Source organism: Phyllostomus hastatus, unplaced genomic scaffold, assembly GCF_019186645.2.
Source record: "Phyllostomus hastatus isolate PE091 unplaced genomic scaffold, TTU_PhHast_1.1 phas_scaffold_78, whole genome shotgun sequence".
NCBI classification, from domain to species: domain Eukaryota; kingdom Metazoa; phylum Chordata; class Mammalia; order Chiroptera; family Phyllostomidae; genus Phyllostomus; species Phyllostomus hastatus.
In genome coordinates this window covers 19,584,663-19,873,020 of record NW_025334041.1, presented here as the reverse complement: position 1 = coordinate 19,873,020, position 288,358 = coordinate 19,584,663, and the positions used below count along the sequence as shown (strand labels likewise).

The 288,358-nt window shown below is 39.1% G+C and overlaps 6 protein-coding genes and 1 pseudogene across 10 annotated transcripts; 4 read left to right on the top strand and 3 right to left on the bottom strand.

Moving 5' to 3' along the window:
* Positions 1 to 12,344: 12,344 nt before the first annotated feature.
* On the bottom strand, positions 12,345 to 17,564 carry SOSTDC1 (sclerostin domain containing 1). The gene is made up of 2 exons (XM_045828146.1): positions 17,230 to 17,564; positions 12,345 to 14,789 (listed from the first exon to the last, which is right to left on the bottom strand). Exons 1-2 carry the CDS (start codon positions 17,432 to 17,434, stop codon positions 14,374 to 14,376), a joined length of 621 nt encoding a protein of 206 aa, XP_045684102.1. The 5' UTR covers positions 17,435 to 17,564; the 3' UTR covers positions 12,345 to 14,373.
* A 44,204-nt stretch (positions 17,565 to 61,768) lies between these two features.
* LRRC72 (leucine rich repeat containing 72) lies at positions 61,769 to 98,693 on the top strand. Its single transcript, XM_045827251.1, has 9 exons — positions 61,769 to 61,991; positions 66,905 to 67,028; positions 70,723 to 70,792; positions 83,669 to 83,750; positions 85,279 to 85,389; positions 93,497 to 93,586; positions 94,500 to 94,652; positions 97,601 to 97,628; positions 98,528 to 98,693. The coding sequence occupies exons 1-9, from the start codon at positions 61,769 to 61,771 to the stop codon at positions 98,691 to 98,693; spliced, it is 1,047 nt and encodes a 348-aa protein (XP_045683207.1).
* A 5,618-nt stretch (positions 98,694 to 104,311) lies between these two features.
* On the bottom strand, positions 104,312 to 137,713 carry ANKMY2 (ankyrin repeat and MYND domain containing 2). Its single transcript, XM_045828344.1, has 10 exons — positions 137,150 to 137,713; positions 129,635 to 129,699; positions 126,554 to 126,692; positions 124,597 to 124,695; positions 118,385 to 118,545; positions 113,521 to 113,735; positions 112,622 to 112,757; positions 108,732 to 108,860; positions 106,885 to 107,014; positions 104,312 to 105,449 (listed from the first exon to the last, which is right to left on the bottom strand). The coding sequence occupies exons 1-10, from the start codon at positions 137,214 to 137,216 to the stop codon at positions 105,265 to 105,267; spliced, it is 1,326 nt and encodes a 441-aa protein (XP_045684300.1). The 5' UTR covers positions 137,217 to 137,713; the 3' UTR covers positions 104,312 to 105,264.
* A 53-nt stretch (positions 137,714 to 137,766) lies between these two features.
* On the top strand, positions 137,767 to 196,891 carry BZW2 (basic leucine zipper and W2 domains 2). 3 transcript variants are annotated; one of them, XM_045827707.1, is made up of 13 exons: positions 137,796 to 137,912; positions 142,411 to 142,505; positions 158,433 to 158,497; positions 166,497 to 166,673; positions 169,894 to 169,997; positions 173,074 to 173,139; positions 176,337 to 176,472; positions 179,644 to 179,753; positions 183,962 to 184,132; positions 186,043 to 186,189; positions 187,273 to 187,411; positions 195,639 to 195,761; positions 196,444 to 196,891. In XM_045827707.1, exons 3-13 carry the CDS (start codon positions 158,440 to 158,442, stop codon positions 196,470 to 196,472), a joined length of 1,260 nt encoding a protein of 419 aa, XP_045683663.1. In that variant the 5' UTR covers positions 137,796 to 137,912; positions 142,411 to 142,505; positions 158,433 to 158,439; the 3' UTR covers positions 196,473 to 196,891. The 3 variants fall into 3 exon arrangements, with proteins under 3 accessions (XP_045683664.1, XP_045683663.1, XP_045683661.1); XM_045827708.1 differs by lacking the exon at positions 142,411 to 142,505 and having other exon boundaries at positions 137,767 to 137,912; XM_045827705.1 differs by lacking the exons at positions 137,796 to 137,912; positions 142,411 to 142,505 and adding an exon at positions 155,776 to 155,887.
* A 28,323-nt stretch (positions 196,892 to 225,214) lies between these two features.
* Positions 225,215 to 225,597, top strand: LOC123811853 (annotated as a pseudogene).
* An 11,104-nt stretch (positions 225,598 to 236,701) lies between these two features.
* On the top strand, positions 236,702 to 269,388 carry TSPAN13 (tetraspanin 13). The gene is made up of 6 exons (XM_045827715.1): positions 236,702 to 236,980; positions 260,711 to 260,878; positions 261,520 to 261,600; positions 262,252 to 262,365; positions 263,666 to 263,779; positions 268,323 to 269,388. Exons 1-6 carry the CDS (start codon positions 236,918 to 236,920, stop codon positions 268,395 to 268,397), a joined length of 615 nt encoding a protein of 204 aa, XP_045683671.1. The 5' UTR covers positions 236,702 to 236,917; the 3' UTR covers positions 268,398 to 269,388.
* Positions 269,389 to 275,460: 6,072 nt separating this feature from the next.
* AGR2 (anterior gradient 2, protein disulphide isomerase family member) lies at positions 275,461 to 286,354 on the bottom strand. Of its 3 annotated transcripts, none has more exons than XM_045828912.1 (8): positions 286,244 to 286,354; positions 283,481 to 283,626; positions 283,171 to 283,234; positions 283,001 to 283,053; positions 281,579 to 281,652; positions 279,534 to 279,597; positions 276,993 to 277,076; positions 275,461 to 275,758 (listed from the first exon to the last, which is right to left on the bottom strand). In XM_045828912.1, exons 2-8 carry the CDS (start codon positions 283,617 to 283,619, stop codon positions 275,709 to 275,711), a joined length of 528 nt encoding a protein of 175 aa, XP_045684868.1. In that variant the 5' UTR covers positions 283,620 to 283,626; positions 286,244 to 286,354; the 3' UTR covers positions 275,461 to 275,708. The 3 variants fall into 3 exon arrangements, with proteins under 3 accessions (XP_045684868.1, XP_045684869.1, XP_045684867.1); XM_045828913.1 differs by having other exon boundaries at positions 286,262 to 286,349; XM_045828911.1 differs by lacking the exon at positions 286,244 to 286,354 and adding an exon at positions 286,049 to 286,073.
* Between the last annotated feature and the right edge of the window lie 2,004 nt (positions 286,355 to 288,358).

Below are 288,358 nucleotides of genomic sequence, written 5' to 3'. Positions count from 1 at the left end.
TGACACAGTAAAGAGAAAGGGAGAAGGAGAAACAGATCTCTCTTTGAAACCTACCATAATGCCAAAGCTTTGTATTTTTATTTAAAATTAAATAATCTCAAGCCAGAGTATCTTCCAAAGATGCTTCTGTTCTCCACATTGCATTCTCTTACCTTGCTAACTCTTCCTTCTTTCCTCTGCTTCTCTCTGTCTCACTCGTAGTCTGCTTTCTGGACCAAGGGCTTGGAGAAGGTGAAGTCCCTATCCAAGCCTACATTCTTTACCACTCAACTGTCTTGTCTCAGTGTAACAAATACAATAATAACAACAACAATAACAGTAACAACTAACACTGTGAGCACTTACATTGGGGAGCTCTTCTAAAGTAAATATAATTACCCCATTTTACAGATGAGGAAACTGAGGCATGTATTGCTCAAAGTAGTTAACTATTTAGGTCAAGTCCAGGATTCAAACCCAGGTATTCCAGCTCCAGTACCTGTAATTGACTAGTATGCAATACTGTCTAACAGTATGCCAAATAAAATACAGTGGATCCCCCATTTAATCTTTTCTTTGTATCCCTATTCATAGCATCTCAATATTCTAGAATGTTTGTTTGGATCAATGAACATTATATTACCATTACTGGAATAAGGCCAACACATGGCCTTTCAAGTATAAAAGAATAGAATAAGAGGAAAAGGGAACTAGCCAATTACAAATGTTATTTCTATGTATTTGGATATAGGTGAAGAAGAAATTGCAAAACTGGCAGTGCTTCTTATCCTTTGCACATCTAAAGGCTGTGCTCAGCAGTGAGCAAAGCCTGGCACAGCTGTTCATTCTTTCTCATCGTCTTTTATCTATGCAGTGCTTTCCCCTCAAAGTGAGTCTTTGAAATTCTGAAAGCCAAGTGCTTCCACACCTAAGCCAAGTTTCAAAATTGACTTTGATGTGTATTTAAAGTGTCTTGGCATTCTGCTGCCATCATTCCCTGGATCTGTCCCACTCCGTGAAACTATGATATGGTCATCAGTGCCCCGAGTGAAGAGACCAGCTGCCTACGGAACCGTGTTTATGCCCTCCTACAACTGTGTGTAGTTCATGGGTTATACTGAGGACTGCTGGAGGGTACAACGTGAATGGGTAAGCGTTACATGTTTTGAAATCATGTAGGAGTCATGTAGCTATCCTCCTTTTAATCCATAGACCTTGAATCTCAGGATTTAGTTGTGAAGTTTCATTCTTATCATAAAATACAGTGGCAGTCAAGCTTAAACGCTGCCAGATACAAATGCTTTCTTTTCTAAGACTGAGGAATAAGCTTAACATAGTATATATTATTTGTGTTCTAGATAATGTTCTTTGCTGAGCATTATCACATCTGGGGAGTCATTCTCAGTTAATTTGTAACAGATTTATGGAATAGGTGATTTCTTCTTCCAAGTCACTGGTTCAAAGGTTGAATGGCTTTCATGAAACAGACTCCCAATAGAAACCGATTTGTAGTTAATTCACCTATAACTGCATGTTCTACTGGTGTGGTTGTTATTAAAACACGTAACAACAGTAATAGCAAAAACAAACACCCAATCTCTATCCTCCACTCTAACCATAGAATGTAAATAAGAGGACATGTCTTGGAGTCTATAGAAATCTATGGTAAACATGCTCCTGTTTTTTTTTTTTTTTATGAGCTACATGAGATATAGCTGAAAAACTGTTATCTCAGGTTTTGTATCATTTTTGCTGCAAATAGGTTGCAGCAAAATGGGTTGATTTGTTTCTTTTTTATAATCATTCTTATCGTATTTTTTCCATTACCATTTATCCCCCTTACACTCTCTCCTGTCTCCACCTACACCCTCCCCCACCACCAATCACCACACTGTTGTTTGTGTCCTGAGTCCTTTTTCTTTTTGCTCAATTCCTCTACCCCCAACCTCCTCCCTCCCAGAGCTGTCAGCTTGCTCTCTATCTATAAATCTATCCCTATTTTACTTATTAGTTCAGTTTGTTCATCAGATTCCACATATGAGTAAAATCCTATAGTACTTGTCTTTCTCTGACTGGCTTATTTCACTTATCATAATGTTCTCCAGGTCCATCCATGCTGTCGCAAAGGGTAAAATTTTCTTCTTTTTTATGGCTGAGTAGTATTCCATGATATAGCAGTAGAGTAAAAAACCCTGAACTTGACAAAATATACAAAGCAAGCTATCCGTTTACCAAGATAGTTTAAGATGGTTTACAGCTCCTGTGGGTTACTTAAAGAATCTTCCAGTCAGAAGTCAGGAGACGTTGACTCTAATTTCAAAGCTGCTACTTCTACACAGCCTTGGGAAATTCAGCCAAATTGTAAACTTCCTGAGATCTGAATTGACATCTATGTATTAGTTAGCATCCCCAAAAAAAACAGACAACACACTCAGAATAAGTTAAGTAGGATTTACTCACTAGTGGACTACCATATTTTGCCATGTATAATGCGCACTTCTTTGCCCAAATTTTTGAGAGAAAAATAAGGATACATATGATACATGGGTAGTACCTGAAATACCTTGTATCTCTCCTTGTGTTTTGTAATTATTTGATACATATACTTTCTTGTACCATAATATGTTCAAAAATGCATGCTAAAATTCCTTATAACACAAAAAACAAGTATCTAAATATAAATAAAGAATTGAATTTAAAATAATTAAAATAAAAGATCTTTTTCCTGAAAGCCTGCACCCAAAATGTGGGCACACATTATACACAGCAAAATATGGTAATTATAAAAGTCTGGGTGGGGTAGAGGGAAAGCACCAGTCATCATCATGCAGGAGTCCAGGGACAGCAGCCCCAGTTGCTGGCACAACCACAGACCCTGAGAAAATAGGCAAGGATGAGGTTATCTGAGCCTGGATGGCAGGAGCACCCACTGAAAGAAGTGTCTGCGGTCAGTCTGAGGAGTTAGAGGAACCAGCAAAGCCAGAGAACCAGGGGAATAATACCCTTGTCACTCTCCTCCCTCCTTCCTCCTCTGACTGATGTCTTGCCAGGGATTCCCACTGGCTAACTCTACTGGAGTCCATGGGATTGGGAACTGGTGAATGTAATCCATATTGGTCAGCTTGGGGCAAAGGGCAGGGTGAAGAGCAGAGGCTGGATACAAAGAGCCAGACATAAGCTGCCAGACATAATCTCCTTTGGCATACATTTCTTTGCAACATTTGGAACAGTGTACTGCATTGAATAGGCACTGAATTATTACACAAGCTCTCTCTTTTTTAGTTTCTAAAGTGTAGATATTTAAGTTACTCTCCAAGGTCCCTTTCAACATTAATCTTCCAATTTCCTTATTTTGTCCTTGAGATGAGAATCTGATGGAAATATCTGGGAGAAATTCTGAGAGCTTTGGATGTCCTACCTTGAGGTTAGATATCATGTACCTCAAGAAACAAATCATTGTGTAAACGTACCATAGTTGTGCAATGGAATTGTGCCACTCTGTGTGAGCAGATTGGAAGCTGCCCCATTGTATGCGGGGATTTTCCCTATAGTTTCCACCATTTTCCCTCACTTTACTCTCAACCTATTGGTCCTAGTGGGCCATGAGGTTGCAATCTTTATTTTGATATGTTTTCTCTTCCAGAGATGTTTATATATGAGAGAAATTAAAAATGTTATATAATGGTGGAATATTAGGTATGGGTGGCTACAAAAAGAGCTGGAGAGAGGTTTTTGGTTTTTTTGTTTTTGGGGGTTTTCTACTTATTTGTTTGCTGTTTTCACCAAGAAAGGAGGGCAGTAGGGCTTCTCATAGTCTGGAAATTACACAGTGTTTGAAGTTTCCTATTCTGGGCAGCAGTCTCCAGAGACTGTGGCGTCTCAGAACTCCTTCCAGAGCTATGCTATGGTGCTGACAGTGTGTCCTTACAAGCCTTTTCTCCCTGTCATCAGCCTTTTCCAGCTCTTCATCTCAGCTCAACATACAGCTGTTCTGATATTGTGGTCATCTTCCCATTGAACATGCTTATCGTTACTACTGGTAATAAAAGGGATAATAAAACACAACAGAAAATCTTTAACCTGAAATGTCCAGGAACCACACCTGTTTCAGTTTAATAATATTACTGAATCATAAATGTCTTAATTCCAAAAGAACACAATGGTCAAAAGGGGGCCTTTTTCCAGCTCTAACATCTGCTGGTGGCATTCTCTTGGGTTTTTCCCATGTTGTGTGGGTTAAGAAGTAGGGCTATAACATACACTTACACAAATGCAATTAAGTCTTTTAAAAAATTATTAGCCTCAAATATATGGTTATGACTGAGAACCAATTTAAGTTATGCAATAGTAGCATGGGTTGCATGATATCACTGCAATCATCTGGTGTAATCCATAAAATTCTCCATATTTCTGGCAAATGCTTTGCTGGAACATGAGCCTACACAGCCAGGAGATCATCCAATCATATGCCCTTCTCCAGAGCAAGTTAATTGCAATGACATTTTTCGAAAGTGTATAATTATTTTAAAATGTCTATATAAATACCAGATACAAGCAATATTTAGAGTCCTAGATGAACAAATCTCCCCGTATCTTGTTTGCTGAAGTTGTCTACAGCTATTTATTTACTCATACTATCATCAATAACGTTTTTACCTAATATGTGGAAACTCAGGAAATGAATTTTTATGTTAAAAATCAATGTTTAGAAGAAGATGGACTGCAAAAAGCAACTACTAAGACAAGAATATTTAAATAAGCAGAAAAATATATATAAAATTTCTAATAACTTTATATAAGAAAGTAGGTTCACTTGAGGAATGTAATGCTAAGGTTTTATCCTCTTAAAAATAAAGCTCATTTTGGCAGGCCTACCAATCATAAAAATAAGTTTTCCAGTATATTTTTATTTAATTTTTTTAATTAAGTTGACATATAATATTATATTAGCTTTAGGTATACAACAAGAGATTCAGTGTTTGTGTACCTTATGATGTGATGACTATGTTAAGTCTGGTAACTCTTTCATCAAAGTTATTACAATATTATTCACTGTATTTCCTATGCTGTATATTATATCCCTGTGACTTATTTATTTTGTAACTGGAAGTTTGCACCTCTTATTTCCCTCTACCTTTTCCACCCATTCCTCTAACCTCTACTCCCCCTGGCAACCCTCTTGGTCTACCCTTGGATACCCTCTTGGTCTATCCATGGATACCCTCTTGGTCTATCCATGCTGTTGCAATTAGAAAGATTTCATTCTTTTTATTCTTAATATTCCATTGTGTATCAAGTTCTCTATCCATTCACCTATCGATATCAATGGACCCCCAGGTTGTTCCCATATCTTGGCTATTGTAAATAATTGTGCACTGAACAGAGAGGTCTATATGTTTTCAAATTAATGTTTTGGATTTTTTATATAAATACCCAGAAGTGGAATTGCTGGATTTAATTGATAGTTTCATTTTTAATTTTTTGAGAAACCTCCATACTGTTTTTCAGAGTGGCTCCACCAATTTACAATCCCACCAAAAGTGCTGAAGGGTTCCCTTTTCTTCATATCCTTGCCAACATGTATTATTCATTGACTTTTTGATAATAGCCATTGAGACATGGGTGAGGTGACATCTCATTGTGGTTTGGGTTTGCATTCCCCTGATGATTAGTGGTGTCGAGCATCTTTTCTTATGTCTCTTAGCTATCTGTGTGTATGCTTTGGAGAAATGTCTTCTCAGGTCCTCTGCCCATTTTTTAAAATGTATTATTTATTTATTTTTACTGTTTCCATTTCTTTTTTATTATTATTCAGTTACAGTTGTCCCCATTTCTCCCCACATTGCTCTCCCCTGCCCCATCTAACCCCCTATTTTTTCTTACTGAATTGTATGAGTTCTTTATATAGTTTGGATATCAACCCTTATTGGATGTATCATTTGTGAATATCTCTCATTAGTAGGTTGTCTTTTTGTTTTTTTGATGGCTTCCTTTGCTGTGCAAAAGTGTTTTCATTTGATGTAGACCCACTTATTTATTTTTACTTTTATTGCTGTTGCCTCGGAAGACATATCCAAAAAAATGTTGCTAAGATTAATGTTAAAGAGTTTACTGCCTATGTTTTATTTCCAGGAGTTTACTGATTTCAGGTCCAGGTCCTGGGCAGTGACACAGACCTCGCAACCCAGGGACCCAGCGCCGGGAAACAAAGCCTGAAGGCACCGACTAAAAACACCTGTGGAAGTTGAGGCCGAGAGATTCTCTCAGCCTCACAGGAGGCTCCCTGGGGAAACCCACAGAGTCCGAGAGAGTGCACAAGCCCACCCTCCCGGGAGCCAACACCAGAAGGGCCCAATTTGCTTGTGGAAAGCAGCAAAGGGGACTGAAGTCCTAGAGAGGGCGAGCGGGCGCCATTGTTCCCTCTCGGACCCCACCCCCACATACAACATCACAACCCAGTGACTGGGGTGCCCCACCCTGGTAAACACCTAAGGCTCCACCCCATACATATGTTATGTACAGGTGCGACCAGACCAAAGGAAAAAAATAAAATAAAATAAAAAAGATGGCTCAAACAGAGTTTAAAGCCCCAGAGCCAGTTTTTTTAAGCAACCGAGAAATAGCCAACCTATCAGATGCACAGTTCAAAGCACTGGTGATCAGGATGCTCACAGAATTGGTTGACTTTGGTCATAAATAAGATGAACAAATGCAGACCACAATAAGAGAAATGAAGGAAAATGCACAGGGAACCAAGAGTGATAGGAAAAAAAAACTGGGTTTCAAATCAATGGAAGGGACCCCAAGGAGGAAAGGAACAACCAAACAGAAAAGAATGAAGAAACAGGAATTCAAAAAAATGAGGAGAGGCTTAGGGACCTCCAGGACATCTTTAAATGTTCCAACATCCAAATTATGGGGGTATGAGAAGGGGAAGAGGAAAAACAACAAGTGGAAAAGTTGTTTGAACAAATAATAAAGGAGAACTTCCCCAATATGGCAAAGGAAATAGATCTTCAGGAAGTCCAGGAAGCTCAGAGAGTCCCAAAGAGGTTGGACCCAAGGAGGAACACACCAAGGCACATCATAATTACATTAGCCAAGGTAAAAATGAAGGAGAGAATCCTAGAAGCAGCAAGAGATAAGGGGACAGTTACCTACAAAGGAATTCCCATCAGAATGTCAGCTGATTTCTCAAAAGAGACCTTGCAGGCAAGAAAGGGCTGGAAAGAAGTATTCCAAGTCATGAAAGGCAAGGACCTACATCCAAGATTGCTCTATCCAGCAAAGCTTTCATTTAGAATGGAAGGGGAGATAAAGTGCTTCTCAGATAAGGCCATGTTAAAGGAGTTCATCACCACCAAGCCCTTATATGAAATGTTAAAGGGACTTATCTAAGAAAAAGAAAATAAAAAATATGAACAGCAAAAAAAGACATCAAACTCACAGGTAGTAACAACCATACCTAAAACAAAAGCAAACTAAGCAAACAAATAGAACAGGAGCAGAACCACAGAAATGGAGATCACATGGAGGGTTAGCAACAGGGGAGTGGGAGGAGGAGAGAGGGGGAAAAGGTACAGAGAATAAGTAGCATAGATGGTAGGTAGAAAATAGACAGGGGGATGGGCAAGAATAGTATGGGAAATGTAGAAGCTAAAGAACTTATGACACATGGACATGAACTAAAGGGGGGGATGTGGGTGGGAGAGGGTGTACAGGGTGGAGGGGAGTGAAGGGGAAAAAATGGGACAACTGTAATAGCATAATGAATAAAATATATTTCTTAAAAAAGTGGTCCAGTTTTATTTTTTTTGCATGTATCTGTCCAGCTTCCAGTATGCTTTTATTGTTTGTAACAGTCTACTTCAAATTTTTATGTCAATGTTAGCATGCCCTTCTGAAATATATTTTTCTTGTTTTATGCCCATATAGTACAATTTATGTAACATATCATAACAATGATGTTCTTGTTCAAAAGTTAGATTATATGTGGTTACTTTTATATTTAGCAGCAGGGCATTTATTTTCTTAATTGGACCGCCATTTGTCCACTATGTGCGCTTAAAACCTAACAGACACAAACTAGATTTTCAACATTACTAAAACAGTGAATATTAAATATCATAAAATATTTTGACTAGAAAATCACTATCCCACTTATATGACAATATATCTGATTATGATTTTCAAAATGAAAACTTTCAACAAAAACATTATATCATTACAATAAAATCCAATTCTTATTATAAATCACAGCTGGTTTTTCATATTATTTTCTGTAGAAATAGAGTAGCAATGATGTTTTTATGGGGAAAAATTCTAATACCTTTATCCTGGTCCTTAACATCTTCCTGGTATTTGCTAAAGTTTGAACAAAATATAGGAAATGCCCCCAAAACAGGGTACTTTCTCAGCTCTCCTGGAGCTGGATTTCTGATTTCATCTTATATTGTTTGCTTTACCACGTATTTGTTATGATGGAATATTTCTATTCCATAATATGCCTGACCAAAATCCTATTCTGAAATTTCACGATTGAGTGAACTGGAAACATCAGAAGCAGACAGTAGCGTTATTCAAATGTGCCTTTAGGGGCATCAGTGTGACTGAAAATACGGCCATATTGCTTGAGATAAAAGAACATGAGTATTTTAGTCTGGAAGATACTTTAAACAATATCTAGTTCAACTCTCTTATTTTATAAATAAAGTAATTGAGCCCTAGGAAGCTTTAGACACAAGCATAAATTCAGCCAAATAATTAGTAGCAGCACAGTCTTCCCTAAACCGTATCTCAGTTCTTGTTTTCAAGTTCAGGTTTTGAAGTCCCTTATATATAATTGCTACATAAAATATTGCAGATGAGCCCTGGCTCCATGGGTCATTTGGTTGGGGTGTCATCCCGTACACCAAGGGTTGTGGGTTCAATTTCCTCTCAGGGCACATATTTCAGTTGCGGGTTCACTCCCTGGTCAGGGCACACACTTGGATTGTGGGTTAGGTCACGGGTTCTGGTGCATTCGGGAGGCAACCAATCCATGTTTCTCTGTCACATCAATGTTTCTCTTTCTCTCCCTTCCTCTCTCAAATCGATAAGCATATCCTCAAGTGAGGATTTTTTAAAAATTGCAAATGAGTCAAACTGAAAATTTTATTATGACTTCTAAAAAGTCAAACTAAGTCACAGATTAAATGTAAAAAGTTTATTAATTAGTAGTCAAAATAGACAAAATGAATCAACTCTTAGGAAAGATAGTGTCAACAAACAGGCACATTATTAAGTACATTTGGCAATTATTGTCTTTGTTTTGTGATAAGGAAACTTGTGTCAAGAAAGAGTTGGGTATTCTTTGTTGTTGTTATTTAAGTTCTTTAAACTTGAGAAATACCTTAAGCTTAAGCTTTAATAAGCTTATTTAAAAAATACCACAAACACAAAAGGAAATATTTTATCACAACCTATAAAAAGTAAGAAAGAAAACAAATGCACAGAAAGCTCCACAAAGTGAAAATTTCCAACTATTTATTATATGGTGTTGATTAAAGATTGTAAAGGATTGTTAAAACATCCCAGTTCCTGAGCTGCTGAGTTCAGTGCTTTAGGCTGTCTTTAATAGCAAATATAGGTTAACACCTCAGTGAATGAAGTATTTAAATGATGTTTTTGTGAAAATTTGCCAATGTCATAATGTAAAAGATTTTTAAATTTGTGTGAATGTAAGGATAAATTTCAAAAAAGGGCTTCATTGCTACTGAAAAAAAATGATGCTTGTATTTTTATAATAAATTATGTGTAAGACTCTTGTTTGGCTTTAATAATGATGAACTTCGGCTGAGTATGGCTTTGTCACTGATTCTGTCAATTTAGACATTCTGTCTCAGATTCCAGCACCTAATCCTACCTCTGAAAAATAAAATCAATGATGCAAGGTAACTGTTAGTTTGCGGTTACTAAAATTCAAAGGAAAATATTTAAGTTCCTTTATAAATCTTACCAACCGATTCAGTCTTTATTTGTAACAGAAAATAAATCATTCAGTGGGTCTGCCAATACAGATGATAAACTATCACTCAGTCTAATTTGCACTGGAAATAATGATGCAGTCAACTTGGTATTAATTCATTTTAATCAATTCTTGAACCTGGAAGTCAAAACATCTTCCCACTGGGATTTCTACAATAGTTGTTACCCTGCAGCTCATCCAGATAATTTACTAAATATGCAGGCAAAAGGACCGATTGCCATGTTAGCTCAGGAGTCAGGAATGAAGGACATATCAATAAAATTTAAAATGATAATTGGCTTGAACTCACCCAGGGACACCAAAAAAAAAAAAAAGTGGTACTGACAAGAAGAATGATTTGGGGGATATCTATTCTTGTAGGTCTTTCCTGTGGCTGTAACAAAAATTTCTAGTGGCCAAATGTCTGCTTAATTCACAAATCTGGACTCATTCAGTTCAACATAGAGCCGTATTTTAATAGGTTCCAATGAAACCAAGATGGATGTCATCTCTGTCTGCGGTTGATGGAAGGAAACATTCAAACAAGAGAATGCAGTCCAACACTGAGGATATTCAGTCATTTCATCCTGAAATCCTTCTGGGTTTCTATAAGGATTCCATAAAACGCTTGACATGCGTTTCATCTTTATTAGATTTATACGACTATACTCATAAATGCTGAATTTAGGGTATGCAGTGAATTTCCACTTTAGTGCCAAAAACATTTTCAAGAATTAAGTCTAATCCAAATGATGCTTTAATTCCAAGCCTAAAAAATTAGATGTTGATACCTAAATTTCATGATGATTGCAAAAAAAACACACAAAAGAAAACTATTGCAACATACTAAATTTAAACTTTCAATGGCTTTAATTTTAGTCAGCAATTTGGAAGTTTCCTGGTTTTGCTTCAGCAAAGTATTATTCTTTCTGCTCATAATTGCCTAATGTAACCAGTCTACTGAGTGTCTATTAAAATAAATATCATGTTAACTAGATAGATCATGCTATGTAATAAAAAGAAATACTTCTAGTTGCATTGGATGAATAAAACACCTAGATCTCCTGGTAAAACCTTATTAATTTGATGCAGACCCAGATGGATTAAGATTGTTTTAATTAAAGAAAACTGAATATAACTTTAAAAAAAAACTAATTTTCATTGCCTTTCAATAATGTACAGTAAAATAAACATGGCTAACAGAGTATTGCCAATTAGTGGTTATTTGTAACTATAGTAAATGAATAAATATAAATACTTTGTAAATAAAATATTATTTTTTGCAAAGAGATATTTCTATAAGCCTCATGTTCATATTTAGCTTATATATAGCACACTATATACACTATGTATTTGTATACATGCTATTAACTTTTTTATTCTTGTTATTAATATATACATTTATCTATATACCTAATATATCTAATATAGCTATACATCACAGTATCTATCTATCTATCCCTACCAATCTAACTGCCTTCTATCTATCAAGCCACTTGAAAAAGTCCTTTATCCACAGAGGCCAAAATAAATTTAATAAACAAATTCTTTATAGATAAACATTATGAATGTGAACTAGAGGTAACTGCTAAAATTATCACAATTCGCCATTTTGAAATAATGGTTACTAAGGTGAGAACAAAGTTACACAGAGTTTAAACAATTGGAACACATGAGTTAAACTAAAAAAAATGGAAATATTAACAATTCAGATGCAAGTGCTTTTTAGTATTTTTAAATAGTAACCACAAAGTTACCCATTCTGTTGATTTTTAAGTTTTACTTCACTGAGAGCCTGATTTTATTCTAGCCTTTTCTCATTAATTGCTGACCTTTCCCTTTCATTTAATGTTAATTACCACGCAATAAATACATCAACAATGCAACATGGCCTGAAATAGATTAGTACCCTGAATGTGACCATGAGAAAAAGATCCAATTCTTGACTTAACAGAGACTAAACATGTCTTATTTATAAGCTCCCTTTCTCCTTTTTCATTTTTCCAGTACATTCCTTTATTAAAACACTGTTAGCAATCAAATCAGTGATGATTTTAACATTTTATTATCACTAAAAACTTTGTTTCAATGTTTTATAAGTAAAAGGCAACAACGTAGTCTCCTTGATTGTGAAAAGCCTTTTCAGGTCAAATCCTTTTTATGCCTCAGATCTTAGGACACACTAATTTTTGAGATCATGTCTTAACGCTTTCTATGGAAGGTGATCTCTTATTGAGAAGGAATAAATAGCTACACTGTTTTTAGTTTTCTATGTTACATTAAATACACCTATACTGTATTGAGCAATAATAAACAAAAAAAATAGACATATGGAATAATATATTTGGGGTATATTCAACTTATGCTATTTATTATCATGAATATTCGATGTATTAATATGATGACAAAATATGAAATAGTTTAAAATCTTAGTTATTGAGATTGAAAGATAAATCAATAGTAGACTATGAATCATTATTTTATTTGATGATACAAATAGTATTACCATAAATTCTAGAGATGTTTGCTTGTCCTTCAGTGTGTTCCTACCTCTCATAGGGAAGAGAAAACATTAATGTCCTTATTTAGCTTAGTATGCTATAGGTAATATATACGTGACTTTTAGACTAGTATTTACAAAAACAATAATCTACTGCAAAAATGTACTAAGGACTTCTTCATGGTCAGAATCCAAAATCAGAAAACCCAGGAGATCTTATCATCATATAACAAGCCTCTTTGGTTTTATTTATTTGGAGTGATGGGACCAATCATTTGACTGAATTGATACATGTCATTTACCTGTACAATCTGGTTCAAGATTAGGATTATGATGCTTAATATAATAATATGTCAAACTTGAAAAATTAGTTGTTGTTTTCTTTGTTGTTTTTATTTTATATTTTGGTTTGTGGGCTGTGCAGTAGTATTCAAAGTTCCCCAACATACGATAGTGATTTCTTCACAATTTCTTTCTCAAACTTAGATGCACAGTGGAATCACGTGGAAAACTTTAAAAACTGCCAGTACTCAAGTTCTACCCCCAGAAATTATGATGCATTTTGGATAGCAACCTGGGCATTGGGTCTCATAATGTCTTCCCCAGGTGATCATAATGGGCAGCAGACTTGGCATCTCTGAGTGTATATAGCCATGGTATTCTTATGACAACTCATTGCTGGGTTGCCTCCCAACTTTTTCAACTATTCTACTTACTGGGCAGATGGTCTGCCTTTCCCACTCTCCTCTCTTACTACAGAACTTTCCATCAAAGCTTGAATGTGCCTTACCAAAAACATCAATTACTTTGACACATTTATTTTTGTAATTTTTGTAAACATGTATATTTTATATATGTTAGAGACAAGGACAGTAACTTTTAGCAGTGTTTATTTTTGTTAAAAGAAACTGATGGAATTGAAGGTCAAATTGCCTTCTAATTGCACAGATTAAATGAGAAGGTATTTCATATTTTAGCTTAACAAAGCTTCTTATTGATTTGAAAACATCCATACTATTGATAAGTTCAAGATGAAACCTATATATAATAAGAAGACTAAAATATTTATTTTACATATCTACAATGTGTATTCTCAAATTTCTAGATCAACCACAAATCATTCAGAAAAATATTTAGGTACAGGAAAAAGCTTCATAACATAAAAAAATTACATTTTGAAAAAAATCACGTGAAAGCTCATTAAATAATAACAATGACAAATAAATAATTAACTTTACTTATTAGCGGCTGCCATGCATTTCTGGCATTCCATTCCAAGCGAGGGTCAGCATGCAGGGTACAATTTCATACTATGAGACTGTAAAAAGCTACAGGGCTTATTTTTGAAGTGAAATGTCACAAGGTCTCTCATTCTTTCAAAGGATGATCATTCATGGCTGCTAAACTGTTCCATGAAGATTACAAAAAACAGAAAGCACCCTTCTGAGGTGTTATTGTCAAGATTCAAGGCAACAATTTTTTCTTTTGACTTTTCAGTTTTGGAGGAGTTTTATGTGAGGAGGGGGGATGGGTTAAGGAGTGCAGGGTAACTGAGAAGCCCTTTTCTGTTTTAAAAAGTAATTATTCAATATATTGTATGTATATAGTATCCCCAGTCTTTTAGGAACCACAGAGAATTCAAACTACAGGATGTGTGGAATTTAAATACAAATTGCACTCATGGATGTGTGTACATTTTGAAAAACTTGTAAAGAAAAAGCTATTCCCAAAGACTGCCCTGATACTTAGGACAGATTGCTGAGTTTGATCAAAGCCGAAAGCATGTATTTTCAAATAAGAAAATAGCAATGGCAGGCTTGAGTCTTCCAAGCAATCAAATCTGTAAAGCAGATGGTTACCAGTCAGTCCAGTTTTGAGAGTCTGAGTTCTAACTCATGCTGTGCTTGCTGGGTTTGCTGGCTCTTTTCCGCTCTCTGTGATGCTGGGCTGGCTCGGCAGGCGACATGCTCTCGAAGTTATGACTGGACTCATTGTGCTGCCGAGTGTACCTCTTGCACTTGCAGGCGGTGACCACGGTGATTTTGTAGGTGCGCGTGCTGCCATCTTGGCACTGCAGCTGGATTCTCTGGGTACGCGTTTTGTCATTGACACACCTCCACTCCTGGGAGCTCCTCCTGCTCCAGTACTTTGTTCCATAGCCTCCTCCGATCCAGTTGGGGAGCAGCGGCAAGGGCAAGCACTCACCCGCGCACACCAGCTCCTTCAGAGGACTGATGCTGGTGCACTGGCCATCAGAGATGTATTTGGTGGAACGCAGTTCCCGGCAACCCACTTGAACCCGAGCTGCAGGAAGCAGAAAAGAAAGTATATCAGAAGCATAAGCAAGTGGACTTTTATTTTACAAGGAATCTGCTATGACAAAAATATTATGCAAATGATAGCGAGTTGCCGAATAGAAAGGGAACATCTATTTTATTTCCACAATGCAAAAATCTGGTTATAGAGATACTTTGATGAAAATGATCAGTTTACGTGTCTATAATTTTTTGGAATACAGTAAAACTAGGCCTGATTTTTTTCATATATAACATTAGCTAATTGTTTATTGAGGTATTTGAAAATCCCATTTTCTTAGTCTCACTCCCCAATATGGCTTAAGTAACTCTTACACTTACGTGTAAAAAAGAGTATATTTTTAATGTTCTTTTTCTCACAGGTCATATTTGTTTACATCTACAATTGCTTTTAATTAGTCATTTTAATCTATTGACAAAATATTGGAAGTATTTAAGTATTGTATACAATGTATATTATCTCTGTAACATTTTGTTTCATTATCAAATTAAGCTGCAAAGAATCATCCAAGCATATGTGTACAAAGTCTGACACTTGGCATATTAAACTTAATAACTACACTTGAAACATAAATTCCCAAGCTATCTTTTAAAAACACAAATATTAAAATGTTTTTAATGCAAAATGTCACTACAACTGAAAATTTAAAGGATATAAAAGCCCCTAAATCAGGAACGTATGGTTGCCATAACAACTTGGCTACATTTCCATAAATTTTATGGCAGAAAAATGCCTAACATGTCTGATTTACAACTGCAAAAGGAACCATGGTGTTCATTTCCTGAATATTGGTCATGGCAAACTTTTTGTTTAGTTATTTGAATTTAATAAGTGTGTTTTCTAATTGGCTGTTTCTTGTTACTTGCTTTATGTAATTAAAGCAAAAATTAATCTTTAAATATTTATTTTCCTTTCCATTGCTTTGTTATCTAAATTTGAGGAAAATTGCCTGTAATAAGCTTGAAAAGAAAGCAAGGCTTGTGAACCAGGAAAAAATGTTTAAAAGTATAACTGCTGAAATTTAAAACATTAAAAATTATCAAAGACATTGAAGTGGACTTGCACAGACAAGTGAAAGCTGATTAGAAGTAGCTATTGAATTAGGAGCTTTGCTTCCTCTCCGTGCCCCTGTACTGAGGTGGGAGATGTAGCCCAAAGGGCTGTGATAGTGGTGATAAATGGATCTCTATATACACACATTTGTATCACCTTAGAGTGGGAGATTAAAACTAAAAGGTAAACTGGCTGGCTGGTCAGTGTGCTCTCCTGTCTGACTCATTCCAGGTCACCTTCCTGCAGCTGCCTTAGGAATGCATCTGGAAACAGCCGGAGATGATTTTGACTTGTCCAGCTTTTTGTTCCTGTATACATAGAGATTCAGCATTTTTTTCATTGACAGTTCATTGACAATGAATACCTACCACATTGCTCAGTAATCTAATAATAATCAGATATTTCCTGCGTACGCGAAAGCAACCATCTTCATGAAAGCTAAAACATCTTGGTTTTCTTAGACATTTACAGTCATATGTGCTTTGACTTTCCAAAGGTCAAAACTACTTTTCACAGTTGAATGGAGTTGAGGAGGAGGAGCAACAGATCTGTAAGACTTCCTGTGCACTGTTTCTCTGGGTCTCTCCTAAAACCTGATTATTAGCATGTGAACTCTTCTAAAGGAAAGCAATGAAGCAAAAGTTAGGAAAAGAAATTTAAACCCCTCCAACTAAGCACACAGAAAAGGGAAGCATGCTGCCTGTATAATATATGATTGCACTGTTATTATTTTAAACCTCTAAAGTTATAAGAGCTTCCCCGGTCTCTCACAGAAATATGCAGTTACCTAAATTTTGATCTGGTTAATAAGAAATTATCTGTGAAAAATATGGTTCTCCAACATTTTTAGTTTTATCCTTCTTTTACATTGATCATCGTCAAAACTTTCTACTATTTCTCTAGGCATATTTTTGAAATTCATGGTGAGCAATTTTTTTTCCCAGAAAGTGTCTTTTTTTTCCTTGCAATTTCTTTTGCATTCTTTAGTTAGTTACCTTTATGCACTTTACCAGAATTGTACATGTCCTGAAATAAACAGAAAACAACCTGAATTTAAACTATCTAGAAAAACACTTTTAAAAAAAAATTCTCATTGTGCATGACATGAAGAAGCAACAGTTTAATTCCTGGAAACATTTTCTCTTTGGGTGTTTGATAAAACTTAAGTCTGTGCTTGCATTATCAAATTACTGTTTCAGTTATGTTAACTTTATAGGAAAGAATGCCAGTCTACACATGCAGCAGATTACTCCCAGATTATGTAGCAAAATATATATGGTTCAGGTTAGTTAGCAAAGAAACAATTCTACAAGAGTGTGAGCTAAAGGCTACCAAAACAGAAAAGACAAAATCCACATAAGTAAAACACACTTACTGTTCCGATCCAGTCCAGTGTTACTGAAATGCCTGCCTCCATTTCTGGCTTGATTCATCGTGCTGTTGCTGCTGGGGTGTGCTGGAACAGGTTTAACCACATGTGAATAAAGGATTTCTGTGGCATCATTTTTAAAAGCCAAACAGCTTTTCATGAGGATGCATGCAAGGGGAATAAGATAGAAATGAATGGCAGGAGGAAGCATGGTGAGTAGAGGATTTGCTTGGCTGGAGAGCTAGTTAATTCCTTTCCTTCTGCTTCTGCTCTGTAACTGTGAAATTCTTCCTCAAGGTTCCCTTTATATATCCTGAGGTTTGGCGTTCATTCAGGTGTAAAGTTGTGTAGAGCTTCAGAGTGAAAACACAGAGAAGGGGTGGGATCCCTACATGACCTGCAAAAGAATTTTACCAATGGAAGAGAAGACTACAGAAAAGGAGGAGCTTGATATACAAATTGCCTGAAATTTCAGAGTTGCACTTCATCAGTTGTCTGTGAGCTGAAGCAGCCAGGCACATTCTATAGCAACGACAGACTTTCTCTCTCTGCCATTTCCCTTCCTGAATCTAGTTCACATTAGGGTTTAACTTCAATAAAAATATACTGCTGTTCATTTGAAAAGATTTACATTTCCAGAGTAGTTCTGTACTCCCTTAAGATTTTAGAGTATTTTGGTGGGAGGGGTGTTGTCCCAGAAAATAGGAGGAATTAAAATGAGTTTAAATATTGTGGGACTTGCATGAAGCACCCATTTTAGTTAACCATATTTTGTTTCTCCAGAAGCAAAGCAATATATATTATTCTTTCTTTAAAGTAGAAGGCATGGAGCTAGAATCTGCCCCCTGGACACATTTAAATAATGCAGCTTTGATCTGCATGGACTACTGCATGGCTAGGTAAATTATTGCCAGGGGTCTGTGCAGAGAATAATGAGCATAGCTCTGTCTGCATTAAAGTAATTAATATCAATTTTCATCTTAAAAATGTCACAAGCATTAACATTCATGGCATCATTTTACATGAAAAAAAGCCATTTCTGACAGATTATTGTTTAGCAAATTCAAAATAATTTTTCCTAGTGTTCTACCTGTACTTACTAAACATTTCTTAGACTCTGCTGACCATGCAAGAAACATTGTACTTTTATTACCCAGCCCTGAAACAGTGCACCATTAATTAATACTAAACCATTTTTCTCCATCTTTAAAAAAATCATGAAATTCCATCTGATTTATGGGACACTTCAGTTGTAATAATTACATATTATTGTTCATCTTTCTGATGATTCCAGTTTATGGAATCATCTTTCCGATGATAAATCCATTTTACCCTTTGCATGGCTACACTAAAGTGACCTTATAGCATGGGTATATTGTATCTCTCTTCTTTCTAAACTTTTGCCCATTTTAATGACTGACTATTCATGTCTGTCTGTCTGTATATCCATCTATCTATCTTCCTATCTCCAGTATCTTTGTTTCTCCACAACGACACTGTTGAGATTTTGAAGTAGATAATTCTTTGTTACGAGGAGGCACCGTGTGTACTGCAGCATACCTGGCTTCTACCCACTAGGTGCCAGTAGCACCCGCCAGCTATAGCCAAAAATGTCTTTAGACACAGACAATTGTCCCCCTGGGTGAAAATCACCCCCAGTTTAAAACTACTAACTATCTCTCCACCTATCTATCTCCCTATATAAAAAAAAAGTTAAATTAAGAATAAAAGACTATTTAATAATACTAAGAAATTATTGTTCTTTTATTTAGGAGTAAAATGGTACTGTAGTTATGTTTAAAAGCAAAGACTACTTCTCATTTAGAGTTATACACTAAAATATTCCTAAATGAAATGATATGATGTCTGAAATAAACTTCAAAAATAACATGGGAGTGGATGGGTACAGGTAGGCATGGGGCAAGATTGCTAATGGGCTAGATGATGACTATTCTATTCTGTTTACTTTTGGTTATGTTCAAAATCATACATAGTCAAAAATTTAAAAACTAGAATAAAAATTTAATTTAATGTGTACATACAGCCTAACAATCATATCCCTACCTGAAGGTTGTAGATAGTCATTTATGCTGATATAATCCCTGGGAAATAATACATCTGTTTATTTGGTACACATGGAGGTTGTATGTCAGGCATCCTTCTAAAGTACTAATTATTAAAAATTATTTATCCTGCTTATTAGGGAACTTGACATTAATTACATGAAGTATGTTAATATTAACCATGGACCAGTAGACCCAATGCCTAAAGGAAGTAACAGTGTCAAAATAATCTAATTTCTTTCCCATAACTATTTCATTTTTGTGCCAGAAGGGGGAGAGATTTTAATGTGAAGTTTCATTATTAGGTTGGAGTAATCACATTGATCAAAATAACTCATAACTGATAAATCTGCCCTACACCTAGTATTCTGTAGGCCACACCTCAGGATATTACCTTAGGCAGAAGCAAAGTCAGGAATGAAGGCAATGTAGTTGGTGCATGTGCACAGGAACAATGCTGAGTTCTTGAGCCAAATAAATCCAGCAGGACCAAATTGGAAAACTACTTTGATAAATTAGAAGCAATCATAAATTTGATATTTAACAGCTATTCTGATCAGTTTAAAACTACTTCATTAAGAATAATCACAAGCTGTAATGCTCTGATGAGATTATGGGTATAAATGTTTAATATCATAACCAACTTAGAACATATTCCCCTGAGCAAGCTATGTTCTTTTGCATCTCTAGTCTCTGTATATACATGTTCCTCCTTCTGCTTGGAACATTCTTCTCTCACCCTTTTCTCATTCCCTTCTTCATGGGCTATACCTTTTTCTCCTTTAAGTCGCATTTTCTGATGGCACTAAGACTAAGAAAACTTCCCTGGCCCTCTGCCTCCTCAGGTCAGCAGCCCTCCACATGTACCAGAGTAAGTAGCTGCTGATGGCTTTGAAAGTCCTATGATGGAACTGTTTTTAGTCAGAGGAAGACAAGGAACATATGATTTCACTCATATGTAGAATCTAATGAACAAACTGAACTAACAAGCAAAATAGACACAGATTCATAGATAGAGAGTAGGCTGACAGGTCTGGGGGAGTGGTGCAGGGGGTGGGATTGAGCAAAAAAGAAAAAGTAGAACTATTTTTATTTTATGAATATTGATGAAGTGAATAAATTAATTTTAAAAATATAGAAAGAATCAGAGTACAGATGGTAAATACAAACAAAATATATTTATAGATGCAATGACAACCTGGCTCTCTATGGATTTAAACTATTTTCAAATGATCCAGTTAATAGAATAAAAATCATAACAAGAAAAGTAATTAACCATCATTATTTTAGATGAAAAAATACTATATAGTATCTTCATGCATAACACTACAGAATCTTCATGCATCAAAATCCTTAAAAAGAGGATAAACTAACATCTTTAATTCACTTTATTTTTTTCCCTTTCATCTATTTTATATCAACATATGTTGAGCCCAGTATTTGTCAAAGCTGTAGTCCAGAAACTGAAAAGTTGAATAAGGCATGGGGCCTGCCTTCTTCCCTTTTCCAAATGCTCCTGTTTACAATGCCACTAAAGGAACTCCTTTAACCTGACTTCCTTCACGATTGTCTTCCTCCCTCAACACATTTATCAGTTGTCCTTGTTGTTGTCGTTTAAATGCTTTTTAGTTTTATTTGTAGAATAAAAGCTCCTTCTAATGCCCTGTGTATCCTAATGTAAAACCCAAATGGAAATTCCAAATCCATTTGAAATAGTTCTAGATGGAGCTTCTCCATCTCAGCACTATTGACATTTGGGGCTGGATAATTCTTTGTTATGAACGCCATCATGTCTGTTGTAGAACCTGTAGCAGCATCCCTGGGCTCCCCCACTAGAAGTGGCCCCTAGTGTGCAAAATCATCCCAGGTTATAAATTACTAGTTTAGGAAAATTCCCCAGTGAACTTCCTAAAAAATATGAGCAAACTACCATTAAGGAAAACCTCACATGCAAGCTCTAGGGAGCAGGTTAGGACAGTAGGGACAAGGCTTTCATCCAATTGCGTGAACTAGGCAGAGTAGTACAGTGTCCTTTTCACTGTCATTTGCTACCTTGTGAGGCAGGGAATTGATATCCTCACTCTGTGTATTCAGCCCACACAAGTTCCTAAACTAAATTTGACCAAGGCTGGCAGCACATTAAATATCCTGTCTCAGTGGTGGGTGGGAGCTGGAATTAGTTTTGTTCCACAAATCTGATAGTTGTTCTAAACCCTGTTTTACTTGGGAGTTTGTTCTATCTGCACATTCTGGCCCTGCTATCAGATCTGCCATCAGACCTGAGTCAGGATCTCTCAGGGTAGAACCCAGGAACCTATGTTTTAACAAGCTTCCCACATCATCCCTGTGTTCACTGATGTTTGAGATGCACTGCTGTAGCATACACACGTGCCCACCTGTGGCCTGTCCCACAGTGTCCATTACAGTTGCCTAATCTACCTAACTGGGCCTCTGTTCCACATTCTCCCAGTTTGAACAATCAGATGGAAGCTCTGCCCTAAAGCTCAGCCCCACTGGCCAAAATCCAAACCAATTTCCTTTCTTCTCTAAGTATTTCTCCCCAGGGACTGGATACTCTCGGTGTCCCCCAGTGACTGATTAATGCTTTGTGCCACAGAAATGGCCATAACAATACCTACAGTGACATTGTCACTCATTGGGATTTTAGGCAGCCATGTCTGGTTTTCTCAGATATCAGTGCTGACCCAGATTTAGGCAAAATACTTTGATCACGGTGGTTTTGATTGTTGTCCACCAGCCTCAGGGGCATCTCACAGCTAAGTCAGCAGGCTCCTAGCCCTGGGGACACTCAGGCTTGCTTCATGATTTCCTGAAGAGTCTCTTACTTAAGTACTGGTGGGTTTCATCACCAAGACTAAATTGGCTATGAACTTACTTCACCAGCAGAGTCTTAACAGTTCGTAATTCCCTGGTATGTCAGAAAACTGGAGAGCAAAAGTATTTAGCAGAGGATTTTGCCCAACAATGCCACAGTGTTTTATGGGAAATAAAGCTGTTGCAGAAATTTCTAATTACATTTCTGATATTTTTAGTGAAGTAGTTTGCTTCTAAGTTATATACAGATGGAAGCTGAAGAGAAGGGAATATGACAGGGAACATGAGGAATAAGTTCGGCTACATTGATTGGATAGGTACATTGGAGCGGGTCATTGATTACAATCCTGCTTTGTAGGCTTAGAAATTTGCACATAATTTGGTGGACAATGAAAAGCCATTGAAGGATCTACATGTGTGCATTTGGGTGTTTATTTTTATTTTCCCAAAATGAAAACACCATGTAACTTATACTTAGGTAAAGGGATAGAAAATTTCCAGTGTCCAAAAGTTCCCCTCCTGTCCTTTCATGGTAACTACTTCCTTCCTCCTCCCTAAAATAAACTAGTATTCTGATTTCTGATGCCAGCTGTTTTGCCTATTTTAGAATTTGATATAAAAATGACTTTTTCATTGTTATGTACTATTGCATTGCATGGCCACCCACAACTTACTTACCCAGCCTAGATAAGGTTGATTTCAGCTTTTGGCTATTATGAATAATGCTGCTATAAACATTCTTGTACCTGTATTCTGATGTGCATGGCATACATTTTTCTTGGCTATATACATAGTTGTGAGATGAACAGGATATAGGATGTGTATATGCTCAACTTTAGTAGATAATACCAAATAGTTTTCCAAAGTGATTTTATGAAATCAAATTTCCACCAGCCCTGAGAGATTTTAAACAGGGGAAGGACGAGATCAACACTATATTTCAGAACACTAGATCTAGCTGCAATGTATGAGACAATTTAGGTGGAGTTATAGTGGAACACAGAGAGGGGACATTATTGCAAGAGCTCAGATCCTGAACTTCAAGGAGAAAGACTAGACTACGACGCAGATTAGACATACAGTGGAGGTAGGTTGGCAGGTGATTGGAAATGAAGGCAAAGGTGAAAATAAAGTTTTAAAATTGGGTGACTATGGAGATGGAGCTGCCAGGAGAACCACGGCTGGCAGAGTGTGTAGTTCAGTAATGAGTTTAGACTGTTTTAGGGTGAGGTTAGGGCACTGTTAGGACTCTAAAGAGATAATTGGATTCAGAGCTCAAGAAATTTGTCCAGTGACTAACAGTAATTTCACTAGCATGCTTTCTTATGACATTATAATGATAAAACTTGCTTTAGAAACCTTTTGTCGAATAACACTGTCAAGACTTTCATTTATATATCTCTGTCATCTAATTGTGCCCCTAGATTTTCAAAAAATGTAACTCCCTACTGTAAGTAATTCCCAAGTAGTATGAACTATTGTATAGATACATTTGAACCATCTTGTAAAGTGTATGCCCTGTGTTTTATGTGGAACCATAAATAATAAATATCTCTCCACATCTCTTCTTCTTTTATTATCTATATAGCCACTAGCTTGGTTCGAGTTTTCTTCATTGTTTGCCTGAAATGCTGTCATAACATTCTTAACTGATCTCTTGCTTTCCATCTCATCACTCTAAAATGTACTCTCTGCAATTAGATACAGAATGATCTTTTTTAAAATGCTTATCCAAACATCTCATTTTAAAATGTCAGTTGTTCCTTTTACTTGCAGAACGAATATCTTCATGAGTGAGCCGCCCTCATTTCCTGCCCCTTTCCCAGTCATGTCGTGATTCTAGAGCACTTCTTCATGCTCATTTGACTGAATTGCTTTTATGCCTTTTATTCCTGTGAATGTTCTTTTCATAATTCAAAATTCTGCTCTTTGAAGTCTTTCTTTAATATTTAGACATAATTAAGCAAACTATGAGAAATAAGGAAAAGGACAGCTGGGACAAAAGGCAGCTTTTCTGAACACGTGGGAGATGGATCTCTGAGAATTATGTATGATGATTTGAAATAATGTAAATATATTTAATGGAATCTCAGTATTTATGATTTATATCTCCAGCCCTTATATAAAACAAAATACATTCAGGATCAGTAAAATAATTTAATGTATAATAAAATGAAGCATAAAATAATAGAAGAAAGAATATGCACACATTTTCAAGACAGAATGTTTACTCAATTGATGAAGCATAAAAAGAATATCGCTTTAAATTTTCAAATTCTCTAAACAAGTATCATCTTAATTTAATGCTCTTGTGGTATTAAGAAAATTAAAATGATAACTTAGTAGTACTTAAATTTATTTAAATATGTATGAACAAATACAAAAATGGTTGTATTATGGAAAAGATTTACATCATCAGATATTTTCAAAAACTGAGGTTATCAGGAAACAACAGAAAAACAAATGGACTACATCAAACAAAAAAGTTTTGCACAACAAAGGAAACCAACAACAAAATAAAAAGACAACCCACAGAATGGGAGAACATATTTGCCAATGATACATCTGATAAAGGGTTAATATCCAAAATTTATAAAGAACTTATAAAACTCAACATCAAAAGAAAATAATCCAATTAAAAAATGGGCAAAGGACTTGAATAGACACTTCTCCGGAGAGGACATACAGGTGGCCAATAGAGATATGAACAGATACTCAATGTCACTAATCATCAGAGAAATGCAAATTAAAACCACAGCGAGATATCACTCCACACCTGTCAGAATGACTATCATCAGTAAATCAACAAACAAGTGTTGGTGTGAATGTGGAGAAAAGGGAACCCTCATGCACTGTTGGCAGGAATGCAGATTGGTGCAGCCCCTATGGGTAAGCAGTACAGACTTACCTCAAAAAATAAAAAATGGAACTGCCTTATGACCCAGTGATTCCACTTCTAGGAATTTATCTGAAGAAACCCAAAACACTAACTTGAAAGAATATAGGTACCCCTGTGTTCATTACAGTGTTGTTTACAATCACCAAGATTTGGAAGCAGCCAAAGTGTCCATCAGCAGATGAGTGGGTAAAACAAATATAGTACCCTTACACAATGGAATTCTACTCAGCTGCAAAAGAACAAGAAAATTTTACCCTTTGCGACAGCATGGATGGACCTGGATAACGTTATGCTAAGTGAAATAAGCCAGTCAGAAAAAAATAAATACTACATGATTTCACTCGTATGTGGAATCTAACTAACAAACTGAACTAACAAGCAAAACAGAGACAGATAGAGAGCAGGCTGACAGCTCTGAGCCAGGTGGTTGAGGGGTGAAGGAGGGGTTGAGCAAAAAAGAAAAAAGAACCCATGGACACGGACAACAGTGTGGTAATTGAGGCAGGGATGGGGGTGGGTAGAGGTTGAAGAGAGTATCAGGGGAATAAATGGTAATGGAAAAAATACAATAAAAAGAAAAAATAGGTTATTAAATTATGAAAGTGCAATATATATATTGTAAAAATTGTCAATAGTTTATTAAATCTAAGGATAAAAGCCACCTCTTCCAGTCCCTCCTCCAACCTCATTCTCCAGAAATAATCACAGTTAAGTGTTTCTTGGGATGTTTTTCGACATTGTCTGCTTTAACAAGCACATTTAGGTATATGTGAATGTGTGTTTATGAACACATGTATATTTTTAAAATTTTTATGCAAACTGGATCATGCTATACATATGATTTATCAAATTACATTTTATACTTAACAACCTATCTCGGATTTTTTTGTATCAAATTGGACAGATTTACCTCATTGACTTCAATTTTTTTGCATTGGTTAGATGAGTTGTATGGATGTGACATAAACTATTCTGTTTCTCTATTGATGGATACTTAGATTGTTTTTAGATTCTTTCCTTTATACATGTTGCAGGATATTTGTTTTGAACAATTGTTTTTAGCCCCCTGGTTTCCCCTTTTCTCCTTCATCCAGGTAGTTGTGGAGGAGATAGAACTGGAAGTAGAAGAGTGAGTTTGTGTATACATGCCTCCTGGAAGTCCAGAAGCCAAGCCCTACTCCCTTGATGGTGCCCTAGACAGGTAACCAGGCTTCAGAAAGGCATGATAACCACATCCATTAAAGATTCCAGTGAGACATATAATTCCAGGGTCTTTGGACCTGAAGAGACTATGTAGGTTAGAAATGGACAGCTCAGTACTAACTGGTGGGGAATGGTTACTGATGACCATCAGTGCCTGGAGAAACCTCCTCCAGGACCTAGGAAAGAAAGTTTGCAAAGTCTTTGATGAGGAGCAAGAGAAGGAGAGAAAAGGAAATGAAGGTCAGGGTACTAAATTAAATTGATTAAAAACATAAAGAAATGCAATATATATTTTGTGCTCATCTAAGTTTCTAGATTAGAATTCATTTCATCTCCACAAATGTGAAGTTTCTAAGACATTGAGATATTTTATGTATCTTGATATGTTTAAAGTTTCACCTTGATTTTAGAGCCTTTTTATACAGAAGAGGATAATTCTTTTTCACTGATTAAAGAGAAAATTTTCATTTGAAATAGTGTTATCTTGACATACTTACATGTGGAATTTTGTGGTATCCATTGGTTCTTTTAAAATATAGTTCAAACAAAAATAAATCATGCCATCACTACAGATTTAAGTTGTTAAGAATTTATTATATCACTTTGATTTTATACTGACATCAAGCATAGCTTGAAACATAATATGAAGAGACAAGATTTAATATTTTATTTTGAAGAGAAAAAATAAAAAGCCATGCCTCCATTATGACCATTAGTTTTTATTTGCCATTGTCTTTACCTTTAATTGCTACTTTTGCCATCTTTATTGAACACTTTAGCCTGGTTTAAGGTTGGCATGAAGATTAAGTTAATTAAAAGTCCCATGGAAACAATTTAAACATTATTCTCTGATTAAGAAGCATTGATTAAAATTGCTTTCAACAAGGAAAGACAGAGTGGATCCTTAAAATGTCTTATGGCTTGGAATTTTATGTCAACTAACAGTTTAGACTGTCTTCAGGCCTAATTCTCTAGCATGTTTATGTAGCAGTTTGGGGCTGCTGGCCCCACAAGTGCTTGGGGAGGCAAGACTCCACTGACAAACAGCCAGAGAAGAACTTAAAACAGACTGAGGAAAGTTCACTTCTGCCAGGACATTGCAAGCTGTTCAGTGACCATCTAAATGTTCTGCTAGTTTTGTTGCCATACTTGGTAGTCCCAGGAATCTGGCTAGCCTCAGAAGTTAAGCAAAACAAAATACAACTGTGCACTGCCACGCCCTAGGGTGACTGTCTCCAAATACCGTACAAGTCCGAGGCTGAAGCACTTGAAAGGCTCGTATCCCTGAAGATCAAATCTTTATAAGATTGAGCCTTTAAAGACAACCCTTAAGCACATAAATGTTGTCATTTACAGCACTGTTTCAGCACTGTTTTACCTTTCCAATTATATAGGTGGCTAATGCACATGATAATTATAGTTCCTTAAAATTTATTCACTCTCAAGCAGATCAGCTCAGAAATGTTGGCACAGTTTCAGGGTTCCTTAACAACTGCTTGCCAAACCACTCTTTGATCCAGTGAAATTGTCATGTGATTCAAAACAAGGCCTACAGCCTTTCAAGAATTCACATCTTTAAATCCTCATCCTCATTGCCCAACTTCCTTATGTTCGACCTAAAAACTGATTTTTCCTTATCAAGGCTAAAGGAATGATTTTTTTTCTCTGTGGGATTTATATTATGCTTTCTTTGTTCCCTTTTTTTTTAGTCACCATTTTTAACTAACATATCTCGAGTATTTACTATATACTAGAGATTGTGGCTTGCCCTGCAGTGATAGAAGTAAACTACCTTCCCTAAATTCACTGCATAAGGTGGAGACAGTCAGCTAAAAAGATAATTACAATATAGGGTTGTAGGTCAGGGCAGGGTAGACCAGGAGAAAATAGGGGCTCAAGGCCACTGGTTGGTGGACGCCAGAAAGATTCCCAGTGAAAGTGAAGCTGAGCTATTAAGGATAAATAGAAGTAGACAGATGATAAGAGTGAGAGGGTTGGGGTACTCTAGACAGTAAAAATAGCATGTGCACTAAGGTCTGGCCGTGAGAGAAAGCATGGCAAATTTTAGGAGCTAAAGATGTTATGCTAGCCTTGCAATGACTCTCATGGAATAGCGAGAAAGAAGTGGGAGAAATAAGCACGTGAGGGTGTGAATGACCAGATTTTGCCCTCCTAAGGAGTTTCCATTTTATTCTAACGCCTCAAGAGGCTAGAAAAATTCTGAGCAAGGAAATGACATGACCAACTTGGGATATGGGGCAGATAACTCTGCAGGATTGTAAAGTTAAACTCAGAAATATTTAGCACAACTCATAGAGTGAGCATATTTCAAATTGAATGGAGGACTGAGGAAGAATCTGGAACCAAAAACAGTGCTGCCCAAGAAGCTAAGGGCTGAACCCTCACTTTTGTGGGTCAGAACTATTAGTAAGAAAGAAAAAACAAAGAGGAAAAACTAGAAAAGACAGGGAAGAAAAAAAAATATAGGGGACTGGAAAGCCAGAGGGAGAAGAGAAAAAGAGAGAAAAAAGGAGAGTAGATGATTTGGAAGCAACCTCTGCTGTTTAAATAATAGCTCTCCCATCAGGGATAAAAGCAGGGCCAGGAGGATAGAGTAGGAATATTTCCAGAGCATTCTATTCCTTCAGAAAGAGAGGCAAATAATCTTCTTTCTTTGAAAAAACACTCTATTAAAGTATGACGGACATACACACAGCAGTATGTATGTAATGTACACAACTCGATGAGTTTGAATATGCATGCACCCCCATGGACCGTCACCACCATCAAGGCCATCGACTTATCCATCACCTTCAAACATTTTTTTAAGCTTTTGACAAATTACCTTCTTATTCACCTTAATATTCTAATAGTATTGCCTCAGTTACTTGTGTTCTGAAGATAATACAAAGAAATTTATAGAATTTTATAAAAAAAATCTTTCATTATTATGAATTGAACATCATGTCCAATTGATTTGGTCAAAAACTCCTTAATGGCACTTTTTCTATCACATGTTTCCAATCTACTAACAAATATTATCATTTCTTCTCTCAAATTATATCCAGAATCCAGACACCATCTCAGCTACAACTTCCTTGATCCAAGCCACCATCCCCTCTCCTACCAGGACAATTATAAAGCTTCCTATCTCTTGTCTGCTAACAAACAGCCTGTGGTCAACACTCCTTTACTCATAACCATCTAGTGGCTTTCCGTCACCTTATAATGATCTAGAGACTGAGAAATCTGGTCCCTTGCTGTCTGTTTAGCCCCACCTCCTCCTACTCTTCCCTCTTCTCACTCTGATCCAGCTACATGGAGCTCCTTTAGGTCTCAAATGCACTGTCCCATGGCCTTTGCATTAGCATTGTCTCTCTGCCCAGAATATTCCTCCTTCAGATCTCTTTTCGCAAATGTCACCCTAACTGCAAGGTTTATGCAATCATCTTAAATTAACATAGCACACACCACCACTCACATTTTACTTTCCTTACTCTGTTTTGTCTCCCCACCCCACTACCAGATGGTAAGCTCCAGGAGAGGAGGGACTTTATTTTTTTCTGCTATTGGCTCTCACATGCTTAGACTATATCTGGGACAAAACTGATATTCAATACTTCTTGACTAAATTGATAAACAGATTAGTGTATAATTGTCCCCTAAATAGGACTTCTTTTTGCTTGATGTTCCAGCAAGTAAACATTATTATTTACAATGGAGTTACCACAGAGCTCAGTCCCTTCTCTTTGCAAATAGGCATTCCAGCTTTGCCAGGATCCTAGAGGGTAAACATTTTTGGTGTGGGTATGAAAATGGCAGTTATGCAATACTAGTTTTAAGCTAAAGGTTAGTAAATTAAAACAGAATTTGGAATCTTTTCAGAATTCCCAAGTAATCTAGGAATGGGCCAAAGTTCTCATCCACTGAAAATAGAAATTTTCAAAGGAAATGACATCTTTGTGATGCGGTAACTCAAAAATATTTTTTAAAAAAGGAAATTTAAAAGTCATCCTTACACACTGAGAGATAACCACTGTTATCCTGTAGGTGTTTCATTGATAATTTTATTGATATGATATTGAATTGATAGAGTAATTAGGAAAAGAGTGTTTAAATGAAACCTTTACAATGTTTACTATCTATCCAATATTTTCCCATGTATTTCATTTAATTTTGTCTTTTAGTCAAGTTTTGTGGTTTTCTTTACATTTCTCTGTATTTCTTAACTATGATAATAGGTATTTTACATTTTAGACTGCTGTTGAATTGGGGTTTTCCTACATCATATTTTCTAAGTGTTTATTTAAAAGCTATAGAATTTGATCATTGATCTTGTAACTGACCACAGTACTAATACTGTTTAATACTTTTTTAGTTGATTATCTCAGTATTTCCTGGTAATTAGATCATCTGCCAAAAATGATAATTTGTTCCTCTCTTTTCAATGTTTAATATTCTGTTTCCATCATATATTGTTAATTTTCTGACTTAAACTGCGCATCAGTGTTAGTTTATAGCAACAATAATGAGAAATCTTGTATTGTTCTTGTTCCTGACTTCAATTGGAATGATTCTAGTACTTCTTTTTAAGCTTTGATGTTTGAACTTGTGTCTCAGGTAGACACTTTTTAGTTGTTTCTAATTCTGTGATAATTTAATATACCTGAGCAAGCATATTTGTGTACAAATATTTGTGCTTTTCATTATTTCCTTTAAAAAGGATCCTATCATGTTTGATACATGATGCCAAATTGTTTCTAGAGGTTCATGTATGAACCCCCTAGTGTGTAAGTCCCACTCTTATCAGCATTTAGTATTGCCAGTTTATAAAATTTTCTCTTCTCATATTTCAGAGTTTCAGGAGAATTATAGATTACACAAGAGACTAATGCTCTTATTCTCATCTTTTCACACTTACTGTGATTCTATCCACAGGCAGAAGTCAATGCATTATAGGCAGATGCTCTTTGCTGGTTTTCTCACTGGATGCACAGGTGCTGGTGACACTCCACACAGAGGCTGCCACAGCAGAGTAAACAGCCCGACTCCAGCTTTACCAGAAGTCTTAAATATTAGGGGGTCTGTAGCCTCATTTTGGAACAACTTACATCAACAGTCTGTTTTCACTTATAGACAGTTTTATTAATATAAAATTGTCCAGTTTTTTTAATAAGCCTAATTATCAGCAAGGCCACAGCCACATGAGGGTGAGCTGTAAGAACAGACAGTTCCCTAGTATTGTCTTAATCTTCTGAATGTCTTTTAAAAAAACTGGGGACACACAATCATGCACTAAATATTTACTTATGTATGCAGGGGGTTATTTTTGGAGTTCGGATCTGTGTCACTGAGCTTTCAGTCTATTCCTGTGACCACCCTAACGGTCAGTAATGAGGCATTTTAAATATGTTTTAATACCTGGCAGAGCACATTCTTTCCCATTATTCTTTTTTCAAAAATTTATTGGCTCTTCTTGTTTGCTTATTTTTCCAATTGAACTTTAACAGTTACTTTGTTGAGTTCTTCCAGAAATGTGGCAGATACAGGAATACGTCACCCAGATGCCCTTGCAAAGAATGGCTTGCTGCTCAGCTGCGAGGACTGCGTAGACACATTCCAGCTGTCAGATCCTCCCGGGTCTCACTCTTCCAGAGGCCATTTCCATCTGGTAACTGGGAGAAATGGTAATGCAAACACCCATCATCTCAGCTGGCCTGGGCTGACTCCATGGGGCAGCCAGCTCCCAGATGGTTGGCCGAGGCCTTGCAGCATCTCCGTCCCAGTTCTTTTTCTCTTAGCCCTGCTACTTTCCCCTTCTTTTCTCTGTCATCAGCCCCTAACGAATGTCGTATTCTTACCTCCTTCTCTGAGATACTCAAGCTTTGAAAAAGTTTATTGGATTGCAGTGCCAAACCTGTCAATTAATTGGAAAAGTCAATTTCTTTTAACACTCACTTTTCCATCTGGGAACATAAAATGTCTCCAAATTTATTCAAGTCCTATATATTTTTTACAAATCTCTTTTCATATAGGGTATACAGGTTTCTTTTTAAGGTTTTTCCTTGTTCTCTATTTCTATACATTATGAATAGAACTCTTCCATTATTATCTTCCCTGTGATCCACAAGGTTATAAATTAATTTGTAAATAATGTTATAAATGTTATAAAACATTTTAATTGAAATTTACTAAACTCACTTATGAAGTATGCTTATTTAAAACATTGTCTATATTTGTCCCGCCCAGTTTTCTCCTTCCATCTATTATAATTTTTACCTGGCTTGATGAAATTATAAGCATATAGTCAAAAGGATTTCATTTCAGTTTTCCACATTTTAAGAGTAATGTCAATAGTAATAGTGTCTGCCAAAAGCCTCTACTGTATCTGGTAATGCTACATGAATGATGTGGTGCTATTACCTACAGTCTTCACAGCCACCCTACAAGTTTACCTTATAACTGACGCTTTTCAAAGCCTGCATGTAACTTACTCATTAACTACTGCTAGTGAGTTATTGAGCCAGCAGTCAAACCTAGGGTGATTTGCCTCTAAAGTAAAAAAAAAATCTGGAGACTTTTTCCCCTAGACCACATTGCCAAATCAAGCCTTCCTGAGTTTGCTTTTACCTTTGTCATATGTAAATAGTTAACTATTTAATAAATATATAATATATATTCCAATTTCAATAATATATGTATATTTAAATTTTAACATATACACCATAGTATATATATATAGGATTTCCTAACTTACAGTAGTTTGGCATGATTTTCAACTTGATGATGGTATAAAAGTCATACATATAAATAATAAATTGCATGAAATATTTAACACTTTATTCTAAAATAGGCTTTGTGTTGGGTGATATTGCCCCACTCCAAGCTAATGTATGTGTTCTGAACATGATGTTCTGTAGTTTAGATGTATTAAATGCATTTTTGACTTACAGTATTTTAAACTTTTGATGGGTTTATGAGGACATAACCCATCATAAGTCCAGAAGCATCTACATATATAAAACTTCATGAGTAGTTTCCAAATGCATATTCTTTATATAGCATTTGAACAAAAAGAAACATACGCACTAAAAAGTTAAATTTCACCTTTACCTTGCTCCCTTCCGAATGCTACCCTACCCCAGAGGTAACTGCTATTAACAATTTTTAATATATCCTTACAGAAATTTTCTCTGAATTTATACATTTACATGCACACACATAACCCTCACATGAGTTTGCATATACGGATACCAAGATATATATAAATGTATTTTTTTATGCTGGTTAATAGAATGGGTTTATAGTGTATGCATTATTTTGGAATTTGCTTTCCTTAACAATGTCTTTAAATGTATTTCCATGTCAGTGTAAAAAATCAATTTTATTCTCTTCAAGCCCCTCAGGACTTCCTGCTTGGCCCTCACGTTCCTAAAAGGCCACAGCTGGACTAGGCAAGGGCTTAATGCCTGAGAAAATTGGAGCTCCAAAACCAAGTATAGAATTAAGGCAAATTATTTCTTAAGATAGATCTTTGAATATTATAATTAATATATACATACATATACATACATGCCTACACATATGCATATGTATGTGTGTGTGTGTGTGTGTGTATATGTGTATATATATATATATATATATATATGAGACAAATATTTCCTCCTCATATTAGTTTGCTTCACTGGAAAATTAATGGATTCTTACCAAATTTTTTTCTCCGAAAACTTTCTATCCTGGGCATTGTTTTATTAGAATAAAGATATGACTCTATAAACTATAAATCTAAAGTCACAGTGACTTGTATAACATTGATTTTCATTCTCCTACCCTTAACAATGCAATCTGAATAGTATACATCACTTCTGCTCATATTTCATTGTTCTAAAAATCTATTCATGTGGCCACATCTAGTTTCAAGAGTGTTTGGGAAATTTAATCTGGGCCATCACAAGCCCATCTGAATTTTCTTCCTGAGGATGAAGGGGAGAACTAGTAGACCGTGAGTGGCTGCACTCAGTAACCTCGTGATCTAGTTTTAGAAAGCACCCAATTGTTTTTCCAGAGAAGCTACTTCTTTTTTCTTTTAATACTTGATCTAATCCCTATAAAAAACACTTTTAAAAACTTAATTGTAAATACTAGTAATGCAAAACAAGAAATCTAATTTTGTGAAGTTTCTTTACCTAAATCGATCAGCTATTATAAGATGGGCCAACATCTTCATTAGAAAGGTTATAATAAGTTACTCATAAAGTCATTCATCCTAATAAATATTTATTGAGCAACAAATATTTACATCAGTTCTGAAAAACACACCAGAATTAAAGTAATAAAGTCAACTCCCAGTAGTGTTTATCTATCAATTTCATATTAATTATAAGTATCATATCATTTCATCCAAATCATCTGAACTGATAAATATTAATGAAGAAATAGAAGCCAGTTTACCAATTTTATTTCTGTCCTGAACTTAACATTTTATTGTAGAATTTAGAATATAAGGTTTTTACTTTTATAATAATAAAGTGAAACAAAAAAGAAGAGTTAATATTCCAACAATCTTGTAGCCAACAAATTCTTCACTTAATATATTTGAGTAATGCGTCTGATGGAAATGTGTTAAACACCAAAACTAACCTGTCTTAAAAGTTAAAGAACAAATTTTACTTGAAAGAATAATATAAGGCTAAAATAAAATGAACAATGATTTTGGAAATGAACTTCAAGAATACAGGACACCCTATTTATCATGATGAATTTCCACATTCAACCCCAACTATTTAAGGGGGGCACATTTCTGATACTAGTTCAGCCCACACATGTTGAGCGTGTATATTGATGAAAGGTCACAGAGATAGTCCTGGGGAACTGAGTGACAAAGTATAGCTCTCTATCAAGTTGATTTTGCAGCATTAACACAGATAGATAGCTTAGGCTCCTGAAAATGTTTCCAACAGAGATTTTTTTCTTGTTGTTCTGGGTCATCATGATGCAAAATACCATATCATATGACTTCTGTCCTTGGCTCTTTACACCTAGGAGGTCAACGATGAATTTATACACAAGTTTCTTCTGCTCAGTCTCATGCAGCCTGTGAGTATGTTTCTTTGTGCAGTTGCATTTTCTGATACTAGCATATACTTCCTTGGAAAAGAATATCCAAACAGTCGAGTATATGCCTTTCTTAGTTAAAAATAAAATCTTCCACCACGTACCCCAACCAGATTATGCTAATTATAATAATTTGCACAATATGCATGTCTGCCCTATGTTCTCTCCTCCCGCTTGCACATAGCATGTACCGACCCATGAACACAGCATTCCAGTAGACCCATGATGTGTGGGAGTTCAGTAAGGCTCCAAGGGAGTACAAAGTAAACACGTTAATCGTTAATATCTACTGCAAAGTAACAGGGGTGGGGGGCACTGACAACCCTCAGAGGCCACACTTCCCCATCTAAACCAGAACTTGCTTCTAACACATAAAAAAAGACAATGTCACTCTAAGAAACACAATCATACCATAAGTTTCCCTTACTCCTGTTACTCCTCTGTAGTAGCCCATCTCTTACACTGAAAACGATGACACAGAAGGAAAGTTAAGGGCAACCACATCTTTTCTCAGTTTTCCCCTGCTCATCAGTATACCAAAGGTAGAGAGTGTTGGTAGAATGCCCATGTATCAAGGAGTAAAATTAAAACAGTTGAGTTAGTTTTGTGCAGCGTTTCTACTCTCTGGTAAGAACAAAGTGCATAACACATGTACAATCTACGATACATAAATTGTGTGACTTTGATAATTCTGCATGTATGTTAAGTGGTCTTACATTTATTTTTAGATGGACATTGTACAATATAGAGGTGAATGAAGAATTCATACTAAAGTATTTAAATTTTAGTTTTCTTAGAATAACATGAAATAGAAAATAAAAAACACCATTTCAAGTTGTGAAAGAGACTGCAAAATAAGGAAAGAACTCTATATTTTAATTTATTAGTGGAAATTTCTCCAGTTTTTTAACAAGTAGCCCCATAGTTTCATTTGCATCAGGACCCACAGTTTTTATAGCTCCCGGGTGAGATCCAGTTTCTGTGTGCCTCAGCAGTCTCTACAACAGTCATGTGTAGTCACTTTCAAATGTAATTCTCTGTCCCTTCTCCCTCCAGATCTATGAGCCTCTTCGTCTCCTTTAACCAGTATCTTTTCTGTTCAATCTAGCTTAGACAGATGTGTGGGTTCTATTCTTTGCAGCTAAGCACACCAACTAATACTCATATTACTAATAAATAATAGTAATAGTAAAATCAATAAATTCATTCATACTCTATGCCTAGCACATATTCTTATAATAGTGAAAAATACTATTATCTATATTTACAGATGAGAAAATCTAAAGTTAAAAATCCAAATAAATTGGCTGAGTTTTACCAGCTATCATGGCCAAGGGCCAGGATTCAGACCAAAACAGTCTGATTCCAACCCTGTATAGAGCCACATTTACATTACCATTTGTCCTTTTAAATATTGTTGATCCCTATGGCAAGAAGTTGACTAAGATCTAAATAGGCATTGTGCCACCTAAACAAATAGCCACTGTTAGACTCCAAGACAGAGAATGCTTGACTCAAGTCTTGTTACTGAAAACATTACTCTTAGAGAAAATCCAATAGACAGTCTTTTCTGAGAACCACGTTGGTGGTGATCAAGGATATTCAATAGCTTTTATGTCAATGAGATTTATTGTCTCTGTGTTTTATTTCCCTGATTTTATAATATTTTTCCAGCATATAATTATACTAATCAAGAAAGGCAGACAAAGGGAGAAATTTAGGTGACTTTAAATATAAATATTCACATTTTTCCTGTTTATCAAAGGTGTTAAAAATCACTTTCTCAGCAAGTTGTCGTCGCCCTGCTTGTGCTGTTGTTGTTCCCATTGAAGTTCACATAGACAGCCTAGAACAGTACAAAATCTGGAAATCACAACTGATGCTTGGAAAGTTCTGCACAAATCAATGAAGGGCTGAAAAGGTTAGGATTGATGGAATTTGGGAGCTTGGACAATATCTATCTGTATGAAAGCTGTCATTCTTCCAAGAGTCCCTCAGTCTATGAAAATTAAAGCGCTCTAACTTACTTAGGACACATGTCATTTCAGTTTTTATATGTCTCCAGTTTTTGCTGGTGGGAGGTAACATAGACATGGTGCTTTAAAAAAAGTTACAACTTACTATAAAAAAATAACGTAATGTGATCTGCACTGTGCAAGTTAAAACACTGCAAACCACAAAGGTGAGGATCATAGGACAAATATTTCTTTACCAACTATGGGTAGGATGGTGTCTTTATGATTTATTCTAAAATAACAAAACAATATGAAACAATGAGGTGTTTCTCTGTGCCTCATGAATATATATGAATTCAGTTCATGATAGGACAAGTCATTGGCTGTTTCTGCCAAACAGTCAAAAGGGGATGATTGATTGTTTTATGCAGAACCTCTCACAGTCTAAAGGTACTTGAAATCTGTGGTTGATGAAATGCAGAACACTGCCAAAAATGGATGTAACTCTTAAACAGTATCACAGTATTTGTACTGATGGCCAGAAGTACTTGAGAACTAATAATCTGCAGATATCCTTATATAAACTATGTTGTTATTGCTTCTTTGAACAAAACTCTTACTACCTTTAAATCACATAGACTAGAAAATAAATTTGATTGGCTTTGATTGTTCCCTTCATACATATTGATGGATTACTGTTTCATGACAAAAAAAAGTTTTTACTGTAAGTTAATTAATATAAGCAAGTGGTTTCTTTTGTTCACAGCCAAACAAGTAAAATGTCCCTTCCTGAAATGTAAATGATCTACTTTTTTATTTACTTAGAATCTAAAATTATATCTTCTTGTAATTAAGGACCCATGTATGACTTAAAACTAATTCTTAAAATGTCTGGCTATCTGTAATTATTTAGGGGAAAGGGATTGTGTATACTTTTCTCTATCCATGAAAATGTCACCTTCATTTAGATTCCCCCAAATGTAGATACTAAGACACAAAACCAGATTTATTTGCAGGGCAATGACAGGAAGCAGGAGTGAAGGAGCAGGCAGACGGAGAAGGGGAAAAGGAGAGGCATTCGTTAATGAGATTGCTTCTGTAGGAAATAGACTCCACACTGCAGGGACCTCCGAGAAGCAGAATGCCCACACTGTCCATTGGAAGGGCAGACATGTGCTGGGTGTTGATGCTCAGCTACGGTCCTCCACTGATTGAGAGTTCTTCTTTCTAAATCTGGCAACCCTACTGCTTGCATGAGCTTCAGGTGGGATGTTGTTGGCATGAGGCATGAGTCTGAGCTCATGCAGGATGTCCCCTCCCCCCATGCTGCAGCTAAAATCAGGGGTGGGCTGAGGGCGGTAATGCAGGGCACCTAAAGTGCATGCTACATATCAGTATTCTTTGTTTTGGTCAGGAATATATCTACCTAACTTCACCAGTCAGAACAAATAGTCTCCACTTAACCTCCCCACAAATAATACTTTATTTGATTCTGTACAGCACCAGCTTTTGCTTAACCAAAATTATGTAAAAGGTCGCGTATCTTTTCAATCCTCTCAGGTCCTCTTAGCCTTGCTCGAGCCACATTCTTATCATACAGATACTCCATGTGCTACCAGTAAATGTTAGTCCAGGCCTTCTGAGAGGCATGTCCCAAGGCAGGACTGGCTATGCAAAACATTTATTAGGGGTAGCAACACCTGTGAGTGGAACATGGGAAGGGACAGGTAGACAAGGATGCTGATTAGACCATATGGTAGGTCAGACCTCTGGTAAATAAGAAAGGCAAGGAAAAAGGATGGTAGAAGTGTCTTAGATTGAGGTGCAGTTCTAAGAAATTTCAGCAGGGCCATTAGGGAGTCATCCTTCATGAGAGTCCTGTGACCTGCATGAGTGACCCTGCCACACTCAGTCACCGTAGTCACTGACCAGGAACATGTCATGGGAAGTATGGTCCCAGTGCAGGCAGGTATGGCTGTTAGGCAATAGCAGTTGGAGCCCTTGGTCAGCCCTCCATCTAGCTCTTTGGAAGGCTAAGTCTTGGAGATCATGTCTCATGGGCCATTGCCACACTGTAGCTGTCACAGGGAGGGGTTACAAACCATGCCTGATAAACATGTACTCATTAATTGACTGAGTACTCTGTTTACAAGTAACTTTGAGAAATATTTAAGCTGCACAGTCATGAAATTAAAGTAGCTGTAATATCTTATTTGTAGAAATATTTGGGATCAGGGGGATTTTGTGGCATTTTTTCAATCACCACTCTTTGGACATCAGCTTCATCAGCTCCTTAAGAATTTTCTCGCAGTAAGCAGGAAAAATATAATAACAGTAGATACTTCTTAGGGTTATTGTGAGAATTATATGATGATAACTCAGATGGAGCTATTAACATAGTGCTGCCACACAGTAAAAGTTCAATGAATATTAGCTGTTGTCAAATGATCAGTAAAAGTCAATGTGGCATGCAAAAACTATGGCACGTGTGTCCATGTAAAATCGCCCAGCTTTCAACATTATTCCCAACTCCACATTCCTGATGAAGAACTCAGTATCGCCCTGCCCACTGCCACAGAAACTGAGAGGAGGTGATGGGTACATTAACTGACATTACTGGGGTGGGTAATTATTTCACAGTGTACATATGTATATCAAATCATGTGTTTTATAATATTAATGTTCTACACCTTAATATTATACTTTGTTCTATGTTAACTGTGTCCCAACAAAGCTGGAAAAATTTTTAAAGAAACTGGGAGGAAAGGGTGACCAGTGTCAATTGTTCTACTCGCTCTAAGTGATGTACGACTCTGAAGCTACCTACTCTACTTGTCGTGTCATCCGTGCTGCCTAACAAATCGACTCTAAAACTTGATGGCTTAAAACAATCACAAGTGGTTATTACATCTCAAGTTTCTGTTGGTCCATAACTCAGGGAGGGCTTTGGAGGGCAGTTCTCAAGGTCTCTCCTTTATTTGCAGCCAGATACTGGCTGGTCCAAGGGCGCCTGAAGACTTGACTGGGTCTGGAGAATCCATTTCCAAGGTGGCTCACTCATGAGACTAGCAAATTGGGGCTGGCTGCTGGCCGCAGGCCTCAGGTCCCCTGCACGGGGTTGTTTGCGTGTCCTCCCAGCATGACACTGGCTCTCTCCAGTGCAAGTGAAACAAGAGACAGGTGAATGCTGCAGTGATCTGGGTGACAGCAACGGATGTCACACACAATCACTTCACACTGCTGTTCACACAGGGCTAACACACAGGGCATGAATGCCAGGAAACAAGAACCATTAGGGGCCTTGTTGGAGCTAATGCATACATTAAAACCTCCTGCAGAATGTATGTGTCCAGCAGAAATTATTTTATCATAAGAGTTCTTATTGTACTAGAGAATACAGACAAGAAGCATCTTTTTAATCACAGCTCAACTAAGCTTTGGGTTTTCATTTGTAGATACTGGCAAGTGCAACCTGGCTATCACACCCTACCCTGTTAGGAAGGGCCTAAAGTGAGAAGGCAAGTAGGCCCATAAGTCATATTTGGCTTGGCCTAATCAGTACATTTAATGAATATATAATTAAATGCCTTCAGAGTAGCATTGGTTCTCCACTTTGCCACCTCTCCCTACAGTCCTAAATCCTACAAGGTATACAGGGTTGGGCAAAAGTAGGTTTACAGTTGTTCTTACGGAAAAGAATACAGTAATTAATGAATAGTAATACAAGAATAAACTGTGTGTTGCATACTCACAACTGTAAGCCTCCTTTTACCCCAACCTATGTATTATCTGCTTGATCCCAAAAAGCCCATGCAATTCCTACCTTAAAGGCGTGGAAATTGTAAGTGTGGACTAGAGAGTGCCAAGGGGGAGTGAAGGACAGACAGAGTTCCCAAAGCAAGCCCATTCAGCTATGCCCCTGCTCTACAGAGGATATTATAAGAATAAATAAAAGACTTGGCAGTATTATCAAAGATTTAACATAGGCAAGAGAGCACTGTGCTTGAAAAGGAAGTCTGTTAAACACTAAAGTAAGGAAATGGAAACTCCTTCTCAGGAGGTCTTTAGAAATAGGAAAGATTCTAATCTGTCTGGAAGAATTTAGGTGTGGTTTTTCTTGGGGGTAAGTAGGTTGGTTTATGTAACTCACAAGGTTTCTTCTATGATTTTTTGACCCCCTTCTATGACTTTTTAAAAAGTTATTTCCCGTCCCTCCACCCGCCCCACACACAAAGGCCCCTTAGGTGCAGAGTGCTCCTGACTCTATTTACGAAGCCCAGCAATTCCCTCTTCTGGGAAGTGGGAGACCACCCAGGCGAGCAGCGATAGGCTGCTGCCGAGAATCTACATATTTGGCTGGCTGTAAATTGCCTGTCATTTCATTCTTCCATTTATAGGATTATTTTCAAAGTCTAGTCATTAGTATTATTAATTAAAAAGTTTCTTTTTTCTTTTTTCTACAAAATATCTTATGCCAAAATATTCTGATTTTTAGTATATTTAATGATACATGCATATTTTTAAAGTTCAACACTTTTAAGTAAAGGAAAAAACAGTCTGTAATATAGGCTTTATCCAAGCCTCATCATTTTCAATGTGTGTGTTCTTATGTGAAGAAATCCAATGCTTCCAACGTATTCTTTGAATGTTATGTTTTCTTTTCTAAACAAACAATGTGATGATCAATTTCAACCTTATGCCCAGGCTTCTATACAAGTGTGTTTCCCATTAAAGTTCATCATAACTTTTTCAAATGTGTTTCTCAAACAAATCAAGATTCTTTTATCCCTATATAACTAAATAATCTTGATTTAATTTGAGAACAATGTCACATATCAGAGGTCAACAGAAATTGTAGATGTCTGAGTGCCACTGTTAAAAATGGTATTACTAGGGAAAGATACAATATCTATCACCTTTTTTGCTCAAAATCTAGAAACTCCTTAACTCCTTCTTTCCCTGTGTGATGCTGTAACTTTGAATGTGTTCGCTCAGTGAGTCTCTTTTTAGCTTTATTGAGGTATGATTGACATAAAATTGTACAACATTTAAAGTATACATCATGATGATTTGATATAAGTAGACATTTTGAAAGGATCCTTCTCACCGAGTTAATTAACATATACATTACCTCACATGTTTATCTTTTTTTCCCTTGGTGAGAATACTTAAGCTCTACTCTCTCAGCAAGTTTCAATTACACAATACAATATTATCAACTATAGTCATCATGTTATACATTAAATCCTCAGACCTCATTCATCTTATATCTAAAAGCTTATACCCTTTCACCAACCTCTTCCTATTTCCCTAACCCCTTCCCTACCCCTGTCCCCGGCTCATGGTAACTATTTTCCTGCTCTCTGTTTCTATGAGCCTGACTCTTTTCATAGATTCCAAATATAAGTGATACTATGCAGTATTTCTCTTTCTCTGTCTGGCTTATTTCACTTAGCATAATGTCCTCAGGGTACACCCATGCTGTCACAAATGGCAAGTTTCCTTCTTTCTCAGGGTTGAATAGTACTTCATTGTGTGTGTGTATGGATGGATGGATATATGTATATATCACATCTTTATTCATCTGCTGACCAACACTTAGATTGTTTCTATACCTTGGCCTTTGTGAATATAAAAGTACACATATGCCTTCAATATTGTTTTCATTTCTTTTAGATAATATGCCCAGAAGTAAGATTGCTGAATAAGATCATTCTATTTTTAATTTTTTGAGGCATCTCCATAATGTTTTATATGGTGGCTATACCAATGTATATTTCCCCAAAATTGCACAAGGGCCCTTTTTCTCCACATCCTTGCCAGCATCTGTTTTCTCTTGTCTTTTTGATGATAGCCATTCCATCAGATGTAAGGTGCTCATTGTGGTTTTGATTTGCATTCCCCCGATGATTAGTGAAATTGAGCATCTTTTCATGTTGGCTTTGTCTGTCTTCTTTGAAAAATGCCTGTTTAGTTCCTCTGCCCACATTTTATTTAAGTTGTTGGGAGGTTTGTTGATGCTGTTGTTGTTGTTGTTGTTGTTGTTGTTGTTGTTTGCTATTGAGTTAGGTGACTTCTTTATATATTTTGAAAATTGACCCCTTATTGCAGATATAATTTGCAAATATTTTCTCAGTATCCTTACTATCACCAAGATAGGACAGATGTCACTGTGGATCCCCTGAATGATGTAATTAAGTATTTCTTTATAGTGTCACCTATAAAATATTTCACCGTAAAAATATAAATGCACTGGAATCTAAATCAAGCCTCTGATCAGCTCTATCTCCCAGCTGGTGGGAGAATACAGATGAGAGAAGCACATGATAGCAACTAGTACCATGAGGGAGCGAGCAAACCAGTGCAGAGGAGAGGATATTAAACAGGGCTAATGAGCTGGTTTATTCACCGCCAAAGGGATGTTAACATGGGGGAGGGAGGGGGTAAGTGGAAATAGATTAAATAGACTTAAGAAACTAATTGTGGACTTTGCTTGGATTCCACTTGAAACAAATTAATGGTAAAAAGTCATTTTTAAGGCAGTTGAGGAAATTTGACATGGAATGAATTTTAGATGATATTAAGCAATTATTAAAATTATTTGGTTTAAATAGCTTTGTGGTTATGTTTAAACTTTTAAAAATTGCCCTGACTGGTGTAGTTCAGTGGTTGAGTGCCAGCCCATGAACCAAAGGGTCACCGGTTTGACTCCCAGTCTGGGCACAGGCCTGGGTTGCAGGCCAGGTCCCCAGTAGGGGGTGTGTGAGAGGCAACCACACATTGATGTTTCTCTCCCTCTCTTTCTCCCTCCCTTCCCCTCTGTCTAAAAATAAATAAATAAAATCTTTAAAAAATAAATTTTAGAAAAACTTTCTCTCTTACAATTGCATACCAAAGATGAAATGATATATTTGAGATTTGTTGTAGAGCTGTAGGAAAAATACAGAGAGAGATAAAATAGGATTAGCAAGATATTCTTTCTACATATACATGTATTTCATTTGCTATTAAAAGACATTAAGAAGAGAAAATGTCATTGAAAATGGTGGTGACAAAAGGAGGCACACACAGAGGATAATTGGAGTGAGGAAAGGTTCATTGGCTTTAAAATGTTATACTTAACAAAATTAAGTCAGTATATAGGAATATGTTGAAAATTATATTGAAGTCATATTGTGTGGTGGTGTCTTTTAATAGCACAGTAAGGATTATCTATTTTGCAATAAATGTAAACCCAGTCAAGAAGTTTATACTTGACAGAAACATAATTAGCCTTGTTTTGAGAAAAAAGTTATCTTTAAATAATTGTGCAGTTAATCGACATGACAAAATGACATCACTTGAGCATACCTTTTAAAAAGAGAAAAACCTTTCATTGTTTTTCTTAAAATATACAGTTATCTTATAATAGTCAGAATGTGTTTTTAAGTTCTTTCCCACCTTCAGAGACTCTGAGATATTCTGTACTCCCCCCACCCACCCATCCCCCAGCTTAAGGCTGAGAGTCTGTGTTTAATGGGGGTTTGGAGGAAAATAGCAGACAGGGGGCAGAGAAGCATAAGGTCCCAGAGCATCAAAGGGTGAGAAACAGAATAAACGTGGGAGCCACCACTAGCCTCCACTACTCAAAACCTTGCCATTTCCCCCCCTGCAAGATATAGCAACACAGCATCAAGGGAATCGTGCCCAGACAGATTTCTGGCAGACTCTGCCTTCAGCTGGAACAGATAGAACAAGGAGATGGTCTATTGGATCCAAAGCAAAAGGATCAAGGAGAGGAAACAATGAAAGTCTCAGTTGGGGTTTGCAGACTTCAATTCAGAGCAGGAGCTTTCCCTAAACAGAGAGAGTTCAAGTGACTCATTTCTCGGGAACCCTAAACAAAGCTTCACTGGGTAAGTCACTGAGAGGAGTCCTGGAGAGATTTGGCAGGAGCTGCTGGCTTCACAGGGGGTCTTGTGGAGGCAGCAGGGAAATGAGGTCACGCAATTTAGGAAAAGCCTCCTCCTGATAGAGGCAAGGATTCCAGATTAGAGAACAGGCACAAGTGGCAAGAAAGAGTGTTGTTGATGAAATGGAATAAATGAGCAAGGGCTAGGGGACAGCCCCGCGCCGATCTGGTGGTGGAAGCAGCCATGGCAGGCAGGGGATCTGCAGAAAAGAAGGGAGGAAATGAGAGAGAGAGACAGAGAGAGAGAGAGAGAGAGAGAGAGAGAGAGAGAGAGAGAGAGAGAGAGAGAGACACTATGGGGATGATGTTAGGGGAGAAAGGAAAAGCAAGCAAGCATGGAAGTGCATGCTGAACCAGCCTGCAAAGTACCTTGGTAAAACCTTTCTTTCAAAGGTTTTGTTATTTAATTTTAGAGAGAGAGGAAAGGAGGGAGAAAGGGAAAGAATACTGAACTGGCAACCCAGGCATGTGCCCTAACCAGGAGTCAAATGGATGACCTTTTGCTTTGCAGGATGAGACCCAACCAACCCAGCCACACTGGTCAGAACTGCCTTTACACAACTTTCATGTATAACACATTCACACCTAACACACCTGGAAGAATGATATTGAGGTACAATAACATGATGAACTCAGGTTACTTTATCCCTAAGATGTGCCATTTTTATGAGACATTGAACTACTTAGATTTTTTCCTCATAAATGAGCAATATTCTTTGCCTAAAGAAATTATAATGGAGCCATCATCTATTGTTCAAGAAGAATAAATATAAAAAATAAGTTTGCTAGAAGTTTGTTTTTAATCACCAAGTAAAAAAAAAATTCCATGGTTAAAGGATTCACCAACTATATTGGAATGATGTGCCACCACTTCCTCAAATTGCCCCAGAAACCTTACCCTAATAAGATCAAGTACAAATCCAGCCACAGACTATGCCCAATGTTACATACTTAATCACAAATAGCCAAGTCAGCCTTAATTTTTATAAAAGGGGGAGGGGGACAAAGAAAATGGACTTGCCCTCTGAGATATTGATCTTAACAAAAAGACTAACATTTCCTGTTCCTGCACCTGGATGGGAAGACTTCATCATTTATATTGATCAGAATATTTCCTAAATTAATCTATAAACTTAAAGCAACCCCAATCAAAATTCCAGTTGACTTCCTTCTCCATAAAATTATTTCCATTTTAATTGTATTAAGTTTCTAACTTCCATAAGTCTCCAAATTTTACCCAAAAAGTCTTTGGCATTTGCTTAATAACCAGATTAGTTTAGGAAAATGCTCAAGACCACTGAAACCCAATGGTGAATTTGCTAAGAAATAAAACCATGTGAGCATAACCACCATGCCATTTTGGGAGAAGACCTGGGGCCCTGTCCTGTCCCAGGCTGGAATCCCCCTGAGAGGATAGCTACAGAGACTCCAAGCTATAGAGGACCTCCGCCTCTGCCCAAGCCCAAGGGCACTCCCAACCACTGTCTGGATGGTGTGACCCCTGAGGGCCAGGCTGAACCTTCCCTCTGACCCTGGGCTCAGGGTCTGGGCTGCTTGGCATCAGGTGTGGCCATTGTGCAGTTCGAGTCTAGCAGGGAGACCAATAATGCCATAGGGTAGCAAGGAACGTCATACGGTGACTGGTATGAAAAACAGAGGAAGCCATTCTGACAGAAGGGGTTCAGTCTCCTGGCTTACCCAGTGAGCTCTGCATTCTGGATGTCGGTCCTCACTCAAGAGCAGAGGAAAACGATGGCATCTCAAATACAGTGATGCAAGGTTCACAGACAGCAGACCAGCACAGCCATTTTAACCTTTTTTATCTCGTGGCACACATAAACTAATTACACTAAAATTTTGTGGCACTCCCAAAAATTACACATTATATTTTTCACCAGTCTGCCAAAAAAATAGGTATAATTTTTATTCATTCACATCAGACAGCTATTATTGGATTGGCTATCATCATGTTTGAACATCACTGGACTAGCAGATTAACCCTGGCCACATCTCCCCAGCCCAAGGGCTGAGTCTCACTCCTGTGTGCAACCCCAGCAGCAGCTACCCTCATAGAATGTGGTGGAGATTTCTGAGCTGCTTCTGAAGGCAGTTAAACAGAAACCAGATCAGGATGTTCTGAGAGACCCATTCATGACTGGGAGGATGGACAATGCCTAACTGAAGCTCCAAAAGGGATGTCTGAATCTCTCGGACCCCCTCGAGATTTTTCATCTAGTCAAGGATGCTCCAGGTACCTGAGTTCTGTCTAGCATGTACCTTGTGCGAAGTGGTCGGCAGAGGGTGTCTGTTAAACCTGAAAAGATCAGGGATCCAAGTAGACATACTTGGCCCAAGTATGCCTGACATCACCCTGGAGCTGGCCTGGGCAGCTGACTTTCCTGCATGGGGCTGAGACAAGACAGCCCCGGGCGTCTGGTCTTCGGGACCCACCCCCATCCTCTGGGCAGCACAGACTTCCTGGGCTCTGCTCTCACTCGGCTGTCCTATCTGACCTCCCTCCCCTTCTTGTCTGTGTAGACTCTCCCTGCTGTCCCTCCATTCCCTGATGTCCCTCTCCTCAAGCACCAAATTCTGCTTTCCTCGCCAGACTGACACTGGGGTCAGTTTGCCTGGGCTCTTTCCAGTCCTGCTTTGGGCATTTATAGTTTTGTACCCACATTCTCTTTATAACTTTTCTGTGGTCCTGACTCAGTTTTTACAGCACACATTGTGTGATAAATTAAATGTCTTTCCTCATCAGTAAATGTTGCTCAGTTGCATCATTCTTTAACAACTGTTTAATTTCCACAGGACAGATGATTCATAAATCCATTCTCCTTTATGTTTACCTCCCAGTTGTCTCCTCCAATGCCGCCATCATGCGTTTGTTTCTCCCAGACCAATACGTACTACGAGTATAGTACATACTAGGGAGTGTAAGGGGGTGGGTCCTGCCTGTCCCTCTTATTAACTGACCAGTTACTTAACTCTTCATGCCTCCGTCGTGAAATCTGTAAAGTGACCAGCTGTGCAAAATCCTGTAGCAAATACAGCAAATAAAGGGTTTATGCCACTCTATGTTGCCCCTAAGTAGGGGTAAGAATGATGCATTGTGGTAAGAACTGGTCAGAAGTACCATGACATTAACTCTTAAAAAGCAACTATTCTACTTTAAATTAATTTCTGGCTAAACAAAGCCGGATTCTTCTTTTTATGTTTTCGATTTTTCACAGGTTTAAAAATTAAAATGTCATTTAAACTTGCTATTTTCTGTGTCTTTAACTTGACATACTCTTGATGGGGTGGGGGAATAGTTATAGATAGATTTTTTTAAATTTATGAAGCCACACTTACTAGCCGTGCACACTGTAGCAATAGTGTGCATGCACCATCACAGCTTTCTATTCAGACAATTCCTTCTCTGTGTCAATGGGGAAAAATTTTACAGCTTTAAAAAAATTTTGTACACACCTATGTGCATATCAATGTTCTCCTTTAAATAGACTGCTATAAAAATGTGAGCAAATTTTTAACTCTGGACGGAACAGACTGTTGCTGGGTAAGCAGTCTGTCTCTGGTGTTGAGGAAGGCATGAGTGTCCCAGCCCAAGTGGGTGGAGGAGATGTTCATGCATAGAGGGGGCCCACATTGGGGGTTCAGGGTCTCTGGCACACTTCCAGAGCATCCCAAAGCTCATTGTGGGTGGGAGGACAACTGGGTGCAATACCAGATTTCAAGCCAGGTGAGGAGCCTGTCCTAGTGGAAAGAGAGCAGCCTGGTGGGTGGTGTAGGAGCTTTAGCCAAGGGACCATGAGGGGGTACTGGCAGACACGTGTGGACTCTCAGCCTCCTTGCCGAGAGAGTGAGGCAGCATCCACCTAGCAGGACAACCTGGTATAGCACATCTGAGTAGATCTGGATTGTCTACAAAGCATAGCAATACCACTCCCTTGCCAGTGATTCGTTACAGGTGGGCATGTGACTTCATTCAGGCCAAGAACACATGAAGGGAAGCATTCAGGGAAAGGTCTCAGGAAAGGTTTCCCCTGTGGTCGGAAGGTGACAGTGGAAAGTAGGCCCTTCTTCCTCTCAATAGTGACGTGTCAGAATGTGAAATCTGGAACTGCTACCACCATCTTGTGATGATGAGGAAAGGCAACCTGGAAAGAAAGCCAACTTAGAGGAGTGTAGGATTCAAAACTAACAGAGATCTAAGCTCTGGCACTGACTATGTGGAGACTAGAACTGCTCTCCCTTGGGACTTCTTCTTAATGGAGGCAAGACATTTCTTTACTGTTTAAGCCAGTAGAGCTTAATATCCTGATAACAATATTTTTACTCCAAAGTTAGCACCTATCATTGCCAATGAGTCTGCTAGTAGTTCTGCACATGATAAATCAGAGGGACTTACACTCTGGGTTATTGGGAACAACGACCAGTATCATTCATAGGTAAATAATATATGATCCAGGGCTTAGAAGCTGCGCTGGAAAAAAGAAACAGACTTTATGATTTCCCAAAGGGTGTCTCTTCTGCAGAACGCCAGTCAAGAGCCGCAGGGCCATTCCACCAGTTAAATGAAGTTTCTTAAATGTTCTCAATAAAAGTATGAACTTGTTATGTTACCATAGCTATACAGTTTAGGTGTGATCCATATCTAAGTAACAAAATGAAGTTAATAAAAAATAGTTTATTCAAATAGGAATAGTACATGAAAAAAATGAGGTGAGAGGGAAAAATTGCTGTAGGGGAAGAAGTTAATCTAGGGAAGCTATAATTCCTTTGCAAGGAAATGTCAAGTTTGCCAATCCAATAATGTTTTTGGTAAATTTTCTTGTCGAGGGACTTCCGACAGGCAATTCCTGAATTTTTAGAGAAACGGAAACAAAAACAAAAAAAAATACCAAGAGATCATGTCAAAGAACAGAATAACTTTGATAGTAGAAATCATTTTCAGTATGGGCCACACCAAGATAAACAATTATGGGAGTGCACATGTAGTACTTTGAGTCATTAATTTGTAAATGGCAAAGATCGGAAATAAGGGATTTTCTTCACCCAAGAGACATCCCAGTTACTAAAGCTATGATACAAAATAGATCAAAAGTCAACAAAAGAAAATTGAAAAGGAATGTATGTAATTACTCCAAAGACAGGATGCATGACATTTTTCACCACCTAATATTACAATAGGTAGATGGATTAACTATTAGAGCACTATACAAACTGACTTAGAAAATACAGAAAAGATTATTTAAAGTAATGTCATATAAAAGGCTTAGTTGATTTCCTTTTGTCAAGTGATACTCACACTTTAGTGACAGTATTTTAAAAGTTTATGAGCAAAAGTGGGAATGCAGTAAAAATAGTTTTAGACCACCTACATTTATCATACATTAAATTACACAACACATTCCTTTTAGTAAATGTTCTTTTTGTAACATTCATTCCAGTAACAGAAAATGCAAACAGGGTTATGATGTTTAAATTAATTCACAAAATGCAGCTGTACCTCAAGCTCTTGGCAGCTCTCCAATAGTTTTAATGTAAATTTTTAGATAGAAAACAATTCTACAAAAAATAATTTCAAATTTTCCTATTGGTTCTTAGTTTGGGTGTTGAGGGTCAGGCAGGGAGGTCAGTAGACACAAGCTCTAGGTAAGTGTTACAGTAAAAATCAGGGTCAGTGTGGGCAGGATGTAGACCCAAGAAATGACGTGTATATTTCAATATGGCTGGTGGCAACTTCTAGGCTCATACACTAAGGGCTTAGTGATAAGATAATGGAGAGGTTCTAGGGAAGGATGCTGATTGGCCTGGCTTATGTGGTGGACCAACAGTTGTGGCTAGGGCTGTGAGGTGCACTTAAGTTTAGATACCTATCTTTAGACCAAAAACTGTCACCAGGAAGATGGTTCATGCAGACCCTGCTCTAACTCACTGGCTCTTTAATCAACACTCTCATTATATAAATAAGGTAGACAAAATAATACTCAAATAATAATTCTTGTAGGATAAATTCTAGTTAGCACAAACTAGAGAAGGGGTAAAAACAACCTGTGAAAAATCATCAGGTTATAAAGACAACCTATAGGATGGGAGAAAGTACTTGCAATTCACATATCTGACAACCATCTAGCATTCAGGATATATAAAGAACTCTTACAATCCAACAACCAAAAAACAAACAAAATAATTTTAAAATGAGCAAAGGTCTTAAACAGGCATTTCTCTAAAAAAGGTACCCAATAGTTAACAAGCACATAAAAAGACGCTCAACTATTTGTCATTAAGCAAATTGAAATCATAATGGGTTGTTGGCAAGAAGTAGAGAAATTCAAACCCTCACACAATGCTGGTAGAAGTAAAATGGTGTGGCCACTATAGAGAACAGCTTGGGGGCTCCCCAAAAAGTTACACATAGAATTACCATATGACCCACTAATTCAACTCTTAGTTGTATACCTAAAAGTATTGAAAACAAGTGTCCAAAAAACAGTTGTAAATTAATGCATGTAGCAGCACTATTCTCACTAGCCAAAAGGTAGAAACAGCCCAAGTGTTCATCAATGGGTGAATGGGTGAACAAAATGTGGTCTGTCCATGCAATGGAATATTATTCAGCCCTAAAAAGGAACAAATTACTGATACATACTAAAACATATCAGAACCTCAAAAACATTCTATGTAAATAAACAGGTAAATCCATAGACATGCACAGCAGATTAGTAATTGCCAGGGTCGGGAGAAGGGAGGAATGGAGAACAATCTCGCAATGGGTAAAGGGTCTTTTTTGAAGCGATGAAAGTGCTTTAGAGCTAGACAGAGGTACTAGTTGCACAACATTGTTAATGTACTAAATGCCACTGAATTGTACAACTGTGCAATTTAAAATGGTTAATTTCCATGTCATGCAAATTTATCCTCAATAAAAAAAACATTTTAAAGATCACCAGCATATGAACTTTAAAACCCTCTCATTTTCTAGACAGAATAACTGTAGGTCTTCAAGAATAATTTTAGTGCTTTTAAATATAAATACTACTTGATAGGTAATATTGAATTTCTTAATACTTGATTTTCTTAATAGGGGTGATTTTTAGGAAGTTAATGTCTTCCTGTCCCACGACGGAACATGCCTTTTGTATCTTGAAAATTTTTTTTTCAAATTACAAGAGAAAGTTTACTTAGAAAGTCACAGAGGTAGCAGAAGTGAGCCAGCAGGGCTGTGTAGGCTCCAGAAACAAGTTCCAGAAGTAGAAGAAGGGTCTTTGGAGCTCCTTGGAGGAGAGAGAAAGGCAAAGGTAACTTGCTTGAGGGGAAAGGAGAAGGGACAGGGAAAGGCGCAGGCAAGCTCCCGACAAAGAGCGCCTCGAAATGTGTTCCCCTCGTTCCTGGTATTAGACTACCACTAACTAGTCTTCCATGCCTGTTCCACACTCTCTCCTCCTAAACAGGATGTGTAGGTCACATAATTATATACTTAATAAATAAAAAGGCTATTAGTTTCAATTCAAATAAAGACCACCAAATATGATTGGTTTCACAGAGTAACACCGAGGTGACTGTTAGTGGTGGAAAGAAACTCGACTCAAACTAGTAAGCAAAAGGGCAGAATGTGAGCAAAATCTGTGGGAAAGGCAGAACCTCAGGGGTGGTTGGAGCCAGGAACTAAGTCCTAAGGTCCCCCTCTCTGTGTCTCCTCAGTCTGTGACTGTGCACCAGCTTTGTACACTCAGCCCAGCTCCTTTGCGAGGCTGGAAGCGTGCCTGGCAGCTCTCATTTTAAATCCTAGGTTTTTTTCTAAATCATCTCCTCTTCACTTCTTGGTAAAGGAGGAATTCCCACCATAGGCTTGTGGGGATGAGCAAATGCATGAGACCCGACACTGGGGAGATGAGATATTGGCAGCAGTTTATCAGTCACCAGTGCTCACAACCCAGCCAAGGAGGACACTGCGTACCAGGCAGGACCACACAGGAGTTGCACTCTGGAACAAAGTGAACAATCAGAGGCTTTTGGAGGCAATAGCCAGCAGCTGTGGGAGGCAGGCTTTGTAGTAATAAGAGGGTGGGGTGCCTTGGTTCCCACAGAGGGATGTGCTTGAATAATTCTGTGGGCTGGCAGGGAACTTAAACCTACTACTCAGGGATAAGCATCAATTGTATTTAGTCTGTTTGATAAGGAGGGGTGCTTGTCTAGGGGACCCTGTCTGTGGGAGCAGAGTTGGGTGGGGGGACTTTGCAGTCAGGTCATTTGAGGCCCTCCCAGTAGATATTAAGGCAGCACATAGCAAGAATTTTAGGCCCTAAACCGCACAGCTTTACCACAAGGAACAGACCCCCTCCTTGCCTCTTAGTTCAAATTTGAAACATCTAGGAGAAATTATTCCACTTACTGTGGCATGGATCTAATGCCCACACTTAATGCCAGGAGTCTAGAGAGTGATTATCAGTGATTATCAGCCTCACTGGGCCACGGGGTCAGGAATAAAGCAGTGCCCCCAAAGAACCACATCTGTTTTCAAAAGCTGGGGTTGATCAAAAGGCCACATAGCCCCTAATCACAATGTGTCCCTTCTCTTGGCTTCTCTCCTTCCTTTCTCTCTCACCTGTTTCTCAATTTTTTTCACTTCACTCTTTTCTTCACTCTCTGTCTTGTCTCTTCTTTCTACTCTCCTCCTCTTTCTCTTCCCGGTTCCTCTTTCTCCTCCTACTTTTATTCTTTTCTCTCTCACTCTCCCTTATCTCCCCCCTGTTTTTAAATAGTTCCTGCTTTCCAGAGCCACCCACGGCCATCACCCACTCAAGTGGTAGGGATTCGGTGGCCTTCAGCTTGATTTCTGCTTCTTAACTGCATTCTCCATAACATTAGGTAAAGGGTAAATGATTGGGCAGAGCCTAAATTACCTGTTATGCTATCTTTTCTACCCAAATTTGTGGAAAATTTCCAAGCTTAGAAAGTGTACTCTAATTGAGGAAACAAATTTTCTTTCTTTGTTATAATCTAAAATAGATTTGTGGAACAAAACTTGATGTTTTAAAACTCCAGATGCAATTAAACTTGCAATGGAAAACCTCTCAATGCCTTTGTATTTTTCTGAAAATGATTTCTTCTGAACTACTTTTCAACATGTAGCACCTCTAATTAAAATGATTATTGAATCTTTCTCTCCTATTTGCTTTGTGTGAGAAAGTGGTATTGAAAACATCATTAATAAAAACCTCCTAGCTGAATAAAGGCTGTAAAGAGCACAGTTAATGTGGTCAATAAGATGGCTTAGAATTATGTGCGAAGGTAATTGAAACACTTCAGGCTCTAAGCAAATTAAAGTGAAGAAAAATAAAAGGAAGGAAATAAAAGGAGCATCCTTAATGAGCCATTTGAATGACAGCCAATATCAAGCAGAACCAAATACAATTAAATGACACTTAAAGCAATGAGAACCCATACTGTTTGCTTTCTAATTCTCATTCCTTGAAGAGTGTCTTGTTCATATGCCCCAGTCCCTGGAGGAGTGTGTGGTTTGTGGTAGGAACTCTGTGAATTTCAGTGCCTGAAAGAATGAGTGAATAAATAAGTGAAGGCTGTCAGGTCATCTAAAACAGCTCTGTCATGCACGGAACAGAGCACTTTAAAGGGCCTGATGGCTCAAGACAGCCACGCGTGGAAACACAGGCTTCCCGGAGCATGTTTGGAAGTCTCTCCCTCCCTGCCACTACACTATGCAGATAAGAGCAGCAGGGAATCTGTCCCCAAGAATCCTGGATGCCACCTGTAACGGTGACTGTCTGCAAAACTAACCAAAGCCCAAAAGAAAAAAACCTTCAAGGCTTAGTCTTCATTCTCAAATGTACCTACCTAAAAATGTATGAGCAGTAGGAATAAGAAAACCTCAGCAGTTTCAGATGCTTGGGTTAGAAAGAGTCTCAGAGGTCAAAGAGAGCCCTGAGATAACTCAAATTTGACAAAATAATAGTGCTCTATTGTTTCTGTTATATATTTTTTCAATATATAGCACAATTGGAAAGGTTTTCAAAAGAAGATGAGAAAAATATATATTGACTTAGTAATAGTATTCTTCTGACAAATGATTTTTTTACATCAAAACTCAGATTAAGTAGTAGTTTAGTAAAAATCTTTTAAAAGTTATTCTCCAACTAAATTCTTGTGTATTATGATAAAAGAGTTGAACTTACTTTTACATTTAAACGTGCTGACTCACGTGGCTATTGGCTGGCTTCAGTCCCTCTCTGGCTGTTGGCCAGAGACGTCAACGCCTTGCCATACGGGCTTCCTGTAGGTCAGCTCACAACACCATCACTGGTTGAGCTCAGAGTGGACCAGAGTACAAGAGAGAAGGTGTCCAAGGCAGAAACCACAGTGATTTTGTAACCTACTCTCGAGTGATATCACATCCTCCTGCCATTTTCTATTCATTGGCAGTGAGTTCATAGGTCCAGCCCACATACAAGAGGAGAAGATTGATTACACAATTACATGAAAATCAGGAGATTGGGATCTCTGGGGCCATTGTAGAGTTTGCCTACTATGTGTGCACATGGGCATACATGTATGTGAATATATGCACATATGCATGCACACACATTTGTGTATACGTGCACATATATACACACATACCCACATATATGTACCCACACATTATTGAGAGAAAGAATTTATGCTTCAAATGCCCGATTGTCATAACATATGTGTGATAAAATGAAGCATTCCTGTAGCATAATCAGACTTCTCTGCCAGCTTAGGATAAACTTGTCTTTATCAGTAACTCATCAAGTCTAAATTGAGCAATGTGAGGGAAGGGTTAATAATTTCAATGACATTATTCAGTGAAATTCTATAATAAAAATTGATTTTTATAACATATGACTTTTCTACCCAGGACCATCTCTAATTTCAGGTAATGGGTCTTCTCTCCTAGGCTCCATGACTTAGAGGTCCCTGTTGAGGCCTTTCTCTGGACTTCCTCCCCCTACCACCACTACCACCCATCCCATGGGACAAGTGGATGGACCCACCTGGAGTTCTTGCCCCCCTCGTCTTTTTCACACTCTTTTACCTAGGATTCTGATGGTCCAAGGGATAGTCAAAGAATGGCTGTTTGGGTTGATGGGCAGAGCTTAGACATGGGGACCCATTATTCTTAGGAGAAAATGTAAAGGAAACATAAGTTTGGAATTGAGAATTATATTATTTGGTTAAGCTGGGGTTCTGTCTAGAGTTTTCTAGCTATGCCAGACAGTATAGCAACGTTTCCAAACCTGAACCACTTCCTTTTCTTATACAGGTAGTTGTTTGGGGGGTTGTGCATGAATTTTGAGAGAAAACAAAGTAAAGAAGAAGTGGAAATGGCTGCTTTCCTGAGAGAATTTAATACTACCTGTGGGCAATGTTCCTTCCGAATCCTGATGACAATGCATGCCATGGGGCTGGGGAGAGACTGGTGCTTCCCCTGTTACCTCAGAACACACCACCACTCTAATAACTCAAAAAAATGGCAAGACTTAGAGCATCAGGTGATGGCATCCTGGGCATGGACACGAGAGATCCATGAAAGGGTACTGTGGAGATAGAGAAATGAAGTTTATTTTAAGTCTGAAGGGCAACAGACATTAGCCAAGGAGAAGAGAGCAAAGGAAGAGAGCTTTGCAAGATTCTACAAGACTACTTGAAGCAATCCATTTGTGACCCCCCAGAAATTCTGGGAAACTCTTTACTGATCTAGCTTATAGGGCTTCAGTTATAGATATTTGCATATTAAAACTTATAAATTTTTATAAGGCAATAATTTGCAAAAAATACAACCAGTAAGCACCTGAAAAGATACTCAACTTCATTAAATCAATACAACAAAAATTAAGATAAAGATATTTCTCCAAGATATTCCCCAATGATACATCTGATGAGAAGTTAATATCCAAAATTTTTAAAGAACTCACACAACTTAACACCAAAACAATAAGCAATCCAATTAAAATAAAGGCAGAAGACCTGAATAGACATTTCTCCAAAGAAGACATACGGGTGGCCAATAGACATATGAAAAGATGCTCAATGCCTCTAGTCATCAAAAAAATGCAAATTAAAACCACATGAGATATCTCCTCACACCTGTCAGAATCGCTATCTGTCATCAATAAATCAACAAACAACACATGTTGGCAAGGATGTGGAGAAGAAAGTGCCCTTGTGCACTGTCAGTGGGATTGCAAATCGGTGCAGCCACCATGGGAAACAGTATAGAGGTTCCTCAAAAAATTAAAAATGGAACTACCTTATGACCCAGCAATTCCACTTCTGGGTGTATATCTGAAGAAATCCAAGACACTGATTTGAAAAGATATATGCACCCCCATGTTCATTACAGCATTATTTACAATAGCCAAGGTGTGGAAGCAACCCAGGAATCCACCAATAGACAATTGAATTAAGAAGATGTGGTAAATATTGAAATTTATACAATGGAGTATTATTGGCCATAAAAAATGAAATCCTGACATTTTATGAAATCTTGCCATATTTCACACCTAGAGGGTATTATGCTCAGTGAAATAAGTCAAAGAGAGAAAGACAAATACCATGTGATTTCACTTATATGTGGAATCTAAAGAACAAAATATATGAATACACAAAACAGAAATAGACTAGATACAGAAAATTAACTAAGTGTTGCCAGATGGGGGGGTGTTAGGGGGATGAGTGAATTGGTGAAGGGAGTAATTAAGTACAAATTGGCAGTTATAAAATAGCCATGGGGATGTAAAGTACAACATAGAGAATATAGTCAATAATATTGTAATAACTATATATGATATTGAATGAGTATAAGAATTATTGAGGGGATTGCTTTGTATACTATTTGTCTATTTTGTATTGTATCTGAAACTAATACAAAAGAATACTGAATGTCAACTATAATTGAAAAATAAATAAAAAATAATCATTGTTTATTGATTCAGACTGGCAAAATTCAACAACATTGATATCATCCTATAGACAAAGGGAAACAGATATGACTCTTTAATATCATCAAGAAATTTCAGGACCACAGAAAAACAAAGACATTTATTATAGCATTGTTTATCATATCAAAAAACTGGACCACATAAATGTCCATCAATAGAGTAATGAGTAAACAAACCATAAGATACATTACACTGGAACATGATGCAACAATTCAGCTTCATAGGGGGATTTATAAGATGGAGGTGAAGAAATATGAAAGCTGAATGACAAATTATATGGATGCATTCTGTTAAAAAAAAAGCCTACACAAGCAGAAACAAAAGTTAGTCAGTGTTTCATAGATGCTGGCTGGAGATATGAGAATTCTGGGTCAGAAACTAAAGATCGTTTATTACAGTAACAGTATAACCAGAGTATCAATCAATATTTACACCAGTTCCCTTAGCCCCAGTTCCCAGAGGGAAATGCAAAGTAGTCCAGGTGATGAGACCACATACAGTGAGTTTTGTATAGGATAGCAACCCTGAGCTTAGGGAACCCTAATATTTTATATTGAGCAGTAAGCCTACCTGACCTTATCTTTATTATAAAGGAGAAAGGCATTATCTTTATTATGCTGCACAATAAAAAGCAAAACACAAAAAACGTCTGCCCTTTGCTCTGGAGGTAGACACTGCCTCTGCCTTCCAAGCCCATTCACTGCACTAATACCCTAAAATATAGTCCTGAAAAAGGCCGTCAGTGCCTCTTCTCATAAAATGTGCAGTCACATGAAAGGCTCCTGGAGAATTCCTTGAATTCCCAACATTCTATCATTATTTTCATTTTGTGTAAACAGACAAAAAACGATAGCTGTCAATTAAAGTGTTATTTTATTTAAACTTATAACAATGAAAATGTTGATGCTCTGGTCATCAAATCATAAAAAAATATACTTTTTATGCTTATAAGAAGAGTTTATTGTGGCTGATATATTGCTCATTCTGTGCTCAGTCTACATGGTAGAAAATGACTGATAATGATTATTTTATCTAATAAATATTTCTTACTCACTTAAAAAAATTCCAGACTGATCACTGGAATTGTTGACAAAATTAGGAAGAGAATTTTTAGAATTATACAGCTTTAATGGCAGATACATCATTAAAGCATAACTATTTTCCCTCACCTATTTTTCACTGGGAAACTATTCTTCAAAACAATTACACGTCAACATCTCAACAAGAATCTTTTACTCTGTGAACAATACATGCTACCTTTCTAGGACATTATAACTAAATAATAGATTTTTTGAGCGAAACGTCCAACTTCTTCATTTTTCTATTGAAGAAACTGAGGACCAGAGACACTAAGTGACTCAACGGTGGCCAACAACTAGTTAATGTCATAGCTGAGGCTAAACCCCACATGCCCTGACTTGGAGCACAGGCTCTTTCTTCTTATCCAAATCCACACACATGATACGATAGGGCTTTCAAACTGGGGTATGCATTCCGCTGCAGGCGATGGCAGCATGCCAGAGAGGCAGAGCCACAGGATAAACACAGGGTGTCTTGCTTCAATGTAAATATCACTCAAAGATGTGAGGGGAGTTAAGGGGGACCGCTTTATTTTTATATTAAAACAAGATTGATTGTAAAGGAGAATGTACATTTCACATACATTTTTTAAATTTCAGGCGGGATTCCTCAGGCCATAATCCCACCACATGCAGGTAAAAAATTCTCTCTGCCCCCTCTGCCAGGGATGCTTCTTTTGTAAAAATTTTGTACCATCAGTGTGAGGATGTCTAGGAAGGACCTTCCATCCAAAAGGTGCCTTTATTTACCTCCAACTTTCACATCCCATAATTTGCATTATTTTAGTCCTCATGAGCATTTAAATTGAAATTTTTTTCTTGAAGAAGGAACATAGTAAGACCTTATAGCAAATGAGTTCTTTTCCTAGGAACAGAGCTGGGTGTTTATTTTTTATTTATTTTTTTCTCTTCTTAATCAGTGTAAGTTTAAAGATTTAAATAAAAAAGTCAAGGATAAAAATTTTAATGTGATTTTAGTAGAAATTAGCTGGTTAGTAGTTTACTTCTCCAAAATACTCTCTAAAAGCATTTTGCTTATGATTCTAAAACTCACGTCTGGGTAATGTACAAAATTGACCAAGTATTATACGTTTACATGTTTCTATGTAGCATATTTATGAATGATATCTAAAATGAGAGAACACGTATTAACAGCAAAAGTGGAAGACAGAAGGTCTTGTAAACTACTTTGTACATTTTCTAAGTGGACCATTCCTTTCATCTGATTTTTATTTATGAGATAAAAACCATTTAAATAATAGTTATCAGATGATTACTCTCTCCACAGTAACTTGGAGGACTTTTACCCACCCAGGCCCCCCCAGGCCCAAATACTTTTTAGAAAGTACTAAAATAGTATGTTTAATTTCTCCAGTGACATATTTTTTAATGTTCTATTCCACCACTGGAATTTTTATATGCAAATAGCCTGACCCATTTTTAAAAACTGTATTTAATTCTTAGATTTCAAGTTCAAATTTGGAGCCAAGAAACCAACTCATTCTATTAAATCAACATTTATCGAATGCAGTGTGTTAGTCCCTGACAGAAGACGGTGATGCACAGACAGAATCCTGCCTCCGAGGTTTCCCAAGCTAGCAGGGAGCCAAATCCATCGAAGTGTTATAAGACCATGAGACAGTTTTGATAGAGGCACCAACAGAACTTGGGGAAACATCAAGAGTCCTAGCCAAATAATGGCTTGTCTTACCCATTTTCTGCCAGAGGAAGGACTTCAAGCTGCTGAGCCAATATCCACTTACTCCTGGCCAATAAAGTCAGCAGAGCGTTCCTTTTTTTCTGTGCACCTGGGTCCTGGGGTGCCTCGATACTGCCACCCCTACCTGCATTCCAGGACTGGGTCTAAAGTGGGGCAAGTGAGGCACTGGCCTTGTGCAAAAATGTAAGGTGGCACCAAAAACTCGGCAAAATAAAGCTTAAAGGAATATTTGTGTAATACTTCCGCGATGAACAAAACTTTAAAATTTTAAATAAACAGAACTGATTTTTTTCTCTTTGTCCCGGGCTCTACTAGGATTCCACAGGGCACTGCTTCACCGCTTTCCTCCACACATGGCCAGTGGTCCCCAGCCACGTCTAACTTTAAGAAACCTAAATTTTCTGATATCTGATCTCAGATCAATAAAATTGTTATTATTGGGTGACTACCGTTGGGGTCCTCTGACCCACTCTGGCATAGCTGACAGATCACCCACTGTACCGCCTTCACAGAAGCACCGCGCGCAGGCGAACACTAGTGTGTCCTAGGTACTGCGTGGTGGGTGCTGCGAGGACCCCAAGCGCACACGTCATAGAAGTCAAGATTTGGCTTCAAATCTTCCCTGGTTTGGATTGGCTTTTAGTCGGGGAGATTGCGGTAACTCTTGGTAACAGTGAGAACACTGAACCGTGGGGCGAAGCTAGGTCAATCATAGATGCTTCTGGCGGAGTGGTGTCCTGATGACTGAGGACCCGAAACGTCTGTCCCACGCCTTCCGACACTCTCTGAGCCTATTGAGGCCTCCGGGGCCTGCCGTGGAGATCAGCCGCAGGGTAAGGGCACCCAGTTCTCCTGACCCAGGGCCCCTGGGGTCTCTGCGAGAAAGCCCCTGCCAGGTGCCCCTGGGACCTGTGGCAGCGAGGGTGGAGCAACGGGGACCCCCGACTTCCACTGGAGCTAGAGGTCTGTAATCTCTTCATTAGGGTTTGGAGGCTGCCCCTGATCCACACTAATAGACTTACCACCTTTTCCTACCCTGTACTTACCATCGGCTGCATATATAACAATGGCAGTTTAGAGATTAGGTAACAAAGCCATACATTTGGGCCTTGGCTCTCCAACATTATATATAAATAATAAATATATCTTTATCTACATAAATATATATATATATATATTAACCCCCTGAAATGTTGTTCCCTTAAAGTGCAAATTGAGTGATGTTTTTGTCGAATAATACAGACAATTGAAGGCAGCTAAGATAATGACTTAAGGAATACTTGAGTGGGAAACATTTCAAAAATATGCAACATAGGAGCTAGCAAAGTGCTCTAGAGTTCTGGGACTTGTCTGGAAAACCGTGTGACTGCCATGGTTAGTCAAAGCTGAGATTTCTGACATGAATCAAAAGCCAAGTCCTGACTAACCTGTGGTGCGCTTGTGTTGCATGAAAGTAGGGAAGTGTATCTGTTATTACAGTACATACATAGAGAGGATGTTTTCTTCCGGAGAGTTGAATACAGGCATCCTTATCCTTGGATTGAATGAGCCCACAATTTTCAGACTTTTTTTCCTGCTTTCTCTAGATCCGAAGTCATCCGGCAGTGGAGGACGCTGCTGCTGTCCTCCCTGCTCTGGCACTGTCCACACCCCAGTTTTGTGGTGGATTCTTTGTTTTTAATTTTCCTGGTTTATTAACTAGTTCATTTGAAATAATGACTTTCCCTCCTCACCAGATTACTGAAATTCCTCCCCAGATTCAATATCTTTTCTGGGTAATAATATCCTCTCCCATCCTACGCAACTACAGATTTGAATTCTGCCTTCTTGAAATTCACCCTCTCTGTTCCTGCTGTCTTTTTCTTTCTCCTGCTAACCCTATAACCGCCCCTCTTCCTTCCCCTTACCCAGCCTGGTTCCCTCCTCCTCTTTCTAAAGGAAGTATGTCACCATGATCTTACCTCTGTCCCACTCTCTCCTCTGGGCTGGCCTGACTTGCAAGGCCGTGCATACCCACCCTGACATCTCTGAGGAGGTCCTCTTGTCCGCTTGCAGCTTTCTGCTGGACACCCTGGCCTCTCTGTTCCACCAGCACCTCAAGGTCAGCATCTCTAGGCTGAATTCATCCTCCCTAACAGTCAGTTTCTCGTCATCATGTCATCACGTTATCTTCATCACCTGTGACTTCCCTTGCCCTTGTGCTCTGCCTCCAGTTACTTGCCCATTCCCGTCAGTTCTCCCTGCACGCCCACATGACATATCTGCTCACTGCTCATTCCCACTTGCCGCTATCCTAGGGCAGGCGCATCGGCTCTCGCTTTGATTTTCCGGAGGCAGCCTCGCTTCCTGTCTGCATTTTCTCAGCACCCCAGGCCCTCAAACATGTCACTGCAAGTCACCTTCCTGAAGCCCAGCTTTTTTTCTCATCTTTTCTCCAGTTTAAAAATCCTGTCCTACTTCCCTGCTGCCCCAGAATTTAGTCCAACAAAGGACTAAATTCTGATTTTAAAATAACTTAATAGTGGATATGATTTAAAAGCACTGATGTAATTGTCATGGGAAAAATCAGAACTTTGTTGGACTTAACAATGATTTTGCTATGCAGTTAGTATATATATTTCCTAGACATGTGCATATGTCTTACATATCATAAAACTAATTAATTTTAAATTATAAATTACATTAATTATGTGATTTTACGTTAGAGTTCTTGGGCCTATAAACGTTTTGTTTATGTACTGAGCATACTCTTTGAGCCTAAATTTCAAAGTTAGAGCAAACAGTCTGACTCCAAACCACCGTTCTTAATTTATTTCTCACATTTGCCCTCCATGTGCCCTTCACTATAGCCGAAGGCTGCACCGCCCTGCACTCCTCGCATTTTCTTCCCCTGTGTCTTCTCTTTTCTGTGGTTACTCCCCTCTGGCCAGAACACCCACCCACCGGTGTTCTATTTCCAATTTCTCTCACCTTTCAAGTCCACCCCATTGTCAGTCCCACCCCGAAATCTCAGAGCTCCCAGGCTGACTGTCATTTCTTCTTCCTCTGAACTCACCAGAGCATATTTTCTTTTTGTCATAGCCCTTAACATGGACAGCCTTCCTTTACAGAATTGTTTGTCCTTTCCTTCTCCTACTAAGAGGTCTGCTCCTGAAGAGTGGTCCCCTTACCCAGTTCACTGCTACATTTACCAGCTGGTCACAGGCTAATCACAGCCTGAACTAAGCTAAGAGCTCCATAGTTTGTCGCTCAGTATCTGTTAGGATATGCTATTTTCAAAATGTTCATCTGAAAAAAATGCTATTATGTGCAGCTGCTGTAGAAAATGACATGGCAACTCCTCAATAAATTAAACAGAGAATTACCTACCATATGATCCAGCAATTTTACTTCTGAGTCCATATGCAAACAAAGCAAAAACAGGGACCCAAACAGATGTTCATACAGCCGTGTTCATAGCATTGTTCACAAAAGGTGAAAGCGGCCCAAGTGTCCATCAATGGATAAGTGGACAAACAAGGTGTGGTATACACATACAGTGGAATATAACTCAGCCTTAAAAAAGGAAGGAAATTCTGACACACACTGAAACAGATGATTCCTGAAGACATTATGCTAAGTGAAATAAGCCAGTCACAAAAATACAAAAACTTATCATCCCACTTATATGAGGCACCCAGAGTAGTCAAATTTATAGAGACGGAGAATAGAAGGATGGTGTCCAGTGGATGAGGGCCAGAGGGAAACGGGGAATCAATGTTTAATAGGTGCAGAGTTTCATTTGAGGTCGATGAAGAACTTCAGGAAATGAATGATGGCAATGGCTGTGCACCAGTGTGAATATGCTTAATGCCACAGAACTGTCCAGTTAGAGTGGTAAATTCTATTTTACATATATTTTACCACAAATAAACAAAAATACTTCAGGGAAGGAATGCTTGTTGTGCTTCTTTAGACGAAAGAATATTCTGCTAGTGAGGTTGTGTGCTGATTGCAAACTGGAACTGCTCCACCTGGGGTTCTCTGAAACCTGAAACTTCTTGGCGAGTCTTTGTGTTCTTTGGCACTTTGGCACTTTGCTACCAGATTTAGTTGAAATTTTAGGTTGGAAAGAAACATACTGTGATAAAAATCTGTATCAACAAACAATTGATTGCACCAATGGTTGACAAATAATGCTGATAGTTTCAATTTACCTTTTCATCTCTTAATTTTCAAAATTTGATTTAAACCTTTAGTCATTCCTTGGCTAAAATGTTCAAATTGTGTATTCATTTCTGATTACTTAATATGTGCTAATTGTGAAATATTCAAACACTATTAAAAAGTTTATTTTTTAGAAAGTGAAAGTTCCCCAGTGATAACTGTTGTTAACAATTTGGAGTATGTGTGTTTTGGGTACATATAAATGTCATTGATAACAAAAATATTATTACTGTAACACATATATTGCCAATGGCATTTTTACTTAAAAATAGATTTCTGATATCAGTATATGTCTAGATATCCATCTCGCTATATTTTTAAGCTACTACACAGTATTCTGTTGTGAAGCTATATTTTAATTTAACCCATATACCAATTAATGGGGCATATTACACAATTCCAATACTATATGCTAAAGTGAGCAGTAATATTCATATTTTGTGTTTGTGTGTATGTACCACTGTTTTTCTGAGTGTTAGGCATGGAATGGCATATCAAGTTAAATGTACATTTACAATTTTAATAGATAGCTGCAAAATTTTAATTCTACTTTGGCTGGACTTTAACATCCCAGTAATTTGGCAAAGTTGCAATTGACCATGTGTTTCTACTATACCATAGAAGTTCAGACGTTTCCATTGAAATACCCAGATGAAGATGTATAAGCCCGATGTATGGGGTTTTCCAAGCCCCAGATCCAGCTTGCGTGTCAGGGTAACAAAATACCTTCATGGAAATGCCTATACCTGAGCCAGTGAATTCTCCAAGCCTCAAGATTCAGCTTATGTAACAGGGTAACGAGGAAAGTTTTTAGGACTATCAATTAGCAGCTGCTACCCATCCCCAGGATATCTGCTTTCATCACTTCTTTAGATATTTGCTCATGTCATTAAATCTAACTCTTCTGAAAGTCCTCTACTAAAGAACAAAACCATTGTCCAAGTTTCATAAATCACTTACTGGCATCACAGCCTCACCACCCACAACAAATCCCAGCTGAAATTCTGTGATTTTTTTTGACTCTGATAATTACAATGTTTGTCAGATTCCAGAAGTACAACGATTATACTATCCACTTTTGTTGTGTCTTGTGAGGTTTAGCCCTTCATGGAAAATTATGATTTACATTTTCAAAACAAAACCTATGGGAATAAAAAGTGCTGCTTCTTCACCAAAAATTCCCACGGTTCAAGCATGTTAGTAATTCATGAAAATTGAAGACATGATTCCTTTGCAAAGAAAGGGAAGTGGTGTTTATTCACTCTTTTATTCATTTGTCTGACATTCATTGAGAATTTACAGGATGATAATGTACATTATATTCTACTTCCTTTACCTCCAATCTTGATACTGAGTACCCTCTGTACCAAATATGAATTCCTTGTGTTTGAAGGAGCATTTAAGAATATTTAAATACTAAATTACTCTACCTTGTAGAGAATCAAAAACTTGTTTTTTGAGTATATGTACAAACACACATTTATTCTCTTTGATTAAAATTTATTTACACATCTGTTCCCAGGATTTAGGATAATGAAATTCAACCACAAAATGATTAAATAATATATAATTGTAGTATTGGAATTTATCAGTTTAGAGTGGTTGCCTCCATATTCACCTTTCCTTTGATCTTCTGTAGACGTTATTGTTATTGACTGCAAATGTCTCAGTATTTTTGCTCCGTGGAATGTGCCTTGACAGATTAATTATATGTTATCAGGCAGTTGAAGATCAGCTAAGGATATGTGGCCACAAGAGGGATGCTGATGTCTTTGAGCTGTTCCTTTCTCAACAGTAAGTGTATTCTATTTATGTAAGAAATAAAAGAGCGTTGATTACAATGTTTCACAGATTTGAATGTTCTTTTCCAGTCCACCCCCCCCCCACACCAAGGACTGAATGGGCGAGTACCACACTCCATTACTTTACCATTGGCCTCACAGTCTCTGTTGGAGAGCATATTGGAACGGATGTGCTAAGTTTGAATCCCAACTCTATCTCTTCCAGCCAGATGATCCTTGTCAGGTTCAGCAAATAAAAATATGGAATGTCCAGTTACATGTGACTTTCAGAGAAACAAATGTATAATTTAGTATAAGTATGTTCCACACTGCATTTGTTGTCTCTCTGAAATTCACATACTGGGCATCATGTATTTTACCTGGAAATCCTATTGCCTGCATATGTATAACAATACCACCTACTTCACAAGGTTGTCGTAAGGATTAGACAGGTTAGTAGAAGGTAGCTGAGGGACCAGTACACAGTAAGCACCCAATGAACATTAGAACACTTAATATTATTACTTTCATTAGAGAATAATGACTCATTACCTCCATACTATAAAAATAACCCATAGCTAATAACCCCTATACTAATTTTACTGGTAAGCAGGACAATACTGTCCTTTTTGTAACAACCTCCTTTGATTCTACTGCAACTCCCCGGGTGGCACAGTTAAGTCACCGTGCTGGACAGAGCAGCCGTCGTGCTTGCGAGAACTTAAGTGAAAGAGGAGGAGGAAGTTACAGGCTGGACTGGACTGGACTCTGACTGCATTTATTGGCCAACAGGTGTCACCCGTGCAGTCACAGTTGGCAATTTAATAACAATGACCCTATTCCTGCTCTTGTTTTCCTCCCTTCCGGTTGTTTATCTCCGTGAATTCTATGTATTATTTTTAAATAAACTTATACCTTCCTACTCATCTTTAATCTGTAGAACTCAGTTATTCTTTAAAGAACATGTTCTACTTTATCAATGAAGTTAATAACTTTACCTCTGATAATTGGAGGAAATCCTTTGTTAATAAACATGTGTCTTTTGCTGTATATAAATATTTGTTAGTTTATTACTGAAGAGAAAAACATTTATCTTTGTAGTGGCCCCAAATATCTTGGGAGCAAGGGAATAAAGAGCTGGCCAGTTTAATATTTTTTTAAAGTATACATTTTAGAATGGAACAGGTGCTTTGAACCTTTCTATAGATCACTTAGTTTTACAATAACAAATATTTTGTGTGGTCAAAAGATTGTACCTCAGCCTTTCCTGACTGACCTAAAGGGTAAGTAGATTACAAAAAGATTTAAAACACTAGAAAAAATTAAAAATATTGATCTTCTGATAATGGGTAATTAGTGTCTTCTCAGCTAAAGGACAACACATTTTATACCCCAAGAATAATAAGTTATTTAATCCATCTGGGTCCAGAAAAGAATATTTCACAGTCTGGACACCAGTAAACTGGGGTCTTTGCCTGTCCCTGTTGCCTTTAGGAAATGGAAAGCATCTTACCAGTGACGTCTTGAGTGGTCCCTGAGAGCATGTCCTGTGGCAGATGCTCTTTACAGAATACCAGGCAATAAATATAAAAAGGAAAGTATTAGAAGTGGCTATTTTATAAAACTAAATCTACCGATTCAGGTGAAGGTCATCCACAGAAGCTCCAGCCACTGACTGTATAGTTATTAGGTAATGAGATACACACAGAGTGTGTCAGTTTTGCCCCACATATTACATCTCAGTGATAACATTCGTACTTCTTATAATGGAGAAGTGGCAGATACAGCCTTAACTATGTAACTAAACTCAGCTTCACCAAGAGTGGGACAAAATAGCATCATTTGTCTCCTGATGTGATGCATTAGTTACCACCTCTGTAATTGAAAAATGATCTACCTTGAATTTAATCATGAGAAAGCAATCAGACAAATCAATAATGTGAGACATTCTATTGTACAACTGTCCTGGACTCTTCAAAAAGTGTTAAGTGGAAAAAAGGGGAGACAGTGACTGTTCTAAACTTAACACTAAGGGATTCTGCCAGCTGAAAAAGCAATGCATGAATATTGATGGAATTATGAGTTTAAACAAACTATAAAATATAAGGGCAACAGGGACAGTTTGAATATGAATAATATATTAGATAGTGTTAATTTATTCAATTTAATTTTCTTAGATGTGATGGTGGTATCGTGGTTATGCAGGAGAATGTCCTTATTAAGGGATGTGCAGGAAATGTTTAGGAGAGAGAACCCTGCAATAATAAGCTTGCAACTTATTTTCAAGTGATTCCCCCAGGAAATTATCAGCTAATAAATAGGTATCAGCTAATAAATAGGTATCAGCTAATAAATAGGTAAAAGAAAGTGAATGTGTGGCAAAACATTAAAAATTATAAGTGCTATACAAGCATTCATTGTATTATTCTTCAACTTTTCTTAGATTTAAATTTTTTTAATATAAAAATTTGGTGAAATAGCTTTCTTTTGTTTAGAAATGTTTGCATGATTTTAAAAAATATATTTGTTTAAAAAGGTAGGAAAATAATTAGTCCCTTAGTGTCTCAGGTTAAATAAATATAAATATGAAAGGATGTTGCCACAAATGTGTTAATATAGGTAATATTATTTAACATTAATATTTTAAAATTGCTTACGAAAGCACTGGCACACAGGATGTACCCTGTAAGTATTTGGTAAATAGAGACACATATGTATGCATAATGAGCCTGGGCCCACAAGTTCTGCCCTGAGACGTAAAAGACGTTTGAATACTCCAGCCCACAGCAGTGACCCAGAGGCTTTGCCCTCTTTGCTGGTGGCTCCCCTTCCCCACCCATGCCTGTCCCTTTGCTGAATGAGCTGCATCAGCACAAGGCTCAGGACCACTTAGACAGCTCGAGTCCTGCACACTGAAAGAAGGTTGGGCAGCCCTGGCTGATGCGGCTCAGTGGATTGAGTACTGCCTGTGAGCCAAAGGGTCGCCAGATCGATTCCTAGTCAGGGCTCATGCCTGGGTTTCAGGCCAGATCCCCAGTAGGGGGTGTGCAAGAGGAAACCACATATTGATGTTTCTCTCCCTCTCTTTCTCCCTCTCTCTGTCTGTCTAAAAATAAGTAAATAAAATCTTTAAAAAAAAAGAAGAAGGATGGGCAATATTTTGATGCTTTATTTAATAAACAGCCAAAGGAGAATAAAAAACTTTATTCGGTCTCTATCTCTTGGTGCACTGCAATCTTCATGTCTTAAACCCAGTCTGGCCAAGATCTGGACAACCCCAGAGTAACAAGCCTGCAGACACTGCTGAAGCAGGAACTAATAGCAGTTCCCACATTTACTTGTCTTCTGCACTTATTTACTTGTCAGTGTCTTCTGCACTTATTTTTTCCCCTCTTTTTTTTCTCTAGCCTCTCCCAGTGAAATCTTTTTATGTGATCCCAATAAATTCAGTCATAATGAGGTAGAAATTTCCACTAATGTGATAAAGTATTCCCCTTAAGTATTTGTTTTAACTGGCTAACAAAACCTTAATCCAAATGAATGAAGTTTTAAGGATGGAATTTCATAAATAAGCATGTAAGTGTGCCAGCAATTTTGAAAGGACAAAAAGAAAGTTTCTTCAGTTGCTCCGAAGTCATGCTATATATCCTGCCTGACCCACAAGTGAACTAATCACTGCTAATGTTTATTTTCTTTTTCTTTTTCAGGGAACTGACAGATGTCATTGATCTTTCTAGGTTTAAAAATTTAAAATACTTATGGCTACATCATAACAAGGTAAAATTATATTTAATCTTTAAATGGCTCTATAATTAAGTTACTATCTTAATATCATGTTTTTAATAGAGCTAATCTTTTTTAATTATATCGTATTGATTATGCTGTTACAGTTGTCTGATTTTTTCCCCCTTTAACTCTCTCCACCCAGCACCGCTTCCTCTCTCAGGCAGTGCCCCCGCATTGGTCCTGTCCACGGGTCATGGGTATTAGTGCTTTGGCTACTCCATTTCCTGTATCGTACTTTACATCCCCATGGCTATTCTGTAAACACCTATTTGTACTTCTTAATCCCCCTCACCTCTTCACCCATTCTCCCCCTTCCCCCGCCCATCTGGCAACCTTCCAAAAACTAATTTTTTTTCTTGCTTTTAAGAGTCTTTATCTTTAACCTGTGGCCTTTTAATAATGAAGTGTCTTGGAGTGGGCCTCTTTGCATCCATCATAATCTGGACTCTGCTTTTCCTGGATGGCATGTCTATTCCCTTCACCAAATTAGAAAAGTTTTCTTTCACTATTTTTTCAGATAGATTTCCAATTTCTTGCTCTTTCTCTTTTCACTCTGGCAACCCTATGAGGTGAATTTTGGATCTCTTGAAGTTGTCCCAGAAGCTGCTTATTCTATCCTCATTTTTTTGGATTCTTTTTTCTTCTTGTTGTTCTTATTCATTATTTTTTGCTTCCTTATGTTCCATATCATTGATTTGATTCTTAGCTTCATCCATTCTACTGTTGTTTCCCTGGAAATTGTTCTTTATTTCAATTAGCAAATCCTTCATTTCTGACTGGATCTTTTTTATGCTGCTAAGGTCCTCACTAAGTTCCTTGAGCATCCCTATAAACAGTGTTTTGAACTATGTATCTGATAGATTGCTTGTCTTCATTTTGTTTAGCTCTTTTTCTGGAGTTTTGATCTGTTCTTTCATTTGGGCCGCATTTCTTTGTCTCCTTGTTTTGGCAGCCTCTTTGTGTTTCTTTCTATGTATTAGGTAGACCTGCTTTAACTCTGTTATTTGGTAGTGTGGCCTGATGTAGTAGGTATCATATGGGTTCTGGTGGCATAGTCTACCCTATCACCCAAGTGGGGTACTCAAGGTGCACCCTTTGTATGGGCTGCGTACCCCCTCCTCTTGTAGTTGAGCCATGGTTGCTGTTAGCAGATCAGTGGGAGGTATTTACCCAGGCCAGTCAGGCACAAGGACTGGCTATGACCACTGACCACCAACCTCTGCCCTCCCCCCGACAGAGGATCAGATGTGCAGGGGCAGGGAGGTAGTGCTCGGAAATGATCTGTAGTTGTCCACTGGGTAGGTGGGCCCTGGGGTTTCCAAGTGGTGCAGGCCAAGGTCACCTTCTACCTGTGTTTTGCCTGGGACTACCCTGCCTGAGCCGTAAAGCAATCTGAGATGGCTGCCACTTTGCTGGACTTGGAGATTCCCAGGTGAAGTCAAACTGCGACTCTAATCTGGCTGCTACTAGGCCTCACTGAAGCTAGCTGTTGCTTGTTTGATAAGATTTAGGAGCCAAGATCAGCCATTCTTATGGAAAAGCAGCTTGGGTGGGCCCATAAATTGGGTGGGGTAAAGCCTCTGGGGATCTCCCGGGGGGTCAAACAGTGTTAGCCAGGTCAGTGGAGTCTCAGATGTGGCACCAACCTACTGGCTCTGTGTAGGGACAGCCCAGCAAAGGAACAATGGCCTCTGCTTACCTGGATGCCATTCTCTTCCTAATACTACTGGTGCCCTTCAAGCTGCCACACCAGTGCTGGATCTCAGAGGGAGTGAGTCTGAGTAGGTGAGTCTGTGTTTGGGTTTCCCAAGGTGAACTTCTTAGGGCTTCAGCAGCAGCCTCCTCCTTGACTCAACCCCCGCTGGTTTTCACAGTCGGAAGTTTTGGGGACTTATTTTCCCAGCACTGGCACCCTGGGCTAGGGGGGCTGGTGTGGGTCTGGGTTTCCTCACTCCTGAGATATCTCTCCTGAATTTTTATCTATCTGGGTGTGGGGTCAGCCCGTTCCATGTCCACACCCCTCCTACCAGTTTGGATGGATGTGGTTTCTTCAATTCCGTGGTTGTCAGACTTCCATTTAACTCAATTTCTGACATTCCTGAGTGATGGTTGTTCTATATTTTAGTTGTAATTTTGATGTGGTTGTGTGAAGAGGTGAGCCATGTCTGCCTTCATTGCCATCTTGACCGGAAGCCTCAACAGAGCTAATCTTTAAAGTATTATTTTATATACTTAATTTAAACTTCAGTAAGAAAGTTCATCTGAAGATACATACGTATATGTATATTGAATAGAACAGTTGGTGAGATGTATTATACTGCAGTTACTTTTGTCTCCCATGTCCTGTCAGAGCTCCTCAGATGAGGCTCCTGTTTCCCAGCCTCCTGGAAGAAAACTTGAAGAGTCTCAGAATTGTTCTCACTTCTCCTATGTCAATCAAAATCTTACAGTTCATTCGAGTTATAGTCATAGTTCAGAAATGACAATTTCTAAGGGAATATATTAGTCAACTTTCAATTTTCATTTATAAATGAGATCCCCTGCCTTTCCTCCCATATCCAGCGAGGCCTGATGGCAGATGGCTGCCTGCCTTCTTTATTTCTAGGGAGGAGTGGTGGGTTTTCCTTCCTTCTCACCTTCACCCCAACCTTCTCCATGATTACTATGAACTGGGAGATGTGCAGGTAGGGGAAAGACAAGGGGGAAACAGTTATTTGATTTGTACCCTCTGGTACTAACAGATGTTCAAAATTGATTTTTTTTTTCTCTTAATGGGTTATTTGGAAGCTCCCCTACTAGGTTACTTCAACTCTTAGTTCCTCTTTGCCAGCTACTTCTGACCACCCCTTGCCTTTTATCCCATCGTTACTTATACCTGAGTATCTCCTGGTCCTGGCAAAATACACTCCTGGGTAGGATTCCTTGTAAAGCACCCCAGATCACCATTCCAACAGTGGTCCCTCATGCAGTTCCCATGACTCATACGCCTTTGTCCTGCTATCAGAGGTAGAGGGGGTTGGTTACCTTCCAGTTGCTACCCAAGCTCATCTAGCTTCCCCAAGAAGGACCAGGCACTAAACCATCATGTTACCAACTGCAGGGAACACCCTTCAAAGTCACTAAGTGTGGCCCTTGAAGTCTCTCTTAGAGGCCAGTGTTCAGGAGGCCACTGCCGCCCCCACAGTGGGAGCCTGAGTGTGGCGCCACTCTCTCTCCAAGCCAAAGAGCAGGACTGAACTACATACAATATAAGCCCAAACAGTCACCGTTACAGTTAGCTAGTCAGTAACTTATTCCCAACTTGCAAAATTTGCCTTTTCAACAACTTTCATTTTGCACACTATAAATCCAAGCTTAACATTTTGAATTTAGATTTCTAAACACCAGCTGAGTAAAAAATTTATTTTTTGAGTTTTCAGCAGTAGTATGCTTATCCAGCAGTAGTCCAGATTCACAGCACTGAATCTTTAAGCAGCCATGCTTATGAAAGGATTTTAATATCATATTGCATTTTCGGTCTTTTTTTAACCAACTAAATCAACAATGAAAGTGCTGCTAGTATTAAGTGTTTGCATACGTTTCATAAGCTTGAAATAATTTCTGGGAGAACAAACACAAATATCTGTGAGACCCAGCCAGCTAACGACTGAAATGGAAAGTACATGCATCACTTAAGGGCATGCAAATTGAAAACTCTTTTAAACACTCTGCCAAAAATTATCCTGGGTCACAGTGTGCAACCTCTGATTAGAAAAAGATGGGAATCAGAAGGCATGGCAAAAGTGACTAATCTTTGTTGTTCATTTGTGCTCCGTGTAGTGTTCAGTGGTCAGTTTCGAAGGAAAGAACATGTACAAATGTCGGTGGTAGGTCTAAAGGAAGAGGAATAAATAAGGGTTTGATTGTTGGGGTTTTGGGGTTCTGGGTTTTTTTTTTCTTTTTTGCATTCTGGTAGTGGACACCATCCCACATCCAACCAGTCATTGAATGTTCACATAGTTGATTGACAGATAATCAATTTAGAAGGGGGGTTGGTGGGAAAGGGATGCAACAGGCAGAATTCACTTCTTGTACTTGGTTCTTTGTGTCCAATGAACTATTATTATCTCCAAAATCACCACCACTTAACTTTGTTCTTTAAAAAAAGACTTATTTAGTCCATATAACACTGGAAGGATAGCATACCCAAAACAAGTTTTAAGTGGTCATGACCTAAGTGAATACACTGTTGTGAGTTTTCCTGTTGATCAGTAATTGACTGGTGGCTAAGTTACCTCACTAGTCACACTCCATGAAAAATTAAAATTCTTATTCAAGATCCCAAACTAATGGGCATGTGAGCCATGATAGTATTTCCTCAGATGTCCCTTATTTCCTCTGGATATTTTCTTGCCTGGATAGGAAGCCAAGAAGCATCCTACCAACTTAAGAATGGGTCCAGCATTTAGAGAAAAGCATAACCCAGAGAATCCTCCACACACTAAGACTGAGGCTCTCACGTTCTTGGGACTCCTTGGTGTGTGATATAATAAATGTTCTAATGTGTGTACCAGCTTGAGTTGAGCTTCGAGGTTACTGGGAGCCAGTAGCATCCTATCTGATATGGCTTATTTGGTACTTGCATTTAGGCTACTGATAGAATATAACAATAAATATGATAGTGCCTCCTCTAGTGCTAAAAATAGGAAGTGCAGAGGGAGTGGGTGTGCTCCTGGCGAGGACATTGCATTTGCAAACTGCCTGGAATGGAATGAGAGAAAGCAGTCGTCTTGGGAGGCAATGATGTAGCCTGGTGTGTTTACAGCCCTGCATGCTAGGAGGGTGAGGACTTCTCCCTTTTCTTATTTAGTGGTTAATAACACGGAACCTTCCAGTCTAGACCCTGGAATAGCAAATGAAATAGGTACAGGTTGTTTCTAAGGACCTTCAATGCCCCAGGTTTCCTAGGTTTACTCAAGTAACTCTGTTTCCTTCATTATGCTCTCTGAGGGCTGGTTTCGTCCTTATACTGCACAGATATTCACTAGTCCTACTCCTCCTCCCTTTATGGATCACCTTTTCTCTAATCTCGCCTGATATAATTAGTGGGAGGCAGCTGCACTTGGGCGCATATTAACTGGGGCCTTCTAAGGACTCCCTTCCATGTCTTATCTTCCAGCAAGCCTGAGGGAGAGAATTTGCAGTTCACAGTTTCTCTCTTTCAGTGTTTCATGAGAAATAGAATCTGCTTAGACAAGAGATCTATGTGCTTTGTCTTTTAAACTACAATTAATTTGTGTTTTGGCTGGTTACCTCAAAACATATTTTTTAAAGATTTTATTTATTTTTAGGGAGGGAAAGGAGGGAGAAAGAGAGAGAGAAACATCAATGTGCAGTTGCTGGGGGCCATGGCCTGCAATCCAAGCATGTGCCCTGACTGGGAATTGAACCTGTAACACTTTGGTTCGCAGCCCACGCTCAATCCACTGAGCTACACCAGCCAGGTCAAAACATATTTTTACAGATATTTTTACAGATATTTAATAATAAGCCTGTAATATTGGTACCCCAATGCTAATACTCTTTTATTTCTGGAGGAACTAACAGTGCTTTGGTAGTCTAATTTGTCTCAGATTAGAATAAGCATTTGATAAAAAAAAAAAAAACAAGCAGCTGCCCAAAATGGAATCTGAGTTTCTTCTATGTAGCAAAATTTTACAACTTTTATAAACTAAATTTAAATGAAAATACCTCTTTTGGCAAAGTCATTGTTTATAAACTTCATCATCTAAAAAATAATTGAAATACTTATTTATAATAACATTACGCACAAGCTGACTAGAGGAGGGTTAGATTAAAACAAACAGAATTGATCTAAGAAGGTCCTGAGCTCAGTCTTCTGTGATGTCGTTTCTTCTCTCCCAGACCTTTAGCACAAACTGAAAATTTGATAAATAGCAGAACTTTCTATGTTTGAGAAAGGACTATTGGTGTGCAAGATTAGCAAACCACAATTTGAAAATGGAAATACTTATTTGTAACACGCTGTTTCAAATATTTGTAAAGAATTCTTTGATTGGCAATACTTGTTTTCCGTAGTTTCACAAGCTTTGTGTCATGGACTTTTAATTGGTTCCTTCAATCAGGTGTGGATGGAATGAATCTTATTTATTCATTTGTACATACTCTACCCTTTTCCGAAAAACAATTGAGAGCAGCATAAGCCTTGTGGTAGAGCGTAAGGGCTGTTAGAGAATAAAACGAAGCAGCATGCATTCCGTACAATTTGAGTTCTTGCGTGTTCCCGTTACCTTGGGGCCACATTAATTATATCCCTCGTGTCAACTTGGTTGAGGAAACCATATTTTGTCAAATATTTAAAACCTCCTCAAAACAATAAGTCAACATAAATAACCTAAATAAGACTTCAGTGTATGGTTGTGAAATTCATAGGTATGTATGCTATATATTTGGTTATGCTTTAAAATGACTTATCCCAGAAATGTAACCTATTTTTGGAAAAGAACATATGCAAAAAATTTAGTAGTATGGAATAAAGAGGGGAAAACATGAGAATAAAAGTCTGTTTACACTAGCTAAAATGGCATTTTTCATATTTTAAAGTATCGATTATATTTTAAGTACTGTACATATTTTAAACTAAGCTACACATGAATGCATTTTTTTCATTTATTGGATAGGTACCCCATAAAAATAAATTTAGGGATCTTGGAAGTATATTGCAATTTTTCATTTTTTCTCCTGTATAATTCAGTGTATATTATTAAAATTTTCCCCAATTAATACTTAGTTTTCTGTAAATTTAGGAAATACTATGATCTCAATATCCAAACATACAATAATATGCCCTTTTTTGTGAAATTTTTAAACTTTACTTTTATTGTTGACACACTGCAAATGACCCCATTCCCCACCCCCTATTCCCACCCCCACCAAGCCCCTGCCCCCTTCCCTCTGGCTCTCCCCACACTGTTGTCTGTGTCTACGGGTTATGTGTGTATGTTCTCTAGCTAATATACCCTTTTGTACAACACATAATTATAGATTTTTCCAGAATTTCATCGTGTTGTTTAATCATTTATCTATAGGTCTTTGCCCCTAGGTGTTTAACCTTGGTACTACTGACTTTTTGAAATGAATGATTCTTAGTTGCGGGGCTGTCGTGTGCATTTTTCTATATTCAGTCGCATCCCTGGCCTCTACCCACTACATACCAGAAGATTTCCAGATATGACAATGTAAAATATTTCTAGACATTGTCAAATGCCTTCTGGGGGAAAAGTGCCCCCCACTGAGAATCACTCAATTCAATAGCCATAATGATCTAAAGAAACCTAAGTCAAAGCATGTTCCTTTGCTCAAAACCAACAACTTACTGTTCATCTCAGCCAGCTTCTCATACCAACCCCTCCAGGCCTTGCACAGTGGGCCTCTGATGACCTGTCTGACCTCATCCCCCACCTTCACTCTCTGGCTCACTGTGATCCAGCCACTCCAGGCACTGTCATGTCCCTGTCCTATGCACAGATGAGTCCCCAGGTGCTCTTCCTACACATCCCAGTGACCCACCCCCACCCCTTCATCAACAGTTAGTTCAGTTAACCTCCTCTGTGAGGCCTACTCTGACCAATCCACTTAAAATATAACAGTGTCTCCCTACTGGCACTCCCAATACCCATGCTCCCTTCCCCATATCACTTCTCAACTGATGCCATATGTAATTTTATTGTACATATCATTTATTTTCTCTTTCCCTGCTAGAAAAAAAAAAGGTAGGGATTTTTGTCTATTTTGTTCATAGCTATCCCCTCAGACCTTAGCATAGTGTCTGCCACACAAATATTTCAACAAATATTTGTTCATGGAAAAATGAGTAAATAAAAATTCTAATATTTTGAGCCAAGTTGAACTTTTCTTTGCATATGCAGTACTAAGGTAATGGAAGTTCACTTAACGGAAGCATGCTTTGGCTGAGTTATGCAGAAAAATAATACATTGAAAAGCCATTGGGTAGATCTTAGGTAGCTTAAGAATCAGGTGTAACATACTCTCAGGGTCAAAGTGAGCCATGGCCACAACCAGTCCAGAACTGGTTTCCACACTGTTGACTTGCCAGGCAACACCAGAATCACTTCCATGTGCCAAGCCTCAAGCTACGAAGATAGATTTGTAAAATGTCACATTAAATATAAATCCTATGGCAATCCTTAGAATTGCAGTGTAGATTATTTTAAGGGGTAATTATAATAACATCTTATTTTAACTATGGCTGGAGTATCATGACAATCGGCTTGTCCTCCAAATCCTATCCCTAGATCTTTTTTTGTTTTACTTAACTTTATTGTGGTGGCATTAGTTAATGGGGTCATAGAGGTTTTATGTGGATTCTAGCTAAGTTGAAATGTCTATTATGTCCTGTAAATTTACCTTGGAGCTGTGTCTTACTCTTCTGCCACTGCCATCACTCCACTCTGGGCCAGCGTATATTCTTCTGAATCAGCATTTAACACCCTTCTTGTCCATCCCCTACCATTAAACTTATTATCCCTTCTAAATGATCTTCTTCCCTGCCATTGTCTTTCTAAAACAAAATTAGGCAATAACACTCTTCTGCACAAAAAATTTTAATAGCACCCAAGATCCTTATGATCTGGCTTGCTTTCTTTCCACTTCACTCCCTCCACCGCAACAAACAGTGCAATATTAAAATACCAATACCCATGGTCCAAGGATGTTAATGTTCTTGGGAAAATTGTGATTCTTTAACCAAGATGAAACTGTTGACTTCATTAGTGTTCTTCTTAAGTTAATGAGTAATGCAAGATAAATTAAACACTCAGCTAATTAGTAATGATCTGTTAATGTGTGTTCAGGTAGGCAACTGGAAAAGGAGAGGGAAAAAAATCAGGGTTTCTACTGATATCCTTTTTCTATGATGATGTCAGATGTGGCTATATTTATTTTATGTTATTTTTTTTTGTATTTTTTCCATTACAAGTTAACCTCCTTACATCCCTCTTCCTCCTACAATCACCACACTGTTGTTCATGTCCATGAATCTTTTTTTCCTTTTTGCTCAATCCCTCCACCCGCATTCTCCCCCTACTCACTAGCTGTCATCTTTTCTCCATCTCTGAGTCTGTCTCTATTTTGCTTGTTAGTTCAGTTTGTACATTAGCCTCCACATATGAGTGAAATCATATGGTATTTGTCTTTCTCTGATTGGCTTATTTCACTTAGCATAATGTTCTCCAGGTTGATCCATGCAGTTGCAAAGAGTAAAATTTTTCTTTTTTTATAGCTGAGTAGTATTCCATTGTGTAAATGTTCCATAGTTGCTCTATCTACTCATCTACCAGTGGACACTTGGGCTGCTTCCATATCTTGGCAATTGTAAAGAGCACTGCAATGAACATAGGGTGCTTATATTCTTTAAAATTAGGGTTTCAGGCTTCTTCAGATACATTCCCAGCAGTGGGATCACTGGGTCAAAAGGCAGATCCATTTTTAAGTTTTTGAGATATCTCCACCCTGCTTTCCACAGTGACTGAATCAGTCTGCATTTCTACCAACAGCGCAGAAGGGTCCCATTTTCTCCACATCCTTGCTGGCTCTTGTTGTTTGTTGGCTTGTTAACGATGGCCATTCTGACAGCTGTGAGGTGATATCTCATTGTGGTTTTACTTCGCATTTCTCTGATGATTAGTGATATTGAGCATCTTTTCATATGTCTATTGGCCATCTGTATGTCCTCTTTGGAGAAGTGTCTGTTCAGGTCCTTTGCCCATTATTTAATTAGATTGGGGGGCTTTTGGTGTCAGATTTTCTAATTTCTTTACAAATTTTGGATATTAACCCCTTATCAGATGTATTGGCAAATATGTCCTCATATTCCATGAGTTGTCTATTATTTTGTTAATGTTTTCTTTTGCTTTGTGAAAATTTTTTAGTTTGTAGTCCCATCTGTTTATTTTTTTTCTTTTGTTTCCCTTCCTGGGGAGATATATCAGATAAAATATTGCTATGAACACTGTCTGAGATTTTACTGCCTGTGGTTTCTTCTAGGATTTTTATGGTTTTGGGTCCAATATTTAAGTCTTTAATCTATTTTGAACTTATTCTTGTGTGGGGTGAAAGAAGGCAGTCTAGTTTCATTTTTCTGCATGTATCTAATTTTCCCAACACCATTTATTGAATAAACTATCTATATTCCATTGCATGTGCTTGCTTCCTCTGTCAAATATTAATTGACCATCAAGGTATGGGTTTATTTCTGGGGTCTCTATTCTGTTCCATTGATTTACATGTCTGTTTTAATGCCAGTACGATGCTGTTTTGATTACTCTGCCCTTACAGTATTGTTTGATATCAGGTAGTGTGATTTTTCCAACTGTGTTCTTTTTTCTCAGGATTGCTGTTGCTATGCGAGGCCTTTTATGGTTCCATATAAATTCTTAAAATATTTGTTCTAGTTCTGTGAAATATGACATTGGAATCTTGATAGGAATTGTGTTGAATCTATAGATTGCTTTGGGTAGTATGAACATTTTAATGATGTTAATTCTTCCTACCCATGAACACAGTACGTGCTTCCACTTGGGTGTTATTTTTTCTTTTTCAATCTTGTCTCCAAATTGTTTATTTGATCTTCTGCTTCATCTAAGCTACTCTTTATTCTTTCCATTGTATTATTTATTTCCAATATTATATTCTTTATTTCTGACTGTTCCTTTTTTATGGTTTCTATGTCTTTTTTCATACTGTTGAATATCCTTATAATCACTACTCTTTATTTCTGACTGTTCCTTTTTTATGGTTTCTATATCTTTTTTCATACTGTTGAATATCCTTATAATCACTACTCTAAACTCTCTATCTGATAAATTGCTTACCTCCCATTTAGTTCTTCTGCAGGATTCTCTTGTTCTTTCATTTGGAGCCTGTTCTTTGTCTTCTCATTAAGGCTTCCTCTTTGTGATTGTTTCTATGTATCAGGTAGATCTGCAAAGACTCTGGTGCAAGCCTATGTAAGACGCTGCCTGTGACTGGCCCTGGGCACCCTGTTTGGAGCTGCCAGTGATCCACAGCTTGTGGGTCCCTCTTCTGAGCCTGTCTGTGTGCAGAAAGAACCAGGCTGTGCACCAAAGGCAGCTTTTACCAGCACCGGACCAGGGGAGTGTCAGCTGAAGTCTCAGAGCTCCCAGAGATGTGCCCTAGTTGTTAAATTTAGTCACTTACATAGCCTGAAGCTGTACTCAGCAGCCCGGCTTAAGCTCTATAGTGTGGGGCAGAGTGATTCCTGAGGGTGGGGCTATTGCTTTCCCTCAGGCTGATGGGGAGTGCTGTGCCTGAGAAGGATAGACCATGCAGTATGGGGAATGACTCAGCACAGGGATCCTGGCAGCTGTTCCTTCAGTTCTCTCCCCAGGGCCACCAGCCCCAGACTGCTCACACCACTCTAGTCCACTCTGCCCTCCCTCTGCAGGAGCCTAGGATAAGTGGCTGCAAATGGAATTTTGTGCATTGGCCCTTTAAGAGGCTTTCTGCATCTCCAGCTGTCCCCTGCTGCTTTTCACAGCTGGATGTTGTTATCTGAGTTCCTTTCCCAGCTCTGGTGCTATAGACTGGGGAGCTCAGCTTGGGGTTTAGACCCCACACTTCTCAGGGGGAATCCCCAGTTGCTGAAATGTCCCTCTGGAACTCCAGCTGCTTCCTGTGGGAGCCCAGCCAGCCCTCTTGTGCCTCCTTTGCACTCCCTACCATTCACATTGTGATGAAGTGGTTTCTTTTGTCTGCCCTTGGTTATAAGGCTTCTCTCCAGCTAACACTCAGTTGGTTATTCAGGATGATTTCTCTACACTTTAGTTATAATTCCAGTTTGGTCCAGGGAGGAGGTTTGTGCAGCTTCCACTGACTCCTCTGCTGTCTTGTATCTCTAGGTGCAGCTGCATTTAGAACAGAGAGTGGCAAGGAGGACAGAAGGTAGTGAGTGCTGTCAGGAAACTGGTAGGAAAAATAGAAAGGATTAGGAAATCAACTGGGAACCGCTCCTCGTTGCCCTGAATGGTTTCTCTTGGCTGGGGGAATATGGTTCCTCTCGCGACTTCACCGTGCGGCGGTAAAGTGGCCAGTGTCCCTCCTGCACGGGTGCTGACGCAGTGTGAGGCGGATGGATTGTGAAGTGATGAAATGAGCAGCACATGTGCCTTTGCAGCTTCATAATTTGTAAATGGTGTAAACACTTAAGAAAGTAAAGAAAATTCATTTAAAAAGTTTTCCAGTATAAGTCTTTTTGAGATATGAGAGGATACAGTAAAATGCCAATAAATACTCCCTCACTAAGTCAGATAGGTTGGTGTCTTTCTGTCTGGATCAGTCCCACAAAGGCCAAAACAGTTCCATTTAATTGTTAATAATAGTTCCCATGGTAAGCTTTAATAAACGCAACATTAGTTTATAATCTTGAGCATATATTTCTATAGAGAGAGAGTACTAAGTGCTTGATTAAGAATAGTGATGGTGAACAAGTTGATATGTGGAAGTCAGATCTAATGAGCCTACAGGGAGAACATCTGTGTGAAATGTTAGAGCAAAAGGTGAAGGCCCTTTTACAGATGCTTGGTAAACCATGCAAGGGAGTTTGGTCACCGTATGGTAAGATGAGTTTATATTAAGTTAGCTAGAAACATCCTTTTTACCACACTGTCCTCAAAGACAATCCAGATGTAAATTCATAGCCTAGACCAAAAGGTTACAAATAATTAAAAATAAAAACAAACATCAAACTCTTCTGGTCTTACTAGAATTTTATATAGGTATGTATATGTAATTGTAGAAAGAAAATTATTCTCCCACTCTCATTTTCAGCTACATGGAATAATATTTCTAACTAGAAACTATTGTCTGACAGAACTGTATCTAAACAACAATGCAATAATTGAAATAGAAGGTATGTCTAAATTTTTTTGTTGATTGAATTTTCAATTAAGTAATAACAGTTAACTATGTAATTAATAATGACATGCAAAAATCTGTTTTAACATCTCTGTTTAAAATATGTGATGGAATTCATTATTTTTTAATGTTCTTATATAAATTTCATTTTAAGAAATGTGCTTTTGATACAGTTTTAATGCAATCTCAACTTATGTCATGATATTCAAAAATAAATGAATCAAAGGAGACCATAATCATCAAACACTTATATAAAATGTTAAAGGGACTTATCTAACAAAAAGAAGATGATCAAAAATATGAACAGTAAAATGACAACAAACTCACACCTATAAACAACTGAACCTAAGACAAAAACAAAAACAAACTAAGCAAACAACTAGAACAGGAACAGAATCACAGAAATGGAGATCACAGGCAGGGTTATCAGCGGGGAGGAGGAAGCGGGGGAATGGGGGAAAGGTACAGGAGATTAGAAGTATAAATGGTAGGTACAAAATAGACAGAGGAAGGTTAAGAATGGTATAAGAAATGGAGGAACCAAAGAATTTATATGTATGACCCATGGACATGAACTAAGGGACAGGGGGCTGGTAGTGTAGGGCAGAAGGGAATAAAGGGGAGAAATAAAAAGTAAGTGAATCTTCTTTTAACAGCAATTTTGCCATTTTACTGCATAGTTGCACATAAACTAGATACTGTGGAAGCAAATTTATCAGTACTAGGGAACATTCATAAGTGTAACAACTTTATAAGTAGTCTTAATGCTTTTACTGGCTATAGTTTTTGCCAGCCAAATTCTTTCACTCTGAATTAATTTTACATATGCAAAAATCTCTAAACTGACAATTTCAAACCATGTATAAAAGTACATGATACACTATGATCATGAAATTTGAAGAGGTTTAACACAAAACATTTTTCTTTAATATTATGTATCATAGGATCAAGGTGTCATAATTTTAAGATCTACCATAATTTCATGTACCATGAAGAAAGAAATTTTTGCCAGTTAAACTGCAATGTGGCTATTACAAATATGCAACCCACTTTCACTTATGTTAAAAATGTGGGAAAATTTTCAATTTAGAATCAACAAAAATGATATTAATATTTGGCTTTGTATGGTGTAAAGAAAATATTTAGTTGAGCAATTTGAGGGGTGGTATTGAATTCAGTGAGTAATTGTTCCCTTTAATTGGCATTATAAGTCTAAGTAACATTGACCGAACAGAACAAAACAAAAAAGAATGAATAAAGTAACCCTTCTAAAATCCAACAAAAAATCATTGCTACAGGAAAAAATCCATAAAACAATAACACTGAAAAGAAATTGACTCTATATTCCCACATTATACTCAATTAATTGAATTCTTATGCTTTCTTCTCTTCTTAATGATAGTTCACAATATTATTGATAATTCTTTCTTTCACCAGCTGTAATATATTCTTGACTTTTGTCTAGTTAGTGTGTTTAGTCAGCATTAAAAAAACATTTAAAATCTTGTGGAAACTTTCTTTAGGGCTGCACTGCTTGCCTTCGTTGCACATTCTGCTGCTGCACCACAACGAGTTGACAAACATCGACGCGACTGTGAAGGAGTTGAAGGGGATGCTGAATCTGAAGACCCTAAGTATTCATTACACTTTTACGTGGCCATAGGTTAAAATAGTAAAATACAGGGATTTATTTTTTAAATTTAAAGTAGATCAATAACTAAAACTTAGATATTTCTGGAAACAAGACTAGATCGATTCCTTTTGAAAATGTTTTGAAAAGAACAACAGGTAGAACATATTTTGTGGACTGATATAACATGCCAAATGAAAATGACAGAAGTGACAAAGGTGATTGATTCATATGTTTAAATCTGTGGTTTTAGTTTAATCTCAGAAGTGAGTTTCAGCACCTATGATATGATTCCATTTATATGACACATCCAAGACAGGCACATCTGTCAAGAGAGCGACGCTGGGAGGTGACTGTGTTAAATAGATCCGTCTTACCCCAGAGCCAGGGGGACGAGGGCCTGGGGAGTACAGCTGAAGAACAAGGGTTACTCCTCAGTGTGATGAAAATACTATGAAACTGACTGCAGTGATGGTTGTCCAACTCTGCGAGTATACTAAAAACCATGAATTGTACACTTGAAGTGGATGAATCCTGTGGTATGTGATGTATAATAATGAAGCTGACACCAAAAAAAAGTAAATTTTATTTATGTTTTTAATTGGATGAACTACAAACTTTATTCATGAATACTGAACCACACCCAACAGAGAACTGGCCTCAGTATTGGAAGAAAGTATGCGATAGATTAGAAAAATAAATAGTGCATGGTTCCTACTCTCATTAAGCTTATAGTATTGAAGGGTGGATAAACTCATATACGGTCTCAGTGCAGGACAAATGGCTCTAGGTATGCTAAAGAAAAAGATATGAGTAGATCAATGAGTGGGTTATCAGTAGAGTTTGGAAACTTCTTTATATAATGTCATGAAGTGGAATTTTTTTCCTACTTATTTTGTATTCATTTCTCAGAATTGCCTGAGACAGTGTTTTTATATGTGTAAACTGGTGTTGATGGTGGAGGTTCTAATCAGATCAATACATTGATAGTGATTACAGTTTTCATATATCGTCAATGTTAATCTGTTATATCTACTGAATTTTTTAAAATTACTTTATTGTTGTTCGATTACAGTTGCCTACATTACCCCCCACCGCTCCCCGCCACCACAGCCAATCCCACCTCCCTCCCTTGCTTCCACCCTCCCCCTTGGTTTTGTCCATGTGTCCTTTATAGTAATTCCTGAAAACCCTTTTCCCCTCTGCTCCCTCCCCCCTCCCCTCTGGCTATTGTTACATTGTTTTTAATTTCAATGTCTCTGGTTATATTTTGTTTACTTTTTTCTTTTGTTGATTATATTCCAGTTAAAGGTGAGATCATATGGTATTTGTCCCTCACCCCCTGGGTTATTTCACTTAGCGTAATGCTCTCCAGTTCCATCCATGTTGTCGCAAAGGGTAGGAGCTCCTTCCTTCTCTCTGCATACTTTTTTGATCCTTTCATTTACTGATGGGCACTTAGGTTTCTTCCCGCACTTACTATTATAAATTGTGCTGCTATGAACATTGGGGTGCATAAGTTCTTTTGAATTGGTGTTTCAGGATTGTTAGGGTATAATCCCAGCAGTGGGATCATTGGATCAAAAGGCAGTTTCATCTTTAGTTTTCTTAGGAAATTCCATACTGTTTTCCACAATGGCTGCACCAGTCTGCATTCCCACCAACAGTGTATAGGGTTCCCTTTTCCCCACAACCTCTCCAGCACTCATTGTTTGTTGATTTGTTAATGATGGACATTCTCACCAGTGTGAAGGGACAAACTGACAGTGACCAGAGGGGAGGGAGGAGAGGGGAAACAGGGGAAAGAAGGAGAAGGGCCTAGTCAAGGAACAGCATAAAGGACCATGGTAACAGGCAACAGGGTGGGGACTGACTGAGGCAGGGTGGGTGGGGCAGAGAAGAGCAACAGGTGAAAATTGGGACAACTGTAGTTGAACAATATAAATAAATAAATAAATATTATAGAAAAATGTTTGCATTTACTAAACTACTAATTGCATTTGTGCAGTATAGCAAATACAAATGGGGTTCTCTGAGCCTCATTTGCAATCACACATTAGATTCTGCTCATTAACTAAAATGAGAAATTCATGCATTTTAAAATGTTAAAGTGTCTGTTCAAGTTGTAAAACCATATACCATGCTGAAGTGTTATTATTATTCCACTTCAATTGCAAGTTCTTCAGAGGGTGAGAAAATTGCCTGGAGGTAAACCTCTAACCCACTTCAGCATGCACCCTCCACTGGCGTGGCATGTATGAGAACTGCCAAGAGATTGCCCAGGAGACTGGGAGCTTCAGGGAGGCCTAATACCAGCCGCGGAGTGTGAGGTTCTGGAAACTGGAATTCCTGACTCCCAGGCTGCGTCAGGAGGGCCCCGTCTCTCCTCTCCAAGCGGTCTACCTTCCTTCCACACCCTCCTTCTCCAGCTTCATTTTCCTCTTGCCTTCACATCTCCAAACTCTTTCTGTATCAGGACCTACGCTTGTCAAACACGGCCTTCCTGGCTGATGACATCCACTGACCTTCTGCCCCCTGCCTTTTTCCCCAGCACAGAGGGGAAAAAACACCACCAACAGTAACAAAATACTTAACACTTTCCTGCTTCTAAACTGCTGGCCTCCACATTTCAAATTTTCTGCTTCATTAGCTTTACTATTGGAAAGTATACTTGGACTCCTACATTCCATAATTTTTAAGACTTGCTTCTTAGCAGAGCTATACAGATTACCATTGGAGATGGTGGGTGCCCTTTTCAATAGAGGGTCTTCATTTTCTACAGGTTCTGCTCTTAAACATTTCTAACGTCCCTCATTGGACCGTAGTCCATGGCTGAGGGCAAACAGCCAAAGAGTGAAGGGGGATGCTGAGAGATCAGGGTGGGACCCCGATCTCAGTGGTCTCTTCGTTTGGGCCCCTTTACCTGAAATGCCCCTCAAGGAGGAACCACAAAACAGAACAATCCCCCAGTCAAAAGAACCAGCTGGGTCTTTCACTGCTGTTTGTTCTGAAGAGAATATTCTGACCCCTCGTCTCTGTTCATGCCCTGCTTTAGTGGTATGCAGCAGCCCACAAATTTTGATTAAAATAAGATAGTGAGATTTCTGGAGGTGCTGACCTTATTAAGTAACCTTGAACCAGAACCTTAAAATCTTAATGTCTGATCATTGACATCCACACTTCCTTCCACAGGCTGTTCTGTGTAGATAGTCACACAATATAATGGCTTGTAGCTTCTCTGTATAATTTTTCCATGTATCAGAATGGATATATTGGCCCCTTACTAATTACATCAACTTTCTTCAATGGTGGTCTTAAAACCATTCAGGTTCATTTAAATTATGACTTTAAATATTGCTTTAAAAGTTTAAACAAATTAACTGAAGCCAATTTAGATGACTGATGCCAATTTAGATGACTGTAATTTTTTTCTCTTCTATTTCAATAATAAGTAGATTCACGCATGTGACTCATGTAACTCAAGTGTGTTCAGTAAAGTAGTAGAGACATTTTGATATATTATTTGGTGAATGTAAATTGCTTAGACTCAGAATCCCAAATTAAGATAAGCAAGACAGTGCTGGCGCCACTGAGGTGTACTCTGTGAGTAGCCTAGAGGGAAGGTGGATTAAATAGTATTAACCTATTAAAAGTGAAAGTGTAAGCAATTGTGCTTCATAGTTTCTAAAGGAATGTACCCCATACATCATGGAAGGCTTTCAGAACTTTCAGACACAGGAAACCGGTTTCATATCTTAAAAACTTAATTTATGGTAATTTTAGTAGCATCAATCCAAAACTCATAAATCTCAAATGTAAAATGCTTAATAGTATAGGAGAAAAAAAAAGAGAGTTAAAAATAAAATTGCTTCCTTCTAAATGTTTTTTTCTTTCTTTAAGTAAATTGTATTGGTTATACTATTACAGTTGTCCCGTTTTTTCCTCCCCTTTATTCCCCTCTGTCCTGCACTCTCCCTTTCACTAGCATTCCCCCCATAGGTTCATGTCCATGGGCCTAAATATAAGTTCTTTGGCTTCTACATTTCCTTAACCTCCCCCTGTCTATTTTGTACCTACCATTTATGCTTCTTATTCCCTGTACCCTTTCCTCTATTCTCCCCTCTCCCCCTCCCCACTGATAACCTTCTATGTGATCTTCATTTCTGTGATTCTGTTCCTATTAGAACAGGATTTGAGTTTGTTTTTCCTTTTGTTTTTTTTAGGTTCAGTTGTTCAATTGTTTCAGTTAGGTTTCATAGTTGTGAGTTTGCTGTCATATTACTGTTCATATTTTTTATCTTTTTCTTAGATAAGTCACTTCAACATTTCATATAATAAGGACTGGGTGATGATGAACTCCTTATACTTTATCTTATCTGGGAAGCACTTTATCTGTCCTTCCATTCTAATTGATAGCTTTGCTGGATAGAGTCATCTTGGTTGTAGGTCCTTGCCTTTCATGACTTGAAATACTTCCTTCCAGCCCCTTCTTGCCTGTAAGGTTTCTTTTGAGAATTCAGCTGATAATTTTAAGGGTACTCCTTTAGAGGTAACAGTCTCCTTTTCTCCTGCTGCTTCTAAGATTCTCTCCTTACCTTTCATCTTGGGTAATATAATTAGGATGTGCTTTAGTGTGCACTTCCTTGGGTCCAACTTCTTTGGGACTATCTGAGCTTCCTGGACTTCCTGGAAGTCTATTTCCTTTGCCAGGTTGGGGAAGTTCTCCTTCAATATTTTTTCAAATAAGTTTTCCATTTCTTGGTCTTCCTCTTCTCCTGCTGGCACTCCTATGATTCGGATGTTGGAACATTTTAAAGATGTCCTGGAGCTTCCCAAGCCTCTCCTCATTTTTTGGAATTCTTTTTTCTTCATTCTGTTCTGGTTGACTGTTTATTTCTTCCTTCTGGTCCAAATTGTTGATTTGAGTCCCCGTTTCCTTCCCATCACTGATGGTTCCCTGTGCATTTTCCTTTATTTCACTTTGCATAGCCTTCACTTTTTCCTGTTTTGTGACCATATTCAACCAATTCTGTGAGCATGCCAATTACCAGTGTTTTGAACTCTGCGTCTGATAGGTTGGCTATTTCTTCATTGTTTAGTTCTATTTTTTTTAGCTTTGATCTATTTTTAGGCCATATTTTTTGTCTCAGTGCACCTGTTACATAGTAAGGGGCAGAGCCTTAGGTATTCTCCAGGGTGGGGCAACCCACTTGGCTTGCATTATGGTGCTGTATGTGGGGGAGTGGTCAGAGAGGGAACAATGCTGCTTCCTTGGCTCTCTGCCACTTTTAGTCACTTCCCCCCTACCCAAAAACAAATTTGGCCTTTCTGGTGCTGATCCTGGGTGGGTGGATTTGTGTATGTTCTAGGACCCCTTGGGTCTCTCCAACAAACTCTCCTTTGAAACTGGGAGTTTCTCCTGCTGCCACAACCCCACAGGTTTTTACAGTCAGAGGTTTTGAGGCTTTATTTCCCGCACTGGAACCCTGGATTTTGTGGTCTGTCTTAGTCCCCAGTTGTTCCTCCCGGCTTATCCACATGCAAATGTGGGTCCACGAGCAGCTGCCTCGCTCGCCCAGTCCCCCAGGTGCCACCTTGCCTTGAGTCCTGCTCACCCCAGCTGCCCATCTTTGCCCCTCCTACAGGTCTGGATGAATGTTTCTTCTTTAACTCTTTGGTTGTTGAACTTCCATACAGTTTGATTTTATGGCAATTCTGGTTGTTTTTTCTTTTTAAGTTTGTGGTTGCCTTTCTTTTAGTTGTGCAAAGAGGCAAAGTGTATCTCCCTACACTTCCATCTTGGCTGGGCTGCTTCCTTCTAAAATTTAAGAGCTAAGGAAAAAGTGAAGAATAATAAAAATTAAATGCCTTTCAAATTATTTAATTCTGTTTATTTTTTAAGTTAATTTAGGCAGGGGTGTAGGCACAGTCTTCAGACTTGCTATCACTTAGATTTTACTTTACAATGAGATGAATATTGAACCATAAGAAGCACAATGGGTTTTTAGTATTGAGACATCTTCTTAATAACTAATGTAATAGCAGTAAACCCAAATCTGAAGCTAGACTTTATTTTTTACTTACATAAAGATATTACTTAACTAAACACTAGTAGAAAAAGCCAAGGAAAGAAATGAAATGGTGATGTTCTGAGAGGGAAAAGAGACTGTGATGAGTGTGCTGAGAAGTATCACTGAAAGCTGTTGGCGCATTGTCCATTAACATCGTATGCAAAGGCAAACTCTGGTCTCACCTGCTGTAATGAATGATAGGGTTGTGACGTTTCAGCTGTGATTCTCCAAGATAGGAACCAGAGCAGATTTCAGCACGAAAGAACTTTTTCTCCCTCCCAAACTCTCATTAAAAAACAATTGTGTTTTTCTTTTATATCCTTGAAAGTTGTCCGTCTCTCTCTGGTTCAAACTACAATGCATGATCCCTGTGGATCTTTTTAAATCTGTCCTTACTACTGGTTTAATAAACATCCTTCTATTCCCTATCCTGTAGTCACAATTTACCATTTCAGATGCCTCCTCTTTTAAGATGAAAATCCAAACCAGCTTTGACCTCACTTAAGAAATCTTGAAAACTGTCCATTTCTTTTTTCCTCTCATTAACCCCAAATGCATACATATTTTCTTCCTTTTAGCTTTTTTTGTTGCTCCTGGCTCTACATTTTCTTTTATCCCTTTCCTCAGTCAAAACTTTTATTTATGATGCACCAGACATCTCCCATTGCCTACTTTAAATCCCTCTAAAACTCATATTTTCCACAAAGAATAGCTACATATAACAATTTTATTAGCCAGAAAAGTTTGCATTTATACAGGAAATATTAGAACATTTTATTAACTACAGAGAAAACAACCAGATGATTAACTTTTTCAGTTTTTACCTAAATAGTTTGTTGTTTTAGCATGTTCTCCATCTCTAGGTTGCAAGCTGTTTATTATAAATGTTAATCAGTTTTTGGGTGGCTTCTAATGCTTAATATTTTCATGATTTTATCAAGCCTACTTGTATTTTATACATTGTCAAATGCTATAGCAGTACTGTTAAATTTGACATGTACATCGAGAGAACCTCATTGTTGCAAGAGTAATGTAGTTGTACAATAGCTGGAGCTCTTTCTGCTACTGCCATCTAGTGGTCCTCACCAGATGTATTTTCCAGAAGTATTTTCAAGAAATTGCGTGTAGGCCAAGTCCAAAAGCTAAAGATACCTAAATAGAAATCCTGAAAGTTTTATTTCACATTGTATTGAAAAACAAAACCCGGTTTAATATTACCTAAAGAATACTAGAGAAAATACTTAACATTTTCCATGAAAATAAAACCCTCACAACTTCTAGTTGAAGACTAAAAATTGTCCCACGTGCTGATGCCCAAGGGATACGACGCAAGAAGTGTCAGGACCTCTTCTACACCCGCATGCCTCTCCCCTCGGCCACCGTGTTAGCCAGCACGGTGCCTTAGGTATCCCAGCACCTGTGCACAGAAAATCTGAGCCTCATGCACCTGGCCACAGGTAGGCAAGATGCCACATCCATTCCTGCGCAAGCTCTGCTCCTGCTGAGTTCTGAAGGTGCTGTTGCCATTTACACATTCTGAACCAGGTACAGTGGTACAAAGTGGAGAAAGAAACCTGTATTAGGACAGTGCATCGCCTCTCTGCCCATCTCTACATGGACATCTTGCAATGTTCGAGACAGGAGAAGAGAATCAAATGGACACATACTTTGATAAAGAGCTGCATCAAGACCCCCGGAGAGCTGATATCTATTCTTCCTTGCTAATTAACTTGCAGACATGTTAAATTTTCCTCATTTGTGGCAGATTTTGGTCAATGATATGTCGCTAGCATGTAGCACAGGTCCTAGTAGACTGCAAGCACTTAAAATATTTGTGGAATGAATGAATTTGACAGGCAAGAAGAGTGAGTGCTGCTCTGAATAAGTACGGGTTTGCTGAGGCTGTTGGTTTGATCTGTGAAGCAGAGCTTTCCCTGTCCTCATGTTTCCCAGTCATCCTGCAGTTTTCCATATTTTATCAAGTGATAAATGAAACTAATTTTGAAATCTGACTTCTTAGTTTGGATTCTTTCTTTGCAGGTCTCTACCAAAACCCTTTTTGCCAGTATAACCTCTATCGTTTGTATATAATCTACCATCTTCCGGGAGTGGAGTTGCTTGACCGAATCCGTAAGGACACTTTTTCTTGCAGAGAAATATTTGAGAGGCAGTCTTATGATTCAGTGGTTTAAAATGGTTCAATATCTTTGAAAAGAATTTTTGTGTAAATGAAAGTTTTAAAATTGTTATTGAAATGTTTGTTCTCTGAAATTTGCCCTACTTTAGGAATGTATGTCTCTTGATCACTGTCTTGAAAGGTCTTCTAATTGAGTGGGAGACAGTCTCCAGCTTCTGATTTAGACACTAATGTGTTGAATGCCAAAATCATTTACCCCCTGGTGCCTTAGTTTCTTACTTCAAAAATGTGAGAATTGGACTAAATCTCTTAAGGCCTATTTAAGTTCTAAAAAGCATAGTCTTTGACATTATGTAAATACATATTAAAATATGTATAGTCAATGATAACTTCTTTATGAATATATATCTTTAGATGTAGATAAACTAGTATGTCTGATTCATGTAAGCTACAAAAATAGTGCATTATAGTTTATATTTTCGAGGTCTGTTTTATTATCCATCTATCTACTTACCTTTCTATATCTAGGTTTGAACATTCTTAATAATTATTGAGTGCCTTCTTAATGAGGATATATCAAAATCTTATGTGCATCCCACCTCTTCCTCATAGCATTGAGGGCATGAGAGGTGTACCGTAGCTGTGATTTCAGTCACCCATGGTGATGTGTTAGAAAGGGCCTGGGAGACATTAGGATGTCCCATGCCTATGACCTGAGGGGCACATATTGGGCACTTGGAAGATTATGGGAATAACTGTGATAGCCCTTCACAAACTAGTTTGGACAGGATGTTCACATATACCATAAATCAGATAAGTATATTTTTTAACATGTTCAATTCTCTTGAATTACTCTGCATATCTATATATAATGCTATGTAATAACATTACTTTTTGATTTATCAGAAGTTACAGAAAAAGAAAGAAGATCAATGATTACCATTTTTAACCATAAAAAGGCTCATATTGTTCAATCAATAGCATTCAGAGGAAAAATAGATGCTTCATGGGATCCTAAATCACCATTTAAGCAAAAACCAGCCCAGAGAGTACCTTCAGGTATTTTGAAAAGAGAAAAAAATGAAATTACAATTTCTTAAACTTTTGGGTAATTTAATAATAATAACTGCAATTTATAATAAACTAAGTACTTATATAGTGAAATTAATATCTTCTATTTGTATTAGTCAAGTTAAAGTGATATGCAATTCTCGTCTCTATTTACATATATTAAATTAAATGAGGTAATTGATAATAATGAGATATTACATTGAAGTCCTTACCCCAGTATCTAGCACAGTGTAAAGGGATCAGTAAGTAAGCTACAGTTGTTATTATACCACTAACACTGAACAATTTCACTAACTAAAACTATAAGTTTTTGATAATATGGAAAACATATTCAGAAGAAATAAAGATTGTCTACAATTTCTCCACCCAGAAATAAGCACTGTTAACATTTTGGACATTATATGCAAGTATAAGTTTAACATATTCACATGTCTCATTAATTGAAATTAATTTCTTTTATGACATATAAATCCAACCTCAGTGGCTTATAAAAATAGAGGTTTATGTTTCTCACATAGTAAAGAAGTACAAAGGTAGGGTTCCAGGGTTAGTGTAAAGTCCGTTGATGTCATTACTGTTGAAGAATACATGTCTCTTGTTCCACTGTTCTTCATGTGTTTTATGGCTGTAAGATGGCTGCTACACCATCAGACATCACAGAGAGGGATTTAAAAAGATACAAAGACAAAAGCCTTTTCCTGGTGACACTTTGCAAGCATACATTTGAAAATGAAAATACATCCTAGAACAGATTTTCTGGAAATGAAAGGAAGAATATGAAATTGGAAAATACTTTTGAAGAAATTACCCAGAGTGCAAAATAGGGAAAGCAAGATACAGAAAATATTAATTAGTTATTGAGATAAGGAGATATTAGAACAATAAAGTTCAGTGCAAATTTAGTAATCCCAAAAGGAAAAAAAAAGTAGAGAAATCGGGCAACAGATGATGTTTGAACTAGTAACAGCTGGGAATTTTCAAAATTTGGTAAATGATATAAATCCCTTTGTCACCAGACAAAATTAATCCAAAGACATAAAAGACTGGTGATAACAAAAATCCACACCAAAGGCAAAATGGTCTTAAAATAACCAGGAAATTTAAATTTACCTACAAAAGAATAATTTATAGACTCACAACAAACTTTCTAAGTGCAATTATGGAAGTCAGAAAACAGTGATCTAATATCTTTAAAATGCTAAGGAAAAGGAAAAGTCAACCAAGAATTTTACAACCAGCTAAACTATTATGCAAGACAGAGCAAGAGAAAAAAAATTAGGGCAAAATCAGGACTTTTCTCTTAACTTTTAATTGTAAAATTTTTCTGACATTGAAAAAGTTGAAAGAATATTAAACACCTCTATATGCCTGTGTATATTTGATAATAATACTCTGTCATATTCACCACCCTTCACTGAGATGTTGCCTTATTTAAACTGGAAAACATGAAAGTATTGCTGAACCATTTAACATTTCAATAGCAGACATCATGAAACTTCACTCCTAAATAAACTGACCTGTAAATTTAAAAATGATGTTCTCCTATAGAGCCACAGTGCCATTATCACACCTGAGAAAAATAACATTTATATTACTGAATATGCAATTCATGCTCAAATTTTCCCAGTTACTCCAAGATGGCTTCCATAGCTACTTCTTAAAACCAGAATCCCGTCAACATTCATCATTGCATTTGGCTGTTATGGCTCTTTAATCTCTTTTAATTTAGAATAGATTCTCAAACTGTTCCCATGACTTTCTAAAGAGCCCAGGCCAGGTATAATAATGTAAAATTCGTATGATCGTCCCACAGAGTGTCATACAACTTGTTCCTTATTCCGGTGTGTCCCATGGAAGAGAAGTAATGCCTGGAGGGCTTGCTCTGGATGCAGAAGAGCACAGTGAAGAGCAGTGGTCCTCAGAGTGCGACCCCCAAACCAGCAGCAGCAGCACTTAATAATTTGTCATGAATACAAGTTCTTGCCCCAAAGGAGATCTACTAAATTAGACACTCGAGGGCCAAATCCAGAAAGCTGTGTTTTAGCAAGCCTTTCAAGTGACCTGTGCATGTTTCAATTAGAAAACAACCAGTGTAGAGGCAAGAGCACAAGCTTGGAGATCAGATTGCTCTGGGTTTGAACACTATCTCTGCTAGTAAGTAAAAGTTTTATTTTGGAAATCAATTTGCTTCAACTTTCCAATTTTTGGGAGACTTGAGTCGGCCACTTGTGAAGAGAAGGATGCCATCAGCTCCTCTCTTAAGACAGAGGCTGTGTGCTCCCTGCTGCTTTCGGATTAGCAAGAGCTCGCACTCTGGGCTTTGGTGGCCCAACAGGTGCTTCTACATTCCTTCTCTAGTCTGGCACCAGCCTTCTGAAGAGGAGTAAACACGGCAGTGACGGTCTCTGCAAGATATCTTAAGAAATCCAAGCTTTGAGGACTAGCCTTTGAGCTCCGAAGCTAGGGAAGATGTAGATTCTTGTGATCTCGGATTTGTTTATTTCAGTGCTTTGAAGCTAATGCCAAGAATCCACATGGTTTAAACTACTTTATGTATTTCTCCTCATTTGGTCTATGATTCCACTTGGTCAGTTTCTGCACATGAGACTCAGTATCTCAACTATAAAAATTCCCACTTGGATTCCATCGGTAAGTAAATTGATCAAGCATTCTTTTCTGAGAGTTTTCAGATGTGCATTGTATTTAAAGATCTGTCTCAAAAATCTAAGACAGACCAAAGGTACTACATCTAAGAGAAAATTTCAATTTGGGGTTTGGTATCAAGACTTTTTTCATGGATTGAGCTATTCATTTAAACGTGTGCTCAAAAACCAGAAAGCTATGATCCAGACTTTTCCTTCACAGCATTGTCCCATTGTTTTAAAATGCTACATAAACATTTGAAAGATACTAATTTAGAAATGTGTTTTTTTTAGATTTTGCATTTGCGAATAATGTAGACAAGTAAGTGATTTTAACTTTACTTTTATTATTGAATTATTTCATAATTGTACTGACCCCCTAAATTATTCCCATTTCCCAAAGTGGACTGTAATGTCTTAAAAAAATGACTAACTCTTCAATACATAGAAAAAAATTGCTAAGTCTTTCTGTGATAAATGAGTTCAAGTTATTTATTCATTTTTGACATATTTAAATTTTAATATTATTATAACCTAAAAAAGTAAAAGTGTGATTTGATGCATTAAAAAATTAAGAGTTATTAGCTATCACAAATGAGAGTCTTTGTCTTTCTTGTTTACTATTCCTGTAAATATGCCCAGTGAGAGCAATTATTAACATTTTATATGCACTGGAATTTACATTTTCAAAAGCAAATACTTCATTAAACTATGAAAAACATTTCAAGTTCATGAATATTGATGAATTTAAAAACCATTACTCTCTTTTAATTTTGAACTTAGGAATGTTTTTTAGATTCAGTGTTGAAAAATGTCATCCCCAAGCACATTTACAGAAAATATGAGCACGAGCCTTGAGATCTTGGTGCGATGTAGAAAATAACTTCCCAGTCAGTGTATGTGAGATACTAATGTGAATATGAGATCTAGAAATATTTTAATCATTCCATTTAACACTGGTTTAAAACATGAATGTATAAATATGTGAGGCCTAAACTCTAATAGCTGATCCCAAATTTGATCAAGAACTCTATCATCAAAATAAACACTCTATACAATGAAAATAGTATTACTTTTCCTGAAAGTCATTTGTCAGTAGAGCCCAAAGTTTGTTAGTGGTACTGTACTACCAATATCATAGAAAAATATGGCCTTGCTACATCTAAATTAAAATTTCATCTTGGTCTAATTTATTTTTTTGACATAATTGCCCTTTTGCAGAACTGTGTTTGCCAACCCAGAAGATGCTGTATTTGTAAGGTCCATGAAGAGATCAAAGATGGCTTTTACCTCTCTGAACTGGGACACAGTTCCAACACGAGAGGAAAGATACCTTGAAGAGAAAGGCACAGAACCTGCTCAGATGCTCACAATTACACTGAGATAACCCCTGATATTTCCAGGAATCCTAGTGGTTTTCAGTTGTATATTAAACTTCTCTGTGATTTAGCATATTGTATATTTCTTATATTATTTGAAACATTTAAATATAAACAGAAACATCAATAATGAAAAATAATTCCTACTTTTTTTTATCTTCACCCGAGGACATTTTTTAAATTGATTTTATAGAGGGGAGGGCAGGGAGAAAGAGAGAGAAACATCAATGTGAGAAACATTGACCAGTTGCCTCCCATACGGGCACTGACCAGGAATTGAACCCCCATTCCTTGGTGTACGGGGTGACACTCCAACTGAGCCACCCAGCCAGGGCAATAATCCCTAAGTTTTATGTTAGGTTTTTGTTGAAGTAAAACATGTATATAGAAATGATCAGTACACAAATGATCAGTGCTCAGCTCAACAATTTTTAAATGATGAACATTCATGTAACTGGCATTCTGGATCAAGAAACAGAACATGTAGCCCGCACTCTGAAAATTTCATTCTTGTCACCAGTCCTATTACTTGTTACTACCCACACTTCAAAAGTAATCACTCTTCCTGATTTCTAAACTGTACATCACTTATGTCTGTTTTGAAAGGCATATAAATGGAATCATAGAAGTTGAATTGTTTTTACTCAATTCACCCATGTTGTTGCTAATAGCAGTAATCCTGTTGTTCTCATTGCTGTATAGTATCCCATTGTATGACTATATGCCATTTATTAGTCTAGTCTACTATTCTGGAGACATTTGTCATTTGTATGTGGGCCAATATCTGAGCTTAGTCTGGCCAGAAGGGTACAGCTAGAGGAAAGAGAAGCCAGAAAAGCTTCCAGCAGTAGCTTGGTACTGAGACACGAAACTGGACAGTTATGGCAATGCAAACACATTGCTGCTTTCCTGCAGCTAAGCTAAAGAGCTAGATCACAAGCTTATAAAAAGCAGGGTGACATCCCCCTCTCTGGTGGTGCTCAGAACCACCACACTGTTACATAGACATACAGGGTGTGACAAAAGCAGCTTTACAGTTGTTCGTATGGAAAATCACACAATAATTTGTAAATAATAATACAAGAATAAACCCTGTGTTTTGTGTACTCAGAACTGCAAACCTACTTTTGTCCACCATGTACTGTAGACGTGGGGCTGAAATCAAAACAGGAGAGAGATGAAAGCTCTAGAGGGAGTGGTGGACTGTCACTGAGAATCTGTGATCAACTTTTGCTGGTGTGCACAGCCAGCATCTGAAGTTCAGGTATGGTCCCTGGCAGAAAGTTATACCTGAGAGGGGTGGGGGGGGGAGGAGAGAGAGAGAAGAGTTTGGTATTGATGTGGGTGCATGGCAGGTATTGAGGTGAAAATGATGATGTGTGGCTTCCAAGGTTAGGTCATAGAGTCAAAATGTTCTCTTGCTCTCTCTCCTGGATCACTTACTCTGCAGGGAGCCAGCTGCCATGATGTGAGGATACTTTAGCAGTCCTCTATAGAGGTCCACGTGGCGAGGAACTGAGGTCTCCTTCCCAAAGCCAGTGAGGGACTGAGGCCTTCTGCCCACAACCATGTGAGTTGCAGGTCATCCTCCAGACCCAGCTGAAGACTCAGATGACTTGCAGCCCTGGCTGAAAGCTTCATGCATCCTGTTGAGAAACCCTAAGCCAGAACCACCCAGTTAAACTGCTTCTGTATTTCTGGCCTGCAGAAGCTGTCTGAGGTAATGCTTATTCACGCTTCAAGCTCGTAAGTTTTGGGGATAACTGGTTACACAGTAATAGGTAAGCAAAACAGTAAGCCAGCATAATCCGTGATGCTAGAAATATTTCTTGAAGGTAAGGTTGCCTTGTGAAGTCTCTGGCAAGCTCTGAGAGTCATAATCCAGTCATTGGGTTTTTGAATAAGGCCATACCATCAGCAGCAGAGAACTAAGTAGTGACGGTTCAATTAGTTCTTGGCACGCTACTGCATTCATTCTGGAACTGAGAGCCTGACAGTGGGCCATCAGGTAATAGTTTGATCAAAGCTACTTATCGTGAGCTGAGTATATCAGACCCACCGAACAATCGTATTCACTGGGTTAGCAACAATCCATTTCACACGGAAGTGTATATTCAAATTAGAGCAGGTTTAAGATGCCCATGAGTTGCATAAAAAGTATTAATTTTTAATTGGATTGTAATAAGGATGGGATATTGTAATCTCCAGGTTAATCACTAAAAGCGTAGTAAAAGATCATGTAGCCTGGTATTTTTAAGCCTACAATCACTGAAAATGTTGAAAAATTTATCTCAATTACAAAAATATGGCTAGGAAATTTTACTTAATCTCCCTTTTAGAAAACTAATGGAACTGTTTCATTTTATGAAAAAGATTTGCTTTAAACTGCACTCAATACTAAATGTTTTTACTCAATAATGAGGGGCTACTAAGTGAGACTGAAAAAACACAGTAGTAAATACCATTTGGGGAGAAACAAAATAGAGAAGAGGTAATCCTTCCCATGTAACCTAAAACTCTACCAAAATGGAACACACCATTGAGAGGGTGCTTTCAATTATTTGTTTTAAACAACAGAGACCCATTGACGCCGGCTTACATGAAAGCATCTTTATTTCAGGGTGCACCAGATTTCATGACTAGGAAACAAGAGCGCTGATGTAAAGATCTCCCGGGGTGGTGGCTCCGAGCTGGGGCTCTCGGGTCAGAGAGACCCGACTGAGCTCTTCCACTCACTGGCCACATTTCTCAGAAAAGTTAGTTAGCTTCTCTAGGCTTTGATTTCCTATTCCTTAAAATAATAATTGTGGCTATCCTATGGACCCTCAAGGATTAAGTTAGATAATGTATGTAAAGCATTAGGTAGAGTGGCTCTGTCAAAGTAAACGCTTAATACTTAATACTGTATTTTAGCTAATACTGTTATTCTCATCCCAAGAGCAATGATGCCACTTAGGGGTTATACCTGTCTGTTGTCATAGACTGAATGTTTGTGTCCACCCCCACCCCCAAATTTATTTGTTGCAATCTAATTCCCAGTGAGACGGCACTTGGGGGTAAGGCCTTTGGTCATGAGGGTGAAACCCTCAGGAATGGGATTAGCACCCTCGTAAGACAGCAAGGCAGCCCTCTGCAAACCAGGAAGAGGGCACTCACCAAGAATGGGACGTGCTGGCACCCAGCCTCTGACTTCCGGCCTGCATGACTGTGAGACATGCATGTTTGCTTTACAGGCCACCTTAGCCTGTAGTAATTTGTTAACACCAGCCCAAACCTGGACACTGATCTCTGTCAGGGCTCTTCAGAGAAACAGAACCAGCCAGGTGTGTGATGTGCACACAGGGAACTGATGCCATTGGTTCATGCCATTGTGGAGGCTGGCAAGTCCAGAATTTGTCAGAGGGCAGGCTGGGGCAGACCAGAAATTCAGGCATCAGTTGATGGTTCAGCCTTGAGTCTGAAATGCACAGGGCAGGACAGCAGAGTGGCAGGGGTTTGTCAGGGCTTATTTCTGTCTGTAGCTGTTCGATGTTACGAGCTTCTTCAGCACCAAGACGGGGACATCGGAGGCAAAAGAAAACCCAGAGAACAAACCAATGCCACTGCCTAGACAGCGAGGTCTCCAGCAGGTCTGCCCTTTCGTTTGTCTTACATAGAATGTCCAGGGTTTCCAGTTTTACCTAGTGGGAGAAATAGGGGGAAAAACACATCTACCCCATCTTTGTAGAAGCAGAAATGTTATTTTTTAAATGTAGTTAAATGTTTCCTTTTGTGGCTTTTGGGCTTAGTATCATTTTGCTAGTCAACAATTCTGATGGTTTCTTCTACGATTGATAATTTTTCTGCACTTAAGTCTAACCAATTAGGAATCATCCTGTGATTATATAGTTTTAGGAATGTATGAATTACCATATTTTTTGGACTTAAGACACACCTTTCCCCCCAAACATGGGAGGAAAGGGGGAGTGATTCTTACAGTCTGAATGTAGCTTACCTGGCTTGCTGGGGCGGGGGTGGGGTGGGGGGGGGGAGTGGGGCAATGGTGGAGCAGGGTCACATGAGGCAACAACAGGGTCCCCCCTGCATTTTCCTCCCAAATTTGTGTGTGGTATAGGGGCTGGAGAGAGGAAGTACATCTTATACTCCAAAAAATACAGTAGCTGGCAACAATGCCCTGAATTTGCCAATTCTGCACCTACCTAAAGTACAGTCAGGGTGTCAAACTCCTTTTTACTAGGGGCCACATCAGCCTCGCAGTTGCTTTCAAAGGGCCAAATGTAGTCTGAGGACTGTAACTACTCTTTAACAAGGGGCAATGAGTTTGGCATTGCCTCCGGGTAGAAACAAGGTGCCAGGATGGATAAAACAAGGTGGGGGGCCAGATCGGACCACGGGCCTTGTGTTTGCCACCTGTGCGAGTCTAGACAAGTTTTCACCATTTAAAAAGACACCTTCATCTATTTATAAAACTAGAACTTTGTCCTTATAGGATATAGAAACTATGCCAGAGCAGTTAGGGGGGAAAAGAATCTCCTATTTATCGACTGAAATAATTCTTGGAAGAAGAAATTTGCTTTTTATGAAATTAAGATTTTACTTTTTATCTATGCAAATGATGTTTTAATAGTACAAGATGTATTAGAATAGTAAGACTATGTAACCCTTTAGGTCCTATTTTTGAGAAGTTTCTTAATAGCATATTGAATAATTCAACATGGTAAGAAAAATAACTGGATGACCACCAGTTTTGATGGTGTTATAATGGAAACATCTATTTTTGGTTACTTACGACAAAGGGAAAAATTATAACCAGAACCAACCTCATTTTCTCTTACATACCATTTCCTGACCACCCTTTCCCTGAAATACATTCATGGAAAATTTTGATGCTGACAGTTTATATGAAGTCCTCTTTGTCCAATGTAAAAGTTCCTATTTATGTCAGTTACAGCTGTGTTACGGTTCCGATTCATATCAACATTCATTTCAATGAAGCGGAAAATCACCTCTACATGGCCACATCCCTTAATTTTCCTATTTCCTTTGCTTTTTTTTTTTTAAATAACTCTCCATGGTATCCAAAGACAGAGACCATAATATTATAGAATGATGCTAACACAAATGCAAAAGAGAGAGAGAGAATAATCAAGGAACTCAGGTAAAAAACATATTTCTGTGCAAGGGAAGCCTGGGAGGACTACTGTACTGTGTACAACCCCAAAAAAACGTTTATGTTGGTGTGCAGATGAGGCACTTTGATGAATGAAGGGTGGCTTGTCACGACTGACAAGTTCAGACAAAAATCGGCCTGAGCATTCCTGAACAGTCATCAAATTTACTCCCATGCAGTCTTCCAAAGCAGCATGGTATAGGGTGTTCAGAGGATGGAATTGTTTAGGACTGGGAAAAAGTATCTTTCTCTCCTTTTAAAGAAAAAGAGAGCCAGCAAGACAGAATAATTGATCAGTGAAGTGAGGTGAGAATTCCAGTTATTTTGATTTACAACTGTACATATTAAAATAATTACTACTTTGTTCCCCAATATTTGCCAAGTTTCCTAAAATTTGTTAATTCCTTTAATACTTGCCACCCCAGACATCAATAAACTATGAAACACGACATGAGCTTGTTATATTAATAGGCATACTTTATTTTACAATCAACACAAGAAACTATAAAACAGAATCTTATCTTCAGCTATCACAGTTTAAATACTGCACAGTCTGAAAACCGATGCCAGAACATTCTATAAATGACAGCTATAAATCAGTTTCTGAACCGGAAGGGTCACATGAAAAGCACGTAGGCAGGTAAAAGCCAGCTTTTCAAGTGGAATATGGCACATGAACTAATCCACTCACCATGGAAACGGTACGCTCAGACATACTTAATCAAAAACATCGTGACACATTTCTTTTAATGCACATGCTGAGATAACTCTGGCAATGCCTTCGTTCTTTCTGGGGGATGTGTCATCTCTGAAGGCACAAATACTACATGTAGATAAAACATCACTGCAGGAAGTACGTCAAGTTCAGACTGCTTGAGACCATTTCTATACAAAACTATAATTAGCTGGACTATGGCCAAGATCCTTAAACACACAGCCTTACTTCATTTCGTGACATCCTAATAAGTAGACCTTCACTACTATAAATGCTATTTATATGCATTTTATTCACACATAAGTTATGATATTTTTAAATACCTATGTCTGTAACTATAACATTTTTCTTTCTTGAAATCTCCTCTTTCCTACACCTGTTCCACTTGACCCTTTGTTCCCTTCAGCCCACGTGTCTTCTTTCAGGGGATTTCTTTTTCCCTTTGGAAAGCTGGCCTCAGAAAGGAAATAGAAATGTTTCTCCTGTTTTGTGAAAAATATTTTTCCCATAGGAATATCTGTCCACACATAGAACAGAAATCAGGGCATGGTAGACACAACTTTGCTGGAAAGCATCTATTCTATGAAGTCCTGCCACAGTGCCATGCGGGTGTCACAAGGCAATGGGGGCACAGTCACAAGTTTTCCAGCCACTGCCAGGGGAGGACCATCCTCGCTGGCATGTGCTCTGGCTTTTACTCCTCGGATGCCAGTGGTCCTGCGGTAGCATCCTGTGAGCATTCCGACCCAGCATCACACTGGAGAGATTCTTTCTCCCCTTCCACAGACTCTTGAGGGTCACATTCCTCTTGGGAGACGGCCGTTTCGGCCTCTGGCTGCTCTTCATTAACACAATTAGAGTTGACATCGAGTTTGCCATCTGATAATGAAAAGAAAAACAAAGTCATCTTGTTTTTATCACATGCCAGACACTTCTAAGTGCCTTCCGTTGTTATTTCATGTCCGTAACCATCACGTGAAGTAAATTACCTCTGTCATCATTATTTTATAGACGGGGACACTGAGAAGACAGGGCTTTGCTAACTCGCTCAAAGCTTCCAGCTAGTGAAGCACCAGAACTGGCATTTGAACTCAGGGCTCGGGCTCCGAAGTCAGGCCTTGAAACCAGGACTGTGGTCTGGGATCTGAGAGTTAGCATGCAAATACAGCTGCACCCTGAACTAGCTTGATGACCGTGGGTTAACTGTCCGTACAGAGTTGTTTCCTCACCTGAAGAGTAGGGGATAATAAAACCTATTCCACATTTGTAGCAGACAAAGGTGTTTACAACACTTAGAATAGTGTGTGGCACATGCTGGTGTTTAACAAACGGGAGTGAGTTCCCACTCTACCAACAATCCTATTCTCTCTTACTTGACTTGTACAGAACATGACCAGCTATTATTCATTGCCCCCGATACACAGGATACAAGTTTTGTCCAGAAAACACGGCTGTCAGAAAGCCTGACCTGTTTTCTGAGCAGTTTACTTACACAAATTAGATTTGATTTCGAAGAAATTATCCAATCCCACTAATAGTGTTTCTCAACCAAGTGGTGAAGGAGACATGGTCCTTTGAGGGGTGAGGGTGTAAGTGCTCAGCATCAAAGTCATCTGGGCAACTTTTCCAAACTACAAGCACTCCACAGAACGTAGGATATACTCTGGGGTGCAGCACAGGAGTGGGGGTGGTTTATCCTCCCCAAGACACAAATCGCTGCTGAAGCCACTCATTCTTTCTGACCAAAATGAGTCATGGACTTCATGAGGAAGGGAGAGGAAAATACTGTGGAATTCACTGCTCTGACACTTGTAGAAATGTCATCTGTGCATCAGTAGATCTGCAATTTAAATGAAATTCATAAACCTGCTCTAATTTCACCTGAAGTGTTTTAGTTAAGAAATTTTAAAAGCTTTACAACCTTAAAATCTTTGGGTGGCGATTAGAGGAAATTTAATTATTCCCTTATTCAAAGCCCTTAAAATCCTTCGTGTGCAGAATGTAAGTAAACGCTCACTACGAGCCCCACAGTTCTAGGGCAGCCAGAAAGCGGAATGCACAATAAAATCACAACTTTGTCTTCTGTTTTCCAGCAAGAGCTAGGTTAACTATATCTTGTACATTATCCCCCAGACAGGGATTCAAAATAGGGACCCATTTGAGATCACGCATAAGTGTGATCCTTGCATTAGTCACCCCGAAGCTTCGCTGGTCCCCAGAGAAGACACCGTTTCTGTGGGCCCTGTGTTAACAATGTCATCTATCATGCCTCTTCCCACTAAGAAGCAGTATCAGCCGGTTTTTATGTACATACTGTTCTCCTCTTCACTCTTTTCTTTGGCAGCTTCCAACTGTTGTTTCTCGTAAATGTCCTTGAGATTCTTACAGATTTTCTTATGTGCAAACCAGTGTGTTTTCTGGCAGGTTTGATCGCAGTATATTACCTGAAAGCAATCAAGGTTATATTTTCATTTCAAGAACTGTGATTGCAGAATTTTTCAAATTGTGACATTAGACCAAGACCTATGCTGTCAAAATGTTAACTTTTCTATATTTTAAAACCATGATGTGTGCATGTGTATTAATTTATAATTGTAATTTTTAGCTTACACTTTAAAAAATAATGGATAGATAACAAATGGTCTACCAAAAACTTTAACAAATGATTCATCTAAGAACCTACTATGTGCCAGGATTGGCAGAGTGCCAGCTGCTGTCCCAGGTGAAGCTGGGGTTGAGAAAGAAGAGGGTGGGACAACATGTAGGGAGCCAAACACAGGTCCTAGCAGAGGATGTAACCGCAACGGGAACACACAGGAAGCAATGACTCACTCTCGCTGGAGGAGTCAGTAGGCAAAGAACTGAGAAAAGCATTCCAAGTGCAGGGAATACCTTGTACAAAAATGCAGGAAAGGTGAAGTGAATGACGTGTTCAAGGACAGTAAGAAGTTTGTGTAAATGAAGCTTGGACTTCTGTCAGATCATATGCCGAACATTTATGGGAGCCCTTTACACATTAATGGTATTGTTGCATTATAGGCCCAAATTCTTATTCTTCCCTGCATGCATATTCTTTCCTATGACATCTTCTTTTACTGAAGGGGAGGAAAACTGACTTTAAATTTGGCCAAAGAAACAAGAAATAGCGTGGCAGTTTCAAGGCTAGACCTCAAGGGGCCTCATAAGTGATTCTACCTGCGGACTGATGCTTCGGCTATCACCATGACAACATGCTCAGCCAGGCCTGTTGGTAGGAGGGGCATGAGAGACACATGAAACAGAAGTGGCCTGGCTGAGCCCAGCCAACCACAGACATGGGAGAAGTAATGGTTCTTGTTTTAAATACTGAATTTTGGAGTGTTTTTATATGTAGCAATAGTTGACCCACACAGACAGTCTCATTTTATCCTCACAACTCTAGCCCCATTTCACACGTAAGGAAACTGAGATCTCAGAGAAGTAAGTAATTAAAGGAGAGAAAACCGGAGAAGTAAGTTACAGCAGAATGCAGTGGGTTACAGAAGAATATGCTGAAGAATGACAACCTCAAAAAAATAGAAAATTAACGTCATCTGTAGAGTAAAGCAAATGTAGACACACACACACACACATGCAATATCTGAACGTGAGGAAAACACCAAGCAAATGTTATTGTAAAGAATTATCTTTGGGAAGATAATTCTGGCAGAAGTAGGTGGTATAGACCAGAGAGCTCAAAGACTGGTGACAGTCAGAAGGGGGTTACAGTGCTACAAGGAAGAGTTGATGAAGAGATTAAAGTCAATATCACAATATTTAAGACTGTATATTTATAAATTGTCCTATTGCTAGGTTCTCATATCTGTACTGGCCTCAGTCCCCTATATATGAGCTTGTCTTATTTTCTCATTTTCATTTGTTTACATCCTTATTTATTTGGGGTGGTCAGCACAATAAGGCAGCCTGGGCGTTTGGCCAAAGACTGGGCACAGAACTACATTTATTTTAAGTTCTCTTCCAAATTACTTGTAAGTATTAGATGCAATACTTTGTATCTAATATATTAGAATTTATTAAAAAACTACTGTCAACCATTATATTTACAAAATATTAAACGTCAGTTATCAAATTGGATGAAATTTAAACCAGATGTTAATGAACTTCAAAGAACTTCATTCTTACCATTTTGCATACTGAGCATCTTTTACTTGCTCCCTTTTCTCCACAGGTGGTACAAAATTCCACATCCACAAAACCCACCTGACCAGTGATGGCTTGAGTAAGTACAGAGAACGCAGTGGGATCAGAACCCTACAGTGAGTACAGAGAGGAAAAAAACACTCTAAAATCACATGAAATACAACTGAGATGACGTCCTGGGAACAATGTTGTCTAGAAGCAGACATGCAAGAGAGAAACTCATCAAGGCTAAAGATGACAAAGACTTATCTGTGACAAAATGACAAATGCCTTTTCGAGTATACCTTTTGCTACAAAAAGTATATGGAAGGTAAGTCGTGGCTCCAAATATTCAAAGAGAAAAAGTTGCCCGCCTTCTAAAATAAAAGTATTTTTCAATTAGGATTATCCCATAAGCCCGCAAAGATATCTGATACAGGGCAATGAACTCTCAGTGGGATTTCCTTACAACATTGTTTTATACTGTTATATATGCTCAAGATAGTCAAAAATATTCAAAAAATTTAAGAAGTGTTTTAAGTAGCACTCATTTTGAAATTGTTATGCTCCTTCTGAAAACAAATCTAATGACCGGGTTCCCTTTCATATTAAAGTGCTAAGAATCCTCCTTTGGAATGAAGATAGTATAATGGTGAAACAAATCAGGGAAATGAAACCTCAGATACTAGTTATTTAAGTCACTGTCTTGTACCAGGAACGAAGCAGCTGTGCTCAAATGACGGTCTGTATCAGAGAGTTTGTTCACAGCTCAGACCAGTCCGCCATCCCACACCTCCTAAATTAGAATCTCTGAGGATATGGTGGTCTGCGCACCTGCTTATTACAGGTAACTCTGAAACATACCAAAAGTTTGAGAATCAGTGGTACTTAATGTTACACTAAATACTTACTAATCTATGTAAATTTTTTTTTTTTTTTGCCTCAGCAGTAGAGTACTGGATCACACAATAATCTGGTCCACAAATCCACAGATTAGAATATATTCAAAGATTCATAACAATTACACTTCAATGTTCAAATATTTTTTCACAAAATTGACTGAAACACATTCGAACTCTTCCCTCAAAATGGAATGTTTGTGGGAGTGAGAACACTTTAACATTCTCACAGATGTAGACAAAGATAAAACTAAAGGCTATTTTGCTGGAAGCATAGCTGTTAATGTGAACTGTTGCTTCAGAAAACAACTGATGATGCAGCTAAGCAACCACACGGAATCTTCTCATCCCTGCTGCATGACAAGAACTCTCTCTTGCTCTATGAAGTCTCGTCATCTACTTTGTTAAATAAGAATCTCTTTAGGTACCAAAGCTCCACCTATGGAAGACATTCAGCCTAGAAACAAACAAGACACTGTATTATTCAATGTATCCTACAAAATCAGAGACATTACCCAACCTTCCAGAAGTTAAAATCTACACTTTGAAGTGATAAAGCGAAGCAGCGTTAACAGTATAATCGAAGGCTGAAGCAAGGCCTCACACTTCCTGTTGAACTTTGTGACAGACAGAAGCCAGAATTCCACACGAAGCCGAGGGAATCAAAACCTCTGCTGCAGCCCTGGCCAGGTGGCTCCGCTGGCTGGAGCACTGACCTGCACACCAGGGTTTGACCCTGGTATACGGGTCAACGCATACGGGTGTGTATGGGAGGCAACAGATTGGTGTTTCTCCCTCACAACGACATTTCCTTTCCCCCCACCTTTCTCTAAAAAAAAAAAAAAAAATCAATAAACATATCCACATATCTTCAGGTAAGGATAAAAAATATTTTTAAATAAAAAATTAAAATAAAAAAAACCCCTCTGCAGTAGGCCCTGGCACCAGCACTGTCAGACAGGCCTAGCCAGAGAATGGCCACGTTATGGGAAAAGGTTAGCATTGCTTCAAGGCTCATGAACTTGCAGTATCACATCAGGAGGTAAACAGCGGCTGTCTGGGAGACTCAAAACCACAAGCCTTCCACACAAAGTTTTCCACAAAGCAGAATAGGTAACTCTTAAAGAACAAAAATTTTTAAACAGAAATTTCTCTAAAATGAATTAAATCCTACTTTATCTTTATTAATAAACCTTCCCTCAATGACTCAGATCACGAGGACGAACAATCACACTCCATAAACTCTAAGCACATTATTCTATGACGCAGGACTAAGATGATGAATTGTTGACCTCTACACTGATCTGCTTTAACTTTTTTTAAAGTACTTTGGGATACTATTTTTAGTTCTGTTTTCCCCCTTGAATGCAGAATGTCAACTACCACATGTTAATGGTGGAAATGCCCTGTAGCAGCCATTGTTAGCTGTTTCTCTGATAGCCATTTCCCCCACTTCCCTAATAGAAGCATAATTTTGTTCAGAACACCAGTGTTTAGACCAGCCAAAAATACAGTTTCCCAGATGCCCGAGCAGCTAAGAGTAGTCATGCAGCACAGGCAGTGGGTTTCTGGGAGCTCGTGTTTCCCAGCTATAGAGCCCTTTCCCTTTCCGCCCGCCTGGGGTAGCAATGTGAGCTTGGAGGAAAAGCAGCAGACGCCTTGCAACCATGAGCTCATCCGCATGAGTATGAAAATCTATCCGGCTAAAGAATATTGAGAAGGAGAATGTTTGGGTCCCTAATCCATTTATTTTTGAGGCATTGTGCCAGATGTGGTCTGCCTATTTTGGGGCTTCTGAATATAATAAATAAATAATTAAACCCTTATTTATTGAATTCACGGTTGGCTGGAGTTTGGTAAGTACAGCCAACACATTCATAATTAATAAACCAGACCCATAATTTGCTAACTTTAATTTTCCAAAAGCTTAAACGTTAAGTAGCCAAGCGTATTAGAAGGGGTGAAAGATCTCTATGGGAAATCATGGAGAGGTCTTCATGCACAGATCAATGCATGAACTTCCTGAGGTCACCTTGTCTGCTCAGCTCTTTCGTATTTCATGGTTCTGAACAGGTGAAGTCTTACTGTATAAAGGATCACCTGGAGCCCATTCCTAGTCCTGATGTTCACACTGAGAATGATACAGCACCGTAGGGATGGCAGAGAAGGGCTGGCGTTGCCAGAGGAAGGGAGGGAGCCATGGACAGGACTAGTGTCAGGATCAATTTCTGGCCTCACAGACAAAAGCTGATAAGGTCTTTGATTGAAATTTATCAGCATGATGTATAGAGAAGGTGAACAGAAAACTATTCAAAATAGTGAAGGCAGGGAGTGTGTTATGAAATGCTGCTGAAATAAATATACGACAATAGGGCACTAAGTAATTTAAAGAATAGAAAATAAAGTTAAAATTTACTCCCCATAGCTGTGAAGAATAAATAGATTTCTTTTTAAGAATGGAACGGGTATAAAGTCAGAGGCAGTAGGTGGAATATAAGAAGCTGGAATGTACTTTGAGATTGTTTATCAGCACATACAATGAGCCACGACTCACCCCTCCACATCTCCGCTGACCAAACCCACCCTCCTAGACGTCCAATGCCTGCCTTCACCTAGTGCAGGGCGTGGTGCTGGTTTTTCACAAGCTACAAGTGAACGTGTGTGCATCTGTATTACGTAGCAGATGTGTCCCCACCTTTACAGGTTCACACAGGTATTTAAAAATGCCTGTTTTCACTGGAACCATCTACATTCCGACACAGGGAAATACTGTTTACTGAACCACGAGCCCCATAAATGGAAGAAGAGGAGGATAAACAGAAACAGGGTTAGCAGGCAGACCTGTCCACATCTGTTCTTGAAATTTTTCTAAGATAAGTTATTCCCTTTATTAAATCACTACTGCTGAAGAGAACGTGAGAATGTGTCTTTAACCGCACACGACATGCTAACGAGGTCTCCCCGACAGAGGTAACCGAGTGACCAAGAGCTTACGATTTCCACGGGGGCGATGCTGCGCACCAGCTGCTGCAGGAGGGTGGCTTCGCAGTAGGGGAATTTCCTGATACTCTCTCTGATGAGCTTTTCCTGATACACCAGAAAGCCGTCAGAGGGTCGGCCTTTCAACAGGCTGAAAGGTAGTTTTAAAAACGTAACTGGAGTTGAGTCACTAAGCATTTCCTCTCCATGAACTGTTAGTAGTTTCTTCTTGGCTATTTAAGATTTTCACTGTTTTTTCAAATCATGATGATTAGACTCAATTCAAACTGCTGGTCTCCCTTGTGTAGGCCAGGCGTTATCAGGTTTACAGCCTGGAGAGGTACTTATAAAAGTGACCCCTGCCCTAAAACACACTAAACACTGTTATCAGATTAGCTAGTTACTTATTACCAGGTCAGTTATTTGTACAAAGAATGAAAACTCTCACCAAGTCACACCCTTCCAACTTAGTTCACTTTTCTCAGTAAAACTGGAGGAGAATTTGGTCCCTCCTGAGCAGAGAACAAAGGTAACACACAGCTGTCCCAGGTGCAGTGACAGAGACACACTGAGTGCCGTTATGAATCTAGAACAGCCACCTGTGGCATAGCATGCCTGTCCTCACTTTTGGTCTTGGGCCACTCCCTAGGTGCATGATCTTATGCACACTCCTTAACCTCTGCAACCTCAGTCCTCACCTGGAACTGGGGCTACCAACATTACAAAGAGTACGGAACAGAATAACCAGTCCACAGTCTAAGTACAAAATTATTCTTGTTTCTTACAGACTGAATGTGATCCCAACTGTAACAACTGCTGCTAAAATACTTATATTTTAACATATAACAAGGCTTCATATAATAAAACATTATCCATTTGACTGTATTTTACACATGACATGGTAAAAACAGTACCTTTTGATCAGAGTGTCCAGTTTATTCTCTCCATCTTTTAAGAAGGTAATACATTTCTGAAAGATACAGCTGATGTAATGCATTTTCACAGCCAATACTTCATTCATGTCTCTTTGCTTCATACACTTCTCACAAATCAAATCCATCACCCTGTAGCATTTATTCAGAGCTGCTTCTTCTGCCAGCAGAGGATTCTCATTTATAAGCATCACAATCTAGAAGAAATTCTAGTGAGCTTAGGAATTCCATGAGAGACTTTTCCATATAAAAATTAGGCAGTTAGTTTCAGTTGATTTTAAAAGATTACTATCTTAATTCAAATTAGAATGCAAATGGCCTTAGTCAGGGTTACAAAACGAATACAGAGGGACCCTATATTGTGGAATCTCTTGGAACTCTACGTCAAAGTATCACATGATCTGCCATCTAGCTGAACCAGGGTGTTGAGCTGGCTACTCAAGAGTCATGGTTTTAGTATCTCTATTGTTAAAAGTACTTTGACTAAAGAAAAAGATGACATATTTGCATGCCCTTTATGTACAGAATCCAATCAATGAGCTATCATTACTTTTAGTTAACATTACTGAGCTTTAGAATTTCATGGCTAGAAGAACTACACCTCTCAATTCTTATTGAGAATTGAGAATATATATAAAGAAATTAGATTTTTATAGAAATAAGTCTAAAAATAAAAGGTGCATTACTTTCTGATTATATTTCTCTGTGGAAATTTCCTAATATGTTCTAATCATCCATAGTAATGAAAATAGATCAAAGAGAAATGCAAAAATAGCTTTATAAGGAAAAATATTAGAACTATTAAATGTGAAGCATTATGAGTCCCAAATTTCCCATATATGCACAAATTAAACTAGTGAGGCATATTTCCTTTTTACTGGATTTGTTATAGGGTAGATTACCTGCGGTAGGTCTGCATAGGACAGCTGTAAAGTTCCAGTGACATAACAGTAATGTAAAATGTGCGTACCCTGGGCACGACTGTATGCACAGAGCAGAAAGCCAGTATTTGTTAACCAGTGTGTCACAGCTAAATACCCATCCTGGGTAACGTAAATGTTGGGGAACCACAGGTAGCAGAGTGCATGAATTAGATCCTTTTCTTTAGACATAAAAAAAGAAAACTTGTTAATTTACATAAAACATAAGCCTAGTCTCCTACTTGGAAGTTTTATGTAGACTAGTGTTCTTGTGAAATTAAAATATAAGTTTTACTTATTTTTGAGACTCCTGGATTGATATATAATGTTGTGTTTTGCTTAAAATATAGCACTCAATAATAAATTACTAGACTTCATGAACTAAGTACAATCAGAATCACCGGTGATAAATTTGTTGACAACTTTCCCTACCATAACATATCAAAAATTAACTGTGGTAGTGAAGAGTTATTAATTAGCCATTTATATTTCTGCAGTCAATTATAATCATTTGAAGCTGTTTGTTCAATATTTTAGTATGCAGCATTTATAATCAAAGCATAGGATCTTAAACTTACAAGTTTAACATCCTCAAAAAATCTCAAATAGAACTCAGATTAATGATATTTCGTTTGTCAAGAAATTAGACCTTATTTCTTTTATAATATACAGCAATACATACAAAAGGTTACGTCAACACAGCTAAACCATGAGCTTACAGAAACAGTTATATAGCTGCACACAAAATGATAATATTTGAACTACTTTCCTTCCTTTAAGCTCTGCAACATTATAAAGTAATACAATATGAAGAAAATCCTTATTATAATTATTAAGGAAAAATAAATATATCCTTGTAGGTCTGAAAGCCAGATGTATCTCACCTCCCAGAGAACAGCTAGCTTAGAATATATTTATACAGTGGCATTTTGAGTTCTTTTCATTTTTAAAAAATTACTAAACGAACAATTCTGGGCTTAAAGACCATGTTGACAATCAAACCCGGGATCGTTTGCACACATCTGCCTTCGGACCACTTGGAGCCCCTCTGTCGTCTTGTGTGTGTGTGCGCGAGAGGGAGAGGGTGTGATTTTCTCCTCTCTAACCTCTGTATGCTGGGCAGCAGCTCAATCCCCCAAGTCCCTGTTTAGAACAAACATTCTTATTTCTACAGCAGCCACTTGACCTCGACTCAAACACAGCTATGTCAGGTGCACTGTAGGAACAGATGAATTGTGTATTGAGGAGGATTTCTGTGTGCATTTTTAAAGGTCTTTAGCTTTATGGAATGGCTGTTAATTACATTTTTTATAATGCTCCCTAGGAAGACTGACGCCAGCTTGAAAAGGGGTAAAGTAATGAAAATGGTCCACCTCAAAGGCAACTGGGCAGCTTTTAATCAAACTGTGAGTAAAGGAAAGGTTTTCAAGTGAATAGACCATTTATGCCTACAAAATGAAGGTCTGTTCCTAAAGGAAGTTACTATAACCATAGAATAGCAGCTCTTGTGAGATCAAGTACTCTAAAAACTATAATAGGTTATTTCAGTTTATATGTCTTTGTAATTTATTGCCTGTATAAACATGTCCTTAATCTTATTTACTCAAAATAATTGAAGGTACCATAATTCTTAGGACATTTAACCCTGAGAAACTAGGCCCCATGTAAACATCAAAAGTTACTCTACAGACTCAATTACTGCAATAACTGACATTACTGTGATCTCAAGGAGTAGAAACACAGATATAAAAGACAGTGAATCAGAAAAATGCAGAAACTTCTTCAAATCAGTCTAAACCAGAATATCCAGTAATGCTCCGGCTAGAGGGGTAACAACAAGGGCTTTGTGAAACCACACACATCCTCTGCATAGAGAAATACGTATCCCTAGGAAAAATCCCGACTTCTCACCCCTGTCTGCCCCTCCTAAGAAAGAGTGCCATGGAGGCGCGCTTGCTGCTATTTATAGGGGTCCTGTCTTTCCCTCTGTGCTGGGAGGACAAGAATTACTACTACAGAAGAGGCTAAATATTTTCTAAAGGTTAGATTCTAAGTCCCATATAATCTCCGCTAGAAATACAAACATGTGATTCACAGCTGAATTTCTTTCTGGCCCACTTAGGATCACAAGTTTGCCTCTAGTGGTTTTTTCAGAATGTTAAGTAAAACATTTGAGTTTTGAAAAATAAAAACAGCATAGACTCTACTTGTCTGTCTTATGGGAAAGATCTGCTAGTCTGTCTCCTCTCGATGGCCCAGAAAACTAATCTCGATATAGGGTCACACGGAAGGTACCATTTGCTGGGTATAATGTGCTCCTATGAATAATGTACACCCACATTTTTGACCCAAACTTTCAGGAAAAAAATCTTTTAATTTTTTAATTCAATTTATTTATATTTAGTAATAAAACTGATTATTGTATTCCAGATTATTATTTTGCATATGGATATCATTACTGCTTTCTAGAGTTACACTTTTAATGCATTAAGCATAAATAAAAGAATTAAAAACATTTATATAGATACAGAATTAATACTACCCATGTATAATGTATATCTTTATTTTTCCCTCACAAATTTGGGCAAAAAAGAGTGCATTATACATGGCAAAATATAGTATTTTTTTGATCATTTGTGTTTTTTTTTAGTTTCAAAGACTACACGCATAGGGATACATCAATAAAGTACTAAGATTACATATAATTTAGAACTTCATATTTTTTATCGTTGTGCCAGTACAGTTGTCTCCATTTTCACCCCGCCACACCACCCCACCCCACCCATCCCCACCTCCTACCCTCAAACCTACCCACTTTGGTTGGAACTTTGTAAACTCAAATGAGTGTGCACCATCAGGAGTTTATCAGAATTGTCCACTTATTTTAATGGTATTCAGTATACTCCACAGATTTTTTTTAATAGGCTTCTAAGGAAATCTATTTAACTGCATTATAACAACATCTTGTATTAAGGGAAAATCTCAATTTTTGACCCAAGTTACTATCCCGTTCACCAAACAGCTCTGAATTACTATCAAATCTATACATTATGAATGAAGACTATAACAGACATTGAAATGTGATAAAAGACAGCATCATTGTAGTACACATGCAGTTTTCTGTAATCACTCATTAAAGAAATTATATTCCTTTGGCTTGATTAAAATTTATTTTATAAACAAACAAAAAGTCTGCACATAAAATATGAACTAAATAGCTATGAAAATAGTTCAGAACAGCTCTTGAAGTTTCCCAGTTAAGTTATTTGAACTTCTGGGTTGGTCTACAAAGTTCAAAAATCTGTGTGTTTTGACTACATACTGGAAAAGCTATATTGCTTAACGCCATCAAAGAGCTGCTTACATTTACAACCGTGTCCATGATTACATTTCAGAACACTCCGTAGAAGCACAGTTCTTAGAGCAGATGCTACTGGTGCCCCAACCAAATGCTCTGCACCAGGCCTGTGCACACACTGCCACTGCTGGGAGTGTTGGCTGCAATGGGCTCAGAGCCGCCTCCTTCCCCAGGAAACTGCCTTCATCCAAAGGGAGCCACCTGACCTGGCACTGTCCTTTCACTCTGGGGACAGGCCTCAGCCAACGCTGATACGAAAGCCTGGCTGCCTTGCCTCTCTGGAGCCATCAACAGTGTGGATCTCCCTGGGAGATCAAGCGGCAGCTAGGCTTCAGCTGAATCCACCTCTTCACCTAGCTTTTCTTCTTCTCTAGTCTGCGTCCCTTACTCTGTTCCACGTTCCAAATGACAGCACTCCTCCACTGCATCGACCGAATTGAGAGAGCCCACTGCAAGCTCTGCATTTACAAAACCCAACCTGAGATAGTTATGATCCTATATAATAAGAGCAGTTTAGACTCAAAAGCAATATTTAAATATAAAGCAAAGACAATAAAGACTACACTACCTTGACAGGATGAAGATTTGTCATGGTGATAATTTTGTGCAGCGGGCCTGCCAGCTTTGGGGGCAGTTTCGGCTCTTTGTCCAGTCCCTGGGGCTTAGTGTAATAATCCAGTCTCTCTCGAGGAAAGAAATTGTTGATGACAGTTACACAATCATGTTGACCTTTTAACAAACAAATAGGAAGTTTGTTATGTTGTTATTCACAATAAGACATTTTCCAATTTTTTGTATTATGTTGTTCCATTTTCAAGGAGCAAGGAAACATACATCAACACCTTTAATTTTCAAGAAAGGAGAGCAGAGGAGGAAGAAGGGTAAAAGGTGTGGGGGAACATTTTCCAGCACGCTTTGGGAAGTCAAGAAATAATCTCTTTTTAAAGACACAGAATCCTAATATGTATGAAAATTATGTGGATTACAAAAAAAGCAATATTCGATTTATAATTTTTTACCCAAAATATTTTACAAAGGTTGCTTGTAATTTAAATTTTTCTTCTTCCACCCCTACATAAATGATGGTCATTATTCCCTAATCACATCTGGCTTTCTTTCTTTTTTTTTTTTTTTAAGAAAATTCAGCAGGCACGGCAATTTTTTTTAAAAGATTTTATTTATTTATTTTTAGAGAGGGAAGGGAGGAAGAAAGAGAGAGAGAGAAACATCAGTGTGCAGTTGCTGGGGATCATGGCCTGCAACCCAGGCATGTACCCTGACTGTGACATCTGGCTTTCTTTATACAGAATTTCAATTTATTCTATAGAACTTTTTTTATCATTATAATTAGCATTCATATTAGTAAACTAATCTCCACTCCCATGAAATGTGAGAAAAGCTTTTGCTCCCATAAGCCAGGAATCTACATTATGGCTTCTCGTAGATTCCTGTGAAACTTCTCTAAGCCATTATCTAATGGTAAAAATGGTTCTAAAAGAAAGGTGTTGTAAAGGAGCACCAAAAAATATCAAAATAGACATAAGAAGATTTGATGGGGTGAGAGAAAAATGAAGAATTAGCATGTAACTCTATCTTCTCTTCAGTCCCAACAGTATAGTCAGAAACAGCCCTGTTAGCAGTTGAAATTATTTTTACATAAAAGTACTGGTTATATAACAGCACTGTCACAGAACTAGAGGTTTCTTAAGATTTTACCTTGGTGAGAAGGAAAAAAATATTACTTTACTTTTCACAAGATTAATCTCTTTAATTTTAGGTTACATTAATCAGCTTAGATTTTGTTATTTTATCTTAACTAATCTGCTACTAATTTATATTAGAGATATATATTTAAAGTTTATCATTATAAATATAAATTTTTACTTTAGATTTAAATTTTATAATAAAAACTATTAGTTTTATTGGTTAACTTATAAATTCTGAATACATATGAATAAAGCAGTACTATTAATACAGAGAATAAATGCTGGGAGTGGGGAGAACCAGTGTACCGTTTTGCTCCTGTATTACTATCACTTGGACTCGAGTCTTCTAAATTGAATGGGCTCACTGAGTCAGACCTGGGTAAGATTAATGAGAATATGTACATACCTAGACAGAGCCTAGAAGATTTTTTTCTTCCACAGATAAACTGAAATTGAAACAGGCTTCCACAATGAGAATTGAAAAGTTTATAAAGAAAAATAAATCAAATTCTATTTGCAAAACCCGGATTAGGAAAACTGTGGAGTAACTCCTACATGTGATTGCAAGAAAAGAACAGTGATACATGAACCCTGAAACTAGCCAAGATATGACTCATTCTCCAGTCAGAAAGACAGTTTTGGTTATGATGAGTTTCTGACAATACACAACCTACACACCATCTGAGAAGGTCCTGTCACTAAAACCTAAAGGAGAACAGAGATCTGAAGACGGAGCAAGGAGAGAGGGGACACTGGAGAACAAGAGCCCCCGGGCTCAGAGACGATCAGAACGGTGTGGACAGCATGGCTGAAGAATCACACTACTGACCACGAGGGTTACTGAGAGAGAATACGCCAAGCGGTACACACTAATAACACATCGTTACTAAAAATACTAAACGCTCAGCAAGTCCACAGCTAGTGGTAGTGATGCAGTAGGAAAGAAAAGGCCTGTTGCCTAAAAAACCAGAACAGAGGATGTGAAGAAATAAATGAATTATAAGGTTTTGCTGTTGTTGGGATGGTTCAACGGGCAAATCAGGGCTTTGGGGGCAGGACACAGGGTCCAGTTGTGTTCTTGTTGTTAGATGGTAACTGGGAACCATGGGAGTGTTGGGGATGGGAAAGTACGCACTGGTGGAATGGAAAAACGTTCTTGGTTGTTCCAGTTGATAAAAGGAGAAATAAAATGCACTCGAACATGACCAGGCCAATCACATGAAGAAAACACACACACACACACACACACAACCACCAGGTCACATGGAGAAAACACACACACACACACACACACACACACAACCACCAGGTAAAATAAAGGGTGAAACACTGAAGTAAAAGAGAAACAGTGCCACCAAGTTTATTAGTAATTACGTGAAATCGGCGTAAGCTGAATAAATACCTTTTAAAACAGAGTATCTTTTGGGTTATAAAATAGCACCCACCTATATATTTATAAATATATAGGTATAATAGTAGTTACACTATAAAAATGAAATGATAAAAACTGAAAATAAAGGAAAGGGCAAAGAGATTACTGACAAAATCCTAAAAACAAATCAGCAATGGTCATAACATCAGACAAAGATAGAACTAAAAATTAAGACAAAGTGGCATGTTTATACAATGATGAAACCAAGAGCAGTATCATAATAAAAAGGAAAAGCTGAAAATATTTCTGTTAAAAAGATAATACACACCAATTATCACTATTATTATTTCTTGTTACTTTGAAGCCTGAAGCTAATGCAAATAGAAAATAAAATTGAATAGCTATAAAACCCAGGAAACTCTAATTAAAATGACAAGCAAAAAAAAAAATCAATAGCTTTCTCTTTATTACCCATAACCAACTAGAAATGACAGAGTGTGGAGGTGGCGGTGGGAATTCTCCTTACAATATGGACAAGAACTACCAATTACTTAGAAATAAATTTTTAAAGAAGGTAGCTTTATTTATATGAATTTTAAAGGAAAGGACTGATGAAAAGGAATACAATAAATATTGAAGGACCAAAAACAAGTTAAAAAAACATAAAGGCGTATCATGGTTTTGGATGGGAAGTCTTAACATCACATAGTTCGCTGTATATAATTTACATAACCACTTACTAAAAGTCTCCCAGGAACTGAGAAGGATTTGGGAAAGAGGATTCCATTGGAAGAGGAAGGACTGAGAGGGCACTTGCTTTACTTTAAAGTCAATGAGCTCAAACCATATGGCATCACTACAGAGACAAACATCTTCGGAAGAGAATACTGGGTCCAGAAATAGATATCAGCTTACAAAACAATTTAACTCACCACAAAAGTGATATTTCAATTCAGTGGGAAAATACTGAGTGGTTTAATAAGTGGTGCTATCACAGTTAACTAAATATCCGTGGGGAAATGAACTCTAAAATAATAAATTTTCAAAGTACAAAAAATGTTTTTAATTTGAAGGATATTTAGAATATTTATTGAACCCATGATCAAGAAGATCTCTTTTAACAAGACAAGAAACACAGAAGGTAAAAGAAAAGCTATGATTACTTAATAAATTTTCTATGGCAAAAATCCCCGTAAAATCAAAAGAAAAAGAAGAGTGACATAAAACATTTGAGACACATTTGATAAACAAAGGGTTAGCATCCATAATTTGCATAAAGCTCCTCAAAGCAATGAGACAACAGAAAGACAAAATGAGTAACAAATAAAAGCAGACATCCACGGAAAAGAAAATACAAAGGACCAACAAGAGCTCACTTTCACTAATAATCAAAAAGCAAATTCACAATGTAGCATCTTTTCAACTCTCAGGTTAGCCAAAAATGAAACCATGAAATGCCCAGCTCCAACGAGGAGGTTAATGGCCATGTAAACGGCTATCTGTGCCCTTTTATAGTTTTAATGTAATCCAGGCTTACATTAAAACTAAAAAAACACACCCCACCCTGTATCTCAGTGAGTTTTTATCTTGGACCATGTGTTACAGATATTAATGCACAACCATGCAAAAATGTAAGATCAAGGATCTTTATTACATAATTTATAGTGAAGTGATTCTTAAAAATCTAAAATCTAGGGAACATCTAAGTGAACTGCAGTACGTCTATATCACGGAGTATTAGGCGACTGTTGAAATAACTGAATTTATTTATACCAGTAAGATGGAGGGACTCCCACAGCATACTGGTGAAAAAAGAAAACAAGTTACAAAGAATATATCTGCATGGTCACATTTTTAAAAGATACAAATCTTATACATGGGTGCAGATATGTGTATATGCTGTTCAGCTTGAGGGGATAAAAAGGGGAAAGTGCATTTTAAAAAGTATACTATATTGTAAAAGATAATGTCAAATGAAAGGGTGTAATTTTTTATGAAATTAGTCTAAGTAGATTAAAATGCAATGAAAACATTTCTTATTTTAGGATGGGATTGTCGATAATTTCTACCTTAGATTTTTATTAATATAATCCTGATAAGAAAAAGAAAAGAACCCTGTGTTAACGGTTAAAAGAAGAGGCTCCTCCACTCCCAGCCCTGTGATCTGCCAGAAGTCACCTAACTGCTCTCTGAGCTCTATTCTGTTACATCGTGGGCGTCATGAAAACTTGCAGGGTCAAACAGAACCTCAGACCATCTTATTCCCCGGCTTCGTGGCACAGGTCTGAACACCGAGCCCCCTGAAAGTGAAGGGATCTATCTGCCTATGAGCTTAGAACGAATTAGCAGCAGACATGAACTAAAATGCAAACTGCAAGATTCCCAGTTCAGTGTCCTTTTCTCACTGTACTGATACCCTTGTAATTATCTTTGAAGTGTGTTGGGGGCAACCAGGGAAGCCCTATTAACTATGAGAGATAAACACTTCTCTGAAGTGTGCAAAGCAAGGCCATACCTTTCTCAAATCCGCCTGAAAATGAATTAAAATAGTATCTGCTCTCACAGAGCTGTCATAAAGTGAGTCAGTGACCGACATAATCAAAGGCAGCTACTAGTAGTTTTAAGATAATCTGATAGCAAAATTTAACAAAATATATAGTTACAATAACCCATATCCTGACTAATTCCCAGCTTAAATGTTATTTTTCTTGAAACCCCCTTGGAATAAGGACAGGAGGTCCTTCTCTGACATATATCTATGGAACTCTTAAGCAGTCCCTTGGTTGATACTATTTCACAATGTCCATCATTGCTATTAGTTTCAAGTGCCATGAGCACATGAGGAGCCTCTGTCTAGTTCACCAGTGTAACAAAGCATGTAGAGTGATGCTTGGTATACAGGTTGTGAATGTCCAGTACTCGTCCAATGAATTATCAGTCCCCACAAGGCCACTTACTGCACTCCCAACGTATCAGATGTTTATAGCTTTTCGATGGACTCTGCTAACTGCCAATTTAGTGTGGCCAAAATACCAATGATCAAATATTCACTCCCACTCTCTTCTAAACCCTCTACATTATGTACAGGATTAACACACCAAGAAACATTGGGCACACACAATAACATTTGTGGTTGATGAGGTTGATAGTGAAGCAGCTGTATATTATATTATTACGGCTCCTTCCTATGAAAGAATCACTTTATTGAAATTATTATTAACAACAGTAACTGATGGCATTTATTTAGTGTACTTGTAAAGCCTATCATCTCATTTAATCCCTTCAATAACCATGTAAACACATTACAACGAGGACACCGAAGGTCAGAGTCATTAACTGAGATGCTCTTGAGTGGCACAGCCAGAATTTAAACTAAGGACTGCGGCCTCCAGTTCATGTTCTCCAACATTAGGTTTAACCACTTCTCTCAGCACAGTAAAATATACTCAGGCAAAGCACTCGGCCGCAACTAAAACAGCCCCACCCTTCTTTGTCTCTCACAAAGTAGACATTCAAGACAGTTCGCTCCTTTTCTCCAAAGTGTCTGGGTATTTCATTACAGTAGACAAAACATGGTGGACTGTACACATTTTTAAAAAAATAAACATAACAGTTTTTCTTCTTTGAGAAGCAAAGTGGTATTCTTTATACTGAGGAAAGTTTGACTATAACCTCATGCAAAACTATCATAAAATAACTCACCCACAAAGGCTGCCATCTGAGCTGCTGTTCTTCCTACTGAATTAACAACATCCGTCTCGGCACCAGCTTCCAACATTACCCATGTGATGTCTTTATTACCTAGGGTTTTTACAGGGAACACATTTGTTAATATTAAGGAATGTGCAATTCAAATACCTGCTATCAAATTATCTATACCCTTTTGTCCCCATGGACTTTTAGGTTTTTCTCTTATGGATATTTTCACTTTTTGTAAAATCTAAATCATAACTACAGTAAAGCATAACATGCTATAAGAACCCACTAGAAATTAAACTTATTTTCTGTAAAACACATCAATACAAAAATTGAGTGGAAATATTATTTTTTAACAAAATAAAATGCATTTCTCCTAATGATAATACTTAGTGCAAAGTCAAGACAAACAAAAAAATATCAAAACAAAGACAGATAAAATGAGTATGTCCTTACCTAATATCTACTAATCCATCCCATCAGGCCCTGGGACAACTATTAACAAGTGATGGTCTACCTTTCTGCACTTTTTTTTTCTCTCTAAGCATCCATTTGCATTTATTTCTATTTGCATTCTGTCACTAATGGACTCATTACAGATATTTAGCTATTAGATGAGTAATCTATATTCAGTGAACAGCACTTTTCATTAATTTTTGCAATTTGAACCACAATTTCCTTAGGAACAGTTCCTGGAAAACACTGCAGGATCAAAGGTGACTCATATTTTAAATGCATACTGCCAGGCCGCCTTCCAGCAGAGCTGGGCTGAGGTACACGCCCCAAAACAGAGCAAAGAAGTTCCTATGCCAATGCTGGGTGTGTTATCAGTCTTTCTTAACCGGTGCCAATGTGTAAGTAAGAAGTAATCACTTATTGTTCTTATCTGCATTTCTGATTAATGGTGACAGTGTTTTCTATGTTTATTAACCAGACGTATTTCTTTTGTTCTTTTCAATTTTCTATTTAATTTTCTACCGCTGTTCCTAATTAATTTGTAAGAACTTTTCACATAATACTATGACCCCTTTAAGATATGTAATAAATATTTTCCTTAGTTTTTCATTCGTATTTCACTTCTATATATGGTATGTCCTATATGTAGAAATGTTAAAATTATATGTAATCAAGTTGAGCAATGTTTCCTTTTTGAATTCTATTTTATATCATGTTTAGAAATGCTTTCTTATTCTAGAATTATAAAAATATAAATTAGTGCTCTTCAATTATGGTATTATATCTTCATTTCCTTAAAAGATTACAACAGTTATAGATAACTCTACTTCATTTTAGATAATATTTCCCAACTCTTTATTCAGCAAATCATAAGCAACATGAATCAAAGTATGGCTCAACTGGCTGGGCGTCATCCCACAAACCAAAAGGTCCTGGGTTCGATTTCTGGTCAGGGCACATGCCTGGCTGTGGGTTCAGTTCCTGGTGGCGGCACAGGAGGCAACTGATGGATGTTTCCCTCCCTTCCTTCCCCAAGAACAACAAGGAAGTTTTCACGTGACTTCAATGTATAAAGATAGAGAACATCAAAGGAACCAACTTGAAAGAATAATTGATGCAGCTCAACTCCACACAAAATACAGGGTGGGGAAAAAGTAGGCTTACAGCTGTCCATATGGAAAATAATAAATCATTAAGAAATAATAACACAAGAGTAAACACTGTTTCGTACACTCACAACTGTAAACCTATTTTTGCCCCACATTGTATATTGTCAACACAAAGAATCAATTGATGTAAACAATAAAAAAAATCACCAAATTAATTGTATAACATTTCATATATAATAACTTTTCAAACACCAATCCCCACTGTTATTTTGCATTAGAATTGAACTAAAATTACTGTAATAAAAATGCACTTCATTTAAAAGTATATATGTACTTATAATAAATTTGTATAGGTAACTAATAACAGTAACATATTAGAATAAATGCTACAACTTCACCAGAGAGTGCAGCAAACATGAGGGCTGTGTATCCGTGTTCATGTTGATGACAGTTTACATCAGCTCCATGTCGCAAAAGTAATTTGCACATATCGAGTTTTCCTTTATATGCAGCATGCATTAGAGGAGTCATTCCGTTCTTTAATAGAAAGGAAAAAAGTATTAATTTTACTTATTTGCCTTTTCACCTACCTATGAGCAACTCCTGCAATTAAATTAAAAACATAAAATAACACGAATTAATAAAATAATCTTTATAATCGGCAAAGTATTTTTATATTCACTTCCTCACTTGGATCTTCCATGAACTGCTGAGGAAAAATAAATGGTCTTACTACTTTTTTTTTTTTTTTTTAATTAGTGAAGAGATTCAGAGAAGATTTGCTCAACCTCACATAACTAGTCAAATGGCCAGGGCAGGGATGAGAACCCAGACTACCAGGGCTCTCATCTCTACCACACACACTTAGTTCCTGGGGAAACAGATGAAGGAATACATACACATGCATTTAAAAAAAAGAAAAGAAAAAAACCTCAAAACAAGTATAGTGCCTACCAAGGGAAAACTTGAATAAAGAATGGTATATCCATAACCAAATTATCACAAAACTATTGACTAAATTCATCCCTATCTATTGAATTGGAGAAATGTTCATGAATTACTGTCAATGAGAAAAGCAAGATGCAGGCAATGTACATTATAATGGCATCGCTTTTAAAACAGTGCTCTCCCAAACTACTTTTATATTTGATCACACACATGATTTGATCATACACACATTGTATCACTATGGAGAAACGGTTGGCAGTATGTACACTAGGCTGCGTTTTTGGTCTCTGTGTGTGATGTGCATATCAACGCAACACCCAACCCCATGTGTCCTGGGCACCCAACACTATTCCACAGGGAAGTGAACCAGCGGTTCCCTGCCAAGTTAATTTGCTCAGTAACCAGGATTACGTTCTACAAGTGCTGGAATTTCAAAGCTGTTTTGGATGAAAACCTTTCTAAAACATATAATCTCTTACTTTACTAAATCTTAGCATGCTAACATAACTGGAATTGTCCCTGATGATTCCAGACTATTATTTTGAACATAAGCCATAATATTCTCAAAGGGCTGTTTATGTGAGAATTATAGGAAAGCTGGGACCTTTCAGGTGGTTGTACAAGAGGCAACTTAATGAGAGTAGTAGTGGGAAAATGGTAAGAAGATTATAACTTTAAGACTCCCCTCGCTGGGTGTGCCTACAAGGATGTGGTATTTAAATGTTGGGAGTGGTTTAGGTAATCAGAATCTCATTGTACAGAGGCACCTCTAAGGGAGTGGGGATGGACTAGATGGTCATTACCCTTTGAATGAGGCAAAAAAACGTACTGAGACAGGACTAGGGTGAGAGCCCCTAAGGGCTCCATACAGATTATATAATCTGTGCAGAAGAAGCTAATGTGTGGTCTGGGGGCAAAGGAAGGACTCAGCACAGGACAGCAGTCCATCACCCAGCACTCCTGTCCTACAACAACAGGCTGTCTAACTCAGTGAATAATCCCAAGACTACAGAACTGTCCATAATTGAAAAAAAAAATTAAATCAGCTTTCACTACAACGTGATAACATGCTTACAAGCAGAGAGGGTGTGCAAAGCTCTTGGATCTTACATTACAAACTGTCCTCATTTTATTTTGTCTTTGGTGTTTTAACTGTCATCTGTGTTAATCACATAAACCCATTTATGTTACTGCCTTCCTGTTTCCTGATACTCCTTTTCTTCTCATTAAATAAAAAATGTTTTTCTGTTTCCTTCTTTTTGCTTTTCTCTTTGGTATTTCTCGTTTGCTAGCTGTCTTCTTAGCAGGGATTGGTTTTCAGAGTCAACCAATGAGAGAGCTTCTTTCCAAAAAGGTAACGAGCCATCCCAATTATACTATTTGCTATGCAATGTCTGAAACTGTTTTTGTCATGTTTATAACAATGTATTTTTCCCACATCAATTTTTTGATAAATGTATTTTCAGTTCTAAATAGTAGGCAATTTCTACTTTTATTTCTTTGAACCCAGAGTTACTTTGAGTTTTTTAAATATTTCAAGTTATATGTTTTATTATTTGGATATTTTTGTTCATTTTCAATATATTCTATTACATTTGGTGAATTTGTCTGAAATTAGCTAAAATTTTCTATAAAATAGTATAACATCTAAATCAATGTTTCATGTAAAAAGGTGTACTATTTTTTTCTGTCCCATACACAGCACAGACTTAATTAGGTTATCTGAATTTTCTGTTTCCTGAATTGCTTTTTTGCTACTTAATCTGTAGGTTTCTGAAAGGTGGTATTGTGGTGTTATAAGTTTTTCTTTTTAATTCTATCTTTTTTTGTGAACATCAAGGCTTACAAGCTTGTAAGGAAAGTCTTAAGACTGGTATATTCTCAGTGGATTATTAATTTAATCTGTAAGAGTCTTGATCTATTAAATTTTTTTGCTTTAAACTTTATTTTGTCTGATACTAAGTCTGCTACACACAGGTGGATAAAGGGTTAAAACCATCTTGCCTTCTGTGTGAGAAGTTCGGTTAACTTTCTGGCACTGGAACCATGGTATATGGCAAAACCACCACCCACGAGAGCGGCTGATGCTGGACAGCTCAGAACAGACCTGCCATCATCTCAGAGAGTCACCTGGGTAACCAGTTCCACAAAGTTCAGTTTAGGTTTAGCTACCTTTCCCTAGAAGTGGAGTTGCTGGATCAAAGGTACATACATTTAGAAATGACACAAATTTTAAAATTTTCTCCAGAATTTGATGCCAATTTACACCTAATCCATTACCATATAAAAGTTCAATGTTTCCCACATTTCACAAGAAATGATATAATTTTGGTTTAATCTTTACTTATTTGATTACTAATAAAAGTAAACATGTATTTACATGCTTCGTCTTTTGTAACCTGTCTGCTTACATTTGTAAGTATCACAAGTATAACTTGAGCTCAAATTCTAGAAAAACAACTCATTAGACTTTATATATTGTTCATTCTCACAGGCAATAAAACACTTTATTAAACTTCTAAAAATTTTACCTCATCCAAACAGTTGACACGAACATTCTTGTTGGCTAACAGTGTTCCAGCTTCTTGGACAGTACCTAAAAAAAATGTTTTTAAAGCAAAGTAGGGTTATTTATCATTAGAATAGAAAAAATCTAACATGGGGGAAAAAAAGCTTATCTGTAAAACTAAGACTAGTCAGGTTAGGTTGTTAAGAAATAAAGTATCAATCACAGACTATTTATTCCACAAACTAATGATCCAGAATAAAAGATTTATAGAAACTAAAATAGCTTCATCTTGTTTTCATTTCCACTGACCTTAAAGTATATTAAATCAGCCACTTTTTCCTTTTGGCGGTAATACAATAACCACAAAGCACAGGACTTTTAATACTGAAATAAATTTTAAAGGACATCTGCTCTAACCCATCATCTGAAGCTTAAATACCATTCAATGTAATAATCGGAATTCAAAATACAGTCAGTATTTATATACTTTGTCACCATTAGGCCCACAAACTGATGGCATGCTTATAATAGATTTCTTGGTTTGGAAATGCTTAGGTAAACATATCTTTAAAGCCTGGTATGATATAAAAGCGCTCTGTGGTCAGTCTTCAGACTCTCATACTGAGAGTCCTCTAATGTACTCCTGAAGGTCAGTCCTCTGTAAATTTGAAAATAAGCTATAATTGGGCCACAACGGTCAGGTTTTTCCAGTCCTCTGTTCAGCACGCTGACAGAAGCAAGTAGTTGCAGGAGAGAATGTTGCCATTATCATCATTAACAAGAGTCAGCCGCAGGTTCTGCCAACACAATTCTGGTTTGACAAGGAAGAGAACAATGAAACTGAATGTTCTCAGGGAGAAAGGATGAGATAAGCCTCTCCTCTGAAAGGACATAAGAGAATAGGAGCACCCCCAACTAGAAGTTAGTTATTTCTTCTCTTTAAATTTAGAATTATAGTTCAAGAATGTGCTAAATTCGCCCTGGCCAGGTGTCTCAGTTGCTTGGAGCGCTGTCCCATCCATCAAAAGGTTGTGGGTTCGATCCCTGGTCAGGGTTCACATGGGAAGCAACTAATCAATGTCTCTCACATCGATGTTTCTCTCTTCCTTCCTCTCTCTAAAAGGAAAAAGCAAAAAAAAAAAATCCTCAAATGAGGATTTACAAAAAATGTTTTTTAAAGAATGTGCTAAATTCTGCAAGTCTTCCAGTCAAAGATGGAATGCAGAATAAAGATAAGTGTGCTTCTCTCTCCCTGACCTACTTCTTGGGCAAGTCACCTGACTGCTTCTCACCAACCTGGGAGAGACAAAGAAATGTCTCGCAGACTGACAGAGAAATAGCTCTGCTGGAGAAATGTCAAGTGAATGACCTCTAAGCCCCTGGATTACGACAGCAGCTATTTTGTAAACAGTATATTGTTTGACCCTGTACTGCATTCGAACAGCTTCAGAATGAGAGGGGAAAGCCTTCAAGCATGGAAGCGGCATGGAACCTTACCCATACCTATGAAGTGTAGACTTCTTCTTAGAGCCTTTCTCAAACATCTTCAGAGAGGAATTAAAAGAGAACAAACATTCCCAACCCCAGTTTCACTTAAAGAAGATGCTTCAACTGAATCCCATTGTCCTCCAAGGAATAACAAGTTATTTTCCATCTGATCAGGAGATGACTATGCGGTGAAAAAAGAATACCATAGGGATTGTGAGCGTGTCTAGGCCTGCTACTTGTTAAGGAAGGATAGAGATTACAATCACAAACAGTTGGCTCACAAATAAGAAGAGACCAATAATTCTATTAAAATGTTTAGCCCAATAGCCAACAATCTAAGGTTAATCTGTCCTGTTAGGGAGCAATTATAAACAAACAAACAAACAAACAGATACACAGGTGTATGAATAAATAAATAAATAAATAAATAAATAAATAAATAAATAAATACCAAGGCGTGCACACACATAACATTGCATATCAGTTAGCCTTTTGAAATGCAGGGACCAGGATGAGAAATTTTTTTTCTGAAACGGCTTTGGCTTGTGGAGAATGAAAACACACCTTGGAAAATAGATGAGCAAAACATCCAAAGAGGAAAAACTTATGATGATTTCTAATTTGGTGTTCCTAATCTAATGACATTAGTAGGAAATTACTGATAGTCTAGAATAGCAAAGAATGTGAAAGGGGGCTCACGCAAAAGGATTTTTACTTTTTGTCCTACCTTACTGTCTATAGTAGACTCTCGAACACGATTTTGTAATTAGGTTTAAAATATTAAATGCTTTACTGTGGGAAAGAAATATGTTCAATCTGATTTAACATACTCTTAAGATGGGGGGATATTGTACTATAAGGGGGATGCAAAATGAGCCAACAGTTACCTTCAACAGAGACAAAAATTAACAGACTTATAACGGATGAAAGTAATATTTAAGGATTTGTTTTCCCTTTGAGAATTTCTCCATGTTGCTCAACCAAAGAAGAAAACACAACCCACCTGCCTCATTAGGGTGGGACTGATCAACTTATCTGGACAGACTGGCATTTTAGCAGAGAAGAAATGACACTAACAGTGATGTTCTCACTGTTTTTGCCCCCTCTTCTACCACACTACAGGACTACTATGAAACTGAACGAGCCCTGTGCAACCCTCGGCTTCCTCATCTGTGCAGCAGATAGTAGTATCCATCCCATAAGGTTCAGAGGGAAACTAAGGTCCTGTCATAATGTGGGGCCCAGAGTAACCCCTCAGTGCGTATTACATGCTCTTGTTATTTTATATTCAGAGCAGCACAGTGTAATTTGCTGTGACATTTCTAGTATCTACACGGGGACCAATGATCTCTTACCATAGCCAAAAGAGGGGAGAAACAAAAAAACTTTTGACCTTTCTGTTTCCAGCAATTCATCAGATAACCATGAGATCTGGGTATGTATGGTTTTCAATTATTTAGTGGGATCCCCAAAAGGGATGTTTTAAGGAATCTATATTCAAGTTAAGTATTTAAGAGACTTTGTCTTGTTAGTTGCTATAATGTGTGTGTGTGTGTGTGTGTGTGTGTGTATATGATAAATGTATAAAATATTTAAAGTGTCTAAATTTTTAAAATAACAATATGCCTTTAACTGCATATAGTATTATATAGTATGCATATACTATAGCTATATAGTATGCACATAGTATAGCTATAAATGTATTTAAAAAGTGGAGACTTCTAATTATTACATACCTTGAAATAGTAAATTTGTATAAGTTTCTAAAAGTTCTCTTACTCATATCTATTTTTAGACTAACAAATCGGCCTTAAGTTGGATTATGAACCATTGCCTAAAAATCAGAGTAAGTAAAGAGTTTTTGTTTTATAAATGATGACAACAAAGCCCACAGAGGTTGCATAACTTTCTTTGAACTCTGGGCTGTAATTATTAGTAGACCTGAATCTTTCAAAACCATAAAGGTACTAGAAGTAATATTATTAACTCCAAGGGAACTTAGAACAGGATCTTCTTTTAATAGTCCAAAACTGGGACCAACTGAAATGTCCACCAAACTGAGTATATAAGCAAATGAAATCAAAGAAAATAAGAAACAGACTATTGGCGCAGCATAGATGAACCTCATCATTATGACACTAAGTGAAAGAAGTCACATAAAAAAATAAAGAGAGACTGCTTATTGTATAGTTCCACCTATATAAAATTGTAGAATAGAAAACAGAGACAGAAACCTGTCAGTGGTTGGTTGCCTGGAGACAATGGCAGATGAAATGAAAGATTATAAAAAGGCATAAAGAACCTTTTGAAGTGACCCAACTGTTCATTATCTGGACTGCAGTAATGGTTTCAAGGGTGTGTAGCTAAGTCAAAAACTGATTTAAGAAAGTGCACACTTTAAGTGTGCACCACTTACCATACTTCCATCATACCTAAAAAATTGGTAGAATAAACCTTATTATCCAAGCCTGTTTCATAGCTGCTTTTACACAAGTAATGGGGAAAAAAAAAAAAAAAACAGTGAAAACGTTACTCTCTTGTTAAGTGAGCAACAGTGATTCCAGTGATTTCAAGTACTAAACAATTAAGTGAATGGAAGATCTTTGGTTTATATCCTTAAGAAGGTTAAATTGATTTTGACATAGTGCTTTCTTGGTGTTTAAGGAAAACGATACCAGAAGTTAGAAAAATGGGTCAATCTACAAGTCATACAAGACAGTTCAATGAGATTCAGTGATTTCAATTTTCCCTTCTGAAATGTTGCGAAATGGATGCTGTCATTAACTATGATTTAAATGGGTACGTAGAAAACAGCTTCTCAGTTTCATCCAGAATTTCTTGGCATTCTAACAAAAATACAGTCTGCAGAATACCTAGCATGTGAATTGATTCAGAAGAAATTGTTCTAAAAGTGTCTAGTCCTGGCTGGTGTGACTCAGTGGATTGAGTGCCAGCCTGGAAACTGGGAGAGGGGTTGCCGGTTCAGTTCCCTGTGAGAGCACAAGGCAGCATAGCAAGCCAGGTCCCCCAGGTCCCCCAAGTACCCCCCAACCCCTGTTGGGGCCCTGTGAGAAACAACCCGTAGATGTTTTTCTCCCTCTCTTTCTCCCTCCCCTCCCATCTCTCTAAAAGTAAGCAAATAAAATCTTTATTTATAAATTAATGTGTCCAGAAACACTGTGCATTATTCTCTGGACCTTAAGTCCCACTTACAGTCTGCTTAACTTCTAGAGGGTAGTTAGTGACTGACAGAAAGAAGACACACAAAACTTTGCTGAGTTTATTTCGCATTGCCCAAGATGGGAGGCTATACTTGGCTAAAACTGTACTGTTAGTTCCAAGTACTAGTATTTACTAACCCAGTGCTCCTCAAAGTTGAGAAATGTAGTAAAGGGGAAAAGAAGTACAAACACCCATCTCCTTAATGCTTTGAATGAGTACACATATAAACTTTGCTTATAACCTTTATTCAACTATTTATCAAAAAATTATTTTATAGCCCTGGCCGGTGTGGCTCAGCGGTTTGAGCGCTGGCCTGAGAATGAAAGGGTCACTGGGCACATGCCTGGGTTGGGTTATAGGCTAGGTCCCCAGTGAGGCGGCGGGCGGGGGGCGGGGTGCGTGCCGTGTGAGAGGCAACCACACACTGATGTTTCTCTCCCTCTCTTCCTCCCTTCCCCTCTGTCTAAAAATAAGTACAAAATCTTTTAAAGTAGTTTATAAATGAAATGCACTAAATCAATAACACTTAAAATTAACTTGACAGATTATAATGTTTTGCTTAAATTAAGTTGTCTCACAAAGAATGTATGGATCACTATGGTGCTGGTTTTAGTTGTTCAGTTTATTTTCAAGTCCAGTATATTTCAAGGCCACATATTTCTGCTCCACCACTTAGTACTTACATGACACTGGGCAAGTTATCTACTTTCTCAGTTCATTGCTTTTCTTGTCTATGAAGTGGAGACTACCATATTTATCATATTAACACCCAACAAAAATAGTATTTTAAATACCTTACATATACTAACTCATTTCATCCTCACAATAATGTTGTGAGGTGAGTACCATTTTTCACACAGAGAACCTGATGCTCAGAAACAGTAACTTCCCCAAGGCCACGTCACCATCAAATGACTGAGGTGAGATCCCGCACCAGGCCTGCACTATTAACCACCTCTCTCACAAGCTGTCTCTCTTAACATTGTAGTTTAACAATAATTCCTACCTCATCAGGATCAAATGCATCAATACATGTAAAGTGTTAATAATTATGACTGACTCATTAACATTCAATGAAAGTTGTCTATGGTGGTCATTTTCTCCTATTCCCCATTACTTTTCTTTGAGACTATAGTGAGGTCAAATGTCCCCTCGCTTGACAAGAATGCAACACACACTAAGTCCATCCCAGCTCTTTTCTCATCCCCTCAGGCCAGCGGAACCAGTGAAACACAGTGTCTGTGCACTGGTTCACCTTGACGCACACGAGGAAATACCATAGCACTAACCCGATTAAATTCACATTTATTCTCTTCCATCTTTAAAAAGAAACCCACTTTATAAAACTCCTCACTTGTTTAGACTTTTAGGAGAATGTGGTAGCTCTGGATTGCTTAAAAACACAAGTGACATCTCTGGTGGATCCTTCAGTTCATTCCTTGTCTCCTTAATGCCCAATACAGTACCTGGTACATAGCTGGAACTCACATGTTTGCTGAATGGGGTCCCAGAGCACAAAAGCAGGGAGAGATTACAGAGAGACAGGCAGAACATAAAGGCTGCAGTGCCAAAAAGGTCAGTGAGAACAGTGAAGAACAAAAAAATAAACTCCCAAGTCCCACAATTCCAGACAAAGAGCATTTATGATATAATACAGCTCTGACTAACTTAAAATTGATATTGAATGGGGTGAGCTCGTCTAATTAGCACACTTGTTGAGTTCAAATCAGATTTTTTTCCTCTTTTACATTTAGATCTTCCTTGTCGGGATGAAGAATAATTTGCCACACTCTCTGGGGAATCAGATTTGAGCCTGGCTACTTAGAAAGAAGACTGGAACCTGGGAAGCCTTTATACTGCAATGATTGGTCTCTCTGCCATTCGAGGACACACGTGGCTTTCTCACTTATTCTTGAGGTTAAAACCACATTATACTAGCAGTCCAATGCACCCTATCCCCGCGCCTTGAGTGTGCAGAAGCCACATAGTCACGCTGATGTCACCTGCTAGGTAACGGGACTTAGCTGGGAACTCTTCTGGGACCCACTAGGGAATGAGGGGAAAACATGGCTTCTGGCTCGTCCCCCGGGCCTGCGTCTCCCTCCCAACCACATGGAGCAGCGGAAGCTGGACACGCGTTGGGAGAGTGGAAGGGAAAGCGCGAAAGAGCGCAAAGATCGCAGTCGAGCGGAGAGCGCTAAAAGGTGGGGACGCCTAGCCAAACTCCTCGCTTCTCTGAGGGTTCTCGCGGCGCCCGGGGGCCTCTAGAAGGAAGCCCAGGAGGTCTTGGACGAAAAAGCCCCAAAGGCCCAAATTATAGAACTTGTTCTGTGCCTTAATCAAGAAGCCTTCTCGGTAGAAGCTCCCTCCTCCCACAAGCGGGGGCGGGGACAGCTAAGGAATCCAGATCTTTCGGCCTCCGGAAGTCGAAACGGCCCTTGAGACATCGGCTTAAGAACCTTAAACTACTAGGCCACAGTCGCCAAGGAGGTCCGCGACCAACATCACCTCAGGCGTGCCGAAGAATGCACACCCTGGAGCCCACACCCCGGGGTCGCTCACTCTAATCTGAGCAGGGGCCTGGAAATGTGTACCTCCCCAAATGCCGGTTTAGAGGACGGACCTCAGCACCTCCGCTACCGCCCCAGAAGTGCTTGTCCCTCCCACCTCTCCGCCCACTCCACCGGCCCCACACCAAAAGGAGAAACGGTATCTCTCGGTTCCCGCAAGACCGCAGCCCGGGTCCACAGGGCCCGGGCACCTCCCGGGCTCCGCCACGCCCCCGGGCCAGGCTGGCAGCTCCTCCGTCGCAGCCCAGCACCCATACCTTTTCCGATGACTTCCAGCAGCGCCTTTTCCTCCTGGGTCAGCTCGCCTTTCTCTATGTGAACCATTGCTCCCGCCAGCTTGAAGGTTATTTCGTTTCTTTGGAAGTATTAGAAAGAAACGCTGTGTCTATGCTAGGAACGCCAGCCGCACTGGGGAAGCTCCAGGCCAGAACACCGGGGAAGCGTTCGAATTCTCGCCGCTCTTCGCGGGCTGGCGAGCAGCACGCGAGCTCCGGCGAACCGAGCGGGCGGACTCCGCAGGCCCAGCGGCAGTCACCGCCCCCCGCGCGTCATTGGCCCAGCGGGTGGGGGCGGTTCAGGAGGCGGCAGCCAGAGACTCCCATTGGAGCAGCCTGGGAAGAAAAAAACAAATGGCGAAAACCAGAGGGGGGCATTAAATTCCTCTGACACGTTTCCCACCTTCATCCTGCCCGCCTCACCTATTAAGGATACGAAATATTTAAACTCTCTACGTGTAACTTCTGTGTCCGGCGACGGCGGCATGGAGCTGGCAGAAGGGTCCGGCGCTAGCTAGGCCCCCTCCATTTTCTCCGGAGTGGAGCGGCCCGGGCCAGGGGCGGGCTGGGAGGCGGGGAGGGGCGGGGCGGGAGGCGGGACTGCGCCGGGCGCCGTGTGTCGATGTCAATGTGTCTGTCCTTCACTCCTCCATTGTCTGCGGGCGCCACTGCTGCCGCTGCCACTGCCGCTGCCGGGTTCGCCGCAGCTCCTAGCCTCGCGCGTCGCCGCTACCTTCTTGGACAGGTGAGAAGCTACCCAGGCGGGGCCGGGGGAGCCGGGAGGGCTGCGGAACCCGCGTCGGTAGCTCAGCTGGGGGCTTCCACTCGGGCCGTGGCTGGCCGGGAGGAAGCATGTGCGTGCTGGAGCAGCTTCCTGCCTCTCGGTGGGGAAGCATCCCCTTGACCACATTAACCTTCTATACCTCTTATCAGTGCCTCTAAGTAAAGACCCGCCACTCGCCACATTTGGCTGCGCGGGGAGACCCTGAGACCACGAAGGGGTGGGGGCCCGCCACGCGGTGGGAAGTGGAGGGGGCACATCATCTCGTGCGTGGCACCGCCAGACGCGGCCCCCGAAGGCCGGGGCTGAGGCTCGGAGCTGGGGGTGGGGTGGGGTGGGGAGGGAGAAGGAAGTTACCTTTTGGCAAGCCTCCCCCTCACCACCACCATACACGCGCGCACTACTTGTCATCTCCTCTGTCCTCTGTGGGAGCTGTAGAAGAAAACCGGATCTGATTCACCTTATGGTGCCTGTTAAGGATGTTTGGAAGCAATTTACACTTGCACTAATACTTCGTTTCTGAGAGAACCTGGTAGGAGAGGGGAGGATGGGCCTCACGGCTCTGCTCGAGTTCCCAGTCTCTTTGTAACTCTTATCTGGAGATTTATGGAAACAGGGAGGGGAGAGGAAGGGGACGGTGATTAAATAGGTGTTGCTTCCTTACAGAGCGTTAGATTAGCCTCTTAATGCAGTCTTCACTCAACTGTAATACGTAATAGCCTGGAGCTTTGACCATAGGACAGCTAGGGGGTAAATACTAGTGTTTACCTTCTTGTGCTCAGAAGCAAGACTTGCTTGCTAGTATGACTGCTAGTATGAAGGCAGTCATCCCTCTAAGGCGCACATCCGTAACATATTTACAGCATCAATAAAAGCTTCTTTAGAAATTAGTGTGTACGTTATACTGTTGTTTCTCTACGGACTAGTATTGATGTTTCTCCCAACACCCATCTGCTTCAAAGAGAAATACTTGAATAATTACCTCCGTTGTTTTTGTTAAGCATCCCCACCACTCTTTCTCCCCACAGTGCTGTATTATGAAGTGAAATGCATTTTCCTTTGGCCTTATGCCCCCTTTTTTTTCTTTTGATGCATTCACCAACATTTCCGAAATCCTGGAAGATGTTCATCATTATTTCCTGCCTTTAACATAAATCTTTCTTAAACCCCACCTATCTTCTTTTCGAAACCACCTTCATCTTTGCAGGCTGGGGCAGATCTGAGCCAGAACATCTCACGTGAAAATGGTTTGAAATTATTCATCTCAATGTATAACAAAGAAACTTTTGTTTAATGATGCTTTAATAACGATGTGACTGTTCAAACAACATGTGGTAAGACTTGAGAGTGACCAGTCTTTTGTAACACTTGGAATGCTGTTACTGCCACAATCTCAATTGATTTTAAAACATAGAATCATAGGGAAGAAACCCATCTAAAAAAAGGCTTGCAGAGTAACTTCCTCTAACGTGTGAGACTTAACATCTTACACCAAATGCAAGGCCAGAATTGGGTATTTCATTGACAGTATTTCCATCTCTTGTGCCAAATCCGGGCCATGGTTACTTGAAGGTCACACCTGTTTGTCTCACTGAGGTTGTCAGTTCCTTGAGGATAACCACTTACTATTATTTCTTAGTACTTTACGGCACCTGGTTTGTATGTAGTAGTCCTCTGTGAATACATGACTTCAGTAAATTTAGAGGAAGAATGAGAGGGAGAGAAACATCAGTGGGTTGCCTCCCGCAGTGCCCGAAGCAGAGACTGAACCCACAGCCTAGGCATGTGCCGACTGGGAAGCTAAGCGGCTGTCCTTCACTTTTTGAAACTTAGATTTCTAGAAACAGATACGTAATGGATAGTGTTCATCAGGTGGATTACATTGATCGTTTTGTACAGTGTAAATATTTAATGTGAGAATAAGAATAGCTAATGAACGCATCTTAAACTTGATTGAGGAACTTTTCTTACACTAAGAATATACTCACATCAGATAAATTTTGTAGACAGTAAAATAGCAACTACTTATTGAGTGTTTAGTCTCTGGTAGAATTGCCAGATGCTTTGTGTAGGATTCTTTTCATTAATTGTTATAATAGAGACCCAGTATAGCCAATATTACCTGTTTTCTGCAAATAAGAGGACAGAAATTAGAAGAAATTAATTTGTCCATACCCCACAGTTAGGAAGACTCAAAGCTAGATAGATCTAAAACCTAGATCTGTCTCCGAAACTTTTTCTCTTTTCCCAGTTTTCTGTGTGGCTGACAGTAAGGAAGAACTTAGACATTCTTTTAACTACCTAATAAGCAGTCATATGGTTCAGTATACCAAAGGGACAAAAGTTCCTCCTACCTGTCTCCCAGTCTCTTTAACTGTGCCCTACAAACAATGGCATCTATTGTGTATTTGCCTCATGTACTTGTGTTTGTAGCTTATATGTATATTTCCTTTTTGTTTTGTTTTGGTTTTTGTAGAAATGGGAGCATACTAACACTGTTCCCCACTGTGTAGTAGAATCTGTGTGATGCTTTGGTCTCTCTTATGTTTTTCTCTTCACCTTTTTAAAAATAATGGTTTCTAAAATGTCTGAAATGTCCCCTTGTCTCTTTACTGCTGTCACTCTAGACCTCTCCTGGCCTGTCACAGTTGATTCCTAAGTAGCCTGCTTCTTGCTCACCTCACCCCATCCAGCTAATTCATGGCACCACCAGTTCAATACACACTGGGCACCCATCGTCCATTCCAGAGTGAGACATACTCTGTAAGGACAGAACTAATTCACTTTAAATCTGTCGATGGCTTTTCTCTGGACACAGAATAGAGGCTCAGTTCTGGCCTGGAAGGCTCCATCCAACTTCTGGTCCCAGCAGGCGTTTCCAGCAAGCCAGCTCCTCCCACACACTCAGCTGTAAGGTCACCACACTGCTGGTTCCCTAACATGCCAGTAATTTCCACCCGTTTGTTCCTGCTCTTCTCTTCCTGGAATGGCTGCCCTTCCCCCTTCACCAGCTCCCTCTCCCCAGATGTGTAGGACTGTTCAATTTCCAAAACACTACTTGCTGTAATCTCTTCTCTCCACCTCCATGATCACCTCTATCCCCCATCCAGTGAGGGGGACAGACACCAGTGATCACATGTATTCCTGTCCCTCAGCCAGGACAAGGGACAAGGGAAATCTTCAGACGGGTGTTCATGGCACAATTACTGATATCTCCTACAGTTCTCTCCTATCTTAGTACCCTGGTGTTACCCCCCACCCCCAAGTAATACCATTGCTTTTACATATGGGTCCCCATAAAAATACCCAAAGCAGACACTTTTTTAAATCCTCCACTAGGGATATGTTTTTATTAATTTAAGAGAGAAACATCAATGTGAGAGAAAAACATTAATCGGTTGCCTCCCATACATGCCTCGACTGTCAACCGAACCTACAACCTAGGTCTGTGCAACTGGAAATTGAACACACAACCTTTTGGTGTATGGGCTGATGCTCCAACCAACTGAGCCACCCAGCCAGGGCTAACGCAAACACTTTTTTTTTAATGACATTCTATTATAACTATATTACTCTATTCGACCCCTTCTAGAGTATAAAATAACTAGGGCTAATTTACCTTTGTCATCAGCAGTGTAACCCATTGTCTTGCATCTACTGTATGCTCAGTAAATGTTGAGTTGAATTCAGTTTGATCTCTAAGTTATTTTAGGTGGATTTGTTTCCCTCCCTGACTAATTCTTCCTGGCAGTTTGAGGTGATTGTGGCAGAAGTTCTTTAAATGTTTTTGGTCTCAATCTGTTTAACATGCTGATGAATGCTATCAACCAAGCAAAAAGTTTTTTCATATACACATGTCACAAATTTTGCATACTGCTCTTGGATTTCCCCCTTAAAGCCCCTGACCTCCAGCTCTCTGCTGTAAGAGGAGGTTTCCTCTTTACTGAAGGGGAATAGCTCATTTTTGAGTATCACATCTTTTTGGAGTAATGTTTTTCTTGACATTTGATTTTCTTATATTTAGGTCCTACATTTCTTGAGTGATTGGATATTTGATGATTTTAAGGAATTTTATCTTTTAGGTGTGAAAATAATGTTACATTTTGAAAGATCCTTTATCTTTTAGAGCTATGTACTGAATTATTGAATTATTTAAGGAAGGGATGATAATGACATTGAGATTTGCTTCAAAATAATTCTGTGGCTGTGGGGGACAGGGACTGAGTGAGTACAAATGAGACCCCACCGCCTGCCACTGAAGCTGGGCAGTGAGTGCATTGACTTCGTTAGACTGTTCCCTCTACATGTGGATATGGTTGAAATTTTCCATAATGAAGTTTTTGAAGTAAAATTTGGGAGTATTACAACCTGTAAAAAAATTGTTGTGGTGGTTTTCTTAACAAAACATAAGAAAGTAATTTCTCTATACTTGGAGTGAAGCTTATGCAATTATTCATTTCAGTGTTAAAGCATTCACACCAAATCTACAAGAGGCTGTCTTGTGAACATTTTCATAAACTGTTCACTTCACATTGCATCTTCTCCACAAAACTAAAGGTAGGTGGCATTACTCAGTGCTGTATCACAGGCTTACGAATATCTTCCTGGCAGCTAATCTTCGTCGTTTTTGGAAACTGACAGAGTAATTTTCAGACAAGTCTGAACAAGGGGTGCAAATACATTTAGTTTAACTGAGAAAATCAAGATGTGAATGAAGTGGAGATACTGATTTTCTTCCTCTGTCTCATAAACCAACTCAGAAGGCATTTCCTCCCCCCCAAAAAATAAATAAATAAAAGGTATACCAAAATGATTGTGAGCAATATCAGCATCGTCAGGTTAAGTATATTAATACAGGAAAATCGGGACCAGATTCAGGACAGGCCTGCCCATTATATTCTTACTCAGGGCTTGTTTAATTAAATGGTTATTTTGTCACCCACTTTTCGGATTTTTGCACCTTCATAATTTACACTCCTTGATGTTTAAGTTTCTTTTATTAGGTTTTGGACTTATTAAATGTCATTGTTTCCCAGGGCCAAACTGTAAACTTTTTGTATCATTTATAACACATCTCCCCAGACTTTGTTTGAAGTGTTTTTAAAGAATATTTAATTAAGCTTCAAAGCCAAGTCTTTACAATGTCTAAGGACGATGTAGCTGATTCAGGATCGCTGCCAGGTAATACTGAAGTACACATTTGTATGTATCCAATTTAGACTCATGTCTGTATTAGATATGTCACTGTGGAGATTAAAACTCTAGGCTGGTGCCTCTTGTCTCAGAGCATAATAACACTGTTCCAGTAATTAAAAATAGAAAACTATGTCTGCATCAGAAGGAATAAGGGAGCATTCACCTTCCCAATAAATACATTTAAACTAGAAAGGTGGGATTATCTGCCATCATATGGTTATCTATTGTAGGATTATGGTAGTCTACAGACAAAGCAGCCCTTACAACAACATTCATCAACCTCTGAGTAAAGTCTCTTCCTGGTCTGCTGTCCCAGTAAGAACCTCTTCTCCAGTGGTAGGAAATGATTATGGACGGGTGGGAAGTAGAGTGGGCAAATGAAGGCTCCTCCTACCTCCAAGTTGAGATTTATATTCCAAGGCAATCTCTCTTGCTTTCAGTTTCTTCACATATAAAATGGATGTTAACTATATTTACAGGGTGACTTTGAAAATCCTTGAGGTTGATACTCTGTGGACTATAAAACGTTATGTAAAAATGAGTTGTTACTTTTAGGGCCAATTCTGTCTATTTTTGCAGTTGGGAAATACATGAACAACATAATTATAGGCCTAGTTGGTAAATCATTTCAAAGTAAAATTGTATAGACATTAGTATTTGTCATGAGCATTCCTACATTTTGGAAGATAAAAATTATTTTTAAAATTAAAGACAGACTGTCCTAGAAGATATAATTCTAGTAATTATATCTCAGGATTGAAATTATTTTGTACATTAATAAGAAACGTGGTGTGCATCTATTATATTCCGTGAATCACAAAGGATAAGACATGATCTTTGTCCCTAGATGCGTATACTGTCCTCCAGGAGATAGGCCAGCCACCGAAACGACAGGGACTGAGGTAATCATCCTGCAGCTCTGCCCTATTGGGTCAGCCCATGGGTTAGGCACCTTTGAGGACTCCCTTTCATGTTTAAGTGGCTGTCTGGCTCCTGCCAATCTTGCAGCTCTAATTTCAACAATGTTGTTACTCTTCTACCCACTCACCCTGCTTCTTGCTCCTAGAATGCCCTCCTCCACCCATTTCTGCATATCAGATTTTACTCAAAGCCTTCTCAGCTCAAAGGACCTGTCCTCCACAGAGCTTTCTCCAGTTCCCAGCCAAAGCACCACAGACACAAGAGCGAGAGCTCAATGGAAGGGCTGATTCCTGGAGAAAGTGACATTTTGAAGCAAGTCTGAAAAGGATTGGTGAGTTAGAACAGGCAAGCCAGAAAATGGAGAGCATTCAACGGAGAGCAACCCCCACCCCCTACCACCAAGAAAACTCTGTAAAAGATTATAACATAATGTAAATATTTTAGAAGTAAATACTGGCTGTAATTTCATGGCCAACTACCCTGGAAATAAAAATGATTTCATTCAAAGCCACGTTTCCCTCAGTGTGTCAACTTTTAAAATCATAAAAGTGGTCGAGTAGATTTTACAGAACACTGTAATGGTGTGTTCTTGTTCCAGAGTAGTGTATAGGATGTGACATCACAGTTCAAGGCTACACTGAAGTGTATAAACTGGTATCTTAAGAATTGATGGAAATAGGAAAGTTGGTAATAGACATCACAAAAAGAAACAATGAAAGAGAAAAATATCTACTTATTAGAATATTTTGCCCTTGAACACAAAGTGATTTGAAATAACCCAAAAATAGCTGACATATAAATAGCTGAAACACCTAGAAAATGAGTAGGAAATTCTTTGTGAAGTTTATTTTGCAAGTGAAGTGTCTGCATAGATACTCAGACAAGGAACCTGATCTTTACCTAAAAGGCATTGCAGGACTTGTGATTCTCTTAATCTGACTCTTTTCCGATTGGACTTTTTCCTTTTTTTGCTACTTTTGTAGATAAATGTAATAAAGACATTACTGAAGCAGTTAAACCTGAGAGGTACAACTCAGGGATTTGATAGTCAGACTAATGAGAATCATTTTAATGCAGGGTTGTGGTTTTCATTAGGAGTTTCCACAGCACTTTCTCTGTTAGGGAAAAAAAAACAATGATGATTTAGAATAATTTCTAATTTTTTAGAAATATATAATCTAGTGTCGCAGGTTCAATTCCCAGTCAGGGCACATGCCTGGGTTGCAGGCCATGACCCCCAGCAACCACACAGTGATGTTTCTCTCTCTATCTCCCTCCCTTCCCTCTCTAAAAATAAATAAATAAAATCTTTAAAAAATATATATATAATTACGAAGAATAGGGGAGTATACACAAGAATTCTTTTCATTGTTAGCTAACTCCACGGTCTGTACTGAGGCTCTGGGTCTGTCTCTTTGGCAAATATCTTTTGGGCAGTGAAACGCCAAGTGGAGTGATGTGGCCTGTTCTAGGTTTGGCATGTGTTGAGTGAAGAATGCCAAAAAATGTTCTGATAGTCACACTTGTAAACTGTCTTCTTTGAAAATAAAGGTTTAGGTAACTCACTGAAGGAACCATTCTTTTGGCAAATGCCAAGGAGACAATACTCCCATTATTCTTTCTAGATTTTTAATATCAGGTGCATTCTTTTTTTTTCTAATGTCCGAAAACAATGTAATGATTACATATGAGGAAGAATAATGCCGTCATTAATATTAAAGGCTGCAATCCTTTGGCAAGCTCTACTTCTCTTAATTATGAAAATAATATTTTATTTACTTGTAGGGAAACAATAATTACTTAAAATGTGAAAGATAAAAAATGATGCTTTCTCTTTTCATATGTCAACTTTACACTAGATGAAGACTTAAAAAATAATGGTTAGGTGTACTCTTATCTTTGGGGACTTCTAAATAAACCTCAGGAAAGCCGAGGGCACTGGTGAGTGAGGTAAGGTACGCACCGACCCTGAGCGCGGTGCAGGCTGCGCGGTGAGCCCCTGGGGGCTGTGCCGGTTCCTGGTGTCTGTCTTCCTCTTTTTGTGAATTCACAAAAGGGCTTTAAAGCATTTCAGACTAACCTCGATGGCTCCCTGGATTCATGATTATTTCTAAGGAAATAAAAAGAGCATATGTTTTTTTCAGTATACATGGTAACAGTATGGGGTTATTATAAACAGTAAGGAGCACCCCAAGTTAGTGGCACAGAGGAAACTGCTGGTGAAAGGAAGGGGCTTTGGCGTTGGTGTAGGGGGTGTGAGGCTGTTTTTGTTGAAGTTGGGCTGCTGTAGGAAACGGTTTGATAACTGGCTCCTGTACAACTAGAACCACGGTGCCACAAATTTCCTACTATTTACGTGTCCCTAGAGGCAGAGTTTTCGTTAAATCCTCTTATTGAAGACATTTTTTTCTTAATAAAGAGTCTTATAAAACTATTTGACGTTTTGGAGGTAATGCGCCTATGATAATCCAGTTTATCAAGTGTTGAATAGACAGTAAAATTAATATTTGTGCTCTACCCTAATTTTAAATCATAAAATCTATGAGCTAAGCAATGAAAAGCTGCCTTTGAGAATCATATAAGTAACGACCCAAGACACTGCAACGAACTTAGGTGGGGTCTCGGGCAAGTGCGCGCAGTAGACTGAGATGGTCAGGACCTGGCCCTGACCGTTCCGGTGTGTACGCCCCCTACCGGCAGGGGCTTTCCAGCTTTTATCTCTGTGGCATCACCCATGCAGTGCGTGATCTCAAGCAAGTGGTATGACACCTCAGAACCCTGTTGGAGTGTTACATGAGGGTCTGGGCTTAGGCTGCTGGTTTGCAGTCATGGATAACAATTGTAAGTTAAAAAGAAAAAAAAAGTTATTAGCATTCCTATTGACTAGTACCAGATGTATGTTTGCTAAATTAATACAAATGAATTTTTTTAAAAAATATACTTGAGCAAGTCTGTAGTGCTGTGGTATTTGAGGTTGTTTGTTTGTTTCTCTCTTTTAAGTCTGTGTGGTCCATTCTTATAACATTGTGTCAGGGAGTACAGTCCCATGCATCAGTGTGCTGTGTCCCATTAAATCCTCAGCTAGGCTTGGCTTTCGTATTCCTATCCAGTTCACGCTCCATTCATTGTGAAAGAGGGTTGTGTGTGGTTAGTAACTTTCTGGTGTGTAAAACCCTTCAATTAAACTCCGTCTGCTAGACAGGCTTAGGCAGGTCCCCTCCTGGGAAATGGCGGGAGGAGAGGCTTGGTTGAGAGAACTCTTAAGTGAGGAAATGTTTGGATGCCTGCCTACCACCAGCTTTTAGCATCCCAAAGGTCAATTGCCATGTTGTTTAAGCAATTGCTCCAAAGCAAGTTGTCTCACTAGTTAGCAGTTTAGGATGTTGTTTTTTTCCCCCCAGATGATTCTATTTTCCTCTCCTGTTTGATTAAAATGCTGAGAGTCGAGGAACACACTTCAATCGTCTTTGCCATGATAACGTAACTTCTAACTTCCCATTTGGACTAGCAGTCATAAACACTCCCATCCATCAGTTTTGGGTCTGACACAAAATCATCTTAGTAAACCAACTTGAGAGCAGTTTTAGGCTCATAGCAAAATTAAGAGGACGATACACAGATTTCCCATATACCCTCTGGCCCTGTATATATTATACATAGTGCCCCCCATTACCGACACCCCTGACCGGGCTGGCACATTTGTTACAATTGGTGAGTGTATGGATTGTTTGATAGCACATGGTCTTGCACATATTGGATGCCTGATATAAGTGTTCAACTCATTTTCTACACACACACACACACACACACACACTGTGTATTTATTCTGATATATGCATAAACATTTTCTTAAAGGATACATAAGAGAGTGTTAAAGTATTAAAAATATTCCTTCCATGGAGTGGAACTGCATTCCATGAACATGAGATCAGGAATGAAAGGTTGGGAAGTAGACCTTTTATTTATTTATTTATTTATTTATTTATTTACTATTTTTTGGTGCATACTCTTTCATTCTGTGTTAGTTGTTTTGTTTTGTTGTTGTTTGTTTTTTGCTATCAGCATTATAGTTTAAATGAGTCGATTAAAATAATATAGAGACCATCTTGGTTTTTTTATAAGCTTAGAACTACATGATTAACAAATTTCAAAGACATTTCCCTCTTTGAGAAAGGGTTCTGATTACCCTGGCATGATGCGTGGACACATGGCTTTTAAGGTAAGGTGCTGGAGGATGCCACTGAGTCAAGGCACAAAACTGCAAGTCCTCATGCAAGACATTTTTTTAAAGTTGTGCTTTGGTGTCATATTAGAAAAGATGATAGAACTGGATTAAATTTTGTTTTCTGTTTGTATGCACCAAAAAGAAAAGAATGGAGGATTGTACTCTTAAAATGTACATAGTAATCATTATTGAAAATTAGAATATAGATACTTTTTATCCATTTTTTTCTCTAAAGTTCCAACGTTGTACACAGTGAGTGGATTTTATAAATCAGTGATGTGTAAGGAGTTATTTTCTCCACAAGTATCCTTTTTCTCACATCTTTATCACATAATCCAGTGATGTGTATGAGCCAATGCAGTGATAATATATAAGCTGTATGACCATATATTAGTGAGATAAACAAACATACTGGGTAACATAAAGCCATATCTTAGTAGATATGGACTTTCCAAATCCTCACCTTGCAGAATTTCATTTTACTCTGTCAATAATTGAATTGGTCAGTGTATATTTTAAATTGCTCTTTGAAAGTATATTCATCACCTTTGAAACACTATATAAGAGGTTCATAAAAATAGTAATCCACAGGAGTTTTGATTAATGAAAGCATTATTGGTTTAATTATAATTATCCTGTACTGAAGAGATTAATTTGATCAGTAAATTCTGGAATATATTTTGTTAATCAGTTACTGTGTAACATTTTGTACTTATATCTGCTTTTGCTTTGATAAGTATTTTTTATTACAATTTTTTATTGTTTTTCAATTACAGTTTTCTGCCTTTTCCCCATCCCTCCCCACCACTCCAGCCCTTGTCGTTGATAAGTATTTTTAAATGTAGAAAAATATTGGTCAATTTTATTTAAAAATTTAAAAGTCTTTTTTCTTCAGGAATCATTACTTTGTCTTTAGGTATTTGTTTTGGAGTAGTAGAGATTAGAATTTCTTATCTTTAAAAATCTCCCATCTTATTTTGCATGCACACACACTTTTTCATTGTTGACTTTATTCTTTCCCTGATTGTGATCTTTCATAACATCCAATTTCATTTTATGGACTTCCGAATCTCTCCTCAATCTGACCGTAATGTAGAAGAGTGTTTCCATGGCAGGAGTGGTACGGTAGTGCCAGGCATGGTCCAGCAGTTCGCAGTTCGCTCGTGCCAATGTGTAGTCCACCTTAGCAGCAGGGAGAAGAGTCCCTTCTTCTGATGTAGCAGTAAGAGCATTTTTAAAAATGAAATACCTTTTTGTACACAGAGCAGTCAAATACAAGGCACATATTAACCAGAGTAATGTATTAAAAGCATCTTGAAGTCAAGATTTGAGGGATTTTGTTTTGTTTTGTTTTCCTGGAAAGTGTAATGACTACAGCAGGGTTATTTCCTTCTTCACGGGTGAGCAAACCTGAAGGGTGTGAAAGTCAGGGTGTCTCTCTCTGTGGCAAGCTTTACTTCTAAGCAGTTTTGGAATGCACAAAACCCCTGTGTTGGTCAGGTTCCTGGAATTTTTCATCTCCCTTAGCTGTTTCACTTGCCCAAGTTCATTTACTCCATGGTTCTATACATACATATTAACTTTTATTTCTGAACCATTTGAGAGTGTGTTGCATACACTTTGCCTCTATTATATCCCTTACTAATTCATTGTGTGTTTTCTAAGAATAAGATACTTCTTTTACAGAACCACAGTACAATAATGAAGTTCAGTGAATTTGATATAGATACCATACTTATTATCACTGTGGTCAATCCGGTATCATCAATTACCCCAGTAGTGTTATATATGTGTACCTACATACATATGTACGCATCTCTACACACGCTCTCACACACCCTTCAAGACTGCATGCTACATTTAGTAACATCTTTTTGGTTCTCTTTTAATCTGCAACAGTTTTTTGGTTCTTTTTGTTTAAGACAGTGACATTTTTGAAAAATGTGGGCAAGTTGTTTTGGAGAATGTCTCTAGATAATGTATTTGTTTCTTTATGCTTAAATTCAGGTCAGGAGTTTTTCTTTGTAACACCACATAAACAGTGTTCTGTGCTAGGTGTAAAACATCTAGAGGTGTTGGACACCGGTTACCTCTTGGTCAAGGTATCTTGATTCTCCACTATGTGTAGTCACTGTTTTCCCTTTTGTCATGTACGTGAAGATGCTTTGAGGCCATGTAAATGTCCTGACGATCACCAAGCTTCCCTATACCCACACATAAGTGTGTGTGTCAAGGTACATTTAGCATACACTGATGACTCTTGCGTGAATCAATTTTTGGTGTAGTGATTGAAAAGTGGTAATTTTCTAACTCTCTGTCTCTTCTCCATTTACTAATTGGCAGCCTCCTTAAGAAAAGGTTTTCCTTCTGCTCAGTTACTCCTCTTTCCCTTGTGCACGGATAAATTTGCTCCCTGTAAAATGAATGTTGAGTACGGGCTTATGGATTCTTATTTTATTCATTGTGTTGTTATTCTTTGCTGTCCTTAAGTGTTTTGGCGCTCAAATTGTTCCAGGTTATGGCAGTGAAATTGTCCTCAAGATGGTTCCTATGTTGTTTGATCTATTTTGATTTTTTGATTTTTGTTTATTGTTGTTCAAGTATAGTTGTCTCCATTCTCCCTCACCACCACTCCCCTACACCCCAGCCATCCCCAGCTCCCATCCTCGATCCAACCCTGCTTTATTTTTGTCCATATTTTGATTTTTTTTTTTAAAAGCAATGCTGCATCTTCTAATACAAAATGTCCCAGGATCATTTTGAGTCTTCCCTGTTCCAGTCTTGGAATCAGGCATTTATCTAAGAAACCTTAGATTCTATTAGTAGGATATTTATTTATTTATTCATTCATTCATTCATTTAAGATCTTATTCATTTATTTTTAGAGAGAGGGAAAGGTAAGGAGAAAGAGAAACATCAATGTGTGGTTGCCTCTCGGGCACCCCCTACTGGGGACCTTGCCAACAATCAGGCATGTGCCCTACACTCGGAATCGAACCAGTGACCCTTTGATTTGCAGGCCAGCACTCAATCCTCTAAGTCACACCAGCCAGGACAGTAGGAAATGATGTTCAGATCCTATGACATATTTCTTTTTATGCACAAATAATATTATGACTTTTGGAATTGGTTTAGGCTTAAAAAGACACTAAAGGATTTTTTTTAATTTAAATGCATACATCTTTCTAATTTTAAGTTATATATACTTATATTATAGGAAATATAGGCAAGTAAAATAAGAGAAATAAAATCTCCCCCGAATCCACTGCTCATGTCCACCACTGCTGAGTGCTAGTGTATTTTATGTAACTAAGATCATATCATGTATGCGGAATGTGTTTTTTTGTTTGTTTCTTTTTGGCATGATTGCTTTCTCCAAGTCAAAAAAAATTATATTTTTCAGTGATATATTGCACTTTAAAGTTTTTTTTTTCCCTTGTCTTTTTATTTTCACTACTGCAGTATTGGGAAGTAGGAAGAGTTTGTGTGTGGTACTCAGCTGCTTCTTTCTCTGCTTCCCTCTAAATCCCAGATTGTTGACCATTTCTGCCCTCCCCCTGGATATCAGAGGATCTAAAATTATCATTGTGGAAGTACATGAACTAGTAGTATCAAAGACTGTGGGAAGGGTTTATTTTGTAATTTTAGTTATGACAAGCTGCTCAGTGATAAATGCGTGTGCTTTAAAATTGACGTCAATGTTTGGCAAACAGAAGCAAGTCATTCAAGGAAATATGTGCTGTTTACTGCTCTGGTATGCTTAGACCTGTGCGTACAATTTTTAACTCATGAGAGCAAGGTCTGTCTCTGGTTTTGCTCAACATTGTTTCCTCTTCAGTGCACGGTTTTCCTGCTTTGGCATTATTGAAATTTTTGAGCAGATAACCCTTGTTGTTGGGGCTTGTCCCGTGCATTGTAGATTGTTTAGCAACAGCCCTGCCCTCTGCCCACTAGATTCCAGTAGACATTGCCAAGTGTTCCATGGGGAACAAAACAACCCTGATGTAAGACCACCGCTCAAGTGCAATGCCTGACACACAATAAGCACCCCCAAAATACTTGATAGATTGATAAATATACTTGAACCACATTCAGACGTTTCCTTGTATTGTATCACCATTTCCTCTAAATTATCAGAATTTACAATTTGAAATATTGTAGGTATGCAGTCACTATCAAAATTCCATTGTCTCGTAGCCAAATATTCTAAGGGTCTTATCTAGAAGAGAGGTTTTAGAGCACTTTGCTTATTAAAATAAGCAAAGAGGGATGGGTTTTGTAAAACCCAAAGTATGCTACAGTGTGTGTAGTGTATGTGTGTTCTCTTTCTCAGTGAGAAACACTGAGAGTTGGGTGAGCCTGGTCGGTTGTCGCGGGAAGGAAGGGCCTGGAGAGGTCCCACTCGGGGCTCGTGGCAGAGCCCAGAGGAGGAATGTGCGTGCCCTCGAGGGGCCTTCTATTTCTATGGTGAGGTAGTACATTAATTCCAAAAATGTAACTTGGGGGATATTTCTGTTTTTATTAAAAGGCAAGCAAAAAATCACTCAGAAATAAGAATGCTAATGAGTTTAAGATGTGATACAGTTTTAGAAATATTGCAATGAAAACTTCATCATGAGGCCCTCTCTCTTCCTGAAGAAGATTTAGATGAACACCGTTGAACTTAGCGGCCTTACTCTCAGAGCACAGTTCCTTCGAGCTTTGGTTGTTCTTTCCTTGTAAGGTGGTTGCTCACAGTCTGTTTCCACTGTTAATGTCTCCCTGGAAAATACAGTCACAAATTTGGGGGGCAGAACTGTTATATTTCATGGTTTTTAAGAGAGATCCTTTCTTTTATATTGATAAAGATAAGAATGAAGGGGTATGAATATAACAGCTATATTTTTGTATTAAAAAGGAAAATATGATTTTATTTAGAAATACTTTTCTATAGGATATGTTATTTTAAAATTTTAGTGTTTTTTTTAAGTTATTATAAATACTGAAACTTTCAGCCCTGGCTGGATGACTCAATGGATTGAGTGCTGGCCTGCAAACCAGTTTGATTCCCATTCAGGGCACATGCCTAGGTTGTGGGCCAGGTCCCCAGTAGGGGGCACACAAGAGGCAACCACACAGGGATGTTTCTCTCCCTCTCTTTCTCCTTCCCTTCCCCTCTCTCTAAAAATAAATAATATCTTTTTAAAAAAATACTAAAACTTTAATAGAATTTGCTAGGAGGTATAATGAAGATTTTGTAGAAGCTGAGTGATTTTGATTTTATCAGAGATTGTAACAAAATCATGGTAATGATATTAAACGAGCTAATGTTTTCTGGGCAACAAATTATGTAGTATTAACTAAACATATATGTAGTTTATTGCTGTCAAGTGTTAAAAATCTAACACTTGTAATTATGTCAATGTAATTATTTTTCAATATAATTATTTTTTTCTTTTTGTGAAAAAAGTGATGTGACAGTGTTATCAGCCTAAATGATTCCTGGATGTGTCCACCTTCTATAAAGAATGTTTTATGACATTTGTTCTAGTAGTTTTAGCTTTAATGGAAAAGAGAATAGTTTATAATTATGGGGATTTTTTTAAAGTTTGTGCTTCTTATAGTGAATCATTTCACTCATTTGCAATACAGAATAAAAAGTAATTCTTGAAACACAACTAACCACAAACTACTTCATGAGACTGTTGGGATGAAGTGGCTGAATTACATAACGAGTTTTGTGTGCTGGTGTTACTGTATCTTCATGAAACACTTTGTACTTTGGGAATGATATTATAGCCCCATGATTTTTATTACCTTAGAGTCAAATGTCTTCCCCCCAACCCACTGTCTTAAGCAATAGTGTCTCCACACAGAGAATTTCACTTTGAAACTTGGTCCGTCTTCTTTTCTTTTCCCGCTATAGCCATGTGGTTTTGAAATTTGGGCAAAATGCTCCTCAGAGCTACTATTGTAGAAAACTATTAATTAAAAATGTCTATTTTGGGGTGTACTTTCACCTTTACTTAAAAAACTAAATTGAAGTGTGTTGGACCATAAGGAATGCTTTAGAACTGGTTTGTCCAATATGATAGCCACTAGGTACACTGGCTATTTCTTTTTTAATTTTAATTAATGAAAATTAAATAAAACTAAACATTTAGCGTTTCAGTCACTCTCAGTCACATTTCAAGAGCTCCATAGCTACATGTATCTAGTAGCTACCACATGAGACAGTGCGGACACAGAACATCTCCACCGTCACACGCAGTTCTGCTGGCCAACAGCTCTAGAGTGGGGTTGGCAAGCTGTGACCTGGGGGCTCCGTTTAACCCACCACTTGTTTTGTAAATAAAATTTTCTTGAAATACAGCCAGTTGTCTCCTTGTTTTCTGTGGCTGCTTTCAGGCTGTAACAGAAGAATTGAGTAGTTGGAATCGAGACCATATGACTCACAGAGTCGAAGATATTTTCTTTCCAGTCCTTTGTAGAAAACGATTGTGACCACACTTTAGAGTATATATAATTAAGAAAGTTGAGGTTGTTTGAATAGTGTAGCTCTTATATAGATATATATAACATATATAGGTAGTCTAACAGGTTATATAAAGCAGGTTATCATAATTCATAGTGAGCCAAATTAGAAGAACATTGACAATAGAATTATCAGGCCAGTCCTCTGGATTACTAGTTGAGAACAGTCATCTCCATGTAGGGACAACTAGACTGTAAGTCCTTCTCTGGTAGATCAGACCCATTCCAAAAAGGTGAGAACTAAAGAAGAATGTTAGGCAAGACAATACATAAATGGTCGACGTGCTCAGGGTGACTGGACAGCTGGCAGAATTAGAGCACAGTTGCCGTGAGGCCCACCTGTGCTGCTGACACATTGTCACCCTTGGAGCGGAGTCTGGTTGGCTGCGAGAGATGGACTCTGCAGTGCACACAAGGACAGTTAGAAAATTAAGAGTGAAATGGGGTGAAATTCATCTGTTAGACCTAAAAACATTTCAATCAAATCTTTCCACTTAGACTTCAATGGAAATGTATTCAAAAAAGCTTATTTCATTAATAGAGTACCTGCTTTCTAATTTTTTTATTGATTGGCTCATTCTATCAATAGTGGTTGTATGGTCTTGTGGAATATCCAAGGAATTTAGTCTCTTAGATAACGTGTAAAATACTTAAATCCATTTTGTTTTAATATTTTACATACAGTCTTTAAAAAATAATGTTTTAAGCCTTAGAGCTTTTCCATTGTGGTGGGACATGAGCTTCTTTTGTCTGTGTGTTAGTTGATTTTAAGTTGTAAAATGCAATCTAATAAAAGTAAGCTTTTGACATTGCCCTAACAGAACTGCCTTTGCTACTCTTTCTTTGTCACTTCCCCAGGTTGAAGCTAGCACAGCTTCTTGCTCAAAGTGCCCTTGCTTCTCTGTGGCCAGGGCTTCAGTGAGTGCCTTATAAAGGCTGACCTTCACTGAAGCAGATTATTATAATGTAGCAGGGAGAGCTAAATTTAGAGGGAAAGCAAGCCTCTGCTCCAAATAGTAACAGCTTAAACGATAGAGACTTTTGGTGAACAGAGTATCTTCAGTTAGTCTTTCAATACCAGTAGGTGAGTCTCTGTGTTTGTTTGTTTGTTTGTTTGTTTTAATTTTTGGCGTTGTGTACATCAGAAGCTGTCCATCTTTTTTACGTTTACACGTTATCGTGTCCTTTTCCACATAGAATATATCGAGGGTATGAAACATGAGCCCACATAATTAGGCTATGAAGAAACAAACAATTGTGTTTAGAACTGAAGAAAATATAGATGGACCTAACGATTTCTGAAACAGAGTAATTCCCTCATAGGTAGGCTGTGTTGAGTGGTAATTTGCCATCAGCAGCAAAACAGAAAGAAAGTCTAAAAGTAGAGCTAGTCGGGGGATCCTATGTGTTTATATTCCAGATCCTAAAGTAAAACTTTTAGAGAAGGCTCACACTTTTAAAATACTTTTGATTCCAAAATAAAAGCATCTTTAGCAAAGAGTAAATTACTCCTTCCTGCTAAAGAAGTTTCAGGCCACTTGTGCCCTATTTCTTTCTACCTTTTTTTTTTTTTCCATCTCAGTGTGAGACACCAGGTCTTTAACAGGTTCTTTGCTTTACTAACACAAGAAAATATTTATAAGCATTTGTATTTTGGGAGAGGTATGGACACAAAGAGAATACATGCATACACACATGCATGTGTATACATGCATACACATGTATGCATACACATTAATTGTTCCCTGATGAAATGTTTGCTGATCCAGAGTAAATCTATTGACAATGCCAATGGGGACATTTCTGAATGAAAGTGTTTTGCAGGGAATATAAATAATGCATTAGAAGCTCTTATTTCCAACATCTATGAAATAAAAGATTTCACTGATTGAGTTTATTGCATTTATAACTATTTCAGTATGTAGCTGCTGCCCCATACACAAACAGGAGTCAGTTACTTTCTCTGCCCTTGTTCTAGGACTGTACTACTATTGTCCTACCCAACTCATTGTATTGTAAATGTTGGGATTTTATCTCCCAGGGCTCTATGTTTTGTGAGCCCTGGGAATGTGCCTCAGTCACCTTTGTTTCACAGCATGATGTATTAAGTTCACTTTACAGGGTTGATAAAAAATTGTCTCTTCTTATGCCATATTACTGTTTGGGTTTGTTACCTTATTTTTAATTGACTTCAATTTTTGAGTTTGAAGTTTTCAATGACAAACATTACTTACCACACGAAGATAGAAGTTTCTCTTCAGAGGGTGGGAAGAAAGTTTGGTAGTAAACTGAGTAATAATTTTTCCATGCTTAAGATTTCTTTTAAACTTTGAGACATAAATAATGTACTTGAACACTACAAATTTTCTTGATTGTTTACTCGTGTAAGTAATAGAGAAAATTAGACACTTTCAAGTCACAATTTTTAAAAACTTTGAAAGATAATTTACTTGACATTTTTTTAATTGGTGGTCTTCATAATTTAGGCAATTGAAACATATTTTCAGATTATAACATTTATGCTGGCAAACTTATTTTCAATTTATAAAAGGTCTTATGTTTTCACCTTTTTCAGTGATAATTTATTATATTTTTGTATATTAAATCCAATAGAAGAATATAGTATACCCAAATCTCTGCCCTCTGAAGTAAACAAATAAATGAAAGACCTTCCAGTGGTTTTTTATGTCTTTCTGAAATTTTTCCTGCAGGGCAGATATATGTGCCATTTTTAACCAAAAAATTATGTTTTACACTCTTATTCCACCTGCTTTTTCCATTAGCAATGCCTCGGTCATCTTTCCATGGCAGAGCCACAGCTTATTTGACAGTTATTTATTAAATGCTTACTTTTTACTCAGCATTATTTTAAGTGCTAAAGACACACTATCAAGTAAAACCTGCAAGTCCTTACCACATGAAGGTTATGCTCCCAGGGGAGAAATAGACCATAGGCAGACAGAGAATAATCAAATGGCAGGTACTGCTTAGCACGATGCAGAGAAGGAAAGCCTCTCTGCAAAGGAGGTATTCTATTGGATGTAGAGAGTAAGCCAAAGGATGCCTGGGGTGAGAGGCTGCCCAGAAGCCAGATGACCGCCTCTGGCACGCTGGAGGAAGAAAGAGAGCAGTGTGGCTGGAGCGCAGTGGGTGATGGGAAGGGCTAATTCATTCTCTTGTAAAGCTTCATAAAGTTTCATTTGATGGCTTTATTATAACTTATTTAACCAGCCTCATGTTTATAAGCATTTAAGTTTCCATTTTTTATGCATCCAGCAGGTTGAACTGAATTTTTTATGCACATGCTCACAGAGCTATATTTGCACACTTGAGTGGGCATGACTGTAGAATAAATTCCTGGTATAGGAATTGCTGGAACACAGGTTATGCACCAAAAGTATTGCATGGACTTAATCCCTTATGCCAAAGTTTATGTCTGAGGTTGCTTCCCCCGTGTATTTTGTTAACACTATATTTGTCAGACTTTTAAAACTTGCTAGGTCAGCAGTTAAAATTATCTCTCATTTTAAAAAGTTATATGTGTGAGATTAAACAGGTACTTACTAGTCATACTCTTTTATATGAACTGCTTAATTGAAATGCGTAATCTTTATTTTCTTTGTTTTCAGAAATTTTATGAATAAGCATCAGAAGCCAGTGCTAACAGGCCAGCGGTTCAAAACTCGGAAAAGGGGTAAGTCGTGTCGTATGTTTGAATGTAGATGTGTGTGGGTGGGTGTGCTTCAAGTTCTAATCAAAATATAAAATTGAACAAGAATTGGAATTATATCCTTGTTTCCAGCTAACCTCACTAATTATACTCTTTTGAGCTCTTGGGTGAAGAGTCTGAAGTTCTGAGATCCAGCCTCAGAATTTCCAGTCATCCTGGTGTTGGCTTTTGGACGGGTCATTTAACCTGTTTGAGCTTTGTGCCGTATCTGCAAAAGGAGAATTATATCTTTTCAGGTTGCCTCACTTGTGTGTGATGCTGTGAAGACGGTTGATTGACTTTAATGTTTTGGCATCAACATTTGTATTTGGTTTTGCTCTCTTTATTGTTTTTTTTTTTTTTTTAGTGTTTATAGCAAAAATGCCAAAATTAAGAGAAAAGTAAATCAGGGAATTTTTACCTTTCCAGAATTTAGGGAGTAAAGTTAAACTTACTATAAATATCTTTAAAATGCAGATATATTTTCAAGTAACTTTTACTGTGGGAAAAGTAGTTTGAGGATGACTGGTAAAATTTATGTGAGTCACTTCTTTTTTATGTTATATTCATCTTACCATACTTTCTGTGTAAAGATTTTTTTTTTATCCTCACCCAAGGACATGCTTATTGATTTTAGAGAGGGGGGAAGGGAGGGAGAAAAAGAAGGAAAGAAACATCAGTGTGAGAGAGAAACATCAATTGTTTGCCTTTCGTGGGCACCCCTGCTGGGAACCAAACCTGCAACCTAGGCATGTGCCCTTACTGGAAATCAAACCCTTGACCTTTTGGTTTGCAGACAATGCTCAACCAACTGAGCCACACTACCCAGGGCAAGAATATTTTCAAACATTTACATTTAATCAGTTTTTCATAATTATGTAGAGACCCTCCTAGATTTAAGAATAGTTGAGCCAATACTTGATAGGACAACTTGTTTAAAATAGGAGACAAAGGAAATAATTGTGTTGACTAACACCGAAGAAAGTGAAAAATATTTGAGGAAATATCATGGACAAAGATAAATGGTGGCCGGATGTCTTTCTGAGGGCCTCGTTGCTGATTATGAAGCATATAATACCATGTAATGACCACCAAGTGCCAAACGTTGAATTGGCAGCCCGCATCATATGCCTGTGGCATGTCCGGTGGAGGCAGCACCTGCTGCTGATGCTCCCTCGCAGCGCCGTGTCTGTGGGCAGCGAGTCCAGTCAGAGAAGGAAAAGAAGTCTTGGTGCAATAGAGCGTTCAGACTAGACGCGTTTCCAAAAGTCTCTACATGGCAATAAGGCTGAATTTAACTATAAATGCTGCCAGCGTAACAATGAAAACTTAAAAATGTTAAAGTAACCAAATGGTTATTTTGTACAGTATTTCTGTTTTGTACTCTCCTCCTTTCAGGTTTTTTTTTGTTTTGTTTTGTTGTGTTGTTTGTTGTTTTTTTTTAAATCTCTGGCTCATCCCCGTAAGTTAAGTAGAAACACAGCCTGAGCCACTGCCCTCTATTTAGTCCTCTGACGGCGTGATTTCCCCATTGAAATCTGGAAGCTGGTACCAACACAAGGCCCAACAGTCAACATGCATTCTTTGTCTTATTCTTTAAAGCATTCTGAGGGGGGGGCGTGGGGGGGGGGAAAACTCTTTATAAAAATCATCATAGTTGATTTCCAGAGGACTGAATCCATAAGGAACGATATAGTTCATTAAGATGTTATTGGGCCTAGTAATACGATAACATTTCATATATACCCCACTGTGGAAAGGGTTGCCATCCCTTGCCCACTGAGGGAACGTGTTCATCTCAGACTGGATCTCCAACTCCAGCAGCTTTATTAGTGTGATGCTGATTCACACGCCGGAACTGAGCTCCAGAGCCAAGAGCCCAACCAAGAATGTGTTGCACAACAGCAGGCGTGATTCGACAAGTAAACTGGCCTTACAGTCTTTGGGCTTAAACCGGACAGGCCCTCTCCGATTCTGGGCTGGGCCGCCTCATTCATCTGGTGGGCAAGACTGCGCCTGCGTCAGACTGCTGCCGGAGCACTCAGAGCCCAGAATGGGCTTTCACGTGTCGTCTCTCGGTCCGTCTGGGTTTACATAACGCGGGGCTGCTGGAGACTGAAGCAGCACTTGAGCCGTTTTGTGCCAGATGCTGACGGGGGGGAAAAATAGTCAACCTCATTTACCGCTCTTCGTAGTAGTGAATTGCCTCCCAGAGATTTACTGTGCTTTGGCTTTTCTTTTGCTGTTATGACGGGGCCGGCTTCAGATAAATAAATGGTTGGCGGTTTGTTAAGCAGAGGAAAAATCTACTGAGGCTTTTTCAAGGTTGTTTTGGTAGACTGTCTTCTGAAGATCTGTCTTCAGTTTGAAACTATTTTAGCAAAGCTAATGCTCTCCCATGTACAAGTCAGTACAAAACTGTATTTCTTATTCTTAACATCAAAATGTAACATTATGGTAGGACACATCACATGGAGCTCCTTTAGGACTGTCTGTTCCTTTATGAAATATGCATACCTTATTTATGATATTTTCTCCAAAGAAGTTATGTTTTCCAGTGTGGCTTGTGATAATCCCAAAGGATGAAGAATTTTACCCTGAATCATTGTTATGCTTAGCTAAATGATATATTTAATCACTAAACTGACCTCCCTGTAAGTTTTGTAGGGAAATTGGATTAAAATTAGTGAAAACAGGAGAGGAAATGAATGACCAAACTGCAGACATCCAGAGTGACCATGTACTCAGGCCCGTCCCTGAGACTTGTAGTCTGTGCTAGTGGTTTTGGATCACTTCACTTTACAGTCCGTGGTGTGAGCGACTGATCAAGTAAAGCTTTGATGTGTAAGTGTGTGTGTGTGTGTGTGTGTGTGTGTGTGTGTGTATAGTTAGGAGACCATGGTAGTTATTCACTTACTATGCACCTCACTGACCTTCCAAAAGAAATGTAGGTTATGTTATTTATCACTTAATTAACAGGTTGGGAAAATGCCACATTAACCAGTTAGTTACCTTAAGTCCTAGAGAAAGCATTGCATTTAGATAACTCACAGTCATATGTATCTGAGTGTCAGAAATAGGCCCATTTCTCTACGTCAGTGCAAGGGCTGTAAAGACTAACTCTTCAGTGTCCCACTTGTGATTCACCGACACAATATAAATCTGAGACCCTAATTATATATTCCCACTTCAAGGGAGGCTTGACTTGCCGAGTGGAAACTCAAGGAAGCAGTGGCATATTTTTGTTAGGCTTTGTTAGCATTTCTGCTGGATTGTCCTCAAATGAAATATGAAATTATGTATGTATTGTTTCAGATGAAAAAGGGCCTTTCAGTAAACTGTCTTCTTTACTTAGACTCCCATCCATGTTCTTGCCCTGTTCCCGTACTGGAATTTTGCGTTCCTCTGGATGGACTCTCATCTTAGCAGGTGGGAGTTTTGTTCTTCAGCCTGCAAAAGGATTATTAATTGCATCACGCCTCATGACTTTAAGATTCCTAAGCTTTAAGTGATCATTTTGAGCTGATGCATTAGTGCTCACTGTTGAGATATCTCTGGCATGATACGCTGTTTCCTCCTTTTACTTTCCCTCTTCCTTGACAAATCTTGTGGAAAGTATAGTTGGAGGATGAAGGAATTTTTACAAATGACACTTTTTCAGTTGTCATTTAGATTCAAAACAACATCCTCTGCATGAATTCGTAGGTAGCCTGGGTGTTACCTTACTTACGGACTTCTATTTTCCAGTGCCTTAAATTTATAATTTTCAGATGATCAAAGTCTGTTCCACCACCTGAGTCAACATCCAAGCATCTTGTGGTGCAATGGGGAGGGCCTCAGTTGGTTTTGGGAGCTGGTCATTAATACTCAATAAACAGCTTGTGGTCTCTACTTCTCTGCTTCTTGTGATCTGTACTATTTATATGCTCATATTACAGGAAAAGGACCTTTTCTTCATGGGGGAAGGAGAATTACCCTTTGGGTAGACTCTGAGTAGGGGGTGCCGTTTCCTTCCCCTGCCTGTGAGTTCCTTCTGCGCAGACTCAGGCGGTTACCCTCCCCCTCACTCCTGAAGCTCTCCCTAGTCTGTGCTCTAATATTCCCACTCTCTCTCTCCCCCTCTACACAATAAGACCCTAATTATATTTTTTCTGCAGTCAGTGTTTACATGTTCTTGGCTGCATAATGTTTTGCTTATGGCATGAAAGACTTTGTCTCTTGTTTGTGATGAATAGTGTTCTGGTTCGTTTATGTCTGACTTTATGGTATCTCGCGCCGCTTGAGGCTCACTGGTACTGGGGGTGTCATTCTCCTCTGGTTCTGAGGCTGTGGCATTAACCCTTAATGAAAGCACTATAAGTAGTCAGTCTTTACAAACCAGGCTGGTGTTGCCTGGTTTGTGATTGTATCAAAGTTACGTGTGCACATGGTTTAAATAGTCACACTTCTATAAGACATGTTATAACAACAAATCTGCCCCCAGGAGAACTCTTCTACTTCTTAACTGCTTCCTTTAATATTTACATTCATGTAGCCAGCCAGACAACATTCTTTAATGGCTATTTCTTGATTGTCTGCACTTCCTCCTCTGAAAGATGAGGACTCCGCTCTTTCACTGCCCCCATCCCCCTACCAGCCTCCCCTCCTCTGCCTGTTCATGATATCTCAGTTCTAGCTGGACCATTGCTTGGGGTTAACATTATTGTGACTTCGAACATCCTATTCATAGCTGAGCTGGTACTTTATCACTTTTCTTTTGCTGAGCACTGCTTTATTTTTGGATTTAATAGCTTTAATTTTTATTTTTCCACCTTGTTTTCTATGCCTTACACCTGGTCACCCAACCTTCCCCTTTGTTAAGTAACTCTCAACACAAACACTAGGCATTCTAACGTTAATATATTGAAGGATTTCTTATATTATTATATTTTAAAAAGCTCTCCCAGCTGGTTTGCTGTCTAGGCCGACTGGACGGTTGTCAGCTTCTAGTGCTTGAACTGTCTATTCGTCACTGTCCTGAAGAGGACTACTGCTTGTCCCCTGTACTTACATTGTAGGATCAATTTAAAATCATAACTTCAGTGGCTGCTTCAATAGCTTTAAAAAGAAGTCTGAGAAACAGAACTTTTCAGGCCTTGACTAAACACTGGAATTTTAGCTTGGAAATAGTTTTCCCTCAGAATTTTGGAGAAATTTCTCTGGTTTATGGTATTTCTGTTGAGCAATTTATTGTCATTCTGTTTCTTGATACTTAATAGGTGCTTTGTCCTTTTGCCCCTGCAGCCTCAGACGGTTGCTGTGCTCGCGTGTTCTGAGACACCGTGGTAAGGAGTGTGCCCTGCCATGGACCCACTTCCAGTCCCTGTGCGGGTGCCAGAGGACCTGTTACATTTTCAGTTCTGTAAAACTTCCTTGAAATGTTTACGTAATTTCCTTTCTTTTTTTAATTCTATTTTTATTATCCATATTTTTTCATAGCATTCTTTCTTCTCCTGCTCCTCCTCTTTTTCTTCCTTCTCCTCCAACTTCTTTTTTACAGTTGCAATAGCCACACAGCTCTCTAAAGACACATATTTGTATTCTTGTTTATTCTGTTACAGTTGCCCCAGTTTTCCCCCTTTGCCCTCCTCCGCCCACCCCACCCCCTGCTCCCGCAGTCAATCCCCACACTGTTGTCCGTGTCCATGGGCCATTCATACATGTTCTTTGTCTCATCTCCTCCCCTTCTTTCCACCATCCCCCCTCCTTTCCTCTGGCAGCTCTCTAAAGATAGTAGTGGTAGCAAATTTTTCTTTTTTGAAGTTTTGGATTCTTCTCTTGTCTCTCTCTCCCCACATCCAGACTCACTCTCCATAAGTACAAATCTTAGATTCTTCACCTTTAACCTAATCATTCTTTTTATGTCTCATCTGACCTCTGTTTTGTCACCTTTACTTCTTTTCAACATTATACACGATCCTTAACTTTGTGGAAGATCTGGATCCAAAGTGACCCTCAACAAGAAGTCCGTCTAGACCTCTTGACAGACCTTTCTTTGTAGCGGAGGGGCATTATAGAGAAAAGCTGAGCTTGACAGTGAAGGAAGATTGAGGGGCAGTTTCCAGATGGGCTTGAGGTTGTTGTGGTCTGAAGCCTCACAGGTCAAGTACTAGGAAAATTTGGTTCCAGATGTAAAGAAATGGGGTGGGTTTCTGTGGTTAAGGCACTTTTGGTTTAAAACTAACATGTTCATTTATCTGTATATCAATAAAGATTGAAATCAATAAAAAATAGTGAGGGATTAGAAAGAAAACAAACAAACAAAAAAAGAAGTCTGTCTAGAGAGTCTGCCGAGGATAGGAAGCTGCATCCTGTGTATGTTCCTGCACGCTCTGAAACCCTCTCGGGGGGGTCTACAAAATCAAAACTGTTTTCAAAGTAATACTAAGGTATTATTCGCCCCGTCACGTACTGTCACGTGAGTGTGCAGGGGACATTGCCAGAGCCCAGGGGGCATGTGACGGCACCACAGCCGCACACAGTGGGCAGGGGATCCGCCTGTCTGCCTGGAAGCCAGGCCTTAAGGGGGTTTGCAACAGTGTGAAGCAGTGTCTTTCTTCTCAGTAATGTTTTTAAATTTAATAAGTTACCTGTTTTAATTTCTGTAAAGTAATTAACTTTAGAATCCTCAGTACTTTTTAAGGGTGTCAAGGGTTGAGGTCATCTGCTCTGAAGCTATGCATTTGTTATGTACACATATAGCTCATCATGCAGAGTATTTAAGTAGCCTAGACTTATTTATCTTGTAAAGAGATGTCCCTCCAGAAATACCAGGTGTTGGTGAGGCTGTAGAGAGGAAAGAACCCTTGTACACTATTGGTGAGAATGCAGAGTAGTGCAGCCACCAGAGAAAACAGTATGGAGGTTCCTCAAATAATTGAAAAATAGAACTGCCATGTGACCCATCGATTCCACCTCTGGGCAGTTGTCCGAAAAAACAACACTATAACTCAAACCATATATGCACACCCATGTTTATTGCAGCACTATTCGTAATCGCCAAGGTACGGAAGCAATCAAATGCTCATCAGTGGGCATTTGGTGTACACACACACACATACACACAATATGAAATATTCTTTGGCCATAAAAAGAAGGAAATCCTACAATGTATGACAACATAAGTGGACTTTGAAAGCATTAAATGAACTCATAGATACAGAACAGATTGGTGGGTGCGAGAGGCGGGGGGTGCGCAAAATGGGTGAAAGTGGTCAAAAGGTACAGACTTGCACTTACAAAACAATTGAGTCCTGGGGACGCAGTGTACAGCATGGTGACTGCAGTTAATACCACAGTGTCGTGTGTTCGAAACTTAAAGAGAGTAGATCTTAAAAGTTCTTATACGAAAATAATTTGTAACTATGTGTGGTGGAGGATGCTAATTAATTAGACTTGTGTTATTTATGTCACAATATATACAAGTACCAAATCATTATGGTGTACACCTAAAACTAATATATGTCACTTATATCTCAATTTAAAAAAAAACCTATAGAAATGTCCCTCTTTATTTCCTCCTTCTCAATCTTTATTTTGGTTTTTATGTATTTTCCTTTATTTTTAGGTGATTCTTCCTGGATCTTCTGTCTTAGATGAAACAAACTTTTAAGTTTTGCGAGTTATACTGTATTTTTTGTCAGCTGGTCAGGGCTAGTGGATTACATTAGCCCATTCTATGAATGACATAAATGATCGATCATTTTTTATATATTAGAGTCAACATATTTTTGTAGCCTCTTTAAACAGCAGTAAATTATTTGCTTGAATAAATGGTTGAACAAGGGATTTTAGACCATGAAAATCTGTTAGAAAACCTTAATTGCCCTCCAGCTTTTAAATAACTACACTGTCAAATACAAACAGTGAATATAGGGAATACATGGTTGCACTTGGGAATGTATTATGTAAATAAAGGAATAATTTTATAATTTTTAAATTTCAGATGAAAAAGAGAAATTCGAACCCACAGTCTTCAGGGATACACTTGTCCAGGGGCTTAATGAAGCTGGTGATGACCTTGAAGCTGTAGCCAAGTTTCTGGACTCCACAGGCTCAAGATTAGATTATCGTCGCTATGCAGACACGCTCTTTGATATCCTGGTAGCTGGCAGTATGCTTGGTAAGCCTTGCATTACAGCATCTTCTTGTCATATACGTGCTTCTAATTCTATTGGAATATTTTCTTACAAGATAGAATCTTTTATAAGTTTACATTTGTGGGAGTCTTAACAGTTTTTACCTGGAGTACAATTTGGAATGATATTAATGTGGCTATGAGATTATTCATTAAACGAGGCATAGAATGGAGGGGTTTTGTTGACATTACAGCACAGTTGGCCACTTTGCTTTAGCCAGAAGCCAACTTTCCCATGTGTTCCCAATCTTTAAATGTTTCTGGAGCATTTAACACAGGAGGAATAATTTTGCATTTAACTTTGTGAATGTCATCTAGATCCTTCCAATGTGTTTATTTAAACCCCCACCACTGTGCCAACTTTTCTTTTGAATCCCACCTTTTCCACTTTTTTTTAGACACGTGTGTACATTTGTCCTTTTTGAGGTAGAGTCTCCCTTTAATTTGTCTCTCTGAGCTCTTATATTTATTTTTGTACTTGGCCCCATTTACTTCAGGCCCCTTTCTGATCTGTACTGCTACTTTTCACTATGTAACAAATTAATTTTGTTGTTATTGTATGTAAAAATATCTCACATCATCACTGTAGGTAATTCAATTTCAAGCATAAAAGCTATAGGTAGTGCGTTCAAACCCAGAGGTAACCATTTTAAATATTTTAATTAATTACCTTCTCTTTACCTAAGTACAGCGACTTTTGAAAAAGGGAAAATATGCAAATGTGATACTCTGCATGTATTTACTCTGCAACATGTTGTTGCATTTTATAGCAGTTCATGTTATCTTAAATGATTCTAGAGAGAATTAAAACCATATGGATTTTGAAAAATACTTAAGTCATTTCCAGTTTTTATTATTATAAACTACAGTGTAATAAGTGTCTGCATACACATATATTTGTGCTTTATTTGGTTATATCTTTATATATTTAGCAAGGGATTAACGAACATCTATGTCAGTCTCTATCTGTCAGTCTATCTGACAGAGAAAACCAGCCCCAAAAAGAAATGTTAACATATTATCAAAAATCACATGTTCCTTATACCTATACCGCTAGCAATGTTAGGTCCTCCCAGTTTTGTCAGGTTCTTTGTCAATTAGGTGAGTGATATTTTTATTTAAAAGTTTTAAGTTAATAATTAAGTGGAACATTTTCTGATGTGATTATTGAGGTTTTTTTCTTTTTAATTTTATTGATGCACTGCTAAATTCCATGCAAAAAATAGTCTTCAGTGAATTTTGGTTCTTGCCAAACACATGACCTCATTAATCATTCCCATGGACCCTTTTCAGGTCTTCAGGTCCTCCTGGCAGCCCTGGTGACCTTTGGTCACACTTGAAATGCTTTACTGTCGTCTTTTACCTGAGACCATTTGGACTTCCTCCTGTACCTGGATGTCACTTCTTACATGACTTCTGGGTTTCCATAGTTACCCTCCCCACATATGTCCTGAATTACCGTATGCTCTGCTTTGATTTTCTCAAGGCTTCCTTTACCGTCTGTGTAAGGCTGGTCAGCACATTTCTATCCACAGCCCAGGTTTCACTCCTTCACTCCACATCCACGCATCCAAGAGTGGGGAGGGCACAAAGCACGGTGCAAGTATGAGTCCAGGCCACACAGCCCCAAATGACCTTCGGGGGCTAGACCTGTCACGTAATGAATGAAGCCCTGTCCTTTTTACATAAACACTTTGTCTACTTGTCAGCTACCTGAGAGTTTTCTTCCCACCCACAACCATATTTACCTTCTCTCATTGTTCTTGAAGCAATAATTATCTTGGTTTTTCAGTTGTATCCTTTGAAGAGTAAATACTAGAAACATTTATTTTTTTGTTTGTTTGGTTTTTTACTTCTACTTTGAGAAAAACAGGCTGATCAGAATTTTTAGAAATAGCAATTAATGCTTGGTCCCAATATCAGGGAAAATAAATATTAATGTAGCAGTATTAATGTGTAACAAATGTTTTGTTTTGTAAAAATGCAAAGACTGTAGTTTCAAAATCAGACTTTCAGTTATATAATTTCTGTCAGGTTGGGATCATTAGCCTAGAGTGTTTAGACGATTATCATCTTAATAAAATTTTGGTCCAGGTGGTTGAATTCATTAGAGAGCTAATTAAATCTTATGCATAAATTATTTGAATGAAAATAGACTCCTAAAGGAGCTAACTTTTCTGGAAACTAATTTACTCATAAAACTGTATACTGGAGTAAGGGAAAAGTTGGCTACATGTGGATCTTTTTATTCAAAGATCTGAAATCACAAATTAAATCAAGGCAGTTACACTTACAGTGGCTGGTACAAGTATATACTCTATAAATATTTGTTGAGTATATGAAAGATATTAATCTAACTTGGCTTGCTCGAGCTTTCTGCTCTAATTAAAATGAAATAGAATCAGAAAACAAAAATACCTGCTGTTCTGCTTCTTATAATCAACCGATGTTTTAATGGGCACCATTAAAACTTACAGGAGGAGACTTTGTAGAAAGTTGAGTCATAGAAAAATGGTGTTCTATTTTTCTATTCATTTCATTATACTGTATAGGCCATGGGGGAAAAGATTGGAGAAAATAAAAGACACTCTTTCCTAGCCAAGGCAGCTACTTAGTGAGTGAATGCAGGTGACAAGGAGTCCGAGTATGAACTGTCCAACCCTGCATGGATGACTGGGCTGGTGGAGGAGGGAACAATTTTAATCCTGCTCCAGCAGAAACCAACCAGATCTGCTGGAAAAATCAGGCCTGGTCCCTGCCAGTGTTGGTGAACTAGAGTCCAACAAAATATTGTCAAGCCTGGAAAGGAAGCCATGTCTTAACATTGGAAACATCAGGAAGTACATTGAGAATAATTGAACTAAGTTCACTGAATAAATGTTATTGTTCACTTCCATGGTCACAGATATAGTTTAGAAAGAACTTATGGTGACAGGATCTAGTGAAGGCACATATGTAGAACAGCAGTCCCATACACTATGGTGGCGGCATAAAATGGCACGACCAGTTTGCATTATATTAGAAACATGAACAAATATATAACGCCGTGTGCATAGCTACACACGCCTATGACTCTATGAAATTTTGTTGTGCTTAGATTTGACATCTACTTTCATCGTATTCCTTGAGGGGCAGGTTAATCTATTCTGCATGTGCTCTGCTCACTTTGCTGTTGTCCTAACTGTAATTCTCTCTCTCTTTTCAGCCCCTGGAGGGACACGCATAGATGATGGTGACAAGACCAAGATGACCAACCACTGTGTGTTTTCAGCAAAAGAAGATCACGAAACCATCCGAAACCATGCTCAGGTAGAACCGGTCACTGAGAAATTGTTTTGTTAGAAGGGAAACACTTGAATGAGAGTTAAGGTAACATGCGGTTCAGGGAGTCTATGGGTCACTTTTTAAATAGGAATGCTATGTAGCTTATAACATTGAAGAGATATACTCAGCTGCATTCATAATGAGACAATGGCCATTAAAATGTTATGAAGGTAGAGATTTTTACTTCTCTCCTGTACCGGACATGGAGAATTGGATGCTCACATATTTTTCTGGGGACAGTATAAATTGGCCCAACCTTTAAGGAGAACAATTTGGCACTATCTTTCAAAACTAAAACTACATATTTTCTTGACCCAGGAATTCCCCTTCTAGGGCTTTATCCTGTAGATATGCATACAATGTTAATTATCATAGTGTTGTTTATAATAATCTCAAAAGATCAAAAACAATATATAAAAAAGTCAACCAAAAGAGTATTGAGCAAAGTTTGATCATTTATACTGAGAGACTATCGTGCAGCTGTTAAAAAGGAAGAACAAGAAGATATTTCTGATACATAAAACCTATGAAGTACTCTGGCTGATGTGGCTCAGTGGACTGAGTGCCAGCCTAGGAACCAAAGGGTCACTAGTTCGCTTCCCAGTCAGGGCACAGGCCTGGCTTGGGTTGTGGGCTGCCTACCTGGTAGGACACATGTGAGCAGCAACCACACATTGATGTTTCTCTCCCTCTCTTTCTTCCTCCATTCCTCTCTCTCTAAAAATAAATAAATAAATAAATAAATAAAAAATCTTTTTTAAAAAACTGTGAAAGTTGATATCTCGATTAAATAAGGAACTGCAAGTCAAAAAGAAAAGACAAGCAACTTATTAGGAAAAGACACCCAGGCATTTCAAAGAAGAGGAAATGTATTAATAATTCCCCACCCCCTAAAACAGATGAAGACCTGTTAGACTGCATTAGTAATTAAGGAAATTTCAATTTAAATAATGAAATGTCCTTTTGCATTCATTAGATGGGTAAAAATTGAGGAGCCTGTAGGCCCTGGTGAAGGTCAGGAAGTGCGGGAGTCTAGGGAACTATGTTACCTTATAAACTTGACTGCAGCATGACCGGCCAGCTGAGGACTGGCGTGTTTCTATTCCAATCTGTCATGGACCCTTGTTAAAAGTCAGTTATTCCCAACTGAACTTTGCGGGCAAGTCCTAAGTCAACAAGTCTTGCTATACACTTTCAGTATGTATATGTGAAAAAAGGCCATAGGACTTACTGGCACCTAAGTGACTGAATTTCAGATGTTAGAAACTGTCTTTACTTTGGTTATTAAAATGTGTAAGGCATGCTAAGCCAACTAATTTGAGGCTATGAAGAATTTTAACTTCAAAAAATTATTTTAATTGCCTGACATTTTAGCAAAGGTCTTTCATTCGCTTGTATACATAAGAAATGTGTAACAAATAAAAGCCAAGGAAATCTTTAAATAGAGACCAAAAGATTAAGCATATGGGATTGAGTGGGCCAGGTTCTAACCCATCCTCTAAATCTTTGCTTCTACCCTGTATGCAAATGGCCACAGAGCCCTTGAGCAGGTGTGTATTGAAGCAAATGTACACGCTTCAGAAGATTGACTTAAAGTTCCCACTCACCTCTTGGTATATCAAATAAGTACAGTGTTCACTAAGGATGAGAATTTAATCAAGTTCTGTTCTGTTCAGATACTTAGTAGCAGTTCCCAGATCTGCCAAATAATCACATTAATGCCTGCTTTATCTTCCTCACTTATTTTTTGTCAGAATTAAATGAACACAAGTAACAAGGTGTATTATTTGCTCTTTAAATTGTACTGAGAAAGAAAGATAAGGCCTGGAAGAAAAATCACCATTCTTCATTCCCATGCCTGGGTCCTTATTCTTTCTCCATAGAGGGCAACACTGACACTGTAATTTTTACTCTGGAACCCCATCTTGATTGCACTAAGGAATAAACACATTGAGAGTTTTAGATGAAGGTGTATCATGTGGATGTAAGAGAAAGGAATTAGATTCAGAAATCATTTCCACAACTATTAAAACAGTATTTACAAAATACCACAGTTGGGTGGCTTAAGGAACAGAATTTTATCTCTCAGCTCCAGAAACTGGGAAGTCCAAGATCCAGGTGTCAGCTGACTTGCCTTCTAGTGAGGGTGCTCTTTCTGGCTCCTTTTATAATGACAGGTTGCACCTGCAGACCCTCATTTAACCACCTCCCGAAGTTCCCAAATGCACTCACAATGACAGGTTAGAGCTTCCACATACGAATTTGGGGGGAACACATTCAGTGTATAACAAACATCTTTCCAGTGAAGGAACAGTCCAGAACTCCACTAACACCCGTTGCAAACCCTGCTTCAGAGTTCTACCTGGATTGCGGTGGCCAGTCACCATTTATTCCCATTACCTAATGTCAGTTTTTGCTCATGTGCTAAAAACATGTCTGTGTCTCCATAAAGTGTAATCCTCCCTGCACTCTGACCTCCTCTCATCACACCTACTCTCTGTGTGATTGTATCTGTAATCCCCTTCGTTTCAGTTATTTTTGCTAAAAAATGGTTGTATTTATATTCCCCAATTTGCTCAAATACTGGTTTCCTTAACAAATTTCTGCAAGATGTTTTTAAACAAATTCTTCACTTAGTGTCTTAGTGACTTGACTTACGGAATTTCAGAAAAATAACTTTGTGTGTTTTTACGGCTGAATTTGTATTTAAGGGATCACATGTTCATTGCACATGTCCTGCACTTTTCAGTCATTTTCAGTCTCAGCATGTCACAGTTTTTAAATTATATTAACTTCATTTCCATCAGTTATTTGTGGTTGCTCACTTGTTATATTCTTGAATGAATTTATTTTGTTCAACATGTGCATTTTGGTGCTGTTTTCCCCCAGGCCAGAATAACTCCTTTGAAATGCTTACAGTTCTTATATCACAACATGAGCTTATTTAACTACACATTTTTTATTGTAGATTCGTGTTGTGGTTTGGGTGTGTTTCTATACCTCCTTCTACTGCTTTTTAAAATTGTTTACATAATTGTAAATGGTTCTCTTTTATGTTAAGGTCTTCAATAAACTCATCAGGAGATATAAGTATTTGGAAAAGGCATTTGAAGACGCAATGAAAAAGGTAAAAGTTCAAATGTGATGCCTCATCTATTTTAAGTTTTTTTAAATGTTTGTTGAATGAATGACTATAACAGATCATTAGCCAATGCCTATAATAAGAAATACATGACAACATGCTTTATTCAATAGGAATAGTTTTATAGAATATGATCTCTGATCTTGCAGAGCTTAAAATAAAAACCAGAAATATGCACGAAAAATAAATATGTCAAAGGAACAATAGAGAGCAGATGATTTAATCAGCTGAAGCATGTGATATTGTACAGCAGCTAATAATAACGTTTCTTTAGAAAATACGGTTTAGCAAAAGGGACAAAACCCAGCTTTGGAGATAATGTATAGGTGTAAATCTCAGTGGGTTTTCTCATCTGTAAAGTAGCTATAATAAGACTACATATAACATATAAGGTGCTTAACTTGCTGGCCCCCATTAAGCAGGGAAATAAATCGTAGCACCTTGTTAAAGAAGGCCTCTTTCCAGTGATTGCAGCGTGTTACCTCTTCCAGTTTGCAGTTCCTCTGTTTATATATAGCAGTTACTGTATTAACTTGTTACAGATTTGTATGTTTCTTTGTCATTGTTTCCAGTTTTGGATATCTGCCTAAATTAAGAAGGAACCATAATACCTTTTGCTATGTACTTACTTGCTCTGTCCCATTGCAAGTGATTCCATATATAATGAAAAACATTCTGACTGTAAAATCATTTAAAATAATTCACCTTCTCCATGACCCAACTTTCCATTTATAAGGGTCCTTCAGCAAGGATACATTATATATATATATATATTTTTTTTTTAAGGTGTTCATCACAGTATTAAGAAATTACCTCCATGTATATTGGTGGGAGACCAGTTAATTAGATTATATTCTATCCATACAGCGGAATACTATACAGTCTTTTAATGAGTGAGAGGCATAGCCACGTGAAGTAATTAGACAAAATGTCCATGATGAATTATTAAATGAAATAGCAAGGTGCAGAGCAACCATTTGTGGCAGTCTGACCTTAGGCAAGTTACTTAGTTTCTTTGTGCCTCAATTTTCTTTTCTGTACCATAAAGATCAAGGCTGTTGTCAGTGTTGATACACATAGACTGTTCAGAAGAGTATCTGGTCTACTCGACAAGTTTTAGCTATTATCAAGGTATAATTCAGTAAAATCAGCCTGTGTTATGCATGTAGTTACTTGTAACATGTAGACATTTCAAATCTGGAAGTACACACATCTAAGTTAATGTTAATTCTAAGGGAGTAGTAATAGAGAGGAGGTTTTTTACATTTTCATGTAATTCTGTATTGTTAGATTTTATTCCGTTATTCTACTGTTAGATTTTATTTACCAGGAAAGTAAAAAGTATTACTTTTCTAATATGAAAAACTTTAAATAAAAATGTGATGCATTATATTGCTAGCTACTTAGAAAATAAAGAGTGGTCGATTAAATAGAGAAATGGATATGATGAAAAAATTATGTAAAGCACTCAAATAAATTAAACATCTTACTGCTTTGTCTAATATCACTCATGCTTTTACTTCTCTTAGCTCATTTGAACCGTGAAAACTTTTTTAACTTTTGCATTCATGTGATGAACATGCTCTCTAGAATGATTTATTTTTTGCAGTGTTCTGTTTTTTAATGGAAGTGCTATTGCAATACATATCGCATCTGATTTTAATGTTAATTAATAGAATTGAGCAATGAAAATATTAACTTTAAGAGAATGAGCTAACTTGCACCATTTTGTTCTAATGGAATATATTAATATCTTTAAACAAGTAGTGTAAAAATTTTTATTTTGGGAGCCAGTTTTCATTATTCACTTGAATCTTACTCACTTTTATACTCAGAAGAGAGGTCCAGACTGACCTGAAGTATCTGTGAGTCTGTCAGTTTTTCCTTGGCCCCATTTCCGGTGGTCCCCTAGAGCTTTAACCACTGATGTGGTCTCATTCCCTCATGCCTGTTTTATTGTGAACTTAGAAGATGACTTCATTTTAATTCATTGAAACTTGAATAGACATAAATTGGGAGTGACATGGACTGGTTTGATTCCATTTCAGCCACTTATTCATAATATAAATATTTGGAGAGTCACATAACCCCTATGTAATGTAATAATCCTTTAACTGTTGGGGATAGTAAATTAATATTGCCAAACCCACCACAGAGAATTAATGGAATTTCATTGGCACTAAAGCACGTAAGCCTACATTGGTGCCAGTAACTTTTCATTGGTGCCTGGTAATGAAAAAGTCAGCGGGGCCCCGATAGTGATACGGAGCCCTGGGGATCTCAGGAACATGCCTGAAGACTGATGAAACCGAGAACAGAGCATGGAATGTGGTCTCAGCTCCAGGCAGACGAGGGTGAGGAAGGAGGAGGGAGCATTCCACACAACCGAACACTCTTACAAATCAAAACGAGAAGTGGTGTCTAATCCGCTTTGCTTTGGCTTCCCTTCAACCTTTCTGGGGTTGTTACTTTTTCAATTACCTCTCCAAAACTGCTCTTTCCAACTTGTGTGAGAAACCTTGGTTCTGTTAGGAACTTTTCTTTATCGCATATCCTCCATTATTACCTCATCACCAGGGCTGGTGGTAAACCTGCATGATCCAAGAAACACCAAGTTCGAATCTCGCTGTTTTTAACAGAGCGGCAAGAACTTAGAAAGCCCATTTCTCACTCAACAGTCTTCTTTTAAAGAGTTTTGTGTGCTGTGAACTCGGAAGTATGTGCTTATTGACTCTTTCCTATTTTTCAGTTATTTATTTTGCTTTAAAGGCCACCCCAAAACTGGGTAGATGGTCGGGGGAGGCTCCCAAAGAAGTGAGAAAACGTGAAAGACAGTAATATATTTCAGGAAACATTACATTCATTATGTAGCACTTACCCTTGTCACGTACAGAGTCAAATGTAAATTATCTATGTAGCCTATTCACACTCTTCTGCCAATGTCTCTTGTCCTTCCCTTGAATATTATCTGTGGTTATATGTCAGTGAACTTGGAAGAGATGAACTATGCCTTAAAAATTTGCTTTCTATAGTATCCAATTTATAATCAAACATGTGGGTGTGTTTCTAATGTATGTTAACTGTGCCTTGCAAATGGCCTGCTATCCGTGTGCCATGGATATGCTATTTGCCTACTTTAGTCCTGTGCTTTATAGACATGGTTTCTTTTGTTTGACCCACAGCTTCTCCTCTTCCTTAAAGCCTTTACTGAAACAGAGCAGACAAAGTTGGCAATGCTGTCGGGGATCCTGCTAGGCAACGGCACCCTTCCCGCCACCATCCTCACCAGTCTCTTCACCGACAGCTTGGTCAAAGAAGGTAATGACTCTCGTGTTTTCTTCCTTATCAGATGTGAAAAGAAAAGCCAAGCCTCAGGTAGTTAGAAAAGTGCCAGCACCTCTTCCATAGTGTCCTTCCATATCCTTCCCTCTGTCCTGTAAGAAATGTGTTTGTGTGTGTCTTCAAAAATAAGAGAATTGTACATGTTTACTGTAGAAAATCAGATGAGAAATATGCACACCCATACAAAGACTACTAATACACTAGAATTTTCAGTAAGACCCTGAATGCCTGGGCAAAACCGGAAATTGATTGGGTCTGAACCACTTCTCCCACCTGACGTGCCAATGGCGTGTTTTGTGGGGACAGTGCTTCCTTGCTCGGGACTCACTTGTGCTCTGTGTGACACATAACCTCTCTGCCTTCAGGCACAAAGTGCCAGCTTGCAGCACCAGCCTTCGTGTAGTGTGACGACCGAAAACACCCCTCCGTGTTTCCAAATGCCCCCACGGTGCTGCTTGTTTCCCTGGCTCGGACCACCCTTCTAAACTGTCAGCACTTAAGGGCTTGTGCTCGGATGTTCATTCTGATCACATTTCTAAGACATCTATTACACTTGCTTTAAAAGTCCAGATGGTCCCCAGTTGGGGGAGTGCGAGAGGCAACTGATCAATGTTTCTATCATAAAAGTCCAGATGGCTGCATCAGAACTTTGCTTTAATTTTAAGTCATTAAGAGTTTGATAGGCATACATATAATTACTTGGTTATAAGGTAAAACAAAAGTGGACTTTTTTCTTGTAGGAGGATAATGATATTCAAGTTATAATAGAGGACAAAACAAAGATTTTTTGTTCTTAAAAATAAATTAAAAGAGCTTTTATGAAAACATCTGTTTCTTCTTAGAATTTAAAGTTTTTCTCTTATAAACATGAAATCTCAGCCCTATTCATGCCTGCAGTTAAAACGTTTATAGTTTCCAAGGAAAGAATAGTAAATCAAGAGTCAAATGATGTTATTTAGAGATTATAGTTTTCAGCTTAAAATAGTTCAGGTTTATGACATTTTAGACTCTGTAATTGGTAATACTGTCTTGTTAATATACTATTTTAAAGTAGTTGCCTAAAAAATTCATGATACTTCATAGGTCTCATTTATGTTATTGCCATGTTACACTAGAAAAACAGGGTAAAATGTAAACCATAAACATTAATTACATCAAATTATTTTAGCCTTTATAGCTGAAAACGGTTGCCTAAAAACCCACAGTTGTAGAATCTAGATGATGAATTTTACTGCTCAACTTGTTCAACTTTTCTATATGTTTGAAAAATTTCATATTAAAGTGTTGGGGGTTAGGGAAGGAGAAGAAAATTAGCTTTTCTATGGAAGTGACACGTGGTTTTTCTTTATACTCCACCATCTTTAGAAACTAAAGGATAAAACTCTTGCTTTCTAAATAGGAAAGGAGTAAGAAATTATGCCTTTTCCCCATTTTCCCACCCAACAAATGGCTAAAGGGGACAGGGTCATCCCAACCAGAAGAGTCTCTAAAATTAAGAAATCTTGCCAACCTTTCCACCAAGAGCCACCTTTAATGCAGAACGGCAGGTCCGGGCCAGGATTTGAGACTCCCGGTTTCAAGTGTACTTTATTTTTCTTACTTAGAAAATAGATCACACCATCTGCCATTTTTTTTAATTTTAATTACATAAATTTGTGTTAAATTCTATATTGACTTTATGAACTAATCAGAGTGTTAAAAATCCATGTCAGTAAATTTAGAACATAAAATTCTCCAGCTTGTAAGACACGTGTTATTGTCATAGTCATAATTGGGGGGGTGGGGGGTGGAGCTCCATTGCCCTGTTGTTCAAACAAAGAAAATTTGATAAAGTTGGTATCTGTAGAAATGATAGATTAAGTGAATGTATTTACTAGCAAGTAACTGGAAGATGGGGATTGAGTTAGTATATAAGGGCACTTGTTTCTTATGTAATAATAAAGAAAAAGTAGCGCAGACTTCAGGGTGAGCATCAGTGTCACTCAGGTCTTGGGTATTATCCTTTAACCATGACTCCATAGCATCGATTCCGCCCCAAGGATGGTTTCCCGGTCATTCAAAGAGGTCTGCTGATACAGTTACGGCACATGTTTCCTCATTCAGTTTCAGTGGATACAGGACACATAAAATAATTTATCTTGCCTTCAGCTAATTGGCTGAAATCAGACACATGACCAATTTCAGCCCAGTAATGGTTGCCAGGGGGGTACCATAGGCAGATGAACTTAAGCTGAAGTCACTAAACTAGTCATTGCAGGAAAAGGTGGTGCCAGAATATAGACCCATTAGAAGTCGCCTGGCCTGAGCAAAATGAAATTCTCATAGCAGAGGAAAGGGGAATCAGGAAAATCAGTTTAATATTCCAACTACACCTTAATTCTTCATTAAAAGAATGACACATTAATTTAGAAAGTTGAAGTATTTACAGAAGAGCTATCTATTAGTTATCTGATTGTTTATATTTGGAAATAAATCCTAATATAAGTATGAATGTATAATTGAGTGGTTTCCTGATTAACATAGCTATTTTTAATTGTTTTCAAAATATCCAGAAGAGTTCAACTTAAAACAGCGTTAACATTTTTATAGCTTCATTCATGAATATTTTAAGTGCCTTCACAGAAAGTAAAATTGTAAAGTAAATGGTGCATGTTCATCTGTAGTTTTATTTATGTCTGCCACTGTTAATGTTCTTTTACTGGTATCATTTATCAGCAAATTGGTTGACATGTTGACATTTTAGTTTTATGTCTCATGATTTATTTGTTGTGCCTCAGGGTCACTGTTAGAACAAGAAATCTTGGTGAACCACAGGGTGAAATAGAGGCAAAAACACTGGAAAATATTTGGCTTTGAGTCTGTTTTTGACCAAAGTAAAAATAAATAAATTTATAGTTATATTAGGTTGGAATTAAAAAGTCCAACTTGGAAAAATATTGTAACTTTTAAAGTACTCAAAAATGAAAATGTTCCCTGTGAACAATGTGCTCGAGAGGTATCCGTTTCTCCTTTGTGCGAAATCCGGTAATGGCATCACTTACTCATCTCCGGATTTCTGGTGTGAAAGGCTGCCTGTGCCCCATCACGAGTGGTTTTACTTATAAAAGCAATGAAACTCTTTTTTTTTTTTTTTTTTTAATAAAATAGGCATTGCGGCCTCATTTGCTGTCAAGCTTTTTAAAGCCTGGATGGCAGAAAAAGATGCCAACTCTGTTACCTCTTCTTTGAGAAAAGCCAACTTAGACAAGAGGCTTCTGGTAAGTTCTGCCTGGATGAAGGGGTGGCACACCCACCCCCCCCACCCCCCACTCCCCTCTCGCAGCTCTGCCAGCATCTGCCTTGTGACCTATGGTGCGAGGGCCTGGGCCTGTCATTGGGGGGTGGGGGGGGGGTATGACCCCTCTGATTTCTACATCGTGGCAGATGGGGGCTGATTCCAGTTTAACCTCTCCTTCATCAACGGGGTGGTTAAGTGAAAGACTCATAAGGAATACGGAGACTTTCAGATTTAGAAGTATGTTGATGGAACGTTAATGTTGATCAGAATTAACACTTGCTTTTTTAACTAGAAGCTATAGAAATTTGAATTTTTCGTATGGTGAAGTCACATGGATCCCACCCAATTAGACATTTGTGATATCTTGGGTCATAACTGATTGGACCTTATCTGAAATACATGTTATTTTGTTAACAAAATAATAGTTTAAACAAGATTCCTTCTTTAAACCAAGATTCATTGGAAATATTACGCTATTTGAGAAAGCAGACAAGTTAATTGTAGTTCGTTTGAAGCTCCCATTATCACAGTTGCTTGACTATTCTTTTATTTCTCTATCTTAATACATTTCAAAGAAAATCAAGAAGAATATTTGTCTTCATAATTTCTACCTGCTCCCTATAATTTGTTTCTCCTAGAAGCAATAGCTATGCAAGTGACAGCGATTCCTGCAAGTGGAATTGCTATTACGCTTTTAGGACAAATTCTAAAATTAAAAGTCACCCATATCGTCTTCTCTTTACCTGGTGTTTTATCTGGTTTTCTATTCCAATGAGTTCCAGCATGCAAGGGTGCTGGTCCACGGAATAATTCTAAAACCACCTCATTGTATTTTCCCAGTGGCTTAAAATTCCTTTGTCTCTTGAAATTTGTCTTAAAAGAGCCCTATTTGTGCCTGCAAAGTCTTTACAATGTAATAGGGAAGAAAAATTAAGATTCTAGTGAGTTTCTGGTTAATTTCTGCACTGATGATAATTTTCTTGGAGCACATAGTCCTTGAGCACCTGCTGTGTGCCAGGCACTCCTGGAGCCTGCTATCTAGAGACTTAGGGTGGTCCCTGTGTATAGAAGGAAAAGTTGTTCAAGACAGGGCACCGGTTGCTGAGCAGGTTAGACATTCATAGGAGTATCTTCGTCTCCAAGTCTGTGGATTAGCTTTATCTTGACTAGGCCCCTCTTGAGATTAGTATGCCTCTTGATTCTGGGATGCAGGCTGCAGGAACAGCTGCCATCTGGGCCATTGTGTTCTCATGGCAGAGGACAGGAGCACAGGGGACTGAAGTGAACTCCTTCAAGGCATTGAAAGCTCACCTTCTGTTGGCCAAAAGAAGTCACTGGGAAGCCTGGCAGTGGGGTAGGAAAATATAGTCCACTCACAGGCGTCTGCTCCACCCCTGCAGACAGACACAGCGAGGAGGGCTGCCCTTCATACTCGTTCAAAAGAGAGGGGGTGACTGATGGAGAGCAAAGATACAATCTGTGACAGCCTGCCACAGAAGACGGCTGTTTCTTAAAGCATGATTCCTTACAATAACAGTAGTCAGAAGGTGATGTCATAATATCTTTTTAAATATATTCCCTTTTTGACAAGCACACATCATTTAGCTGCTCGCACTAGGTTCCTGTGTGTGCATGTATTTTGGGTTTGAGGTTGCAGTTTCCACCAAAAACCATGTGCCTCCGTGAGGGGCAGGGCAGCACTCTGTGCGCGAGGACCATGCCTTCCCCTGTGCCAACTCAGCAAATGAATGGGGAACTAGGAGTCGGTTCCAAAGTCAAGGAGAAACTTCAGTTTCATTAACACATGCGATAATATTCTCTTTGGCTTTGGGCTTGTACATTTTAGAGAAGATAGCATATTCGAGTTAAGCAGTTCCTTCTGTAATACAAATGAAAGAGAAATTTACAGTGACTCAGGGAAGAGAGGGGATGTGAAATACCATTCCTTCCTCACTGGAAAGAGGAACCATAGTCAGGATATTGGCTAAGCTTTTCTGGAGCTGGGAATCAAACAAACAGAACCTTACCTTTATGAGGCTACCATTCTGTTGCAGGGAAGCAGGTACTAAATTCAAGTTTTGGTATAATAAAAAGCAAAAGGTGCTGTGAGGAAAGCATTAAGCCGAGGAGAGTTAAAGAGTGTTAGTGTGCAGGATGCAGTCTTCAAAGGTAAGACCTCCCTGACAAGGGGAAATTTCTGTGAAGACTTGGAGTGGAGGGAATGAGCTACGTAGATGTCTGCAGGGAGAAGAGTATTCTAGGCAAAGGGAAGATGCAAAGGCTTCCAGGCATGGCGCACCGGACGCTGCAAGAAAGAGTGTTTGGTAAGAGCCAGAGTGTAGGGGATCAGCTCAAAATTATCAGGGCCCATATTATCTAAGGACTTTGGCCTTTATTCTTAGTAAGATAGAATGCTGTTGGAAAATTCTCTGCAGATTTGTGCCTAATGGGACTTAGGGACTTAACAGGACTACTCCAGCTGTCGCAGTGAGAATAGACTCAGGAGCAAAGGGCTTCTAGAAGGAAGACCTTACCTAAGGATGAGGGGGTGGAGGTTTGTGCCAGGTTAAGGTTTTCTGAACAAGTACAAACCACGTTGCAAACCAGTTTATTATACAATTTAGACAGACTTCCCCTCTGTTTGATCTGAATGCTAGTTTTCAGTATATTATGTAACATTCATGAGGACTTTGGGTAGAGTTCACATATAAACTGTGAGTAATATGTTTGATGACATATTGCTCTGAACATAATTTTAGATCAAACTCTTAAGCCACACTTTCTATATGCTGATACAATAGTAAATGCCAGCACAGGATAATGGAATAAGTATTGACCTGAAGGTCACTCAGCTCTCTCCTTAAATATTTCTGGTTTGAGTCCAGCTGTTTAACCTTGTTGGCTCAGGTTATCATCCTTATATGAAAGTTTCTGTGTTACACAGTTACAAGCAGTGGGCCCACCACGTCTTGATTCGTAGTAGAAACTCAGTCAGTTCCCTGCCTCCAAATTTGGAAGAGCTCTTGACTGCTACACAAATGTCCGTGACAGAGTTTCAGTCTGGTATGAAATGTTTGCTTTAAGTGCCTGTGTGTTTGATACTGCTCCCGCCAGCTCTGCTTTGACATTTCGAAACTCATGACTCCACAAGGGAAATTATGGGATGCCGATACAAGAATATTGAAAACTGAGTCACGCTTAGAAGCCATCTGGCTATGTCCTTAAACCTGGTGACAGCCCAGATCTTTCTATGGAGATTTTTATTGGAGCCACACAGCCATTGACCATATATATGCAAATCTAGCACCAACATGAAAGTTTAAATCTAATTTTTAGACTGCAGCAGCCTGAAAAATGTGAGAGCTTTGAAAACGGCTTTAATTTCTCAGTTGGGTGTTAAAGTCACATAGGATTAGAACATGACTCAGTGTTACTGAGACCCTGCCAAGCTGTGTAAGATAAAATGGAAATAAAGTAAAAATAAGAGTAGCCATGGTATGTTGCTCTTTTTAAATTTCCCAAGAAAATTATGTAATGAATGGAAAGGTTGGTAGAGTGAGTTTAGATTAGATCGTGCTATGAACTTAAGAGCCACCATCATTTACAGATTTAACAAAATTCTCCTGAACTCCCAAGTTAGCATTTTAGAATAACAGCAGCATTTGCTCAGAATGTGAATAGAGAAGTTAGAGGTGATAGTGGTCAGTGTCCTTTTTCTAGCATTATCTCAGATCACCTCTGCGTCAGGAGAACTGACTCGGCTGTTCACTCATAGCTAGGGAAACTGGTTATCGAATGGCTTAATTTTTTCCTGTCAGTTTAAAACCATCTTACTTGCGTTTAATTTAGCAAATTTAGTTCTGTATTTGTACATGCTATACTTCGATTAAAGTAAAAGAAAAATAAATAATGGTTCAAAATGAGTGATGCTAGTTTAAGTTGCTTAGCATTTTTTCTCTTTCTTTGGAAAACTGCATGATTTTAGAAAGTGCTTAGCAAGTACTCAAGAAATACACCCAAGATTTATTCTTTTTAAAATCAGTCCTTATTCTTTTCTCCCAAATATGAGATTTTCTAAGTGCTGCTTTAATATGAAAATGTTGTCCTTTATGTTTGCTGAAATTTGAGTAGTTTCCAGTATAAAATTTGAGTAGCTTGCGGTATAACAGTCTCTCTTTTGTCTCTCAGGAACTCTTCCCAGTTAACAGACAGAGTGTGGATCATTTTGCTAAATACTTCACTGACGCAGGGCTGAAGGAGCTCTCCGACTTCCTGCGCGTGCAGCAGTCCCTGGGCACCCGGAAGGAGCTGCAGAAGGAGCTCCAGGAGCGCCTCTCTCAGGAATGCCCCATCAAGGAGGTGAGACGGCGCAGGCGAACGCCGCTCCAAAGCACGCTCGTCAGAGGAGTCCCATGGACTGTAGACTGTATAGCGCCAGCTTCAGCTTCCTTAAGGAGACCTCACTTTGTCTATTGCTATGAGCTTTATGCACCTGTCCATACTAGTTCACTTTTGAAGTATTAATTTGGAATCCTCTAGGCCATTCCAGAAATTAATGGTTATTTCCACACAAAGAACTTATTTTATCAAGCTGCTATGATTATCAAAATATTTCTTTTGTCAAATAGATTTATAATTCATATCAATATACCTCATTAAATGGTAGGTTTTACATTTTGTTGTAGATTATTACATCGCTAGGCATTTGGTCTTGTCTGAAATCACCTTGGTATTCTGTGTCACTGGATATGAATATGCCTGGTGGTTTCTTTTTTTAACTTGAAGGGAAAAGGTCAGCAATTGTGAATTTATAGCATGGGAAAAGAGCAGCTGGACCCATGCTTGTTTGGTCCCACTCACAATAGCTGTGCTTTCCCATTATGTCACTACTCCATTTTTGTACGGCTGCATATAAAAATAGTTTGTATAGCTATAGCTCATATGGCTGTGACTGCACTTAAAAAAAATTCAGGCCTGGAGAAAACTTCCTGTTTGAACGTAAAACGCATTTTATGTGATAATACAAAAATTGAGCAAAAGGTCCTTTCCTTTTGCCACTCGCTCCTGGGTCCCATCCCTCACGGCCCTGGTGCCCTCGGCCCAGCGAGGCCCCTCACGTAGCTGCAGAGCTCCAGCCGCTACTAGGCAGCGGGTGGAGATGGTGGAGCACTGTGCAGTCCCAAGTGTCATGGCGTTCAGGTCAGCAACACACTGAATGACATTCCCCCGAGCTGGAACTTGAATGTGATTTCCTATGTGAAAACAAGCAAAACCAAAAATCATGGTCATGATTTTAGTTGCAGAGTTGTCACCTTTCTGTACTGTGTCCCCAGCCAGCTCTGAGACTATGGGACTCCCCGGTCCTTGTGTTCTCAGAGCCTGCTGAACCCACTGCAGCTCTGAGACAGCTCTGCAACCAGGTCAGCAAGGAAGAGAACAATATACTTTTACTGAAAAAGAAGGAGGGGCTGTACTACTCACAAAGTAGTGTACTGGAGATACGTTATGATTGCATCATCACCTCTGAGGTTCTGACCTCTACTTGTGATTTTATTTTAAGAGGAAAAAAAAGATTTTTCCAAACAAATTTGATGTGACGTTTCCAAACAATGAAGTTAGGCAGACCTATATTTCATACTGGGAGAGTTGAGGATAAATTTGCATATTTAAATTTAATACTTGGGGAAAAATAATCCGCTGAATGGTGCTGCATTGTTATGTATCATACAAAAATTGCCTTTACACTATACAGTTTATTTACAAATTAACATTTCATTGAGATGGTGCATGAAGATCATCAAAAGTAATATTTAAAGAATGAGTTGTGAAGAACAGATTTGTATAAACCCAAGACATTACCCTTCAAGAGTTTTAAAGGTGAGGGTCAGAGATAAAAATTATCTCTGGCTGCCTTTTTTAAACCCCAGGAAAGTCAAACTGGCTCAAGCAAACCCTCCTCAGCTGGGCCCCCAGGGGCTCCTGCATGGAAAAGAATAACTCCTAAGAAACAAAGATCCTCTCATTTTCTGTTATCCAGGAGCTCCCAGCCAGAACTAAGCCTATTAAGTTTTGGACTAAAAATAAGTCTGCTTTGAGAACAAATCATTATGATTTTTTGTCCCTTTTGTAATCTGAGAATAAGCACCAGGAAGGGAGGGACTGAGTAGAATATACTCATATGTCTGCCCCAAACCTTTTGCTACCCAGGACGGTGAGAGGCCGCCCCCCATCTGCCTGTGCTCTCTGACGCCCGTCTCCCTGAAATTTAGGTGGTGCTCTACGTGAAAGAAGAGATGAAGAGGAATGACCTTCCGGAGACAGCAGTGATCGGACTTCTGTGGACCTGTATCATGAACGCTGTGGAGTGGAACAAGAAGGAGGAACTGGTTGCGGAGCAGGCCCTTAAGCACCTGAAGGTACAGGGCGTCGGTGGGAACAGTCTGATGTGGGCCAGCTGCCCCGCTCAGCGGTGTGGCCCATGGGTTCCAGCCTCCATTTGCCCAGACTCAGGCCAAACACGTGTTTCCTAATTTTTTTTCTTTTCAAATTGGCCACTGCCTGAGATGTTTCAGATATAAGAGCCTGTGAAATATCTAAGGGTAAAATTCTTACTAAAGACAGTGTCAGAAAATCCACAGAATAGTCAGATATTCAGTATTTAAAGTTGAAAAGAAATACCATGTAACTATTGGTTTCCTTTCTCTTCTACATAACAGAAATTCTTAAAGAATATTTCTGTTTAGGTAGACTACAAATTGACGTTAGAATTTGCAAAGTATCTGAGTGGTGGAAGAAATCAACTGGTTGTGTAAATTGTATATTTTTGTGCACAAATACGTATGTTTTTACTTCTATGAACTGTCTTCTCGCTCTACAACTACATTAAGACAAGAGGAAGACTTAGATCCCGCCTTCAGAGTTGACACTTGCACTGGGAAGGCAGACACCGAGCATAGACTCGGTTAGAGTATAAGTGAGGCAGAGTTCTCAGTGCGTCTGAGCACAGAGCCGTGAGTGAGCTGTGCGGGTGCTGTTGGTCAGGGAGGGCTCATAGGAGGAGATCCTTGTGGAACTGGGTGGGTCTTAAGAGAAAACAACGGCTGTATGCCAGTGACTGGAACGCCAGTGACGAGGACATTTGAGGCAAAGGGAACCACGTGAACACAACCGTAAAGATAACCTGTGAGGGGATCTGCGTGTCTGGGGGAGGAGAACCTCCCTCTTTGTCTCGCTTTCACAATGTCCAGTAGACAGACAGAGTGGCCCAACAGTCAGCTGTAGTCCACTCAGAAGTTCGTATCAGTATCCTCGTAGTAGGTGCACTGAGAGCAATCTGGTAAAATGCGGGGATGGAAAATTCATTTTGATTCGACACAATGTAATAAAAAGATAATCCTAAAAGTAAATGCTTTTAAAGCACATCTCCAGATTACTGTTGCGATTCAAGCACCCCGTAGCTCCCAGGAAAGTTAAAGGCTTTACCCCCACCTCTCTTCCAGCAATATGCTCCCCTGCTGGCTGTGTTCAGCTCCCAAGGCCAGTCAGAGCTGATCCTGCTCCAGAAGGTGCAGGAATACTGTTACGACAACATCCACTTCATGAAAGCCTTTCAGAAGATCGTGGTTCTCTTTTATAAAGGTAATCCACACACATTGTTCCACCCCTGTGTTTCCATGTTTTGTTGCAGCTCTGTGGAAAGCAGAGCAGGAGGTCAGGCAGAGGGCGACATGGGGTTCACACTCATCTTTGCAATACCGGTGAGGCAGCCATGTTATGTACAGAGAGGGAAGGTACAGACGCCGTATATGCCTGTTCTCGTTGCTGGGACTTCCCAGAAGACTGTGAGGACCTGGTTAGTGTTTGGGGAGCAGTGGAGGTGGGGCATAAAAAAATGTAAGTGCACGAAGTAATTTGATCTGTTTCTGAATTATAAGGATGAGCTCTAATAAGAATGAGTATCAAATGCTACAGAAAGTTATATGCAGACCTTTTCAAGTATCATAAAATTGACTATAAAATTACTGAAATAATTAGCTTTTTTACTTTCTAGTTTGGCTATTTGTCCCAGCCATTCTCCTGTTTTCCAAGGAAATGGTTATTTTTAGATTTTCCCATTTACTGCCTTTTCATTGTATTTTTAAGGATTAAGTTGCCATGGCAACTGGCACTGCCTTTAATAAATGAATGCTATTAAGGTTCTAACCGATCTAAATCTCTGTACCTACAGCACATAAAAAATGATCCTGGACAGTCCTTCGGTCTCTGTTTATGTAGTTCACAAGGGAGGACAGGGAGGCTTACGAAGCGATATGTTTTGAGCATTATAAAGTGCTTATTAGAAGTTATTATGACCTTAAATGGCATGATATCAGAAAAACTAAAGTACAAATTAATACCAGTCAAATTTTTTTCCTTTTGATGTGTTCTTAAATGTGTCTATTTTAGTGATAATTTGGTATTTATAATATATAAATTTTACATTTTTGAACAATAGCTATTCTTCTAATGCACACATCTGGCCCGCAAGTTTTGGGGCAATATTTTACATTCACAACACAGAGGCATTTGGCACAATTTTTTTATTGAATTTATTTGGATGACATTGGTTAATAAAATTATAGGTTTCAAATATACAGTTCTACAGTACATCGTCTGTATGTTATATTACATGTTCACTGCCCCAAGTCAGGTCCCCTTCCGGCACATTTATTCCCCACCCCTCTTCCCCTCTGGCAGTCAGCATACTGTTACCTCAGAAGACTGTGATAGCTGCCCTTTTGAAGTTTAGGAATTGGTGTTTTCCTCAGGCCATATCTGGATTAGGTCCCCATGGGTGTGGTCATGAGATAGCAATGTCCTGAAACTAGGGCTTAAATGCTACTCCAGGTGCCCATCTAACTAAACCTGTAGGTCGTATTGCCAACCCACCTATGGTACCCAGCAGCCAAGACCGAGAAGCAGGGCGCACCTGCATTCTGTCCCCACCAGCCACTGCTGGCTCCTTTTCTAAACCTGTAAAGAGAACTGGGGTGTAGGGTTCACTTCGCTCTGTGGGTAGACGATATATTCTGCTACAGAAGGAAAAGCAAACTGTTTATAAACTAGTAGGTGCGGTACACATTTCCCTTTCTTGCGGTTTAATAGCTAGCCTATCCAGACAGTGTCTCTAACCAAAATTTTTTTTAATCTTAATTTGTCAAAAGATTTTCATTTTAGAGAGGGAGAAGGGAGGGGAAAAGAAAGGGAGAGAAAAAAGTCAGTGTGAGGTTTTCTCTTGCACTCCCCCAACTGGGGACCTGGCCCACAACTCAGGCATGTGCCCTGACTGGGGATCAAACCGGCGACCTTTCAGTTCACTCAATCCACTGAGCCACACCAGCCAGGGCCAAATCTTTTTTTAAGTGAGACCAAGCCGTTTGAGCCGCATCTGAAAAGCACCTAATCTTATTACTATATTTAAGTCAGGAAAAAAAGAAACAAATTACTCCTTATCAGTGAGAACATCTAGGTTAGTACACAGACCCAGGGAAAAGCCCAAGACTGAAAATCTACCTTCGTAAGGGAGGGCAAGGGAAGACCAAAGAAAGAGGCAGGCCACTCCAGTCTGGCAGCTAAGGGTTCATTAAGGAAAACTTGCATAGGAGTACGTTGGGCAGCTGCAGGACAAAGTGGTTTCCTTGGCAGGCACCAAAGAATTATACTTGGGGGCCGGGGCATAGCCTTGGGTACTGGTACATGAGTGCTACCAGGTATGGGAAATCACCATACCTGCTTGGCCAGGTCAGGACAATAGCCTGCTCCAGGAGGCTGCAGAGGGGCACCGATTTTTTGTCAGAATAAGCATAGATTATGATCCAGTGGTCTTTGGAGTGGGGCTTGTGGTAAGCAGTCTCCATTCTGGCCTGGGTCCATCTCACGAGACAGTGGCCATGGCATGAAATAGTCTGTCCTCAAAACATGAACATACAATCCTTCGGGTTTCTCATTGTAACTGTTAGTGCCAACGGCCTTCCCCGCTGTGCCCCTTCCAGGTAATCTAAAGCCAGAGAGGTCTGCGGCTCCTGTGAGCAGGCTCGGGACCGAGGAAGGTGTTAACATGGTTTTGTTCTGCCGTAGTTGTTTTTGGAAATTAAATCAGGAAACTTTAAAAATGAAAACCTAAAATATATCACTGAGGTGTTTAAATGTCTTTTTTTTTTCCTTTAGGTAATTGCATAGTTTTCCACAAAATTACACACGCAGTCTGTTTTTCTGAATAAAATAATTACATTTTCTCCTGGGAACATGAAACCCCGAGGACCGGTTTTGTTCCATACTGCTCTGAACAGAATTACTGTGTTTGCCTTCTCTTTCTTGAATAGTGGTTTTTATTCTGACTTTATTTCATCCCACAAACACTGTGCACTGGGAGACATATAGTTTGTGTATTTGTAAGGATTTGGAAGCTTTTTTAATGTTATTTTACTTGTCAAGAAAGGCTTGGCTAACAGTGTATTAAAGCACTTTTTTCCTAGCTCTGATTTGCCAGTGAGTCTCCAGGGGGGCTTGTTAACAGCACAGATTCTCCGGGGTTCTGATTCCAAGCAGGTCCAGGATTAGACCTGAGAATTCGCATTCGAACAGACTTCCTGGTGATTCCTTGACTACTGACTGGGTCCAGGACCACTTCTCTAAAGGGTGTTTGATGTCAGAGGGGAATTTTCATGAACTGTGATACAATGTGTAAGGTCAGATCATACTTACCGTTCATTCCATGTACACATGCATTTTACAAACATCTCATTGTGTTGTGTTTGCTTCTTTTATCTGGAGATAGGGGTTCCCTTTATTTATTAAAAGGAACGTTTTTACCTCAATGCCAGTTTTAAAATGATGGAAATCCTTTCTCCTATTTTAATCTCTCATTGCACACACGTACATACACTGCCAGTTTCCCCACATACCTAGAACAAGAGGACAACAACAGTTTGGGGACATAGTCACTCATGTCCCTCTTGGTAAACTCAGTTACTTTAATGAATGACTTTATTATTCATTATTGAAAGACTTTTTTTCAGTATTTTTTATTGATTATGCTATTACGGTTTTCCCAATTTTTCCCCCATTATCCCCCCTCCACCCTGCCCCCACAACCCTCCAGCATCCCCCCCTTAGTTCATGTCCATGGGTCGTACATATAAGTTCTTTGAGTCCTTTGTTTCCTATACCATGTTTTATCTCTCCCCATCTACTTTATGCCTCCTAATTATGCTTTTTCTTTCCTGTACCTTTCCCCCGCTATTTCTCCCTTCCCCCTCCCCACTTAACTTCCTCTGTGTTATGTCCATTTCTCTGGTTCTGTCCCTGTTCTGGTTGTTTACTTAGTTTTTGTTTTCATTGTTTTCCTTGTCTTTTAGGTTCATTTGTTAATGTGAGTTTGTTGTCATTTTATTGTTCATATTTTTTATCTTCTTTTTCTTAGATATAAGTTCCCTTAACATTTCATATAATAAGGGCTTGGTGATGATGAACTCCTGTAACTTGACCTTATCTGGGAAGCACTTTATCTGCCCTTCCATTCTAAATGTTAGGTTTGCTGGATAGAGTAATCTTGGATGTAGGTCCTTGCCTTTCGTTACTTCAAATACTTCTTTCCAGCCCCTTCTTGCCTGTAAGGTTTCTTTTGAGAAATCAGCTGATAGCCTTATGGGAACTCCCTTGTAGGTAACTGTGTCCTCTTCTCATGCTGCTTTTAGGATTTTCTCTTTGTCTTTAATTTTGGGTAACTTAATGATGATGTGCCTTGGTGTGTTCCTCTTTGAGTCCAACCTCTTTGGCACTCTCTGGGCTTCCTGGCCTTGTGGAAGTCTGTTTCCTTCACCAGATTGGGGAAGTTTTCCTTCATTATTTTTTCAAATAGCTTTTCAATTTCTTGCTGTTGTTCTTCTTCTGGGACCCCTATGATTCAGATATTGGAACGTTTCCAGTTATCCCAGAGAATTATCAGCCTCTTCATTTTTTTTGAATTCTTGTTTCTTTGTTCTGATCCAGTTGGATGTTTGTTTATTCCTTTTGTCCCAAATTGTTGCTTTGAATCCTGGTTTCCTTCTTGTCACTTTTGGTTCCCTGAATATTTTGCTTTATTTCATTTTGGGTATCTTTCATTTTTTCTTTCATTTTTCAACCAAGCTCAATCAGTTCTGTGAGCATTTTGATTACCAGAGCTCTAAATTCTCCATTAGATAGGTTGGCAATCTCCTCATTGCTTAGTTCTGAGGTTTTGCTGTGTTCTTTCATTTGGGCCATATTTCTTTGTCTTGGTGCACCTGATAAGTTGCAAGGGGCGGGACCTTAGGAATTCACCCAGGTGGGGCAACCCTCTTTGTTGTGCTGCCTGTGGGGGAGGGGCCAGAGAGGGAGCAGTACAGCTTGCCTGTTCATCGCTAGCTCACTTCCCAACGGTCTGTCCTGTCAGACCAGAAGTATCTCCCACCACGGCAGCACCAGCCCTAGCCCACAGTCAGCTCTGAGTCTCAGTTTCCCCTGAAACACTTTTAAATGCTTTATATAAATAAAAGTGGGATAAAAGTGAATAAACTATAATAAGCTTTTTAGCAATGAAAGAAAAATGTGGTAATTGTTCATTTAGTAAAAATTCAACTTGTGTATTAAAATCTTGATTTTTATATTTCTAAGACAGTAAGGAAAAATAGTAAATCAACCATTAATTTTCAAACATTACGTTATTCACTTCAAAAAATAGTTTCCCTTCCTTCCTGAAGCTAAGTATCACGTTCTCAGCACATAGGTCTGAAAAAGAGAATACCACCTTCTCAAGTACTATTACTATTTCTGTTGTGGGCTTTATTGTTTGCAGAAGTTTCTTAGGTTAAATTCTGTTCCTCTGTTTTTCTAAAATAAGTTTTTTCTAAAGTAATTTTTTTATTCTTGTTCTAAAAAAAGATGAGTAGCCTTCTCACCATATATTCCCAACATTTTTAGGATGAGTTGTTTTTTCCCTTTATCCCTATGTGACATCTCTAATAAAATTAATGAATTTCCTAAGTTTCAAGTGACATAGTATTCAACTTGACTATCTAAATAACTAATGTTACCTAAAGCTCTGCAGTTCTCAAACCACTTTTACAATGGGGTCTCTTTGGTCCTCATGAAAACCTAATTTTTAAATTATAACTCTGTAAACTGAGAAATACTTAGTTTTTCTCAAGTAACTGCGTCTGTTCATTATACATTGAATGAATGCAATCCTAGTTGGCAGTTGTTATGCTAAATGCTGGAAATGAAGTAGTCCCAGGCTCCCTGAATTTCAGTGTGTGGGGAAGCCAGGAAGTAGACTCACCACACCAATGGCTAAGAGAAGCCTCCTACAGAGAGTGAGGAGGAAAGGTAGGGTGATCTTGAGAGGGCACCCCATTTACAGGAGACGCTAATTTAGAGGGAAAAGGGTGCAAGTATTTCACCACAGACGATGAAGAAGTTGGCTGGAATGAAGGAGAAAAATGTATTTTAATCTCAGGAACTCTGTGCAGTTGGAAAATGTCTTCCTTTCTTAGTACTTTTACCTGATATACAGGATCCAGCAGAAGTAACGCCTGCTTGAGTGTGGTTGGTAGGGTAATAATATGGATGCAATAATTCATAGTTTTAATTTGAACATTGCACCTAAAATGTTCACTAAACAAAAGTTGAATTTCTTTTTATACTTTTTGATAAGTGCCCTGTATGATTGCTTCTGTCCCTTGTGTATCATTTATTCCCAGATGCCAGAAATTTGGTCTTGCAGCAAGTATTTAATACTAAAGTAGGTTTGTCTAAAAACTCAGCTTTGCACAGTCTGTCTGACTTTTAGTGAGCAGTGCATCTGATAAGTTTTACTTCTTATTTAGTGTCCCTGCACAAGAACTATCCTCGATGGGCATTTGAGTAGTTGCATGGCCTCTTTCAGCCTCTGGGGGGCAGTAAAATACAGGAATGAGCTCTGAACACTGAGAAGGAAACACCGGGACAAATACTGTCACTAAACTGCCATCTAAATCAGCTTTCCAACGTGTACATTGTATCATAGGCAATCCGTTCAGATGAGGAGAAATAGAATCTCCCTTTACACACGTTTGCCATATTTTTAACTTGCTTTTGTTTTATGACATTAATAATATTAGTTCAATAGTACATACATATAATTTATAAACCAAAAATATACTTGTGTTGGGTATATGTGCTCAAAATTGTTCACAGGGAAGCATTACCCAAACAGTTAGGAGATTGCTAGTCTAAATCTCAAGAATCCTAAAAATGTCATAAATTATATAAAAGAAACTTTAAATCCATGTTTAAAATGTCTGTAAAGCAGTCTTGCACAATAATAACACACTTCCTCGGGCTATAAACTGCACCTCACCTCTACAAAAACTGGGCTTTGGGCCCTGGCCAGTGTAGCTCAGTTGGTTGCAGCATTATCCAGTAACCGAAAGGTTGGGGTTTGATCCTGGGTCCAAGTGTGTGTAGGAGGCAACCAGTCAGCATTTCTCTCTCACACTGATGTTTCTCTCTCTCCCTTCCTCTCCCTAAAAGGCAATGAAAAATGTCCTTAGGTGAGGATTAAAAACAAAACAAAACTGGGTTTTGATGACAGTTCTTTCATCATTGTGAGTGGGGGGTGTGGAGCTGGACACAGAAGAAGCTGAAAAACTAGAAGCTACGAGTGATTCTATAGAACTCCTGATTAGATCGATCATATCCAGTTTTATGAATAAATACATCCAGACTCCTTCCTTTTCTTTGTAAAATGTGGTATATTTAATGATTGATATAAACAAAAATCTTATATTACCTAAAAAGGTCAGTGATATGTTAAATGAAAACAATCGAATTACTTCTGTTGCCACAATTATATTTTAACTACAAATACATTATGAGAGTGGTTTTTCAGTATTGTAATGGGTTGGATAGTCAGTGAGGACAATAATAAATACTTTTTATTGGTTTTGCATCTCAATTCTCACTCCAAAATCCCAAGGATAATCCACTAGAATATTAGCAATGTATGTATGCTATTATTTTGATATTCCCCTTCCTGTTCTTAACATTAAATATTCTAAGTGCTAACTTGATGGCCTCAAAGAGTTTTAGATAATCAACAGGTAAAGGATAATACCTTTGTTAGAAACCTCTAAGGGAGTTGGTTTAATATATCTCTGTTTTTCTCCTAATGGAGTACAAGGAAAACATTACTCTTATAGTTTAGAATATGATACCAAAGGAAAATAAATTAGTGATCATTGATAGAGTAGGTGTAGAACTTTGGGTTATTTGTGTATTAGTTCCATGATTCACCCAGGAAACTCATCTTGATTTCTAATTATTAATATAATTACTGTATCCTCTCTGCATTTTTTAATTTGCCCTTCTCTCCTAAAATAGTAAATTCCCTTAAAAATATAGTCATTTAAGGTTGCTGCTTAATCAAGATGTGTTTGAAGTTGACAGGACACAGAGTAGTCTGAAATGCTAGAATTGCTGATTCATTTGCAAAATTACAAAATAACCCCATTTCCTGCCAGTAAACTAAGAACGTAAGAGGTTTCAAAGTCCCAGGGTGACTTGCATATAGGCTTGCATTATATCATGCCTGTGGAGAAATTTCATCATCATTACTACTTACTAAGCTAAAAGTTAAAATATGCCATTCTTCTGTATGGAAATAAGCTTGGCTCCTGTCCTCTGATAAAGTTTCAGGTATGGATTTCTTTTATAACAGAGCTTTTAATGTTAAAAGTGATTGCTTTCTATTAAACTGTAAGACGAAGTTGCTTTAAAACATGACATTTGTGTAGTAACTTGTGAAATGCTTGGTTTGACATTTCAGCTGACGTGCTGAGTGAAGAAGCGATACTGAAGTGGTACAAAGAAGCACACGTGGCTAAAGGCAAAAGTGTTTTTCTTGACCAGATGAAGAAATTCGTGGAGTGGTTGCAAAACGCAGAAGAAGGTATGATTCCACTTACCAGCGTTGATGGCCATTTGGCAAACACTTTCTCAATTCAAGAAAGCTCCTACTTCCACAGATTTTTCTTGCTTTCCTAAAACTAAAGTTCTTGAAGCGTCTTTCATATCAAACATGCAGCCTACATCTTATCCTTCCTTTCTGAAATCAAAGCGGTGAAAATTTCTACATGGCCAAAAACAAGGAAAGGAAAGAAAAAAAAAACTCTAAAATTATCTACCCTAACCTAATGGAAAACAAAGAGGAAGAAATAATTAGAGCTGAAAGGAAAAAAATACGTTTGGCTTAATCATTTATTATGGGATTATATAGATTTTTATGAGCACCTTTACCAGTTGACTGATATTTAAAATGGCAACATGAAGAAGAATAATGGGTGAGAGTGAATGCAACAAAGAATGAAAAGTTTATTTTAGATGATTCAAAGAATAAAAGTAGTTATATTCTCTAAAAGTATTTATAAGGGTGTTGCATTTTTAGAAAGGCCAAGATCTTTTATAAGCAAAGGGAACAAAAGTTGGCCATCTGCCCTCGTGTTGGATGCCTAGGCCAAAACCGTCTCTGGGGGCAAGCACAGTGTGGAGTGGGCGTGGATTAGAAACTCTTTCTCGGCCTTATGTAAAAGAAAAACAGCAACAAGCCTAACTTTTCCTTTCCTCTCTCCTAGAGTCCGAATCCGAGGGCGAAGAAAATTAGGTGGCTCGAGAAGCACAATACCTAGGTCACCACACAACACTTTGGGAATGCTGAACCATTCGAGAAGAGAAACTTGGCTTCTGTTTTCACAAGGAAAAAAAAACTAGGATAGGCTTCCCTTGTGCAGAGGGGGAAAATGGTTTTTGTTTTTGTTTTGTTTTTAAATGGAGCCCTGAGGCATCAGCTATTATACTTGGGACTCTACCTCTCACTCACTATATGCTAACTTAAAGCCATTCAACGAGGAGTCAAGTAGGAATCGGAAATTACTCAACAGACTCCTTTTTTAGCTGTATTTTTCAGGTACGTGTGGTGAACACCCCACTGGTGTCTATTACAGGGCCACTTTGGTAGTTGTGTTTCTGCTCGTGTATGTGATTTGACAAACCTGTTTTTTAAAATAAATGGCTTTATAAAAATCTGGGCCTATATTCTCAGAGCCTTTATTTCTTTACCGAACATGACTTCCTACACAGATGACATCTCGGTGTTATGCTGCAGTTTTTCCCATCCAGAATTTCAAATGGTTCCATTTCTTGTCAACTGTGAAAACAACACTGTTCCTTTAAGTATCATGGGTAATAAATTTCAGTTATTTTCGTAGTGAAATAGAAAGTGAAGAAAGTGACCCAAAATTACATGTGCGTTTAGCCCTAATACAGTGGAGTGATATTAATTATATAGTTTCAGACTTCTCATTTTCCTCAGCTCTGTTTCCTCCTGACTTAGAGAAGAGCTGAAATACTTCACATGTAAACAGATCTTTGTTTATATGTATTTATACCCAGGTGATTTTATTCTTTAAATTATCCTAGTCTCAGTAGTAGCGGTGTGAAACCTACTACTGCTTGGGAAAGCCCATAGTTGACTACGCAAATCTGCCTTAACTCTTGGAACTCGTACGGACTGCCCCAGAGCAGTGGGGAGAGGGAGAGCTGAAACAGGAGGAGGACACTCAGGTAAGAAGTTCTCTAGTTTCCCAATTGTCTAGGAGACAGAGGATTTTTTTTCCCTATGACTTGACCATACACCTAAATCTTTGCCACAATGGATTCCTTCCAATTTTTTAAATATTAAGTCTTCGATAAATGCATTTTTTTCCCGGTGCAGTTAGAGCACTGACCAGTGCCCATCCAACAATGGGCAGAGACATACCACTCTCAACAGGTGTTTTGGAAAACTTATATGAGAATGTTATTTTCATTACATAGGAAATAATAAACACAAGACAACTGTGGCCCAAGACAAATAATTGTAAGTCATAGAATCAAGAGCTTCATGGGACCTAAAGTATTTAGCCTATCGCTGGGTGTACTTAAATATCCTTTCCTAAAAACTCTGTATTGCTCCCCTTTTCATACTGGTTTTCCTTTCCAGTTTCCCTTTCACAGTTGCCCTTCTGTCTCGTACAGAAGGAACTGACTCAATCGTCCCGGTATGGCACCCTGTCCTGGAGGTGGCAACCACATGGTGCTAAAGAGAGGGACTCCTGTAGAATGCACTGCTCTCAGGGGGTAGTCCCCTGCGAGAAGAGCAGGAAACGGAAAGGAAAGGTGTCTGATTTCCTCTAGAGCATCAGTTCCTGGTGAGTCTCCAGTATCCATCTACTCTTCCTCCTATTTTAAAAATTAGAGTTATGAACTTAATGGTAGTTACATTCCAGACTGCATATTAATGTATTTGAATGGAAATAAATGAAAAGTTTTATTTTAAAAATAAACTTGGCCAACTAATTGAGTAAGTGCCGGCTGCCAATTAGGATAGATGATAGACATTCCATGAACTAAATTAAATCGGCATCTCTAGTATTTTGACAAAAATATATTTAAAGATAAAATATTGAAAATATTTAAAATTCAGTTTATGATGATTTTATGTAGACATTTATGTTTTATGTTTTTGTGTTTCATTTTATATGCCAATATGTAAGAGGGTTTTCCCTTTATTTTCGGGGTTATTAGTTAAAAGGAAGAAGGCCACTGCATTAGAGAATATTTGACTTTGCCCTTAATTTCCAAAGTAATCAAACTGCGACAGATGAGCACAGAATCATCCAAGGTCGTAGAGTTAGTGGCCCAGGTGAACTAAACTTCCTATCTTTAGAGTCTCATACCTATGCTTTTTATCCTATATTCTGCTGTCAAATTACATATGATGAGAATATAATTTTCTACAGTTTAAGTAAAAGTTTCTAAAACTGGCACTTCCACTGAATAAACATCTGGAAAAATCAATTTTCTAATCTGTACACTGGAGCAATTGCAGAATAGTAAATATTTAACATTTTCTAGCAGAGTATTCTTCCCAAACAGAACTTGTGATAGTGACCTTAAGGTAAGCTGGGGCGGGCGTGGGGGGAGGGGTGGGTGTTCAAACAGCAAGGACTTAATGAATCCTCAAACCAAAAGCACTTTCCATCTCTGAAAAACAAGTGTCTCTGTTTTCTTTTTCTTTTTTTAATATTTTGTTTTAGAGAGAAAGGGAAAGAGGGAGAAAAACATCAGTGTATGAGAGAATCAACAGGTACCTGGTCACAACCCAGACATGTGCCCTGACTGGGAATCGAACTGTCAATCGTTTGGTCTGCAGGCCAGTGCTCAATCCACTGAGCCACATCAGCCAGGGAGAGGATGTAATTTTCTACAGTTTAAGCAAAAATTTCTAAAACTAGCACTTCCATTCAATAAACATCTGGCAAATCTATTTCTAATCTGTAAACTGGAGCAATTACAGAATAGTAAATATTTAACATTTTCTAGCACAGCACTTTTTCCCAAGAAGAACTGAAGATAGTGACTTTAAGGTAAGCATGGGATGGGGCTGGGGAGTGTTCAAACAGCAAGGACTTAATGAACCCTCAAACCAAAAGCGCTTTCTTTCTCTGAAAGACAAAAGTCTCTTTTCAAAAATAAAATCTGTCATCTCTTGCTGCATAACAGATTACTCCCAAATTTAGCAACTTACAGCAAACTTTTATTACATTGCAATTTCTGTGGCTTGGCTGGGTAATTTTAGCTCAGAGCTTCTCTGGAGGCTGTAGGAGCTGCTTCCCTGAGAGTGGCGATTCGTAGGCCTCAGTTCCCTGCTGACTTGAAGCCAGAGGGCTCCATTTCTCCACGTGGGGCCTTCTACTTAGGCTGTGTCTGTGTTTTCATGACAGAACAGGTGGCTTCTCCCCGGATGGTCTGAGAACAGGGATTCCAAGAAGGAAGCCATCTTTAATAACCCAGTATTGTGAGTTATATAACATCTCTGCCTCATTCTGTTGCTGTCACTGATCAACCACGATACAACGTACATAGAGACTGCATGAGGCATGAATACCGGGAGGTGGAGATAATTAGTAATATCAGCCATCCTGGAGGCTGGCTACCACAGGAGCACATGCACACATACTAAAGTAGTTCCTGGAGAGAGTAAGTCCTCACCTAATGTTAAAACAATGAAAGCACTAAAAGAAAATGTAGGAAGTATCTTGATAACCTTGGCATAGTAAAAGCATGACACAAAAGCTAAAAGTTAATTTTTTTCTATATTGAAAGATACATCTGTGAAAAATGAACATCAAATGCATGTGGAATCAGAAGAGCTTCAACAGATTAAACGAAAACATTTTTGATAAAAATAACAAAAATACAATAGAGTGGGGCAAAAGTAGGTTTACAGTTGTTTGTATGGAAAATAACGCAATAATTAATAATAATACAATAATAAACTCTAACATACAACTACAAACCTACTTTTCCCCCACTCTATAAAGAGCACTTATTAATCAATAAGAAAAAATTGAAAATGTAAAAGAATTAAAGAGTCAATTCAAACAGGCAATTAACATGGATAGATGCTCAATCTTAAACTGTTAGTAAGATTTTGTGGAACAAAATCAGTGGTGTTCTTTAAAAAAGGTTCGTTTATACATGGGCTTTAGAGATGTAATTTGGCAGTAAATATTAACCTTTTTAAAAATGCCCATTTTTGGACTCAGCACTTCTGTTTCTGAAATTGTTGCACAGGTATACCCTCAGACATACGTGTAGTGACCACTCTACTAATGATAAAACTGGAATGAACAAAAAAACTAGTAAATCTGAAATCTGTGAGAAGTCAGCCAGTGAAATAAATCTGGTAAATCCATGCTGTGGGATGACATGGTCTCAAAAGGTTGTTCACAATACCACTAAAGGAGAAATGCAAACTTAAAAGAATGTCTTTTTTTCCACTAATGAAACCTAGTGTGTATATAATATACCTTTATAAATACATAAGAAGGAATATTCTCTATTGTTTAAATAATTATTTCTGCATAAATCTTGGGCAGGGCTGATAGGAAGAAAAGGGAAGGAGAACTGTCTCTATTCTTTCCACTTGAACTTCTTCAGAAAGAGAATGCAAATTCCTCATAATTTAAAAAATTAATACATGTTTAAATATATATAAAAGCTTTTGGCCCTGGCTGGTGTGTCTTAGTGGATTGAGTGCCAGCCTGCAGTCCGAGGGGTGACCAGTTCGATTCCTGGTCAGAACACTTGTCTGGGTTGTGGGCTGGGTTCCCAGTGAGGGGTTCACAGAAGGCCACACATTGATGTTGCTCTCCTTCTCTTTCTCCCTTCCCATCTGTCTAAAAATAAATAAATAAAATGTTTTTTTAAAAAAGCTTTTGGGAGAAACTAGACATTACATAACATTCTGCCACAAAGATGAACACTTCTGTTTTTATATTTTTGCAAATATGATTTGCTTAATTTGTGAAAAATTAAGCTCATTCTATGTTTTTTATATCCTGCTTTAAATAATATTCTGCAACATTTTACTATATCAAAAACTATGATTTGAAAGCATGATTTTAAAATGCATTTCATTGTTCCTGGTATTGAGGCACAATCTCTATTGCTCAATAGAAGATATTTTATAATTTTTTGCTTTTAATAATAATTACTTAAAATACTACCTAAATCTTCATTCACCTATAACTAGAAAAAAATAAAAATCGGATTTGTGTCAAAGGATTTGAAAATTTTTAACAATATGGTTTTATTTCCTGAATTGACATATTTACATTTGAATGCATTTTATACTTATTTGGGGTATAGTTCAAGACAATATCAGTTCCATAAGAAATTTTAAAAACCCATTAACTTCTAAAAATATGAAAGTTTAAACTTCTGGATTTCAACAGATCCAATTTATGAAACTGAAGGGACAAAGGAATGAAAATATTTCATTTTCAAGCCAAGAACACCAGCAGCCTGGAAACACATCCGGTCCTGCCCCATATCGAATCATCTATTCTGAGCTAATGCGGTTGCTTCCACTGATGCGGCGTCTCTGAGCCCACCTTCTCTGAGCTAATGGCATTCATTTCTCTGTACCTTTGAGGATGGTAGGCTTCGCGGACGGCCTGATAGATGCCCCTGCACCACCATGGCCCTCTACTTGTGCAATAGGTGTGAGCAAAATATTTCTTCTAGGCAAAGGACCTTTTTAGAGCTAGACTTTGCATATTTACAATCTCTACACCTTGGTTTCCTGTGTATGTTTGAGCTATTTATTGATGTGAATCAGAGAAAAATGCCCAGTGTATGTCTGGCCTCATTAGAAACAGCACACCAGCATAACAATCAAATGACAGAGAACACTAGCAGAGTCTCAGAAGCCCCATTTTGGTGAATCTTCATCTGAGTTCTGACAGCGCAGATTCATTTTGCCTGTGTTTGAGACGGACCCTGCAGTAGTTTGCATATGCCTTCACTTCGCTTCACCTCTTTTGTTGTTCTGTGTGTTTAATTCGTTCTGGTAAGTGGTTAAATAGACACAGCCAATCTACCAACAATAAAAATCAGCTCTTGCAGCAAGAACACGTGAAACATAAGAACATTATTTTTAATGAGCCAAAATGTTGCACTATTTTGGCACCGAGAATAATTCCTAGGCACATATTTGTTTTTCAGAGATAGTTTTGGAACACATGCATTTCCTCATAGCATTCATTACAAAACAGAAAATCATTCCCTGCCTTCTCTTTTATTTGAGCAACATCGATTTTTTAAAAATTAAATCATAAATTACTGTGTCTTCCATTGTTTCTACTTCCATGTCTTTTTATTGGCTGTGTAAGTGGCAGAGTAGAGAGATGCACATGGTTGACTTGAGCTTGGAGGCACCATTCTGCCATTAATTAGCCATTTAACTAATTAACATGTCACTTAACTCTTAGTATTTACTGTGTTTAATTGTGAAATAGGGGTCTGGACAAGATCAGCACTTAAACCGGGACTTCACAGATCTTACTACTCGAAGTTGAATAAATGCAAGACTGTTTTCATCGGATTCTGTTCTATCTGTGGCCTAAGAGGTGAATTAGTTACCCTGGACTGCTGGTTCTCAAACCCCAGCATGCGTCAGGGCCACCCAGGAGGAAAACTGGTTGCTGACTGAACCACCCCGCTGAGGTTCTGACTCTCAGTAGGTCCAGGTCGAGGTCTGAGGACAAGTTTCTGGGTGACGGCTGATCCTTCTGGTGTCAAGACTACATGGAACCACTGGGCCAGGTAGTTCCTAAAGCCCATTATTCCCGTGCTGGCGTTCTGTGGCCCGTTCGGTCCTCAGTAAAGGAAGTGGGCTGTATTTTCCTCCTGTCCGTGTCTTTGTCATTCAGCACATGCACAGCCTGGCAAGAATTGGTGGTGTGTAAGTTGAGCAAAGGTGCATTAAAATTTATTTTAAATGGTTGATTATAAATTCATCTAATATTCAGGGTCTGGCACAAATAACACCCCTTTTTTATTACAAAATCCTAAGTTTGTAATTCTGTAACTTAACAATATCACACTCTAGCACACCCTATGACATTGTAGGTGAAATGTTTAAATGAAAACCATAAGTTATTACACTCATATTATTACCCTACCAACCACACTTAGGCAGACCTTACTTCTCTGCTAGACCCTGTATTTCTTCTTTGAACTTCAGAATTGGGCCCACAGCCCGACTGCTACTTAGTAAGAATTTGGATTAATTGCACTAAGGAGAAATGCATCACAACTGTCATTCTCTGAAACAAAGCCAATAAACTGTGGGCCCATAGATTCTAAAGTGATCCTGACACCATCCCTCATTTGCTTCCAAAAGAAGCAAAACTACTTTTCTCGTGCAGACTGTCACATAGGGCTGTGTTACAGCAAATGGTGGGTGTTGACCCTGTGATGTCAACCCACTGTGATCCCCTTAGTCTCCACTCTTCCCCTGCCCTCAGGTCCCTGACAACAGTAAAACATCACGTGACTAGTTTACTAGTTCTCAGACTTCAGTGGCATCCCCTGGAGGGCTTGTTCATCACAAATTGCTGACAATAGCTCCTCTGACTCAGCACGCCTGGGGTGGAACAGGCAAATGTGCATTTCTAACGAGCTCCCAGGTCATGTTGCTGCTTTGGTCTAGAGACTACCTTCAAGAGCCACCGGGACCGTTTCTAATCCCTTAGGAACCAGCATGTTGAAGCAGCCCAGCCCCGGAGAATGGCAGCTCTATTTAGACCAGCTTGAAAGCTCTTGATGCATTTTCCGGGGATGCAGTATCTAAAGAAAGAAAAGATGCTGAATTTCTGTAATTTCTTCCTTAGTTTGTAAACTCCGGTTTCCTCTGAAATCCTCAAGTATTCTTAAGAGGTACACAAGGGTTTGAGGGATCTCTGTTCAGACGGTCTTGATTTCTTAGAATAGAAAAAATCCTTGGAGTAAATCCTGGAATCTTTCTCAACAGGCCTTTTCCCCCTTCAACAGGACAACCCAATGGTTTTGTAAGCCAACACCCCCACCAGCCCTGTCAGCGTCACCCGTCACCCGGGAGCCAGCTAGAAATGTAAATCGGCAGGGTCTGCCCCAGACCAGCTAAATCAGAAACTGTGGGTAGAACCAACGATGTAGTTTAACAAGCCTCCCTCCCCTGCCCCCTGGTGATTCTGATGCCTGCTCAGGCATAAAAACCACTAACCTAACTTAAACATCCAATGTCAGATCGTCTTAGAACACGTCCCTAAAATGACAAGACGGTGGGAGGACAATTAGAAAAGTGAGAAGACCAGGCTTTGGTGTTAGTGAGATGCGAGACTTCAGTTTTCTGTAAGGCTGATCAGAGCCTGGACGATACCTCTGGGGCAGCCTTCCGGGGTTTCACCTGATGTAAGGAAATAGATGATCTCATGGCCGATGGCTACATGACTCAGCTCAGGCTAAATAATGAACTCTTTCCCAAGTGTGTGGGAACACTTTCTGAAAAGTAATAGTTCTTCTGGAAGCTGGTTTCTCCCACTTTTTCCCTTCTCATTGAGTACTGAAATGAAACTGTATTTGGGTTTTTATTTCTTCATCCCAGTGTGCTCATTAACAAGCACAACAGATTTCGTGGGAACGAGCAGGAGCTTTTCTAAATACAATGGAATCTGGAATACGAGTATTCTCAACGTGTCTCAAAGTAGACTTCCAGGTAACAGAAACATAGAGGCTACAGTAGTGCAAACGAATTTTGTGTGTACAAGCATAGAGGAGTCCAGGTAGGAGGGTTTCCTGTAAGGCCAACTAGCTGGTGCTAAAACGTTTTAAAATTCTGACGCATGAATGCTGGGGATAAAATGGCCGATGAAATCCCTGATCATTTCTATTTGGGGGCCAGACCTCAAAGCCTCTCCACAAATTTTTGAAAGGCTGTTTACTTCTGTCATATGTCCTCTCCTCTTTTGTTCACATCAAAACATGTTTTACAGCACAGCTGTGAATGCTAAAGTAGTTTCCAAAATACTGTGAGCAATGACCGTGACCCCTGGGTAAGTCATTTTTCAGTTTCCAGATACTTGAATTTTTCTAAGATTGTTACTGTTTTCTAGTTCATTTTCTTGGTTTTGTCAAAGAACATACACAGCATGGCTTCAGAAGTTTTAAGTTTATTGGGATTTGTCTTATAGCCTAACTATGATCTATTTTTGTGAGTGTACTGTGTGTGCCGCATTTGTTGGGTGGAGTGTTGTGTAAATATCTATGAGGTCATGACTGATAATGCTGTTCAGGGATTCTGTCTTTACTGATATCTTTGCCCAGTAGTTGTCAATTTCTGAGAAAGGGATATTAATTTCTTCAACTCAGATTATAGACTATCCATTTCTCTATTTAATTTGACCAATTTTGCTTAAAATTAGAAAGAACCTCCATATATCTGGAAGTTCTAATTAGATGCACATGCATTTATGATTATTATGTCTTTCTCGTGATTGGCCAGTTTTTCATTATGAATATCTCTTTTTACCCATAGTAATAATCTTTGTCTTGAAGTCTACTTTATCTGATAATATAGCCACTCCACCCTTTTCAGGCATATTGTTTGTATGGTATATTGTCTTTCACCCACGAACTTTCAACCTGTGTCTTTATGCAGGGTGGGACAAAAGTAAGTTTACAGTTGTGTCATCCACTTTCTAATACAAGAATATGATTTATTAGTTACTATATTCGAAAGTGGGTACAGCTGTAAACTTACTTTTGCCCAACCCTGTATTTAAAGTGTGGCTCTAGTACACAGCACATAATTGAGTCTTACTTTAAAAAAAATCCAGACTTCTGGTCCAGGTGGTGGTGTAGGCAAATGTGGTACTTGCCTCCTCCCACAACCACATCAAAATTACAGCTAAACTACAGAACAACCATCATTTAGAATTGCCTGAAATCTACCTCAGTGGGAGTCCTGCAGCTAGGGATTGAAATAAGAAGCCACATCTTCTCTTCTAAGTATCAACTCCTCCCATTCTTTGCCTTCCAACGAGTGTGCACGTTATCACTCTCCAGTGCCTTAAAGTAACTGTTTTTCTTATTTTGTTTAGAGTTTATAGTTGTTACCTATTAGGAGTTTGGTCTTGGAGAAACTATTCAGCCATCACCATAGCAGGACCTTGAACAATGAATTCTTTTAGGAATCTCATTGACTAGCCCATCATTCCAGTTTGCAACTGTGGCCACACAATCCCCGTACCTATTCTTGTTCATTTATGCATTTATTAGGTGTCAGCTTTTTTCCCAACTCTGCTACATTTGTCTCATTAAAACCCCTGAAAAAAACTCTGTAGCTTCCACACCTGGATATCCAACTCCAGGAACAACTTATCGTGTTATTATTAACGTCTTAAAGTGGGGTTAAATTTATCTGAAAAGTCAAGAGATATAGGAGATAGCAAAGAAGAGACTGTTTACTTTGAACTTGACATTGGACTTATACCACTCTCAAATATTCTATACTATGCCAAGATCATAGTGAGAAATGAAAGTTAGTTAACTCACGTTCAACTTGATTGCTCAGAGTTCCAAACAAGAAGGCTCTGGTTCCAGAAACCCTTCACCTTAGATTACCATCTCGATCAGGAATTATTTACCTTGGCAACAGCAAGAAAAAAAACTGAAGTTTTAGTTTTTTAAATCATTGTAGATTCCATAGGACAAAAAAATCTTTAATAAAATTTAGTCAGGAAGGCAGCTAAGCTCCCTACTATAAAATACATGAATCAAGGACTAGAAATTTATGCTGTTGTGGGGAAGAGGAAATTCCTTGAGTTTTTTATTATAGTATGATAACAAGATAAAAGTATACCAAAATCTGTATTGGTCAGACAGAGTTCTACCAGAGAAAGGGAACCAGTAGGATACAGAGACACACACATACACACAGATATATACACTTTTGCACACGAGCTAAATGGAATAAAAATCTTTATTACTTAATCTTATTTTAAAGTACTGCAAACATCAATTAAGTTTTTCTTCAGATCAAAATAATGCCCTTCAAACTGTTGAGGAAAATCTCTAAAACGAATACTATAAACTTCATTCTCATAATAATTTTTGGAGAACTGCATTTGTTTGTGTGCAATGTCTGAAGTAACAGTTTTGGGGACAAGTGCATCAGGTCCAAGAGACCAGTCTCCATCTTTCTTTACTTTTAAAAAAGATAGACCATCGTCTACATTCTTCATTCTTAATTTCTCTTAGGTTTCTTTTCTTGCGAAATCACATGGTTAGACATGATGACCTCAAAGAACACATACATACCTTTCTAAGTATTACATGATTCCATAATTCTATACATAGGACCTAAGACTTGGAGGTGCTCCAGAACTGCCTCTGACTTCTTTGTACTCTATTAATGTTCTCTCAGAAAGCCCTTGGAACATGGGTTATAACAGAAAGGTGTGAAGATCTGCTAAAGCCACAAATCACAAACTTTTTTTAATGCCCAGTGAAATTCATAAAAGTCTAATAAGTTTCTTCACCATCCCATGGTTGAAAACAATTGCTTAAGTCAAATGTTAATTCCTACAGTTGTTTTAGTTAGATGGAGTCCAAAGGTTTCTTAATTTTTCCTCCTGATATATTTTTTTAAAAAGTTATTTCCATATGCAATGACCAACAAAGTTTCAAGGAAACAAATGAACTCCCCAGAGGGGTTTACAATTTGTGCTTTGTTTTCAATGTGGTAAAAAAATTCTTGTTCTTAAAGTCATGCTCAAAATAATGACGAATAATGAGAAGTCTGCAAGTAAGTATAGGAATTCAGTCAATGCCTCTGAAGATTAGACTACAAAACAGGTTAGAAATGTGTGGATTCAGGAGAATTACAGAGAACTTATGAAAGAATATTCCGCTTCTTAAAAAAATAGCAATAGCAGCCAGATATAAGGACTTGCCAAATGGTGGTAAGAAGGTAAATGACCATCTTTTTCAGACTATAAGACGCACTTCCCCCAAAATTTGGGAGGAAGTGGGGGTGTGTCTTGTAGTCCAAATGTAGTTTACCTGGCTTGCTGGGGGAGGGCAGAGGCGGCAGCCTATGTTATTTATGTTATTAAATATTTTACCACATTTTTTGCTTCAAATTTTTTTTTTCCTATTTTCCTCCTCTAAAACCTAGGTGCATCTTATGATCTGGTGCATCTTACAGTCCGAAAAGTTTGGTGCATCAGATAGTTCCAGCCCCACAGTCCAACTCCCGCATGAAACGTCTGTGCCGTTGTAACATCAGCAGAGTCCACCTCCTTTTGTCCTGGGGGCCGTTCTTCCTTCCTTGACATGTTCTCACAGTGGAAACGTGAAGAGGAAAGGGAACTCGGGGGCACAGAAAATTGAAGGCAGAAAGGGAGCTGACTTAATGAGCCACTTACTTTTTGTCCATCTCTCTTAGGAGTTGTTGGCCTTAGAACACTACAGGGTAATGTTTCAAAAAAAGTAATAGCCCATTTTCCAGGAATCATGGAGTAGTTTAGATTTTAGATAACTCTCTGTACATTTCTGTTTTTTAAATCCTGGGTAATAAACTCGGACAACACAATAGCCAATTCAGAAGCGAGCGGCCTGTTAGGATGTGTTTTGGAAGGCAGCTGTGCCCAGCACCCTGCTCTGAACACTGCACACGTTAGTGTTTGTTTTGGATGAATTAGTTTTGTTTTTCCCCTTCACTTTTAAAACCCGAAAAAGAAAATTTAAAAGTAAAACACGTGGTGCTGAAGTTCTAACTTTTAAAACTTGATTGGAATGTGTAGAGGTGGTACTAGCCCCTAGAACTGCAATAACTGATGTGAACTAAACGTAACCACGTGCCTTGCCTTCATAAAAAGTTTATCTCCCACGGGCCATCTTTCAGCAGGATTTGGCAGGAAATGTAGGAGGGCACAGACACACAGACACAGAAATTCACAGAAGAGCTCTGAGGTCATTATCTTGCCAAGTAAATGAGGGCTAAGATGAAAAAGCCATCACAGAACCCAGCCCAGGAGAATGAAAGGAGACAAATAACTCTTAGTTTCACGTGGAAGCAGAAGCAAGCCACAGACAACCCAGACTCTGAACCAAACATGGGAGAGGGTAATCAGAGGAAACCCCAAAGATCAATATTTAATTAAGGAGAGTAAAAGTATTCCCATTGGAAAGCATGTTTCATATCAACTTGCTCTGATAGTTCCAGACTTATTTCAAAACAATAAAGCTGGTGGCAGGCAAGCTAGGGGGTGGAGAGACTGAGCAAAAAAGAGAAAGGACTCATGGACACGGATAGCATGGTGATTGCCAGGCAGGAGGGAGGCGTAGGGGACTAAATGGTAATGGAAAAAATACAATAAAGAGTAAACCAAACAAGAACAATAAAGGTTCAAGATGTATTTAGTCTACTCAAATTTACAGGAAACTCAGACGAAACAATGAAGAAGAGTTAAAACTTAGTAATTAGCATCACTAATTGGGCTTAGGTGTTAGCATTTCCTTGAATCTTCCTCTAGGTTGTCTCTTATTTAAAATGAATGAATTTGTTAGAGTGTTTGTTATGGTGAATAATCTTTAATCTATATCTGAGGTAGTCGCCCGTAGCAAAAATCTAGCTATCCATTACATGGCCGTAGCAAAAATCTAGCTATCCATTACATGGCCCCATTCACCTAGGGTTTCAGCCACCTGCGAGGCCAGAATCCAGAGGCACTGGCCTGCGTCATGCCAGTCATGTGTAACCACACAGAAACCATTTTTTTTATCTGACTTTTTATTTTGATTTTTTTCTTTTGACTCACACTGGCCTCACGTACTGCCCCAACTCACCCACCTCCCTCTCCCTTGCTTGAGCAGGAAGCCCTCAGGACGATGAAGTTCTGGTCCGCCTCCTGGGTCTATTTACCATTGAGACAGACTTTTCAGTCAAACTCAACATAATATCTTCGCCTCAGCTGTGTATTAGCTCCAGACCCAGGAAAGCAAGATGATCCCACAGAACAAATCCTTGCAGAGTTGGAAAGAACAACTCCATGGCTAACATCTGGACCAGATGCAAAGATCAGTTACCCCCTATCCTGGAACCAGCCAATCAAAAGAGACCACGACCCTAACTCTATTAGTCACCAGACTGATGATTTTTTCTTTATGTAATCCTTTCCCTGGAAGCCCCCAGGAGCTTGGTCTTTGAGTATGAGCTAGCTACCTGTGACTCCAGGCATGGTGCCCTCTCCTTAAGAAATCCTTACTTTCTGGGCTGCAAACTCCTGTTTGTCTATTACCAGGTTTTGATGCACACAGGCAAACAGATCCCTTCACTCTGGTAACAGTTTCAAACACATAAATGCAACGGCACAGGCAATACTGTATGCATAGGTCCTGCAAAGGAGATGAGGGGAAGCTGCTTACAGACCATTGTTGTATCGGTTTCCTATTGGCACTGTAACATGTCACCACTGATGTAGTGGCTGAAAACCACACTGCCTTATTATCTTATTGTTCTGGAGGTCAAAAGTCTAAAATGGGTCAGCAGGCCCTGGCTCGTGTGGCTCCGTCGATTGGAGAGTCATCCTGTAAATCAAAAGCTGGTGGGTTTGATTCCCAGTCAGGGCACAGGTCTAGCTTGCAGGTTTAGTCCCTAGTCAGTATGTGAACAAAAGGCAACCGATACATGTTTCTCTCCCTCCATCCCCATCTCTCTAAAATCAATAAGCATGTCCTCAGGTGAGGATAAAAAATAAATAAAATAATAACATAAAATAGCAGAGCTGTGTTCTTGTTCAGGCTTTAGGGAAGAATCCAGGTCCTTGTCTTTTTCAGCTTCTAGAAGCCACCTGCACTCCTTGGCTTGTGGCCCCTTCCTCCATCTCTGAAGCCAGCAGCATAGCTCTGCTTCTGTTCCGGGCTACTCTGTCTCTCCTACAGGAAGAACTGTTATGATTACATTGTTATGTTATACCTGGACAACCCAGGATAATCTCCCCATTGCAAACACCTTCATTTAATCACATCTGCAAAAATCCTTTTGCCATGTGAAGTAACATTCACAGGTTTTGGAGATTAGGACACAGGTATCTTTTTTATTGTGGTGGGAGGGGCATTTTCCAATTTTCAAAATGCCAATCAGAATATAAACTAGCTCAGTTATAATGCTCATTCACAATAAAGTATTATACGAGAGAAAGGAAATTATTAGCCTAGCATACTTTAAATCACACTTGATTTAGTTACAACTATTCTAAAATATGCATTTGAAATTATATTTTAAAGTCTATTGGCACATCACTTCTTTCCCTGCTAAATGCAATATTGAAATTTCTGTGATAATGCAAATGAATTTCAAATCCATACAAACTTTTAAAGTATCAAGTATTTTAAAACAATGTTGACACTTGTATTAACAGTATGGATTTTAGAGTAGAAACACTTCAGCTAACCTAAACTTAGTGCACATCATCAGCCATAAATGGAGACCAGACCCAAAAGTCTCAGTGAAGTTTTGGGTTTTAATAACCTCAGAAGTATGAATGCTTCAAAATCCAAAACTATTATTTGAAAATGTAATTATTTATATTTATTACACTTTTTTACAGCTTTAAGAAAGTTTGCATAATAATTTTCCTATTGTGGTAGAAAACCAAGAACATAAAATGTACTGCCTTAACCATTCTTCAAAATTTCTTTTTTATTTTTATTGAATTTATTGGAGTGACATTGATTAATGAAAATTATACAGGTTTCAAGCATACAATTCTGTAATACTTCATCTGTATATTGTATTGCCTGTTCACCACCCAAAGTCAAGTCTCCTTCCATCACCATTTATTCCCCCTTTACCCTCTTTTAGCTCCTTCCGCCCCCCTTTCCCTCTGGTCATCACCATACTGTTGTCTATATCTGTGAGGTTTTCATTGTTGTTGTTGTTGTTGTTGTTTGGTATTTGTTCTGTTTTGGTTTTTTTGCCTAATCCCTTTACCTTTTTTCACCCAGTCATCCAAGCCTCTCCCCCTCTGACAGCTGTCAGTCTGTTCTCTGTATCTGTAGTCTGTTTCTATTTTGTTTGTTAGTTTATTTTCTTCATTAGATTCCACATATAAATGAAATCATATGGTACTTGTCATTCTCTGACTGGGTTATTTCACTTAGCATAATGTTCTCCAGGTCCATTCATGCTGTAGCAAAAGGTAGGCTTTCCTTCTTTTATAAGGCCAAGTAGTATTCCATTGTGTAAGTGCACCACAGCTGTTCTATCCACTCATCTACTAATGGCTTCCTGGGCTGTTTCTAAATCTCAGCTGTTATAAATAATGCTGCAGTAGACATAGGGGTGCATATATTCTCCTTCAAATTAGTGTTTTGATATATTCCCAAAAGAGAATCACTGGATCATAAGGCAGTTCCATTTTTAATTTTTTGAGGAAACTCCATAATGTTTTCCAGTGGCTGCACCAATCTGCATTCCTACCAACAGTGCACGAGAGTTCCTTTTATCCGTGTCCTCACCAGCACTTGTTTGTTGATTTATTGATGACAACCATTCTGACAGGTGTGAGGTGACATCTCATAGTGGTTTTAATTTACATTTTTTCTGGTAGCATATGCCTGTTGGCCATCTGTATGCTCTCTGTGGATTATCCATTTCTTTTTTTTTTAATTTTTAAAATTGTATCTTTTATTTTAGAAAGAGGGGGAAGGAGAGAAACATTGGTGTGAGAGAAATATCAATCAGTTGCACCCTGACCAGGAATCAATTTACAATCTTTCAGTTTGTGGGACTATGCCCAACCAAATGAGCCACTCTGGCCATTTGGGCTGGATTAACCATTTCTTAATGTGCAGTTAAGTAGTATTAAGTATCTCCAGAACTTTTCATTGCTGTACAGTTCCCAGAACTTTTTCATCTTGTAAAACTGAAACTGTATCCATTAAACACTAGTTGTCCTTTCCCCCCAGCCCCGAGTCCCTGGAAACCGCCCTTCTATCTTCTATGTCTATGAATCTGACCATGCTAGATACCTCATAAAGTGGAATCATACAGCATTTGCCTTATTGTGGCTGATTTATTCCACTGAGCATAATGTCCTTGAGGTTCATCCATATAGTAGCATGTGTCAGAATTTCCTTCCTTTTTACGGATGAATAATCCATTGTATCTATATATGCCATATTTCACTTATTAATTCCTCCTCCCAGCTATTGTGAATAATGCTGCCCAGAACATGAGTGTACAAATATCTCTTGGAGACCCTGCTTTTAAAGTTCTTTGGATATGCATCCAGAAGTGAGATTGCTGGATCATATACTCCTATTTTTTGAAGAAGAAGAAGTGCCATACTGTGTTCCACAATGACTGCACCATTTTACATTCCCACCAATAATGAGCAAAGGTTCTAACTTCTCCACATGTTTTCTAACACTTAACTCTTTCTTCCTTTTCCTTCCTCCCTTTCTTCCCTCCTTCCTTCCTTTTTTCCTGATTGTATCCATCCTAATGGGTGTGAGGTGATAAACCATTGTGTGTTTCGACTGCATCTTCCTAATAATTAGGAATATTGAGCATCTTTTCATATACTTGTTTGCAAAATAATACATTTTTAATTTACTATTTTGTTTTAGTGTCTACTATCCTCAGAGGGACTAAAAAATAAACATTTTTTAATGTTTCAAAACTAAATAAGTATAGAGAAATTAAATAGTCTTCCAAATGATGTTCATTTTATATGTTTGTAACATTGATACTACTGAAAATATTAAAACTTAAAACTGAACGAAGGCTTTCGGGGTACTGTGTATGTGAAAACAGAGATTCCAGTTGGCCATTTGAAGCTCTAGCTGGCCAGAGCCCCCACTGCGCTTCCGCCTGAATGACGAGTCTAGCTCCTCCTTGGGTGTCCTGTTCCTGATTGGCAGCGTCACCCTTAGTAGCTGTCTACTACCATAGGTGTCCAGGTGATAGAAAGCTTCTTGGATATCCTCACGGTATCAAAGAGGAGCAGTGAGTACCCATGCCACTCATTTTGCGCATTGTTTCGAGGGACCATGGACATGCCTTTGAACTTCTCTCACTTTAGGAGCCCCTAAGGCAATGGCAGAGGGCTGGGGGCCACTAGATTGAGGATGCCAACACCCCCAGAGCCTGACTGGTCACCCAGGAGCTGCAAATGTCCTATTGCATGAAATAACCAAGTCTTCTTTCCTTTGGTATGATTCTTACTGAGCTCTTACAAATTTGTGTGTACTATCAACTTGATTGTTGTCCTGTGAACTGGTAAAACTTTTAGAGCTTTTAATTTCTCTGGACTTCTAAGTGAATATTCAGAATACTTTCAGTATCATTTTGGCTTTTGATCTCATCAGAGACCTGATAAGCTGCCAGCTTTTTCTAAAGATTAATAGGTGCAAAATCAAAAAAAAGTAAAGTTAAATTAGTATTTTGAATTTGCCCTAAGTGCTGTGTACCATTAGGCCCAAGTTTGCAGAATGGTACTTGCTAGTTCTTTCTAAACCATTTCAGTACACTGAGTGGTACATAAATAATTGAATAGTGACTTTTAATTAAGGCTCTGTAGTGAAAACTCCTTTATGCAAAATTAAATGCTTTTTCATAGCTAATTTAGAAACACTTTTAAATACCACAAGCACTGTAGCAGGAAACTGAGAAAATGTCTAATTTAATTTGGCACAGTGTTCTCAGATGACAACTAGGATTCTGGTTTGGGGTTTGTGAGGGTTTTTTGGTTTGATTCTTTTTTTTTTGTAAGTGAATATTTCTTTTTCTTCATAATGCTTGGAATTTAATATCTATATTGCCGATACTTTTCACAGACAAAATAGCAAGTGAAAAAATATAGATCACATAATATACTAATATTTTCCATTAATGTGAAAAAATAATATAACCTACAAAAACTTGGGAGCTAAATAATGTTTCATACCCTTATCTGAGTTTTATAGACATTAAGGACATTGTGAATGGAATTGCACCCCATTCCAAATTCCCCCGTTGATGTGCTCAACCCCAATACCTTAGAATGGGACTGTATATGGAAATAGGATCATTGTAGATGTAATTGGCAAAGATGAGGTCACTCTGGAGTAGGATGGGCTCCTAATTCAATACAACTGCTGTCTTTTATTAAAAGGGAAACATGGACACAGAGACACAGACAGGGGGAAATGCTATGTGAGAATGAGGGCAGAGGTCAGGGGATGCAGCAGAAGCCAAGGGACACGGAGGGTCACCAGAGACCACGAGGAGCTGAGAGAGGGACACAGAACAGATGCTCCCACACAGCTCTCAGCAGGAACCAACCCTCCCGACGTGCTTATTTCGGACTTCCAGCCTCGACAACCGTGAGACACTAAATTTCTGTTATGGAAGCCACCCAATATGTTGTGATTTCTCATGGTCACACTCACTGAACATTACAGACTGAATGCTTGTGTCCTCCAAATTCATATGTGGGAGTCCTTGCCCCCAAAGCGATGGTATTTGGAAACAGGTCTTTGGGAGGTGATTAGGTTAGGGTGGGGCCCCAATGATGTGATTAGTGTCCTCATAAAAAGACACCAAGAGCTGGCATTCTCTCTCTGCCCAGTGAGGAGACCATGAGAAAGCATATGCAAGCCAGGAAGAGAGATCTCAACAGAGCCCAACTATGGAGACACCCTGACCTTGCACTTCCCATCCTCTAAACCTGCGGGAAATAAATGTCTATTCTTTAAGCCACCCCATCCATGATACTTTGTTTTAGCAGCCTCAGCTAATTTAGACACCAACTAACATACTGAGTGACCCACAAGAAACCAAGTTGAATGTGAAGCACAGACAGCTCTGCTGATGGCGTGAAATCAAGGGAGCATAAAAATTCCTGGTCAAGTATCTAAGATAATTATGATTAAATGTCAAATTTATGAACATCCTAAAATTGATCATAAATTGCTTTTAAAGAGAGATGAATATAACAAATACTGTGAAACATGCAGTGTAATACTGTGTTCTGAAATGCTTCCATTTCAGGAAGCTTGCCACCCAGAGCTGATTTAAACGTTTGCCAAGTTAAAGCACAGAGTATCCAAACACGCGCACCGGCTTCTGTAAACGTGGCCAGGCAAATACCATTGTCACTTCAGTAATTATACTTCATTCCCTAAGGCCAGACAACCAATTTTCTTCCTATCTACAAAACAACCCTGTGGGGTAGAGCTATTATTAATCTGATTTACAGCTGATGAACCAGTTTAGCAAAGCCGAGGTATTTGTCCATATTTTTACAGATAACAAGTCATGGGAATCTGACCTGTAGCGATGGGTTCTTAAATAAATGCTATACCACCCTTAAAGCAAACACATGAATTTTAAAATACAGATTCTAATAAGTTTAGTGTACAGGTCTACCATTATTTTAATAACAAACTTAAACATAAAAATCGTCTTTGGAATTTAGCATCTCTGAAAGTGAAAGCTGGCTCTTTGAAGTATGTGATTATATTATATTTAAAGACACTGTCTCAATAAGATGACTTTTCTTAAGTGAACAACAATGGAAAAGTTTTAAACTAATTTTCTTGTGGATGCTTTGACTCTTAATTAGGATCTGTTCCTTAATTTTCCCTCTGTTATTCTGAGAATCATATAAAATGGAACTAAAATGTATTTTGTAAATATAAATTGATACTCATGTTAACTGATACAGTAGAATATGTGTCATCTTAATACAGAAGTCTCCAACCATATGTTCCATTTAGGATCTGCTATCTTGCCCTACCAATTTCATGGAAACAACCTCTTCTTCCTTTCTTTATCTAAGGTTGTACAACAATTATTACTTTTCCACAAATGTTCCCCAAATGTCCCTTTATAAATACTGTTATAGTTTCTATTATAAAAGTTTATTAACTTCTCGCAGCATTGCTATCACAGTTGAACAAGATGAAAGTCTTTTTATAATACAAGTCATGTGATGTGCAGGATTATGCAAGTTACTAGCTTCCCACAAAATTATAGTCACAATTAGATGAGATAATGCATATACTATTCTTAGCATATTGTCAGGCACAGAGTAAGTACTCACTACATATTAGTTAATAATACTAACAACAACAAGATGAGATCCTTTTAATAATGAATATAGAGATTTACGTTACGATAAAGGGTCATTTTCAAGTACACACTGATAATAGTTAAATAAAAATGATTTTTTTAAAGAATGGGAAATAAATTGTTTGCCTGTGTGCAATAAATTAAAACAAAAAAGTTATTTTCTTCTTTCTCTTTTTACTGTACACCTCTATGCTTTTACTTATTTATTGGGAGGGATACCCAGAAAGTTAAATCAAGAGACCCAAATGATTCATAGCTACCTTGGAGAAAGAACGGTGCCTGGACTGTGGTTTCCCTCAGGTGTTTATGACGGGCTGTCTGAATCACTAGACCTCCCCTGGGACCAGAAAACTGGGTGGCTCTATTGCTTGACTGGTTCCTGTGCAATATTTGCCAAGCGGAGGTGCTAAATGAATTGAAATGCGCAACTCCTCCTGCAGCTGACTGAGCTCCTGCTATCAGATGTTTGGAAGACAGATGTGCCTGGGACCTCTGATGGAGAATGCCTTCAGAAGCCCCCCTGGAATGTCTGTTGCTTGGTGAGTTCTAGAGCCAGTTAACTCTGTCCATGCCAGGTAGCTAGCACCAGAGATACAGGAAATAAAACTGTGCTATCTTCCTTCATAGTTCTAGGCAGTATGACCTCGCTTTTTTTTGACTGATTGCTCTAAAAAAGTAGATTGTTTTTTGATTAGTGATTCTATGATTGCCAAAAACGAGAGTAGATTGCTCTTTGAAAATTTTAATGTCTGGCATGTATTCTTGAGCCAGAACAAGACTGGAGAAGCGTTTTCTATTTCTGTGAGTAGCCTTCTGAAACAGAAATGATTTACCTATTTGAATTAATTAGAAAATTGAATTAAATAGCCGACATAATACTGGAGGAACTTTAGAAATATCCATGTGGTAAAAGGTAAAGATGATTCTGGACGTGTAGCTACTCACAAAGAGAGATTTATTGACATTGCTGGATGAGGGATGGAATCGCTGAGGTGAGTTAGTGATTGGAACTCGCTGGTTCAACAGGTGTCAGTGGGAGACCCCAGTATTCTAAGCGGCCGTGCCTCCCCCATGCAGGTTCTATGATCTGCATTTCGTCCAGCATGACACACTGCTTTAAAGAACACTGCAGCAGTGATCCTTGGTCAAGGAAGAGCATGCTTCCATCGAGGAATACAGTCTATCAGATCGGGTAAAGGAGAACAGATTATTAGAAAACCCCAATGCTACACCAACCCAGTTCAGGTCTTACCTAGTTTCTAATAATCGCACCCTGAGCTCCTGAGAGAGCCACGCTGGGACTCACAAGTGCTCGTCAATCTCTCAGAGTCAAGAAAATCCCATGGGAAAAGGAAATTCCCATTTGAGTCATTCTTCAATAAATATTTAGTGTTGGAGGGCCCCAGGACCCACAGTGTCATACACGGTGGGCATTTCATACTAACAAGACAGATCTAACTCATGACTTTGTGGAATTTACTGGGGAAAAAAGTACATTGACATATAAATGGCCATGCTTTGAAGGAACAAAACAGCATATTAGAGTCAGGGACCCCAACCCCGGACCTCAGACCTGCACGGTCCGTGGCCTGTTAGGAACCAGGCAATGAGGGAAGCTGCTGTGCCTGCCCCCTCCACTATCCAAGGGAAAAAACAGGTCCCTGGTGCCCCAGAAGGTTGGGGACTGCTGTATTAGAGCATTTATTAAGTGGACTTAGTTTAGAATCAGGGTAGTATGTAACTTGAGAAATAAAGAGTGAATAGAATTTATTCAGGGCAAAATGACAGGGCAGCGGTGTGGGGAACTGGAGGTGGGGCTCAGGGAAGAAAGATGTGAGGGTGGCCAGTTCAGGCAGAACGAAAATGATGCTGTGTGAGGCCCCTCGGGAGTGCAGAGATTTGTCATGGCCTAGAAACAAAAAAAGAAAAAGGTCAGTGAAGACATGGAAGCAGGGCGAGTGAGGGGAGGAGGAAATGAGACTGTAGGAGGACCAATTAGACAGCTGGCATTTTATCCTTAGAGCAAAAGAAAGATTTTTTTCCTTCAGCTTTACTGAGATATATAACTGACATATAACACTGTGTAAGTTTAAGGTGTGCAGTGTGTTGATTTGATAGCCTGATATGTTGCAAAAGGGTTATCACTGCAGCATTAGCTGAGACCTCCATCCTGTCGTATAGCTTCCACGTCTTTCTTGTGGTGGGGGCAGTTAAGATCTGTTCCCTTAACAACTTTTCAAGTACATAACGCAGTATTTTTAGCTATAGTCTCCATGCTGTACATTTGATTCCCAAGAACGTGTTAAACTTACAACTGGATGTTTGTACCTTTTGACCACTTTCTCCCTGTTTCCCCCACTGAGCCGCTGGGAAACACCACCCTAAGAAAGATCTTGAAAGCTCTCCAGCAAAATGGCAGGAACACTGTCACGTGGAGCATGCATGGGAAGAGAATGACAGTGGAAGAAACTGGTGCAGAGACCATTTCTAGTGACTCAGACCTGCTGCGAGGGAGGGCCGGGGCCTGTGAAGGCAGAGGAGGTACAGAGAAATCAGCAGGACGTGATGCCTGAACCTGAGGACGGTGTGAGGCACACGAGGTGTCTGTCAGCAGGGTTCCCCGTGAGTCCGTGGAGACGATGTTTGTTTGCAGTGATGGGGGCCATGGGAGGGAGAAGGAGAGCACTGAAGAAGAATGAAGTCAGGTTTGGGGGAGGAGGGTGTACAAATCAAGACTTAAGTTTGAAGTAAAACAACACGTGAAGTCACCAGTGTGTAAATGAGAAAAGCACTGTAGTCGTGTAATAGTACTTAATACAACAGGAGACCAAGATCACCTAGGGCAGAGGTACTAGATTCAGATTTTCCTTAAAATCACCCAGAGACAGGTGTTTGTGTGTGTTTATATGGATGTCCAGGACCCACTCTGAAGAAACTGAATCAAAATGTGCAGAGTGAGGCCCAGAAATCAGTATTTCAAAAACACTTCCTCAGGTGATTCTAATGAGCAGCCAGGCTTAAGAATTACTGGCTAAGGTTTTACAACAGCATGGACGGACCTAGAGGGTTTATGCTGAGTGAAGTAAGTCAGTCAGAGAAAGACAAGTACCGTAGATTTCACCTATACATAGAGTCTAATGAACAAAACAGGCCAACAAACAAATAGAAACAGACTCACAGATACAGACAACAGGCAGCTGTCAGAGGGGCGGGGGTTGAGGGTCTGGGTGAAAAAGATGAAGGGATTAAGAAGGACAAATTGGGAGTTACAGAGCAGTGACAGAGATGCAAATTACAACCTAGGGACTATAGTTAATAATACGGTGATAACTATGTACAGGGGGGCCAGGTGGGTACTCGAAATATCAGGGGGACCACTCTACAAAGTATGTGATTGTCTAACCACTATGCTGTACAATCGAAACTAACACTGAATAGTCATGAATGTAAACTGCAATTGAAAAATACAAAGAATTACTGGCAAAAATGAGGAGTAAGCTAAAATTGTTGCTTTCCACCCAATCATCAAGTTTTCTCTGGCTCTTGTGAATCTTAGTGTAATGTCCTTAACTGAGAGACCATCCCTTTCGACTATATTATCTCTATGCCTTGGGTCTTGCGCTTCTCTATTGCCAGACTAAATCACCTTGGGTCAAAGAAAAGCAACAAAATTTTACAAAATTTTGAAAAAAATGAAAAAGAAATCAAAAGGGGAGAAGTCTTCAAAGGAATATGTTAAAGGTTAAGGGATCCTCTGAATAATTTAATATTCAGAAGTCTCCTTAGAGAATGAATGGCTGTGGGTAACATCACCAAACAAAAAGAATCATGTGAAAAGCAACAATGTCATTGCAAGACCCGGTAACACACCTTTCAAGTGCAAACATCACATGCTGGGTGTCTTTTACTTACCCTAAAGAAAGGGTGGGCAGCCGCAGATGTGGGGGTGGGCGGCGGCGGCGGTGGTGGGGTGTGGTGGGGGGGGCCTCACCCTGTCTCTCAGGCTCTCCCATCACTGTTAGTGCCGCCACAGAGTCATTTCCCGCCTGGTGAGCAGCCCTGGCCTGAAAATTTATGTATAAATAACACGTGGCAGAAAGTCTTTAATTGGTGAATTAGCATTTCAAATATGAAAGATAATAGACCTCTGAAGTCTCTCTCAGTCTTACAGAGCCGGTACCAGGCTAACATTCAAAAACTCCTGCCTCTTTTTCCTGTCTTTCTTCTCTGGCTGTCTGTTCTGTGGTTTAGTGCACACGCTGGAGCTCTCTGTGAGTGTGTGTCTCTCTCTCTGTTTCTCTGCCGTTCTGTCTCTGTCTCTCTCCTCCAGTTTTAGGAATTTGCTGTTTGTTCCTTTTCCCTTGGGGGTTAGTCCATGATTATGCTTTTTATTTTCTGTGCTTGTCCAGCTGTTCTTTCTACTGTATCTCTCATCCAACAAGTACTTATTGAGCTTCTACGTTGTATTAGGCTATGTGCTAAAATTTGGATATCTAACAGAAAATAAAACAAGTATCATTCTTGCCCTGTGTGTGTTTATGTGTGTGTGTGTGCACGTACACTAAGCTTGCTTTTTCTCTTCCCTTCAGTCTACTTTTTCTTTCTTTTTTTCTTTCTACTTCATTGAACTCCATTACATCAACTGGCTATTACTAGTTTTAACTCCTTCCTACTGTAATTTTTGTTTGTTAACAATAAATTTCAGTTAATGTTAAATTAACTCTGCATAAAGTATGAAGTATGGGCAGTTGGTAGGGGTCACTTGTAAAAGTCATATGCATACCTCTTAAATATTGCTGCATAAGACAGAGAGTGCTGGGGAGGGGCAATATTTGAAGAATTTGAAAGAAGAAATGATAAGAAGGATATATTCTAAAGTCGACAGCTGAAGGTGAAGAGAGTAAGAAAAGGCATGGGGGCTAAACTGAGTTTGAGGGATTATTTTGTTTATGGTTGTGATGATTAATTTAATGGGTCAGCTTGATGGGGCTGATTCCTACGTAGCTGGTAAAAACAACATTATTTCTGGGTGTGTCTTTATGGGTGTTTCCAGGGAAGATCAATATTTGAATTGGTGGAGTGAGTAAAGAAGAGACTCAAGAACATGGGTGGGCCTCATTCAACCTCTTAAGGGCCTGAACAGAACAAAAAGGCAGAGGAAGGGTTAATTTGCTGCCTTTGCTTGAGCTCAAACATCCATTTTCTGCCTTTGGATTTCATTGTCCCTGGGTCTTTGGCTTTCAGACTTGGACTTGGTCTTAAACCATGGGTGCCCACCCCCACCCATGATTTTTGGACCTTTGGACCCAGATTTACACCATTTCTTCTTAGGTTCTTCTCAGTCCTTCAAACTCAGACAGGATTATACCACTGGCGTTCCTGGGTCTCCAGCTCACAGAGGGCAGATGGTGGGACTTGTCAGCCTCCGTAACTGTGGGAGCCAATTCCTATAAACAAGCTGTATCTACCTACCATCTACCTCCTATGTATTTGTTTCTCTGTAGAACCCTAATACAGTGGGACTCATTACAGTGTCCTTGTAGAGTTATCAACTTCAACTCATTTAAGATGACAAATGCGTGGGCTGTCAAGCAAACTTCATTTTATCCAGATCTTTGAATGCAGTTTCATTGGTCACATCACTGCATATATGTATTTTACTTGCTGTAAATGTGATAGGTCTGCAGGTATTTTTGGAATGTAGATATTTAATTTGTTAAAATATCTTTTGCTGCACCTAAGAGAACATCTGACTTGCTGGCCTTTGTAAGGCAGATGTTGGTTCCTCTGCCTGCAGGTTTAGCGGAAGGTTAGGGCTTTGTGCGTAGTTAAACCCAGTTGCTCTGACTCTATTTCCCTCTTACTCTATCGTCTGTGCCTTCTCCGTGTTGTCATTATCCTCGGGCCGCTTTCCTTATGGTCGTGTATTTCATGTTTTCACCTACTGCACCTACTACAAGAGGAAACTTTTGTCCTGATATTTCAGGCAATACTCCTGAGATTCCCCTTAATCAGATCACTGAGTTGACCAGGTAGGCTTTTAAGTGCATAGCTCATGGATAAGTATTCAAGTACCTACTATGGAAGGGTACACTTAAAAGCAGAGTTTAAGAGCACAAATGAGCTACTCTGAAAATATAGCTTTGTTGCCACCAAGTTGAGGATGCATAATGTTTTACATTCACATACTACTTTAATGTTTCCAGATGTTTTCCATATCCTTGATCTCACTCTGATGGAATGAGTTATTGAAGGAGAGATTATCATTACAAGTTATACAGGAGGAAACTGAGAATCAGATTTACCTAAGGGCCAATCCATGACTAAGACAAAATTTGCTGATGCCCAAATCATGGTATTTCCATCATGCCACATGTCAAAGCCACTTCTCTGAATAAATATAATAGTTGTGTTTCCTAGGATTTTCTAAAAGATGAGATGGTAAGAGCATAAACTAATTTACTTCATTTTGCCTTAAGATAATTGGCTAGTGCTGGTATTTACTTGATACTTTCCAAGAAACAAGGATAATTTTAAAACTCCCTTATTTGTGCTATTTAATAAGTTTTTTTTAATAACCTCTGAATGTAAAGCTCTATGTCTCTGGAAAATAGCATGGGAATGTTTTATTGTAAAGAAGTTAATTATAAAAAGCATTAATTTCCCAAATGAAAACCTCAGTTTACAACGTATTTTAGGACCTGGCAAGATGGGTAGTATGGTGTATTAGAACATTGTTTTGGGGTTCAACATGTCCACTCTTGGGCTTGACGAGTCATTAGAATGATTCTAAAAAACTGTTACGTGCACAGTTACAGCTCATTACAGTGCAAGGACACAGATTAACATAAGCAAAGGGAGAAGGTGCATGGGGAGAGGTCCAGGAGTGATCAGGTGCAAGTTTCCAGGCATCCCCTCCCAGTGGAGTTGCACAGGGACACTTCCAGAAATTCTCCCAGCAATGATGTGTGACAACATGTGCAAAGCTGTCCACACCAGGAAAGCTCACGCTAGCCTAGACGTCCAGGGTTTTTACTGGGTGTCAGTCATGGAGGCATGGAGTCCGGAGTGCATGACCACAACTCGGACTCCATTTCCCCGGCACCCTGCCCTCAGCCTGTGCCAGAGCAAAACAAGTCTTCACCAGACTCAACGCATGGCCCAAGGCCTCAGGCAAACGAAAGTCCTCACCAGGTGAAATAGTCCGCTGACGCAGATCACCTCCCAGGAACTGGCTAAGAGCAATCCTGACAGCTGGTTTTTCTTTGAAATGTGCAGCATTTGAGCAACTCAGGCCTGCTGTCTGAATCTTTTCATGCCTAGACAGAGAATGGGATCTAGAATTAAAATAAAACAACTTTGCTGTATAACCTGTAACAAATTCCTTATGGTCTCTCAACTTCATGATCTTTAACATGAAATTGATAATGTCAGAAATCACATGATCTTATTGGAGTATAAGAAACACAAGGGAAGGAGTTTATGTAAATGAACTTTATAATTCAGTTTATAATTCATTCAACTTTATAGAAAGTTGGGGTTAGAAGTCTTCTAATAAACTTTTGATAGCTTTAATCTTCTGTGCATTTATTTATTCATTTAAGAAACATTCATTGAATGCTTAGAATTTGCTGGGTACCAAGAAAGAAAAAAAAATGTTGAGCCCTACTAACATACTTCTTTCTCTCATAGAATTTATATCTACATATATAAAGGGTAGAGAGATAAGTGAATAGACCTGGGCAAAAGGTGTGATAAAGATGGTGATGGGGACCCCACGGGTAAATGTTAGCAGGAGTGCAGTTCTTTTCTTTCTGCTCTGGGCCCCAGTGGCTGCTGTCAAAACGGGCAAGTTTATGAAACCCAGGAAGGTGGTGCAGGACCTGGCTGGACGCTACTCCTGACACAAAAGTGGTCATCATGAAAACCACTGATGATGGCACCATAGCCATGCTCTGGAATTGACCAGTATCCCTGCAAGGTAACAGCTGCCACGGGCAAGAGGAAAATCGCCAAGAGGTCTAAGATCATGTCTTTTGTGAAAGTTTATAACTACATTCACCTCATGCCCACAAGGTACTCTGTGGCTATCCCCTTGGACAAAACTGTCATCAACAAGGACATCTTCAGAGACTCTGCTCTGAAAAACAAGGCCCTATGGGAGGCCAAGGTCAAGTTCGTAGAGAGGTGCAAGACCATAAAGAACCAATGGTTCTTCCAGAAGCTGTGTTTTTAGATCTTTTTCGTTGCAGCCATTAAAAATTTTAAAAAAAAGTTGGTGATGGGGTTTGTAGAGGTGGGAAGTAGCTTAGACAGGTATTGTGACCAAGTTAATGATGCTCACCAGTCATTCCAGCAATCTCATTCCTTCTGACCAAGGTCCTGTGAGCAGAAGGTGCATGAATCCCCTTGACCAGAGGCTTTAAAACCAGGGTTGTGTTTCCAGGCTCTCTCTCTGACGCGGTAAGAGAGAAGCCGCCGCCTGGTTGGCCGAGTCACCACATGGAGGACAGCTGTTCTGACTGTCAGTTGTGCACGTGGGAGGAATAAACATTTGCAGGGTTAAATTTGTATCATGGCCTGGGCTACCATATCTGACTAACACAGTACCTAATCCAGACCTAGGAGCTGGGAAAGTCCCGAGGGAAAAGAATATCAGGGAATTAAAATAACTCAGTGGAACTGGATTAAAGAGTTCTTGAAGGTCAGTGAGAAAAATTAGGATAAAAGATAGGCATGGTTCAGGCTTTGAAAAGCCTTGTAAACCGTGTCACAAAACTGATAGATGGCAAAGGGCCATTGAGGATTTTAAGCTAAAATGACAAGCAGGTCACATTTGTGTTTTAGAATAATTACTCTTGTTTCAGGATACAGAATAGGTTGAAGCAGACCAAAATCTGAGGAAAAGAGGCTAGCTATAGAGCAGTAGCAGTGAGCCAGAGGAAAATACCCCGAACTGCTGGGGAAACTGGGGTGAAGGGCAGGCAGGGAGGGAAGAGAAGAGTGTAAATAGGCCTCTTCAAAGGCCTCAGAAGGGACTCTAGCAATGTGTTTGAATAGGCAATGTGTCTGTAGAGTGTGCAAACCTACCATATTGAAACCCTAATCAGCTGACCCTACTCCAGCTTCCCCTCTGTCACTCTTCTTCCTCCTGTCATCTGTCTTTATAGGGGCTGTCAATATATTTAGATTTACTTGGGGGAAGTTGAGTTGGAGATAGATTTAGTTTGGGTTCAGTGTGATACAGTTCTGTAGCCTGCAGTCACTTCCATATATAGTTTAGTTATTCTATGTATATTCCATATATAATTTAGTTAGTGCCACATAGGAATGGCTTCCAGAAAAATTCAGACTGCCACTGTGTTAACTCATCCCATAAAATGTGAAGGTGCAGTGCCAGAAGTCGTATGTGTTAATAAATTTATCTTAAGGAGTTCAGCACTAAAAGAATATGGGGGAGAAATAATGTGGTTTACAAAATCGGAAGGAGTCTGTGGAAAATTCCTTCAATTATTAGATGTGTAAAATTGTAAATGGGAAATGCTATCTCAGCCACAATGTATTAAATAGATGTTTTCTCATATTAAGCAGAATTACATAAAATATGTATCACTACACATAGACACCGGTGCAAACTTATCAAGTGTTGTCAACTTACGGGTATTTAAGATTATAAAATGCCTTGAAAAGAAGAATATACGGTATAAAAGAAATTTATTAGGGTATCACAGCTGACATCAGAGATAGACCCAATGCCTCCCGGTATTCAATTCATATTACTGTGTACTTTCATCTGCTTAAATCTTGGTTGGCCATACTACATGGCTTTGACCAATAAAATATGGTAGATGTGATGTGGGTAACTGCTGAGAAAAAGTCCTAAAAGCCTTGCAGGTTCTGCCCCGTTCTCTTAGAACATGCCCTCCAGGGGAAGTAATACTTCCTATAAGACATCCAAGTACCCCGAGATCACCATACTGTGAGGAGGTTCAAGCTCGATATGTAGAGAGAGCATCCCCCACCTTTAACACCATCCCAGCTGAAGGTCCAGGCATGTGGTAAGGAAGCCATCCTGGACTCTCAAACAGCCTCCATCTGACTGCAGCAGAATGGGAAGTCTCCAGTGAGAAATGTCAAGCTGGCACCCTGGCCAGGTACTCAGTTGGCTAGAGCATTGTTCCAACACACCAAGGTTGTGGGTTTGATTCCAGGTCAGGGCACATACAAGAGGCAACCGATGAATGTATAAATGAGCAAAACAAAAAAAAAATCTATGTTTCTCTCTCACTTTCTCCTTCTCTCCCTCCCTTTCTATTTCTAAAATCAATAAATATTTTTTAAAATTTTAAATATTATAAAACCTTGGAAAATGCTAAAAATTATAAAGAAGAAAAATAGTCACTCAGTGTTTATCACAGAAATAAAGAAGAGAAAGAAAGGAAAGAAAAGAAAAAAAAGAAAGAAAGGAAAGGAAAGAAAAGGAAAAAAAAGGAAAGAAAAGAGAAAAGAAAAGAAAAGAAAAGAAAACAGAAAAAAAAGATCAAGCTGAGTAGTCCAGACGACCCAGCGAACCAGGAGAGATGATAATTAATTGTTGTTTTAAGCCTCTATGTTTTGAGGGTGGTTTGTTACATAGCAATAGATAACTGAAGTAGAATCACTGGGATGTGATAGACACAGCCCCAGAATCTTTGCCACAACTCCTGTCAAGGGATGAAGTCTTTTTTCTGCCTTTGAATCAGGCCCAGCCTGAGAATGCTCTGTGGACAAGTGCAGCAGGAGCGGTGCTGTGCCAGCTCTGAGACCCGCCTTTAAGAGGCCTGTCAGCTTCCACATTGTGTCTGAGAGCACTGAGCCAGTCTGTGGGTAGTTCACACAGAGACCACATGGAGTGGCCCTGGGTCTGCATGGAGAGAGAAAAGGTCTCAGCTGAACCCCAGGATGTGCAGATGACCCTCCAGGCCAACCTGGCCACCACCTCATGTGACCAAATGACCCTGTCAACACCACATGGAGCAGAGAAAAATGGCCAGTCAAGCTCTACTCAAATTCTTGACCTATAAAACTGAGATATAACAAAATGGTTATGGTTTTAAGCTGCCAAATTTAGGGATGATATGTCATGTAGAAATAGATAATATATATTAGGGGTATCCCCAAATTTATATAGCATTCCAAATGAATTGTGAGTATAAGCATTTCTTTTAAAGATTTTACTTATTTATTTTTAGACAGAGGGGAAGGGAGGAAGGAGAGAGAAAGAGAAACATCAATGTGTGGTTGTCTCTCTCGCACCCACCACCAGGGACCTGGCCCACTACTTAGGCACGTATCCTGACTGGGAATCGAACCAGCAACCCCTTGGTTCCCAGGCCAGCACTCAATCCACTGAGCCACACCAGCCAGGGCATGAGTATAAGTTTTAAAGCAGAAACAAGAATCTAAATTATTAATAGTAAAAGATAACTTTCAATTAACTATGCTAGAAAAAACAAATATCTTTCTTTTCACTCTGTAGAAGCTGATACAATATTGTTGTCACATCAACAAGAAATCAAAGAGTAAGAAGACAAAAATGTAGGAAAAATGTATCATAGTGTTATATAAGGTAGTTAATTAATAAGACCTGTATGATTTTTTTCAGGACTTTGTGAGGTTTGTAGTACTTACCATTTATTTTAAAAATGTGTAATTCGTTGTGCTTTCTGTATGCATTTTAGATAAATATTTACTTTTGTATCTTAGTTTGTTTCTTGCACTTTGGTGTTCCTTTTCTTAAAGAGTTCCTCCAAAATTTCAAAACAGTGAGGCCAACAGAAGATTCTAAAACCTTTCAAAAAGAGGAACAAAAAATACAAACTGTCATAAACAAAGCATCTGAAATCAGAATGGCTTGGGGCTTTGTAACAGCACTGCAAGATAAAATTTAATAAAGAAAGGCCTTCAAACTTCTAAGGAAAATCATTTCCAACCTAGAATTCAGTACACCGGGGAAGCCATCAGTTAAATGAAAGAGAAGAATAAAAACGTTTTCTGACTAGTGTATAAAGTCAAAATATTTACCATGCTTCTTATTTAAGGAAAGTGCTAAACAGTGTGTTCCAGTATATTTAAGCTTGTGTAAACAGGATATGACTTAGCTCAGATACACTTTTATTTCTAAAAACCGTCTTTTTGCCCTAACTTGTACCTAGTGGACTTTGCAAAAAAAAAAAAAAATCATGAAGATACAATTGGCACTTTATGGCAGTAACAGCCAATATACAAAGCCTTCTAAAGTGAAATGACACAGGTCTCCTTATTATCCACATTTCCTAATAAACAGTTACTCTTCTAATGAAAACTTTGTGCAAGGAAGTAAGTTCTAAAAATACAGGGATGGGTTTATTATTTTTTCTGTAATAACTGTTTCATAATGTAAAATCTCAGATTAGGCGTATTTAGGCTTTAAGTATATCCCAACTTTAAGTATACCCCACCCAACTCTTTTGCAGTTTAATCACAAAGTAATCATCCAGGAACATTATCAACACCCTGAGAGTCCCCCACTCAACCTTTCCATGCAGGCCCCCAAATGCATGACAATCCCGACTTCTATGGTTATCAATCTCTCCTTTTCATTCATAGTTGTATTCTTTAATATTCATCCTGAATACTGTCATTAAATTTTATGTTTGGAGTTTTATGTAAATGGAATCATACCATATACCTTCGTGTATTTCTTTTTTCTTTTACTCAATTCCACGTTTGTAAGACACTCATATCGTGAGGTAGCTGTATTTCGTTCGTTTTGCCCTTGGACAGGTTTCCATTATGTGAAATGTAGTATGATTTAGTTACCCATTTCAGGAGTGATGGATATCTGAGCTGTCTCCAGCTTGGATGGTTTCCAGGGCGCTAGGAGCTGCATTAGACTGTATCAGTCTCACTTTTAGAATTCACAAACTGTTTATAGCTAGGAGACAGAAGAATACATTTTTATAAAATTTAAGAACACTTAGTCACCTGATAAATGCCAGGTTTTCTTTCATTTCCTCAAGCATAATGACAGCTTACTTAAATAAACTCAGGTGACTACTCTAATTGCTCCTTTTCCTGTTTATGCTGATATATTTGGATTAATTAAAAGAATATTATTAGCTTTCAGATGTATTTACTGGAGTAGCCATTGGACTAAATAGTTATAATACATACTGATCTACAATACTCAAAAGGAAAAGATTCAGGACTTGGAATCAAAATAGGGTATATTTCCAGAAAGTGTTTCTATGTGTTGTATAACATTAAAACTAGTGTCAATTTGCTCTAAATTGTAACCTCATTTGTGCATGGTTACCATGGTTGATAAAGAAAAACTGGAAGACAGGGTGTTTAGAAAAAAAGAGGCAAAGAATAAGCGGATCATCACATCATTAAAGCTAATGTCGCCCCTCATCAAAGTCAGCTGATCAGTGGTAGCGTTGGATTTCTCTGGCCCTCAAACTAGTTTTGCCCGTTAGGCCTTGGAATTGTATAGAATGCTGTAAGGGCTGGATGTGCCACTTAAAATAGTCACAGGAATTCAGAATTGAGATTTCCATGCCATGTTATATAAGATAGTTATATATACACATATGTTTTGGTCCGGTTGGCATGATATGGAAAGGGAAAAAAGCTAGCAAAAGCAAGAAAAAACTTGAAGTTTAATCTGTGACTGAAAAAAAAATCTTCTGAAATTGAATTATAATGAAGACCTTTGCTGTAAATAGTGAAACATCCTGCATAGCAAAAGGGAGACCGAATATATATTATTGTATTGAGGAAAAACTGTGTTGCATTTAATTGCTAAAGTTTGGCAAAACATCAAAAATAACAGAAAATAGAGCAAGAGATAGAGCTGGAAGGAAGGAGAGAGGTAGCTATTGATCAGCTTCTTTGTCTTATTCTTGGCCAAGAAACGCCCTTTTCATGATTCACTAAATCCAAAAGATTGCAGATTATTGCAAAGGAAAGCTTCTACAGTTCTTTCCTTTATTTGCCCAGGAGATAGAAAAATATCAGACGAATAATGGACAAAAATTTTTGCAATAAAAATATCTATCATTAGAAATAATTTTACTGGATCAATTTTAGTTAAAACTACTGATGAACATTTTTAAAACTAGTATTTAATTTATTTAATAATAATATTTTATTGGCTCAGGAAATATACTGGGGTTTAGCTATTGCAAGGTGAAGTGCAGTTGAAGTGGTTTAAAATTTGCTCTATCACTGATATTTTATGTTACTACAAATTGTGCATGAACAATTTTATGTTCATCTAATTTCACAGTTATATTTCTGAGGCATTTAGAAAGTCTTCTGGTAGAGTAGTTAACAGTGCTATATGAGGGCTTAGGAGTAATTTTGCTTAGGACTTATTGAACACAATCAAGTATGGTGCTGAATTACTTAAACTTGAATGATAAAATTTTTTTAAAAAAATTTGGATAATATCAAGCTAAATCCAAGCCACGAAGAATGTTTAAATAAAGATTGTTAAAACCTGAAATGGATTACTCACATAAAGTTAGAGAATTTCCTTCCCTGATAAAATGATGTGGACTGAAAAATTGAAAGATAGTTTGCAATAGGGCTAGAGAAATGATTTTAGGACATAAAGAAAAATGTCATTAGAATTATTTTTCAAGAAAAAGCACCTCTCCAACCTACTGGAGGAAGCACAGTCGACACCACCCCAGTGTTGCTCGCTGACATCCATTTCGGCGTGTGCACTGAGGGTTCCAGCCAGTGACCGAGTGCGGCCAGGATACTAACGTGGGCTCGTGAGCTCGCTACAGGGAGGCATTCACGTCTTTGACGTGATTCCTGACTTTGGCTCAGACTCCCTGCTGGCCTTGCCAAATTTTCTTAAAACTGCACTGCGTCTAAGACCTTTCCGCCTCCCTCCTTGTCGTCCTCCCCCTTTCCTTTCCTTCCTTCCCACTCACTCCCCTTCACAGAGGTCAGAGCTGAATTGTGTTCTTCTGACTCTCCCGGCCTCCGTACAGCTCCTTTCCCGATTTCCCACGGAGATGTTTCTCCCTGTAAACCTCTCACACGTCGAATCCAGTCTTGCTCTCTACTTCTCAGAGAACCTGGGCTGTTGCACAAGAATTCTGTTTGCCTTGATTCAAAAAAAATTTTTTTAAACAAGGAAGAAGGTGAAATTAGTGTAGCAATCTCCTAAATTATGTGTAAATTAAATGTAAGAAATACATGTACAACTGATTAGATTTAGTTTGTTATTCCTACTTAAAAACCATTGAAACAATTTGCTTAAAGTCCTACTTTAAAAAGTAAATTTCAATAATTTATTATATTGATTTTATGGACAAAGACAAAATGTCTTCTTCCACTTAACAAAATACACAATCTCATAGCTTAGTCTCCATATAACTCTCTGAGAAGAACCACAGTCCAATGTTCTATTCTTTATCTCACATAAAAAAGGCAATTTTTCAGCAAAGGGGCAATATGGAGGCATAATATGAGAAAAGGACATTACCTGTAATAGGTTTTAATTTTCCAAAAATACAATATTTCCCATCCTATGTGCTTTCTGCAGTTTGGCCTGTAACCTGCCCATCAAGAAGTGAGGTCGTGCCCTCAACTTGAGTGTCCTTGGACCAGTGGAGAATAGTGGAGGTGACCCTTCTTTGATTCTGTGAGCTGGTATTTCCTGCTCACTTTGGAAGGTCCCTTACTATTATATCTTTACATATTCCTTCTGCCCCCTTTTCTTTCCGGTCTCCTTTCGGAACTCCAAGCACACACATTCCTTGACTGTGTCCCACAGATATCAGATGCTCTTATCCACGTGTCACTATTTTATCCTTTGTGTTTTAGTCTGAGTAATTTCTATTGACCTATTGTAAAGTTTAATTTGCTTTCTGTTGTGTCCAGGCTGTTGAAATCACATGTTATTCTGATTGTATTTCTCATTTCATTTTCATTGTTTCCAATAATTTTGATCTTTCTGCTGAATTTCTCCTGTGTTCCTGTATGTTTTACATTAAGTCCTTTAACACATTTATCATGTTGAATTTTCAGAACCTGTCTGATAATTCTAACATCTGGGTCATCTCTGGGTCTGCTTCTATTGTCCATTTTTTCTTTTGACTGTATTTCTTTCTTGATCATCCAATTCTCTTATAATTTTTGGTGTGTATCAGATAATGTGTAAAAAATTGAGACTGAAGTAAAGAATATGTACTCCCAGAAAAGAATAAATACTTCCTTTCTTCTGTCAGGCTGTTACTGTGGGTGCCCGAGTCAGTCCAAGCTGTAGGTGAGCTGGATCCGGGTTTGTTAAAGGCTTAGTTAGATTCATTTCAGCATATTTGGTTTCAAATATTTTTAAGGGAACTATCAAGACTTTCCTGTTGCAGGAAGGAGGTCTGCATAGAAATCTCTGTGCTTTATAACCCAGCCGTCAGCTTTCTGAGCCGTGGGAAATATCTGTGCTTTACAAACCAATTGTTACCTTTCTGTTCATTGGAAAATATTCTTTGATCTCCATTGATGTGCTTGGCTCTAGTCCTGTCCTGTGAGATCTCTTCATATCCTGCTGTATGCCCCCAGCCTGGAAGGACTCTTGCAGTATGCCACAGAGGAATTTTTCTCTTCGGCAACTCCCTTAGCCTTTGGCAACCACTACCTTAGGTAAAGACCAGATTAAAGTCCCAGACTGCTTTGTAGGGCGTTTTCTCATCTTTCCTGCCCTGAACCCAGCTTTTGGCTACTGCCATGTACCTGGAGAAGGCCTGTATGCCTTGATACAGCTGTGGAGGGAACGCTCTTGCCTGACCACAGCCTTCGGGTTTATAACCCTTATACTGACTGAAAGCCCATGGGTTAGAGTTGGCGAGTAGTTGTAGATTCACTTTGTGGTTCTTTGTGTAACAAAATGCTTTGTCTCTCTGATTCCATCTTGTCCAGTCCTGCTTCTTCTTAGTCTTCCGTACAAACCTGCTTATCATTAGAGGAATTCTGTTTGCAGCTTGTGGAGATAGGGAAGTATGTAGCATTTATCAAAGATTTGCAAAGACGTCCTGACACGACTCACACCACCTACCACAATACTCCTAGGACACCTGCTTGGCCGCCAGATATCTGCGATGGTCAGTCACCTCTTGCCTCTCCCATCTCCCATTCCTTTGACATAAAAAGCCTAAACTCTGTACTTTCTTAACAGGGATTTGAAGTACCACTAGGGCCTCCACCTTCTCAGTTGGGGCCTTCTTGATCAATAAAACTTTCCTTACTTCATACTCTGACATTTTGAGTTTTAGCCTTTTGAAATGTCAGACTGGTAACACTTGGATTATAAACTGTCACACTAGTCTATCTTTGGGCATTAAAAGATGGTTAAAATGGTCAACTAGTTTCTTTTTATCTCTTTCTGTGGCAGTCTTCCTCCTACAGCCAATCCCCAAGAGATGAAAGCAACTCTGGGTTTTCTCTTCCTAAGAATGTCTCCTTACTTCCCAGATTTTAGTTACTTTAGACGTCTTTGGGGCATCAGTGCTCTGATAGGTTTTTTAAAAACCTATGATTTTGTAATTTATCTAGCTCCTCGTTAGCAGAAACTAAATTTTGTAAAATTCTACATCCCAATCCTAAGGAGAAATCCACTATGTTCAATTGTTTGTCCCCCCCCCCCCCCGCCCATTTGTTGTAGTTTCTGTTTCTTCTATTAAAGACCCAACTCCTGTCAACTAAAGGTCCTGGCTTCTGTAACTGCTCCCTTAAGTTGCCCCTCGGACTTAAGGGCAATGACAAGTACCTGCTTTTGCTAGGTATGAGCAGCTTCACCATCTGTTGTTGGCTTCCTTTAACCTTGTTCACACTTTTGAAAAGAATCCCTTTATTAGACTCTCAGTTATGCTATTTGATGACTATCTCCTTTCTGTTGGATCCCTGATAGGTGGCATATCTCTGAGAAAATGAGATTAAACCCACAGGGAGATGGTTGAGAGTATTATGAAGGAGACAGAAAGGGAGTTGCCATAGTCGGTCAAATCTGTTGAAGTGGTAGAAATGTTGGTGACCGCCAGAAATGGGAAGAGGAAGAATAGATCTCCCTGTTAATCTTTCTTTAGTAAGCCTTAAAAATGGAAATCAAAGCGCCAAAGCATTGTTTGGAATAGAGGGTCATTTCCCAGATGGATTTTTGGAATACTTCTTGGTATTTACAAAAGGTTAATGTGGAATATGAAAGCTAAAGAATCAGTAGGGCCTTCTTGATGTGGGGTTTGGAGAGGTAAGAAGAAGAGGGAGCAGAGAATTCTAAGGAGATGAATTATTCTAATCAGCTGCTATATTTTATTTAACATATATTTAGCACTTACTATCATATAGTTCACTCAACATGAATTCTTAGGTTCCGTGTATCTTAAAATGTCTTTATAAGAACCTTTTATGGTGGAAGGTACTATGAACTAGCCTGGCCTGTATTGGTTTACTTTAGTGCCTGGAACATTGTAGGTATTCAAAACTGCTAGATCTACTAATACTAGATTTCATTATTTGAGCACTTACCTTGTGCCAGGTGCTGTGCAAAAAGCTCGACATTGTTTTAATAACTCAATTTATAGGTCAGGAATCTAAGGATACTAGATGCCTTTCTACACTGGACAATAAAGTGATAATGAACTGACTGAGGTGGAGACTGTCATTTACAGAATTTTCAGTTACTTGTGAAAAAAATAATTGAAATTCAGGACTGGAAGACAAAAAATAACCTCTTGATTTTATTTTGCATGCTCTCATTCATAAGTTTATTAACATTTTGCAAATCCCTGTAGGATAAATCTACCCTGGCAAGAGTCACACCTACCTTTCCTTTTTTCTGAGAGAAGCAGAAATTTCATACTCTCCTTGTTCCATCAATTACCTTCCTTTCATTTTTCTGCACTTCATTCGCTCTTTGAAATCTTTGACATTCATTTATTGATTGATTGATTGATTGATGTCTTCCTTCCTTCATTAATTCAAACAAGGACTGATGCTTTATTTTAAAATCTCATTCAAAAAGGTGCCACGTCATCCGCCGGGGCCGAGAACTGCGAGGTGCAGTCACATTTTCTCCCAGCCAGCGCGGATCTCCATCGAGCCCCGCCCTCTCCTTCTCACCTGCTTCCTGGAAAACCACAACGAGCTCGAGTCACCAGCTCTGGCCTGCGGCTTCCTCCCCCTCGCCCCAGGGCTGCCCCGCCCCTCCCGGATCCCGACTGGCTGAGCGCATTTATTTGCATATTTCTACCTTTGTTCCCTGCTGGCAGCCAATCAGCACGCGGGGCGAGGCGGGGGTGCTGGGCGGGGCTCGGGCTCCAGCTGCGGCGGTCGCAGGTTCCCGAGCGAGTCGGAGTCGCCGCGGACGCGCCGCGCACTGTTATCCCAGCCCGGGGCCCCCCACCGCTGTCCGCGCTGCTGCCTGGGCTCCGCCAGGCCCCGGAGGCAAAGACAAAGAGGCTGTGCGGGAGCGTCCGCTGGAGCCCGATTTACCTGCAGTGCCGGGAATCACAGGCTTCAAGATGGTTTGCGGGGGCTTCGCGTGTTCCAAGAACTGCCTTTGCGCACTCAACCTGCTCTACACCGTGAGTATCCCAAGCCCGTTCTGGGCCTGGGGGCTTGCACCTGCTCGGTCCGGTGCTCCTTGGCTTGCGTGCCTGGCCATCTCGCTCCCCCTTCCCATCTTCCCACGCTTTGCGCGCCCCAGGCCTCGCCATCAGCCCCAGACGACGACCAGGAACGGGCGCTTGTCGCAGTCTCTTCCTTTCCCTTACTGTGAAGCCACTGTCTTTCTGGCTTGCTAGCCTGGTCTCTGCCACATTGCTGTACTCCGCCCCCTCACCCACTGCCTTGTCTTTCAGTTATTTAACCAGATCTTCCCACTTTCCTCTTGCTGCCCCTTCTAGTACTCGCTCCTGGCTTCCAAATCCATCTGGGGCGGGTGAGGAGGCTGAACAGCCGCCTCGGGTCTGAGGACAGTTTTTCATAATAGAGTAATCTGAAACTGACAAGGTGGCATGTGGACCCTGTGCATCTAGGTTAGCGCTACGTGCTCCTGTGATTTTAATTGAGGTCACAGAGGAGGTTCACAGGATATCCGCAGCTTCCGAAGTTTGTTTCGCGCTTACATAAAGGGATGTCTTTTTTTTTTTTTTGGTCCAATTTTGCTCATACTGGATGCGTTTTCCATATGTCTCCTCTTATCAATACCCCAACTCCATTTTAAACGAAATCTTCCAGTATATACGTGAGCCTCCACCCAAGTTATTTCTTTTCCTGCCAATCAGCTTGTGTCTTTTAGTTTTAACACTGCAGTCTCTGAGATTTTTAAGGCGCAATTCTGGGTGAACAGGAGGATGGGAGAGCAGGTTGCCTTTAAAGATTGCCTAACACGTCCCAGGCTTGACATACAAGGTTTTCGTTCGTCATCCTGACATTCATTCCAGGCAAGGAGCATTGTTTAAATCTGTAAGATAACAGACCAAAAAGGGTCTTAGTAAGTTTACATAGCTGATAGCTGGCGAATCAGGAGTAGAACCCAGGCCATGGAATCCAGATCTTCCCTCAGGCTTCTCTACCAAAGGAAAAAAACAAACTACATCTTCTGTCATCGTTCCTCCATCATATAGCCTTGCTTCCTTCTATAAATACACCTGGCGTTTTGCAGTACCCACCCGGAAAACAAACCCGGCTCCCTTGCAATAGCAGTGAGCTGGGCCATCTGTGCAAGCTTAGGTTACATCTTTGGAATGGAGAGGCTGCCTTGTGGTCACCAACGAGAGAGCGGCTGGGTCAGTTTACCATTGCTGGTCCTTTGTGTGTGAACAGGAAAGCTTTGAAGGCAAGAGAGAAGCTGGGATACAGTATGCTTTCCTGGGTACTTAGGAATCTAATCAACATGGTCACCAATGGTAGACTTGGGGAAAACAATTCCGGAACACCTTGTGATACAGTTGCTTGTCATTGGAGATCCATGACAAGTTTCAGATTAAAATCCACCTTTGTCTTACCTGAAGCATGCTTATCACATTGATTAAGTAAATGCTGACCAAGACTCCAGGTGTTTTCTTTTATTAGCATGTATTGTCTGCTTAGAACTTCAAACTGATCATTTTGTGCCCTGACCTTTGCCATCCCTCAATGATTCAGTCACCTGATCACTAGATACGTGACCTTGTAGTGCCTGTTTACCCACAGTAGAAGGTCTGCTTTCCATAGTTACTTGACTGAGGTGTCTGTATGATTTGTGTGTCATGTGTATATTTTTAAAGAGGCAAGTTATTTTTAAATCTAATTTTCTTGCTTTTAAATTATATCCTTTCTAGTCGTATTTACAACTGTACTTGAAAAATAAAAAAAACCCTTAAAAATATAAAAATAAATAAATAAATATAAAAAAAGGAGAAAGGTGACTCTAAAATAACATATTAAGACTTTTATATCTGTTTTAAATTATTGACCTTCAAAGTGTATTCTGTTGATTTAATGACTATGCAGTAAAAATTAATTGGGAATTCACAGGACTATAAAAATGGTTAGCCCTTTTAAATCCTAGACTTTGCAGACAGAAGGATATTTCTTTAAATGAATTAGTGTCTTCTTTTTATACATTGTGAACAAGCTAAAATAATGTCAGCAATTTAAGTTGGAGATGAACAAAAGGTAAAAGTTGGACCAGGTCTTAAATAGATGCTGAAAATGTGCCACGGCTATTATTTCGATTCTGCATTTTTCCTGGTCTCTCCCTCAGTATTTTAAGATGAGAAATGTGAGGTGGTTGGGGCAGAGTGAGGTTGAAGACTTGGGAGACATTTCTTTTTAAGACAAGAATAGGAGGACCCTTGGTAGGTTCTCATCCCACCTGAGTCACTGATTCTAAATTATGCTCAAAATTGCAGGATTGGGATCGAAGTCATTTCTAAAAGTGTTTAGTAAAACCAAAATTGCATACGGAGTGGCAGAGGTAAAGGCCATGGCCTGCCGCGTCATCTGTCATGTTGATGCATTTTCTTGAGGAACTTAGGACTCTGACTCCACCAGCCAAACTGTCCATGTACTCCAGCAGTCTGCTAATAAGCCTGAGATTAGAGCATACATTCTGATCAGTCCAGAAAACATGTCACTAAAACAGGTTGGAAGGAATGTTCTCCAAACTTGTCATGGGCATTTGATCACTAGACAAAGGTGCAATTGATTTTTGTTGTTATGGTTTGGTTGCTTTAATGAGTAGGATCCTTAGTACTGAGCAACTTTAAATGTAGTGAATACAGTTTATAAGTATGAGAAGAAGGGGAGAAGCTAATCTTCATTGTGCACCTTCAAGGTGTCATAAGAAAGACAATGATTTGCTTCAGGACTTCCCACATTTAAAGAAACTGAAAGTTTCTTCTTGAGTCCCTCCTATGTGCTAAACACTGTTCTCAGTCTAGGAATACAACAGTGAACCAAACTGGGCTTTGAAAACAATATGCCTTTATTAAGCCTCTTCTTTATTTTCTGTATTTCCTGCATATGACCTCAAGAGCTTTATTGAGTCAATAAACGTGCTACTGGGTTCAGTTTGCTGAGAAATGTGGGCAAGAATAAACACATGTCAATACATAGGCAAATACCTATCCTGTGAAGACAGGATCTAGTTGAGATTCATGGAGTGGGAAAATTAAATGCTCTATATGAGAGGGACTGCCTCTAGCTTACATAACATTTATGGTAGATCTTGTGGGCTAGAGAAATCGGGGGAGTGAAGGTATGATCGTATCAGGGAAATGTGGAAATAACATGGGTCGTTTTTTTTTTACAGTTTTGGATAAAAATACAAATTAAAACTACTTTGGGAGAATAGCTTATTTTATTTTTAATTGTTATTTCAAAGTAATTTTGATTGAAAATATTTTGAGTAATAGTGAAAAACAGCTTCTTAAAATTGTACTTAGTGATTGGTGGGGAATTTTAGGAAATACAAAATAAATTGATGCATATTTCAATATCTATAAAATTTTGAAGATTTATAACATATCTCCTTGTACTTCTTAAGCAGAGAAAAGGCTTTTAGGAATTGCACTATTGAGGTACTATGTAGTTAAGAGTATGTAGATTATATATGTGGTTTTAATTAAGAACATAAGGAACAGAAAATAAGTTAAAATGTGCTCTTAAAACTAGAAAGGCAATTTCAGAAGTTTCAATTTTGTGTTCTTTTCCATTTTCATGCTGACTTCTAAAAATTTTTTTTCTATGGATTTTTTCTTTTACATTTTTCCATACCTTTGAGTGCTTTGACAAAAATCCCCATGCAGATCAAAAATTATACTGATTTCTATTCATTCTAAGATATATATTCTGATATCTCTGAAATTGAGATTTTCTCAAAATAGCTAAACATGCCATCTTTATCAGATAAAAAATATGTATCTATGGGGAGAAAAAGTACTGGGTACAGGAAGAAAACTCAGGTTTGAATACTAACAGCTCTGCAGCTTGCTTGGAATGTAACCTTGGGCAAACAGTTTACTTGAGCTTGGTTTATTCATTTATTTATTTTTCAAGTATAAACTGGTGATTTTTTTTACTCTTCCTTTATGAAGTGCAAGGGTAAGTTGGGAGAATGTGGATAAATGCTTTGGGTGGTTGACAGAAAAGAAAATTAAGTTGTTACACCTTCAGGTGGAAGAGTTCAATTATTTTAAATTTCCAAATTACAAACTTGCTTTTATAAAGAAAGATTTACACTGTTGGGATTTCTAACACACTAAGGCCAGTGTTAACTCATGCGGGCTCTAGGGAGACAGGAGCTTATACACTCAAAATAGTAATATTAATCTTGCAGCTGTTAAAAAGACTGAGATGTTGTAGGTATAAATTTGGAATGATTTACCTGAACTTTTTTTTTTTTTTGAGTCCTAGTCTGGTTATTAGAGCTCTCTAATTTTGTTCCATCTTAACTGCAAAATAAATGAAAACTCGTAGTACTTAAGCCAAAGAAAAATCTATTGACTGCAATGGCTTTCGCATTTTTGCATTTAGCATTTTTCAAAATTCTAATCATTTTCCAAAGTATTCTTGTTCGGTATTTTAGTGTGTGGTTAGGTTTATGTTACTTCTCTCTCTCTCTGTGTTTGTTCAAACTACTGAATGAATTTAAAATATGTAAGTGGTTACTGAATATTGACTTACATTTTGAATTTTAAAGTGATTCATTATTTTCCCATGATGCTACATGAATCTACCTTTGTGCTGATTATGTTTGTAAAATTTCCCAACTTTTGATTTAAAAACTCAGTAACAAAAATGTGCCATTTATACCATTTCTCATTTGATATGTTATCAACTTTCACAAAGTTTAACTACATAATTAAGAAGCATTTACAAAGAAGCAATTAATTTTGGGAAAAAATTGTATTTCAGCCCATGTTTGGAAAGTAAGATTTGAACATATCAGGAGCTTAATTTTACATACAGTTTCAGGTGGTTTAAAAATGGGCCATTGTCTGCCCTGGCTGGGTAGCTCAGTTGGTTGAAGCATCGTCTCGTAAATCAAAAGGTCTCAGGTTCGATACCTGGTCAGGGAACATGCCTGGGTGGTGGGTTTGAAGAGGTACCGATTAATGTTTCTCTCCTGCATTGATATTTTTTCTGCCTCTCCCTCCCTTCTCCTCTCTCTAAAATCAATAAGCTCATCCTCAGTTAAGGATTAAAAAACAGTTCAAATGTATTTGAATTGCTGAAGAGAACAGGCTACATTGAGTTTCTCTTCCTTTTTTTTTTTAAATATCACATTTCACCTGAATTCATCCTTAATGCTATCTGATCACGGTAAAATGGATAATCCAAACCCACTTGTAATAATGGATAAAACTCTTCGAAAATAAACCCGCATTCTTTAGCATGCTGTTCAGGGTCTGCCACCATCTGCTCCTCCCATCTGTGTCCCTTTATAGATTTCAGCCACAGAGAGTTCCCACGTATTCTGCCCTTCCTTGCCTTTCTGTCTTTGCTGATTCTCTGCCACAGCCTAGAATGCCTTGCTCTATCTTTGTCAAGTTTCTTACATAGAGTCTTTTCTTTCTTTAGTCGGGATTGTTTCCACAAATGTTCACTTGAGAATCTTAATCCTTGAACACAACCCCAGACTAGTATAATCAGGATTCATGGAGAGGGGGAGAGCACTTTAATTATTTCTTAAAGTTTATTTCCTTTCTTTTTATAAAAATAGCTTCCTCGCTAACTGTAAGTTACAGCAAGGATAGAGAGCCCACGTTGTAAGACTTTGCTTTGCTTTGGCTTTGCCATTGACCGCACCCGCACTGTATTGTGGGTGGCTCCGTGCTTGCTGTACCGCAGGTGGACTGCTGGCCTCTTGTTGGCAGAGATCACAGCTTCTCTTTGTTGCATCCTTCAGTGAGTAGTGCTTTCCTTCTCTTTCTTTTTAACACAGACCCTATCCTCTCTAAATACTTTCTGAATTGAATTTGCAGAATTGGCTACCCCCTTATCTAATATAAATGTATTATCAGGTGAGCCCCCAAATTTTTCTTTTATTCAACCTAGTAATAAATATTGATTCAGCATCAACAGCAGTGAACAAAACCAAACAGGCTGCCTTCATGGATCTTACGTTTATGGGAGGTAGATGATAACCATTAAGTGCGTAAATAAATTATATGTCATGGTGGAAGGTGAAAAAGTGCTGTGGAATCGGGAAAAGGAAGAGTGGGGGGGGGCAGTGGGTGAGGAGGGGAGGGTAAGTACAGTTTCGTGTATGGTGGTCAGGATTCGCCTGCTTGGATGAAAGACCTGAAGGAGATGAAGGACAAGCATCTGGGAAAGTATTTAAGGTAGAGGGTATGGCCTCTGAAAAGAGCCTGAGGGAGGAGTACTCCAGGTTCATGCGAGGGACAGAGAGAGTCCAGTGTGACCAGGGCAGAGTGAGCACGGGTGGTGTGGTAGCAAATGAGCCAGGGCAGTCCTGGGACTCAGATGATGAAGGGGCTTCAGAGCGCTCTAAGGACCTCGTGCTTTTGTACGGAGTGAAATTGGTGCCTTCAGACCTGATTTTCATTTGACAGATTGTCTAGCTAGTGAACCGAGAAGGTGCTGTAGATGGCAAATGTGGAGGCAGTGGATGACTTACAAGGCTATTGCAGTAATTGAGGCAAGAGGTGAAGGCAGCTCAGACCAGTCTGACAGCTGTGGAAGCAAGAGAAGTAGTCAGATTTTGGATATATTTTGAAGACAGGCCAACATAATTTCCTGATGGATTGAAATGCAATATGAGAGAAAAAGTCCAGCCACACATTACTCATGATTTATCTGTAGCCTAAGCAACTGGCAGGATGGATCTGCTATTAACAAGAATGGGGGAGATGGTGAGTGGAGCGGGTTTAGGGAGGAAAATAAGGGGTTCAGTGTTAGATGGGATGCCAGTCGGTTATCCAAGTGGAAATCTCAGGTAGTAGTTAGACTAGCAATGGAGTTCAGGGGGCACGAATAGCTGGATGTAAAAGGCATGGAGCCATCAATGTACAGAGTGGTGTTTAGGGGTGAGACTGGATGGAATGAACAAGTTAGTGAGGATGGATGGGGGATAGCAGTGGTCCATGGATTGAACCAAGGATGCTCTTAAAAGGAGCTTTTGGAGACGAGGAGGAGCCAGCAAAAGAGCCCAAGAAGGGATGGTTGGTCAAGTAAGAGGAAAACCTGGTGGAGTTTGGTGTTTTAGAAGCCAAATGCAAATTGTTTTAAGGACACAGAATTGCATATCTGTGTCAAATGCTGCTCAGTAAGATGAGGACCAAGACTTGATCTTTGATCAGTGAAGAAGCCATTAAAAAGAGCAATTGCTTTTTCGTTTTTCAGGTTATAGACTATGTGCCTCTCAGCAATAAAGGCTCTGCCTGAGTGCCCCGCACGGCCCTGGCACGTGGCCGTCACTTAGTTACTGGCACGAAGGGATCCCTGCAGGGCTCTTTTGCTCGCGAGTCCACTGGTCTGCTCCAAAGAAGTAAGCAGTAGAGCAGGTTGGAAGTTTGCTGGCAGCTGTGGGTGCCGCCTCCAAGTAGTTTTCCTTGGAAAATGACAAGTCAAGTTCCCTTACTTTCAATTCCCCTTGTATAATTTCCTCCCAGCAGTTACTGTGTACTGCGTGTTTTGTGCCTCTGAGTGTAAAACAATCTGCTTGGCACCACGGGGAACATAAAGAGGAAGAATATGTGACGGAGGCGTGATAGGCTTCCAGTGCCATTTGAAGAATGAAAATGGAATGAAGAACTAAGGTCTTGGTTTAAACAGTAAAAATCTGGATATTTAGCAATATCCAGATTTATTTATAGAATTTTGAAATTGCCATCCAGATGCGTGGCCTCGTAGAAACACAGGCCTGATCGTCACTGAAGTTCTCTTCAGTGTTCCGGCTAGGCAGAAGTTCAGAGGGGCAGTTCGGTGTGCAGGTGTAATTCCGCACTGGGACTGGTGAGCCATACAGAGGGCAGATCGTCCCGGGCCTGGTTCTCCTTGTATATCTGTGGGTGCTCTTACATTTTGGTGGTGTAGTCCTTCTAAATCTTAGTACTGTTTTAAATTTCTTACCCTCCACTGCCACCAGAACTTGCTTTGGTGCTGACAAAACCTTTTTTTTTTTTAAATCCTCACCTGAGGAAATCTTTTTCATTGCCTTTTTTTTAGAGAGGAAGGGGGAGAGAGAAACATCAGTGCAAGAGAGATGCAGCAATTGGTTGCCTCTCGTATGCGCCCTGACTGGGGACTGAACCCATAACCTAGGTATGTGCCCTGACGGGGAATCAAACCCTCAACCTTTCAGTTACGGAACGATGCTCCAACCAACTGAGCCATACTGGCCAGGGCTGACAACACATTTTTGAATCATTTAATGATAGAATTGACTCCAATTTTTTCAAATGGTCTAGATTCCTTTCCTCCTTAAAGTAATCCACTTACCCTGTAGAATTTGCATGTTCAGAAAAAAAAAAGTAGTTGTTGTAGAAATAATTCAGGTCTTTCTTTGCCTTTTGTTTTCAAAATATGGATATTTGACGAAGGAATGAAAATCCATTTTATAGGTTACTTAGAGAAAGAATAATCTGTAACATCATTAGGCTAGATTTCTTCCCTGTAAATATTGTATAAATTGGAATAAGCATTTGCTGGTCCTTAAAGCATGGTGAATGAGATTATGAGTTTGTTCTTCCAGCAGTGTATTTTGAGTACCTTTTCTGTACCAGGCACTTAACCAGGTGCTGAGGATGTCGGGTCAACCCATGCCTTGATTGAGTGGCACTTGAAGTGCCGAAGAATTCAAAGAATGGCTGGAGGTGGGGAAGACTGACTCAAGAATTACCTCAGAGGTAATCTGGGCCCTTTGCACTCTCCAGTTTGTCAGCCTGGGATTTGGACTTTATGCTAAGATTAGAAAGAGAAGGCAGCCAGTGTGGATGTGACCTGATGTCATCGGCTTTAAAAAAGGCCATCGAAGACAGGGTTCAGCTGCAGGTAACAGAAACCCAGTTACTGCCACTCGGAATACTAAGTGTTGTTATTTTCATGTAGCAACTCGTCCAGAAGTAGGTCGTCCAGAGCAAGCACACAGTTCAAGCATGTTATCTAGTCCTAGTCTTCATCCCTTTTCCTCCCCCATCATCCTTGGCACTCGACTTTCTTCCTTGTCACCGAATGACATCTGCAACTTAGGCATCGTGATGTGTTCCATACCAAAAGAAAGATGATGCTATAAAAGGGTGTCCCTTATAAAGTCAAGTCTTTTTTGGGGGGTGGGGGAGACAGTTCAGTTGAGGTATTGATATGCACATATGCCTGTGAAGCCATCCCCACATTCAAGACCTTGAAGATATCCATTCCCCCCCCCCACCCCCCGCAAAGTTGTCTTATCCTCCTTGGGAAGCCCTCTGCTCCCAGGCTGCAGTCAACCACTAACCTGCTTAGCAGTAATATTTAGGCTGGAGTTAAATTAGCTACGTGTAGGGAGGATGTTTGCAGAAAGAAGATGGCCTAGGACATTGCTGTGGCTCATTGGTTCCCTTGTTGTTTTGTCTTTCGAGTAAAGTTCTAGGAAGGTCTTTTTGGCGAAAAGGGAGTGCTTCTGTTTTTAAAAAGCCCATTGACAAGGTGAAGGATTTAAAGTTAGTCTAGGTAGGAAGGTGGTCACGATGGCGAAGGTAGACAAGGTCAAAACAGATTGGCAGGTATTAAAAAATTTATGATAAGTCCTTGCAATATGGAACTTACGTTAACCAGACTTCTTCATGGGTTACAGATGAGCTCAAAAGAGCATGTTGGTGAGGTAGCACAAACTTTTAAAAGAAATACAATTGGACATCCAATAGTTGGATCATCAAGTATGGCTGGATCAAGGGGCTCAGGAAAGGTCCGAACTCAGCTCACTTTGTCTCTGATCAGATTATTTTTGAGACTAGATCTTTACATGTGCAAGGTTGCAGAATCAATTTTAATTGTCCTTACAGCTTGCTCTGCCAGAGGAGTCCATTTTAAAAATCTTCCTATATCCGTGTATTACCCTATGGGACGCACTGATGGACTCTATTGGTTTATGGACCTGTCCCATGGATCAGTCACTGTGGATGAGAGGATGAGCACCTATGACTGATGAGGCCTAAATCCTATGTCTTGCTGCTGCTGGTGGTGGGAGGGGGCCAGTGAGGCACTGTGATTAAGAGTTTTACAAGAGATGTGTGTGCTGACTTGTAAAAGCAACAGATATCCGCCACAGAGGTCACTTTTCTGGGCAGCAGTTTGTCTGGTTCTTCTATTCCTAAATCTGAATTATTTTGGCAACTTCTTTATTATTTGAAAGGGTTAGTGTAATAGTTTAATACTTCAGCACCCACTGAAGCTGGATTAAAAAATATGTGGACAACGTATTTTTTTCCTTTGTTCTGTAATGGTGTTGCATATGTCAAGCCAAAAGGTGCATAAATGCATGTTTATGAAACCATTTCATTTGCTACTGTGAGCACCACGATAAAGGCTCTTCGTCCTGAGCACAGTTTCCTGCCGCCTACGGCAGGCACTGCATGGCGCGCTTGTGTGTAAATGTTGGCGCATGTGAAGAAATTCTAGGTCAGGTAGAAGAAAAATAAAAAGCACAAAGTGAGTATGGTATTTAACTAGTAGAAAACTCGTGTGAGTTAGAGGACTTGACTGTTCTTTTATCCCTGACTGTACAACCAGTTCTCACAGGGAGTAGGTTAAAGAGATGCTGTGATTCAAGTGCGTCTCGATCTGGCTACGGAGAAAAACCTGTGATTTCTTATGCAGTGTAATAATTGTCTTTAGTGGTATATCTCAGTGTTTAAAAATATTTAACTATATCATTAGGTGCTATGATAATGATCCTACAGGGAGAAAAAAAATGCACCAAGTCAAAAGACCAAAAAGCCAGTTCTGCTTCTATGACACTGTCATGTCTGCTCTGATTTGTCACCTCTGAAGTGAAGGGAACCGATTAAGATCACTGGCCGAAGCTCTGTGCCTTGCTGTTCTGCTCTCTCGTGAGCCTTGACTGAGAACTCTGTTTCTTTACCTTCATCAGAATCCATAACCTTGCTCTGATGTGATTATAGTTTCTGTAATCTCTCTTTTGAAAGCTGCTTTTATGGTTCACTTTTCTTTGTTTTAAAGAGAAAACAGGAAAGGTCAGCTCTTCCTGCTCACAAAAACATTGCTATCAACTAGTTAACAGATCCATAATCTGTTTTTATCGGCATTCAGTCTGAAAGGAAGGAAACTATTTGTCATAGGTCTAAATTTATTTTCCATTACAATTGCCGTATAAGGAAGCTGTTGTTACTGTTAAACAAAAGATTCTTGCAGTTTCTTTGTCTACCAAGTTCTAGTGACAAACAGAAGCTCTTAAATTATACAGTTGGAATTAATTTTATTGGAATTAATGATGTTCAGATCACTAGTTTGGGAGACTTCATTATAACCCCATTCTCTTCAAGATTACAAACCAACCATAACATATAATTACCACTACCCAGAAATAGTATCATTATTATCTTTAAAAGTTTTCCTTTATGGTAAAAGTTAAAGAGACACCGATAATTAAACCTACTTAGAGGCATATCATAAATCTTCAGGTTTTACTTTTAATTTAAAAAGTGAATTTTGACTACTTGGGGGTTATTTTGATACATGTTGGAAACACCAGTCGCGTACAAGAAAACATTTATGCTGTTTTCAATTTTTTAAGTAAAAAACCTTAACATTTTGGGGGGCTTATCAGAAAATTATGAACTCAAATAAGTTTATGTTTGGACAGTTTCACTGTTGTGCTTATAAATTCAAAATTTGTTTTTGGGTTGGACATTTAGATCTCTCTTCCCTCCCACCTTAGAAAGGACAGTGTGTATTTGCGTGTGCGTGCGTGCTTGGGAATTGGGGACGAGAAGGGGTGGAAGGGTGGCGTCTTGTTCCACATGTGGAAGCACCCGAGTGTGGTAGACCTTGAGCTTTGCTTCCTATCATAAACGAGTGGAGATTCAACAAATCATTGCCTACAGACTGCAGGTACACGCCACCTTCGTTTGAAAGCCTTTCTTTTTCTTAAGTGGAGCAACTTATCAGAGAGAATGTGGACAGTACTTGAAGAAGCAGAGAGGAATTGGTGTGAGATATTTGAGAAGTGGAGCGCTGTTTGGGGAGTAGGGAAAACAAAGGCTGGGGGAGGAACGCTGGACCGACTTACTGAGGGACGCAGAGCAGAAGAATTCAGAATCAGTGCCCTAGTAAAAGAGGGGCTCTCACATTTTCGTGGGCTGGTTTCGATCAGGAAATGTTCGTACGCACAGAGAGTGATGTGGTAGGCTCTTGTGAACACAACAGCCTGGTTTCACAGATGCCAGTGCTGGGCCACATCTCTTTTTTAAGAAGTTAGGTGTTACATTTAAAGGTGCACTGTCTTTCCCATTTCCCATTTTTTCTCTCAAAAGTAGTCACCACCCCGCAATCAACATCTGTTGATTTCCATGCATATTTATATATTTATGACAATCTGAGCTAGTAATCAACCACAAAGAATATATAGTATTGTGTTTTTTGTGTTTGAAAATTATATGTAATCAATATTATACAATTTGTTTCATTTTTTTGATGTTTGAAATTACCAGCTTAGCAGGAATGGGTCAAAATCATTTGTATTCTACTGTGTGATCACACCAGAGTTCATGAATTCCCTAGTCACAGTGTTTGAGGTTTACAGTTTTTGCTATTTCAAACAAGGCTGCCGAAATCCTGGTATGTGTCTCGTCGGGGATGTGGTGCTCCTTTTGGGCATTAACCTAGAAGCAGAATTGCTTATTTAATAAGGGATACATATCTTTAATTTTTACAGGTGCTGCCAAATTGTTCTGCCAAGTGGCTTCGACAGTTTGCCCTTCCACTAAAATGTGAGGTCTAGACTCTCCACATCCTTGGTGTCCTCAGGCTTAATTTTTGCCGGCCACATAATCCATGTGACATGGTATCTCATTATTCTAAAATTTGTTTTAACATCTTTCATGTGTTGAGTGGCATTTTGGATTCTTTTTCTGTGAATTGCCTCTTAAATTAACTTTGACCAGTTTTTAGTGTGCTTTTTGTCTTTTAAAATCGATTTATAGGTGTTCTTTAATGTCTGTGTGTGCTGGAAATATCTTTTTTTTTTTAAGATTTTATTTATTTATTTTTAGAGAGTGAAGGAAGGGAGATAGAGAGAGAGAGAGAAACATCAATGTGCAGTTGCTGGGGGTCATGGCCTGCAACCCAGGCATGTACCCTGACTGGGAATTGAACCTGTGAGACTTTGGTTCGCAGCCTGCGCTCAATCCACTGAGGTACGCCAGCCAGGAGCTGGAAATATCTTACAGTCCTAGGCCCAGCCTATGTTTGTCTGGTGTTTGTTACTGTATGGCACTTAACATTTCTAATGCAGGGTGTAGTGTGTAGGTAAGAACACAGAGTCTGCAGCTGGGCAGGCAGCCTGGGTTCATGTCCCAGTTCTGTCCCTTCCTTGCTGTGTGACCTTGGGCAAGTTATTTCACATCTTGGTGTACAACTTTCCCATCTGGGAAGTGGAGGCTATATTACTCCCTACTTCTTGTAGTGAAGATTAGTTCATAAATGTAAAGCACTTAGGATACTTCCTTGCACATAGTAAATGCAAAGTTGGTATTATACATGATTTTTTTGCTTCTTGTTAAAGAAATTCTGGGACAGACTGAGCCATGTGGCTCTAGGATGGGAGGAATTTTCCTCTCGCATGCCCGACCCGTGCAGAGCCTCCCCTTCACAGGGCCAAGTCTTGGTCTGTTTGGGCCTGATAAACTCTGCTGGCCTCACGCTGACAACTCCCTGAGACCTCACCCCACCACAATAGTGTGTGAGCACCCAGCCAGTGGCAGCTAGACTTGGTACACCCTGGGACATTTGCTGAGTGATCTCAGACGAGCACTGGCACTGGGTTTGGACCTATATTGGTCCGGCGAACACCCCTTGCCCCTACCTGGTGACTCATTGAGAACCTATCTCATGCAACGCAAGTATTGCCAGAGGTTCTTGCAGTGCCTGACTCTAACAGGCAGCTGTCAGACGGAGGCAGGCAGTGGCTGATTTCAGGATTCCTTGGGACTTCCGCTATCCTGCCCCCAGGTCCAGTGCTGGTAAAAGCCAGCCTTGGTGCACAGTATGGTCCTTCCTGCACACACCTTGGCCCAGCAGAGGTGGCCACAAACCGTGGATCACTTTGTAGCTCCAAGCAAGTTGCTCAGGACCAGTCATAGGCAGTACCAGAGCCCCTCCCAAGAGGCCTTAAAACCAACACACCCAGGGGCCAGCTTCAGACAACATCAGAGCAGGATCCAATCAGCTTCACAAGCAGTATATCTAAAGGGACATTTCTGCAGGCACCAGACCCTGCTGAGGCAAATTCCGCCCTGTGTGGTCAGCACTTGCATAGCAGCTCACACACTAGTCGGGGTTGATTCTTGCAGTCAGCCAGCCTGAGGGTCTACCCCACACACAAATGAGTCAGTAGCAGTTGAGATTCATTCACAACAGGAGGGCCCACATACCCCACACAGGGGTCGTTCCTGGAGCAACTAATACAGGTCGTCAAGGAGAATGTGCCGTGGGTCCCACAGGACACCTACTACATAAGGCCACCCCACGAAGACTGGGAATGCTAACAGATTTACATAGAAGCAAGCGCAAAGAGACAGCCAAAGTGGGGGAGATAAGGAAACCTGCCCCAAATGAAAGAACAGGAGAAATCGCCAGATAAAAGAGCTAAATGAAGTGGAGGCAAGCAATCCATCAGATATGGAGTTCAAAACAATGTTTATAAGGAATGCTTAAGGAACTTAATGAGAATGACAAGGAACTTAGAGCTACAAGAACATGAAAAAGGACATAGAAACCATGAACAACGACATAGGAACCATAAGCAAAAGAACCAGTCAGAAATGAAGTATACAATGTGGGAAATGAAGCATAATATACCAGAAGGAATAAACAGTCTGTTGGATGAAGCAGAGGATTGAATCAGCAATTTGCAAGACAAGGTAGCAGAACATACCCAATCAGAGTAGCAAAAAGAAAAAGGAATTAAAAAAAAATGAGCTCAGTTGAAGGGTCCTTTGGGACAACATGAAGTGAACCGATATCTGCATTGTAGGGGCAGTAAAAGGAAAAGAGAGGCAAGCTTGGGATCCACAACCTATATGAAGAAATAAAGACTGAAAACTTCCCTAATGTGGTGAGGGAAAAAGACACACAGGTCCAGGAAACAGAGTCTCAAACAAGATGAGTTTAAAGAGGCCCATACCAGGACTAATCAGAACTGCAATGGCAAATATTAAAGACAAAGAGAGTCTTAAAAGCTGGAAGAAAAAGACAGTTACCTATAAAGGTGCTTCCATAAGATTGTCAGCTAATTTCTCAACAGAAACATTTTAGGCATGAAATATTCAAAGTGATGAAAAGCAAGGACCTACAACCAAGGCTACTTTACCCAGCAAGGCTAGCATTTACAACTGAAGGAGGAATAAGGAGCTTCCCAGAGAAGAAAAAGCTACAGGAGTTTGTTACCACCAAACCAGTTAAAGGGCCTCCTTTAAGAAGAAGAAGGATGAAAAAAAATAAAAAACATAGTTAAAAGACTAAAATGACAAATACATACCTATCAATATCATTTTAAATGCCTTAAATGTCCCAATCAAAAGACATAGGGTAACTGAACGACCGATCAAACGTGTCAGACGTGGTTTGTGAAATTTCACGCTGGAGATTTCTTGCTGGACGATGCTCCATGGTAGGGTAGACCAGTTGAAGTTGATAGTGATGAAATCAGGACATTAATTGAGAACAACCAATGTTATACCACACAGGAGAAACTGACATACTCAAATTATCCAAATCAATAAAGTTATTGGTGAAAATAAAAAAAATGTGTTTTTTTTAATGGAAAATACTATATGAACTTTTTGGCCAACCCAGTCAAAATCAATCACAAGAAAAAAACTGAAAACACATGAAGACATGGAGGCTAAATAACTTGTTAATAAACAATGAATGTGCTAACAATAAGATCAAGGAAGAAATCAAAAGATACCGATACTTGAAAGAGGTGAAAATGAGAACACAACAACCCCAAATCTACGGGACACAGTGAAAGCATTCCTAAGAGGGAAATTCATAGCATTACATGCCTAACTCAAGAAACAAGAAAAATGTCTGCCCTGGTCAAGTGGCTCAGTTGGTTTGGAGCATCATGCTGTACACCAAAATGTTGTGGGTCCGATTCTTGGTCAGGGCACATGCCTAGGTTGTGGGTTCGATCCCCAGTCAGGGCGTCGACTGGGAGGCACCTGATTAATGTTTCTCTCTTACATAGATGCTTCTCTCTCTCTTCCTCTTTCTCTTTCTCTTTGACTTGTGTGATGAACACACAATATAATATATGGATGATGTATTATAGAATCGTACCCTGAAACCTTTACATTTTTATTAATCAGTGTCACCCATATTCAATAAAAGAAAAGAAAGGAACTGCTCTTCTTTCTATGGACAATAGCTTAGAATTCACTTGCTTTTTTTAATTGTCATTGTAAAAAAGAAGAAATTCTTTAAGCACCAGGTCAGGACATTTTTCTGTATGTTTTTTCCTAAAAGTTGAAATTTTGCTTTTTAAATTTAGGCTTTAAATTTATGGTGAGAGGTAGCAGCTGCTACTAATCTTTTTGAAAATACTATGGTAGTTGTTATCAGGGTATTAATTAAAGCCTATAGTGTCCCTGCTGGCTTAGAAGTCCATCTCCCTCCAAGCCTACCCTGTTGGCTTACTGAGATCTGTGTCAGCTCCTTGCTTTTAATTACTGAAACATAAAATAAGTGCTGATACTGATGTGGATGCTTTTTAACTTCTTTAGTTCTGTGGGTTTTATTTATGTATTTACTAGTTTTAAAAATTTAAATGTGTCCAAAAGATGTAGAGTCAGGCTCGGGTTTTGCAGAATATGGTGAAAACAACAACAAAGAGAGTTCGGGCAGTTTGCTGGGGGTGGTGCCTCGGAGCGGAGAAAAAATGCAGCAAGTAACATGTCCTTCTTAATCTTAAAAATGTTTGTAGCTCTTTGGTGACATTTATTCTTCCATGCAAGTTAATGGATCATTGTATAGAGTTTCACCCCAAACCCTGTTGAGACTTTGACTGGAAATTGAAGTTGTAGGCTCAATTGGAAATGAATTGGTGCTTTATTATTATGAGAGTTCCTACCCAGGAACATGGTATATCTCTTCACTTAATTTAGGTCTTCTTCATGTTCTTAACTTCATTTCACAGTTTTCTTCCGTAAGCTCTTGTAATACTTTTGTTAGATTTAGTTTTATATGTACCTTATATTTGGAGGCCTATTGCAAATTGCATCCTTAAAAATGCATTAAAATTTTTTGATGCATCACTGTGCTGTTGATTTTGTATATTGACTCTTTTCTAGCAAATTTTCTGGCTCTTACCAGTTTTAATAATATTTGCATTTTCTTGGATTTCCTACATAGATACCCCTATTAATTTGCATAACGACAATTTTGTTCTCCCCTCAGCTTTGTTCTGTGTTCACTCTTACTCATTTGTCTAAGACCTCCACCTTAATGCAAACAGACATGCTGATAAGCTGGCACCCTTGTCTCCTGAATTTTGAAAGAAGTGTTTCTCAGGTTTCACTATTAAGTATGGTTTTTGTTTTGGGTTTTTGATAGCGATTTTCATCAGCTAAGGAAATTTGGGGGGTTTTACTATTTTTTTCCCTTAAAAATTAATTTTACTGAAGGCCTGTCAATTTTTTTCTTTTTCAGTGAAGCTTTATCCTTCCTACTGCATGTTTCTATTCTTTCCATTTTCATTGGATTTACTCTGTGTGGCTCTTTTTCAGGGCTGCATTTTTAAATACAGTTTTTCCCCCATGTTGTTTTTATTCCTTTTACCTTCCTAGTAAGTTGAATTTTAGTCTCATTTATTTGGTTTTATTACCTTAAGTTCTTGGGAATGCTAATTCTTGTTTTGCATCTCTGTCATGGTAGATATTTTTTCTTATGTGTTTTGTGATTTTTGGTTGACAACGTAAGTTTTCTTTTTTTTCTTTGGGAATGGCATCAGGACTAGGATTCAGAGATGCCTTTCCTGAGTCATTTTGACTGTTTCTGTGAGTTTTTCTCTTCTGTCGTCCTCACGGCCTGCGACCAGCTTATATGTACATTTGCTCAGTTTGCAGACTGCTGCGTGCCTGGGTAGTGTACATTTAGACTCCAGACACGAGCATGGTGGTCTTGACGTTTCTCTTTCTCGCTGTAGGCTTTCCGAAGAGACTCAAAAATCTCTGCTGGCTTCGTGGGTGTCCTGGTGCAGTTTTTTCCATAATCTCTGGCACCAAAATCATGGCTTTCTGGAGGTCCTAGCCACAGAGGGGTCTCAGTTCCACTTCCCAATTCTGCCGGGTTTAAAACTCAAGTCCTTCCCCTTGAAGGGTCCGTTCTAGTCCCAGGAACGTTTTCCCACCCTCTCCTGGGCTGCCACAGCACAAGCTACGTACTTTTAGTTCTGACTTTCAGTTCTCCCTTCCTTTCTGGCCTGCGGGAATTACCTGTAGTTTTTCTGTGCTCAGCTATGTATTTAAATGTTATAGCAGTGTTCAACATTTTAATGTATTTGTAGCAGGAAGGATTCCATGTAACTCAGTTGCCCATGTGCCCAGAACCTTCTATGGCTGGCTGAATAATGTCCCTCTACCCCACAAGGCTGTATATCCCAATCCTTGGAACCTATGAATTCGTTATTTCACATAGCAAAAGAGATTTTGCAGGTGTGATTAAATTAAGCATCTCGTGCTAGAGTGATTATTCTGGATTGTCTGGGGGAGACCTGTGTAATCACAAAGGTCCTTGTAAAGGGCGTGCAGGAGGGTTCATGCAGAGAAAGATGTGCTTAGAGAAGCAAGTTGTAGTCTGAGAGATTTGAAGATGCTGCACGACTGGCTTTGGAGACAGAATAGCGGGTCGCAGGCCAAGGCCTACAAGTGGCTTCTGGAAGCTACAAAAAAAAAAAAAAGAAAGAAATGGATTCTCCCCTGGAGCTTCCAGAAGGAATGCAGCCTTGGGGATACCATGATTTCCGCTTAGTGAGATCCACATTCCTTGTTGGACTCTGGCCTCCAGATTTGCGAGAGAATTTGTGTTGCCTTAAGCCACTAAGCCTGTGGTAACTTGTTAAAGCAGCAACAGGAAACTGGTAACGTCTTCATTGTTTTTGGAGGAGGGGTGCCTGGTATTAGTGATATGTATAAACTGAAAATTATATTAGAGACACAGCAGAGTGAACTTGATGAGGAATACACACTCTCGGCCGAGAGATACAGAAGGATATAGCCTCCTTCTTTTCCTACCTAGAAAAAAAAATCATAACAGAAATATTTATGAATGTTCTAGTAGTGTTTTCAGTAATAGCCCAGCCTGAGACCTGAAACTTCTCATAGAAGGGATGAAGTGCCCCCAACCCCCACCATTTAGTACTAAACATTATTTTTCAAAGGGGAAAAGATTCTCATCCTGAGTGAGCCTGTAAGTTGGTAGGTGTGGGAGCAGAGAGCAGTGTTCTCGTGTTGCTGAAATGCTGCTCGTGTAAATGAAGGATTTGTTTTGCTAGGAGGGTGCTGACAGGATCCCCGAGTGCTTCACTCCAGCTGCATGTAGGGATGCGTTGCTGGTAAAATGTTAATACCAGGCAGCTTCCCACGACAGCCAGAGGTTCCCAACCTGTCCAACTCCAGATGTGCGAATTGTCCTGTGTTAGTTTCCTAGGGCTGCGGTGACAACTAACCACAAATGTGGTGGTTTAGAAACAACAGACATTTATTCTCACAGTTCAGGAGACCAGAAGTTCCAAATCAAGGTAGCGACGGGATTGCAGCCCCCTTGGAAGGCCCTGGGGGAGAATCCATTCCTGCCTCTTCTACCTTCTGGTGGCTGCCGGCATTCCTTGGCTTGTGGCCACGTCAGCCGATGCCAGCTTTACATTGCCGTCTCTTCTCTGCGCATCTCTCTACTCTCCTTCTGGTTCTCTGGCATCGGGTACTTGTGACGATATTTAGTGCTCCCCGCCATGATCCAGGATAAGGTCCTTCTTTTAAGATCCTTAATTTAGTACCAGTTTTTACTATAGAAGATACTATTCATTTTTTTGCTGTATAAGGTAATATTCACAGTGGGGTCCTTTTTTTTTAGCCTGCTACTTGCTCCTTTATTGCATTTTTGCAGTCTTTGGCCTATTTTAGTTATCTGCATATTTTGGGAGATTGCTCTGTGCTCTGACCCACCTTTAGAAAGTCCCTGACAGAGCAGTTGTTGGTAGGGACTTGTAAGTTCCCACTCTCTCTACACCAACATGTGGAACACAAGTGAGCAAACTACAGCCCACGGGCTGCATCCACCCCACTGCATGTTACTGAAAAGCCTCCCCACTGAGAATGGTTTTATATTTTTAAATGACTGGGAGGAAAATCAAAAGAAGGATATTTTTATTACATGTGAAAATTACATGCATTTACATTTTGTGTCTTTAAATGAGGGGTTACTGGAACTCGGCCCTGCCCATTCAGGTGCACATTTTCTGTTGCTGCTTTCCTATCACCACTGAGTAGCTGTGGCAGAGGCCGTGGGATCCGCAAAGCCAGGTGGGGACTCTCTGGCCTTTACAGAGAAGGCTTCCGACCTTTGTTCCAGTCAGGGTATCTTGTCTTTGGCTTTAGTGCATAGTGGACACCAACCATTTGTTGATGGATGTTTAACTCATGGTAAGAATTTCATTATGTAGTCAGGATTTGATATGAGTCTCAAAAGGATTCTTTAAAGCTATAGGGTTAGAAGAATTTTATGCATCGTATCATCACGCTTCAGAACTTTTTGGCTCTAAGACTCAAATAAAGCAATATAGTCCTGCCCCTAAATTTAATTGAATTAATAAACAGAGGTCATATCCAGGCCGTGAAGCTGGCATGTGTGTTGGTTAATTTCATTGTCCACCTGGCTAGGATGTGATGATCAGGTGTGTGTTCAAACACTAATCTAAATGTTGCTGTCAGGGAATTTTTTAAGATGTGACTAACATTTACACTGAATCGACTCTAACTAAAGCAATTATCCTCTATATTGTGGTCCTCATCCACAGCATTAAATATGAAAACATTAAGAACAAAGACTGGAGTTTCCTAAGGAGGAAGGAACTCTGTCTAACGACTGTATCAGAAATCCCACCCGAATCTCCAGCCTGCCACCCTGCCCTACAAATTTCAGACTTGCTAGTCCCCACAATTGCATGAGCCAAGTCCTTAAACCAAATCTCTCTGTCTGAATACGCATCCTATTGCTTCTGTTTCCCTGGCGGCCCTGACTGACACCCCAGGTCACTCCGATGCGGTGGAAGTGTGGCCCGGCTTGAGTGTTTGGCACCGCTTGAGTGTTTGGCACCGCAGTGCAGCGAGGGTGAGAGGCCTGTCCCTGCGGCATCTCACCCTTCTCGCTTCACACCTCCTCCGGGCTTCTGCCTCCTACACCTTGTGAAAGCAAACACGTTATATTTGGATGCCGCAGAGTCGGAAATAAGCTCGCTTGTGATGGGGCAGAGAGGACTTTTTCGCAGTTCAAGGTTGTGCGAAGTTGTGAGGAGACTGTGAGATTATACCAAGGAGAGGCGTGTGGCCCTGTTGATAAGAAGCCAATGAGAAAACAGGAGGGACTGGGCAAAGTCCTGGGCGGCCCAATTTGTGAGAAGTTTGCCCCTCCCCCTGTGCCTCTGCAAACGCAAGCTTTCTGGGTGTGCACACCGCACCTGAGAACGAACGCCCAGTCCGTGTAACTCCGTGACTCTGTTCTGTCGTGCTGCGGTTAGTTTCTCTTGTGCTCAGGTTTTGCTTCTTTATAATAGATGAATAACAATGCAAATAGATGCAGTCTTTGTTAATGCTTCGTAGTGGGACTTGTGTCTCTACATGTGTATGAAGTTTTATATCCCAAGACATTTGAAATTTGAGTTTAATCACCTGTGGTTACATGTATAAAAATTACACATTTGAGTATAAAAGATTCAGTGGAATGAATTGTGGTTTGTTTTTTTTATTTTGCAACGAAGCTGTTATTCAGCCTTGAAGTGGTGCTAAAAATATATTTTATACATTTTGATTTCTCCCAAGTGGGCATTATATTCTCAGCTTGCTCCGGGAAATGGTTGACTTCACTGAGTTGAGGATACTATCTCCTTCCTATTTCCCCACCCCCATCCCTCCCACATACACTGTTCAAGCTATGTTTTCTGTCAGCGAATTATAATCTTTATATGGCATGCTATTTTTTAAGTGCTATTTTCAAGAAATAATTGTAACTTTGAGTTTTATAGGTAATGACCAATTCTATCTCTTGACTTGCTTTAGTTTTATAAATATCTAAATAAAATTACTGGAATATGAAATAATTTCTTACTCAGAATGCCATTTTTACTCTGAATGTCTAGAGTCTCTTACACTCTTCATCCTAATCTAATGGTCTCTATCTACACAGCGGGTCCTTCAACAATGCAGGGGTTGGGACACTGTCCCTCTGCGTAGATGAAAACACACGTGTAACTTTTAACTCCCCAAAACTTTTCTTTTAAAGGTTTTATTTATTTATTTATTTATTATTAGACAGAGGGGGAGGGAAGGAGGAAGAGAGGGAGAGAAACATCAATGTGTGGTTGCCTCTCACATGCCTCCTGCTGAGGACCTGGCCTGCAACCCAGGCATGTGCCCTGACTGGGAATCAAACCACTGACCATTTGGTTCGCAGGCTGGTGCTCAGTCCACTGAGTCATACCAGCCAGGGCTTAACTCCCCAAAACTTAACTAGTGACAGCCTACTGTTTGGCCAGAAGCCTTACTTCAGAAGATAAACAACTGATTAACACGTATTTTGTATATGTATTATCTACCGTATTCTTAAAGTAAGCTAGAGGAAAGAAAATGTTACTAAGAAAATAGTAAGGAAGAGAAAATACATTCACAGTACTACAGGTATGTACTGAGAAAAGTCGGCACATAAGTGGACCCACACAGCTCAAACCTGTGTTGCTCAAGGGTCAAGTGCATAGGAATTCTGGTGGACTACGTAGTGGCACCCGACACAGTTTACTTCAGCAGCAACTCCGTGAGAAAGTTTTATTGTTTCCAATGACCAGGTTCTGTGACAGGTTCTGGGGAGATAAATGAAAAGATGGGGGAAGGGGGTTCTTCCTCTCAAATTGCCCACAGAAGGGTGCAATTAATTCAGTTTGTTGCGGATAGGAAGGCATCACAGAGTAAGTTACCATCCAACTGGACTTTGAAGGAAGTGATTTCCACGTGAAGAAATCAGCATGTTAGACTGAGATGTGTTGGAATCTTGAAGTTTTACGTATGCTGTTCAAAAAGTGAAGTAGAACTCGGTTAGACTTAGCATAAACCAGAGGACCTCTGAGGCTCCATAGTAATTGTGTAGGTTATTGTTAGTTTTTTTTAAAGCATGCCTGAGGATTGATGTAATTTGTTAGAGCAGTGCTGTCTCCTGCTCTAACAAGAAGATCCTGAGATCTTCTGTGTGTTCTAGTGTTGAGTATTAGCAATCATTCGTACAATACTAAGTGGGTGCCTGAAAAATGTTCTTGTTATTATTTTATCAAAGTGACGCTTTCCCCTCTCTCTCCCCTCCCTTTTTGTTTGCTTTTGCAGTTGGTTAGTCTGTTGCTGATTGGCATCGCGGCATGGGGCATTGGCTTCGGGCTGATTTCCAGCCTCCGCGTGGTCAGCGTGGTCATTGCAGTGGGCATCTTCTTGTTCCTGATCGCCTTGGTGGGGCTGATTGGGGCTATGAAGCACCATCAGGTGTCGCTTTTCTTTGTATCCTTTTCAAAAAGGGTTTTCCCCCCTAGTTGGGGCTGTTCTTTTTATTGATTGCTTCTTAATAACTGTAACTAATTAAAAATGATCATCAGGAAATTGTCAGAAACCCCTAGCCAGCCCTGTGTGCATGTGTTCAGCCAACATGAGAAGCATTCTTAAGGCGAAGTTATTGTGCGTTTACCACACGTTCCCACTCTCTGCACACCATGAAGAATGTGTTTTGTAAGTTCAGTATAGTTCTGTTTATATTTTGCAAGTTCAGTTACTTGAGCTGATTCGGTAACCTCTTTGCCCTTTCCAACATGTTAATATTTGGTTGAGAGTTTCACAGTGATATATGCTTACCTATTCTTATTTCCCATTTTATATTTGTAAGAATGTTATTTTACTCTCAATGAAATTCTAATACATCTTTTAGATAATATTTATTATTGTTGTCAATATTTTTCTATCTGAACTTACAGCTACTGTGTATTATCGAAATGATACTTATGTGTAGCCTTCTTGAATTTTCTCTTAAGTGCCATTGTTTTTGTGTTTTCCAGGTGAATTCCTTATAGTGCATTCTAAAGTTGTCAGTGTGCCTGTTTTATGCTATTTTAAGAGTGTTGAGAAATACCCTTAACTGTCATTCTCAGTACATGATCATTCTCTTACTTGTATTTATCGTTCAGTTTTCTGTGTCGTGTGCTTGTTTAGCCCTGAATCAGGACCAGCAGGTAAGCAAAGACTTTTTTATTTTACTTCTTATGCCTCGTAGTATCTGTAGGAAAAAAAGGGGGAGAAACAATTGGAATATAAAACAATCGCATCTTAGGCAGAATGTCATTTACTCTAGGTAGCTAAAATCTTTTGTTCCTGATTGTATTAATGGGGCTGATTGGATCCCTAAACTTGTTGCCATATTTTTGCATCTTTTAAATAGGATTTTGTCTGCACTGGGTAAAAAGTGATAATGCTAACAGATGTTCAGCAGTCTTTCCTCACTATTATGCAATGAAACAGCTACTCTAGAATGTTTTTGGTTCCATTCTAGCAGTTAATCTTTTCAAACCTATTTGTAGAAGCAAATGGGTCACAGTCTTGGGGCAATGGAAAATTTTCCTTGTTACACTCTGACAGTTATGCCTTTCAGCCAAGTAAGTGGTGCTTTTAAATTGCATGCAAAATTTAAGACTTTTTATTCTTGGGATAGAAACAGTGCCTTAATTTTTGTTGCACATTGAGGGATAACCCTTTGAAAAGTTTTAATGATCTTATAAAGAGTATTTACTTTAGATACATGCAGGATTAAAAATTGCAGGCTACCAATTTATACAATTTGTCCAGGGATGGCACATTTTAATGTTTATGTGAAATGGATTTCCTAGGCCCAGCTTCTGGAAGTTGGTTGGAACAATACAGCAAGTGCTCGTGATGACATCCAGAGAAATTTAAACTGCTGTGGGTTCCTAAATTTTAACCAAAATGATACTTGTCCAGCTGTAAGTACAAAGTATAACATATTTTGGGGGGGAGATGTGTTATATGCAAATGAATAATGATGAACATAGAAGAAATGGACTTCCTCATGCTCAATTGTGTTTTTGAAATGCTTTGCCTATTCCGTGTACACTACAGGACCACTGGTACTCAGATACCTACTTCTGGGAGTCCTGAATATTCCCAGGTCCTGCCAAACACAGATGCTCTCGGTTCTTTGCCCCTTAATTCCTTCCCATTCAGTTCCTCTTAGAACAAGTTGTGAAAGAGAAATCACAGCAGATGAGCATTAGAGAGAGACCAGAGGAGGCGCCTACATACCTGTTTTGAAACATATCGGGGTAGTAGGTGGTTTATACTAAATTGGGCTTCTTAAAGTAAACAATCTCAGGGTGGAGGACACTTGAAACTGGTATTTTTCCTTGTCCCCCTTCTTCCCCATCACAACTTCTTGCTCTTTTTGGGGGGGAGCTGAGCCAGTAATGGACCAGTGAGAGCCACCCTTTCGTCCTAGGCCAGACCTGTGACCCTCCAGATCCAGCCTGAATTTGCATGAGGATGGACTTGGAGTTTGGCTCTCTTAGGAAGTTCACACATGTTTATATTTTGGGGAAACTCCTCTTACCAGTGCTCTGAGCCCTGAGCTGGATATGTCCTCACGGAGGTTTCTTTAGTGGGATTATTATTTTTCTATTGCTGTGTAATAGATTATCACAAATGTAGTGGATTAAAAGAACACCCATTTATTATCTATTTTTCCATGGGTCAGGAGTCTGGGTGTGGCTTAACTGGGTCCTCTGCTCAGTGTTACCAGGATGAAACCAGGGAGGTGGCTGGAGCTGCAAACTCACCTGAGGCTCAGGGCGCTCTACCAAGCTCAGTAGTTGTTGGTAGAATTCACCTCCTGGTGGTCGTAGGACTGAAGTCTTGTCTCCTTGCTTGGTGTCTCTGCTCTCCTAGAGGTCCGAACTCTGCAGCCATCTCACACCTCGGTGGCTTCAAAGCCCGCGCGATAATGTTCCCGTTCTGATAAGATAGTTTCTAACACAGTGCAACGTAAACGTACATGTGACTGCCCATAGTACTCAAAAATCCCAGCCACACACACGAGGCTGGCTATTCAGGGCCTGGATGCTGGGAGTGGGAATGTTGAGAGCCACCTTAGAATTTCGGACACTCTGAATAATGAAGGCCCCAGAATGGGTATAATACTGCAGACATTAATTTTTATGTGGATGCAATTGCTCTCTGCTCTTTATAAATGTACTTTGAAATAAAAGCTTTCTTCTTTCATTGATTCAGAGTTGTATGGAAAATGCCAACTCGTGCCCACTGTGTGCTCCAATAATAGGAAGATATGCGGGGGAGGTTTTGAGATTCGTCGGGGGCATTGGCCTCTTCTTCAGTTTCACAGAGGTATGTGCACATAACTCCTTTCTTCTCGTAGGGACGCTGTTGTGTATGGCATTTTACTGTAGCATGTCACTTAACCTGAAATGCATCAACGGATGTTTTCATTGAGAACTAGTGTTGTAATAGGAGGAGCCCTGGCTTGAAACCTGAAGACCTCATAGGTCTAGCATGAACTTTATGCAGGGTGAAATGCTTGATCATTAAGTTATATAAAATTTAATGTGCCAATGAAATAAGGAGATTAGACTCAGTTACCTCTAGGATCTCTTGTGTTTTTAGAGTTTCATAATAAATTATAATTTTATTTTTTCTTATAAAAAATTATATTTAAGTTGCTAGTATGCAGTGTTATATTAGTTATGTTAGTTTTAGGTGTACCATATAGTGATTTGATGTGTTTATACCGTACAATGCGATCACCCCACTAATTCTAGTAATCATCTGTTGCTAGGCAAACTATTCGCAATATTACTGACCGTATTTCCCTTCACTTTTTTCATTCATCCCCCTACCTCTCCGTTCGGGTAACCATCCCTTTGGTCTCTATCTTCTATTCTTCTTCTTTTTTTTTATCTTCATCCAAGGACATGCTTACTGGTTTGTTTGTTTGTTTTTTAAGAGAAAGGGGGAGCGAGGGAGGGAGAGACAGTTGGAGAGAAATATCGATGTGAGAGAGAAACATTGATTGTTTGCCTCTCGCACACTTTCTGACCAGGGACTGAACCTGCAACCTAGGTATGTGCCCTGACTGGGAATCGAACCTGAGGCCTTTTGGTTTATGGGATGACATAAATTATAATTTTAAATCAGGTTTTGGAATAGGTAGGACATTCACGTTGTTTAACATATGTGTTAATATATAATACATGTACATATACAGGGTGTGGCAAAGTAGGTTTACAGTTGTCAGTATGTGAAACAGTTTATTCTTGTATTTTCATTAATGATTGTATTATTTTCCATATGAACAACTGCAGACCTACTTTTGCCCTACTCCGTATATAAAGGTCCACGTCGAAGAATTCCCTTCCAAACTCATCCCTTACTTCCCTTTGTTCCTAGCCTGCAACAGTCAGGTAACCAGATGGCATTTCTTTTCTATAGAAGTTCATGTAGAGTATCTTTTCTATATGGCATTCATACTGTATTAATATACTTATTATATTAGTATATTTATATACAGTATATGATTCTGTAAGCCAAACCATATTTATATTAATTGATAATTTTTGAGGAACACTGATTCCTTCTACTCAACTTTCAATAGCCCTGGACTTCTTTGCTGGATCAGAGTTGGCAGTATGTATCACAATGAACATTGTTTTCTTTAACTCATAACTTCTGCTAAGAGCGCTTTATTTCATGGAGCTAATCATGATAATCATGATAATTTGATTTTATCAAATTTTGATTCAACCATTAATTCTAGATGTTTTCATTTTAAAAACTTTATTTCAGTTTGATAGGTAAAAATAGTGTTATAGTTCCATCTGTTGTTTTGAAAACGTTCTAGTGAATTTGACAGTAGACTCGTGTGTGTTGACCAATTGCACTTCATGTTTTGTCAGCGGCTCATTTACTTCTGTCTTGGTGGAGGCCCTTCGGATCGCATGTCACAAACCCAAAAAAGGGGAATTTAGTGTGTGAGGACCAGGGTGGGTCTCAGGGCCTGCAGCTGAGGTCAGCACCCAGCTGGGGGTCACCAGAAGGTTTGAGAACCTGGGTGCACAAGACTGCTCTCCACTCCCCTTTCATTTCCTCCATCCCACCCCCCCCCCCACACACTCCTCCCTTTACTTGCCCTTTTTTGGTTCTGCTTTCAGTTTCCTTGGCATTTATTTTTTTTTATTTATTTATTTTATTGTCGCTCAAGTACAGTTGTCTCTATTCCCTCCCTCCATTCCCCACCCCATCCACCTTTGGCATTTATTGAACTTTTTAACAACCTTTAAGTAAAATTTATAGAAGATTTTAGTTTTCATATAGTTAAATTTATAGCTTTTTTTCCTCTGTGGTTTATCCAGTTGATTTTTATGCTTAGAAGGTCCTTCTGATTTTGATTATGTATGTTCAGAAATGATTGAAGAAAAAAATCTAGGTGATAGCAAACTGTAATACTTCATGAAGAGGACAGTCTCCTTTCAGAAAACTGCAAAATGGGGCAGAAACTAATAAACTTTTATAGGAGAAGAAATAAAGAACAAGGAGGAGAAAAATGGAAACTATGTGATTGGCTGGGGCCACAGAGTCAGCCTGGTTTGGGGTGACAAGGGAAGGAGCTGGCTTAGCTTGGGGCCTGGCTGACTGCTGTACTGCGTTTCTGTTCAAGTGGAGCGTTTACAGGGCCGTGGAAGGCATCTGACCTGAAGCACGCCGCCCGCCCCCACCCCCTGCCTCCCCCGCCCGCCCCGCGCAGCAGCGTTTCTGCGGCAGGTCAGGGACACGATGCTTGGGTAGGCTGGGCGTGTCAGAGGAGCAGCTGTTTGACATTAGGGGGTGCAAGTATGTCAGGGTTGTAACAACCAGCAGAGCTGAGATGTAGGTGAAATGTTAGCTAGAGAATAGCAATGACCAGTAAGTAACACGTCGGATTCTCACATAAGACCATAAACGCAATTAAGAGCATGGACTTAAGATTTGAACCCCGGCTCCACCTCTTGGAGCCTGTGTGAGTGTTCCCCAGTGATTTAAGCCCTCCATGCCTCGGCCCCCTCACTGCTAAGATGAGGATGATGATAGTGCCTGTCTGGCAGGGTGTTCGGAGGGCTGTGAATTTGTAAAGCGCATGAAACAGAGCCTGTCGCGAAGGAATCCGGGTGTTGCAGTAAATCTGTTTTTGCCCCAGTCATGTAGACTCCACACCAGACTCCACGTCCTTAAATCAGGCTTAGTTTTTCTTGATTCAGTTCACAAACCATAGTTGCATAAGCCCTCACGTGTTGTAGCTAGAAACGTTGCCAGTCATGAGTTGCGCAGTGACTCAGTGATTGTCTTATGTAAGTGGAGAAAATTGGGGGCTTCCCATAATTCTCAAGAAGTAGTGTAAGGAACTAATGAGTAGTTATGAAGTCAAATGAACAAAGGTTGGATTAAAAGTTGATGTAGACCAAAAGTGAAAATGTAATTTGAAATTCATTTTGTTCCATTAGAATTGTGTACCTTTGTTCCAAAGAATTGTGTACCTTTTCAAGGACTGTTCTATTATTTTAAGTAAGTTAACTTTGAGGTAACGGAAGCAGAATGAATATATTTCTTAATTTTTTTGAAAAAAATATTTTTAAAGATTTTATTTATTTATTTTTAGAGAGAGGGAGGGAGGAGACAGGGAGAGAAACATCAGTGCGTAGTTGCCTCCCACACACCCCCTACTGGGGACCCGCAATCCAAGCATGTGACTGGGAATCAAACTGGTGGTCCTTTGTTTCACAGGCCACTGGTGAATCCACTGAGCCACACCAGCCAGGGTACATATTTCTTAATTAAAATAATTAATAGGGGGGATAAATGATGATGGAAAGAGACTTGGGGTGGTGAACACATGTACAATATACAGATAATGTATTATAGAACTGTAGACCTTAAAACTATATAATCTAAATAAATTCAATAAAAAATAAGTTACATTGGTTAAGTCTTTAGTGGAATTGGGGGGACATGGCATAGTAACAACTTACTCTCTAAAATTGTAGGCCCCCAACCCAATCACCCTTGGAAAGATAGGAATTAAGACATTTTTATGATGTCTGTTAGAAAATTTATTTACTATAGAATTTTTATTATTTCCTAATTGTTGCTGAGCCCAGTTTGTTTCTGAATTATCAAAATCTGTGATATTTAGCTACTCAGACAATTCAGTGTTCGTGTTAGTTTCCTATTGCTGCTCTATCCAATAAACACAAATGTAGCAGCTTGAAGCAACACACGTTTATTTTACACTTCTGGAGTCAGAAGCTAAAAATGGAGGCTTCTCCTGGAGGCTCTAGGAGAGAGCATGTCTCCTCGCCTTTTCCAGCTTCTAAAGGGGCCTGCCCTCCTTGGCTTGTGGTCCCTCTCTCCATCCTCAAAGCCAGCAGTGGTGTCGGTGTAGCATCTTCTCTCCCTGGCTCTGCCTCCAGCTGCCTCTAGAAGCCATCACGTCACCTCTTCTACAGCTGTATCTCTCTCTGATTTTATCCTTCCAGTCTCTATCTTGTAAGGAGCCTTGTGATTGTATGACCAAGCCCACAAAGATAGCCTCCCAACCTCAGCATCTTTAACTCAGCCACGGCTGTCGAGTCCCTGATTTATGAAGGTGACGTCCGCAGGTTCTGGTGATTGTGATCTGGACATCCTCGGAGGGCCGTATTCCATCTACCACAGGGTTTATAATAATTTGTCTTAGGGCCTCTCTTGTGGGTTACTTGACTACATTTTAAGAAGCAAAATGTCTCCCTTTTTGACCAAATAATGCTAAGTGCTTCAGAGGTTCCAGTTTACTTTACTGATAAACTGAATAAACACACGCAATGCTTACTTTCTCTTTCTTCTTTTTTTTCTTTCATTCCAGATCCTGGGAGTTTGGCTGACCTACAGATACAGGAACCAGAAAGATCCTCGTGCTAATCCTAGTGCATTCCTTTGATGAGAAAACATGCAAACAATTTCACATGCTGATCTTGTTCACAGCTAACTTTAAGTTACACTAATTTGCCTGTTCAAAAAAAAAAAAACAGTATCTGGAAAATTACATTACTGACAGTGGAATTATATATTTTTACTCTTACGTTTCTCTAAATGTTTTTCTTTTTCCATTGCTGAAAAAAAAACAATAGAAACGTGTGGTCTCCTCTGAACCTCAGTGGTACCTGTAATCTACTGTATTCACAGTGTCTGGCACTGTCCACTGTGGCCTTTCTTAGCATTTTTACCTGCAGAAAAACTTTGTATGGCACTACTGTGTTGATCTCATTGTGATTCTAAATCTACATCTCACTGGAATAACTCACTGTATGTGGCTCCGTGCTGTGTAGATAGTTCCTCCAGGAAAGAAGAGTTCAAGTCTATCAAAGCCAGTAAGTGTGAGATTCTATGAAGTTCAGAACGGAAAATCAAGTTCCCAACTGTTTGTCTTTTTAGGAAGTATGTATTATGGTGACATTTAACACAAAAGTGGTAATGTAGCTCTAGTGGTCCTTTATGATTACACTAATGTATTCTAGAAGTAGCTCTGTGTTTAGAAAAGTGTTGTTTAGTTTTTTATTTTTACAGTTAAGTGCAAAGGAGAACTGGTCTTATGAATGGTCTGTCATGTAACAGTTGCCTTCAGCCTTCAAAGTGGAATGAGTTTGAGCAACTCAGAAAGTGTATCTGTGTAATCCTGATGTTCTTTTATAATAATTTGAAGTCTAAAAGACTGCATTTTAAACAAGTTACTATTAATGCATCGGCCCATGTAGCAAAAAGATATTTGATTATCTTACAAATTGTTAAATACCTTTTTCATGAAATCTCTCAGTATTATGACAGCAGCTTGTCGAATCCAAGCATATTGGAATGTGACCTTCCATAATTTGAATTTGAAATAGTATGTGGTTCTGTATATTGTGTTAAAAAATTAAAGGATGGTAACCTTTCTTCGTGTGTGAGTGTTTGAATTGAAAGAAAGTAATAGAAAAATTGACACATGAATTAAGTGAAATGAAATTCTTTTGCATTGCGTCCTCTTTGATCTAGAACTGAGTATTGCTACTTCAGTGTACAGTCCAGCTATGGAAATGAACTTCTAGAGCTAATATCTACTGGTTGTCATCCCCAAAATCCTTTCTTAAAATGTTTGTGGTTACTATCTTCTCTACAGTGAGAACTGTTTTTAAAAAAGGAGTCACATATTTATTTGGGGAAAATATGTTCTTTCCTGTTACCGATAATTACTCATTTCTTGTCTTGCATTTCTATTTATGGTATTTTATTAGCAATTGTCTTGATGAGTTTTAGACCAAGAAAGAGAGTAAATGGTTGATCTGTAGAATTTTAGAGTATTGTGTGTGTGAGAGAATGTGTGTACGAGGGGGGACCCCCCAAAAACGGAATTATCTTCTGGAAGGCAGGCCCTTTGTAGTACAGGCTTCCCCTGCTTGGTGAGTGTTCTAGGAGCCCATATATATCAGTGTACTAGCTGGTGTTGTTGTGAGAGGCTGCATTCAGCTTCAATGAAAATTTTTTTAAGACTCTTTCAATGTGTATGCCGATTTCATGATGAGTGATTATGAGCACACCTGCCCACATTGTGCTGAGTGTTCAGCAGTTTTTGACCAAAAAAGGGGACACCCATTCCCCACCCTCCCTCTTCACCCCATCTTGCCCCGAGTGACCTTTGTTTCCCCAGATGAAAAAAGTCCTCAAAGGGAAATGTTTTGCCAGTGTGGAAGAGGCAAAACAAACAAACAAACAGAAAATGGTGGAAGCACTAAAAGACATCAAAATTGATTAAGTTCAAAAACTGTTTTGCATTAAACAGAGAGTACTTTGAAGGTAACTGAAGTTTAAACATGTAAGAATAAAGACACAATTTTTTATAAATAAATTCCAGTTTTTGGGGGGACCCTTTCTCATGTGTGTGTGTGAGTGAGTGTGTCACATGTAGGACTGGAAGACTGGCTGGTCTTTTAAGAAAACTGAATCGTGCAATTTCCATATGTCGTGGGGGAGGAAAAATAATTTTCCCTCTACTCTTTTGAGTTCTTGACTGAGACCCCATGTAATAAAAGATTAATTAAAAAACCAAGTTTATTCACATGTATGCCTTGTGTGTACATAGGACACACCCCAGAAAACTGAGTAACTCCCCGAGGTGTCCCACACCACCATCTTAAATACCATCTTTAGCTAAAGACAGGAGAAGGGGATGTGTGTGTGCACGTGTGTGTGTGTGCTCGCTCGCATGTGTAGGCCAGTTATGGCGGGGACAGCACAGCGAACAGGTAAGGAACTAAGTCAGTGACTTACTCATTGATACCTAGAAATGGAGATTTCCTTTATCAGTGTAAATTTCCCCTATGGAAGGATAAGCTTCTCTGTTTTCAGAGCTTCTCCTGTGTCTGCTTGTCAAAAATAATCAGCTGAAAATAATCTTTATGCCCAAGAGGCATATCGTGGGTTACAGACTCTGCTACCCTTTGGCGTCATGGGGAGCCCTGGCTGACCCTGACAGTCTCCCGCTGCTTCCCCGAGACGGGGTTCTGAGTGCCCCACGAAGAAAGTGAGATTTTTGAACTGCGTCTTCCTTTAAGGGATTTTGTTTGTTTTGTGCCCTGTTTACTTTGTGACATGTTGAACTTCACATGCACTTCTGGGATCTTCTCTATATAAATATTCTTGGTACAAGAGATTATATGTGAAAAGGCTATTTCAGAGAGAGGAACAAAACCATAGCCTTGGTTTGTGCTCTAATTGCAAAGGCCTTGAATTGGGTTAACCTAGTTTCAAGTCAGAGCCTGGGAAGCATGCACCTTTAGGGCTCTAAACTATAGAACTGTAAGAGTGGGTAATAGCAGGTGGTTGGACATTCAAGAAATAAATGCACTTTTAAGCACCTGCAGCAGCCTTGTCAGTTAATCTAAGCTCCCTGTTCCCTCGGGGAGATCTAAAGGTGGTATGTTATCCAGCTTCTTCTAGGAGGTCTCCTGTGAGCTTTGTGTCTGGGAGCAGAGCTACATACAGCCCCCCCTGCACTGTGTATCACATGCCTGCTGGAAAGGCCTCTCTGCATAGGTCAGTCCTGCATCCCATGTGGCCGCCCGTGACCCCGGGGGAGTCAGGCTGACGTCAGAGTTCCGGGAGGGCTGCTGCTGTGTGCACTGGGACACCTCCACAGGCGCATGGTGTCAGAGGAGGGTGAGTTTCAGATCAGCCTGTCTCCGGATTACAAGTGGCTGTAAGGAGCTCCACTCCTCTAAACCTAGCATTTATTTTAAAAAACAAACTGTACTACTTTTATACATTTCTCTTATGCCCTGTTCACATTCAGAGGACTATTTCGTAGACCATTCGCTCAGTCAGCCTTGACATTAAAGGTGAAATTTTAGAGACTATAATGCTAGTACAAAGGAGAAACGTAAGACGATAAATTCTAGCATCTGAGCTCACGTGGCATAAATCCAGCCCAGCTACTCTTTTAACCAGCAGTGAGCTTGGGATGAAGGCCAGCTGTGCATGTTCATTCTGAGTGACGTGCTGCTGAAGAACCTTTCAGAGATGAAGGGAAACGAGTGGCGTTTACCTCTTTGTGTCCTTAGACCGAAATCTTCCTCCTGTGTTTTCCATAAATACTTATAGAATCCTATTAAAGTTTATTCATCCTTTTGAAAAGCACTGAGTAACGTTATGAAACTACTTTTTAGCTGGTATGGAAAAGTTAAAATCACATTTTTACATCATGTTTCATAGGCGAAAACTGCTTTCAGGCATTGCGGTCATACAGATGTGGTCATCCACGTGTTCATTGTTTTATGGGAGATGATCGTCATGTGACAGACCAAGTTGCCCAGTTTGGGGTAAGGGAGGTGGTCTGTGTAGAGCTGTTCTGCACTCAGTGTGTGGGGCAGGTGGTTAGGTTTTACTCCTGGCTCTCTGCCAAGTGCAGTTACAAGACATGTCATTGGTGAATGTTTTCTACACCGTTTTAAGGGAGCAACGAGCAATAACTGCGCCTGACACCAGAGAGAGAGAGACAGACGGGCAGAGAAGAAAAGAGAACAGAGTTCTTCATGTCGAAGTTTTTCTGGAACGTCAGACCTGCCCATTGTAGTCACTGAAATAGCTCTCGAGACAGTGGAAAGCGGGGGAATCAGGCCCTCCTGCCCGGTGCCAGGTTCTTCTCGTCTACTCTCGGGAAAGCAGCTTTGGGAATTCATTTTCCAAATGAGGGCATGAGGGAGTTGCCTTTGAATTAACAATATGTGTCAAAGAATGGACTTTGATATCACTTGGAGGGTAAACACACTTTTGCTTACTTTCATATCTTGCTTTTTACAGGTAGGTGATGTCACAACTTGACAAGTGGCTTTTTAATAGGTTAGGATGACTCACCTTGGACTTTGAAGTCCACCTCGTTCGTGAGGCACTGAAGGAAGTTCCATTCTTGCCTTTGAGCTTAATGTGGAAAAACATACATACAATTTAGCATTGTAACCATTTTCAAGTGTGTAATTCAGTGTCATTAAGTACAGCACATTGTCCCACGATCCAATTCCTTAACTTTTTCATCCTCCCAAACTGGAAACCTACACCTGTTCAGCAGTAGCTCGCCATTCCCCGTCTCCCTTCAGACCCTGACCACCACCAGTCTGCTTTCCTTCTGTGCATTCGGCTGCAGTAGGTACCACACGTAACTGGAGTCATAGAGTATTTGTCCCCTGTCACTGGTTTACTTACTATAATGTCCTTAAGGTTCATCCATGTTGTAGCATATGTGAGAATTCCCTTCCTTCTAAAGGCTGAATAATATTCTGTTTTATGTATGTAGTACATTCTATGTATCCATTCATCCCTCAATGGATATTTGGGTTGCTTCCACTTCCTGGCTGTTGTGAACAGTACGGTTGTGAACACGAGTGTACAAATACCCTTTCCTTGCTTTCATATTTGGGTACATACTCAGAAGTGGAATTACTGAATTGTGTGTAAGTTTTTGAGAAACAAGTTACATTGTTTTTCTATAGTGGCTGCACCATTTTACATTCCCATTATGTTACCAGCATTGTTATTTGGCATTCTTTCACTCCTTTGTAGTCCGAGAAGTAGTCAAGAATGCTTTCATTTAAATTTATTTACACGTATAGGAAAGACTGTGAGATGGCTACAAAGGATTCGATAGGGCAGACCTTGCTAATATTTCCATGAGATTAGAACAACAGTTTTGATGTTCGCATCTTCACTTCTCTTTCTAACTTTATGTGCACACATTTCCTGTAGTTGCAAAGAATGTAAAAATGTAAAATTCTTCTTCACTTATCCTTTTTGTTTCACCATGTTTATTACATGTATAGATGTCAACATACTGCACTATGTGTTAATAAACATATGTGATCATTACATTCGGATGTTGTCAGGTTTTTTTTTTTTTTACGTTTGGTTTGTTTAAATAATGTTGCCATTGCCGTCTTCACTGAACTGCTTTTCTTGAGTGACTGATTTCCGTAAGACCAATTCTCAGAAATCAAGGAGACTGAGTCAAATTCAATCAGGTTTTTTTTTTTCAATAACTTGCTCTGTGTTTAAAACTTTTCTAAGGGCGATTCATCTTCCTTGCAGCCTTGACATTTGACTTCCCAAAGATTTATTGATAGTTGAAAAATTATATGTGTTGTTAAAATAACATTTTGTCATTCAATACATTTTAAGGACTTAATCTCATTTCACATCACCCTAATGAAAAAGTAAGCATTATTTTTCTGTTATAGATGAAACCTGAATAACTTAGAGTTGTCATTTAAAATGTATTTTTATACAAGTGAAGACTTTTTCCTCATTAACCCTCATAGAACTTTCTAAATGAAATATGTGCTCTAAATGAAATATGATCTACTTGTGCTCTTTAAGCACATGTAGATCACCTAGTAGGTAACCTAGCATCCGAAGGGCCCCCAATCCCTCTGTTGACATTTTTGCTGAAGATTTGTATGTCATTAATCAACCATATAGTCATAGAACCTATTAGTGAATAGCTGTGTCAGAGTACTATAAGGAAGAAAAGTATTTAAAATACTATCTGCCCTGGAAACGTTAATACGTAATGGCAAAGGCTCTATTCAGAAAAGGACCTGTCTTTAAAAAAGCTATTCAAGATAAGCAATAATAATATGCAAAGCATTGTGTAGACCACCACAGCCGTTCATGTAACAGAAGGTCTAAATAATTCAGTAGGTCTGCATAATAAAGAATTCCATATAATGACGAACGTGAGATAATTCACTATGTAGTGAAGAAATTAATGCGGTTCTACCTTTTGTCAAGCAGAATAGAGTGAAAGGAACTAACTCTGCTCCCCTCTCTGATGCCACACCCTCTCTCAACTTTTCCAAAGAGAAGGAGTGACCTCTGATCTTTATCCCGTATACAGGATATCGCTGTCCTTTGCTCTCACCTTTTGGTGACGAAAATGGGAACAATTCAACTGACTTTATTCCAAGCCAGGACTCTTTAAGACCTCAAGAGACCCGGTGTATTCTAAGGCTACTCTTCAGGATTCTCTAGCACGGGTTCACGAGTGCAGATGCTCTTTGAATGAACTCTTCACAAAATTAGTCTTCTGAAGGGGAAGGCTACGTGCCAGAGGCCTTCTCTGAGAGCGCTGGGTTGGGTCAAGTCTGATGAAAACTAAATTACTGAAGTAAGTATGTACGTAGGAGTTTCTGGCTACAGTGGGGGGATGTCTTCCATCTAGGTAGCTGATTTTCTTGGGATGCCTCTCTATGTTCTCACACTAACGTATGTTCTGTTTGATGCTGCTGTTGGTTAAACTAATGCCTACTTCCGTCACCAAGGAGACACTGTAGTGAGCTGAGAAAGCTTTGTCTTTGGTCTTCACTGCTTGAACGATTTTTGTCTTGCCCTTGCCCCCTCTTTGCACATTTTGTGTTTCAAAAGATCCTATTTGGTGAATGAACCCAATGGCTTTTCTATAAAAAACCAAGTTGGAAAAAAAATAACAGTTTAACACCCCCAAAGGATTTATTTTTTTAAAAAGCATGACTCACTATGGTAGTGTACAATATTGTTTTCGTACATATATACTTGAAACCAAATTAAAAAAAATAACTGTTGTAACATTCAACTGTAAGCTAGCGAGCATGTCCACCGTGCTGCTGCCTTCTCCAGGGTCTTCTGAAACCCCCTCTGGTTCCCGGTCTCATGGCCCAACAAGAGGGAAGAACTTGCAAACTTTGTTTTCTCTCTACAATTCAGTCTTCAGCAACTTGAGTGCTTTCTTCATGTTGTCGAGAACTAATGGACAGAAAAGTTACATGGAAGGGTCAAGGCATGGCCGGAAATTATATTAATAGATACAGTAAGCCCCCAAACTTGGGTATTCTATTCATTGTTTAATGGGGTGCTATTGTAACGTAAGGTGAGAAGTTGGTCATCTCATTGTAAATTTTTTCTAAAATTATGTGAATTTTAGAAATTATGTGAATTTGTAATGGCTTTCATTACAATCCAGTTCTCTTACAGTATTTATTAAATGCCTTTTCTACATGATACCATGGTATTACCTGTGCAAGATACCTGCTTGAAGGAGTCCAAAGTCTTACTAAGATACATGCTCTTATTTTGAGAATGGTCAGTTCTGGGCATGTGCTTCCCCTGGTTCGCTTAGCACCCACTGACAGCATTGCTAATGGATCATGGTAATCTTTCTGCCCAGGCACTGTCTCCAAATCCTTCCAAAAATGACGAGAATTTTTATGTGCTGCCCAATGAGAATTTCTGTGATAATGAAAAATGCTCAGTGCCTTTGCACTCAGTACTTGAAATGTGATTAGTGTGACTGAGGAACTGAATCTTAAATTATGAGGAATTTAAATTTATTAAACAGCTACATGTGGCTAAAGTCTAACATATTAGGCAGTGGGTGCTGTCCTAGGCAACCACGTGTCACTGAGCAGAGTTGGTTCCCAGGACAAAACCCAATTTTCTTCCCAGAAGGACTAATTAAGTGTCACAAGTCGGTACAGTCTCTCATTGAGGTGCCTCATCTTCCTTGAGTCAGTCTGTCTTTCTCTGGGGAGGTGAGTCTCTTGGCAACTGTTTGGAGCCATTTGGGACCATCTTTCCTCCTGATTTTTAAAACTGAACTTGAATTCAGTGTCACCCAGCTGGACGAAATTATTTCACTTTCATTATTAGGAAAGATATTTCACAAAGCACGCAGATCACTGCAGCTCTTGCACTCACTTCTCTGATACAAGGAGTTGTGTGCTGGTGTGCCTGAGAGATCAACCTGAAAAGCAGGTAATATGGTCACAGAATCTATATCGAATTTAAACTATTCAGCTTCAGTTAAAATATTTTTAAGGAATGAGACCAAAGTAATGACTACTTAGTCGAACTGATTCTCTAGGCTCCCTGAGCAGCAGTCCCTGCGTCCGTCATAGTCACGTGGCCTCTCCTCCCGCGCCACCGCCATGGAGATGGTCAAGAACATAGAGATGATCAGAGATGTTCAGGTAGCACTTACGCAGAGATATGTCCGACGGTTCATAAGCATAGAGACGATTTGAATATCTTCCTGTGATGTCGGCTCTTACTGTCAGAGATGGATCTACAAAGGAAGAGCAAAAGGGGATGCAGTGCTCTGTTTGCAGTAGCGCTATTGCGGGACAAAGCCCATGCATTTGCCCATCTCCTGTGAAAGGAACACAGCTGAGTCCTGAGGGACCGCTCTGCAGGAGCCTCCGGCAGTCAGCACCCCCAGCGGCAGGGAAGTCAGGCCCCAGAGCTGGCCGGGAGCCATCAGCAGCTGTGCTCACTATTTGTGCAAAAGGTTCTGAACCCTACTGTCCTGTCTACAGCAACCTGAAAACAGGATAATGCGTATTGTTTGGCTGGTCTTTTTCTTTTGGGTGAAAACATTGGCATTCTCTACTGAGGAGTTACTTTAAACTTTTGAAATGATTATGTTGTGATTGAAATGTGTTGCTACCAAGAGGAACCTAGATAATTAGAAACCTACATCCAATGCCATATCTATCTATCTATCTATCTATCTATCTATCTATCTATCTATCTTTTAATGAGTAAAAGAAGGTAAGCACTAAGAGCAGCAAAGGCCAAATAACCATGTAGTATCCCTTTCTATTTTTTACTTATTTAAAAAATAGAGATTTATGAGTCATCCCTTGTGTGTTGTTTAAATCTATTTTATCATGTTTCATATTAACTTGAAATTATCAGTGAGACAGAGAGGTATCTTTAAAATAAGACACATCCAAAAGGGAGGTAGCACTGGGATGCACAGGGGCCTAGAGACCTGTTCTTGACAACGGTGACTAGGAGCCTAGGGGAACGTCCTCAGATCTAGGTGCAGAGGACACGGGAGAAGCTCCTGTATGTTTGCAACGTCTGTCTCCAGTATTTGAATGCACAGGCTCTGTCACTTCAGAATACTGGACTGGGACCCACATATATTACAAGAAGCAGACATTCTTTTGTTCAGCAAAGACTTAAGACCTGCTACTGATTGGTGCAGGAGATGCAAACTCCTGGTCTGATGCTGGTAATGAATTAACATAAAGGCTTTTAACTACCCAGCCATTGGCTCATTAACCCTGCACCATGGAATCCTCTGGAGAGCTTTAATATATATAGTGCCTATTTCCCACCCCCAGACATTCTGTTTAATTGGTTTGAGGTGTGGCTTGGGCAGCTTATTTTTAAAAATCTTCCAGTTGATTCTAATGTGCAGGGGACATGGGGAACTACTGAGCTGGAGAGCGAGCTGCCTCAGAGTTGGAGTTGGTTCTTAGGGACTGACGCGACCAAATGGACGTGGGTTAAAATGCCCCTCGTTGGGAATGCTGGGAAGAGAATTTGTGCACCAGGTAGGCCTGGAAGACCTATCACGTCTCTCTGAATTTTAAGGATTCTAAATTTTCTAAATCCTAACCACATGAAATCTAGAAAGCTGTAGTTCAGCCATCCTCTTTTCTCCCTTCACGACTTCTCTCCCTTCTTTCGTACATTTAATACAAACTTGGAGGAATTAAACAGGTGAGCTGCTTGATTAGAATGAGCTCTTTTTTATGTGATGAATTTAATCATGGACTCTCTTTAAACCATGATTTTGATCAGAGCCAAACTCAATTAAATTGTTGTTATCTCAGAACTATTTATGGTGGGCCCACCAGAGGGTCAGGCTGAAAACATTACCGTGGTGAGCGGAGACAGATACAGTCCCTGCCGCGGAGCTTGTAGTCCCCTGGGGGAAAGTATTTATTAAACAATTACCTAATGATTGTAAAATTATGACAGGAAAATACTGCCATTGAAAGTAACATGTGCCACAAAAGCAAGTGTTTGTGGGGCTGTGGCCAGACCGTGCAAGGTGGTGATGGCTGGGGAGCCGACTTGGTGACAGGTCATTGCAGACAGGAAAGGAAAAGCTCTCCAGCAGCGGGGACAGCATCTAGAACGTTCCAGGGGCAGGAAGGGGCATGGCAACTCCACTTATTTTTTAACTCATATGCTTAACTTTCCTAAAATAATTATCAACAAAGTCAGAAAGAAATATCCAACACACAAATTGATAGTTTGCCTGATTAAAAATAAGTGTTCACAGACCTGATGTACAGAGATGGACAAAAAGTAGGTTTACAGTTGTGAGTATGTGGAATAGAATTGTATTATTATTTATTAGTGATTGTACTATTTATCATTATTATTAACCCATTTTTGTCAACCCCGGTATTTAGGAAAGTGATCAATACATTTAATCAGTTAATGTCAGTTAATGGGGTGCTTCCTTGTCAGATGTATGTGTGGCAGAAGATTAAAGGTTAAAATTAGCATATGAGAAAAATGGCCTCTGTGGAAATAGCGGGAAGCTCCCGTTTCCCTAATGAAAATATCTTGTGAAACTTCAGGGACTGTTAAACCGCTCACTAGGGCCACGGTGGAGCGGTGGAGCGACAGATGAGGGTCGGGGAAGGCGGAGGAGGGGCCATGGCCGAGCTTGTGTCATTGTCGGACTGTGTTTCATGTCCCCGTCACTTCTACTTACCAACAAACATAATCCTGGGGACATACTGGCCGTCAGGAGAGAGGTGCTTGTCTGTCGTTTCATACTAAGATTAAAAAAAAACAGCTTTTAGTTTGTTTACTCTTTAATTATTTTCAAACATGATACTATGAAAATGTATCCATTACTGGGCTACGCATCTCAAGGTCCTGTAAGGCACATCGCTTCCACAAAGAGTGATAATATAACTGTAGAGATAAGTCATAAGCATGAAATAATAAGTTAGCGCAAAACGTGAGGCAGAACAGCAGGCGAAGAGCTGAATGTAAGTGATAAAGAGACAAAAAGTTCATGAAGGAGAATTCAGAAAGAGTTGTTGTGTTTGGCAAAGACATCTTTTAAGAAGTAGGGGGAAGTAGATTAATGAAAAAAGCAGAAGTCACTTTCGGAGAAAGTCACTTCTCTAGAAAGAAACGCAGGGTTATCTTGAGCTTTCATCTATTTGTTTCTCAAACTTTTAGAATTTTTTTGTAAATCAGCAATACACAGCACTTGTCTCTCACGGATGCACACTCCATCGGGAGCTACAGGTAGTGAAAGGGATACTGGGGGCCCAGTGGCTGAAATGTTATGATGGAGGATATACAGATGCCATGGGTGCCCAGGGCAGGACATTTAAACCCAATACACAAGTTCTACTTGGACTTTTTGAAGTGGATAAAGCGGAATCTTGAAAAAAATGAAAGAAGTCAGTTACATGGAAAAGGAGGTCATCCCAGGCAGAGCGGAGAGATTGCGCACGGTAGAGGAAGTGCATAGCACTTTCTGATACGACCAAGTGCTTGGAAAAGGCCGAAATAGAGGGGACGCAGCAGATGCTGGGGACACGAGATGCTGGAGACCTGCTTCAGGGGCCAGCTATCCGCGGAGGGATCTGAGTGGAGGTCCCATGATCCCAATTGGTCTTCCAAGGGATGGCCCTGCCGGCACGGGGGATCAGATGGCATTTATCTTGTGGGCATGGAGCCAGTTAGTAACGGTGCAGTAAGCAAAGCAAAGTGAACAAGTCCTACACTAAACTGATGATCCTCAGTTTATAGGGAAGTGACCAACAACAAAAGTATTTAAAAGTTAGAACCCCAAGTTTTGACTGCAGGAGGTGAGCAGCGGAGTCCCATCTAGAATAACCCCTGGGATGAAATAGAGAGTAGAGAAAGAAGTGCATTTTGAAAGGCCTGGACCACGCTGAGAAACTCAGTTGAACATGTTGCATTTAAGTTAATTACAGGATACCTGGAACATGGTTGATACACCAGTTGGAAGTTGTGGCATGTTTGGGTAAGATGTGGGAATCACCAGTGTGTGGGCATTGATTAAAGACAGATAAAGATGACGTTGTCCACAGAGGATATACACCATGAAAGTGAGAGAGGAGGTTACACAGAAATTCACTCAGTCACTTAATATTTCGGGATAGGTAGAGGAAGAGCAGCCTGTGGACGGGAGGTAAGGAAGAAGAACTGCTGCAGATGCTCTTTGAGGAACCACCTGTGAACCTATGAAGTGAACGAGAGGGAGAGACCTGGCTCGAGGGTCGGTGGAGGGAGGCAGAAAGCTTTGAACAACATCAGAAGGGGTGGCGATGGGAAGTCGGTGGGAGGCAGGAAGCTAAAGCACAGTGGCAGGATTCGATGTGGACAACCAGAGAGCTGTCCCTTCCAGGGAAAGAGGGGACAAGGACTAAGAACGGGTGTAAGGCAGCCAGGAAGGACTGCAGGAAAGGGCACAGGAGGTAATCTGCAAACTACAGAAACCTTCCAATTATTACAGCAACAGAGACACTCCTAACCACAGGAGAGTGCTTTTCAGGCACTCTAAAGTTATCCATTGCTTAATAAAAACATTAACATGACAGGTAGATTATTAATAAAATAAAGTGCCATTCTTCTCTCAGTCTCTGAGATGAGTGTTTGGAACAGGCCCAGCTCACCCTCTATGTGATTAAGAGGTGTAGGAAAAACTGACTCATCCATGTGGAATAATGAGCCCGGGGGAAATGTCAGTGAGGAGGAAAAAAGGTGACTTACAACCAGATTGAGGAGGACAAACTGTTCTGCCAGTTTCTGGATTTCTTTATTTTCGGCAAATGCTTTCTTTAAAGCTATGACATAAAGAAAAATCATTAAGCATCCCTCTCAGCACCTGTTAAAACCATTGTTCTCTACTACATTTTAAGTGGGACTGTATTTTCAGCACAATGTTCAACTTTGCCCTTTCAGCAAATGCTTAGTGTGGTACTTTCTAGGCTATTGGCTACTTTTGCTTCTTGCCGTTTACTCATTCATTCACCCACCATCCATCCATTCAGCTGTGTTTCTCAGCCTATAATTAATTACTGAGTGGCTACTCTATGGTAGGCACTGTTTTATGTCCTGGAAACAGAGCAGCGAGTAACACGTAATGTGCTTCCTTCATGGAACTCAAAAGCTTGTGTAGAAGCAGATCATAAGTAAGTAAACCAATACATGTCTGGTAATTTCAGCTGGAGATGTGTACTTGGAGGAAAAATAGAGCCGAGCAAGAGGTTTAAGAGCTATAGAGTGGTCAGGTTAGATCTCCCTGAAGAGGTGACATTGCAGCAAGAGAGTGACCCATTCAAAGATGGTGGGAGTATGTCACACTAGGTGGCAGGGACTCTGAGAGCTGTAGTCCCGAGGCGGATGTTTGAGGCAAAGCACAAAGGCCAGGCCCAATGGAGAGGACAGTAAACAAGAGGGGAGTGGTAAGAAAGGAAGGGGCCAGAGGCCAGATCGTGTCCAGCCTTGTAGGCCATGGTCAAGATCTGGATTTAACTTTACCTGTGAGTAGAAGCCACAAGGACACATGACTGATAGGATCTGGTTTATGTTTACCAGCTTTCTTCGGGCTTCTGTATGGGGAACTGACTATGGGGTGACAGGCAGGTGGCTTTCTTAACAGTACTCTAGATCTTGGGTTGGGCCCAGGCAGCAGCAGTGAGACAACAGGATGTGGCTGAATTTGGGCAGGACCTACACAATATACGGAGCCCCAGGCAACATAAAATATGGGGTCCCTTGCTCAAAAATTATTAAGAACTTGAAGACAGTGACTATAGAACTTTAAAGCACGTGTGGGAACTCTCTACGCACTGGGCCCAGTGCACAGCACAGGTTGCATGCCCCCGAAGCTGGCACTGGCTTTAGGATGTATTTTGGAGACAAAGCCAATATTCTTTGCAGGTGTTTTGGATGTGGGATAAAAAAGAAGGATGTCAAAGATGAATCCTAGGGCTTGTTTTTTCAAAATGTGCACAAATGGTTAACACACAACATGGCACTACTTGAAGTTACTTTACGTGTCTTTTTACTACATGAAATATTATTTTTTATTCAACAGTGCTAGTTGCTAAGGGTATCAAGATGAGTGATCCAACCCTTGGCCCTTAAGCTAAAAGCCTATAAAGGAAATAATTTGGAAGAATAAATTACCTTGACTGTGTGGGCATTCGTCCAAGTGATGAATAATCATCAAGGGTCTGTTGCTTTAAAAGAAAAAGGGAGATTGGGTCATTTTTACCGAGTAGGATTTCCTGTATAGCTGGTACCACTAGATGGCGCCCTTGAGAGCTTTCGGACTGCCGTGGGACCGTCATCTTTACCTTGTCTTGGATTTGTATAAAGCTTCTTCGTATGTCTGAGTCCAGATGAGTTGGTCACCCCAACCTAGGACAGAATGAACCGGCATGTTTAAAGCTATTTAATTTCAGGCCCGCAGCTGTTGAAAAGTGATGATAATGACTGGGATACACACTTGACGTTAGAGAAAAAAATCCTCTAGAGAAGGTAGAAATAATGATACATTTTGATCAATCTAGAAAGAACACACACACACACGCAAATCTGTCCAGCAGCTAAGTCTCAGCTTCCCGACGAAGCAGTGTGGGAAGCTGCCGAGAAGCTGGCTCCTACCTCTGGAGAGGGTCTGGGGCAGTTTGGGTGGGGGGACCTTCGTGTCCTTCTTAGCCCCGGGTTTGACTGTGGTGTCTTTGGCCAGAGTGTAGGAGAGGGCCACGAGGAGTAAGAACGTCGACACCGAAATCTTCTCCATGGCAAGTCTGACAAGGGAAAGAGAATAGGCAGAAAGTCAGTGACACACACGGGAATGAGCAGTCTTTGAAAGCTTCAGACGGTGGATTCCAACAGGAGTGAGGCATAGCTGAGATCGGAAACACGCAGTCGGGGTGAAAACAATGACCTTCCGCTGAATTTCCTGTAAATACATACTGTGAGTAACTTCGTTTGTTTGTTTATTTGTTTCTATCTCCGTACAGATATAAACATATGGATGTAGATCTCCACAGAAATCTACAATACAGGTATAGATTTATTTTAAGAGAATAAGGGGATGTGTATATTCTTATACCTAAGGGAATCTGCCCTTTAATTTTATTTTTCAAACATTCAGTACTGGAAGGTACCCTATCAGCTACCTCATCTTTTCCTACTTCCCCAATTCCTCATTTTATAGATGGAGAATCTGAAATTCAGAGAGAGAAAGTTTTGTGAGATGGTTGCGGAACGATCTGGATCCCGTCCCTCGGCTGCGCTGGCTCCCGTTTTCCCATCCCGAAACAGTTACCCTAATCATACAAACTCCTTTATTCATTGCCATCTAAGTATAAGATCTGAGTAAACCGATTCCTTGTTGGAAATCTGTCAACTTTGTCACTTAACTGAAAACTTGCACCCACATAATTCTTTCCCCGGTGTAATGTTTATTCAAAATCGGCATATAGTTCTGAATTGACTGAAATATATCAGAGCAAGTTCCTTCTACTGAAACAACTCTGACTCTCGCAATGGGCCTGTACAGGTAGGGGGTTGTGGGCACACACCTGTGTACACAGAAATATTCTATGGGGTTTGGAACACAGAGAAAGCCGCCCCAGGGGTGTCTCTTTGTTAGGTTTTTGTCTTTTCCAGGATTCCACAGTTAATTCTTAGGGAAAGTCACACTGCTGTGAAGCAAGTGGCTGTGGACAGGAGAGTGAGTGACAAGAGAAGATTGGGAAGGAGTGAGGGAGAGAGCAAGCCAGCAAAGGGAACTGCACTAGCAAATCACTACATTATCCAGGGACCGGACCATGCAAAGCTGGAGACTTGGGATTTTAGTAAAGCCAAAGACTGAAATTGCTTGAAAAGAAATATCCACTTCTAATACCTGTATTGGTGTAGGTTTGGAATTAAATTGAATAAACTACAAAAAAAGGAGGATGGACTTTCAAGGCTTAGGACTTTTAAGGAGGAAAGTTTTTTTTACATTCTGATAGCTTAAGTGGGAACCTTTGCTAATCAAAAAAAAAATGTTGCTAAATCACAGCATTCAGATGATACCTTAAATTGACCAATTATTGTCCAAGTAGTAGCATGTAACCACAAAAAGTATTACATAAAAAGACATAAACAAAAAGCAAGGATACATTTTCTTCATTTTTGACACTGACAAGGATGTGGAAATGCTAATAACAATGGACATGTCCCAGCGTTCTGCAGAAACAACTCAAATGTACTACAAGTCACCAATTCCCAGCCCTTTTAGTATAAAGACTTGTTTTTAAGATTTAAGCACACCAAGAACTTTTATGTGAGCACAAGTGTACTTTTTGAATATTAGCTGATTTAGAAACATTGTGGCAAATAGCTACTTGGAACTTATGAGCATTTGATTTTGTATTCTACATAGGCCAACAGCGTCTATGTACATCAAGAAGACAGTCATAAACTGATGATGAACCATTTTACCTATTTGGTCCATTGACAATTCTTGCTGTTCAGGTGGCCCCGAGGAGCACTTGCGATAGCTCCACAGCTTGCAGGTTGGAACTATGGATATATTTACACGTGTTTTATGGCAGGATGCCTCCATTTCGCCTAATAAACCTCCTGCTGTACAAACATCCTGCTGCAGGCTGACTCCCTGAGACTCTCTCTATTGAGTTTCCATCATATGAATAGATTCTGCTCTGCAAACTTCCTGCATACACCATCTCAAAACAGAGGCTAACTGTGGGAGCCAGTGACCACTTGGACACACACACACACACACACACACTGTAACCAGTTCTTTTTCTTGTTCATTCTATCTCTGTCTTCTTAACTTTAGCAAGGAGTAAAGTTGCAGGAGGTTTTGGTGTCCCTCCTCATAAATGTTTCAAGAAAGCACCCAGATTTTTCTTATATCTGATCCCCAGAATGTAAAGATGCAACAGGACTCTCTTTACACCAGACGAGAAGAACTGGTGTTCTGATTTGCAATAAAATTCTGAATTGCAGTGGCCAGCGGGCAATCGGAGCTGAGGTTTCCCACAGCTGCAGGCCTTGGCTTGAGGCAGTGGGAGAGAAGCAGAGCGTTAGATGGTGGTGCACAGCGCACCATGCCAGAAGACTCTGAGCCTGTCCCACACTTGAGAACACCTAGGGTTTACCCACTCTCAAACCCCCTGTTTTGTTTTGTTTTTTTAAAGGAGAAGGCATTACCTTGAACCAGCCCAGGAACGTAGTGCTCTGCCACCTCAGGCCAAAGACAGGCCCCAGTAAACCTTTGGTGAAAATGCCATTGACTCCCTCTCCAAATCCCATTTCGTTGCCCTTGACACTAGCTTTCACGCAGTAATCACAGGCCAGAACTATAGTGAGTGCCCTTCCAACAAATGTGATTGTCAGGAGTCTTACCTGGCTTTCCCCACCCACCTGTCTGTGGAGCCAGGTGGCCTTGATGTGTCCACGCTTCCTAGTGTGCTAGCTCAGCCCAGCCTCTATTTATGCACCAGAGCACAACTCAATCCCACCCACTGGTCTTGGATTTACATGCTGCAGACTCAGAAAGGAACTTTCCTTTTTCCATGTGATTGCTTGTCTTTCCTGGGCTACAAAGTTACTTCTTTTAAAAAATAATGTTGCAAAGGGCATGCTGTTTTAGTATGCATGTTTTTAACTGTTTGTGAAAGTACATTGTTAAGGGATTTGGAAAAGATGGGCAGAGTGCCAAATCCAGGTAAGCTTTAAATGAAGACCTTTGATTTGCCTGAAGGCTGATCTGTCTTTATGTGATTGGATGGAGTGTGTGGTTTGTAGATTTTTTCTCTCCCCCTTGGACAGACTGCCTTTACTTAATCACCACAAGAGATGATTCACAACTCTGACCCCTATAGTCATATAAACTGCCATCCTCTGTTAGGGTACAAATTATTTTCCATGATATATCCCTCTCTTCCTGGCAAACAAAATGTGCATTCATTATAGATAGGTACCACATGCAAATCAAGCACTCAATTAATATTTTGAAAGTGAAGAAGTTGCTGAAAAAAGATTCCCTAACACTATAAGTTTTTAATAATTACCTTGCAGTTGAATATACACAGCAACTTCCCTCCAAAGAGTTCAGAGACATTTCACAGTTACTCTTTCTCATTTGATGGCGAGCTTTCATTCCAGGCAAGCAGGGAGCCATTCGCTCCATTTCTCAGACCTAGAAACTGAGGTCTGCAACTGCTTTTTTTTTTTCAATCAAGACTATGCAATTATACACTAAAGATTTTAAGCCTACATTCAGATTTTCTGTAAAAAACCCCACAATCAGTCTTGTTTGTGAAGCAATGTGCAATTCTTTTTATTATTATTATTATTTATTTTTAGAGAGAGGGAACGGGAGGGAGAAGTAGAAGGAGAGAAACATCAATGTGTGGTTGCCTCTTGTGCGTCCCCCACCAGGGACCTGGCCTGCAACCCAGGCATGTGCCCTGACTGGGAATCAAACCAGTGGCCTTTTGATTCTCAGGCCTTCACTCAATCCACTGAGCTACACCAGCCAGAGCGCAATGTGTAATTCTTAAAAGCTCAGAATGCAGAAGTCTTTAAAAACAGAAATTAACTAATGGGATGCAAGCCCTATAAACACTACTTTTTAAAATTAGTTAAGTTCATTCTATTTCAAAGCACTTTTAAGTATGTATATTTTTTGATAGAGATGTCTCTGAGCAAAACAGTAAGTGATTCCCAAAGTACTGAATTTTCTTTCAATTCTAAATGAGTTTACAGAGATGATTTCTTTAGGACTTTGGAATCAATGACTTAAGCTAAATTTTTAAAACTGGGAAGGCATTTAGATAAACCTTTAGTCCAATCAACCCTTAGAATATTTAATTCAACCCCCCTCATTTTGCAGATGACAAAAACATAAGTGTTTTAAAAAAATGAATAACTCTGAAGGCCCCACAACTGGCTGAGGGCGCTGCTGGGACCAAAGCCCAGGTGTCCTGTCACCCAGGCCCTGCTGAGAGTGGAAAGCTGACAGGAGCTTCCAGTCTGAGTCCTGCATCCTGGTGCTGGCTCAGTGGGTGATCTCAGAGACATCACCTACCATCTCTGAAATGTCAGGGGCCCCAGCTACAAAATGGGGAAAATATTACCAGACGTGATTGTTTTGAGCATTCAATTAGATTTTAATGAATTAAGAAATGAGAAGGTACTTGGTGTATTAATTAGTGGTCCAGGTCTTCTGTAACAAAGTGCCACAGACTGAATAGATTAGACAGCAGAAATTGATTTTCTCACAATTCCGGAAGCTAGATGTTTGAGATCAAGGTGTCTGCAAGTTTGAATTCTTCCGGGGCCTCCTTCGCTTCTACTCTCTGCCATCTGCTCTCTCTGTCTTCACACAGTCTCCCTTCTGCACTCATCTGTGCCCTAATTTCCTCTTCTCGTGAGGATTCCCGCTGTCCGGGATTAGGGCCCATCCTAAAGCTTTATTTTAACTTAATTACCTCGCTAAAGGCTCTGTCTCCAAAT

Coding starts and splice junctions, on each gene's coding strand:
- SOSTDC1 (XM_045828146.1), bottom strand. CDS start 17,434: ATGCTTCCTCCTGCCATTCATTTCTATCTTATTCCCCTTGCATGCATC. Junction 14,790..17,229: donor CACTGGACTGGATCGGAACA/GTAAGTGTGTTT, acceptor TGCTTCCTGCAG/CTCGGGTTCAAGTGGGTTGC.
- LRRC72 (XM_045827251.1), top strand. CDS start 61,769: ATGACTGAGGACCCGAAACGTCTGTCCCACGCCTTCCGACACTCTCTG. Junction 83,751..85,278: donor TGCAATAATTGAAATAGAAG/GTATGTCTAAAT, acceptor AACTTTCTTTAG/GGCTGCACTGCTTGCCTTCG. Junction 94,653..97,600: donor AGCCCAGAGAGTACCTTCAG/GTATTTTGAAAA, acceptor TGTTTTTTTTAG/ATTTTGCATTTGCGAATAAT.
- ANKMY2 (XM_045828344.1), bottom strand. CDS start 137,216: ATGGTTCACATAGAGAAAGGCGAGCTGACCCAGGAGGAAAAGGCGCTG. Junction 118,546..124,596: donor TCAGATGGCAGCCTTTGTGG/GTGAGTTATTTT, acceptor GTTTGTTAAAAG/GTCAACATGATTGTGTAACT. Junction 112,758..113,520: donor CTGGACACTCTGATCAAAAG/GTACTGTTTTTA, acceptor ACTACCTTTCAG/CCTGTTGAAAGGCCGACCCT.
- BZW2 (XM_045827708.1), top strand. CDS start 158,440: ATGAATAAGCATCAGAAGCCAGTGCTAACAGGCCAGCGGTTCAAAACT. Junction 166,674..169,893: donor GGTAGCTGGCAGTATGCTTG/GTAAGCCTTGCA, acceptor CTCTCTTTTCAG/CCCCTGGAGGGACACGCATA. Junction 186,190..187,272: donor AGGCCCTTAAGCACCTGAAG/GTACAGGGCGTC, acceptor CCTCTCTTCCAG/CAATATGCTCCCCTGCTGGC.
- TSPAN13 (XM_045827715.1), top strand. CDS start 236,918: ATGGTTTGCGGGGGCTTCGCGTGTTCCAAGAACTGCCTTTGCGCACTC. Junction 236,981..260,710: donor CACTCAACCTGCTCTACACC/GTGAGTATCCCA, acceptor TTGCTTTTGCAG/TTGGTTAGTCTGTTGCTGAT. Junction 261,601..262,251: donor CCCTGAATCAGGACCAGCAG/GTAAGCAAAGAC, acceptor TGGATTTCCTAG/GCCCAGCTTCTGGAAGTTGG.
- AGR2 (XM_045828912.1), bottom strand. CDS start 283,619: ATGGAGAAGATTTCGGTGTCGACGTTCTTACTCCTCGTGGCCCTCTCC. Junction 281,653..283,000: donor CGAATGCCCACACAGTCAAG/GTAATTTATTCT, acceptor TTTATGTCATAG/CTTTAAAGAAAGCATTTGCC. Junction 279,598..281,578: donor TTGTCCTCCTCAATCTGGTT/GTAAGTCACCTT, acceptor TTTTAATCTTAG/TATGAAACGACAGACAAGCA.